At 36.3% G+C, this 288,358-nt stretch overlaps 1 protein-coding gene, 2 long non-coding RNA genes and 1 pseudogene across 6 annotated transcripts; 3 read left to right on the top strand and 1 right to left on the bottom strand.

The window, feature by feature from the left end:
* Window positions 1-8,923: 8,923 nt before the first annotated feature.
* On the top strand, window positions 8,924-9,072 carry LOC114508288 (annotated as a pseudogene).
* A 113,284-nt stretch (window positions 9,073-122,356) lies between these two features.
* MDFIC (MyoD family inhibitor domain containing) lies at window positions 122,357-255,204 on the bottom strand. 4 transcript variants are annotated; one of them, XM_036010824.1, is made up of 6 exons: window positions 255,035-255,172; window positions 254,861-254,919; window positions 254,556-254,731; window positions 235,628-235,750; window positions 192,323-192,598; window positions 148,122-150,805 (listed from the first exon to the last, which is right to left on the bottom strand). In XM_036010824.1, exons 3-6 carry the CDS (start codon window positions 254,638-254,640, stop codon window positions 150,558-150,560), a joined length of 732 nt encoding a protein of 243 aa, XP_035866717.1. In that variant the 5' UTR covers window positions 254,641-254,731; window positions 254,861-254,919; window positions 255,035-255,172; the 3' UTR covers window positions 148,122-150,557. The 4 variants fall into 4 exon arrangements, with proteins under 4 accessions (XP_035866719.1, XP_035866717.1, XP_028381927.1 ...); XM_036010826.1 differs by lacking the exon at window positions 148,122-150,805 and adding an exon at window positions 122,357-123,456 and having other exon boundaries at window positions 254,861-255,204; XM_028526126.2 differs by lacking the exon at window positions 254,861-254,919.
* LOC118497150 lies at window positions 203,099-205,642 on the top strand. Its single transcript, XR_004899691.1, has 2 exons — window positions 203,099-204,965; window positions 205,226-205,642. It is a non-coding gene; the product is annotated as an uncharacterized LOC118497150 (long non-coding RNA).
* On the top strand, window positions 222,445-223,951 carry LOC118497149. The gene is made up of 2 exons (XR_004899690.1): window positions 222,445-223,420; window positions 223,561-223,951. It is a non-coding gene; the product is annotated as an uncharacterized LOC118497149 (long non-coding RNA).
* Window positions 255,205-288,358: the final 33,154 nt, after the last annotated feature.

Genomic DNA, 288,358 nt, shown 5'->3' with positions numbered 1-288,358 from the left:
TGTTGTAGTTGAGCCTTGATTGTTTGGCACATCAGCGGGTGTGGTAGAAACTCAGTTCAATTGGCTGTGAGGATTGACCAGGACCACAGTATATAAGGTGCTCTGCAGGGTCTGGTGCCTTCCCAGACCTCCCTTTGAGGGTGCCACTTGTGGAGCCAATTTGGTGGTGTTCTCTTGTGTTCTGAACCTGGTCTTTGTGTGTTTTGGTTCCAGGGCTATTTGGGAGAGACTTGTGTATTCAATATTATACACTGCCTGTGACCATCCTTGGTCTACTTGTCAGGAGCCCCAAAGTGGACCACCATTGATAGCAGCCTTTGCTCAACCTGAATGCATATGAAAGGTGTCATGCTATATACTGAGGCCAACTATTAAAAGTGTTGGGTCTGGGACAGGTCAGCAAAAAGTCCAACACACTCTGAGATATGCCACCATCTGCTGGCTTTCCATAAGGTTCAATCACTTAAACAGCTTTTGGCAGAATGCAAGATGGATGAGGCAGGATCTCAGGAAGTCATCAGAGTAGAGCTAATAAAGTTCACAACACTAATTCAGAATCAGGTATGGCCATGATGGGGCAAGGCTAAGCATAGGGACAATAGTGGCTGTCTTTCTATTTCTTATTTTGAAGACAAACAATTCAGTTTCTCTCTGTATGTCTCTGTCATCCCTGAACTTGACCAAAGGTTTTTAAGAAAGACTATAACCGAGGCCCTGGCTGCACCACCAAAAGACCTTCCAGCCATGGGCAGCTTGGGTGGGCTGGCTCTAAGGGATTCATCAAAGTGGAACTAGTAGAATTTACCAGGCTAGTGTGGATTCAGAGTTTGTTGGTAGAGGGAAGGCTAAACACAGGAAAGATGGTGCCTTTTCACCATAGACGAAAGCTCAACACAGAGATAATGACACCTGTCCACCTAGCCTCTGCCCAGGAATTATACACTTCAGCTTCTCTCTGCATGTCCCTGGTACTCCCATGCTTGAGCAAAATTCCTTAATATTTTTAAAATTAAGACTGCATTGTGGGCCCAAGCCAATTGCTATTATGGCCAAGTTTGATTGAGGTGGGATCTCAGGGAGTCATCAGGGTAAAGCTAGTGAAGTTCACCAAGTTAACGCAAGTTGAGATTTTGCTGGTAGGAAGAGCTTGTCACAGGAAAGATGCCATCTGTCAACCATGTGGAAGGACATCTCAACACAGAAACATTGGCAGCTATCTCTCCAGTCTTCATTTGAAGCCACACAACTCAGTTCCTCATTATATGGCTCTGTAATCCCCTGAGATTGACCAGATTTCCTTAATAGTTCTGTAAGAAAGACTGCAGTACAGTGGTTGTTGTTGTTGTTGGAAAAAACAAACAAAAAAAAAACCCTCAGGTTGTGGGCAAGTTGGCTGGGACAAAGTCTCAGGGAGTCTTCAGAGTTGAACTAGCAGAATTCACCAGGGTTAAAGTAGGTTCATATTTGGTTGGTGAGGAGAGAACTCCACACAGGAAAGATGATACCCATCAACAATGCAGGAGGAGGTCTCAATGCAGGGACAGCGATGGCCATTAGTCCAGCCCTTGCACCAAAGTCAGGCATGTCTCTCTTTGTATGTTTCTAATGTTTCCTGAGCCACTATCTGTTAAAAACCAAGATGAGTGCCTGTGAGGAAGAGTTTGTGCTCTCACCCTTTAAGAGGATGCCTGGGTTTCCAGCAGCCTTCCATCTCACAGGGACAGATGAAGGAATCCCCTTTGATTTTGATAGCCAAATGTTATGTGTGCTTCTCTTAGTAGCCTTGGTGTTCTGAGCTGGGGAGCTCATAAGACTGAGACCCCTCACTCTTCAGGGAGAACCTCTGCAGCTGAGATGTCCCTCTATTCTCTCAACTGCCACATATGAATGTGAGGTCAGGCTACTTCACATCTCCAGCCCTCCTACCATAGTTTCTTCTTTATATCATTAGTTATGACTTCTGTTTAGCTAGTCTTCAAATGGTTATCCAAGATGAACAATCTAGAATTTAGTTTTAATTTTGGTGTGTTCATGGACAGAGGTGAGTACATCATCTGCTTTCTCTGCCATCTGGATCAGAACCTATCATTACTTTAAATATTTCATTTAGTTGCCTTTTTCATCCATTTTTTTCTTATTAGAAAATCAATATCATCTGTATCATTATTTTCATGTGTATAATCTATTTTTTTCTGGGTGCTTTCAAAATTTTGTTTGTCTCTGGTGTCAGCAGTTTCACTATATGGGCTCAATGTGATTTTCTTGGTACTTATCATTCATGGGTCTGCTGAGCTTCTTGAATATGTAAATTGATGTTTTTCATTAAATTCAAGGGATTTTATTTCTTTAAACCTTTTTGTTTTACTCAATTGCATCTCTCTTATTCTTCTAGAACTCCAATAACATGTATATTAGCTTTATTTTATCAAAGAACTTACTGATACTCTATTAACTTTTCTTCAAATATTTTCTGTTTTTCAGATTGTATTGTTTCTATTGATATACCCGTACGTTTACTGATTCTTTTCTTCTGCCATCACTAAGCTGCTTTAAATCAATTCAGCATATTATTATCTTAATTATTATACTTTTTCAGTTCAAAAAATTTAATTCCATTTTGTATTCCTTTTTGTAATTTTATTTTTCAAAACTCATAGCTTGTTTTAAGTCCTGAACATATTATACTAGCTAATTGCCTGCTAATTCCAAATCTGCTTCATCTTGGGTCCAATTTCTATTTACTGCTCCATTTTCTTTAGTACAAATCATTTTTCCCTATTTCTTTATATGTCTACCAGTTTTTATTGTATTGTGTATATTATATATAATCGATTATAGAAACACTTGATTGTCTTATAACCCTTTGAAGTGTGTTAATTTTGTTCTAGCTTGTAGTTAATTTGGCTTGAGTCAAACTTTGAACACTGTCTTTGTTTAAATAGGTAGCAGCTGAAATATCTTTTAGTTCTTTCAGTTCAATCTGCTGCTTTCCATTATGTCTCTTGAAGTCTCCTCAAGAAATGTATAGTTCAGAGCTCTGGCAAAGATGTGTGTGTTTGTGTATTACACCTATAGCCATGGGCAGAATAGGTTTACAATGGTGAGTACATGAAATATAAGGTTTATTTTTGTATAATTATTTGTTAATATTGTATTATTTTCTATATGAACAAGTGTAAAACTATTTTGCCACCACTATATATATTTTTTTGTCTCATTATAAATATCACATGACTATTTAAAACAATTATACCTTATATTGTGAGGTTATGCATCTGTAGATATATAGATAACACTAATACAAAGGGCAAAATGTAAATAGGACTTTGCTATTACAAGCTTCTTATCATTTATGCAAAGTAGTGGAATATAATTCCACATAGACTGTGATAACTTAATGATGCATAATGTAATCCCATTAAAATGTATACAAATATAGCTGAAAGACAGAATAGGAATTAAAATTGAAAATAAAAATATCTATCAACTCAAAAGAAGGTAGGGAAGGAGAAGCAGGAACAAAAATCAGGTGAGATAAAATAAGAGGCACCAAATGACAATGGCTTTTGATGTGGTGTTTTTACTTAAATGATCTTTTCCCCAGAAATCTATAGAACAAACTGAAGGGAAAAAAAGTCCATAGATAGATCTGAGAATCAGAAAATAAGCTTTATTCATCCCTCTCATAACTAAGGCTTTATTAGTATATCGAGTCTGTGAGTCTGACTCTTATATGCTTCCCTTATGACTTTCTAACTCCCAAGAGGTGCCTGTATCTCTCACAAGGAATCTTAGAATCTTAGAATTCTGTTATTTGACCACCAGATAGTCATAGGCTTCTCTTAAAACCAAGTAAGCATAGATGCAATTTAAGTTTAAATTGAGACCACTGGCTTTACTATCAAAGTAGGAGTCAATCTTGACTCATTCCTCACTACATACATTCAATAACCAATGCATCATTAAGTCCCATATTTCTTCTCCTCCAAGAAACGTAGTTCTTAAAGACAAATCCTCCATCTTTGAAACTATCACATTTTTAGCTTTTAATGCCTTATACCTGATCTATTTCAATATCTTCTTATCTATTCTTACTCTCCAGAAGCACCTAGTTCAACAATGTAATTCAGAATGTAAATTAGTGGAATCAATTTGAAAAACTGTTTGATAGTTACTTAAACATTTAAACCTATGTCTTTCATATGGCCCCAACATTCTACTCCTAGGTATTTACCCAAGGGAAGTAAAAACATATGTTTTTGTAAAACTAGTAAACAACATTTATAGCTAGTTTTATCCACAATAGCTAATAACTGGAATTATCCCCAAAGGTCCATCAACAAATGAAAATATCAACAAAATGTGTTGTATCCATACAATAGAACACTACATAGCAATAAAAGAGAATTAATTTTTGATGCATGTAATAACATGGATAAGGTTTTAAAACTTTATGCTGAAAGGAAAAAAAACTAGACACAGAAGAGTAAATAGTGTATGATTGCATTTTTATAAAATGCAAAAGCTGATCAGTAATTGCTTGAGGACAATAATGGGAAAAGGGATAAATTTCAAAGGGACACAAACCATTTTTTTAGAGTGATGAACATCTTTTGTGTTTTCATTGTGGTAGTACTTTCACAAGTTCATACAACTTTCAAAACATATTGAATTGAACAATATATTCAATTTAAATGAGTCAGTCTATTGTACTTAAATAATTCCTCAATAACATGTCTAAAAAGTGTTAGCATCAATAGGGCTAAAAGGGGCAACTTGTAAGATACATAAAATATTGTAATTACTATTCCAATTTTATGCATAATGAAACTAGTTTCAAAAGATCATGATGCTTGCAAGTGAGTATGAGTAGTAACCGGAAGTCTAATATTTTATAGCCACACTTTGAGATCCCCACCACCTTTGATCCCCATAAGTGGTGAAAGTTAGAGGAATAGTGTTACTTAGTGTCTCAGTGTGTAGGCTGGGAAATCAAACAGTTCTGCATTTGAATTCTGGCTTTGACATTTAGATACTGTGTGATATTGAGCAATTCTTTCTGTCTTTATTCCATTATTTGTAAGATATCTATAATAATAACTGTACCTACTCATAGAATGTTTATTAAATTTAAATAGATAGCACAGCATATATAAAACACTTACTATAGCGTGCAACACATAGTCCAATAAATTTATCCAGTGGGTTTCATTTTCTTCATTTTTAAAATGGATACAGTAATAATACCTACCTGTAGGGGGTTGAATGGTGTCCTTCAAAAAAATACCTCCATGTTCTAATCCTTGGAACTTGTGAATGTTACTTTAATTTGGAAAAGATTCTTTGCAGATGTAATTAAGCAAAAGATCTTGAAATGAGGGAAGCATCCAGGAATATGCAGGTAAGCTCTAAATCCAGTGACACATATCCTTATAAGAGACAAAGAGAAGAGACACAGAGAGGAGAAGAGAAGGCAATGTGACCATGTAGACAGGAATTGAAGCAATACTAGTCACAAGCCATCTAATGCCAACAACCACCAGAAGTTGGAAGAGCCAAAGAATAGACTCTTCCCAAGAATCCCCAGAGATAGTGTGTCTTTGCTGTAGTTTGGGATTGTAGCCCCTAGTATTGTAAGAGAATAATTTTTTGTTGTTTTAAACCTTTAAGACTGTAGAAAATTTTTACAGTAACACAAAGAAACTAATATACTACCACATAGGATCACTGTGAGGACTGAAGAAGATAATATATGCTAAGTTCATAGTACCTGTAACTTAACAAATTATATAAATTGAAGATCAGTTGTTGTTGTGTCTGTTGTTATTACCAGCAAAATCTTAACTCAGTTGCATGTGTAGTCAAATGGCTTCTGGTTTGGAAGTTATGAAACAGAATAGAGAAAGCTTTCATGGTCAATTTCTTCAATCTCAACTTAGCTGATTTGTTTTGCTTCCATTTGTCTACAATAATTCCTATAGGAAATCTGTTGTTTTTTTGCTAATTTTAACTGTATTCATTAAGTGTTCTAGGATTGCAGAACAAAAAGCAATGTAGCAACGTGAGGATATATTGTTCTCTGTTGTATTCCAAAGAGAAGGAGTAATGACACAGTTTTAAGCTAAACTCGTAATCTCTAGAGGATTTTTGTTTGTTTGTTTTAAATTTCCAGTGTACCAGCATTATTAAAATAATTGATTTTCCCTAATTGAATTAGTTCAACACAATAACATTTCAGAAGATATTGTATTTAAACCTTCATTCATATAGTATACTTGAGTAATAAAAACAAGAATACCATCCACTTAACACTCTATTTGTGCAACGGCTGAGGCAGATGATACTAGGTTTATATTTTCTAGGCTGCATACTGAGCATGACACTACTGTATATTTTCCTGAAAATAAGTTAGGGCATCCTTATTCAAATCATCATTTACCCCTCTTAATTCAGGTCTGTGGTTTACCATTTTAGCTGTGTCTAATTAATTCACTTAAAGAACAAATTGTTTCAACTGACTAATCTGTCAATTCAAGCACAAAAGTTGCATTACAGGTGTAAATGTACCTAGAGAAAAGCAATGGGATAAGCATCTCTTCCACTTCACAGTCACAAGGCACCAATGTTCTATTATATTTCCATCCAATAATCTCAGATCCAAGGACGAAAGAAAGGAAGAGGGATACAGGGCAAATTACTGGCCCTTCAAAGCTCTAAGTCTAGGATCACACAGTAAGTATAAATCAATCAGGACATTTCTCAGTTTCTGAGGGGGCCCACACAAAGTGAACATCAATAACAAAATACGATCGTGAAAACAAGATTTTTGGCAGGAAAGAGAAGTGTGAAGAAGAAAGTGAAAAGGGGCATATTTGGAAGTATTTCACCTCATTTTATCTGGGAATAGTTGATGAGCCAATAACCAACATAAAGAAAAAGCTTAAAAACATCTTTATCTTGGAAGATTATTTGTTATACATATATGAAGTCAACCTGGTGCTTTATGAATGAACAAGTGAATGTATAGTAAGGGTACTTGAATTATGAAGAAATGAAAAAAATTATTTGCTTTTCTCTTTAAAAAAGCTACTGTTGAGTAATATATTTCAAAATTCATTTGAGTAAATACAATTGCAGAGGTGTTTGTTTTTCCTTGTGTTCCTTAAAACCAAGAATAGGAGGATATTTCTGAATACATTATCAAACTTTATTTAGTAAACGAACCTAGTATTCTTATATATATGTGGAATTTTCCACCTATCTATAAAAATTTAAGGTATACTCGGTATATGTTAAGATAATTTAAAAATTATTTTCTCCTATTATATTCTAGTGATTTGTTTTATAATCATTTGACACAGAATTTAGTGAAACTAATGGTGGCAAATACCTATGTAACATAGGCAAAATATTGCTTCAAAGTGGTAAATAAAGATTACTAAGATAGCAGACTTTAAATGGAAATCATGTCTATTAGAAAAAGTAAACATTAGCTTTGGAAGAACAAATGGAATGTTTCTTAACAGGTTTGGCAAGATGAGTGGAAATTATTTCTCATACATATTTTTTTCCTGAACAAGGGATAATTTGTAAAGGGATAGCTTCGTGGAGGTAAAAACAAGTTGGGACACATTATAAGCAACAGATTAATGAATAAACCATCCATAGGTTCCGAGAAACTATTAAGCATTGAGAGGACTTGTCACTGAATAGGTGGTAATGATTAGCTTGAAAACCTCATTCGTCTTAGACCTATATACATTTCATTTTCCCTAATGTTATTTTTCTGAGTATTTTGCATGTATGCAAAATTTGCCCAGAGACTAGAGACTGTAATTTTTCTTCTATAATTACTGGAATTATCAGTATGTTTGGTTTTTACAAATACTGATAAGCAACCATAATTCAGACAGACATATTTTCTATGATAGAAATTTGTAATTGTTAACTAGAACAGATTGATAATAGGAACTTAAATGTTTATCATATGCTTGGCATTAGGCTAGACAGAAATATCTGTCTACTATTCTCCATAAGTTCACCCAATTTTATTAAAGAGTTCAAAATAATACACAAGATATAAATAAATATGTCACTACTAAGTGCTATAGGAGTTCAAAAAAAGAAGAATTACAGATAACATTTAGGAAAGGTTGAGATTATGTTGCCATGGGAGAAGTATAGGACTTAACTATGTTTGTGATTTTTAAATGAAGAATAATATAAATTTTTCAAAGTGGAAAGAAAAGGTGTTATTTTACAAAAAAATGTATTCTGTATTATAACAATTTTATACTTTTAAAAAATCAATGATTTTTGCTTTCATGATACAAATCAAGAAAACTAAAATTTTAAAAATCCCTTGCTAGTAGGATAAACAAAAACTATGATTCTTAATGGAGTGTGAGAATAAGGGACATATTAGAATCTCTGGGGTCAACAGAAATTTTGGTTTATCACAGTTGATAAACCCTGTGGGAGGGAACAAAGGAGAGGGGGATGTGCTCCAGGCAGAGGTATTATGGGGGAGGAAGTGAGAAAGACTTTAAAATGTTTGGGATAAAAAGTAGATTGGAGATGAAAGGGGTCCTGGTGGATAGGGACACCGTTGAAAGATGAAGTGACAAGTGAAAGTGACTGGTCTTTATTTGATGAAAAACAAAAGCCATCTTTGATTATTAAGCATGGGATTGTTAAGATAAATACAGTTTAGGAAAGCTAGTCTATCAGACATTGGTATATAGATTGAAAAATGAAGATTGAAAGAGGAAAAAATAGAAAACAATAAATGATTTAGAAATATATTTAAAAGGTTAGCCATGATGATCCAGGATTTAAGATAAAGTTAGGTTAGTAGATTTTCTCTGTCCCAAAGAGAAAAAAAGGTATGATTTCAAGTCTGGAAAATAAAATAGACTTATTGATGCTTTCCTGGCTTGGGAGATACCATGATCACAAATGTGATTTCCCTAGGGTGAGGCTTACCTACTGCATTTCAGATGTACTGACCCCTGCAACCTCTCAAAATGTCTAATTTGTAGTAGTGGGGAATTGTGCTCATGCTTTCCCCTGAAGAAAAAAATAATATTTATTATAACCATACCCATACTCTCAACCTTCCTTCCCTGGTGTGTATGGAGGCATGGTTTTCACACACAGTTAAAAGGGCAGTTAGTTGGAAAACACGGTCAACACTTTAGGGTGTGACCCAGATTCAAGGGTTCAGTATACAGGATGGTATAAAAGTAAGCTTATCATTGTGGGTATTACTTATTAATTATTGCATTATTTTTTATACAAATAACTGTAAACATACTTTTGTTCCACCATGTATTTTATGCTGAGGTATAATTTCTCCCTCTGGATAGGCATTCTCTTTGTTTTACTTTGGGAAAAGTAGTAATAAAATAAGTAAACAAGGTTTAGTTTCTCTTTTCAGTTATGTGTATGATGATCAAGTTTGAAACTAGTTTAAAAAAGTAGCTTTGCCCACAAGTATATGGAAAGAAAATAAGTAAATGTATTTTTATTTTTCATGTATGTGCCTCTCCTAGCATATGACCTTCCTTGGCTGGTAGTTAAGTGATAGTCATACTTTGAAATCTCAAGTCAAATAGTATTGAATTATCCTTTCCCACTTGTGTATTCACATTTTTCCTCTGTAGCCCTGAAAGTTGTCTGAAAATCAGTATTTCCTGACATCTGGAAAAGTTACCAATTGTGAACCCAAAATTATCTAATGGGAGAGAGCATAAAGAGAAGTGAGTTTTTCATGCCTGACCAGCTCATATGAGATCTATCCAGAAAAAGGCCAGCCATTGTTAATATATTGAGAACCTGGTAGCTAAGGAGAGTGAACTGGAATATACACATATGAACAATGACAACTTCACTGCACTCATCAGTGGGGGGCAGTAGACACCTGTCACATTCAAAATGACTGAGCAAGTAGAGTATAAATCTACATCAAATTTTGTGTTATGTTTGAACATTCAAACTATTTGAATGATTCAAATAGGCTTTTGGGGACAATGCAATGAGTACAATGCAAATAAGTGTGGCATTGGTGCTTCAAAGGTGGTCAAGAATCTATTGAAAGTGATCCACATTCTGGAAGGCCTGCAACAAGCAGAACACCTGAGAGTGTTGAAGTATAGAATGCAATCAACCAGGATTGGTAACTGACAGTGCAAGAACTAGAAGCTGATCTGGGGATTCCAAAAACTATTGTGTCCAAGATTTTGACATAGGATCTTGTCATGAAATGCCTTATGGTAAAATTTATTCTGTGGCTTCTGCTACCAGAGCAAAAGAAACATCATGCTGCAGTTGCTAATGATTTGATTTGAACTGCTACCAATGAACCTGGGTTCCTAAAGAAGGTCATAACAAGTTATGAATTGTGGGTCTATGGCTATGATTCAGAAGCAAAGACCCAGTCATCCCAATGGAAGTCGCCTTATTCTCCACATCCAAAGAAAGAGCACCAAAGTTGCAGCAAGGTCAAAACCATGTTAACTGTGTTTTTTGAACGGGAAGGTGTTTTCCCTCATGAGTATACCCTCCCATCCAAACAATTAATAAGGAGTATTACCTCAATGTTGTTCATCAGTTAAGAGATGCAATATGACGAAAATGGCCACAGCTTATGGGTGACTGTTGGTTGGCAGCTTCATCATAACAATGTGCCCACTCATTCATCACATCTTATGCAGAATTTTTTGGTGAAACATCAGATTACCTAGGTGATCTAGCCTCCCTATAGTCCAAATTTGGTGCCCTGTGACTTCTGGATTTTCCAAAAACTAAGATTACTTTTGAAAGGGAAGACATTTCAGACCATCAATGAGATTCAAGAAAATACGATGGGGCAGCTGATGGCTATTGGGATAACTGTGTGAGGTCCCAAGGTGCCTAATCTGAAGGGGTCCTGAGGTGTCACTGTCCTGTGTACAATGTTTTTTGTATCTTGTATCTTCTTCAATAAATGTCTGCATTTTTTATAGCACATGGCTGATTACTTTCCAGACAGACCTTGTATATTGGGTAGCTGTACCCTATGGAGTTAGCACAGGAGAACTGGGTGGAATTTAAACATGTATGATTTCAATATTACTATGTTTCTCACAGCATTCTTAATCAAAATTAGACCTGTTGCACCCAATATTTTTACTTTGGCATGGTAGAGGTATGATTTTAAGTGCCAAAAAAATTATTGTTTTTACAATAATTTTGAGTGCCAAAAAATTATTGTTTTTACAGCACTATGACATTTATTTTGTTAAAAAAAAGAGTGTCGCAGGTTTGATTCCCAGTCAGGGCACATGCCTGGGTTGCAGGCCATGACCCCCGGCAACTGCACATTGATGTCTCTCTCTCTCTTTCTCCCTCTCTTCCCTCTCTAACAATAAATAAATAAGATCTTAAAAAAATACATGTAGACCACCCCAATGACTCTGTACTGTCAGTGTCATTTTTAGTGGTGTCAAAAAAAGCTATTGCCAGTTTTAACAAAGAAGACAAGCCTACAAATATAATTACCACTGCTACCCAAGTTACCAGAAAGTGTGGCAGTGTTTAGAAGAGCTACCAGTAAATTATTTAGTATTTAGGGCACCTTTGTATTCAACATGCCATCATCCAGATAAAGTAGTTTAAATCTATAGAAAGAAGCAATTAATTAACACCTGTACATATGCAGGCACACAGTTTTAGATGCCAATAATTTCATTATATTTGCATAGAGTGTCAGCTGGAATCTGATACATTGAAGAAAGCAACAAAGAACAAGAAAAATTTGCAGATAATAAAGGAGGAGGAGCAAAAAAGGATGGGACATGAGGTGACAGTATTTACTGATGTCCTTTACAATTTAATTTTCACACCCCTCAGATTATCTCAAACCAAAGAATAAAAAATTCAACCCTGCAGGTATAGTACTTTATGTATAACAACCCGTACAATAAGTTTCTAGAATTAACAATCTATAACAACTAATAGCTCATGTGTAACTCATAGGATAGGGAGTGGAGTGTATTGTTTAAATATGTTTTCCAAGGAAGGACTTGAGTAAAATAAGGGATAATGCTTAAGATTCAATGGCAGTAAGGTTTGGGGAAAGAGGTATGATCTTTTGGACAAAAGTCAATATCAGCATTTAGAAAGAAACAAGAAGGAAGGTAAATAAAGTCCAGTTCACTTAGGCAGAAGATAACATAGCCTTTCTGCATATGAAGCCCTCATCAGCTAGTGCTTAGGTCAAGCTTATGGGGCCCTTTGTGTACCTAGAAATCTTTTCTGAATGATGATAAAGTTGTTGCTTCTTAATTTCCTTCATCATGACCCTGAATATAGCTACTACTAAAAGGTGGAAGGAAGAGGTAGGGGAGCAGTGTTTCCACTTGAATCAAAAGGGAGGAGACAGAGAAAGTGTTTGAGAGTCAGATAACAGCCCCCTCCTGCACAGCTCCAGTGTGTGCTGACAAGGAAAAGGAGAATAACTTGGCACTGGATGTGAGATTTAGGTTTTAACCTTGCAGAACTAATTCTTTCTTAAAAAGATTTATTTATTTATTTTTTAGAGAGAGAGGAAGAGAGGGAGAAAAACATCAATGTGTGGTTCCCCCTAATGAGGACCTGGTCTGCAACCCAAGCATGTACCCTGACTGGGAATCAAACCAGCAAGCTTTTGGTTCACAGGCTGGCAATCAACCCACTGAGCTATAGTAGCCAGGGCATAGAGAATTAGTTCTTGAACACCACACACTTAGACTGTTCCAATAGCCAAAGATGGTAGAAAAGATATGAGACCTTGCTTAAATATTATTATGGAAAGAAAAGATAAAAGGAAATCAATATAAAATAGCTGGTGTCTGTTTTAAAAGACCAATTTCTTTTTATGTTTATTAAGACATAACACTGAACAAATACTATGGGGTGAATGGTTGTGTCCTCCTAAAATTCCTATGTTGAAATTCCACCCCACCAAGGTGATGTTTTTAGAAACTGGAGACTTTGGGAAGTGATTAAGTTGTAAAGATGAAGTCCTCATTAATAGGATTAGTGCCTTTATAAAAGAGATCTTAGAGAGCTCCTTTCCTTCTGCTGTCATGTGAAGACACAAGATGATAATTATCTATGAAACAGGAGGTAGATCCTCATCAGACCCCAAATCTGCCCACACCTTGAACTTTGACTTCCCAGCCTCTAGACCTGTAAGGAATAAATATAAGTTTCTATTGTTTATTAACCATCTAATCTATGGTAATTTTGTTAGAGGAGCTGAACAGATTAAATGAGGAAGTATGTGTTTGGTAGTGAAGAGGGTGTTTTGCTTTTGTTTTAATTTTGTTTTTAACCTCTTCTTTCAATTAGCAACATGACAAGCTGCCTTTGGTGTCAATCTGATCCTACTTCACACAGATAAAACTGGACCGAATACCTGACATCTACTGTCTATGTCATCATTTACCACAATTCTATCTTTAAGTACAATTTTTTAACAGCTTTATCAGGATATAATTGACATGCCATACAAGTGACCCAATGTGTATTGTTTAATGTTTCTTAGTATAACAGAGTTGTTAAACTATCAGCACAATCAGTTTTATAACATTTTTATCATCCCCAAAAGTAATTCCATACTCCTTAGTCATAGTTTTCCATTCCCATTGCACTCAACCCCAAGCCTTAAGCAACAACTAATGTACTTCCTATCCCGAGTCTGGACATTTTATATAAATAGAATCATAAAATATGTGATCCTGTCTGCATGATTTTTTTTAATTTAATGTAATGTTTAAAGATCCATCCAGGTTGTAGCAAGAACCAATACTTCATTCCTTTTTATTGCCAAATGATATGGCATTGTAAACACATATCAAATTTTGTTTATCCATTTATGAATTTATGGGAATTTAGGTTGCTTTTAATTTTGGCTATTATGAATAATTTTGCTATGAGCATCTGTGTACAACTTTCTGTGTGAATATATTTTTTATTTCTCTCAGGTTTATACATGTAGGTAGAATTATTGGATCATTCTTTTTTTTTTTAATCTCTTTTTTTTTTTTTAAGATTTGATTTATTTATTTTTAGAGAGGGAAGGGAGGGAGATAGAGAGAGAGACAGGGAAACTTCAATGTGTGGTCGCTGGGGGTTATGTCCTGCAACCCAGGCATGTACCCTGGCTGGGAATCGAACCTGGGACACTTTGGTTCCCAGCCCGCACTCAATTCACTGAGCTACGCCAGCCAGGGCTTGGATCATTCTTAACGCTTTGAGAAAATGCTATTTTCCAAAGTGACTACACCGTATTACTTCCCTTCTATCAGTGTATGAGTTTTACTTTCTCTACCTCTTTACTACTGCTTATTAATACTTTTCTTTTTATTATAAACATTCTAGTTCATGTGAGTTGTACCTCTGGATGTTTTGATTTCCATTTAGCTGATGGCTAAGTAGTGTGAAATTGTGTCCTGTTCCTATTGGCTATTTGTATCTCTCTGCTGGAAAAATGTCTATTCAGATTTTTTGCCCATAATTTAATTAAATTATTTGTTTTTAACTATTGAATTGTACTAATTTTCCATACATTCTAGATACAAATTCCTTATTAGATATGTAACTTACAAAATTTTATTTCCTATTTTGTGGATTTTTTTTTATTTTTTTGATGGTGTCCTTTAAATGACAACAGATTTTTAATTTTTGTCTATTTACCTATTTCTGTGCTATTACTATACTATTTAAGAGACAATTGTCTAATCTAAGGCCAGAAAGGTTTATGCTTATGTTTTTTTTCTAATAATTTAATAGTTTTAGCTTTAATATCTAGGACTTTAATTCATTTTGAGTTAATTTCATATATGATATGATAGACCGATCTAACTTTGCATGCAGATGTCCAGACATCCTGGCATCATTTTTTGAAAAGACTATTTACCCCCAGGGAGGTCTTAGTACCAACTGTTTATTATCACTTTTCAACTGAATTTTTCTTTTCTTATTATACTTTTAGCCTTGTCTCCAAGTTTCTGGAGTCCACACCATTTCTCACTATGAAACTTTCCACTTGAAAACTTTACTTACTGTCAGTGGTTGTTTTACTTCATCCCTTTCAGAACTGCCCAAAGAAACCATCACAACCTTGCTAGAGTGCCACCTCTAAGTTATAGTTGCCTTGCTCTTGGTTGAGGCCACAGTTAAAGATCAACAATCCAATTTCTTCAAAAGTCACCTCTATAAAAACTATCTTCATGTATACATTTACACCTTCATTTCTTTTCTTAAGCTCTAAGCCTAACTTTCTAATACCTTATTGAACACCTCCACATGAATACTGAGGTACCCCCAAATTAAATTTATTTATAAACGATTGTGTATTTATTCTTTTTTTAAAGATTTTATTTATTTATTTATTTATAGAGAGGGAAGGGAAGGAGAGAGAGAGGGAGAGAAACATCAATGTGCGGTTGCTGGGGGGCATAGCCTGCAACCCAGGCATGTACCCTGACTGGGAATTGAACCTGCAACACATGGTTCACAGCCCACGCTCAACCCACTGAGCTATGCCAGCCAGGCCTGATTGTGTATTTATTCTTACATATTTAAACCATCACCTTCAAAGTACCTTCCATTTGATGCAATATGCCTGTTGAGATGTTTTTTCCACTTCTCAAAACAGTTTTCAAACTCATCAATTTTGACTCCTTTTAGTGCTTCTGCCATTTTTTGTTTTTCTACCACATGGGCAAAATATTTCCCTTTGAGGACTTTTCCACCCAAGGAAACAAACAAACACATGTTGCTCTTGCTAAGATTGAGTGAATGGGGGGGGCGGGCACAGGGATCATGCTGTTTTTGCTCAAAAACTGCTGAACACACAGCAAGGTGCGGGCAGGTGCACACCTATCATTAAATTAACAAAAGTACTGAGTCCTCAGAAATAAATTAACTGAAGCCAAACACAGTCTCTCACAACAATGCCAGCTGGTATACTGATACACATGGGTCCTTAGAACACTCACCTAGCAGAGGAAGCCTGTATTACAAGGGGCCCACTCTCCAGAAGATAATTCCTGGTTTTTGGGGTTCCCCCTCTCACAAACTCAAATATACAAAACTTTGTGTTATCTAAAAACCTTGTTTCAACTACAGTGTTCTAAATTCCAATTAAGAAATTCATCATCTTCTCAATAAATAAGGCTGCAATCTCAAAGTCCTTTCTGACACAGTTGTTGTCCTATCATCTGGTATAGCAATTTTTTTTTGTTTCTTTGATCATTGAAGAAATCATAATTATTTTCCTGAGGATATGAATCTTATGCAAAGACTGTATTGGTTTGCTAGGGATATTGTAACAAAGTACCAAAAACTGGGGGAGGGGGGTTCATACTACGGGATTTATTGTCTTGGAGTTCTGAAAACTAGAAGTCTAAAATCAAGGCATAAGCAGGATTAGGTCCTTATGAGAGCTATGATGAAGAAATCTGTTCCGTGCCTCTCTCCCAGCTTGTGGTGTTTTGCTGTCAATCTTCCTTGCCTTTTGTTGTGTCACTCTATCTACTTTCAACTTCATATAGTATTACTGCTTGTCCAATTTCTCTGTTTTTAGTTTTAGTTACTTTCAAATTTATTAAATACACAATACATGATATATACAGAACCATTTCTAACATATTCACCAGCTATGGGACATAATAGTACCATAAACACCCATGAACCCATACTTCAGTTTATAAACTAGAATATTTAAAATAACTATAAACACCAGACATATTTGATTAAGGGTCAAGCTATTCAAGTATGACCTCATCTTAACTAATTACACCTGTTTTGACCCTATTTCCAGATAAAATCACATTCTGAAATTCTGGGGGTTAGGACTTGAACATATGAATTTTAGAGAAGACAGAGTTCAATCCATAACAAAGGCATAGAAGATGAAAGAGGCTAAAGAGGACTTATAGGTAATCACCACTTTCCTGCAGTTGAAAACTCAAGAGCTGATCTCATTACTATATTTTTCAAACTTTCTTGTTTTTATAGGTCAGTGTTTCCCAGGAAACAGAATCTGAAATTGAGTTCTGTAATTTTGGAAGTTTATGAGAGATTGCAATGATTTCCTATGTATAGGCATTTAAAGGACTCACAGACTCCACAGAGCATACTTATGTAAAGATTTAATTTAAAAGCAAAAGCTACAGTGCTATAAGAGAGAATGCATGGGGTAAAGAAGACGTTCAGATGCTAGCTTCCACAGGTCCTTATACACACCAGCACTGCACTTCACATCTGAACTGAACAAAGATTGATGTGTGAAATCTTGTTTTTGTAAGAGCTCAAAGCATAAGTTCCTAATATGGTTTTATGCCCTTCTAGTCATGTGGTCAAACCAGGCTATTTAACTCTTTAAGCCATTTGGAAACCATCTGCACAAAAATTGACACTGGGTGTTCTCAGAGAAGTATCAGACTTTTAACAGCACATAGTTTATCTCCCTTCCCTAATCTTGGCCAAGAGTCACAGTCAGACACCTACTATCACTCAAGATAAAAATGGAGTTTTTCCATAAAGCTGTAAGTAAATGCTAAATTCCACAGAATTGTCCTTGTAATCAACATCTACCTGTGAGGGACCGAAATGTAGCAGATTGAGAAGAAATAGAGTTAGGCTGCAACGTCCCTGCAGCCGAGTCCTCAATCGCTCCTGCAAAGAACCCTGGATCTGGAATGGCTCTGGAACTACAGGTATCCCAAATTAAGGTGAGTTATCATTGGATAGGAATTAAAATTAGCAAAAGAGAGTATCTTCAATGAAAGTCACACTCCTGGGTGAGTGATTTTCTTCAGCCTAGTTCAATTCACAAAGAGGGATCAGTCGAGAGCTTTCAGCTTCCAACATGACTTAGCACCTGGGGAATAAGGGCCTCAGTGCTGAAAGACCAGGAGCCAACAATATTACAGGTATACATACAACTCTTCCTTCTATTCTATATAGTAATCCAATGTCCTTCAAACAAGTACATTTTTCAATTATATTTTGAGTTCATTTATGTTGCCTACCATCAGTGAAATTTTGTTGATACAATGCTTCTGTGAAATCAGTTCCCAATTTTTTTATTATCTCCATTGTGATTCTCTTTATCTCCTGTTTGGAGTGACATAATTCTCATGAATCCTGCTTCCAATCTCTTATAATTCATCCTGACATTGTAACAATACAGGAACTTCATTTCTTTAATATGACTTTTTCCTTAATTAAAGCCAGATATGTCCTGTCTAATGATACCATTACTCACTTGCCTCCTTTCAAACAGATCTTGCCACCTTCGCATATACTGCACGTGCACTCCTTAATAAACCCTCAGAAAGGACAATTAGTTTCTGGTCAGCATCAAACTGTCTTAAAAGAACAAAGCTTCAGATCTGTGGATCAAGAGAATCAAATTTTTTTCAAATTAAAGATAATATCTTGACCTCAGTTATGTTTCAGCTCCAGACCCATGAAGGCAGAATGAACCTATTCACTATATCCTTGTGAAACCAGACAGAATGATGCCAAGGCATATCAAGACCTGTAACAATAATCAACTACCCTACCCTCTATCCTTACCATGACCCACCTGTATGACTTTAACTCCCTTAGTCATCATGATTAATTTTTTTCCCTTTAGAACCTATAAGGGAGACAAGTTCAACGTCATTAACTCACCTGGGTCTTTGGGCTTGGTGCAGTTTTCTTAAATAAGCATGTATGCTTGTTCATATGTATGTATATTATTATTTTGCTGCAAACACACTCTTGTTCGTATCGTATTTGGCATGGATGTGCACAGGCAGCAAACCCCTTCAGTTCAGTTACACCATGAGCAAATTTATATTCAATCTCTATATTCCAGGTTAGGTCTACCACAGTCTTGTAGACATAGAAGTCCCTTAGTAAAATTCATTCCTCTGGTGTACAGAATGATGGTCCTCTCAAGACTACACAGACCATTATTGGAGTATGAGACAGTAATATTTGATATAAACTTACTCAAAAAATGGGTAAAAATTAAGGAAGTAATTACCTAAACAGTGGTACCTTGCAAATACAGATGTAAAAGTCTTAAAGACCAGAAACAAAGCAGCATGTGCCAATATTAAGAAAGTAGTCAGTGTCATGGATCCTATCTCCAGGTTTATAGGGTATGAAAACAACAGAAATCAGAATGTTCAGTGCTCTGAGCTTCAGGCAGGTGACCAATCAGATGGGATAAGCCTCAACCTCTGTGTTAGTTTTTAAATGTAAAGTTTTAGTGCAAAAACAGAAAGCTATTGAGCTTAAAGCAAAATATCAAGGTCTTAGGCTGAGGTTCCTGGCAAGATTCTGGCACTGAACATAAAGGGAAATTGGACCAAAATTGAGAGTAAAGGTCAAGGCAAAAGCTCTATGTTAATGGGTTAAGCCAACATGGTAGGGATGGAAAGAATTGAGACTTGGAGGCAATATTCATATCTAATTGCTAAGATCGAAGGAACCAGACCTTGGAGGGATCAGTGAGGGAAATGCAGGAACAATGACAAATTGTGACTAAAACTCTAGGGTTTTCTCAGAACAGTCCTGGATTTATCTATTATCCCAGAGTCCCATTCCATTTAGCATTTGTCCTAGACAAAATGTACAAATTTAGATGATGTATTGTCACCTTACTAGTTTCATGATTTCAGACAATGAGAAAGTCATTTAATGAAGAGACTATTTTTCATCTTCCTCTGCCATGTTTAGCTGGGGGCCTAGGAGTAAGATATGTGAAAAGCCTTAGGAAGGGGAAACCAGCAGACATGCACAGGTTATAACTGAATGAGGCAAATAGGAAACCATGGTTAAAGACTGCCTACCTAGGCACGGAAATAAAAGTACTCTGGTATCCAATTATAGCTTTAAAAATAACAATAGCGACAACACCATCACAAATACTAATAATGCTTTAGTTTATTATATAATGCTTCATCTACTTTTTGTTTTCTCATTTGCAAGTGATTCTGTTTTTCCCAAATGAATCAGTGGAATTTGGATTGGATAATTGTAATTGAACAACTGCTATTGTGATGAAAAAGTATTGATATCCAGCTATTTAATAGGAATGATAGTGTGACTGTGGTGCAAAGAACACATACAAATGAGTGTAACTACATTTCCACCAAAAATGGAATGATATAAATCCAATAAAATTATGCATTTTACTAATTTGTTTTAATTCAAGTGAATTCTATAGCTTAAATTTGACATTCCCACTCCTGGGAAGCCAAATTCTTCAGAGACTGAACATCTTAAATCCTTAGGCTAACATAGAGCCTTTAATTGAAAAATAATTTTATTCTTTCTTTCTTGTTTTAAGGGTAGAAAAATTAAAATTACTGTTTTTTTTCTTTTAGTCCTAAGAGACTGTTCCTTATTCATGTCATAATTGAAAGTTTTCGAACCTAAATCACCTTTAAAATAAGAACAAATCAATACTAACTAGGAACCCTGTGTATGCTTTTTGGATAACAGGTTCCATGAAGCTCTCGAAGAGCTCAAAGTAGGACAATGTAGTAAGAAATGAGGCTAGAAATAAGAACAAGGTGACAACAGGAAAAACTACTTAGCAAATAATTGCCTAAGAAAACATTTACCAAAAGTTGAAAACCTTATAATGAAGGGAACCCCCCAAACTGTTAGAATTTACCATATTACTCAGTTTAATATGTGACAAAAGACTGAAAAGAAATACATTTTCCTATAGATTGATTCATGTATTTAATCAGTTCTAAGGCAGCACAGTATAGTGGTTAAGATTTCAAACTTGAAAATCAGTCTATCTGGACCCACCTCTTAGCTGCATCCCTTAAAATGTGTGTAACCACAAGTACAGCATTTATAAACTTTAATTCTCATTTTTATCAACAGTAAAATGTGATTGGCCACATTATGTTATATAGTTATGAGAATGTGCCCAACTAATGTAGGATCTAAAAATAGTTATTTTCTCTAATCATTTTTACACTCTTCCAACAAAAGTCAGGAAAACAATTAATAATTCCTCATCTGTGAACTGGATATTTAGTTTGCCAGTGAGATGGTTTATTCAAGTTTTTCTATACAATTACTTTTGGAACTCTTTTAGTAACTTAACTGGGTCCAAATAATTGTTGACTTCTTTGCATATGTGGAGAGATTTATTCTATACAGTCTGGACAACAAATAATTTGCTTTAAAATACTGGTACTTCTGTTTCTAATTTGGTTTAGAATACAAACCATATCCTTTGAGGCACAGCCATATATTGCATATTTTGTAACAAAATAGTAAAGGCTATCTGTAAAGTAAATTGAAGATAAAGTGATAGAAAAATAAATATAGTCACTGCTTTAATGCCTAAGCCTTAAAATCAATTTTACCTCTTTTTTACTTCTGCTAGTGTAAATATAGGAAAGCTTACATTAGTATTACTTGATATGTTGATATCCATTGAATAAAAACCTAACCTTGAAACTGAGTTGGAGGTCTTATTCTAAGTAAATTTCCCCTACTCTCTTTTGTGTCAGTGCACACCAAGATATCAATTTTAATATTTGTCCAGGAATTTTTTTTACCAAAAGAAAGGGCTTCTAATAGCTTCCTTAACTGATCTGTTTCTCCACAGGAATAAAATGGGTATAGTTTTGCTCACATTTGGTAGCTGTAATGAGAATTGAATAAAATAATGCACATAAACATACATATATACATATGTACGTATAAGCATATATACAGAACAAGTGACATATGATACATACGTATTTAAAAATGTATATTGACTCAGAAATCATTATCCCTATTAGTATTTCATAGTACACTTAACATTATGTATGAATTCTTGAAATTTATAATCCTAGAATTCAAGGATTTAGAAAAATTTAAGTTATTTAAGATTAGCTAAAAGATAAACATCAGGGTTTATTGTTAATCACTCCTTTTCAATTTTTTTTTTCTTTTTAATCAACTCTCAAGATTTAATAAAGCCTTGGCAATGTAGCTCAGTTGGTTGGAGTATTGTCACATATACCAAAAGGTTATGGGTTTGATCCCTTCTCTGAGCATATAACTAGGCTGCAAGTTTGATTCCTAGTTGGGGCACTTATGAGAGGCAGCTTATCTTTGTTTCTCTCACATCAATGTTTCTCTCACTCTCTCTGTCTCCCAAATCAATAAATAAGCACATGGGGGAGGATTTTATTTTAAATTTCTAGTGTAGTTTATAAAAATTCAAAGCTAAAATATAAAAACAAATGAAAATGAGCGCACAACAACCCAAAACCTATAGGACACAGTAAAGGAATCCCGAGAGGGAAGTTCATAGCAATACAGGCCTACCTAAAAAGATAGAAATTTTTCAAAAAAAAAAAAAAACAACCCAACCCTACATCTACAAAAACTAGAGGAACAACAAGCAAAGCCAGAGTGAGTAGAAAGAAGGAAATAATCAAGATCAGAGCAGAGTAAATGACATGGAGACTAAAGGAACAATCTAAAGGATCAATAAATTCAGGAGATAGTTCTTTGAAGAGATAAACAAAATTAACAAGCCTTTAACCAGAATCATCAAGAAAAAAAAGAGAGATGACCCAAATAAATAAAATCAGAAATGAAATAGGTGAAATTACAACAGACACTACAGAAATACAAAGTATCATAATAAATTACTACAAAAAACTATATGCCAAGGAATTTGAAAACCTGGGAGAAATGGACAGATTTCTAGAAACATATAACCCTCCAAAACTGAGTCAAGATGAAGCAGAAAGCCATAATAGACCAATATCAGCTAGTGCAATTGAAGCAAGAATCAAAAACTGCCAGCACACAAAAGCCCTGGGCTAGATGGTTTCACAAGAGAATTTTACCAAACATTTAGAGAACAGTAAACCCTGATTGTTCTCAACCTGTTCCAAAAAATCCAAGAAGAGAGAAGACTCCCAAAATCATTTCGTGAGGCCAGTATTATCCTAATTTTTAATCATTTTTATTAATGTTCAAATACAGCTGTCTCCATTTTCCCACCACCACTTTTCCCCATCCACTCACTCTTACCTCCCACCCTCAATCCTACCCTCCCTTGGCTTTGTCCATGGGTCTGTCACACATGTTCTTTGATGACTCCTTCCCTTCTTTCCCCATACAAGACCAAATGAAGACACAACAAAGAAAGAAAACTGCAGGACAATATTGCTAATGGACATAGATGCTAAAATCCTCAACAAAATATTGACTAACCAGATCCAGGAATACATTAAAATGTTCATACACCATGATCAAGTGGGATTCATCCCAGGGATGCAAGGATAATACAGATAAATAAATGTGATATATGACATAAACAAAAGGAAAGACAAAAACCACATGATCATATCAATAGATGCAGAAAAAGCATTTGATAAGGTACAGTATCCATTTATAATAAAACTACTCAGCAAAGGAAGAGTAGAAGGAGCATACCTGTACATAATAAAGGCCATATATGAGAAATCTATATAGCCAACATCATACTCAATGGTCAAAAACTAAAGGTTTTCCCCTTAAGTGGATAAGGATGTCCACTTCCACCACTTCTATTCAACATACTATTGGAAGTTCTAGCCACAGCCAGAACACAAGAAAAAGAAATAAAAGATATCTAAACTTGAAAGAAGGAAGTAAAGATGTGACTGTTTGCAGATAACATGGTAGAATATGTGGAAAACCCTATAGACTCCACCAAAAATCTACTGAACCTAATAAATGCATTTAGCAAAATGTCAAGATACAAAGTTAATATTCAGAAATTTAAGGCATTTTTGGAGGACTTCCAGACAAGATGGAGGCATAGGTAGATACACTTTGCCTCCTTAAAAAAACAAAAGAAGGACAAAAACAAATTTTAAAACAAAAATAACCAGAACTGCAAGATAATCAAACTGTATGGAAGTCCAACAACCAAAGAGTTAAAGAGGAAACATTCATCCAGACCAATAGGAGGGGTGGAGACAGGCAACCAGGGTGGAGAAGACTCAAAACAAGGCTGAAGCTGGTGGACTGGGCAGTCTCACATTTGCATGTAGATAAACTGAGAAGAACAACTGGGGAATGAGACAAATTGCTCAACCCAGAGTTCCAGTAAGGGGAAATAAAGCCACTCTTGGTTGGGGAATATTAAAACCTCTGAATGAAATAGAGCCTCTGGGGAAATAAAGGGGTAAAATTGATTCTAAGGCTTAGGCATTAGAGCAGGGACTACACTTATTTTTCTATCACTTTATCCTCAATTTACTTCACAGATAGCCTTCATTATTTTGTTATAAAATATGCAGTATGTGATTATGCCTCAAAAGATATGGTTTGTATTATAAACCAAATTAGACACAGAAGTACTAGTATTTAAAGCAATACCTCTGGCTGGAAAGAGCTGTGGGGGTTGAGGTGGCAGGAGAAACTCCCAGCCTCACAGGAGAGTTCATTAAGAGAGACCCACGAGGTCCTAGAATGTACACAAAACCACCCACTCTGGAATCAGCACTAGAAGGACCAATTTGCTTGTGGGTAGCAGACAAAGGGAATGAAAGTTGGCCAAGAGCTGAGCAAGCCACATTATTCCCTCATGGACCCCTTGCCTACATACAGCACTGCAAGGCAGTGACATGGGTTGCCCTGCCCTGGTGAATACCTAAGCCTCTTCCCATTGTATGTAACAAGAGTCCTGAAACAAAGAATATATATATAGCCCAAAGAAATAACAGATCAAAGCTCCAGAAAAAAATGCAACTAATCAATGAAGAGCTAGCCAACCTATCAGATGCATAGTTCAAAGCTCTGGTAATCAGGATGCTCACAAAAATGGTTGAGTATGGTCACAAAATAGAGGAAAAAGTGAAGGTTAAGAAAAATGAAATAATGGGAAGCAACAGTGAAGGGAAGGAAACTGTGACTCAATTCAATGATTTAGAACAGAAGGAAAAAATAACAGTCAATCAGAATAGAATGAAAAAAAAAGAATTAAAAAAAAATGAAGAGAGGCTCAGGAACCTCTGGGACAACTTTAAATGTTCCAACACCCAAATCATAGGAATGCCAGAAGGAGAAGAGGAAGAGCAAGAAGTTGAAAACTTATTTGAAAAAAGAATCAAGGAGAACGTCCCTAATCTGGCAAAGGAAATAGACTTCCAGGAAGTCCAGGAACTTCTCAAAAAGTTGTACCCAAAGAAGCACACACCAAGGTGCGTCATAATTACATTATCCAAGATTAAAGACAAGGAGAAAATGTTAAAAGCAGCAAGAGAAAAGGAGACAGTTACCTACAAAGGAGTTCCCATACAACTGTCATTTGATTTCTCAAAAGGAACCTTGCTGGCAAGAAAGGGCTGGAAAGAAGCATTTGAAGTCATGAAAGGCAAGGACCTCTATCCAAGATTACTCTATCCAGCAAAGCTATCATTCAGAATGGAAGAGCAGATAAAGTGCTTCCCAGATAAGGTCAAGTTAAAGTTCATCATTCCCAAGCCCTTATTATATGAACTGTTAAAGGGATTTATCTAAGAAAAAAATCAAAATTATGAATAGTAAAATGACAACAAACTGTCAACAGCTGAACCTAATACAAAAATAAAAAACAAACTAAGCAAACAACTAGAACGGGAACAGAGCCACAAAAATGGAGATCACATGGAGGGTCATCAGCAGGGAGGGGGAGGGAAGGGAAAGGAGAAAAAGGTACAGGGAATAAGAAGCATAAATGATGGGTACAAAATGACAGGGGGAGGTTAAGAATAGTATAGGAAATGGAGAAACCAAAAAATTTACATTCACTGGCATGAACTAAGGGGCAGGGCATGAATTTAGGTGGAGAAGGATGAAAGGGAGAAAAAAATGGGACAACTGTTATAGCATAATGGATAACATATACTTTAAAAAACAAGAAGGCATTTCTGTATACCAACAATGAAATATCAGAAACATAAATTAGGAAAAAATGCCACATACCATAGCCATGTACTTAGGAATAAACCTAACAAAGGAAGTAAGAACTATACTCAGAAAACTACCCAACACTGAATTAAGAAATTAAAGAAGAGATAAATAAATGGAAGCATATATTGTGTTCATGGATTAGAAGAATTAACATCATTAAAATGTCAATAGTACCCTCAAGCAATTTATAGATACAATGCAATCTCTATCAAAACACCAATGACATATATCACAGATACAGAACAGATATTTCAAAAATTTAGCCCTGGTTGATATGGCTCAGTGGCTTGAGCATCAGAATGTAAAGCATAGGGTTGTGGGTTCCATTCTTAGTCAAGAGGGCACATGCCTAGGTTGCCATCCAGGTCCCCAATAGGGGGCACACAGGGGACAACCACACATTGATTTTTCTGTCCCTCTGTTTCTTCTTCCCTTCCCTTCTCTCTAAAAATAAATTAATAAAGTTTTTTTAAAATTTATATGAATCCATAAATGGCCCCAAATAGTGTTAGCAATTCTGATAAAGGAGAACAAAGTAGGAGGGAATATAATACCTGATGTTAAAACATATTACAAGGCCACTGTCATCAAAACAGTCTGGTACCAGCATAAGAACAGACACACGGACCAATGGGACACAACAGAGAGGCCAGAAATAAACACATGTAAGTATGGTCAGTTAATATTTGACAAGGGGAGCAGGAACATAAAATGTAGTAAAAATAGCCACTTCAATAAAATGGTGTTTGGAGATTTGGACAAGTACAGCCCCCCAAAAATGAAACTAGACTGCCAAATTACACCATACACAAAAATAAACTCAAGATGGATAAAAGACTTAAATTCAAGTCATGACACCACAGAAGTCCTAGAGCCAAACACAGGCAGGAAAATTTCAGATATCCCACACAGCAATATTTTCACTGATACATCCCCTATGGCAAGGGTTATAAGGAAAAGAGTAAGCAAACTGGAGCACATCAAACTGAAAAGCTTCTGCATGGTAAAAGAAAACATCAACAAAATGGAAAGAGAACCAACCATGTGGGAAAACATCTTTGCCAATGATATCCCAGACAAAGGCTTGATCTCCAAACCGTATAAAGAACTCACAGGACTCCACACCAGGAAGACAAAAAATACAATTAAAAATGGGCAAAGGACCTGAATAGACACTTCTATAAGGAGAACATACAGAGGGCCCAGAGACATATGAAAGGATGCTCAGCATTACTAGTCATTAGAGATGCAAATTAAAACCCTAGTAAGATACCACTTCAGAATGGCCCTCATTAACAGATCAAAAAACAACAGTTGCTGGTGAGGTTGTGGAGAAAAGGGGACCCTAGTACACTGCTTGTGAGAATGCAATTTGGTGCAGCCACTGTGGAAAATGGTATGAAATTTCCTCATAAAACTAAAGATGGAGCTGTCTTTCAATCCAGCAATCCCACTGCTGGTGCTATCCCCTCAGAATCCTGAATCACCAATTCAAAAGAACCTATGCATCTCAATGTTCATAGCAGTGTTATTTATAATAGCCAAGTGCTGGAAACAACCTAAGTGTCCATCAGTAAATGAGTGTATCAAAAAAACTATGGTATATTTACATAATGGAATACGTCACAGCAGAAATAAAGGATCTCCAACTGTTCACAACAGCATGGATTGGACTGGAGAGCATTATGCTAAGTGAAATAAGCCACACAGTGAAAGACATACCATATGTCTCACCTATAAGTGAAACCTAATCAACAAAACGAAACAATGAGCAAAACAGAACCAGAAACTTGGAAATAAAGAACAAACTGACAGTGACCAGAGGGGAGCGGGGAGGGGGTTAACAGAGAAAAGAAGGGGAAGAGGCAGGCAAAGGAACATTAATAGAGGACTCATGGGCTTGTACAATGGGGGGTGTCAGATTGACTGTGGGAGTGGGGGCATGGTGTAGGGGTGAGCAATGGGGAAGAAGGCAGGACACCTGTAACTGAAGAACGATAAATAAAAAATAATTTAAAAAGTAAAAATACATCCTAATAAGGCTATGATGTTATCTCAGAACAAGTGTTCTCTACTTTTGTGAAATATAGGATGTTTCCTTTCTCTTTTCAGATATGCAAAACATTCTTTTGAAGTAATTTTAAACAAATATTTGTTCTGAACAAACGCTATAGTTACAAATATTATATTGGTATGGAAATTCCATGAAGTAAAATAAATAAATAAAAGAAAAAAAAAAGAAATATTCTTTTTACTTGTGGTAAATATCTGGAGCTGGTACCGAACTTGTTCTGCCACACACATACACGCATACACATATACTAAAAATTGAACCAAAATAAAACAACTATGAAACTGGGAAAAATACATAAGGCAGCTCTTTTAAGCATTGGAGTAGGCAGCATAAGAGCACAATATCTGTAAGGAGAAAAACTCTCAAGGTGAATCACATGTTTATTCTAGCTCTCCTCCTGGGGATAATTTTCGTTTCACAGCATAGGGAGCAAGGAGAGCAAGGATGGTGGTCCTCCTGAGATGAGGAGGCAGAGATCCAAGGTTGGGCTAGCTAAAATGACTGGAATATATATGATATACATTATGGTATACTATACTATATTAATATCATTATAAGATTCATGCTATATATGAATATACAATATATATCATTTTATGAGTATGTATTAATATCTTATATTGATTTTCTTTGACATTCAGTGGTTCATAAGTCCTATCTGAATTTTGAATTACACTCTACAAAACACAGTGACTGCTTGTTTTATATAATGTACTTTCAATGTTAATATCAACACATATTGTGTTTTTTATTGTTTGCCTAATATAATTTTGCTATTATGATAGTTTGAAATTTTGTGTGTTTTAGAATGTCTCAGTTAAGAACATGTAGTTGAATTTAATTTTTAAAATTGAATCTTAGAACTGTTTTGGTAAGTCAAGTCCAATTTATTTTGTAGTCTAGAAGACATGTATTTGACTCATGTTAATCTTTTACATTATCAACTTGTAAAGCAACTGATTCATTTTATATGAGCATTTTAATTTTTATCAAAAATTCTTCAATGCTTTAGAAAATGTCTTGATTTTAATCCTTCTACAATATAAGTTCTCAAAAGCATTCTAAAAGTTATTTAACTGGCATCATAAAAAAATGTTCATCTTCTTTAATTAGAAAAATTTTACTTCCTTCCTGTAATTCCACACACATGCACACTATTCAAGCTTTGATGAAATTACTAGTATTTCTGGTACTGATTTTTAGGAATTACACATTTTAAAATATAGATTGCTATTAAAGTATAATTAAGTATAAGCACTTAAAGTATAATAAATTACATTTAGTTTTAACCCCAGATTTATAATATTGACATTCCAACCTTTAAGTGCTGTAATACTCATGACTATTTTCTACCTCCAGTCAATGCCATTGCTGTGTTCCTTGTTGAAAAAAAAAAAAAAAACATTCCTCTTTGTGTAGCTAAGATCTCTCATCAGCAGAGCTCAAAATTTGAGGAAAGTAAGCAAAGATTCTGCAAGTTTGTTGCTAGTTTTAATAATGAGAGTCTCCACTTCCACTTCAATCCCTGAATTCCTTATCTTCTCATATTGTGGCTTTGATTCAGACAGTGCTATTGGTCTTGTTTCTGAGTATATACTGCATCCTATAAGATTTATCTCCTATAATGTCAGTCTATTATCACCCCAATAGTGTCATAACTTGAGGTTTGGAAACTGTTCCATTATACTGCTTTTGGGTTATTGGCCTAATGGTAATTCCAGTGAATTCCATATACATGAGTCAGTGCTACATTTATTTTGCTATGAAATGAGTTCCTTGGCAGGCAGCAATGTTGCTGTTCCATGGTAATGAATAAAGCATTCATAAGTTCATGGATACACAGTGCCTGTAGAAGCTTTGTGGGCAAGGGAAAAAATACCCATATCCAAAATATGTATTCTAGTGAGGACAGATCTCTACTCCAGTACAGATGGAAGGAATACAAAGTAATCAACCTGCAACCAGGTGTCTAGCTCACCTCTATCACAAAAATCAATATCACTTTCTGAGTTCAGCCTCAGGCCAAAATCTTATGTGTGATCTTTTAGGCAATGTCAAAGGTTCTGTCTGACAGATCTCATGGAAAAAAGATGTCATTCCATATTAGACTTGATATACAGTCAGTGCATTATAGTTTTCTGGAGGGAGTTGCTGCACTCAGGCCCCTCCGACTCAGCCATACTCATATGTATATCTGAATTCCTAGTCCTGGGGTTATCACTAAGAGGTTACACATTTGGAGGACTGTGGTAGAAGGTAGGGATGGATTGGCTGAAGCACTTTTCCTCACTCTGATTCAGTTTTTGGCTACTGAATTTGCCTTCCCATCCCTGCTCCCAAGCTTTTTGTGTCCATAAAATACTAGGAGTTTTTGTTCATAATTCCTTGGCAATGAAACCTCTCCTGGTGCAATGTGGTATAAGCTTGAAAGAAAAATCATGATATATACTTGTGGTAACGTTAATAGGAGACCCTGCCTATTTTTCACTCTAGTGGTTCTTTTGTTATGAACATAGTCATCTCAGGAAATTGAGTAAAAGACTATATGTCTTTTCTTGTGGTGACGTAAATCAAAATTTTGGCTACCAGGTTTGGAGGTGTTTTTTTTTTCTTCTACAGCTAAAGATCAACTAATATTTTAATAAATTGTTCATCCATTTCACTCTATGGGTACTGATCAATTATTTGCCACCAAAGTTCCCTGAAAGCCAAAGAAATCTCATTACTCTTTCATGCCTATTGACCGCTATAGTGCATGCTCCTTCCTTTTTTTAATAGTTAAATACTGCCACTTATTCTCTACTACCCTGAGATTTCATCATCCCCTGAAATCACGGAGAATTCCAAGAGCACTAATACATCTTCCTCCCACCAATATCTTTCTCATTTCCCTAGTGAAGGGAGTGTCATCTGTGCCCTCCTAGGGCATGTGGTGGAAAGTGTGGTTAGGCCACACATGATAAGTTTATCTAACATTACTGTATCTCTAAGAATTTGGATTCTTTCCTCTACATGATGCCAAAGAAGTAATCGCAATATCAGTAAATGTAGGCCAGTACTGAATCCAAGCTTCGTTCATCTAAACAAGTAAATTGTTCAAGTCATATTCAGCTTCATAAACTAACCCATTAATTCAGAATTGCCAGTAAATGAACCCCATATCAATAATTTGGTTCAATTCAACATCATATTCCTTCATTTGGTTCAAGACCCTTAGAATTCATTCCCATACATACTTCCAAGGTTACTGCTGATTCACACATAAACACACACACATACATTTTTCAATTATATTGAAGTGTAAACTATTTTCTCCCAAATTAGGCTTTGTATTTATCTCTATGGAGTATACCAAGGTCTGACTATTGTTATATATTTAGAAACAACAGACAGGGTTGGAATAAATCTTGAGAAAATTAAGATTCCCCTTGCAATTTCCCAGTGCTCCAAAGAAACTCACTATTGGGTTTTTAAGCAACAAATGGCTAGTATCCTAAGATACAATATGGGAGAACAGATAGCTTCTACTGGTAAGGCAGACACAGAGCCTTGGAATACTCAGGTTTCTCAACTTCCTCTGAGTCCACCAGACATCCCCATTTCAAATATCAGGGTTCTCTTCATTGCCAATCACTGCCCAAACTATTGTATAAAAACCTTAACAAATCTGGGTTCATTTTGTATTGTAATTATGCAATATGACCAATTAAATCTTAGTCTGATTTTTAAGATATATTTTATTGACTATGCTATTACAGTTGTCCCATTTCCCCACCTTCACTCCCCTCCCCCTGCACACCACCTCCCACCCACATTCCTCCCTTTAGTTTATGTCCATGTGTCATAAGTTCTTTAGTTTCTACATTTCCCACACTATTCTTGCCCTCCCCCTGTCTATTTTCTACCTACCATCTATGTTACTTATTCTCTGCACCCTTTACCCCTCTCTCCTCCTCCACTCCCCATTGCTATCCCTCCAAGTGTTCTCCATTTCTGTGGTTCTGTTTCTGTTCTAGTTGTTTCCTTAGTTTGCTTTTGTTTTAGGTGTGGTTGTCAAAAACTGTGAGTTTGCTGTCTTTTTACTATACATATTTTTATCTTCTTTTTCTTAGATAAGTCCCTTTAACATTTCATATAATAAGGGCTTGGTGATGATGAACTCCTTTAACTTGACCTTATCTGAGAAGCACTATATCTGCCCTTGCATTGTAAATGAAAGCTTTTCTGGATAGAACAATCTTGGATGGAGGTCCTTGCCTTTCATGACTTGGAATACTTCTTTCTATCCCTTTCTTGCATATAAAGTCTCTTTTGAGAAATCAGCTGACAGTCTGATGGGAAATACTTTGTAGTTGACTGTACCCTTATCTCTTGCTGCTTCTAGAATTCTCTCCTTCATTTTAATCTTGGCTAATGTAATTATGATGTGCCTTGGTGTGTTCCTCCTTGGGTCCAACTCCTTTGGGACTCTCCGAGCTTTCTGGACTTCCTGGAAGTCTATTTCCTTTGCCAGACTGGGGAATTCTTCCTTTATTATTTGTTCAAATAATTTTTCCACTTGTTGCTCTTCCTCTTCTTTTTCTGGTACCCCTATAATTTGGATGTTGAAACATTTAAAGATGTCCTGGAGGTTCCTAAGCCTCTCCTCATTTTTTTGAATTCTTATTTCTTCATTATTTTCTGATTGGATGTTTTTTTTCTCCTTTCTGGTCCACTCCATTGATTTGAGACCCTGTTTCCTTCCCATCACTATCGGTTACCTCTTCATTTCCCTTCATTTGACTTAGCATAGCCTTCAGTTTTTCATCTAATTTGCAACCAAATTCAACCAATTCTGTGAGCATCCTGACCACCAGTGCTTTGAACTGTGCATCTGATAGGTTGGCTATCTCTTGATCGCTTAGTTGTATTTGCTGTGGAGCTTCGATCTGTTCTGCTGTTTGGGCCTTTTTTTTTTTTTTTTTTTTTTGTCTTGTGCCTGTTATGTTTGAGGTGCAGAGACTTAGGTGTTCACCCGGGAGGGGCAACCCAGTTACTAGGTTGTGATGCTGTATGTGGGGGCAGGTTCTGAGCAGGAACAATGGTGCTAGATCCGCTCTCTGTTAGATTTCAGTCCCCTCTGCCACTTCGCACAAGCAAATTGAGCCCTTCTGGTGCTGGTCCCCAGGTGTGTGGACTTGTGTATGTTTTAGGACCCTGTGGGTCTCTCCAACTAACTCTCCTGTGTCTGGCAGTCTCTCCATGCACCTCAACCTCCACAAGTGTTTTCAATCAGTGCTTTTAGGCTTTATTTCCCAGCACTGGGGTCCTGGGTTGTGCGGTCTGTCTTGCTGCCCATTTCCACCAGGTTTATCTGCGTGCCAATGTGTGACTGAGGACAGCCAGCTGACTTGCTCACCTCAGTGGGTCTTCTCATTACCTCCCCATGCCCATGCCCAGGGTCTGCCACCAGGAGTCTTCTAGCCTGTGTGTTTTCCTGCGGCGACCCCTCTCCACTGGCCGCCAAATCCTCCCCTCTCACCAGTCTGGATGAATGATTGTCAGGACTTCCATGCATTTCAATTTTCTGTCTGTTCTGGTTGTTTTTTTGTTTCTAAATTTTTGTTGTCCTTAATTTTGGTTGTTCGAGGAGGCACAGTATGTTCACCTAGGCCTCCATCTTGGCTGGAAGTCAAATCTTAATCTGATTTTCAATTATGGGAATCATGTAACTATAATGAATAAAGTTTCTTTTAGGGCCATACAGAAGTTCTCTGGCTGTCTGACCTTGGCTGGAACTGAAAATTTAAAACTCTAGAGTTTTGTTTTTCTGTAAGTTCTCCAATATAACCAAAAGATCCTCAACTCCCTCATCTTATAGATTACTATTATTTCCATAAAAGCAGCCACTTAGTTCCTAAAGATAGTTCCTCAGCAAGATTCTATTGCCATTAGTAATAAGAGATAATTTAATTAATTTTGATGCCACTGTACATCCATACTGAATTGGCAAGGAGCTCATCACTGAATTCAAGATTAATGGTACAACAAACTAATCCAATTCTAAAATTATACCAAATACTATATTAGTCAGAGTCCAGTCAAGAACATAGAAATCATACTAGTTGTTTTAACTGAAAGAATGTAATACAGGAAAAATAATTAATGACACTGGAGGCCAAGAACACTGAGGGAGCATGAGTTAGTAATGACAGGAAAGAGCACATAACCCTAAACTGAAAGAATAAGAAGACACCTGTGAACTATTTGAACATGTAGAGCTAGGACCAAAACCTCTGAGGAGATGGTATTACTAACTGCTGCTAGTGCTCCATTTGTTTGGGAAAAGGTTCCACCAAAGATGAGACCTAGACCTCTGAGGAAGGGTCTGTATATGGAACAATATGGGTCATGTGGGAGTTTGTCTTCTAAGATAAAATATTTTAGTATTTCTACATCCTGGTATCTGTCATTCTGAACATAAAGTGTACATGAAAATTAGAATTTCCCCCATCCCTTCCATAGTCAATACTTCTCACCTCCCTGTTGTCTTGGGGTGGGGGGAATGGGGGCAACTGTAACTGAACGGCAACAAAAACAACCCTTAGAATTTAAAGCCAGAATTTTTTATCAGAGTTATTCGTGTTTGCTCTTCCATCTTTTAAGTTTTACTTATGGTAATTATTCCACTTTTAATCCAGTGAACTACTGGCAGTACTTCTCACCCTCCTCCCCATTCCACTCCAGTTCAGGTGTTTTCATTGATTTGTTCTCTTTCTCTTTCTTTCTTCTTCAATAAAATATGTAACCATGAACTAATTCTCACTGACCCACATGTAAATAGAACACTTGTGCAATCACCCAGTTAATTTATTTCCTGAATATTTAAATCTTGATGTAGATATATCTTTCACTCATGAAAAAAGAAAATTACTTCATAGTATGAAGGTAAAAGTATCAGATTAAGAATGTGTGATTGCATATTTCTTTTTATATGTGCTTCATAGCAGATTCTCTAGAAATCAGAGGCGAAGACAAGGATTATTTAGGCTGTATGAACCAAGGACAATAAGAGAAAGGCATAAAAAAAGTGAGGTAATGAAGGATGCAAAGTCAAACATTACCACACTGACTACTGCTTCACAGCAATGACTCTTCAGCAGATACCTCTGCTGGGCATGTTGAAGATCTCAAGATTGCTATATGAACAAATATCCTCATAGCACCTCAGGTGATGGAGGGAGAAGGTGGAAATTATTTACATGCTTTTTTTCTGTTTCTTGCTTCCCACTGGAATAATTTACTTATGGGAAAGTTAATTCTCCCACACTTCCAGGTTGCACCACCTGGATCCTTGGCAGCTATTCAGGATATCAAATCCTGAAGTTTGTATTTCATTCAGGTCCAGGAATGGCAGGGAAAACCAAAGGTCTGATCAACTTGTTACATAGAAGTGGCCAGTGACTTGTTAGCTTCACCAGGTAGAATCAACGTGCACTAAAAAATGCAATTAACTAATGCATTTACCTGAAAGTGCTGGAAAAGAGTATTAAATATTAAAAGCTCCAGAATCATAGCATCACTACCTATCTAAAACACAGAGAAGCACTTTATTGTAGTGTTTTTAATTTTAAAAATTCAAAATAGTCAAATGAATTTTCCCAAATTTTAATACTCATCAAATTAAGTAATACTATTAATATTAATATATTAAGTAGTATATTACTTATATGTATAAATACCTCTCTCAAATACATGGACTACATTATTTTTCATTATAAACAAAAGCAATGTTTACCAAAGATGTGTTTTCTACCTAAATAATATATCACATTCTACTGTTTAAAAACAGAATATATGAAGAAGTTATTTTGTACATAGTTTTTCAGAATAGGACTGTAAAATGTGACCTTTACTGAAAGCTGGTATTATGTACAGATATTTTGATCTCTCAATTGTATGAAAACTTTTCTTAACAAATTCAAAACAGTGACCTATCTCCACTATGTACATAATAGAATTTTTCAATCTAAGGGAGAAGATGAAAGAAGGGTCATCAAATCTTATTAGAATAGCTTCCTTGAAAAGCAATGAAAAAATAAAGCAATAAACTATTCTCATTCTGTAATAAAGACTTTTAATAAATAAGATAAAATAATAACTTTATTTCTTAAATTTCAGTTTTTCTTTAAAAATATGTTTCAGCTGCACTTCACTTCATATAACTGAGTAATTATACATTTCTTTGTGTAGCAATATTTGCCTTCTAGCCTCAGCTTTTAGGGAATCTACCAGAACAACTCTGAAAAATGTATATGCCTACATGGAACCATTTTTTAAAAAATCAAATGGCTTGTATCACTTGTTAACACACACACACACGCAAAAACCAAGAGGGTTTTCCAATTTAAAAAAAAATTTCTGGTAATAGAAAGAGGTTTGGGGGTATTCAACAGATACACCTTAACTAATACTGAAATTCTCTCAGGTAAATCTTACACATTTTGTGTCCTTTCATAGTGCAGTTCACTTGGAGACAAAAGCAAGATGAATTTGTTTCACTTGAGCTATTCCCTTTTAACATATGCTTTCCAGCTGACTAAAGTTATCTTTAAAATTGCAACAATCAAAAGGGCATCAGCCATAATCATCAAAATTGTTACAGATATTTTTTGTGTTTTAATCCTCAATAAAGAAATGAAAGACTTGTTATAATTTGTTCATTAATGCTCTACCATTCATAATGCACAATGTGCATATATAGTCCTATAATTACCTACAAATTAACTATGTTAAAAGACACTTGATTTAAAAATGGCATGGTCAAAAACTACCTGCTATGAAATGTAACCACTAGATAAAGAAGAATTATTATGTTGTCATTCTAAATAAGAATATCTCATTGGCCTTGCTGTTAAAAGAACAATAGAAGACTAATTAGCTCAACTATATATTAGTCCCAGCGAGAAAGCCCCAAAGCTCACAGTAATTTTGACACAGATGTATGCCACATGATACGTTTATTATATGCTAATGATGTTTGATCAGGAAACATAATGGGAAAATTTTTTAATCAATTAAAACAATTTCATTAAAATTAAAAAACACTGTTTACTCTGATTTCTAACATTTTTCCTAATTTGTGTTCTATACATCCCTTTAATAGATCAGTCTAATGCACTTATCTGAAATAACTATTTTGCATTTCTAAATGACCACTTATATATATTTTGAAGGGTATTGAACTATATCTAGTTAGCAAGTAAATGACTGAAGTTTTTATTAGTCTTTTTCTGGACTAATTGTTTTTTTCAAAACTAATGATTATTGCTGCAATGAATAAGGGTATGTCATGCTTTCTCTTCCCAAGATTTTTATCAGGAGGTACAAATTTATTTAATGTATGGGGCAGAAGAGCTTTTGTTGGTGGTGGTGGTTAGTTTTACAGAGCATCAAGAATATAAGTAGGAAATTTAAAACATATGTCTTAATTCACAAGTCTTGAAAATTAACTAACAATAGTAAACTATATGTTTACTATCTTGCACAGTACCTTAGCCTATAGTTCATATTTATTGAATATGTTTATTATTGAACAAAAGGGAAAACAAATGCTAAAATTCTAGATTAGGAAGAGCTGCAAAGCACTCATAATTAAAAAAATTATTTTGTGTCATTTACATTGATGCCTTACATAATTAAACATCAAAGAAAATAGTGTGATAATGATATAATGATTATTGTTCTCACTGACTTTGTATAAGAGTCACCTGGGAGCTTTAAAAATACTGTTGCCTGGGTCATATGATTCTGTAACTAATCTAGGGTATAGCCTGGGCATTGGGATTTTTAAAAATCTTTCCAAGTAGTTCTAATGATCAAGTAAGATTGATAACCATTGTTATATATGATGATATGAACATAACTATGATGAAGAAGAGATATTTCCGATATTTACCTTATAATTTTAATTTATTGAAATGAAAAGTTTTTTTTTCATACAGAGCCAACTTTAGGTTATAGCAAATCCATTTCATTTCTGCTTGACATATCTACACATACACACACATACACAGAGACACACACTTAGAAATACAACCTTGAACAGTGTTCTTTGTTTGTTCTTTATAATCCAAAGAGAAAAAAAGTATAAGACAAAGATTTATCAAAGGAGCTAAATTTTCCTAACTCCCTGAATAGTAACAACAAAACTGTGAAGTTAAGAAGCTTGAAGAGAGGAAAGACAAAGTGGAGAGGGAGGCTATACCTATAGACAAACAATTTCCTACAGTATCAGGAACTTATACCAACTTGGACTGCTTCTTATATGCTTTTCTACTCAGCTGTCTGCTTTCTGGCCTTACCCTTTTCCACTTTGAGTTTTCAACTAGCATTTTAAAATTCTTATCTGTTTGTCCAAAGACCATGGAACCAACTTGTCACAAATCAAGAACTGTTTAAGAAGCCTGAGCCTGTAACTCCAAAGCTCATCTCTTTGATATTTCAATGTGACATTGGACTTTGTCCAGTAAATGGATTCCTCTCTTGTCTCTGCACATATAAATCCTTACTTTGAAATACCTTTAAAAACTAATGAGTTAATTAATTTTATTTTTATTGTGACATAATTGATATATAACATTGTATAAGTTTAAGGTATACAACTTATTAATTCAATACTTTTATATATTATACACATGTGCAAGAGCTGTATTCTTCACAGCAACAGAGCTCAGTTAAATGCAACTGCAAGCAGGTTACCATAAGGTGTTTAAGATAAAATTTCTTCTGGTTACTTATTCTCTTAATGTAAGTGCATGTTTGACTTTACCTGTAACTTTTGTTAAATAAAGTTTGTATGTTGCATTTAAAAAAATTATGCAACCAACTTCCAGGTTCAGATGTCACTCATGTATGGAATCTAAAACAACATTTGAAATATATTTACCTGACTTAATGCACTAGTCCTGTGAGTAAAATTATTTTTCTTTTCTTTTTCTCTCCTTTTTTATTCTATTGATTATGCTATTACAGTTGTCCCAATTTTCCCCCTTTTAATGGTTTCTCTCATTTCTCAGGAACCAGAATATTGCTCTTTTTACTCTCCAGAAATCCTTTATTTTTTTTTTAGAAAAGTAAAGCTCCAGGACCAAGATTATCAAGCAACAGAGTTGATGGCCACCTACAAAGTATAACTTACAGATGTACAGAAAGTCTTCATAAAATACATCCAGAATATCTGCTGAAGTATCTCTGCTAGAGATGGGTTTTACTTCTGTTCAATTTGAAAATTCTGCTGAGTGTGTTAGGGCTACTATTTTAGAAGTTGTATTTTACAAACTAAGAATTGGGATACACCTGAGAGTATTTAGTGGTAAGAGAGGACATTTGATACCAAGTTCACTAGATCCAAAGTTAAGTAAAATAGTTTTTCCTGAAGTAATCTTTTGGTGATAGAGTCCCTCATTTCTCCTAATGTGGGGATTTTTATTGCATTTCAAAACAGGAAACAACTAAGTGCTAATACCAGAATGGTTTAGAAAAAAAATGAAAACAAAAAGAGTTATGGATACTGTTTAGGAAAAGAGCAGCAGTTAAAACACAATATTTAATCTGTAATTGTTCCACTTATTGACTGTAAAAAATGGAAAATTATTTTTTCTCTACAGAATTTTCTTATTTGTAAGTCAAAAAGAATAATTTCTTTTTCACAATGTTATTATGAGAATTAGATCAGGTAACACACCCAGTATGGTGCTTAAAGAAGCAGGTACTAAAATAAAATTCCTATAATAAATATTATTGTTGCTAAGAATAGAAATTACTATCCATGCTTTGTGAAAAGTGCATAAAAACTTATTTTGCTCATTATTTTTATAAAGAAGCTTATTTGTGTTGTCTAAAGTTGTTCATCATAGTTAAGTATTGGTGAAAATGGAGATTACCTTCCAGCTAATCCACTCACAAAATGATGCTTCCACTATAAATTTAATAGGAAACATCACTTTCTGAAAAAGAAAGAACTAACAAGGAGATATTTTCACTTATTTTAAGCTATTTTTTAAATACTTATATTCCACAGTGGGATTGTTTCAGTTCCAAGAGCTCTGCATATGCATCTATCAGCTAGGTTAAGAATTTAGTGCATTGTTATTATGACATGATTTTTTGAGAAGAGCAATCAGCTATTGTTAAAAAGTGAAAGCTGGAAAGATTGGTTTGGGCAAATAAAGTGCTATAGATAGGGAATGTGATTGAAAAAACATAACAATCAAAACACTGCCAAAGTGATTCATGTAATTGGAATGTTATCTGGATTGGGTCAAAATAATGAAGTTGTCTTGGGAACCGCCCTGCCTGGTATCAGAAGCTGTAACCCCCGCCAAGGCTACGGCTGAGGGAATGACCTTGGAACCATAAACCACCAAGGAGACAAGCTTATCTCCCTGGCATAAGCAGTGCTTCTGCTACTTTATCTATAACTGGCCCCCAATGCTTGGTTGGTTAGCCAATGATGGGTAAGATTCCCCAAGGGGGGAACAATCTAAGACAGACATGATCACGTGGGAGGCCCCCAAGGAAGGACTTTGGGGGGCTACAGCAAAAGGGGGTGATGGACCCTCGCCCCTCAGCTTTGACATAGCCTGAGTCCTCATTGTCTGTGAGAAAAATCTCCTAAACTCTTGGCTGCCTTACTTCCCTTGCTCCACCTAAGCCTGAAACAATGACACAGGGTGGTGCCGCCCTGTGCTGGAAAGGGCAGGTTCCCCAGGTGACCAGGCCTAAGTAAGAATGTGTAAAATCCTGTGAAACCTGCTTTGTTTAGAATGCTCTCAATTAAATGATAAGGGTCCACAGAAGAAGTAAGTTTGCTCCTTAAAGTTTTTTACAGCTCTTTAGCTATCTGACCCAGACTCAAAATAGGCATTCAGAGTTCCTTGTTATTAATTGTTTGATCCCTACTTCTGGGCAATGAGTAATGAGCTTTACCTGAACTCCTGTGTAAATGAACCCAATAAAAGCCTTTGAGGAAAAGGCTCTTAAGTCCTTCTCCTGTGAGAGATTGGCCACCTTCCTCCCCAAGCAGATTATGTCTTGGTAGACTTATTCTCATCGGTGGCAGCTGGGAGGGGGAGGGGGCCCTGTGGGTGGAGCCCCCCCACAAAGTTGTGTCATGGTTTACAGCTCAACTTCAAATTTAGAATACGTAAAGGAAGGAAACTTCACAAGTATAGTCCTTGAGTAATGACCATAAAATGTTTTGTGTTTATTATTTAGGAAAAGGAATATATGTAGAAAAACAAAAATGCATAATTGTTGTATTTATAATATTCTATCCTCCAGGATAAACAAATTATATACATATATTCATATATATACATTATATATAGTCAAATAATCTTTTGCTTTATTTTTAATGCACATTTATTTTAAATGCTAGGATATCTTGTGCTTTTATTTTATATATCATTATATATATATATATATATATATATATATATATATATATATATATTTGGCAATCCCAATATCTTACTGAAAGTGATTGTCTTATGGTATAAGTGGGTGATTTATTTGGAGTTATAGGTAAGTTACTAATATATACTTAACCATAGAATTTAAAGAAATTAGCAAACCAGCCCTGGCTGGCGTAGCTCAGTGGATTCAGCACGGGCTGGGAACCAAAGTGTCCCAGGTTTGATTCCCACCCAGGGTACACTCCTGGGTTGCAGGCCATAAGCCCCAGCAACTGCACATTGATGTCTCTCTCTCTCTCTCTCTCTTTATCTCCCTCCCTTCCCTCTCTAAAAATAAATAAATAAAGTCTTAAAAAAAGAAAGAAATTAGCAAACCCGGAAGCAGAAAAGTTCTACTAAAGAAAAGAAACTTTGAGATAGTTGATCAAGTGGCTAGGATCCTTTGATTACAGAAGGGATTACTTACTGGGTCCATGGTTAGGAAAGGAAGCAAAAGGCATTAAAACATAATTTGTTTATTTAATTCTGTGAGGTTAGTGTGATTAATGGATCACTATGACTTTGAGAAAATTTAGGTTGGAATATGAAAAATCTGCCTCTAAAATTATTCTCTATAAACTGCTCTGAAGCATTGGAAGGGTCAACACCATTGATTTATTAATCCAATAAATTCGTATTAAATGCTTGTTAAGTAGTACACCCACTGTTACAGGGTGCAGCCAAGAGGGGGGACCCCAAATAGGCATTTGAAATGGGGTCCAGAACTCAAGGTGTCCAGGAGATTTTAAGATGTCTCCACCCCTTCCCCCACAGGTGTGAGTTTGGGGAAGGGGGGTACACAGAGCAAGAACATGCAGGGCAGCTTTGCAGCTAATCCATGGCATGGTCATTTAGCATACCTATAGCCTTTGGCTGGTCACTTAGATATGCTAAATAGCTATGGCCATGCTCTAGGCCAGGGGAATGGAAAGGGACCGCCCTCCAAGATGTGACTGGGGGGCTGGTCCTCCGAGTTACAGCGCCTGCGTGGCAGCTCGGAGAAGATTGGCTCCATGCCATGGGGTCACACCTGCCCAGACCCACGATGGTGACCAGAAAAGCTGGAGAAGACAGCAGATTGAGGGCAAGTGTGCCCAAGTGTAGGAGGAGTCAGAAATGGGGCTGCAGAGAAAGATTGGCGCGGGGATTTAAACCCAGACACAGCAGCCATTGAAGGGAGAACCGCATGGCTTTGGCAGAATGGGAACTCCCCTTTCCCGCAGCTTTGTAGGGGGGAGAAGCACTCAGTTTTGGCTAGTGGGGACTCCTGTGGCCCTGGGAGAGAGGACCACATGCCTTTGACAGAGTGGGGACCCCCGCAGCTTTAGAAGGGGGAACCACCACCCGGTTTTAGCAGAGATCCTGGTGACACAGCTGAGGGTGCCAAGAACCCAGGGAAGTCTCCCAGTCAAGACGGAGTACTGACTGGGAATAACCAGAGGACTGCCTGAGCCATGGACTTCTATTTCCTTTCCTGAGATATGGTACTCTGGACTGGGCAAAGGGGGAAGGAAGGAAGGACTGTGTCTGTTTGTGGGTGTTTTAAGGGACTTTAGGATTTGTGATAAAGACATTAGGTCACTATTTTAAGTTTATATAGCATTAAATAAACATTTCCTTTCCTTTTCACAAATCTCTGGCATTGAGAGACGTCTCTCCTCTGGCGGTGGACATAACGGACCTGGGGCCTTTTTTTTTTTCAATAATAGTATATCGTCCCAGCCCCCCCTTGTTTGTTCTGTAACACCATGAGTAGGAAGTCAGAGTGAGATCAACTTGATGACTTATTCATTAAAAGTGGATTGTAGATCAGAGTTTAGGACTATAGCCAGAATTTGACTTCCTACCCTATTTCCCCAACATGTTCGAATGCAGCTTCCACGCAGTATAGATGAGGATCTGCAAAATGGACACCAAACCACCGTGCAACATAAAGGGTCCTTGCCCTCATGGAGCTCAGAGAACTGGGATATAGAAAGATAGACTTCTAGCTTAGCCTCCTGAATATAAGCTCCATGTCTTAACCCAAATGTGATTTCCTTATGGATTCAGAAAGAGAAGAGAAATCCACACATTATTAGACAGATATATCTAAAATAAAACAATGCAACCCTGGCTGGTGTGGCTCAGTGGATTGCATGCTGGCCTGTGAACCAAAGGGTCACCAGTTTAATTCCCAGTCAGGGCACATGTCTGGTTTGCAGGCCAGGTACCCAGTAGGGGTTGAGCAAGAGGCAACCACACACTGATGTTTCCCTCTCTTTCTCTCTCCCTCCCCCTCTCTCTAAAAATATATAAAAAAATAAATAATTTTTTTAAATAAAACTAAATAATATACAGTTACATGCCATTTAATGATGGGGATATGTTCTGAGAAATTAGTTGTTAAAAATTTCATTGTGTGAACATAACAGAATGTACTTATATAAACCTAGATGGTATAACCTAGTAAACATGTAAACTATATGGTATAGGCTATTGCTCCTAGTCTACTAGTTTGTACAACATGTTACTGCACAAAACAATATTAGATTAAATAAGCCCAAGAGAAATGATGTAATCAAGAGCTGCAGTAAACACAAGATATATGAGGCTGTGGCTGGCATAAGTTGGCATACTATTTCACAGAAAACTTTTTTAATAATTAGAAAGTGGACACTCTAAAATGATGATAATAGTATATTATAGTAGGTATATAAACATAGCTGTTTGTTATCATTATAAAATATTACACACTATACATAATTGTATGTGCTATATTTTTATATGACTTAGCAGTGCAGAAGGTTTGTTTACAGCAGCATCATTACAAACAGTCTAGTTATGCATTGTACTAAAATATCAATATGGCTACAACATCACTACATGATAGGAAATTTTTAGCTCCATTATAATTTTAGGAGACCACCATCACATATGTGGTTAGTTAGTGACAGAAATGTTGTTACACAGGACATAGCTGTAGCTCCAAAAGGGACAGTAGGCTTGTAAATGCTGTATCACTCCATCTTTCTTATGAAATGGTGAATACATCCTCCTGGTAGGTGGAGAGGAAGTCCCATTTCTTTCTATGAAAATGTGAGAAATGAGTTAATGAGTATTTCTTAACAATATTTTTACTGAGTTTGAAAGATGAGAAGTATACCAAAATATGACACAGAAGAAGAGCTATTCTAAAAAGGAAATTAAAGCTGAAAAGATTGGAATGGAGGATGTGAAAAGAATGGTGAATAGGAAGGGAAGGCAGATGAGGTCGGTGATGATGGAAGAGAAAGCAATAACTTTGAGATTCCTAATCCACCATCCCAAGGATGCTGGTTCAGGGTGCTTATAACTCTTTTCCTGGAGATGAGAAGACTATAAAGAATTTAAATTGGAGCTGCAGCCCCAGGCCCAGCGCCTGCTGCCAGGTTTGCCACAGAGTCCTTGGGAGAGAGCCAGGACAACTGCTTCCTCCCCAGCCAAACAAGGTCTGAGAGGCACTGGGAAGAACCCAGTTACTAGCAAACACACAAGGGCTGTGAGCACCCTCAGAGTCTCTGGACACTGGCAGGGTTGGGTCTTGCACCGGGCCCTGACCACCACAGTCACCGGTCTGGCTGGAGAGTTGGGCTGTGAGAGAAGCCAGGCCAAGGTATGGAGTGGCAGGCTTGAATAGGAGGAATTTCTCAAGAGGAAGTAGTGAAAAGGCAGGCACTGTTTGGGAAATTCTCCTACAGCAATTGCTTCAGCCTCCTGAATTTGCACAGAAGGTTGTGCTTGTGTGGAGGACCCTGCACACCCCCAGAGAACTGGGAAGGGTGAGGAAGTCTGGCCGAGGGCACATGCACATGTGCGCGTGCATGCATGGGAGCACATAGATGCACCCCAGCCCACAGCAGTAACCCTGCAGAAAGACCTAATTCCCATACCCAGGGCGCAGGGCCAAGGAGCCACAATGGCTCCCCAGACAGTGCAGCACCACTGAACAAGTGCAGATCCGGAAGGAAGAAAAGCTATACCAATCACCCCTCAGCCTGCCGCAGCCAGAAAGACCAGAAAGACTAGTTTGGCCACTTTGAAACCAAGAGACTTTTTAATTTTATTCTATTTTTTTAACAATTCTTAATTTTTAAATTTTTATTATTTTTATTCCCTTTTAATTTATTTTTCCTCTCCTTCCTGCTTTCTTGTTCTATTCCTTCCTCCTTTCTTTCCTCCAGTTTTGTCTCTTCTTTCTTCCTTCATCTGCCTTTTTTATTTTTTATTTTCTTTAAATACCTACAAGTGAGACAAAAACCTGGATCTATAAAAAGATCAGAGTTGAACCCAAAGAGGGGCATCACAACATCTGTGACAGTGAGACAAATTTCAATCTGCTATTACAGAGAACCTGCAAGTTATTGCATATTTGTATTATTATAATTTTTCCATTTTTCTTACTTTTTTAATAGTATTTTTGCATTCCTCTTTTTTCTATGTAGTCTGATTTTCTAGGCTGGTTATACTGCATCACCTGACAGGTTTCCTCTGATATCTCTTTCATAGCTTATTGCTAATTTACGGTCCTTCAGCTCACCTGTGTCCCATCAGCACACTACTCAAGGTTTTACACTCCCTATTCTTGTTATCTAGATCTCATAGATTCTGTCGTATGATTGTTCTTCTAATATTATTGTAAATAATTGCTGTTTCATGCAATTGTAAATACTTCACAACAACCTCCACCCCCACCACAGATCTTAGCCCACTTCAAAGTCTCCTGAACTCTATTACTGTAGTGGTTAACTCTATTCTCTCACACACTATACATATTTACTATCCTTTACTCTTACCTTACCTCAGAAACTCCCACAATATCACTGCTTTCTAGATCCAACTAACAATCCTTCCTTCCACAAGAGACTTATCTTCTTTCCATCCTTTCTAAAAATCAGCTAGCTGGGTGGAAGATCATGGTTAACACTATACATAGCCAAAGGATCTCCTATCTCTTCTTTTCTGGCTGTTACTGTAAATATAATACACTCTCTTGCTGTCTTAAACCATTTTGCCTTCCCCTCCAACTGATCACAAAAAAAGAGTAGGTGGAAGCAGTGAACACCAGGATACCAACTGGAAGAGGAAACCCAACAACAAAGGAACCACTAACAGATAACAACAGAAGAAGGTGATGGAGGGAGTGGAAAACACACAAACCTCAATCTAGGACATATCTGGAAATACAACTAAACAGTAGAGACAGTTCCAAGTACAAACAACTGAACAAGAGCAAGAGAGAATCCTCAAAACCTTATACACAGAGAAGAATCAGATTCAACACAAACTACCCTCACCATCACAAGAAAATACGGGAGGTGGTGGACAGAGTGACCCTCATTTAACCAGCTGGTGGGAAGGAACCACCAAAGAAAGACCCAACAACAATCAAAACCCAAAGACAAACACAGAGCCAACTTAAATGACAGCCCAAGACCAGTGAGCTAAGGAGATCAAGGAAACTTCACCACTGAAACTCACTGCTATTCTACTAAAGAAGTTCACACCACAAACCCAGGGAGCTAGAACAAATCAATTTAAGAAGCTGAGGCTAACAAGAAGAGTCTCACAAACAATGAGAAGACAAAAAAAAAAAATCCCCAAGTGAAAGGAAAGGAGGAAACCTCAGAAAGAGTGCTAAATGAAATAGAGGCAACTCAACTATCAGATATTGAGTTCAAAACAATGATTGTCAGGAAGCTCAATGAGCTCACAATGAGCTACCAGAAACTACAGGGAAGCTACAGTGAGCTCACTACAAACTATATCAACACAAAAGAGGAAATAAAAACTATCAACAAGGGCCAAGAGGAAATGAAGAATACAATTTCTGAACTAAAGAACACAGTAGAAGGAATGAAAAGCAGGATCAATGAAGCAGAAGATTGGATCAGTGAGCTAGAGGGCAAAGTAGAAGAAATCACCCAAAAGAACCAAGGAAAGGAAAAGAGGCTCAAAAACAATGAAGAGAAATTAAGAGAAATGCAAGACAATATGAAATGTAATAATAAGTGTATAATAGGAATACCAGAAGGAGAACAGCAAGGGATAGAAAACCTATTTGAAAAATGATGGAAAACTTCCCTAATTTGATGAGAGAAAAACTCACACAAATCTAGGGAACACAAAGAGTTCCACTCAAGAGGAACCCAAAGAGGGTCACTTCAAGACATATCATAATTAAAATGGCAAAATACTAAGACAAAGAGAGAATCTTAAAAGCAGCAAGGGAGAAACAGGATGTAACATACAAGGGAGCCCCAAATAAGGTTAGCAGCTGACTTCTCAATGGAAACACTCCAAACCAGAAGAGAATGGTGAGAAATATTCCAAGTAATGAGAGCCAGAGGTCTGCAACCAAGGCCACTTTACCCATCAAGGCTCTCAATCAAGATAGAAGGCCAAATAAGAAGCTTCCCAGACAAAAGAAGTCTAAAAGAATAGACCTCCACCAAACCAGCTCTGCAAGATATGCTAAAGGGCCTCCTTTAAGGAAAAGAAGGAAAAGAGAGAGAAAGGAATACAGGTACGAAAATGGCAATGAATAAGTACCTATCAGTAATAACCTTAAACATAAATGGGTTAAATGAGCCAACCAAAAGAATAGCTGAATGGATAAGAAAGCATGACCCACACATATGTTGCCTACAAGAGACCCACCTCAGGACAAAAGATATAAACAGACTAAAAATGAAGGGCGGGAAACAAATTTTCCAAGCAAATGGAAAGGGAAAAAAAAAGCCAGGGTAGCAATACTCATATCAGACAAAACAGACTTCAAAAAAGAGCCATAAAAAGAGACCCAGAAGGTCACTTCATAATACTCAAAGGAAGAATCCACCAAGAACACTTAAACATTGTAAATATATATGCACTCAACATAGGAGCACCCAAATACAAAAAGAAACTCTTAGGGGACTTCAAGAAAGATATTGACAGCAACACAATTATACTAGGGAGTTTAATACCCCACTGTCAAAAATGGACAGATCTTCCAAACAAAATGTCAACAAAGACAGTGTGGCATTGGACAATGCCCTAGAGGATATGTACCTAACTGATATATATAAAGCCCTTTCATCCCCCAAAAGCAAAATGCACACTCTGTTCAAACACACATGGATCATTTTCAAAGATAGACCACATGACAGAAAACAAAGCAAGCCTCAACAAATTCAAGAAAATTGAAATTATACCAAGCATTTTCTGTGATCACAAAGGACGGAAATTAGAAACCAACCCCAAGGGAAGAAACCTGCAACACTCAAAATCATGGAGATCAAATAGCATGCTGTTAAATAATGAATGAGTCAAGAAAGAAATAAAGTAAGAAATCAAAAAGTTTCTGGAAACAAATGAAAATGAACTCACAACAACACAACACTTATGGGAAACAGCCAAGGCAGTCCTGAGAGGGAAGTTCATAGTGATACAGGCTTACCTAAAAAAGATAGAAACATTTCAAACAAACAACCTAACCCTACGTCTACAAGAACTTGAGGAAAAACAACAAAGACAGCTCAGAGCAAGTAGAAGGAAGGAAATAACCAAGATCAGAGCAGAATTAAATGACATAGAGACTAAAAGCACAATTCTAAGGATCAATGAATCCAGGACCTGGTTCTTTGAAAAGATAAACAAAATCAACAAGCCTTTAAGTGGGCTCATCAAGAAAAAAAGAGAAAGAACCCAAATAAACATAATCAGAAATGAAAGAGGAGAGATTACAACTGAAACCACAGATACACAAAGTATTGTAAGAAATCACAATGAAGAACAGTATGCCAAGAAACTTGAAAATCCAGGTGATATGGACAAATTTCTAGAAAAATATAATCTTCCAAAACTCAATAAAAAAGAAGCATAAAGCCTGAACAGACCAATAACAGCAGAGGAAATTGAAGCAGTAATCAAAAAATTCCCAACACACAAAACCCCTGGACCAGATGGTTTCACAGGAAAATTCGACAAAGCATTTAAGGAAGAGATAACCCCTATCCTTCACAGACTATTCCAAAACATCCAGAATGATGGAAGGCTCCCAAATTCTTTTTTATGAAGCCAGTATCATCCTAATCCCAAAACCAGATAAAGACACAACAAAGAAAGAAAACTTCAGGCCAATATCACTGATGAACATAGAGGCTAAAACCCTCAACAAAATATTGGCAAACCACATCCAACAATAAAATAAAAAGATCATACACCATGACCAAGTGGGATTTTTCCCAGGGATGCAAGAATGGTTCAATATTCTCAAATCAGTAAATATAATACATCACATAAACAAAAGCAAAGACTAAAATCACATGATCATATCAATAGATGCGGAAAAAGCATTTGATAAGGTACAACACCTGTTTATGATAAAAAAACTCAGCAAAGTGGGAATAGAGGGATCATTCTTCAACATAATAAAGGCCATATATGAGAGACCTACAGCCGATATCATACTCAATGGGTACAAATTAAAATCTTTTCCACTAATATCAGGAAGAAGACAAGGTTGTCAACTTTCACCACTTCTATTCAACATAGTATTGGAAGTTTTAGCCACAGCAATCAGACAAGAAAAGGAAATAAAAGGCATCCAAATTGGAAAGGAAGAAACAAAAATGTCATTGTTTGCAGATGACATGATAGTGTATATAGAAAATCCTATATATTCTGCCAAAAAACTGCTTGATCTAATAAACGAATTTGGCAAAACAGCGGGATACAAAGTCAATATCCAGAAATCAAAGGCATTTTTGTATACCAACAATGAAACAGCAGAAGCAGAAATCAAGAAAAAAATCCCATTTGCTATAGCAACAAGACAAATAAAATACCTAGGAATAGGAATAAATCTAACCAAGGAAGTAAAAGACCTGTATACAGAAAACTATACAACACTGAAAAAAGAAATTAAGGAAGACACAAACAAATGGAAACATATACTGTGTTCATGGATTGGAAGTATTAAGATCATCAAAATGTCCATACTGCCCAAAGCAATTTACATATTCAATGCAATACCTATTAAAGTACCAATGGCATATTTTACACACATAGAAGAAACATTTCAAAAATTTATATGGAACCATAAATGACCCCAAATAGCTGCTGCAATTTTGAGAAAAAAAAAAAGCAAAGTAGGAGGGATTACAATATCTGATACCAAACTGTATTACAAGGCCACTGTAATCAAAACAGCCTTGTACTGGCATAAAAACAGGCACATGAACAAATGGAACAGAACTGAGAGCCCAGAAATAAGCCCAAGTCTCTATGGTCAATTCATATTTGACAAAGGGAGCAGCAACATAAAATGGAATAAAAATAATCTCTTCAACAAATGGTATTGGGAGAACTGGACAGCTATGTGCAAAAAAATGAAAGTCGAGCATTGGCTTACACCATACACAAAAATAATTAAAGGTGGATAAAAGACTTAAATATAAGCCATGTCACCATTAAAGTCCTAGAGGAGAACATAGGCAGGAGAATCTCAGATATTTCATGCAGCAACATTTTTACTGACATGTCCCCTAGAGCAAGAGACATAAAGGAAAGAACAAACAAATGGGATCTCATCAAAATGAAAAGCTTCTGCACAGCTAAAGAAAGCTGTATCAAAATAAAAAGAGAACCAACTGTATGGGAAAACATATTTGTCAATGATACCTCAGACAAGGGTTTAATCTCCAAAATATATAAAGAACTTACAGGACTGCACTCTAAGAAGACAAGCAACCCAATTAAAAATGTGCAAAGGACTTGAACAGACACTTCTCCAAGGAGGACACACAGAGGGTCCAGACACATATGAAAAGATGCTCAATATCGCCAGTTATCAGAGAGATGCAAATTAAAACCACAGTGAGATATGACTTCACACCAGTCAGAATGGCCATCACAAACAAAGGAACAAACAAGTGTTGGAGAGGTTGTGGAGAAAAGGGGACCCTAGTACACTGTTGGTGGGATTGTAGACTGGTACAACCACTATGAAAAATGATATGGAATTTTTCTCAGAAAACTAATAATGGATCTGCCTTTTGACCCAGCAATTCCATTGCTAGGTTATATCCTAAGAACCCTGAAACACCAATCCAAAAGAACCTTTGCACCTCAATGTTCATAGCGGCACATTTTACAATAGCCAAGTGTTGGAAGCAACCTAGATGCCCATCAGTAAATGAGTGGATCAAAAAACTGTGGTACATTTACACAATGGAATTCTATGCAGCAGAAAGAAAGAAGAAGCTCCTACCCTTTGCGACAGCATGGACGGAACTGGAAAGCATTATGCTAAGTGAAATAAGCCAGGCAGTGAAAGACAAATACCATATGATCTCACCTTTAACAGGAACCTAAACAACAAAACAAACAAACAAGCAAAATATAACCAAAGACACTGAAATAGAGAACAGACTGACAGTGTTCAGAGGGGACAGGAGAGGGAATTTCAGGGGAAAAGGGGAAGGGTTCAGAGGAACAAGTATAAAGGACACATAGATAAAAACTAGGGGTGGGGGAAATGGGAGGGAGGAGGGGAAGGCTGGGTGGGTGGGTTGGGATGGGAGTAAAAGATAGAAAATTGTACTGCAACAATTAAAATTTAAAAAAATTAAAAAAATAATTTAAATCAAGTTTAAGTGCAAGAATTTAAAGCAATTATTAAAGTTGGAGAGAAAAGAAGTGTAGATAGTAATGACAGGTTTCCAGCTAGAGTGAGCAGATGGAACTATTTCCCAAGACCAGAAACATATCCTGAAAAATCTTGTAATTCTAAGGTAAAAGATTCAAGTTTAAACTTGTCCACTCAATCCTAAAAGAAATCAGAGTTCAATTATGTTTTAACTTATAAACACTAAGAGTAAGGTAGATAATTTACATAATCTCATTTATTCATTGGATAAAATCTTACTGAACCAGTGAGAGGTGCCTATTCTTACTTTCAACAAAAGATGGTCAAAGTAGCATCACATTTTTTCCCTATGGAGTCATCTCTGCTGCTCTTAGCCTTTAGGTCTATACGTCTATGGACATAACTCTGCAGATTACTGAGCCAAGTAGTCATAGGAGTGAGGATATATGTTGCTCAGTATATAGGATATAATATAGGACAGTATATTACCCATGTGAGCCCTACTTCACCAAATTTCTGGGTTGAAACACTGGTCTAGCAGAAGAATACAAAGTTTATTCAGAGCAGAACAAAGTAAAATTTACCAGAGCAGTCAAAAATGAGAGTCATTTTTGGTCTTATAGGTTAAAAACAAAGGCCTTCTAGAAAAGGCTGTTTCAGTCCTTTACTGCTCTCTCACTCATGGCTACTTGCCTCAATTCTCCTCTTTCAACCTGTCCCACCCAGAAATTCAGTGTTTCTCTTCTTTCCCTTTCTTTCAGTTGAAGGAAGTACCACCCTCCTACCCTAACACTTTCATCACTGAGTTTACAAATTGAAGAACCCAAGCTTTGTCTACAACCTCTAAAAGGTTTTCTTGAAATAGATAATATACTATTGTGATATAGTAAGAGAGCAGGTGCTCATTCAAGTTCACTCTCTCTACCAGTTAAATTTCTCACTAGTTACCAGAGAAGCATTTGGGATCAACCCACAAATTTGTGCAAGTTTTACAAACACCCAGCTGAAAGGACAGGTAGACGATGAACTCTCCAGTCTGCACTTGACTCTTCCAGTGTGTACCCTGTAACAGGGCTACATTCACCAAGAAAAGTGTCTCTTCTTCATTTGCTCAAAGGCACTCTTGGCCCATAGCTAGCCCTAAAGTAAATCTCACCAAGGTGAGTCTTAGTTTACTGTAGAGGGCTTGACTCATTTTAGACTTAACCTACATTAAAACAATTATATTTGAGACAGGATAGTAAGAAGCTGGGAAAATCCCTGGGCAGGTGGAATGGGAAAACTAAGACTTTATAAAAGGTCAAACAGTTTGAGCAAGTGATAGCTAGCTGGTGAATTACAAGACTGTATCTTGCCTAACCAAGGACACTTGAGAGCAAATCATTTGTATATCTCCTCCCTAATCAGAGAATACATATTGTCCCTGGCCATAAACCACAGGTGTCTGGGGGAAGAGAGGAAGGCTAATGCAAACAAAGTGCATTAGAACAAAGGGACCCAGTTTGGGAAGAATCTGTGAGACTCCCCTTTCACTGTCCCTTCCAAGAGAAACAGCAAATTTGTTTAACAGCTCCCCTTAGGAATTACACACTCACCCCACCCTGGAAAATTGCTCTATATAAACTCGCTTCTACTATATAAGCAAGTTTCTACTATATAAACTTGCTTCTGAAAGCTCAAGGTAAGGTGTATGTTAGGGTTTTTATACACTACCTTCTCAGATTTCTGGCCTCTGATATAAATGAAAGTGAAGTTATAATCCAAACCCTTTCTCTACTTTTTGGCTGAGTGGTGGCAGAGAGCATGAGCCTTGGATTCGGATGCCACCTGGTTTCATATTGACTATAAATTGCTTTCATTTAGTTCTCTGGAATGTATAACAGCTATTTCTATTAGATCTAATAATTTTGGGAGTAAGAAGAAGCAATGTATTATTTCCTACTATAGATAAACAAAATATGGTTCTATCAATAAAGGAGTTTACAATTTAACAGATTAGAAAACAAATAAGTAACCAAGACAATGAAATAGAAGAAACAAAAAGTCTTTATAAGTTTAGAGAGAGGAATTTCTTCTGACAAAGAAAACTGAAGTCTTCCATGAGATAATATAAATCTGGACAGTGTGAGGTACACAGAATTTTTAGATCAAATGGGTGAGTATTGTGTACAGAACAAATTCAGCCCAAAAGCCAGGTGATAGTGTAGTGGGTAGTGCAGGTGTCAGAAAAAAAAAAAAAAAGAGGAAGCCTTGGCTTGGGGGAGAGAGAAGCTGAGCACAGCAACTGAGAGATTTTGCATATCTTTGGCAACTTGGCTAGCTTCATAGTTATGCTAAGTAGCTGAGTCTGCACCTTCAGCACTTGGGGCAGGGGCATGACTTTAACTCTTGATGTAACTACTGCTTACCACACTTAAGCAAGAGCTTAAAGCAAGAGCTTGGATGCAGCTTGCTCCAGGTGGTTGGGCCATGCCTACCTGGACTAACAATAGCATAATAGCAGTCGGAGAAAGGCAGAAGATATGGAGGATTGGTAGATGTAGCCAATTGTGGGAGGAGTTGGAAATGGAGTTATGGAGGAGGCACCAGGATTTAAACTAGGCACAGCAGTCCTTTGGGCTGTAGGCCATGTAGCTTTTAAGGGAAAAGAAAAGCCATAAAGAATGATGTAACAGCCGTGAGGTTCTCTCTCTCTCTCTCTCTCCCCCCACCCCCCGCCCCCGCTCTTGCCTATGTGGGGAGACATGCTGTCTGTAGTAAGGGATTTTTGCCATGCACTTTGAAAAAGAGCAGGGAGAAGTGAGAAGTAAGCAAACAGCTATGTAGTTTATAGTGAGGAAGGAAGCCATGCGGCCTGGACTAATAAGAAAGTAGATGTTGCTGCTGTGATCATGTCTACTCTAGCTGACTTCATAGCTTCGAAGGACTTCTTTGCAAGACTTTGACCTGCTACACCTGGATTTTACCTGGACTCTTGAAACCTGTGCTTTTCTGGACTGTTACAGGGAAGCTAATGAGTACCCCAGATCCTGAAGCAGAGAGCTACTGCATGAGGATAGTGACTTTGGTACCTTACAGAGGGACTGGAGAACTGTATGCACATCTGAATTAAGACCTGATAAGAACATGGGAGGCTTTGGGGGATATTCTTGGCTAGTAGCCTTGTGGAGGTCATGGGAAGTGCCGGATCTGGTAGAAAAGGAGGGTTCCGAGCTGAGGTGCTCTAAGCTCTCCTAAGGTTGGAATGTTGTAAATAAAGACCAGCTCCTTCCAGCATTAATTGGGTCCTTCGCCAAGGCACCATGTGAACAGCCCTGGTCTGCTCAGCAACAATTGGAAAACATGAAGATAAGGGAAATCCATACTGGTTGCAGGGAGGGTGCAAATATTTCCAACAGAATCAGAAAAAGCAATGTCAATACTATAAAAGTTTAATAGAAGAGAAGGAAGGTATAGAGTACTCATACCACCCAGTCCTATGATTTTATACCTTATAACCCAGAGCTGACTGCATGACCATGTCTCTTATATATGGAAAGGTCCACTCTTATCTGTTGCACATACCAATTTCACAAGATCAAAAGGGGAAAAAATGAAATTCACTAGTGTAACATGACTTCATTTCTCAGATAGGCAACTGGTGCAAAGAAAGATTTGAGAGGTTCAGCCAGTATCACATAACTAGTGAATCTCAGGGTAGGACTAGAACCTGAGGCTTTAGATCTTTCCACTTGCCACTTCCCTACACTGGAATGTTAATATCCTCAGTTCTATAGGACAATGCGCTAGAAATTAATGTGAGCTACAGAGTTAAGATGGTACATTTCTGGGAATATGGATTTAATTCAATATTAAGAACAGTTTTCCTATTAAGACAAAATGCACATATTTTAAAGATCAAAGTATACTAGGTGTATCAGACCCCAGGGATATAACATGACTTTCGCTGGCAATAGAGGTATTTGGATGGAACATTTTAAAAAGCATTTTGGTGTAATGAGACTGGAAAACTAAGTAATTGCCAATTTTGGGGGATCCTTAAACATTAATTTAGCCAAGAATTGGATTCAGTTCACTAGACAATGCATAACTATTAAACTTTTTTAAGACTGTGGAATGCAATTATTGAACTTAACATTTTAATTTACTTAAAGTGCCTATTGCTTCTTTTTAGTAACATATGAATTTTCTCTTTGTTTTTATTATTGTTGACCTGGAGCAAAAATATCAATATAGTTAGCTGAGTTTGGGGTTATCTTTTTTTCTTTTTTTTTTTTTTTGTATTCTGTTTTTGTTTTTCTTAATCGATAGATTCTTTGAACATCTTCTAGATTTGATCTAGCACTTGAGAGTAGTTTGAGAGGAGTGCTAAAAGTTTCTCCCTGCTGAGAGTAAGAAAAACAAAATGAATGTGATAGCCTAGGGAGACAGTCTTGTTGAATAGATCTTAATGTATTCATAGCCCACGGACACAGACAGCAATACAGCAAAGGTCCAGAACTGGGATGGGGGGCTGGGTGCAGGTGGGTAAAGGAGAGGAAAGGGGAACATCTCTAATATTGTCAACAACTTAAAAGATTTTAGCTCTGGTATTAGGGAGATTTACAAAGTCAAAAGTTCCTGAGAGTAGATAATCTAGACTCGCCTCAGAAGTTTTGATCATAGTATACTGTGGTTGCTACCTATGCAGCATGACATTGCACACTTTGGAATTTAAATTCAGAGGTCTTTGAGTCTCTGTAGATATGTCTGGGAAATCATTGAAATTAAAAGTTTTCTTTCTTTCAAAGACTAGGTGAAAAATTACAAAAATAATGAATTCTTTTCCTTTATAAGTTAAATAAGGTAAAAATAAATAAAAGCTCAAATAAAGCAAGTAGAATTTGAAGCTGTCCTATTGGTAGTGCCATAATCCTATAGACTTCTGGATGATCCATCCTGATATACTTTCCTGATAGCAAAGACAGACATGATCAAGAAATTCTATTTGGAGTAAAATTGATTTTTTCATTTATACTTGCAACAATAAATAATTTTTATGGTTATGTTATATTTAATTTCCAAATAACATTATTGTGTAACTGAAACATGTAATTGTAACTTACCATATATAATCAGTTTCTGAAGTATTTCTTAAAAATTTAATATCTGGGAAGTCCACACAAATGAAATCCAAGGGTAGTAATTACAGTTTCAAAATCCAAAGGCCTTTCACTGTCATAAATATTTTTTAAGAAAAAATATTTAACATCAGGCCCTGTCTGGAGTAGCTCAGTGGATTGAGCATGGGCTGCGAACCAAAGTGTCGTAGATTCGATTCCCAGTCAGGGTACATGTCTGGGTTGCAGGCCATGACCCCCAGCAACCACACATTGATGTCTCTCTCTCTCTCTCTCTCTCTCTCTTTATCCCTTCTTCCCTCTCTAAAAATAAATAAATAAAATCTTTTAAAAAAACTTTAAAAAAGTAAAAAAAAATATTTAACATCAGCCTTATGTGAAATATTCTGCTGCATTACTCAGAATAACTTTCAACCAATGGATATATTTTAACTTTATTTAAAGCTAAATTTAACTTTAAATTTAAAGTTAAATTTTTAAATTTATTTAAAAATTCTGAATTTTTGTTTCTATTACTTTTTTCATATTTCATATGTGTTGTGGTATTAATACTATTGTTTTTAAATGAGGCTCAGAGACTCCTGTTCTCAACAAATATCTTGGTGAATACACTTTTGCTTCAGGGCAAGTACAACTTAATATTTATAACTCTGGGAAAGCAGAAGCAGAACTTGAAATTGCAGATCTTTGAGACTTCCAAGTGTTAGAAATTGGAGTTTAATAGCTGATGTGAACTTCAGGGGATGGGCAACATTATTCAAATACCATGAAAGAGCTAAGAGTACTAAGAGTACTCTGAACTTTGAAAATTTGGGGAAAGGAAAACTGTACTACTAGTTGACATTTTGATAAACTATGGCTAAATTCAAAATACCTTGAATCATCATCATACTGGGCTAGTTTGAGCAAAACAACATGGCAGAGACAAAGCAGTAAAATAAAAACACATCTCAGTGATTACACTTGAAATAAAATTAAGGCAATTTTGAAATAATATAGCATTAAATAATTTGAGAAGTTCAAATGGAAACCAAATAAGTGAGGTGACTCTGTGTATTACTATTTCTGTTCACAAAGTTATATTGCTCTTTACTCACAATGATCACTGCAATCAAGACAACAAAGGACTTCAAAATAATTTTATTTTGCATGAAACTACTGTTTTGTAATTGCATCACAGTGAATAATTCAAGCAAGAACTGTAATATTTTTACCATTTTTAAATTATACTTTATTGATTATGCTATTACATTTGTCCCAATATTCCCCTTTTGCCCCCCCCCACTCAGCATTTCCCACTCCCTCAGGGAGTCCCCACACCTTTGTTCATGTCCATGGATAAGGCATATAGGTTCTTCAGCTTTACATCCCTCTAGCTGTTCTGTAACTACCAGTTTATACTTCTTAATCCTCTCACCTCCTCATCCATTCACCCAAAACCACCTACCATCTGGAAACCATCAAAACGCATTTTGTATCCAGATTCAGTCTCTGATCTGCTTGTTTTCCTTGTTTTTTAGATTCAATTTTAGATATGTATTTATTGCCATTTTATTCTTCATAGTTTTTATCTTATTTTTCTTAAAAAAGTTCCTTTAACATTTTATATAATAATGGTTCAGTGATGATGAACTACTTTAGCTTTTTCCTGTCTGGTAAGCTCTTTATCTGCCCTTTGATTTTTTTCCTTCCTCTTTTTCATTAAATATATTTTATTGATTATGCTATTAAAGTTGTCCCATTTCCACCCCTTTATTCCCCTCCACCCTGCATACCCCCTCCCTCCTGCATTCCCCCTTTAGTTCATGTCCATTGGTCAGACATATAAGTTCTTTGGCTTCTACATTTCCTATACTATTCTCAAACACACCCTCCCTTGTCTATTTTCTACCTACCATTTATGCTAATTATTCTCTGTACCTTTCCTCCCTCTCTCCCCCTTCCATTCCCCTGTTGATAACCCTCCATGTGATCTCCATTTCTGTGAATCTGTTCCTGTTCTAGTTGTTTGCTAAGTTTGTTTTTGTTTTTAGGTTCAGTTGTTGGGAGCTGTGAGTTTGTGAGTTTGTTGTCATTTTATTGTACATATTTTGTATCTTCCTTTTCTTAGATAAGTCCCTTTAACAGTTCATATAATAAGGGCTTGGCAAGGATGAACTCCTTTAACTTGACCTTATCTGGGAAGCACTGTATCTGCCCTTCCACTCTGTTTTTTTTTTAATATATTTTATTGATTGTGCTATTACAGTTGTCCCATTTCCCCCTTCTCTCCCCTCCACCCTGTACCCCCTCCCACCCACGTTTCCCCCCTTTAGTTCATGTCCATGTGCCATACTTATGAGTTCTTTAGCTTCTACATTTCCCGTACTATTCTTGCCCTCCCCCTATCTATTTTCAACCTACATTCTATGCTACTTATTCTCTATACCTTTTCCCCCTTTCTCCTCCTCCCACCCCCCTGCTGCTAACCCTCCATGTGCCCTCCATTTCTGTGGTTCTGTTCCTGTTCTAGTTGTTTGCTTAGTTTGTTTTTGTTTTGCTTTAGGTGTGGTTGTTAATATTTGTAAGTTTGCTGTCCTTTTACTATACATGTCTTTTCTTTATCTTTTTTTCTTAGATAAGTCCCTTTAGCATTTCATAACATAAGGACTTGGTGGTGATGAACTCCTTTAACTTGACCTTATCTGAGAAGCACTTTATCTGCCCTTCTATTCTAAATGAAAGCTTTGCTGGGTAGAGCAATCTGGGATATAGGTCTTTGCCTTTCATGACTTCAAATACTTCTTTCCAGCCCTTTCTTGCCTGTAAGGTCTCTTTTGAGAAGTCAGCTGACAGTCCAATGGGAAATCCTTTGTAGGTTACTGTCTCCTTATCTCTTGCTGCCTCTAGGATTCTGTCCTTCATTTTTACCTTGGCTAATGTAATTATGATTTGCCTTGGTGTGTGATTCTTGGGTCCAACTTCTTTGGGACTCTCTGAGCTTCCTGGACTTCCTGGAGGTCTATTTCCTTTGCCAGAGTGGGGAAGTTCTCCTTTATTATTTGTTCAAATACATGTTCAATCTGTTGCTTTTCCTCTTCTCCTTCTGGGACCCCTATAATTCGGATGTTGGAACGTTTAAAGGTGTCCTGGAGGTTCCTAAGCCTCTCCTCATTTTTTTGAATTCTTATTTCTTCATTCTTTTCTGATTGGATGTTTTTTATTCTTCCTTCTGGTCCACTCCATTGATGTGAGACCCAGCTTTCTTTCCATCACTACTGGTTCCCTGTGCATTTTTCTTCATTTCACTTATTGTAGCCTTCATTTTTTCATCTAATTTGTGACCAAAATCAACCAATTCTGTGTGCATCCTGATCACCAGTGCTTTGAACTGTGCATCTGATAGGTTGGCTGTCTCTCGGTTGCTTAAAAGTACTGACCGTAGGGCTCTCAATTCTGAGTGAGCCATCTTTTTTTCCCCCTTTGGTCTGGTTGTGCCTGTTACGCATGAGGGGCAGAGCCTTAGGTGTACACCAGGGCGGGGCACCTCAGTCGCTGGGTTTCATGTTGTATGTGGGGGCAGGGCCCGAGAGGGAACAATGGCGCTTGCTCCATTCCCCATCAGACCTCAGTCCCTTCCGCCACTTCCCCCAAGCAAACTGGGCCCCTCTGGTGTGGGTGGGCTTGTGTACCCCATGGGACTTTCCAGTGACCTCTTCTGTGAGGCTGGGAGTCTCTCCCTGCACCTCAACCCCCACAGGTGTTTTCAATCAGTGCCCCAAGGTTCAGTTTCCCAGCACTGTGATCCTGGGTTGCATGCAGTGCCTTGCTTCACAGTCACTGCCTAGCTGTGTGTGCTGGCTGCCACCCCTCGGCCAGGGTCTGCCAGTTGCCAGTTGTGCACTCAGGGTATGCCCACTACAGTCTTGTGCACCCCGGATGCCTTATGTGCCCGGTCCCAACGTTCTCTGCTCTCCACGCTGCAACCCTGCTCGGCTGCCCAACTCCACCCCTCCTACTGGTCTGGATGAACGTGCCTATTTTAACTTCTTGGTTGTCTGACTTCCATACAGATCAATTTTCCATCAGTTCTGGTTGTTATTCTGTTTCTAAATTGTTGTTGTCCCTCTCTTGGTTGTGCGAGGAGGCACAGTGTGTCTACCTATGCCTCCATCTTGGCTGGAAGTGCCCCTACATGTATCGTTTGTATATATTATCAGTTATTCAAATATGTGCTTGGATTTACTTGAAAAACTTACTGTTTTCTAAAACATAAATTTCTACCTTTACTCCAATAATCCTTTCCACCTGCTTTATTTATTTAAATTATGGTGCTTTCTCATTTTTTGACTTGAATACCATAAGTTTCTCATTTATGTACTAATATTTAAGTTAAGGTAAAACCAGTTAGACTAAAGACAATGTGGAGGGAAAGTTGAATTTGGGAGGTGGGGGGTGGATAGGGCAGGGGAGAGTAATTAGGGAAAAATGGGGACAATTGTAACTAAACAATAAAAATATTTTAAAAAGAGTAGCTTTACATAATGGATACAGTACTTCATAGTCTGAGTTTATTTACATCAACTAAGCTTTTTCTTAAATAGTTTCCAATTAGCATGTAACACAATACCAATGGAGAGAGATTCCATCATATTCAAGTAGAAAAGTATCAGTTTCTTATGAAAGATGCATAGAAAAATGACATCCTTATAAAAGACTCATTTTGGCACTACTCTAAAGGTGATATTTACAATAAAAATTGAGGACTAAAATTTTTTATTTACAATAAAAATAGATAAATACAATAAAAATAATTTTGTACCTCACAAATCTATATAACCACACTTTAATCTTCCAAATAAAATTAATGTAGGTTTATAGGAGTGTTTAGTAGAGTATAGTCCAGAAGTAAGCAAGTTTGGGCTTATCTGGCATTGCCTATGAGTAATTTAAAAAAAACTTTCACTTTCCAATACAGTCTAACTAGAGAACACCAAGATTAACTTACAGAACAGCATGATAGTTTACCCTGATGATGCTTCAACACATTAATCTTGTACCTAAGTGGCAGACTGTGGAAGACCTCACCTCATACACTTTATTAAATACTACATAAAACAAACTTGGGGGAAATTTATAAGTTATGTTTAAATATAACTTTCTCTAGAATGTAGTGGTTACAAACACAGTTTGTAGAGTCAGATTTTCCAAGCTAAAAAGTCCTGCTCATTCCCTAAGTGACTCTTTGACCTTGGGTGGTTGTTACATTTTTCTACGCCTCAGTCTCTGCATTTGTAAAATCAGAGTAATAATAGAACCTACTTTATAATATTATTAAAAAGATGGAATAAGTTAACATATCTAGCCTTTGTAACAGTGCTACTGTTTTTCATTTCTTTTTTAGTGAGCTGCCTATCAATGTCCTCTACCTTTCTCTAATGTTTATAACTGTGCTCCCATGCAGTTATAATATATAATCTGTGCATTTAAGCAATGAAGCCTGTGAACTTGAAAGAACAACCATATGCTGAATCAAAAAAGAAAATAGGTATTAGGGTTTCTGTGACTAGGCTACTCTTCAGTCTGTGGAGGAAGGTGGCAGAGATGAGAGGATCTATAGTAAAAGTTGGCACTTGATCCTTCAGTGGTTCAGATCTTCTCAGTCCTCTCTAGCTGCAAAAAGTAATTCCTTCCCCCACCAAAAAATAGGTAAAACAATGAGAATACAATAACTCCTGAAGGACTGATAAGGTAGCATAGGTGGAAACCAGTTTCTGCCACAAGTCAGAAGGCTACACATGTTTTGTGGACTCTCAGGACAATTAATGTAAATCACTGTCCCCTCCTGATTTCACAGACCCCAGAATTCTGCTGCATTATTCCCTCTGTGCCAGTCCCTGATTTTGCTCTCTGGCTGCATAGTAGCAAAACCAATTAGCCTACACTTGCTGTTTTCTTACCATTAACACTGAAACTGTGTACCTCCTCATAACACCTACAGCATTATATCTCTACATGAAATTCTTAAAGCAAGACCCTGACAGCAGAAAGGTTATCAGTTTTCCAAAAACATACAGACAGAATACACAAGAGAATGTACCTACTCTCTCTAGATATTCTTTCTCTGCCAAAGCAATTGGATATAGAGAATGTTTTTTATCTCTTTATTTCTTACTGTGTTTTTCCATTACTATTTAATTACCGTATAGCCCTCCCCCAAAATAACCACCCTATTGTCCATGTCCATGAGTATTTTTACCTTTTTGCGCGATCCCACCACCCTCTAACCTCCCCCAACCATAGTTGTAATCCTGCTCTCTATCTATGAGCCGGGCTCTATTTTGCTTATTAGTTCAGTTTTTCCATTACATTCTACATATAAGTGAAATCATATGGTATTTTCTTTCTCTGGCTGGCTTTTTCACTTAGCATAATGTTCTCCGGGTCCATCCATGCTGTTACAAATGGTAAAATCTTCTTTTTTATAGCCAAGTAGTATTCCATCATGTAAATGCCCCATCGTTTTATTCAGTCATTTACTGATGGACACTTGGGCTGCTTCCATATCCTGGAAATTATAAATAATGCTACAACAAACATAGGGGTGCTTATGTTCTTTCAAATTAGTGTTTTGAATTTCTTCTAATATATGCCCAGAAGTGGGATCTCTGGATCAAAAGTCAGATTCATTATTATTATTTTCTTCTTTATTTAAATTATATTTTATTTATTATGCTATTATAGTTGTCCTGATTTTTCCCTCTTTGCCACCCTCAACTCAGCACCCCCATTCCCTCAGGCAACCCTGCCCATTGTTCATGTCCATGGGTCATGCATATAAGTTCTTTGGCTACTCCATTTTCCTATACTATACTTTGCATCCCCATGGCTACTTTGTAACTACTTATTTGTACTTCTTAATCCCCTCAGCTCTTCACCCATTCCCTCATACCCCCCACCCATTGGGAAACCATCAAAATGCTTTCTGTATCCACAATTTTTCTCTGTTCTTCTTCTTTGTTTGGTTTGTTTTTTAGACTCAATTACTGATAGATTTGCATTTTTTGCCATTTTATTGTTCATACTTTTGATCTTCTTTTTCTTAAATAAGTCCCTTTAACATTTCATATAATAATGGTTTGGTAACAATGAATTCCTTTAGTTTTTTTTTTCCTGTCTGAGAAGTTCTTTATGTGCCCTTCAATTCTAAATGATATCTTTGCTTGGTAGAACAATCTTGGCTGTAGGTCTCCACTTTTCATGACTTTGAATCCCTTCTTGCCAATTGATCCCTTTTAGCCTGCAAAGTTTCTTTTGATAAATGAGCTGCCAGTCTTATGGAAACTCCCCTTTAGATAACTAACTGCTTTTATCTTGCTGCTGTTGAATCTCTCTTTATCTTTAACCTTTGGCATTTTAATTATATCTAGAATGAGCCTCTTTGCATCTATCTTGTTTGGGATTCTCTGTGCTTTCTGGACTTACATGTCTATTTCCTTCACCAAATTAAGAAAATTTTCTTTCATTATTTTTCAAATAGATTTCCAATTTCTTGCTGTTTCTCTTCTCCTTCTGGCACTCCTGTGGTGTGAATGAATGTTGAACCAATTGAAGTTGTCCCAGAAGTTGTCTATACTATCCTCATTTGGGGGGATTCTATTTTTTCTTCTTGTTGTTCCAATTGGTTGTTTTTTTTTTCTTTATGTTCCAAATCATTGATTTGACTCTCAGCTTCAATTACTCTACTGTTGTTTCCCTTTAAATTGTTCCTTATTTCAATTAGTGAATCATACATTTCTGATTGGGTTTTTTTTTATGCTGTTGAGGTCCTCACTGAGTTTCTTCAGCATCCTTACAACCAGTGTTTTGAACACTGCACCTGATAGATTGTGTATCTCCATTTCACTTAGCTCTTTTTCTGGAGGTTTGATCTGTTCTTTCATTTGGGCCATGCTTCTTTGTCTCCTTGTTTTGGTGGCCTCCCTGTGTTTGTTTCTGTCTACTAAGTAGAGCTGTTTTGACTCCTTGTCTTGACAGTGTGGCCTAATGTAGTAGGTGTCCTACAGGGTCAAGTGGCACAGCCTCTTCATCACCCAAGTTGGGTACTCCGGGTGTGCCTTTTTGTAAGCTGAGTATACCCTTCTCTTGTAGTTGAGCCTTGGTTGCTGTTGGCAGATCAATGGGAGGGATTTACCCAGGTCAGTCAGCTGCAAGGACTGGCTGTGACTACTGACATCCAACATCCACTCTACATGGAGGATCAGCTGTGCAGAGACAGAGTGGTGGTTCTCTGATGTGTTCCATAGCTCTATATTGGGTGTGCTGGTCCTGGAGTTTTCAGGTGGTACAGGCCAAGGTCAGCCCCCAACTGTATTTTGCCTGGGACATCCTGTCTGAGCTATAAAGCAATCTGAGATGGATGTTACTTGTGCTGGTTTGGACATTCCAAATTGAAGCCAAGCTTTGAATTTAAGCTGGTTGTTATTTGTGCCAGGTCAGGGACTCACTGAAGCTAGCTCCTGCTTGTTTGGTAGGATTTAGGAAGTTGTGAAGCATGATCCAAGACCAATTTGGAAAAGTAGCTTGGGTGGGCCTATAGTTGGATGGGGCAGAGTCTATCAGGATCTCCAAGGCAGGTCAAACAATGTTAGCCAGGTTGATGAAGTCTCAGATATGCCACCAGCTTGCTAGCTCTGTGAGAGGAAGATTTAGAAAATAGACAATGGCCTCTGCTCATCTTGATGCCAGGCAATTCAGTTTCTACCTGTATACCACTGGTGCCTTTCCAGGTGCTACCCTAGTTCTGGAGCTCAGAGGGAGTGAGTCTGAGTAGGTGAGTCTGTGTGTGGGTTCTTTAAGAGAAACTGCTTGGTGTTCAAGAAGTTTCTTCCACCAGCTCAATCCCCACTGGTTTTTACAGCCAGAAGTTGTGAGGACTTATTTTCCTGGCACTGGAACCCTGGGCTGGGGAGCCTTGTATGGAGCTGAGACTCCTGTCTCCTGAGATATCCCTCCCTAATTTTTATCCACCATATGTATATATGGGACCAGCTTCTTCTGTGTCTGTGTCCCTCCTACCAGCCTGGATGGATGTAGTTTCTTTAATTCCATTGTTGTCAGACTTCCATTCAACTCAATTTATGACAGTTTTGTGTGATGGTTGTTCTATATTTTAGTTGTAATTTTAATGTGGTTGTGAGAAAAGGCAAGGCATGTCTGCCTATGTCAACTTCTTGACAAGTAGTCAAGAATCTTTTTAAAGTCATAGTTTAGGGTTAGCTTTCAGATTAGACAGAGGCAGAGTATAAACCAAAGAATTAAGATTTTAGCACAGTGCCAGACAGGTGACAAGTCTTCTATAAATGTTATGGTTTAATAGTAATAAATACCATTATTATTACTACTAGTATTACAGCTAAAGATACAGGTAGTCATTTGCAAGGACAGAAAAAAATTACCCCAAGAGAATTTTATATGAGAATTGGAGAAATCAAATCTCTTTATTAATAACATCAAAAAAGTTGGAACTCATAGTAAATGGGAAAACTACAGCAAAATTAGATCTCCTTGGACAAAAAGTAAAAGTGTTCACTGCCTGACACTTTCTTAAACTTTCAGATACATCTCCATTTTCAGCCTCAATAATCTCCTTGCCCCTCTTTGATTTATGGGATTCTTCCCAGTGGTAGCCAAATCATGGTAACAGGCTTTCTTGGCTTAGAATCTTGGCTCACACTTCTTGTCTTATTTTACTTGGACTTGTTAACAAGGACTTAGATTTTCTAATTCATGAATAGCTTACGAAGTTCAAGACATCCTAACACTAGCAATAGCCCTCAGTATTGCCTCTCTTAGCCTCAAGTGCAATCTTGAGAAATCTCCCCATAAGAGATCAAAGATAGCACAAGCAGAAGAAAGTAGCAGCTTAGCATAGTCAGTGGGGACAAACAACCAAAGATTACCAATATCTGGATAATTTATAAGGTTTGGAAATGCTTTTTGTTCAGAATCTCTGCTCCAGGAACAATGGACTTAGTTTTCCTCCATCTCCAGTAAAGAATTTGATATTTGTACTATAGCCTCATTGTATAGTAGAAACAATTATTTATCTTGAGTTTAATCATCCTAAATAAATTTTTCTTAGTTTCAAAGACTGCAAAAAATAGATTGTATATCACTGATTCATCAAAACTTTACACACATATATATATACGTGTGTGTATATATATGATTTCACTCATATGTGGAATCAAATGAACAAACTAAACTAACAAACAAAATAGAGATAGACTCATAGAAAACAGGATGACAGCTAAGGGATAGACAGTAGGAAATGGAGGGATTGAAGAAAAAAAAGGACTCATGGGCATGGACAACAGTGTGGTGTTGGGGTGAGGAGAGTATAAGGGGACTAAATGATAATGTAAAACAATACAATAAAAAGAAAGAAAAAGAAAAACTCAGATATATAAAGTGGGGAAATACTGAAACAGAATCTCTTGCTTAGTGCTGCCAAACAAGAAATTTTAGTCTATCAGATGTTATACATTAAATATAAAGCCTTAAGGAATTTGTGGTTTCCTTTTGTTAGTATAATCTACTTGCTGATTTTTGCAAAATTGGGATAGGGATCATCTAAAATATGAGAATATAGTTTTTGACTATTCTTTTTATACAGTGTTCAATACCCCCAGTTTTTTTTTGTCATAACATTATCAATTATTTCTCTCACAGTTTTTACATTAATATGTAATTATCCTGTTTTGCTATTTTAATGCATGCCCATATTTTTGACCCAAACTTTCAGGAAAAAAATATTACATTTTCATTTTTTAATTCAATTTTTATTCATTTGTATTTATATACTTGTTTTTGTATTATTAAGTAATTTTAGCATTTATTCTTTAACATATTATGGTACAGGAAATTTTACATAACAAACAATTACAACACACCAGAACAGATACAAGGTATTTCAGGCAGTACCCATGTATAATGTACATTCTTATTTTTCCCTCAAAAATTTGGGCAAAACATATTCACTACCATCATAAAATGTGGTATTTTATTTCTTAAATTATTTATTGTCTCTTATGCTTTGTAAAGTTGATTATAGCAGAGACTTTGTTATGTCTTATTCAATGCTAAATTTTTAGCTTCAAATACAGAGCTGAGTGTAGATAAGTGCTATGTTAATGTTAGTTAAATATATGAATGCAGCCTGATTATTTAATGTTGCATTTACACATGAGAGAAGGAGGTTTAGTGAAATTGCACTTGATGGATTTGAGATCTTCAAGGTAAAATCCAGAAGTGAGCAATAGCTTGTTAACTTTATGAGGTATTACCTTCCCTCTTACATTACTTACCTTTTTTAATATGTTTTTTTTTTTTAAGTGGTTCTTAGCCTTGAGAGCATACTAGAATCACCTGGGGAGCCATATAAACTCTGATGCCCAGACCACACTCCACTTCTATTACTCAGAATCATTATGTGTAAAGTTCTATGTAAGATTCTAACATGAACTAAGGTTGAGAATGTCTGTGTGTATATGTGTGTGTTTGTGACCATTCTGTGTGTGTACAGATGAAGGTATTTAAAGGCAGGTCCAAAGTTTAAATTTCCATGAAGAAGCGGAGCCATGTTGGGAGAATGCTGATCTGGCAGCTTTATAGGACAGTTAGGAGTATAGGTAGGATGACAGTGAAGCAGCCAATTACTAATGCAGTTCTCTAAATAAGAGGTAAGAAGGACCTAACTTAGGCAGCAATAGTGATGATACAATGAAGGGAATAGGAAATATATGTGAGATGCACCATGGAAACAGCTCTAGAAGATATGGCAACAGATTGAATGTGAATCCTACAAGGAAGACAATCTTCAGAGCCTTGACAATTGTGTCTAGCCTGATTCCTGAAGTAATTTGTTACACACATGATGTAAGTTAATACTTTAAATAACAGTGAACCAAAATAAAAACTACCTTTTTAGGGCATTAATAACTGAATAGCATAATTGCTATGGAATTATTTTATTGTCATTAGTATTAATACATATTTTGTGAGAAACCAAAAATTAGTGACTATACTTTGAGAATAGATATTCTTCAAAACATGCAATACAAACATCAGGCTATCACCAGGGCCAAAAATTCTGCAAATATTTATAAATAAACTAACAACTCATTTAAGTAAAAGATTAATTGAATCACTATGAGTTGCAACTATGCTTTATATTAAGTAGTTTTGTTTATGTCATTATATTCTGGAGGGCTTGATGAATTGAGCAGCATAAATTCCAGTGCAACTTAACTACAATATTGGAAGAGTTTCATAAAGTCTGAAGATCTCAATTGTCTTGTCTGTAAACTGAAGAAAATAGTATTTTATCCACTTGATAGTAACAATTCTGAACCATGTTTTTCCCCAAACTGTAGGTATTTGTTTACATATTATATTAACATATACATATATGACACTTCTGTGTGTGTATAAGAAAAGCATTAAATAAGGAATCCAATGTCTTGTGTTCCAATCAATTTCCAACAATGCAAAAACTAGATAAATAACCTCTAATTTTCTTTTGAGTTAAAGTTAAAGATAACAGAGAGGTTGAAAAAGGTGAAGGGATTAGACAAAGAACATATATGCATAACCCATGGATATGAATAATGGTGTGGAGATTGTGCAAATGGAGGGGGGTAAGTTGAGGGTGGTGCAAAGGGAGAAAAATTGGGACAACTGTAATAGCATAAACAATAAAATATACAAATTAAAACATAAAGAAAGAAAAAAGATATCAAGGAAAATTGACATTCTGAATTTTTAAAAAGAGAAGATAATGCCCTGGTGGATCTAAGAAAAGTGGAATTGTAAAAATGTTCTTGAGTCTTTCTCCATCCACTGATTGTATAAAAACACATGAGGTAAATGATGACAATGCAAGGATTTTCTGTAGTATTTAAAAAGTAATAAAAGTGATTTTGTTGCCATTTTCATATTGAGCGAGATTACTTTTTACAGAAAAAATTTAAGAGAATTTTCAAGAGAAGTCTTCTGCTTTATACAAATGTCAGTTGTACAATGAAGAAGACACTTTATTTGGTGGCATTTTTGTATATTCCTTTTCACAATGCTTGTGTATGCATGTAGGTAAAATAAATTAGTGATAGTAGGACTGAGTTGATCAAGTGCAAAATAAAAATTGCAGGGTGTAGGAATAATTCAGCCTGTTATTTTACACCACCAGAAAGCTATAACACTGGAGGGAAATAGTCACACCATCAGCAAACCTGTAGAAAATACTTTCACACCATTGGAAAGGGCTGTGTCAAATTTCCCAAGAAATTATGAAATGAACCAAATAAAATAAACCAAGCCATCAAACATCAGCAAGACAGGGGTGGGTGGCTGGTAAGCACCATTTTTGCTGACACAAATCATTCGGACAAGCAGGCTGGTGGATTATATAAAATTCAAATACAAAATGGTAAAGAATGTAGTATTGAAACCATTGGTCCAATAAAGCAACTTTCAGAAAAAGTAAATAAAATTAACAGCACAGCTCTGAGCTACAGTAAAAATGGCAAAGTTACTTAGCAGAAAAAGTATAAAACACTGAAGTTATTAATTTTAGAGCAAAGGAGTATTTGTTGAGCACATACTATGTATCAGCCTTTGTGCTCGAGTAATTCAGATGCCTTGATGGGGCTTATGTTCTGGAGAAAGAAAAACAGATAATAAACATAGTAAATTACATAGTGTGTTAGAAGTTGATATGCAGTGGATAAAAAATAGAATAAAAGTTTGAAGTTTCAGTTCTACTCAAGGGATATACATAGAATAGTCAGGGTAAGACTCATTGAAATTTAAGCAAAGACTTGAAAATCTAAAAGCATGTCAAGTTTTAAGTTGGGGAGAGGTGTTTCAGGCAGAAGGAAGAGCTAGAGCCAAAGTTCTGAGGTGTGAGTATGCACGGCATGTGGAAGAAGAGCAAGGAAATTAGTGTGGCTGGAAAAGCAAATATGAGTGGGAGAGCTATAGGCAAGCAACCAGATCAAAGAGCGATTGGGTGTGAGTAGACCGTGTAAACAAGTTGAGCCTGGAAGCCATCTTTAAAAGAATGTTGGCTTTTATTCAGGGTTTTAGGTAGAGGAATGATATTATTGGCACAGAAGAGTTAGCATTTCTGTGTTGAGAATAGACTGGCAGTGGGGCAAAGTAATGGGGACTATGGAAGTATAGAGAAAAAAGTAGTATAACCTTGATGAAGATGTGTTTTGAGCTGATTACCTATAAAGAGAATGAGTTGTGACTCATATCTAAGTGCACATAAAACATGGTGGAGCTGGGAAGAGATTAAGGGAATTGCTTGAACTGGGAGATTTGGTTCTTTTCTTTATAAACATCTCCTTAAGGGAATTTTATTTTTCTTAGTTTGAGTACTTTCTCTGAATCCAAAGCCATATTATTTTGCCTTCCTCTAGACTGAGCTCTAACTCCTTACCTTAAAATACCTGCTGGTTTCCACTTGGTTATATGTCCATTTCTCCAAATCGGTGGTTTCAAAACATATCATGTTTTCACCCAATTTAATTTTCTTAATCATTAGTCCACAAGTCTGTCAGTCATTCTGGGTTAAAAGCAGAAACCTCTCTCATTCATAGTTCCTCATCCCATATATCTAGGTAATCTTTAAAGATGTTAACAATTACTTCAAAATAACTCATATAAAATTGTTGCTTCTCTTTCTTACATCTATCACCTGAAACAAAAATATATCTTATTCCGATTCCCAGCCAGGGTACATTCCTGGGTTGCAGGCCATAACCCCCAGCAACCGCACATTGATGTTTCTTTCTCTCTCTCCCTCTCCCTCCCCCCCTTCTCTCTCTAAAAATAAATAAATAAAATCTTTAAAAATATATATATATATCTTATTCCTATAATATTCTAATAGTTTTTATGAGTTAGCCCATCCATTCTACTAGATCCTACCTAAGATTCTCATAAACACTATTTTCACTGACATGCAGAATACTCTGCATGATAACTCTGCTCTTAATTTTTTGAGTAGTTGCCATAGTCTTCCATAGTGACTGTACTAGTCTGTATTCCCACCAGCAATCAGTGAGGATTCCCTGTCCATCACCTCTTCTCCAACACTTATTTCCTTTCTTGTTGATAATAGCCATTCTAACGGGCATTTAGGTGGTACTTCATTGTAGTCTTCATTTTCATTTCCCTAAAATGTAGTAAAGTTGAACATCTTTTCATATATCTGTTTGCCATTTGTATGTCTTCTTGGGAGAAGTGTGTGTCCTCTGCCCCTTTTTGGTTGAACCGTTTCTTGGCTTGGTGTTGAGTTTTATGAGTTCTTTATATATTTTCTATATTAACCCTTTGTTGGAGTTGTCATTTGTAAATATCATCTCCCATTCTGTCAGTTGCCTTTTTTGTCAATTTCCTTTGTTGTGCTGAATATTTCTAGTTTGACATAGTCACATTCATTTATTTTTGCCTTTACCTCTTTTGCCTTTTGGCGTCAGATTCATAAAACATCCTCTACAACCAAGGTCCACAAGCATAGTACCTATGTTTTCTTCTGTGTAATTTATCATTTCAGATTTTTATTTACATCTTTGGTCCATTTCAAATTAATTTTTGTATATAGGGACAAACTGTAATTGAATTTCATTCTTTTGTATATGGCTTTCTACTTTCCCCAGCACCATTTATTAAAGAGACTTTATTTTCTCCATTTTGTGTCTTTGGCTCCTTTGTTGCAAATTATCTGCAACAAAATCTCATGTATATGATCTTGGCTCTCAATTTCATTCCATTGATCTGTGTGTCAAAACACCCAATACCAAGCTGTTTTGAATATCGTAGCTCTGTAAAATTTGAAGGCCGGTAATGTGATACCTCCAGCTTTGTTCCTTTTTCTCTGGATTGTTTTGCTTATTCTGGGTCCTTTGTGGTTCCACACACATCTTATGCTTTTTGGTTCTACAAGTATTTCTTTTAAAAATGACATTAGGATTTTGATGGGGATGTTTTAAATCTGTTTATTGCTTTTGTATAATATGACTATTTTAACTGTATCGATTCTTCCAATCCAAGAAAATGGATTTTTTTCATTTTGTTGTAGTTTTTTCAACCTCTTTTAGTAATTCTGTGTAGTTTTCAGTATATCTTTTTCACATCCTTTGTTAAGCTTATTCCTTGGCATTTTATTCTTTTGTTTGCAATTGAAAAAGGATTTTTTAAAAATTTTTGTTATGACATAGAAAATCTGTGGCTATTTGTATATTGATTTTGTATCCTCCACATTTGCTGTCTTTGTTTTTTGTTTCTAATAGTATTTTGGTGGAGTTTTTAGGGTTTTCTATGTACAGAATCATGTCATCTCCTAAAAAAGTGACTATTTTACTTCTTCCTTCTCATTTTGGATGCCTTTTATTCCTTTCTCTTGCCTGATTGCTCTGTCTAGGACTTCCGAAACTATGTTAAATAAGAATGAGAGGGAGGATCCTTGTCTTGTTCCTGAATGTAGAGGACAAGCTTTCAGTATTTCACTATTCAGTATGATACTGGCTGACAGTTTGTCATATGTGGCTTTTACTATTGAGGGTTTTAATCATAAATGATGTTGTATCTTATCAAATGCTTTTGTTCCTGCATCTATTGATAAGTTATATAACATTTATTCTTTGTTTTATTAATATGGTGCATTACATTAATCGATTTGCATGTATTGAACTATTCTTGTGCCCCTGGAGTGAAACCCACCTGGTCATGATGTGTTTATTTTTAATGTAGTGTTGTATTTGATTTGCTAGTATTTTATTTAGGATTTTTTATCTGTATTCATCAGAGATATTGATCTGTGGTTTTCATTTTTGTGTGTTATCTTTGTCAGGTTTTGCTATTAGAGTTATGTTGGCTTCATAAAATATGTTAAGAAGCATTGCTTCTTCAATTTTTGGGAGATTCTGAAAAAGATAGGTTTGAAATCTTCTCTGAGTGTTTGGAAGAATTCCCTTGTGAAGCCATCTGGTCCGGGACTTATTTCTGGGGAGAGTTTTGCTGGTAGTTTCAATTTCCTCACTCCTGATCAGTCTGTTTAGATTTTCCAATATTTTATGATTCAGTCTAGAAAGGTTATATATTTTTAGAAATTCCATGTCTTCTAGGTTATTGAATTTGGTGATAGATAGTCTTTCATAGTATTCTAATATGAGTCTTGGTATATCTGTAATATATGTGGTAACTTTGTTTCATTTCTGATTTTGTTTATATAAGTCTTTTTTTTTCTTTTTTTTCTTAGTGAGTCTAGCCAGGGATCTGTCAATTTTGTTAATCTTGTAAAATAATCTGTTCTTTTTTAATTAATTTTTTGTAAATACTTTTGCTCCCTCACTCTATTCTGATCTAATTTTTATTACTTTCTTCTGCTGATTTTGAATTGCTTTGTTCTGTTTTTCTATCTTTTTAAGATGTAAAATTAGGTCATTTACTTGGAATTTCTCATTTCTTGAGATAAGCCTGTAATAAGCCTGCAACACTACATCTGTCTAGAAAGTATCCATCCATATAATATGAAAAATAGAGACATTTATTGAAGAAGATACAAGATACAAGAAACGGTGTACATAGACAAGGAAACCTCAGTCCCCTTCAAAGTACATACCTTGTGACCTCACAAAGTTCTTTCAGTCACCATCAGCTGTCCCATCGTATTTTCCTCAGTCTTGTAGATGATCTGAAATCTCTTCCCTTTCAAAGGTAATTTTAGTTTTAGGAATATCCAGAAATCACAGGGTGCCAAATCTGGGCTACAGGGGGACTGTCACCTGAGTGACTTGATGTTTCACCAAAAAACTCTTCACATGACTTAATGTTTTAGCAGGCAGGTTGTTGTGATGAAGCTGCCAATCACCAGTTGCGCATAGCTGTGTCCTTCTGTAACATCTGAATAGTTTCTGCAGAGGAATGTTCAAGCTTAATGCAAAGTTTGATGCTGATTTGTTGCTTTACTCACTCAGCCATTTTGAATGTGACAGCCACACAATATACATGCTCACTCAATGGCATATACTGGCCCCTGACTAGTACAGTGAAGTTGTCATTGTTCATGCATGAAATTTCCAGTCCACTTTCCTTGGCTGCCAGGTTACTTTGATGTTGTGCAAATCATTCTCGTTATGTTCACAATGGTTGGACTTTTTCTGTACTGACCTCATAAATTTCCCTCTTATTACTGCTTTTACCGCATCCCATAAATTGTGATATGTTGTATTGTCATTTGCATACGTCTCTATATCTTTTTATATCATCCATTATTTCTTAATTGGTCAAGTCACTTTTTAGTAGCATGTTGTTTAATTTACACATATTCATGGGTTTCTTTATTTTCTTTTTGCAGTTGATTTCTAATTTCAAGGTGTTGTAGTTAGATAATTTTTTTGGTATAACTGCAGTTTTCTTGAATTTGTTGATAGTTTTGTGACACAATATATGGTATATCCTTCAGAATGTTCCATGAGCACTGGAGAATGTATAACCTGATATTTTGGGGTGAAAGACTCTGAAAATATAAATTATGTTCATTTGATCTAATGTGTCACTTAAGACAAATATTTCTTAATTGATTTGCTGTTTGGGGATAATCTATCTAAAACTGTCAGTAGAGGATTAAGGTCCCCAACTTTGATTTTGTTTCAGTCCAAGTAATTGCTTTATATATTGGTGCCTGTAATTGGTTGTGTATATATTGAGAAATGTTATATCTTCTTGATGTACTGTCCTTTTTACCATTATAAAATGTCTTTATCTTTGTCTCCCGTTACCTTTTTATCTTAAAATCTATTTTGTCAGCCCTACATATTGTTACTCCTGCTTTTCTGTGAATGTTACTTGATTGGAGAATCATTTCCCACCCTTCACTTTGAATTTACCTTCATCTTTATAGCTTATGTTTGTACTGAAGGCAGCACATAGTTGGGTTTTGTTTTCTGATCCAGTATGCTACTCTGTGCCTCATTATTGAATTGCTCTATTTATACTTAGGGTAACTATTGATGTATGAGGATTTCCTATAGCCATTTTATCTTTTGTTTTCTGGTAACTATGTGCCTCCATTGGTCCCTTTCCTTTTTTTGTCTATTGTTTTTGTTTGGTGGCATTCCATAATTCTTTCCTCTTTTATTTAATCCTTCTGTTTCAGTTTTTGTCTGTGTTTACCATTAGGTTTATGAAAAATAAAGTTTCATATACACATTAGTTTTTTTTTCCTTTTTTAAAAAGTACTTTATTGATTATGCTATTATAGTTGTCCAATTTTTCCCTCTTTGCCCCACTCCACCTAGTACCCCCATTCCCTCCAGCAATCTACCCTTTAGTTCATGTTTATGGGTTGTGCATATATATTCTTTGGCTTCTTTATTTCCTATACTATTCTTAACATAGCCTGTCAATTTTGTACCCACCTGTGGCAGATACCGGCCAGCAATATTCATTTCTGCTGCAGATGCTCATCAAAAATGCGAGAAAAACATACACAGAGACAACCAGGTCCTGTGGGGAAACAGGGATAGAACAGACACTCTCTCTAGTGGAGAGCACCCATTCTCCATCCCCAAGCAGATTTTTATTAAGAATACAGACTTAGTTTGTGGATTCACAGTCTGGCAGAAAATATCAAAAGAAGTAGGTGACTTACAAAGGTGCAGACAGAACCCTTGCTGTGATTCTGGGCAGAGCCTGGAGTTTTAACATATGAAAAAAATGCATGGCTCAAAAGGCTAGTTTTGGTTTCCTGCCTGTGCCTTCAAATTCTAATCTAATAACATCCTCCAGCAAACAGATCTCACAGGATCTTGCATATTCTATGTCCCAGGACTGATTACCCTGGGGTTCCACTGTTTCTGGTCTGGGCTGCACCACCCCTGCTCTTTCCATAGGCCTGAGTCAACAGAGGAGACAAAGGCAGCCAGGAGACTTGGATTTCTCACTTCTAAGAACAAGGACTCAGGCTTTGACAAAGCCGAGGGGGCAGGGGTTGATATCCATCACCCCTTCATTTCCACAGCCCCAAATCTCTTCCCAGAGGTCTCCTTGTGATCATGCCTGTCTGAGGAGATTCCCTCCATGGGAAATCTTACCCGTCATTGGCTAACTGATCAAGCATAGGAGGTCAGGCACAGAACAAGCAGCGTTCATACCAGGGAAATAAGTTTTGTCTCCTTCGTGGCCCCTGGCCCAGAGGTCTCTCACTCAGCTTAAGTCACGGGGGGTTACAGCTTCCTGAGACCAGGTGGGGCGGTGTCCAACACCCACCAATTGTGCTTCTGAATCCCTGTACCTTTTCCCCCATTCTCTCCCTTCCACCTCCTAGCTGATAATCCTCTATACCATCTTCATATCTATTATTCTGTTCCTGTTCTTTTGTTTGCTTAGTTTGCCATTTTATTTTGTTTTGTTACTTTGTTTTCAGATTCAGTTGTTGATAGTTGTGAATCTGTTGCCATTTTAATGTTCATAGTTTTGATCTTCTTTTTCTTAAAAGTCCCTTTACATTTCATGTAATAATGGCTTGGTGATAATAAACCCCTTTAGCTTTACCTTATCTGGGAAGCCCTTTATCTGTCCACTCATTCTAAATTATAGCTTTGCTGGATAGAGTAATCTAGGTTGTAGGTCCTTGCTTTTCATCACTTTGAACACTTTTTGCCAGTCCCTTCTTGCCAGCAAAGTTTCTTTTGAGAAATAGGTTGACAGTCTTCTGGATATTCCTTTGTAGTTAACTTTCTTCTTTTCTCTTGTTCTTTTTAGGATTCTCTATCTTTAACCTTTGGCATTTTAATTATAATGTATCTTGGTGTGGTCCTCTTTAGTTAAAACTTATTTGATATTCCATGTGCTTTCTGGACTTGTATGTTTATTCCCTTCACCAAATTGGTGATGTTTTCTTTCATTATTTTTTCAAACAAGTTTTCAGTTTCTTCATCTTCCTCATCTTCAGGCATCCCTGTGATTCAGATGTTGGTACATTTGGAGATGTCCCAAAGGTTCCTTATACTATCATAATTTTTGTGAATTTTTTCTTCTTTTTTTTTAATTACTTATTTTTTTTATTTTAATCATTGTTCAAGTACAGTTTTCTCCCCCCTACTCCCATTCCAGCCCACCCATCCAACCCTCCCCCCTTCCCCCCATTACCCCCCACCCCTAGTTTTTGTCCATGTGTCCTCCAAATTTGTTCCTGTAAACCCTACCCATTCCCCCCTGAAATTCCCTCTTCTCTCCCCTCTGGCCACTGTCAGACTATCCCCTATTTCAGTGTCTTTGGTTATATTTTGCTAGTTTGTTTTGTTTTGTTTTGTTGTTTAGATTCCTGTTAAAGGTGATATCATGTGGTATTTGTATTTCACTGCCTGGCTTGCTTTGCTTAGCATAATGCTTTCCAGCTCCATCCACGCTGTTGCAAAGGGTAGGAGCTCCTTCTTTCTTTCTGCTGCATAGAATTCCATTGTGTAAATGTACCATAGTATTTTGATCCTTTCATTTACTGATGGGCATCTAGGTTGCTTCCAGCACCTAGCTATTGTAAATTGTGCAGCTATGAACATTGGGGTGCAAAGGTTCTTTTGTACTGGTGTTTTAGTGTTCTTAGGATAGAGTCCCAGCAATGGAATTGCTGGGTCAAAAGGCAGATGCATTTTTAGTTTTCTGAGGAAGTTCCAAACTGCTTTCCATAGTGGTTGTACCAGTCTGCAGTCCCATCAACAGTGCACTAGGGACCCCCTTTCTCCACATCCTCTACAACACTTGTTGTTTGTTGTTTTGTTTATGATGGCCATTCTGACTGGTGTGAAGTGGTATCTCATTGTGATTTTAATCTGCATCTCTCTGATGGCTAGCGATATTGAGCATCACTTCATGTGTCTTTGGATTTTCTGTATGTCCTCCTTGGAGAAGTGTCTGTTCAGGTCCTTTGCCCATTTTTTAATTAGGTTATTTGTCTTCTTAGAGTGGAGTCGTGTAAGTTCTTTATATATTTTGGAGATTAAACCCTTGTCTGAGGTATCATTGGCAAATATGTTTTCCCATACAGTTGGTTCTCTTTTTGTTTTGATACTGTTTTCCTTAGCTGTGCAAAAGCTTTTAATTTTGATGAGGTCCCATTTGCTTATTCCTTCCTTTATGTCCCTTGCTCTAGGAGACAAGTCAGTAAAAAAGTTTCTGCGTGAAATATCTGAGATTTTCCTACCTACGTGCTCTTCTAGGACTTTAATGGTGTCATGTTTTATATTTAAGTCTTTTATCCACCTTGAATCTATTTTTGTATAAGGTGTAAGCTGGTGCTCAAGTTTCATTTTTTTGCACGTAGCTGTCCAGTTCTCCCAACACCATTTGTTGAAGAGGCTATTCTTATTCCATTTTATGTTGCTGCTTTCTTTCTCAAATATTAATTGACCATAGAGGCTTGGGTTTATTTCTGGGCTCTCTGTTCTTTTCCATTGGTCCATGTGCCTGTTTTCATGCCAGTACCAGGCTGTTTTGATTACAGTGGCCTTGTAGTATAGTTTAGTGTCAGGTATTGTGATCCCTCCTACTTACTCTTCTTTCTCAAAATTGCAGCAGCTATTCGGGGTCGTTTATGGTTCCATATAAATTGTTGAAGTGTTTGTTCTATGCCTGTGAAATATGCCATTGGTACTTAAATAGGTATTGCATTGAATGTGTGAATTGCTTTTGGTAGTATGGACATTTTGATGATATGAATTATTCCAATCCATGAACACGGTATATGTTTCCATTTGTTTGTGTCTTCCTTGATTTCTCTCCTTAGTGTTATGTAGTTTTCTGAATACAGGTCTTTTACCTCTTTGGTTAGGTTTATTCCTAGGTATTTTATTTTTCTTTTTGCTATTTCAAATGGGATTATTTTCTTGATTTCTGCTTCTGCTGTTTCATTGTTGGTGTACAGAAATGCCTTTGATTTCTGGATATTGACTTTGTATCCCGCTGTTTTACCAAATTCATTTATTAGGTCAAGCAGTTTTTGGTAGAGTCTATAGGATTTTCTATGTACACTATCATGTAATCTGCAAACAGTGACAGTTTTGTTTCCTCCTTTCCGATTTGGATTCCTTTTATTTCTTTTTCTTGTCTGATTGCTGTGGCTAGAACTTCCAGTACTATATTGAATAGAAGTGGTGAAAGTGGATATCTTTGTCTTGTTCCTGTTCTTAGTGGAAAAGATTTTAATTTTTGCCCATTGAGTATGATGTTGGCTGTAGGTCTCTCATATATGGCCTTTATTATGTTGAGGAATGCTCCCTCTATTCCCACTTTACTGAGTGTTTTTATCATAAATAGGTGCTGTACTTTATCAAATGCTTTTTCTGCATCTGTTGATATGATCATGTGGTTTTTGTCTTTGCTTTTGTTTATGTGATGTATTACATTTACCAATTTGCGAATATTGTACCATCCTTGCATACCTGGAATGAATCCCAGTTGGACATGGTGTACGATCTTCTTAATGTACTGTTGGATGCGGTTTGCCAGTATCTTGTTGAGGATTTTAGCGTCAATGTTCATCAGCGATGTTGGCCTGCAGTTTTCTTTTTTTGTCGTGTCTTTATCTGGTTTTGGAATTAAGATGATGTTGGCCTCATAAAAAGAGTTTGGGAGTCTTCCATCTTTTGGATTTTTTGAAATAGTCTGTGAAGGATAGGTGTTAGTTCTTCCTTAAATGCTTTGTAGAATTCTCCTGTGAAACCATCTGGTCCAGGGCTTTTGTGTGTTGGGAGTTTTTTGATCACTGCTTCAATTTCTTTTGCTGTTACTGATTTGTTCAGGCTTTCTGCTTCCATTTTATTGAGTTTTGGAAGATTATATTTTTCTAGAAATTCGTCCATTTCATCTAGGTTTTCAAATTTCTTGGCATACAGCTCTTTGTAGTAATTTTTTACAATCCTTTGTATTTCTGTGGTATCTGTTGTAATCTCTCCTCCTTCATTTCTGATTGTTTATTTGGGTTTTCTCTCTTTTTTTCTTGATGAGTCTGCTTAAAGGCTTGTCAATTTTGTTTATCTTTTCAAAGAACCAACTCTTGGATTCATTGATCTTTAGAATTGTGCTTTTAGTCTCTATGTCATTTAATTCTGCTCTGATCTTGGTTATTTCCTTCCTTCTGCTTGCTCTGGGCTGTCTTTGTTGTTGTTCCTCGAGTTCTTGTAGATGTAGGGTAAGTTGTTTGTTTGAAATGTTTCTAACTTTTTTAGGTGGGCCTGTATCGCTATGAACTTCCCTCTCAGGACTGCCTTGGCTGTGTCCCATAAGTTTGGGTTGTTGTGAGTTCGTTTTCATTTGTTTCCAAAAACCATTTGATTTCTTCCCTAATATCATTCTTGACCCATTCATTGTTTAATAGCATACTATTTAATCTCCATGAATTTGAGTGTTTTGGGTTTTTCTCCTTGGGGTTGGTTTCTAGTTTCAGTCCCTTGTGATCCAAGAAATTGCTTGGTATGATTTCATTTTTTTTGAAATTGTTGAGGCTTGTTTTGTGTCCTATCATGTGGTCAATCTTTGAGAATATTCCATGTACATTTGAAAAAATGTGCATTTAACTTCTTTGGGATGGAGGGTTCTGTAAATATCAGTAAAGCCCAGTTTGTCTAGGGTATTGTTCAATGCCACAATGTCTTTGTTGATATTTTGTTTGGAAGATCTGTCCATTTTTGATAGTGGGATGTTAAAATCCCCCAAAATAATTGTGTTGCTGTCCATATCTTTCTTGAAGTCCTCTAAGATTTTCTTTATGTATTTGGGTGCTCCTATGTTGGGTGCACATATATTTACAATATTTATGTCTTCTTGGTGAATTCTTCCCTTGAGTATTACAAAATGACCTTCTGGGTCTCTCTTTATTGCCCTTCTTTGGAAGTCTATTTTGTCAGATATGAGTATTGCTACCCCGGCTTTTTTTTCCTGTCCATTTGCTGGGAAAATTTGTTTCCAGCCCTTCACTTTCAACCTGTTCAGATCTTTGATCCTGAGGTGGGTCTCTTGTAGACAGCATATGCGTGGGTCATGTTTTCTTATCCAATCAGCTATTCTATGTCTTTTGATTGGAGCATTTAATCCATTTACGTTTAAGGTTATTATTGATAGGTACTTATTCATTGCCTTTTATGTACGTGTAATCCTCTCTCACTCTCTCTTTTCCTTTCTTTCCTTAAAGCAGTCCCTTTAGCATCTCTTGCAGAGCTGGTTTAGTGGAGGTGTATTCTTTTAGACTTCTTTTGTCTGAGAAGCTTCTTATTTGGCCTTTTATCTTGATTGAGAGCCTTGCTGGGTAAAGTAGTCGTGGTTGCAGGCCTCTGGTTCTCATTACTTGGATTATTTCTTGCCATTCTCTTCTGGCTTGGAGTGTTTCCATTGAGAAGTCAGCTGTTAGCCTTATTGGGGCCCCCTTGTATGTTACTTCCTGTTTTTCCCTTGCTGCCTTTATTATTCTCTCTTTGTCTTGAAATTTTGCCATTTTAATTATGATGTGTCTTGAGGTGGGCCTCTTTGGGTTCCTTTTCATTGGGACTCTCTGTGTTTCCTGTATTTGTGTGACTTTTTGTCTCATCAAATTAAGGAAGTTTTCCATCATCACTTGTTCAACTAGGTTTTCTACCCCTTGTTCTTCTTCTTCTCCTTCTGGTATCCTTCTTATACGGGTATTATTATGTTTCATATTGTCTTGCATTTCTCTTAATCCCTCTTCATTTTTTCTGAGCCTCTTTTCCTTTTCTTGCTCTTTCTGGGTGTTTTCTTCTAGTTTGTCCTCTAGCTCACTGATCCGATCTTCTGCTTTGTCGATCCTGCTTTTCCTTCCTTCTACTGTGTTCTTCAGTTCAGAAATTGTATTCTTCATCTCCTCTTGGCCCTTGTTGAGAGTTTCTATTTCCTTTTTTATGCTGATGTAGTTTTCATTGAGTTCATTGTAGCTTCCCTGTAGTTTCTCATAGCTCATTGTGAGCTCATTGAGCTTCCTGACAATCACTGCTTTGAATTCAATATCTGATAGTTGAATTGCCTCTATTTCATTTAGCATTCTTTTTGAGACTTCCTCCTTTCCTTTCGTTTGGGGATTATTTCTTTGTCTTCCCATTGTTTGTGAGACTCTTCTTGTTCGCCTCAGCTTCTTATATTGATCTCTTCTGGCTCCCTGGGTTTATGTTGTGAACTTCTTTAGTAGAGTAGCAGTGAGTTTCAGTGGTGCTGTTTCCTTGATCCCCCAAGCTCACTGGTCTTGGGCTGTCGTTTAAGTTGGCTTTGTGTTTGCCTTTGTGTTTTGATTGTTGTTGAGTCTTTCTTTGGTGGTTCCTTCCCACCAGCTGGTTAAATGTGGGTCACTCTGTCCACCACCTTCTGTATTTTGTTTTGCTGGTGAGGGCAGGTTGTGTTGAAGCTGGTTCTTCTGTGTGTACAAGGTTTAAAGAAATCTTGTTCAGTTGTTTGTATTGGGTACTGTCTCTACTGTTTAGTTGTATTTCCAGATAAGTCCTGGATTGAGGTTTCTGTGGTTACTACTCCCTCCATCACCTTCTTCTGTTGTTATCTGTTAGTGGTTCCTTTGTTGTTGGCTTTCCTCTTCCAGTGGGTATCCTGGTGTTCACCTCCTTCACCTATTCTTTTTTGTCATCAGTTGGAGAGGGAAGGCAAAATGGTTTAAGACAGCAACATAGAATTCCATGCTATTTACAGTATTAGCAAGTAGGGAAGATGTAGGAGATCTTTTCACTATGTATAGTGTTAACCGTGGTCTTCCACCCAGCTAGCTGATTTTTAGAAAGGATGGAAAGAAGATAAGACTGTTGTTGGGGGAGGAAGGATTTTGAGTTGGATCTATAAAGCAGGGAGGTTGTGGGCGGTCAGATTCTGGGGTAAGGTGAGAGTAAAGGATAGTAAATAGGTGTAGTGTGTGAGAGAATAGAGTTAACTACTACAGTAATAGAGTTCAGGAAACCTTGAAATGGGCTAAGATCTGGGGTTGGGGGTGTTGTGAAGTAATTACAATTGCATGGAACAGCAGTTATTTACAATAATATTATGGCCACATTCATATGGCAGAGTCTATGAGATCTAGGTAACAAGAATAGGGAGTAGAGAACATCGAGTAGTGTGCTGATGTGACTCAGGTGAGTTATAGGACAGTAGATTAGTAATACAGTATAGAAAGAGATATCAGGGGAAAGCTGTCAGGTCATACAATATATCCAGCCTAGCAAAGCAGTCTATACAAAAAGAAGAGGGATATAAAAATACTGTTAAAAAAACATGTAGGAACACTGGAAAAATAATAATAATACAAATATGCAATAACTTGCAGGTTCTCTATAATAGCAGAGTGACATTTATTTCACTGTCCCAGCTGTTGTGATGCCCCTTCTTTGGGTTCAACTTTGGTCTTTTCACAGATCCAAGATTTTGTCTCACTTGTAGGTATTTAGGAAAAAATCTAAAAAAGTAAAAAATAGAAAAGGCAGACGAAGGAAGGAAGAAGAGATAAAATTGGAGGACAGGAAGGAGGAAGGAATAAAGCAAGGAATCAGGTAAGAGAGGAAAAATTTTTAAAAAATTAAATTTTTTTTAACAATTTTTTAAAAAATTAAAAATTGTTAAAAAAATAGAATCAAATTAAAAAGTCTCTTGATTTCAAAGTGGCCAAAACAGTTTTTCTGCTCTTGTTGGTTGAGACAGGCTGAAGGATGATTTGTTTGGCTTTTCTTTGTTGGCCCGTGGAGTTCGCCTTGGCCCCTCAGCTTTGGGCCTTGGGTGTGGGAATCAGGTCTTTCCCCAGGGTTACTGCTGTGGGCTGGTGTGCGGGGATGCTCTCCCTGCAGGCGCGCCCCTGCGCCGGTGCTCCAGTGCGCGGGTGCGGCCGTCCGCTGGTGGGCTGGTGTGTGGGTGGGCTGGTGCGACTGTGCCTGTGTGCCCATGCCTGAGCGCTCACAGCTGGGGAGCAGACAGGCTAGAGCCACTGATCACTTTAGGAGAATTCCCCAAACAGTGTCTGTGTCTATTCACTCCTTCCTCTTGAGAAATTCCTCCCATTCGAGCTCGCCGCTCCCCACAGTGGCCTGGCTTCTCTCACCGCCAAAGCTCCAGCCAGACTGGTGACCATGGGAGTCCAGATCTGCTGCGCTACCCAGCCCCTCCGGTGTCCACCACCACCTCTAAAGGCACTCACCGCCCCCGTGTGTTTGCCAACACCTGGATTCCTCCCGGAGCCACTCAGACCTTGCTCGGCTGGGGAGGGAGCAGTTGACCTGGCTCTCTCCCAAGAACCCTATGGTAAACCCAGCAGCGGCCCCGGGCCTGGGGCTGCAGCCCCGGGACCACACACTTGTCCTGGGACCCTACCTTGTTGCAGCACTCCCCTTAGGATCCGTTCTTTGTTCTTTCAGTTCTGCCACAATCCTTGGTCCTCTGTTTTCAAAAATGCTGAAATATGTTGGTTGCTTGCCTTTCTACTCCATAGATCGGTCAGGATTTTCTCCCCTGAGCAGAGGAAAGACGAATCTGCTCCTTCCTACTCTGATGCCATCTTAGATCTCCTGAATTTTTTCTTCTTATTGTGCTAGTTGGACACTTATTTCTTCCTTATGTTCCAAATTGTTGATTTGAATGCTGGCTTCATCCCCTCAACTATTTCTTTAGATATTTCTTTATTTCATTTAGTAGAACCTTCATTTCTTCCTGGGTCTTTTTTTATGTTGTTGCCATACTCAATGAATTCTTTGAGCATCCTGATCACCAGTGTTATGAACTCTGAATCTGATAGGTTAGTTATCTTCATTTCAATTTAGATCTTTTTTCTGGGATTTTGTTTTGCTCTTTAATTTGGGCTAAATATCTTTGTCTCCTCAATTTGTTATTCTCCCTGTATTTGTTTTTGTGGTTTAGGTAGAACTGCTTTGACTCTTTGTCTTTGTAGACTGGCCTGTTGTAGAAAAGGCACCTATAAATTGTGAGGGGGAACTTAAATAGATAATCACCAGGGTGGGGCACCCTGCTTCACCACTTTGTGGCTGTGTGTTAGGGGAGAGCTTGTAAAGGGGACAGTGCTGCTGCCTGACTTCTGGTAGTTTTTCCAGCACTCTCTATGTTTACAGTCACTTTACCCACTCCCCATATGTGACTGGTGGACTTCCAGCTGTTGCCCTGGTACTGAATTCCAGAGGTTAGTGGTTGCATATATTCTGTCCATCAGGCCTTTTAAGCAGAGTCTCCTGAAAACATGACATTTTCCTCCACCAGCCCTACGTACACTAGTTTTTTTACAGCAAGAATTTATGTGGATTTATATTCCTAGTGCTAGAACCCTGGGCTTCCTGGCCTAGGGCTGGGATTGCTTACTCCCAAGGTATCCCTCCCAATTTTTATCCACATGTGAATGTAGGACCACCTGTTCCACCACCACTGCCTCATCACACCACTCCACCTTTGTGCACCTCTCCACCTGTTTCCATGTTTCCACCCCTCCCACCTATCTGGAAGAATTTGGCTTCTTTATATCCTTGGTTGTCAGACTTCTACACAGTTTGATTTTCTGATGGCTCTGGTTATTATTTGTATTGAAGTCTACTTGTAATTCTTTTTTCTGCAGTTGTGCAAGAAAGCAAAGCATATTTACCTACACCTCCATCTTGACCAGAAGTCATTTTTTTTTTTCCTTTTGAGTACATCTGACCTCCATTCTCCTTTGGAAATTCAGACATTTACCACCTTCCCCTTTTATGTTTTTGTTGTCACAAAGTATCCCTGTTTTTGATGTAAGTTTTTTTGGTGATCTTACTCATAGTATTGTGATCTTTTGTTCTTTGTTTCTGATAGAATAACCGCTTTGAGCATTTCCTGCAGTGAAGGTTTTCTGGTGATAAATTCCCTCAGCATCTGTATATCTGGAAAAGTCTTTATTTCTTCTTCATATTTAAAAGATAACTTTGCTGGAAATATTATTTTTGGCTGTTAATTCCTCTTTCAGTAGTTTCAATATTAATTTCTGCTCTCTTCTGGCTTGTAGAGTTACTACTGAGAAGTCTGATGATAACCTGACAGATTTTCCTTTATAGATCACTTCATACTTTTCCCTGGCTGCTTTGAGAATTTTTTCTTTGTCATTAATTTTTGACAGCTTTAATACAATGTGCCTTAGCAAAGACTTCTTTGGATTAAGGTAACTAGGTGTTCTGTTTGCCCTTGGATTCAAGGGCATAGTTTTTTCCATAAGAATGGAAACTTCTCATTCACTATTTGTTAGAATAGATACTCCCTTCCTTCCTCCTTTCCTTCCTTCCTTCCTTCCTTTCTCCATTCCTCCTCCTCCTTCTCTTTTTCTTCTGTTTTCTTCTTCTCCTTCCCCTTCTCCTCCTCCTCCTTCTTATTCTTATTCTTTTATTCTTATTCTTATTCTTTTATTCTTATTCTTTTATTCTTATTCTTATTCTTATTCACTTATTCTTCTTATATTGTCTTTTCTGATAGAATCAGGTAGTTCTCATATAGCTCTTTCATTTTGTTTTTATGTTCAGGTTTATCTTTTCTTCTTTCTGTGTCATTTCTAGATTTCTATCTTCAATATCACTGATCCTTTCCTCGATTTGTTTTACTCCATTACCTATGCTCACTAGTTCATTCTTCATCTCTTTCATTGAATTATCCATCTCTAGTATTTCTGTTTGGTTCTTTTTTAAAGTTTCAATATCTTTGGTAACACACTCATTTTGTTTGCTTAGTTGTTTTCTGAGCTAGCTAAATTGCCTGTCTATATTTACCCTCATTTCACTGAATATTTCCAGGACTGAAATCTTGAATTCCCTTTCATTTATATCACATATTTCCATGTGTTTCAGTTTGCATTCTCAATATTTTTTTCTTTCTGAACTGCATTGCTATCTTGATTATTCATGTTATTTAATGTGTTCCTTCTCTGCCAGGGTCTAGCAGATTGCTGTGAAGAGGTCTTTTTATTATTTTCCAGTAGTTGGTACTAAATACAAGTTTTTTGTAGCTCTGTGAAATTCTAAAACTGATCTCTACAGCTGCCATAAGTATAGCTGTTATGCTTTGGGGTGGGTTGTCTATTGGAATCCACCATCTTCTTTGTTTTGTCCTCTCAGTAATGGCAAGTGTAGACTTTCATAGGGACCCCATACACATGCCCCAACCAGAGATCTCTTAAAAGTGTTCCCTTTGCTCAGTGAAACTTTTATTCTCTAGTATTAGTCCTTCAGTTTTCAGATAGTGTTCTCTGCAACCTAACACCAATGGCAATAGGAGGCAAGTTTTGAGAGTCTGTGAGGCAACAGAGCTCTGCAGCTTTCTTTCTTTGTCTGCAATGCCAACCATTCAATAGCCTTGGCTAAACCTCTGTGCTATGTCTTTGCTCAGATCTCTTGGTTCAGCCACAGTTCACAGTGCTCACTCCTGCAGTGAGTCTCTGTGCTCCTCTTGACTGAAGGAAGTGCTGGACACAGCTGGCTTTCTCCCCTTTCTGGGCTGATTCCACAGTGAGCTCCCAGTTACAGGGCAATGTCCATGCCCAGTCTACACTCTCTTCCCTCCTCACTTTCCTGTTTGTTCTCCCTTTCCCATATTAATTGTTTCAACATGCAATTCTCTCAAGCATGCCTGTGTGTTGACCAGCAAATCCTTCATTGAGTTATCACTGTTCAAGTTGAAATTTCAGAAGGAGATTCCAAGGAAATCTCTTACTCTGCCTTTTCTCTAATGTAACTTGAATCTCCATTTTCTTAAGAACAATTCAGGAAAAAATTTTATAAGTATATTTTCAAAGAATTAGTAAAAATAAAATATCTTTCGTATTTATCCAATCTTCTCTATCTTTATAGTTTCTGTTCCATAGAAGAGTCTTTTGTCAAAATATGTAACATGTGCTTTTAACTGCGCCCCCCCTTCTGATGCATCTGCTATGTTTGATACTAGAATGAACTCTCTAAAACATTGTTATCAATGATACTCTGCAATTAAAGTATATGATGAAAGTCCTATGTCTGAACTGTCCAATAGAGTAGCCACTAGACAAATATGACTGTTGGGCAGGTAAAATGTGTCTAGTGCAACAAAATAAACATTGATTTTTATTTAATTTCAATCATGTTAAATCTAAATAGCTGCATGTGACTGATGGCTATAATATTGGATATCATGGTTCTAAAATATATGTGCCTTGTGACAGTTTGCCATTGCCAAAAATTCTCAAATTTTAACGTGCCTGAGTAAACATTGCTCTCTGAGTAGTTTATTAGAAAAGCAGATGCTGATGTTTTATTTTATTTATTTGCTTGTTTATTTGCTTATAGAAGAAAAAGGTTGAGGGCCTGCCTACTAGATTAGTAATTATTTTTCCCCAGAGATTAAAGGTGATAAGGCTAGATGAGATTATCTTTGTTTTTTCTTCTTTAGAGATGGACAGAACTAAGAAAGGAGAGTAATAGCTTTGGCCTAGGATCAGAAAAATGGTTGATACAGTACTGCCCTAACTTCCACCACCCCCATATTCACAGGCTTATTTACCTTGTTTTAAACAAAGTGCTTCAAGTGCTTCCCTGTTCTAAGTTTTAATGTTTTTAAAGTTCAGATCTAGGAGTGCTATCCCTCTCCTACCTCAAATATCAGGTGCAGAAATCAACATGACACATCATAGAAACATATAATCAACTCTATTGCATTACAAAAGTTTATTTTAATCACATAAGTATACCAAATCTCTGTAGGTAGAACCCATAAATATAAATTCTTTATCTCAGGTGATTCTAGTAGAAATAGTGACTTATAATTCCAAATGCAAATTCACTGCTGTATTTTAGAAAAATCTTTTGTAATCTGGTTCTTCCAACTCTCCAGTTTCATCTTATATAATACCCACATTCTTGCACCATCTTTTACACTACTTTGTCAGCCTTTGACTAGGAATCAATCCTGCAAACTTTTAGTGTATGGGACAGTGTTCCAACCAACTGAGCTACCTGACCAGAGTTGTTAACTTAATTTTTGCACAATTTTATCAGGTGAACTATCATTTGGATTTTATAGATGAAGACATTTTCTTAGTTTAAGTAATGTATCCATTATTATGTAACCAATAAGTAGTGTGATAGCAAGACCTATATGCAGGAGAAATGGATAAGAGATTTATAAAGCACTATGATGGATAAAAACTTGATCTGGGTAGGAAAAAAAAATCCAATTTGCAATATTATATGTGAAAATTAAAAAATATGTATGAAAAAATACTTCAATAAGACACATTTAAACAAATATATGTATATACAACACATATGTTTATATGATTAACACAACACAATATATATTTATATATTAAGATGATTGGGTGGTTCATATGAGAGTGGTAGATGTGGATAAAAGAAACAATGAGTTTATGAATAAACGTATGAATGAAAGAAAGTAAAGAAGGTCTTATTTGAGCCCATTACAATATTTCAGGAACCAGAAATAGAGTAAAAGAGATAGAGATAGAAAAATTGAAGAGAAAGGGAGAGAGGGAATGAAACAAAGTGTTAGCTATAACAAAAGGTTTCCTTTATATGGAAAGTGCCAGGATTGGAATATGTTAATAAAAGCAATTATGAATTGCCCTCTGGAGTTTTTAAATACTAATCTACCAGCCATAGCTGGTGTAACTCAGTGGATTGAGTGTGGGCCTGCAAACCAAAGGATCATGGTTCCATTCCCAGTCAGGGCACATTCCTGAGTTGCAGGCCAGTTCCCAGCAGGAGATGCACAAGAGGCAACCATACATTGATATTTCTCAACCTCTCTCCTTCCCTTCCCCTCTAAAGATAAATAAATAAAATCTTTAAAAAAATACTAATCTACCACACTGTATGCATTACTGAATAAAAGCACCAGGTGCCAAAAGTTAAGATTTTAGCAAATGCATGCATGTTTCCTGGGAGCTGAGAGAGCAGTTAATTCTGTTGCTTTATGGTTTGCTCACTGTTTATTTTCCATTTTTTCTTAGTTGTTCTATACAATTGTATTTTTAAGCACTGTTTTTAAAGAATGAAAATTTCTGAAATGTACTTGATTTGTTTGAAATATTTTTTCATGTATTATATTCAACAAAATTACATCTACAACTGTCCCTTACTATGCGCCAAAAACTATGCTAAATTTTTTAATGAATATAAAATACTTTTGATGATAATGAAGCATGAAGTACTTACTCCCAACGGCTGAATTTTTTACCAAGCTTATTGTGGTTAGTATTAAATTTAGTTCTAATGCCTAGAACACACATTTATGCTAGCACATGCAAGTTATTCTAATTTTATAATCTCAACCATTCATTCCAGGAAATATTATCAAAGAAACTTAAAATGTGGCCCAAATAACAGAAAGTAATACTAGAAAAACCTTATTTCCAAAAATTTGATCCATATTAAATTATTCATCAAGATGTTTGTCAATATTTTGGTTCCCTTTTATTTCATCGGTGTATATATTTTTTCATTTACATGACTGACATAAGGAAAATATTTTAAAAGTGCTATCTAGTCCAAAAACATTTCAACATTGTTTTTCTATGTTGTTGTTGACTGGCTAGATCTGGTTCTAATTTCCCAGTATGACTCTGGGGCAAGACAGAAAGAAAAGTCAACATAGTTCCCAAGGTATTAAAAATATTGGAAGAAAATTCTAGTATTTCATTAAACATACACAATGCAAATTGAATCAAGATATGATGTCATCCTTTATTGAAGTATTTATTTTTATTACTATTAGCACAGTTCTTCAAGGTCAAAATGCACTAGTCTTACTAAAAAATATGGAATTTGCATCACATAGATCATTCTCTATTGTTTAGATAATAAACCATGAATTTGAGACACAGATCTAGGAAGTAGATGATATCAAAATTCAAAGATTAGTGACAGTATTTCTTTGCAAATGCTTCATTAGAAAAAAATTAGTTAACATTCGTGGTTATGTTGGAAAAAATGCAAAGAATAGTACAGCCTATCCTTTTTTCTTTAAGAAGTTGTGGAGGCTTTTTTTTAGCAGTATGATTTCCTGACATAACCCTACTCTGCCATTCTACTAAATTTCCTCTCACATCTTCTGTGCATTCCCTCCCACATACAGAGGACAGAAGTGAAACAAGTGGAGAAGAAAATGATGAGAGTAATGCTAAGGGAAGAGAGCAGTGTGTTTAATATCACAAGATCAGAGGGAGCCCAGAAGCAGAACCTAGAAAAATCTTTTCACAGCATGCAATATTGAACAAAAATCCCCAGAAAACTCAAGAACTACTATTATCCTGTTTCAAAACAAGAAAGTTAAGAAAGGTGACAAAAGGACCAGAGAAAGGATAGCACATACCTTCAGCTACCTGTGTGTCAGGTGGAAAGTTTTCATCACAGCCCTTTAGTTCTTCTCTTTGATGTATAAACCCCACCAAGACAATATGTCCTTGAACCAAAATGAATCCTCTATGATAGACTATGACTCTTGGTGGTAAACAAAGCTTTTAAAGACATAAACTAGCTCCATAGGAGGTCTTCACTCACTTTAAGTTAGCTTTTGATTAAAATAAAAATTTATGTAGGAGCAAAGTTGAGTGAAGACATTCAGAAACTTTTATTCCATTTAGAACAAATAAACATGAAAATGATACCTCTTCAAAACCTCTGTGACAGTAGGCAAATTGATGGAACCAGACAGTAAGATAAAAGGAGAAAACTTCAACTGCCTCAAGACTTTTACTTTCAGAAAAATAACTATCAGGGTTGAACTATCCCTAAATAATTTTTTCTACTGTGTTGCCTAACTTCCCCAGCAACACGTATGAACATATGTGCATTTGGCTTAACTAAGAAAGCTGTAAAGCAAATGTAAGGTAAAGGAAACTTATTCCTTTGAACTAATGGCAATCTATTTTAAGAAAGTCTCACAGATAAAAAGACGAATATGCAAACAAGTGAACAAAACCAAAAAGCAAGTGAGACATGGAAGAACAATGGGAAATAAAGTGAAGGAATTGAGGCTGGATTTTCCACATGAAGAGAAGTTTTAATGGATAAGAATTTTTCTGGCTTATAGCTATAGAAAGCGACAATAAAAATGGAACCTCTTGCTGCTAGTAAAAAATGAAAGCAAGGAAGCTCTGATTATTGGGTAACACAAAGAAAAAGTCATTATATGGTTATGAATTTAATCACCTAAATAATTACTTTGTTGGGTGTGGAGTAAAACATACTATTTCTAAAGGCAACTCTCATAAGGAGATTTCACAGCACAATCAGTAGAAGCATATTTATTCCTCAGATTTTGGAGCAGGTGAGAGAAACTTAGAATTAAGGGCATTATTAATAAAGTCATCATTTTATTTCTTAAACAACACCAGAGTATTTAAAAATGTCAGAGGTAGTGCCAAGTTATTCACTTCAAGTTCTCCAAAAGCACATTCTTTAAAACACTCACAAAATGTTAGGGAGAGAGAGAGAGGTTGAATTTTGTTAAATTTGGTTGAATTTGGTTAGTTATTCTTATCCTAAAAGAAATAAAATAAATTAAAACTGTCCATTAACCAACATTTTTAAGCTACTATGCAGAAGTTCCACTGGCAGATTAGATGGTTTGTAGAGGAAAGTTGATGCAATCTAACTTTACTGAAGAAAAGACATAAAATGAGATGTTTTATTTTTTCATTTGTAATTTTTCTTTCAAAACTTTAATTGTTCAAAATATGAAAATTTAGCCCTGGCTGGTATAGCTCAGTGGATTGAGCATGGGCTGTGAACCAAATGGTTACCAGTTCAATTCCCAGTCAGGGCACATGTCTGGGTTGCAGACCAGGTGCCCATTGGGGAACACATGAGAGGCAACCACAGTGATGTTTCTCTCCCTCTCTTTTGCCCTCCTTTTCCTCTTTCTAACAATAAATAAATAAAAATTCTTAAAAAGGGAAAATTTTTTTAAAAAATTAAAATTTAAAATACTAACATGTAAGTAAGAAGATAAAATTTTAAATTAATCAAAAATGTTCCCATAGAGGAAGAAAGATGGCAGTGATGTAGGTGGGAGCTGAGCCGACTTGCTTGTGCATTGAATGGGTACACCTAGCCAGTCTTTCAAAGCACACAGTTAAAAGCCAACAGAATTCCAGCTCATATGAAGTTTGAAAGTCAAAGAGTGCAGAAGACACTTATAAATGGTGGTAAAGAGATTTTGCTGGTGGACGGGAATGTCCCCGGGCCTTACACTCGACACTGCAGCTGCCACAGGAGCATTGGAAGAGTGCCAGGCCAGTGATAGCAGTGGCTCCCTCCCTTTCCAGAGTGGGGAAGTCTCAAACCCATACCTGGATGGGTCAAGTTGCCGGGGGGGGGAATAAAAAGGAAGTAAGTGACACACTGCTGGAGGTGCACATTGGCTGGGGCCACAGTCATTGGCTGGGATAGTACCAGAAAAACTCTGGAGCCAGATGAAACCTGGATCTAGGAGAAGAGATGGTCCTTGACTGGCCATGACCCAGATAGACTCTGGACTGGTCAGAGAGTTGGACTGTGCGGAAAGCCAGGTACTTGTTAGGAACAGCAGGAGGAACCCAAGGGGATTTTTTTCAAAAAAAGAACTGAGCAGCTATGCAGGGACCTTTTGTGGGAAGAGGCCAGACCAGCAAAGAGGTAGGAGTTCGGGTGCAATTTGCTCCCACTCAGGATGTCTACCAGATTGATCAAAGGTGAACAGCAAGGGCTCAGAGAGGCAGAGTCTCCCAGAGAGATTTCTTCCAATAGAGGAAATGACCATTCGTGCAGGACCTCCTGTGCACACAGGGACCAGGCCAACAAGGAGGGGGACGAGGTGTGGTTTGCTTCCACTCAGTACATCTCATGGACTGATCAGAGGGTTACAAAATGAGGTGGATTATCCATGCTGGTCTGGCAAAAATGTGCAGAGTGGACAGTGTAGGCCTCACAGTGCTTTGAGGGAGTGGGCTAGAAAATGGGCACCTGTGATTACTGTATCCCAGATTGAGTCTCCATCCTTGCAGAGCCATAGGAAAGGAGCATAATGGAGCCCAGCCCCCCTCTACTTGCAGGAACCAGGAAGACCTCTGAAACTGGTTTGGCAGGTGCAAAATCAGCAAGAGGCTTTTTTTTTCTCCAAGAGTAAGACAGTAAGACCTAGAGCTGCTGTGAGAAAACTAGAGACAGATCCAGAAAAAAAGTGAGAGGGCGAACACCAACAGCTGAGACAAATTTCACTTTGCTATCATTCAGACTTCACTCATATTCCAAATAACACACTTGGAATTTTACTTCCTGATATTTTAGTTTTTATACTTTTTATTCAGATTATATATTTATTATGATACTATTGTTAAGCCAAATCCCACATAGCACCCTTCCCTGGTCTTAGTCCATTTCATCATCTTCCTGAGTTTTATTACTGGTGTGATTAACTCTATTTTCTCTCACACTACACCAGGTTTCTATCTATTACTCTCACAATTTCTCCATCCAACCTCGCATAAGCCATCTTCTTCTTTCTTAAATCAGCTCATGTTTTTTTCCCTTCTAATAAGAGTCTTTTTTTTTCTTTTTCACCTTCTATGAAAAGTGTTTAGTTGGGTGAAATATCATGGTTATTTCTGTACTTCTCCAAAACAACTCCTATTTCTTCACTACTTTTTTGTACTTTAAATCCCATAGAATACTCTTTTGCTGTCTTACTCCAGTTAACCTTCACCCTACCCACGATCAATTGAGTAAGGAATTTTATTTCATTGTTTTCCCTCCTTTTTTTTTCCTTTTCTTTCTTTATTACTCCATTCTCAACCTCTGTTTTCCTCCTTACTCTTATTTGTTTGCTTCCCCCATCCTTTCAAAATAATATTTCTCTACTATATACAGCTCCTATTCATTTTTTTTTTGCTTTTCTACAATACTCTTCTTATTCTTAAAGTTTAAAGCTTTACACTTTATTCAGTTGTCATTGCTATCAACACTACTACAGTTTTTCTGCAATTTTGCTCCCTTTAGTCCAATACATTTCCAATTTTACTTCTAATCTCTGAGTATACTCTTCCTTCTTCTTACCCTATTGTTACCATGACCCTTTTGTGTTTTAATTACATTGTAAATATTGCTGTCTCCCATTCTTTGCCTCAGTTCTATTCCAAATCTTATCAATTCCCCTTCCTCTTACCAGACATTTTCTCCTCTTTTAGTCATCTCATATTACCTTTTTCATATCTTATAACATCCACAATCTCTCTTCGCCTTCATTAATCTTACTTCAATTGTGGTTGAGACTGCTGATGTGGTGGGGGGGTACTTTTGGCTAGCATAGGTTTGGCTGTCTGGAAATACTGCTTTGTTAATCAACACCTGTACAACAGCATACAAGACAAGGTGGGAGGTGAGAATACCAGTATACCAGCTAGAAGGGAGAACCCACCAACAAAGGAGTCACCAACAGGTTAAGCTCAAATATAACAAGATAGCCCACACAAACATAACATTCAGTAGCCTAGAGCATTCAGACAAGGAAATCAAAGAGACCACACCACTGAGAACCACAGAATCCCTACCACAGAAGTACACCCTATGAAGACATCTGGCAAAGCAAAATATCTGGAATTATAGAAACAAACCAAAAGAGTCACCTAAAATGTGGAGATAAAGAAAGAGCCTGTAATCAAAAGTAATGGAAGATTCTCCAGTAAAAGAATTAAATAAAATGGAGGCAAGCAAACTATTAAATATATCATTTAAAAGTATGGTGATAAAAATGCTCAAGGAACTCACAGACAAAGAACTTAATGGGAACCACACAGTATGAAAATGGAAATAGAAACTATAAACAAGAACTAAGAAGAAATGAAGGATATAATATCTGAAATAAAAAATACACTAGAAGAAATTATAAATATGCCGGATGAATCAGAGAACCAAATTAGTGAACTAGAGGACAAGGTAGAAATAAACACCCAGGTAGAGCAGCAGCATGAAAAAACACCCCAAAATACAAAGACAGCTTAAGGGAACTGCAAGACAACATGAAATGCAATAACATTTGAATCACAAAAATACCAGAAGAAGAAATGGAGCGAGGGATACAAAATCTGTTTGAAAAATAATGAAATAAAATTTCTCTAACTTAGAGAGGGGAAAAGCCACACAAGTTCAGGAAGCACACAAGGTTCCAATAAAGATGAGCCCAAGAGGTCTACTCCAAGACACATCATAATTAAAGTACCAAATTTTAAAGATAAAGAATCTTAAAGGCAGCAAGGGTGAAACTGGAAGTAACATACAAGGGAGCTTCGATAAGGCTAGCAGGTGATGTCTCAACAGAAACACTATAAGCCAGAAAAGAACTACAAGAAATATTTCAAGTAATAAAAAGCAAAAGCCTTGAAACCAAGACTATTATATACAGCAAGGCTCTCCATTAAAATAGGAGGTGAAATGAGAAGTTACTCAGACAAAAGAAGGCTCAAAGAATATACTTCCACCAAACCAGCACTGCAAGAGATGCTAAAGGGACTGCTTTAAGAAAATAAAGAAAAAGAGTGAGAGACAGAGAAACATAGGTACAAAGCATGAAAAATGAATAAGTACCTATTAATAATAACCTTAAATGTAAATGGATTATATGGTTCAATTAAAAGACATAAGGTAGTTGAATGAATAAGAAAACATGACCCCCACATATGCTACCTACAAGAAACCCACCTCACTGAGAATGATGTGTTGGAAAAAAATATTCCAAGCAAACAGATTGGGTAAAAAAGGCTGGAGGAGCAATACTTATGTGAGACACAATAGGTTTCAAAACAAAGGCCATTAAAAGAGACACAAAAGGACACTTCACAATATTCAAGGGAAGAATCCATCAAGAAGACATAAACATTGCAAACATATATGCACCCAACATAAGAGCATAAAATATCTAAGGAAAACCTTGGAGGACTTCAAGAAAGATATAGACAGCAACACAATTATACCAGGGGATCTTAAACCCCCAATGTCAGCAATAGATAGATCTTCTAAACAAAATATCAATAAAGATATTGCAGCATTGATCAATGTCATAAATCAAATGGACTTAACTGATATAGAGACTTTCATCCCACAAAAACAAGGTACACATTCTTTTCAAATGTACATGGAACATTTTCAAAGATAGACCACATGATAGAACACAAAACGAGCCTCAAAAAATTTTAAAAAATTTAAATCATATCAAGCTTTTTCTCACACGACAAGGGCCTGAAACTAGAAACAAACCACAAGGAAAAAAATTAAAAAATATTCAAATTTGTAGAGATCAAATAGGATGTTATTAAACAATGAATAAATTAACAATGAGATCAAAGAATAAATCTAATGTCTCTAAAAACAATGAAATGAGCACGGAGAAGTGCAAAATCTATGGCACAAAGAGAAGATAGTCTTGACAGGAAAGTTTATAGTGTTACAGGCCAATCTAAAAAAGATGGAAACATATCAAATAAACAACCTAAACTTATATCTACAAGAACTGGAGGAATAAAAACAAAGAAAGCCCAGAGCAATTAGAAGGAACAAAATAACGAAGATCAGAGCAGAATTAAATGACATAGAGACTAAAAGAACAGTTCAAAGAAACACTAAATCTAGGAGCTGGTTCTTTTAAAAAAATAAATAAAATTGACAAGCCTTTAAGCAGATTGATCAAGAAAAAAATAGGACCCAAATAAATAAAATCATAAATGAAAGAGGAGAGATTACAACTGATACTGTTACAGAACAAAGGGGCCAAGGGTGATACACTATTACCAAAAGGAACCCTCCAGGTTCATTATGTCCACCTTCTTATAGGAAAGACATCTCTCAATGCCAGAGATTTGTGAAAAGGAAAGGAAATGTTTATTTGATGCTATACAGACCTAAAGTAGTGACCTAATGTCTTCATTAAAATATCAAAGTCCTTTAGGATATCCTCAGACCCCACAGTGCTTCCTTCACCCCCCCTGCCCTAATTCAGAGTACCGTAACTCAGGGAAAGCAGCAAACGTCTGAGATCCAGGCTCCTGACACCATCAGTTGTGTCGCTGTCCAGGCAGGACCTCTAATTAATCCAAAGATATGTGGCACCTTCTCATGGCCTACTGGCAAGAGTTCTTTCACCCTTCTTCTAGGCAAAGTCTCTTCTGCTTCCCAGGCCTCTGGGACAAAGGGAGCTCCCCAAAGCTGCATGATCCTCTTCTACCAAAGCTGTGGGGCCCTTCACTCTGGCCAAAATCACATGGTTCTTCTCTCCACCAAAGCTGTGGGGCTCCCCACTCTGGCAAAGCCGGGTGGATCTCCCCAAAGCTGTGGGGAAGAGGTGTTGCCACTATGTCAAAGCCAAGTGGCAATTCTCTACTAAAGCCACATGGTGGCTCCCCCTGCTAAAGCTGTGGAGGTCCCCACTCTGGAAAAACCTCATGGGCTCTCTCCTTAATGGCTGCCAGGTATGGGTTTAAATCCTCTAGTCAATCTTCCTCTGTACCCCCATTTCTGACTCCTCGTACAGTCAGTTACACCTGCCAGCATTCTTGTATTATTCCAAGTTTATTGGGCTGCCATCATGAGTCTGGGCAGGGGTGGTCCCATGTCATGGAGCCAATCTTCTCCAAGCTCCCATACAGGTGCTGTAGTTTGGGGGACCTGCCCCCAGTTACATCTTGGGGGGAAGTTCCTTCCATCCCCCTAGCTCAGAGCATAACCACAGCTAGTTAACATTTCTAAGTGACCAACCAAAGGCTATAGATATGTTAAATGACCATGCCATGGATTAGCTGCAAAGCTGTGGCTATATAAAACAGCCCTGCATGTTCTTGCTCCATATGTCCCTTCTTGCATCTCATACCTGAGGAGAAAGGGATGAGAACATCTTATATGTCTTTCTAATATTTCCTAGACACCTTGAGTTCTGGACCCCATTCCAAATTCCTTTCTGGGGCCCCCCTTTTGGCTGCACCCTGTATCAATACCACAGAAATACAGAGGATTGTAAGAAAGTACTAAGAACAACTATATTACAAGAAATTTGAAAACTTGGGTGAAATGACCAATTTCTAGAGACATGCAATCTTCCAAAACTGAATGAAGAAGAAACACAAAACCTGAACAGACTGATTACTGGAATTGAAGCAGTAATCAAAAAACTCATGGCTCACAAATGTCCTGAAACAGATGGTTTCACAAGAGAGTTTTACAAAACATTTCAGTAAGAGCTAAACTCTATCCTTCTCAGACTATTCAAAAAAAATCCAAGAATAAGGAAGACTCCCAAGCTTTTTTTATGAGGCCAGTATTATCTTAACTCCAAATCAACATAAAGACAAAACAAAGAACACTGCTGGCCAGTATCACTGATGAAGATACATCTTAAAACCCTCAACAAACATTTGAAAACTGGTTATAGCAATACATTAAAAAGGTCATACATCATGAGAAAGTAGGATTCATCCCAGGGATGCAAGAATGGTACAATATTAACAAATCAATAAATGTAATACATCACATAAACAAAAGAAAGATAAAAATCACATGATCTTATCAATACATGCAGAAAAAACATTTGACAATGTACAGCACCCATTCATAACAAAAACACTCAGTAAAGTAGAAGTAGAGGTAGCATACCTCAACATAATGAAGACCACACATGAGAAATCTATAGTTAACATCATACTCAACTGGCAAAATCTAAAAACTTTCCCAATAAGATCAGGAATAAGACAAGGATGTCCACTATCACCACTTCTATTCCACATAGTATTGAAAGTCCTAGCCACAGTTATCAGACAAGATAATGAAATAAATGTAGTCAAAATTGGAAAGAAAGAAGTAAAACTGTCATTGTTTGCAGATGACATAATAACATACATAGAAAACCCTACAGACTTCACCACAAAACTACTGAGCCCAAAAAGTAAATTTGGCAAAACAATGGGATACATAATTAATATTCAGAAATTGAAGGTACTTTTTGTGCCAACAATGAAATATCAGAAAGAGAAATCAGGAAAAAAATCTCACTTGCTATAGCAGAAAGAAAAATAAAGTGCCTAGGAACAAACCTAACCAAAGACATAAAAGTCCTGTACTCAGAAAACTACACAACACCAAAGAAACAAATTAAGGAAGTCACACATAAATGGAAGCATATGTCTTGTTCATGGACTGGAAAAATTAACATCACCCAAATGTCCACACTACCAAAAGCAATTTATATATTCAATGCAATCCCTATTCATAAACCAATGACATATTTCAAAAATATAGAACGAACATTTCAAAAATTTATATGGAACCATAAATGACTATGAATAGCCACATTAATTTTGAGAAAGAAAAATAAAGTAGAAGGGATCACCATATCTGATATCAAACTATATTACAAGGCCACTGTAATGAAAACAGGCTGGTACTGGAATAAGAACAGACACATAGATCAATGGAACGAAAAAGAGAGCCCAGAAATAAACCCATGTCTCCATGGTCAATTAATATTCAACAAAGGTAACAAAAGCATAAAATGGAGTAAAAATAGCCTCTTCAATAAGTGGTGTTGGGAGATCTGGACAGCTACATGTAAAAAAAAAAAAATGCATCACAACCATTAACTTACACCATACACAAAAACAAACTCAACATGGATAAAAGACTTAAATATAAGTCATGACACCATAAAAGTCCTAGAGGAGAACATAGGCAGGGAAATCTCAGATTTTCCATGCATAAATATTCTCACTTATGTCCCTTACATCAAGGGATGTAAAGGAAAGAATAAACAAATGGGACTTCATCAAACTAAAAGCTTCTGCACAGCTAAAAAAAAATCAGCAAAATGAAAGGGAACCAACTATATGGGAAAATATACCTGCCAGTGATACCTTGGACAAGTGTTTGATCTCTAAAATATATAAAGAACTCACACAACTCCAATCCAGGAAGACAAACAATCCAATTAAAATTTGGGCAAGGGATCTGACCAAACACTTCTCCAAGGAGTACATACAGAGGGCCCATAGGCACATGAAAGATGCTCAGCATCACTAGCCATCACAGAGATGTATATTAAAACCTCCATGAGATACAACTTCACACCAGTCAGAATGGCCATCATAAACAAATCAACAAATAACAAGTGCTTACAAGTTGTGGAGAAAAGGGAACCCTAGTACATTGTTAGTGGGAATGTAGACTGGTGCAGCGACTGTGAAAAACAGTACTGGAATTTTCTCAAAAAAAAAAAAATCGAACTGCCTTTTGATTAGACAATTCCACTGCTGGGATTACACCCTAAGAATCCTGAAACATCAATTCAAAACAACCTATACACCCCAGTGTTCATAGCAGTGTTATTTACAATAGCCAAGTGCTGTAAGCACCCTAAGCGCCCACCAGTAAATGAGTGGATCTAAACCTATAGTACATTTACATAATGGAATACTACACAGCAGAAAGAAAGAAAGAGCTCCTACCCTTCACGACAGCATGGATGGAACTGGAGAGCATTATGCTAAGTAGAATAAGCCAGGCAGTGAAAGACATATATCATATGATCTCAAGTATAAGTGGAAATTAACCAACAGAACAAAGAAACAAGCAAAATATAACCAGAGACATGTAAAAAAGAACAAACTGGCAGTAACCAGAGGGGAATGGGGAGGGGAATAATTGAAGGAATGGGATGTGTCATCAAGGAACATATATAAAGGACCCATGGACAAAGCCAAAATGGGTAAGGGTTGAGAGTGGGAGGTGGGGGTGAATAGCGTGGGTGGAAGTGCTGGCAGAAAAATGAAGATAACACTACCTGAACAACAATAAAAAGAAAAAAAAGAAAAAGAAAGAAAAGGGGAAAATAAATGTAATAATACTTCTAAAGCATATAGCATGGAAAGGTAAAATAGGACCTTTAATTGAGGAAATGTGTCAGATACTACTATAACATTACAAATGAGGTCACATGTAGATATCATATATGCCCTGATATTACATGACAGGATGAGCACCTCACTTCTGTGATATTCTTCCCAAAAACTTCTAACTTCAGTGTTATCATGAGTAAAACATCAGACAAACCTGAAATGGCTGACTGTTATGTAAGTAAGGAAAAGTAAGGAAAATCAGGGTAATTTTCATTAACCCAAGAACACGTTAGAGCTATACCAACTCAAAGCAATGCAGTACACTGGACTGGCCCATGAAACATACTATTAAAAAATATAATGGAGAAACTGATGAAATACAAACACGTCTGGAATGTGCTTAATATAATGAATCAGTGTTAGTTATTTACTTTTGAAAAATATTCCATATAAATATATATTTACACATATGTGAACTCTCACTGTTATATCTAAAGCCGTTCAGTGAATTGAAAATTATTTAAAATAAAACATTTATTAGGGATAAAAATGTAAAGACAATCATTTTATTTCTCTGAACAAAATTCTTCATTTTGCCATTCTTGTCATTCAAAAGTAAAGCCAAAATACTTAACAATTTCTACATAATGTGGTAACCCATTAACCTTCTAATATTTTTGTACATAATCTTTCCCTAGCTCAGCAATTGCATGCTCTTTCCCATTGCTTCAGCAATGCATGCTCTTGATGTATTAATAGTACATTAAACATTAATAGCATGTGTCTGCCTCAGGATATTTGCACTTGCTTTTTTCCTCTGTCAGAAACATCCCTCTTCCAGGTAGCAGTGTGATTTATTCCCTGACTGCCTTTAGTTCTCTGCACAAATTTCACACTGCTACAAAGGTCTTATTTGATCCTCCAATATAAAATAATAACCACATATCCCACTCTGACATTCTTTATTCCATTTACTCTGTTTTTTCAACTGTTATAAAATCACCAGCTGATATGCTTACTTGTCAATTTGGCTATTATTTTCTACTCAAGAAATGTAGTTTTTTGAAAGTAGGAACCTGGTTTTGTTCACTGCTATCCTTCAGCATTTAGAACAGAACTTATTACACAGTCACTTGTTATTCAAAATGAACAAACTTATCCAAAACATGTTTTGAGCAAGAAGTCGAGAATAAAGTGTTCACAGATTCACTTCCAAATAAGAAATGTAAGTAATATATATTTATGTTTTGCCATAAAGCTGGAAACCATTATTTCTTGAGGAAACCTGTAAGTTATTCTGACATTATGTCTTTGATTAATTTGTATGTTAAAATCTTTTGATAATATTAACTAGAAGTATTTTTAAATGTCTTTCCTTAGCAAAACAAGCAGTCCAAGTTGTTCCTGGAAATTTTACTGGCCTAAGAAATCCAAATGTTTGATTTTAACTTTTGTATATCACAAAGTTCTAAAGAGCTTCAGGAAAAAAATACTGCTAAATATAGATCTGGAGCTACTTTTCAAATAGATATAAAAAATTAATTTATATAGCTGGTGTGAAGTAGCAACACAAGTTCTATATTTTACTACTTTGGAAGCTTTTCTCAAGAATCAGGTAAAAGACTTCCAGCAAAGATGTGGACATAGCTACATACACTTAGCCTTCTTGAACAACCAAAAGAAGGACAACAACAAATTTAAATACAAAAAAAAAAGCAACCGGAACTGCCAGAAAATTGAATTTTATGTAAATCTGACAACCAAGCAGTTAAAGAATAAACTCTCATTGAAACTGGTGTAAGGGGCAGAGACAGGCAGCTGGAGTGGGGAAGATGCAAGACAAGGCAGCAGCTGGAGGACTAGGTGGGAAAGACAGAGGCTGGCAGCCCCAAATTTGCATGCAGATAAAAAAAAAGATGAACAAATGGGGATGGAGAGAGATCATGAAAGCAAGGGTTCCAGCACAGGAAAAGAAACTCTCAAAACCTCTGGCTGTAAATCCTGTGGGAGTTGCGGCAGTGGGAGAAACTCCCAGCTCCAATCTAGGACAAGGTCCTAGAACATAGACAAATCCACCCACCTGGGAATCAGCACCAGAAGGGGCCAATTTGCTCGTGGGTAGTGGGGGAAGTGTTTGAAAAGAGACAGAGAGCTAAGGAATAGGCACTATTTCCTCTCAGACCCCTCCCCCACAGTCAGCTCCACAAAGAAGTAATGTGGGTTGCCCCACCCTGGAGAATACCTAAGAATCTACCCATTACAACTCAACAAGTGTACAACGACAAAGAAATATGGCCCAAGTGAAAGAACAGATCAAAGCTCCAAAAATAGAACTATTCAATGAAGAGATACCCAATGTATCAGCTGCAGAGTTCCAAACACTGGTAATCAGAATGCTCACAGAAATGGTTAAGTAAGGTGGCAAAATAGAGGAAAACTAAAGGCTATGAAAGTGAAATAAAGACAAATGTACAGGGAACCAACAGTGAAGGGAAGGAAACTGGACTCAAATCAATGATTTAGAGCAGAAGGAAGAAACAAACAGTCTTCCAAAACAAAATAAAGAAACAAGAATTCAAAAAAAAAAAAATGAGGAGAGGCTGAGGAACCTCTGGGACAACCTTAAAGGTTCCAACATCTGAATCATAGGGATTTCAGAAGGAGAAGAGGAAGAGCAAGAAATTGAAAACTTATTTGAAAAAATAATGAAGGAAAACTTCCCCGATTTGGCAATGGAAATAGACTTCCAAGAAGTCTAGGAAGCTCAGAGAGTCCCAAAAAGTTTGGACCCAAAGAAGCACACACCAAGGCACATCAAAGTTACATCAACCAAGATTAAAGACATGGATTGAATCTTAAAAGCATAAAGAGAAAAGGAGAGAGTTACCTACAAAGGAGTTCCCATAAGGCTAACAGGTGATTTCTCAAAAAAAAAAACCTAACAGGCAAGAAGAGGCTGGAAAGAAATATTCAAAGTCAGGAAAGGCAAGGACCTCCACCCAAGACTACTCTATCCAGAAAAGCTATCATTTAGAATGGAAGGGCAGATACAGTACTTCCCAGATAAGGTCAAGTTAAAGGAGTTCATCATCACCAAGCCCTTATTATATGAAGTGTTAAAGGAACTTACTTAAGAAAAAGATCAAAACTATGAACAGTAAAATGACAACAAACAACTATCAACAACTGAACCTAAAACAAAAACAAACTAAGCAAACAACTAGAACAGGAACAGAATTGCAAAATGGACATCACATGGTGGGTTATCAGTGGGAAGAGGATTGGAAGATAAGGGGGAAAATTTATGGGGAATAAGAAGCATAAATTGTGGGTACAAAATTGACAGAAGCAGGCTAAGAATAATATAGGAAATGGAGAAGCTAAGGAACTTATATGCATGTCCCATTGATATGAACTAATGGGAGGAATGCTGGTGGGAGGGGATGCAGGGTTGAGGGGAATAAAGCAGAGAAAAAAAATGTGACGACTGTCATAGCATAATCAATAAAATATACTTTCAAAAAATCAGATAAAAAAACTTTCAATGAATCTTATCTTCTTCAAGGGCATTATTTTTATCTATATGTAGAACAGAACACAGGCTGGTAATAGGTTCTAGGTGTTTGTTTTTTCTTAAGAAAACAATTTAGTTAAAGAATGCATTTCTTATGTTTATCTAATTTTTTTCCATATAAATATGTAGGTCTGCTGTTTTAAATATACATATATATTTCTCATTTTAATTTTCATTGTCAGTATATAAGTGGTAATTGAAGTAAAAAGCTGGAAAAAAAATCCTTCAAGTTCTGATTGTATTATCCTTCATTAACTGTGCTTATGAATTTATTAAAATATTAAAAGCTTCTGTAAAAAATATGCAATAACAATAGAAAATGAAAGGCTTTGTTATTGTATTTTAAGTTAACACTTTTGTTTTTCATTACTCCAAGCTTTTATTATTTTCTTCAATTACAGTTTACATTTAATATTATTTTGTGTTAGTTTTAGTTGTGGAGCAGAGTGATTTGACAATCATGTACTTTACAAAGAGTTCTCCCAGCACCCTCCTGGCACGACATATATATTTTTACAATATTATTGGCTATATACCCTATGCTTTACTTCCCTGTGACTATTTTGTTACTACATATTTGTACTTCTCAACTCCTTCATTCTTTTCTCCCAGTCCCCACTCATCCTCTCCTCTGGCAATAATCAGTCTGTTCTTTATATCTCTGAGTCTGCTTCTGTTGTGTTTTCTTTATATTGTACTTTAGATTCCATATATAAATAAAACCATATGGTATTTTTCTTCCTCTGATTGACTTATTTCACTTAGCATAATATTTTCTAGGGTCAACATGCTATCACAAGTATTTGTTCTTTTTTAAGGCTGAGTAATATTCCACTGTATATACGGACAACCAGTTTTTATCTACTTATCTACTGATGGGAACCTAGGTTGCTTCTGTATCTTGGCTATTGTAAATATGCTGCAATGAGCATAAAAGTGCATATATTCTTTCAAATTAGTGTTTATGGTTTCTTTGGATGTATACCCAGTTGTAGAATTGATGGGTCATAAACAATTGATTTTGTGAGGATCTCCATACTGTTTTCCATAGTGAATACACTAAACTGCATTATCACCAACAGTCTACAAGAGTTCCCTTTTCTCCACATCCTCATTAACTTTTATTGTTTGTTGATTTGGTCATGTTAACAGTTCTGATAGGTGGGAGGTGACATAAATTGGATTGATGGTTTCTTTAGGTATTCAGTTGTATGAATTTTTAAATAAATTTTGGATATTAACCCTTTACAAATATGTCATGGGTGAATATGTTCTCACTCATTCAGTCCATTGTTTTTTCATGTTCTTGATGCTTTCCTTGTGCAAATTTTTTTTTAGTTTTATTAAGTCCTGTTTATTTATTGTTCTTATCTTCTTCCTTGCCTGAGAAGATATATCAAAATATATATTACTAGAAGAAATGTCAGAGATTTAGCTGCCTATATTTTCTTCTAGGAGTGTTATAGTTTTCAGTCTCACATTTGTATTTAATTCACTTTGAGTTTATGTTTGTGTATAGCATAAAAAACTTGATCTGGTTTCATTTTTATATGTACCTATCCAATTTCTAATGCCATTTATTGAGTAGACTGTTTTACCCCATTTTATGTTCTTGTCTATTTTGTCAAATATTATTTGACCTTAGAGGCATGGGTTTATTTACAGGCTCTACCTGTAAAATTTTGTTCAATTGATCTACATGAGATCTGCCTGGAAAAAGTCTAGACACTGTTAATATAATAAGGACAGTTTTCATGACATCAATGTAACCTGGAAGCAAAGAAAAGTGGACTAAAATATGCACAGATGAACAATGACAACTTCAACTAGTCAGTGGGGGTGGTAGACGCTGTCGAGTGAGAATGTGCACTGTGTGGCCATCACATTTAAAATAGCTAAGTGAGTAAAGCAATGAATCTGCATCAAATTTTGCATTAAGCTTGAACATTCCCCCATGGAAACTATGTAATGTTTCAGAAGGCTTTCAGGGATGATGCAATGAGTGCAGTGTAAATAAAAGTGTGGCACAAATGCTTTAAAGATTGCCAAGAATCTGTTGAAAATGATCCACATTCTGGAAGGCCTGTAACAAGCAGAACACCTGCAAATGTTGAATGTGTACAGGCTATAATCAACAAAGATTGGTGACTGACTGATCTTCTGGTGAGAACCAGAAACTGTTCTGGGAATTCCAAAAACTACTGTGTCCAAGATTTTGGTGCAGAATTTTGGCATGAAACATGTTGTGGCAAAATTCATTTACAGATCTGCTACCAAAGCAGAAGGAACATTGCACTGCAGTTACTACTGACTTCATTCAAACCACTGCCAATGAACCTGATTTCCTCAAGATCATAAATGGAGATGAATTGTGGGTCTATGGTTATGATCCTGAAATGAAGGCCCATTCATTCAAAAGGAAGTAGCCTAGTATTCCATGCCTGAAGAAAGCATGGCAAGTTCAAGACCACATTAACTGTGTTTCTGGTTTGGAAAGGTGTTGTCTCTCACAAGTACACCTCTCCAGGCCAAACAATAAATAAGAAATACTACCTCACTGTTCTTTGCTGGGTAATAGATATAATATGACAAAAACAGCTAAAGCTATAGGCAACTGGTGATTGGCATCTTCATTGCAATGCACTTGCTCATGCATCAAGTCTTATGGAAGATTTTTGGCGAAACATCTAATCACCCATGTGACTCAGCCCCCTTACATCATAGATTTGGCACCCGGTGACTTCTGGCTTTTTCCAAAACTAATATCGTCTTTGAAAGGGAAGAGATTTCAAATCATTGGTGAGATCCAGAAAAATATGATAGAGCAGCTGATGGCAATTCCAACAAACGATTTTGCAGTGTTTTGAACGGTGGAAGAGATGCTGAGAGAACTGTGTGAGGTTCCAAGGTGACTACTTGGAAGGGGGCTGAGGTGTCATTGTCTCTTGTATCTTGCATCTTCTTCAATAAATGTCTATATTTTTCGTATTACATGGCTAGAAACTCTCTGGACATATCCTGCATGTCTGTTTTTATCCCAATTTCATTCTGTTTTGATTTCTATAGGCTTATAGTGTAGTTTGATATCAGGTAATATGATGCACCCATTTTTATTCTTTCTCAAGACTGCTAATATTTTTTGAGGATTTTTGCTTCGGCATTCAGCAGAAATGTTGGCCTATAATTTATTCATAGTATTATATCTGGTTTTGGAATTAGGATATTAATGGTCTCTAAAATGAGTTTGGGTGTCTTCCCTCCTCTTAAATTTTTTTGGAACAGTATGAGAAGGATAAGTGTTAGTTATCCTTGAATGTTTGACAAAATTCACCTGTGAAGCCATCCAGTTCATGATTTTTGCTTGTTTAAATGTTTGTTTGTTTAATTTCTTTATTTTTTATTTTTTAGGTTTTTTTTATTTCATTAGTTGGATCTTACTCCCAGTTTATGAATTCCACACATTGAGGTGACAGAGAGTCTGGATAGTGGAGCTATAGAATTCTCCCAGCCTTATGTTGTGTTGAAGGGAATGCTTGACCTAAGAAAGATGGCATTTGTGGGTGGTGTGGTGGAGTGACTCACCACAGGGACCCTGGTGGATTTCACTTCAGCTCTCTCCCCAGAGCCATATAACCACTCTGAGCCACCCTCCCTGTGAAAGAGCCTAGAGCAAATGGTTGCAAATGAGATTTTGTTCATTGGCCCTTTAAGAAGGTGCCTGGTGCTTAGCAAACTCCCATCTCTTCCTGGCAGTCAGAATCTTCTGAGATTTTCAGTCAGATGTCTTGTGAAATCCTTTTCCCTGCTCTGGTTCTCTGAACTAGGGAGCCTGGTGCAAGCTGAGACCCCGTGCTCCTAAGGCGGTGGTGACCTTTGCAGCTGAGATATTTATAAATCTTCTGTTAATGAAGTCTTCAATTAGTTATTTGGGTTGATTGTTCTATATTTTACTTGAAATTCCAGATTAGTCCTTGGAAAAGATGAATATAAGTAACATTTACCTCCTTTGCTGCCATCTTGGATCCTGTCACCATATTTCTTAAAAGATAAATTATTATTTTTGTATGTTTTCAGAATTCTAAATAATAAAAAGCTTTCAATGGATTAGTGAGCTTTACTCAAATGCTATTTATTATTTTCAGTTGTTTTATTTGTAATCTGTGGGTGGTTATAATTAAAATGAAAAATATTTAGTCTAATAAAATTAATACATTTAAAAACAAAGCATACTGATTCCCTTTCCTTAAAAGTTGAATCTAGATTCTGGGTAATTGTGTCTAAGTGGACGAGACAGCACTATTTTTTAATATGGAAAGCATGTAAATGTTTTAAGTTCTTAAAATTATTAGGACATTGAAGAAAGTTCTGAAGTTGGAAATATAATCAATAAATGTTCTGTAGAAAAACTAAATTGATATAACATAGATCAACTTTAATCCTTAACTTTAATCCTTAACTTTAGATGTCAGATTATAACCTTGTGAAGGAATTATATGGCATGAATTTTGTATGAATTTCCACAATTCTATGTAAATTTGCTTCTTTAAAAAGTAGAAGTTTGTATCTTTTAAGCATTTTCACATTTGATCTTAGCCAAAAGTCCGAGAAGTGATGTTTTTGAGCAATTTCATTCATTTTGCCCAGTCTCCTGCCTCAGGCCATAACTAATCTGTTCTCTGTATCTATGAATTCAAGTTTGCTTTTCAATTGATAGGTATCTAATCTATATCTATGTCTATGTCTATATCTATCTATATCTTTATATAATCTACATTTATGTGTATATCTATCTATCTATCTATCTATGTCTATTCCACATAAAAGTGGGATAGAACAAGATTTGTCTTTCTCTGGCTTCTTTTATTTAGCATATTGACATCAAGTCTATCCATATTATCACAAATGGCAGCATTTCCTTCTTTTTATGGCTGAATAATATTTCTCTGGGGGTATGTGTGTATGTGTGTCATACTGACGTCATTCATTTATCAATGAACACTAGGGATGCTTCTCTCTTGTTTATTAAAAAATGCTGCAATGACCATGGGGTTGCAGATACTTTAGTGTGAATATTTTTATTCCCTTCAGGTAAATACTCAAAAGTGTAATTTCTTGATCATATGGTAGTTTTATTATTATTATTATTATTTTGAGGAACTTCCATCCTGTTTTCCATAGAAGTTACAATCATTTACATTCCCACCAATAGTGCACAAGTGTTTCCTGTTCTCCATTTATTATTCTTTTTGTTTTGATAATCATGTTCCTAGTAGGTGTGAGATGTTTTGCACTTCCCTAATGATTAGTGATGTTGAGCATCTTCTCAAGTATCTGTTAGCCATCTGTATGTATTCCCTGGGAAAAAAATCTATTCATGTCATCTGCCCACTTTTAAATAGGTTTGGTTTTTTTTATTTTTTTTACATTTTTTATTATTTTTATTTTAAATATATTTTATTGATTATGCTATTAGAGTTATCCCATTTTTCCCCCTTCACTCCCCTTCACCCTGCATACCCCCTCCCACCCCCTCCCACCTTTAGTTCATGTCCATGTGTCATACTTAAAAGTTCTTTGGCTTCTACATTTCCCATACTATTCTTACCCTCCTCCTGTCTATTTTCTACCTATAATTTATGCTACTTATTTTCTGTACCTTTTTCCCCTCTTTCCCCCTCCCACTCCCCTGTTCATAAACTTCCATGTGATTTCCATTTCTGTGGTTCTGTTCCTGTTCTAGTTGTTTGCTTAGTTTGTTTTTGTTTTTGTTTTAGGTGTGGTTGTTAATAATTGTGAGTTTGTGGTCATTTTACTGTACATGCCTTTTATCTTCTTTTTCTTAAGTAAGTCCCTTTAACATTTCATATAATAAGGGCTTGGTGATGATGAACTCCTTTAACTTGACCTTATCTGAGAAGCACTTTATCTGAGAAAGATTTGCTGGATAGAGTAATCTTGGATAGAGGTCCTTGCCTTTCCTGACTTTGAATATTTCTTTCCAGCCTCTTCTTGCCTGTTAGGTTTCTTTTGAGAAATCAGCTGTTAGCCTTATGGGAACTCCTTTGTAGGTAACTCTGTCCTTTAGTCTTGCTGCTTTTAAGATTCTCCCCTTATATTTAACCTTTGGTAATGTAATTTCGATGTGCCTTGGTTTGTTCCTCCTCCAGTCCAGCTTCTTTGGGACTCTGAGCTTCCTGGACTTCCTGGAAGTCTATTTCCTTTGCCAGATTGGGGAGGTTCTCCTTTATTATTTGTTCAAATAACTTTTCCACTTGTTCTTCCCCTTCTCCTTCTGGTACCCCTATAATTCAGATGTTGGAATATTTAAAGTTGTCCTAGAAGTTCCTAAACCTCTCCTCATTTTTTTGAATTATTGCTTTCTCATTCTTTTCTGATTGGTTGTGTCTTTCTTCCTTCTGGTCCACTCATTGATTTGAGTCCCAGTTTACTTCCCATCACTATTGGTTCCCTGTACATTTTCCTTTATTTCACTTAGTGTAGACTTCATTTTTTCATCTAATTTGTGACCAAATTCAACCAGTTCTGTGAGCATTCTGATTACCAGTGTTTTGAACTGTGCATCTGATAAGTTGGCTACCTCTTCATCACTTAGTTGTATATTTTCTGGAGCTTTGATCTGTTCTGCCGTTTGAGCCACTTTTTTTTGTCTTGGTGTGCCTGTTATGTAGTGAGGGGTGGAGCCTCAGGTCTTCACCTGGGCAGGGCAACCCAGTTTCTGGGTTGTGACACTGTATGTGGGGCAGGGGTGCAAGAGGGAACAATGGCACTTGCTCCACTCTCTGCTGGATTTCAGTAACTTCCCCTGCTTCCCACAAGCAAATTGGGCCCTCCTGGTGCTGATTCCTTTGTGGGTAGGTTTGTGTACATTCTAGAACCCTGGGTCTCTCCAATGAATTCTCCTGTGAAGCTGGGAGTTTCTCTCAGTACCTCTACCCCCACAGGTGTTTTCAATCAGTGTTTTGAGGCTTTATTTCCATACACTGGGACCCTAGGTTGTGTGGTCTGTCTCGCTCCCCAGATTTGCCTGGTTTATCTGTGTGTTAATGTGGGACCACCTGGTCCCCCAACGGCCTTGTGCACTATGCCCCTCCACAATCTGCCACCTCACTGGGTCCACCAGCTGCTGCTTTGTGGGGAGCCCTCTGTGTCTAGCTGACCAACTCTGCCCCTCCTACTGGTCTGGCTGGTCTGTCTACTTTAACTCCTTGGTTGTTGGACTTCCATACAGTTCAATTTTCTGTCAGTACTGGTTGTTTTTTGTTTTTAAATTGTTGTTGTCCTTATTTGGGTTGTGCGAGGAGGCACAGTGTGTCTACCTAAGTCTCTGTCTTGGCCAGAAGTCTCTTATTTTGTATTATTTTTCAGTTACAGTTGTTCTGCCTTTTTCTCCATTGCTTTCCCCTTTCCCATCACCCTCCCTGCCCCACAGTCAATCCTCCCCATTTTCCATAGCCATGAGTGCTCTATTCATGTTTCTTTTTTTTAAGATTTTATTTATTTTATTTTATTTATTTATTTATTTTAGAGATGGAAGGGAGGGAGATAGAGAGAGAGAGAGAAACATCAATGTGTGGTTGCTGGGGGTTATGGCCTGCGACCCAGGCATGCACCCTGGCTGGGAATCAAACCTGCGACACTCTATTTATGTTTCTTGACTTGCCCCTTTACCTTCTTTCCCTCATTACCCCCCTCCCTCCTCCCATTTAGGCACTGTCAGTATAAATGGAACCTAATCAAGAAAACAAACAAACGAGCAAAATAGAACAAAAGACATGGAAATAAAGAATAAACTGATGGTTTGGTGTGTTTGTTTTGCTATTGAGTTGTATCAATACTTGTATTTGCTTCCAGTCAAGATAGAATTTTAAACTTAACTTTTGATGTCCTCTTTTGATCAAAACAAGGTAAGTGGATCTGTGGAATAAAAGAGAACACAGAACAGATATAAAAAGTGGTATCACATCAACTTTTGTTCTTAACCCAAAGGTCTAAGGTATTGTTATCTATCACTTTCCCTGTTCCCCCTGTCTTTTGAGAATAGGATGAAAATAACTTCTTTGGATCACTAAGGACTGTGATTTAAATGATGACACATACCTTAAAATGCAGGAAGGAAGGACCTCAGATTTGTAGCAAAGACAGAATACAACCTAAATATTTGTTCAATAAATCAATTTGAAATAGCCAAATTAGAAGTTGCTAATTATCAGCATAAGACTTATTGTGACAATGTGGCCTTAAGGAATTAGATGAAATAACTCAACAGTATTTTTTTTTTAATTTTTGATATTTTATTATTATACTATTACAGATGTCCCATTTTCCCCTTTTGGCTCCCTCCACCCAGCCTGCCTCCCATATCCCACATCATTATCCATGTCCTTAGATCCTGCATGTATGTTCTTTGACTAATCTCTTCACCTTCTTTTAATTAGTTGCTATTTCCTCCCTCCCCTCTTATAGCTGTCATTCCATTCCCTGATTCCATGCCTCTGGTTCCATTTTACTAACTAGTGTATTTTCTTTATTGGATTCCTCTTATAAGTGAGATAATAAAATATTTGTCCATCACCAACTGACTTATTTCACTTACCATAATAGTATATACAGTTCCATGGATGCTATTGTGAAAGGCAAGAATTCCTTCTATTTTCATGTTGCATGGTATTCCATTGTGTAAATGTACCACATTTTTTTGATCCACTTGTCTATTGATGGGCACTTAGGCTATTTCCAAGTTTGGCTATTGTAAATGGTGTTGCTATGAACATAGAGGTGCATAGGTAGGTTCATTTGAATTGGTGTTTCCTGAGTCTAACAGTATATTCTCAGCAGTGGAATTGCTGGGTCAACAAGTACTTAATGTTTTTAATTTTTGGAGGAAGTCCCATACTGTTTTCCACAGTAATTGCACCAGTCTGAATCCCCACCAACAGTGTACTAGGGTTCTCTTTTCTCCATATCCTCACTAGCATTTGTTTTCTGTTGATTTATTAATGCTGATCAATAGCCATTTTGGCAGATATGAGGTGCTATCTCACTGTGGTTCTAATTTGCATCTCTGATGGCTAGTGTTGTTGAGCATCCTTTCATATGTCTATGGGCCCTCTGTATGTCCTCCTTGGAGAAGTATCTGTTTAGTCTTTTGCTCATTTTTTAATTATACTGTTTGTCTTCCTGCTGTTGAGTCATATTAATTCTTTACATATTTTGGAGGTCAAACTCTTATCTGATATATTGTTGGCAAATGTTCTCCCATACAGTTGGTTCTCTTTTCATTTTGACGATGGTTTCTTTAACTATGCAGAAGCTTTTTAATTTGATGTAGCACGGTTTGTTTATTTTTTTCTTTTATTTCCCCTGCAATATGACATGTATTGGCACAAACATTGCTATGTGAGATATCTGAAATTTTACTGCCTATGTTTTTCACTATGATTTTTATGGTACCCTGGCTTATATTTTAGTCTTTTATCCATTCAGAGTTTATTCTGATGTGTGCTGTAAGTTGGTGTTCTAGTTTCATTTTCTTTTTTGCATGTATCATTCCAGTTCTCTCAACACCATTTTTAAAAGAGATTGTCCATTATATTCTTGTGTCCCCTTTGTCAAACATTGACTATAAAGATGTGGGTTTAGCCCTGACTGGTGTAGCTAAGTGGATTGATGGGGGCTGTGAATCAAAGGGTTACCAGTTTAATTACTGGTCAGGGCACATGCCTGGGTTGTGGGCCAGGTCCCTAGTGAGGGCCATGTGAGAGGCAACCCCATGTTGATGTTTCTCTTGAACTCTTTCTCCCTCTCTTCCTCTCTCTCTAAAAATAAATAAATATATATTTTAAAGACATGGATTTATTTCTGGGCTATTTTCTTCCATTGATCTGTGTGATTATTTTTTTTAAAGATTTTATGTATTTATTTTTAGAGAGAGGGGAAGGGTAGGAGATATCAATGTGTGTTTGCCTCTCACACATCCCCCACTGAGGACCCGGCTTGAAATCCAGGCCTGTGCCCTGACTGGGAATTCAACTGGAGATGCCTTTCTTCACTGGCCTGTGCTCAATCCACTGAATTACACCAGTCGGGATCTATGTGACTATTCTTATGCCAGTACCACATTGTTTTGATTACAGTGACCTTGTAGTATATTTTGATATCAAGTATTGTATTCTCTCCAACTTTGTTCTTTCTCAAGATGGCTGCGACTTTTTGGGTCATTTTTGGTTCCATATAAATTTTTGGAATATTTGTTCTATACCTGAGAAATATGCCATGGGTATTTTAATAGGAATTGCATTGAATCTATAGATTGCTTTCAATAGTATTGACTTTTAATGATGCTAATCCTTCCAATCCATGAACAGGGTATACACTTCCTTTTATTTGTATGTTCCACAATGTTTTTCTTCAGTGTTCTACAGTTTTCTGAATACAGGTCTTTTTACCCTTTTGGTTAAATTTATTCCTAGGTGCTTTATTTTTTTTTGTTGCTATAGTAAATGAAAATTTTTCATTTATTTTTGATATTTCATTGTTGGTGTACAAAAATGCCATCAATTTCTGAAAATGAATTTGTGTCCATTACTTTGCCAAATTCACTTATTAGTTTTTTTTCATGGAGCCTATAGGGTTTTTTATGTACACTATCATGTCATCTGCAAACAGTGACAGCTTTACTTCCTCATGTTAAATTTTGATGCCTTTTATCTCTTTCTTTTCTGATCACCATAGCTAGAAATTCCAATACTATGTTGAATATAAGTGGTGAAAGCAGACACTTTTGTTTGCTGCCTGATCTTAGAGGGAAAGCTTTCAGTTTTTTTTTCTATTGAACATGGTGCTGGCTGTAGGTTTCACGTATATGGTCTTTATTATCTTGAGGTATGCTCCCTCTGTTCTCACTTTTCTGAGTGTTTTTGTCATAAATGGGTGCTGAATTTTATCAAATGCTTTTTCTGCATCTATTGATATGATTATGTGATTTTTGTCTTTCATTTTGTTTATGTGATTTTTCACATTTATTGATTTGTGAATATAGAACCATCCTTGCATCATGGAATAAATTCCACTTGGCCATGGTGTATGACATTTTTTATGTATTACTGGATCCAGTTTGCTAGTATTTTGTTGAAGATATTAGCATCTATGTTCATCAGAGATATTCTCTGTAATTTTCTTTCTTTGTTGTGCATTACATGGTTTTGGAATAAGGATAATACCGGCCTCATAAGAAAGAGTTTGAGAGTCTTCTCTTTTCTTGAATTTTTTTGGAATAGTTTAAGAAGGATAAATGTAAGTTCTTTGAATGTTTGGTAAAATTAACCTCTGACGACATCTGGGCCAGATATTTGGTGTGCTTGAAGTTTTTTGATTACCCCTTCAATTTTGTTAGTTGTTATCAGTCTATTCAAGTGCTCTACTTTTACCTGACCAGTTTTGGAAGATCACATGTTTCTAGAAATGTATCCTCTCTGCTCATGTACAATTTCTTAGCATAGTTATTCATAGTAATTTCTTACAGTCCCTTGCATTTCTGTGGTATTGGTTGTAACTTCACCTCTTTTGTTTTTATTTAATTGGGTTCTCTCTTCTCTCTCCCTCCCTCTCTCTCATGAATTAGGTTAAAGACTTGTCAGTTTTGTTTATCTTTTCAAAACTCAGCTCCTGAATTCATCGATCCTTTGAATAGCATTTTTAGTGTCCCTGCCATTTAATTCTTCTCTGATCTTGATTATTTCCTTCCTTCTGCTCACTCTGTGCTTAGTTTGTTCTGGTCATCTAGTACTTTTAGATGTATGGTTACGTTGTTTGTTTGAGATTTTTCTATCCTCTTTAGGTAGGTCTGTATTGATACACAGTTGGAACTTCCCTCTCAGGATTGCCTTCCTTGTGTACCATAGGTTTGTGTTGTTGTGTGTCATTTTCATTTGTTTCCTGGTACTTTTTGATTTCTTCCTTGTTCTTATTGTTAACCCATTTATTACTTAATAAGATGCTATTCAGCCTCCATGTATTTGAATGTTTTTGAGTTTTTTCTTGGGTTTGGTTTCTAGTTTCAAGCCATTGTGATCTGAGAAGAAGCTTGATGTGATTGTATTTTCTTGAATTTGTTGAGCTTGTTTTGTATCCTACAATTTGGTCTATCCTTGAAAATGATCCATGTGTGTTTGTGAAGAATGTATATTTTACTCCTTTGTGGTGAAGTGTTCTGTAAATATCAATTAAGTCCATTTGATCAAGAGTTTGTTCAATGCTGTGATATCACTGTTGATTTTTTGGTTTGGAAGACCTATCCATCATTGTCTGTGGGTTGTTAAAATCCCTTACAATGACTTTATTGCTATGTCTTTTGCAAAGCCATTGAGATTTTCTTTATATATTTAGATGTTCCTCTATTGGGTGTATTTGTTTACAAAAGTTATATTATCTTGTTGTACTACTCCTTTAAGTATTATATAGTGACTTTCTTTATCTCTTGTTATGACCTTTGTTTTGAAGTCTGTTTTTCTTGTCATAAGTATGGCTACCTCAGCTTTTTCTTTCACATCCATTTGCACAGAATATTTTTTCCATCCCTTCACTTTCAGCCTGTGTATATCTTTTGTTCTGAGTTGGGTCTCTTGTAGACAGCATATATGTAGATCATATCATTTTATCCATTCCACTACCCTATGTATTTTAATGGGAGCCTTTAATCAATTTACATATATGGTTATTATTTATGGGTATTTATTCATTGCCATTTCCCCCTTGTAGCTGTGTTCCTCTCTATTTATTTCTTCATCTTCTTAAAGTAGTCTCTTTAGCATCTCTTGCAATGCTGGCTTGGTGGATATGTACTCTTTTAGTATTCCTTTGTTGGGAAGCTATTAATTTCATTTCCTACTTTAAATGAGAGCCTTGCTGGATAGAGTAGTTGGTTGCAGGTCCTTGTTTTCATTTCTTGGAATACTTCATGCCAATCCCTTCTTGCTTATAGTGTTTCTGTTGAAAAATCAGCTGATAGCCCTTATTAGAGTTCCCTTGTACGTTACTCATTGTTTCTCCCTTATTGTCTTTTTTGTTTAAATTTTGCCTTTTTGATTGTAATGTATCTTGGCATGAGCCTCTTTGGGTTCACCTTGAACTAAACTTGCTACCTTGACTTGCATGACTTTTTCCCTCACCAAATTAAGACAATTCTCTGTCATTGGTTTTTCAAACAGGTTTTCTATCACTTAATCCTTTCCTTCTCTTTCTTGTATACCAATGATGTGAACATCGTTATGGTTCATGTTTTCCAAAAGCTCTTTTAAACTGTCCTCATTTTTTTTGAGTCTTTTCTCAGATTTTTGCTTTTTTTCTTTGTCTTCCAACTCAGTATTTTGATCCTGTGCCTCATCTAGCTTGCTTTGAGTGTTCTTATTTCAGATACAGTGTTCTTCATTTCCAATCAGTTCTTATTCAAGATTTCTAGGCTCTTTTCATGCTGATGTAATTTTTACTAAGTTCCTTGTATATCATTAAGACCATTACTTTCGACTCTATGTCAGATAACTTGCTTGCCTCAATTTTATTTAGCTCTTTTTCTGGAGATTCCTTCTTTTCTTTCTTTGTTTCCCCAACTTAGTTGACTCTTTATATTTGTTTCTATGTATTAGATTGGTCTGCTTTGACTCTGTTTTGTGGAGAGGCCTTATGTGTTAGGAATCTGTGGGACCTAGTGTTGCACACTCCTTAATCTTTTGATGGTCTAGGGATATCTTTGTGTGGATTATGTGGGCTCTCCTGTTGTGTTTGAGTTCTGATTGTTACTCGTCCATTCATTCGTTGGAAGTCCCCTCTGGTTGGTTGACTAAGACGCTCAATCCCTACCACACCTACTTTGTTGTGTAGATGCTGGCAGAACAAAGCAACAACAACACAAAAACACCAAACAAGCAATTCTTCCAACTACAACAGTGATATCAATGACAAGAGAGCAAATAATTATAAAAGAATATAAATGAAATAGTACAGAAATGGGGAAAAAAACTGAAAATACCAAAAGAAAGAAAAGTAATTATGAGAGGACAAAAGGAAAGAGAACTAATGATAGTAATGGATTAATAGAGGAAAATGGGTGAAAAGGAACACACAAAAAGTAACAAAAATAATACAAGAAGAGAAAAACAGAAAATAGAATAATTGAAGAGTAGAGATATGAAAAAAGGGCATCAAAATAAAAGAAAAATATGGATTGAAATAATTGAAAGGCTGTGATAAAAGGAAAAATGGCAAAAATAATAATAAAAAAGAACCAAATAGTTTCATCTCAGCAGAGTTTAGCTCTTGCCTGCCGGTTTTTCCTTTCAGAAACATTTTTGATGTCCTAGTCTGGTGTAAGCCAATGTCAAGTACTTTCTACATATGGCTCTCAGCTGCCTTTTTGAAGCTACAAGCAACCCAAGTTTGTGGCTGATTCCTCTCAACTTTGCTGCTCCCAGGATGGTCCAAGCTGCTCTGCAAATCTGGCTTTTATCACCGCTAGGTTCAGAAGTGTGTCAGCAACCATCGCACATCAAGTACAAGATCAACCTCTGTCTGTCTCTGCCTGTTGGCCTGCTATCAATCTTAGCTATTTCTGAGAGGGCTTCTGGCTAAAACAGGGGGCTTTGATTCCTGGATCACCCATAGCAGGTGTCTTTCAGACTTCAGGGAAGATGGTGGGTGTGTTTCCCTACTCCCAAGCCACTAGTCTGAGTCTGTCCACAGGTGCACAGGTATTGGTATTTGCAGTAATACCAACAATTGGTACCCAAATTATTGGTATTTGAGTAGTTAATTATTTGAGAAAGGATTATTTCCCTGTATTCAGCAGGGTGGAGCCCCTAGCAGACCTCCGGAGCTCTAATTTTGTGTCTGTCAGATGCCAGGGGGGTGTTTCTGTGGCTTACCCATGAGGCGGAAACACCAGTCTGTTTCCCAGGAAAGTGCATGGATAAGCTATACTCTATAGTCAGTCTCTGAAAACCCCTGAGTCTGTTTATGTTGCTGTCTCCTCAGCAAGGGTTAAGATGCATTATGGGAGAAAAGAAAGAAAAAACCCACCAAAACAAAACCCCAAGACAGAGCAAAATTGAATAAAGACCAAAAAAAGATGCAGGATGGAGTGAACAGGATTTTAGAGAGTGTGGTGAAGGGAATTCCAGAGAGTATGGGAGTGATATCCCACAGGGTAAGGTAATTTATTTTCCCCTGAGAGTGGCTAGCTCTTCTCAAGAAAGATGACTGCTATGGATCCCAGGTATATCTCAGCCCCCAAATCTCACAGCCACTACCCTAAGTCTCACCCCTGTGCCTCCCACTCCAGATTCTCCACTCATGACTCCAGTCTGCACTGTCCTTCCTTTGCTGGAGCCCAAGGTGGGTAGTCACAAACACAAAACCTGTGCTTTGCTTCTTTAAGGGGAAAAAAATGATGGTGGGTTTATTTACAGTGGTTTTCATCTCTTCCCAGCAGAGATAGCCCCCACAGTGCAGACTCCTTGATTTCCTTACCTGGATTCTTTAAGAAGATCATTTCTGTGGGTTATGTGGAGTCTCCCATTGTATTTGAGTCCTGATTGTTATTGTCCATTTGTCAGTGAGAGCTCCCCTCTGGCTGACTAAGGAGTTCTATCCCTACCACATTCCACCTCTGCCTTGAGAGGGTTTCTAGGTTTGGATTGGATCCCTAGTCAGAACACATACAGGAGACAATTTATCAATTTTTCTTTTTCACATCAACTCCTCTATCTCCCTCCCAAATTAATAGAATATATCTTATATGGATCATTTTCTTTCAAGTGCCACATCATCCTGATAGAATGAGGAAAGGAAGGTAAGAGTCCAGAAGCAAAACTATAACACAGGATGATGGTGCAGCACCCATGACTCTTCCTCCAATGAATCTCAGCCTTAGACTCCTGCCACTGCACTCCCACCTCAGCCTCTGCAACTAGTGCCTCTCTGACCACCTCTCTCTGCCACCAGCACTCCTGGCTCTTTGGCCAATCCACTGTATCCTCAGTCAGATTCTGTCAAGCTCATGTTTCCAGTTGTGCCCAGGGTTGGAAAGGTGACAGCCTTCTCCCCAGCAAACACTATAGTTCACTGACCCTGGCTCCCAACGGTGGGGTACACAGTACAGCCCAGTGTGGAGGGCATGGAGGCAAGGCCAGGAGTCAAGGCTCAGACATTCTAGCAGCTTCTCCCTGAAGAGGATTTTGTACGTTTCACAAAATGGCACATGCTCCAAACCTGCACAGACAGAAGCACTCACTGGGCTGGGCAGTGGTGTGTCAATGTCTCTGCCAGGAGAGCCCAGACTGTCTGCCTGCAAGCGTCCACACAAACAGCCAGACACCCACACAAGGTCATGTACACTCACCTGTGCACACACTCACTCACACACATTCAACTGGATTTTCAAGTTGATTGCTCTGTAATTTAGCTGCAAGGCTGGTCTGAGCCTGGGAACAAGTGGATGGAGCTTCCAGCTACGCTGCAACCATCTTGGGGCACTTTTCAACTCAACACTTTTGATACAATAGAGTGAGACCTGGAATGAGAGAGAAAAAACTTAAAAAGAAAAATAAAAAATGGGCATTCAAGGGAGATTTATAGTATAAGCATTCATAATACATGATACTTTTATTAAGAAAAATAACCAACAAAATAAAATTCAGAAAATGAGTTCACATCAAAGAAAATATAAATAATTAAACAATTTGCCAATGACTTTCACACTTGGGTTTACTCAATAAATTACACTGGGAAAGTAGTTAATTATTTGAGAAAGAAGAATTTGTTTTACCTGAACTGATAATGACCACTAATAGGAGAATGAATGGTTAAATGATGTCCATACAGTGAAATTCTATGAATGCTTATTAGAATATAATCTGCCATGGCACTGTTCACATTTCTGCATGACTTGCAGAAATATTTGTTTATTGAGCACCCTGGGAAGATAGAAGATGATCTCCTTCTGGAGCATAGACCATGTTTGTTTTCTTTCCAGCATATTAAACATATTGTAAAACATTCCTGAGAGTTAAAAATAAAGCAGATTTCCTTACTACCAATTAACAAAGATTTGTGTTTTCTAAGCTTTGGTCATTCAACCTTCTGCATTCTGTAGACATTGCCTATTCTTCTTTGTGTTATCTGTGGGAACAAGAACACAAGGAGTTGGCATAAATGCTAATATTCTGGATATTGCTATTGTTGTTAGTAAGAAAGTTCTTTGTCTCTAACCCAGAGTCGCATATCTTATAGAGCATCCATGATTTTGTCATAGGGCAGCTTTTAACTTGCAAATAGAATGAAATCTCAAATTCTTCACAGTTGTTAACATTGTTAAAAAGTTGAAGTATGTTTCCATGATATGCTATGAGATCTTTAAGACATACTGTTAAGGAAAAAATGTGTATATATGAATATACACACACACCACACACAGTATAAACCTGTATTTAAACTCAACATACACAAATTAGTATTTAAATAGCTAAAGAAAATTCTGGAAGAATACATACCAAATAATAAAAATTGGTTGCTTACCTATTGGAAAAGAAATATGATTGGATAGCTGAGTTAGAGTTTGTTGGGATGACAAGTAATGTTCTAAGCAGAAGAGTTCAAGCAGTTGGCTTATGATCCATTCAGTCTCTTTCAGGGTAGGTGAAAGAAAATACAGACAAGCGATTTGATCTAATCTTCTTCTCAACTGGACTTACATGAAAATAGAATAATAATATTTGCTAAGAGAAAGAAATCTTATCCACAGAAATGTCTCAGCAGGATGTTCTTGAATAAAATATTACTGCAGTAAATAAATCCAGAATGTATGGAATCATAAGGCATGACTTCTTGGAGGATGTACTATAAATTATAGAACTCCTTTGGGTACAAAATAGATATATTTCATAACTTAAATGTGTCAGGTAACTCTGCAAAATCTTATTTGGAGGCCTCATATATCATTCTGGGCCAGAGATAGCATGTCTAATGTAGGAGGAAGAGCCTGGAAAGATGTATGGAAATCCCATACGTCTTTGTTTCTCTTAGGCTTTGATTGATGGTATCCTTAAAATTATTTGTAAAGCTTGCCACTGAGTGAGATATCTGATTTGTATGTGTCTGCTTTGACAACCAATACTTTACTCCACAATCTACTATTCTCCTAACCTTTTCTACCCAATCACTGTACTTTGATTTTTCTTGGCACAATCAACAAAAATCCAAACTCTTTTCAATTGTCCTCTCATATAATTGCCTAATGAAAACTATTATTTTCTTCTTTTCATATTTTTTCTTAGATTGTATTACAGAGTTTCTTCCTGATACTTTTCTACTTTTCTGATAACTCACCATTTAATTAGCATTTACTTTATCCTAGGTATCTCACATACATTTTCTATTCAATACTCACAATACCTCTTAATCTGTGTTGTTCACTTTATTATTTATTTTATAGAGCAGCAGAATGAGGCTTAAGGAATGAGGTACTATGCCTAAATTCAAACAGAGCCTAGATTGAACTCAAGCCTTCATTATTCCAAAGCTTGGGCACTTAACACTTTTTTCTCTGCCTTCTCCTCTCTGACTCTTAAACATTAATTTTCTAAAAATACTGTGGTACCTTTGTACTTGTCATTAATTTGGTCAGGAACTCATGATGAATGCTGAAACTGACAAGTTCCAAATGTGATGAATGATGAAGCATTTTTTCCTCTAGGGCAATGTTGTGACACATACAAGTTCTATAAAGTGAGACAAATCCTGGGCAAGTGCCAAGTGCTGATATTTTTTTTTCTCATCAAAATGGGATGAGAATAGGCTTTGACGAGTTCTGAAGCCAATGAATACCAAAGTATGACTATTTTCTTGCACTTCCATTCTTCTCCCATGTTTATATCTCTTAAACTTTCCTGAATCAAGAAGCATTTTGAGAGTTTGATGAAAACTTTAGACTTATTTCTTAGAAAAGTACATATGAAAATAAACATAATTATATTTCATACTTTCTATGGGTTTACTCTGAAATTTGGCTATGTCAGGAGGTGTATATTTCACATTTGCTCTGGTGAACTCATGAAGTTGAATAGCTTCACTTAGGACTTATTTGTGGTGACCTTTTAGAGCAAATACATCTGGTGTCCTTACTTATATCCTCCAAGTTCCACCTCTGTTTTCAGCTGTGAATCAAATAGATAGTTCCATGTGGGATCCTACCTATTTCATGCTGATGAAATCTGGCATCAAGTCCCCCCTTACTAGCTTTCTGAACTGGGGTTTTGAGCTCAGACACTGTGGGGGTGAGGCTGGCCAGAGCAAATACAGCCTGGAAGTGTGGGGTGTTAACACCCCAAGGGAAATGTCAGCCAATGGAGTAAGAGTTCATAGATTAATGTCCCTGCCTCCTCTCTTTCAGGTGCACATTTTTGGGAAGCATTTTTGGGTCTTTCTCAGGGTACTAGTAAAATTGAGTCTTACTGCCTACTGTAACAATCTCAATAACACCTTTTTCCTCTTTATTGATTTTATTGGGGTGACACTGGTTAACAGAATTATACATGTTTCAGTTGCACAATTCCACAACACATCATCTGTACACCATATTGTACATTCAACACCCCAAGTCAGGTCTCCATCCATCACCATTTATCCACCCTATGCTCTCCTCCATCTACTTCCAGCAGTCACAGAGAATAAAACCTGAACTGTCATGACATTAAAAAACAATTTGGGCACAATTTATATTCTCAGTTTTATTCTGTCTCCCCCATACAAATTGATTTTTAGACATGTTGTATGTTTTTAGGTCTTGGGGCATGCTATGCTTCACAGCTTCATATATTTGCAGAAGCTATTTCTTCTGCTTGTACTGTCTTCCCTTCTCTCTCTTCTCTACTTGGGAAACTTGAAATCATCTTTCAGGAACTTGTTGAAATAATATTTGCATCATAATTCATTTTCCTGCTAAACCTCAGTCATTTGTAATCCCATACAATTTTCACATTTCTCTGTCTTCTCACAATGCATTTTTATAACTTATTCACATTTGTTTCCTTCAGTCTACTGCACAGGTGGCAAACACAAGGCCCATGGGCCAGATCTGTCCCTCCGCCTTATTTCATCTGGCCCAGCACCTTGTTTCTACCCAGCAGCAGCACCAAGCTCTCACTTAACTGTTAAAGAGTACTTACATTTATACAGTAAAATTACATTTGGCCCTTTGAAGGCAACCATGAAGCTGATGTGGCCCCCAGTGAAAATGAGTTTGACAAGCCTGGTCTACTGTGTGCTCCAAAAATTCAGAAGCCAACTATGATTTATCTTGTCTTCCCTTTACCTATCAAAAAAAGTAGCCACTTAGAAATGTGTACCAAACTTAACTGAAAAGCACTGAGAATGTCAAGAAAGAATTAGACATTGAAGAAAACACAGGGCAAAAAGAATAATGACCTTAGGAAAGGATATTTATAAACATGCAATTTGGGGGAAGTGGAGTAATGAATGCAAATATAACTAAATAAAAGGAAAACTGTAAGTCATAAGAAGAAAAATGTCCACAGATAGAATGCAAAGAGAAGAAAGATACAGATGATCCAAACAGGTATTCAGATTTAGGGATGTTCCTCTAGCCAAAATTATATAGCCAACAGTTTAATAATGCTATTTTTTAAAGTATTGTTACTTATATAAACTGTTGCACTATCAATATTAATTTAACATTTCAAGTTATTTAAAAAATACTGTCTACATAAAGGCAACATGTACACAATAATATTAAGTAATTTAAATAATTTCAACTTTAAAAATGTTTTACAACTAGAACTTCCTTTTGATAATCTTGATTCTACAGGCTATAATGAGCTTTATAATTATCTAATAAAGAATGTTGAACATAAGTTTCTGAGCATCTCATGTTTTATGTGATATGAAAGCCAGAGATGGAGCCCCATGCACAGCTATCAGGACACTAAAAAGTCTCTGAAACTTTCACAATTAAAAAGCTCAACATAGTGCATCACACAAGTAACTTCAGATGAAATGAATTTGATTTATAGTATTAATTCTTCTAGCTAGACCATAGCAGGGCAGTGGAAAAGATTTGAAACTTTAAAAAAAATTTTAATATGGAACATATGTTGGAGAGATACCAGACCTGTTATGATAGTCAAACTTTATGAATTCATATTTTCCTTAAAAAGTTTCCTGTAGTTCTAATACAGATTTTTTCCTATAAGCACAGTGTTCTTTTCCACTGCCCTGCAATGGTATGATAGCCTGTTGTTTCCCAATTTGATGTTTTATAAACCCTTGTTTTTAGACACACAGCCAATATTTTCTTAGTAAAGTATAATTGTATTTATCTGTTCTCTACCTAACCATGCATTCTGTTTATCTATGCTATTTTGCTATGGGTTTCTCCTCTTAGAACAGCTGTGTCAAACTAATTTTCACCCCGGGGCCACATCAGCCTTGCGGCTGCCATCAAAGGGCTGAATGTAATTTTAGGACCGTATAAATGTAAGTACTCCTTAACGGTTAAGTGAGAGTTCAGTGCTGCCACCAGGTAGAAACAAAGTGCCAGGTCAGATAAAACAAAGTGGAGGGCCAAATTCAGCCCAGAGGGCTTGTGTTTGCCACCTGTGTCTTAGAATAACACCACTATGATACTTTTACTTATGTTATAATCAAGTTTTACTAGAGAAGCATTAGCAAATGTTTTTCAAATCAGTTACTCTTAATGTCCTTCCAGGATATAGATGGTTACATGCAACAAGAATGTATCCTTGTTTTTATCGACTATCATAAACTTTTGTTGTTTTCTGGGATCTTTTTATGCTAGACCTTACTTTTGTATATGTAGCTAATCTGTATATAATAGAAATTTACATTTCTAACTGATTGGAAGCAACAAGAAGATATAAAAGGGAAATGATACCAAGATAGGTTTTAGCTAAGTGAATAAATACTATTGATATGTTGCAGATATAAACTTGGAAAGAGATTGTTTGATTTTTTTTTACTATTCTCCCTTGACGAAGTTTAGTATAGGTTATTAATATTTATTATGTCATAACTTTATATATATAAGAGTTTTTCCATTACCTTGGACAAGTTCCTAGATTATAAATTATCCCTGTGAATTGATTCCACACTCTCTCAAATATTATTTTTCATAAGCCAAGTCCTTTAAAAATACAACATTTAATATATTTCTCAGACTACATGTCAAATCAGTGTCATGCAAACAAACTACTTTTACTACTTTCTTGGAGCATGGTGTACAGAGGAAAAAATTTAATATATCTGTGCTACATCTACATTAATGTAATGGTGCATATTGAAACTGCTTTTATCTGCCACATTTCTCAAATGAAAGCAGCAGCTGAATTTTATGTTAGTTAAACTGAACTTTGCACACCATCTTGCCTATGTGGATGTGGTTCTTTCATATTATTAAGGAAGAAGTCTTTAGTCTTTATTCTGCATCTTAGACTTTAAAAGTTGCTATGGATATAAGAAGCCCATCATGTAGTCATGTGTACTCTATAAAATCTTTCCAAAGTGTGAAGCAAATTCTTGACAGAATCTATAGGTCTTTCAAGAAATTACAATAAAATTTCCCCTGGCATTTTCAAGGTAGGCTGTAGAGAAGATTATGGCCTACCTGTGCTCCCAAAGGCACTAGAAGTGAACTTGTCAATGGCTCTTAAGTTGTTATGGAACAATTTTCCAATTGTTTGCATCTCCTGCTGTAACCTTGTACTTCACACACTAGGAAAGTATAAATTACACCATTTGAACAAATGATGTCTACAATTAGGTATTTTTGGGTAAATATGACCTCCATTAGTTAGAGTTCAGTTAAATCTTCAAGGAAGTTTAACATTAAGCAGGGGCTAAGATAGCATCAGAGTAGGAAGGAGCAGATTCAGCTTCCCTCTGCTCAGGGGAGAAAATCCTGACCGATCTATGGAGTAGAGAAGCAAGCAACCAACATACTTCAGCATATGTGAAAATAGGAGACCAAGGAATGTGGCGGAATCAAAAAAACGGACTCTAAGAAGAGTGCTGCAACAAGGTAGGGTCCTGGGGACCAGCGTGTGGTCCGGGGGCTGCAGCCCCAGGCCCAGGGCCCGCTCCTGGGTTTGCCACAGAGTCCTTGGGAGAGAGCCGGGGCAACTTCTCCCTCCCCAGCCAAACAAGGCCTGAGCAGCACTGAGAGGAATCCAGGTGCTAGCAAACACACAAGGGCTGTGAGCACTGTTGGAGGCTGTGGACACCGGAGAGGCTGGGTCGCGCAGCAGGCTCCGACACCCAAACTCACTGGTCTGTCTGGAGAGTTCAGCAGTGGGAGAAGCCAGGCCACTGTGGGGAGCGGCAGGCTTGAACAGGAGGAATTCCTCAAGAAGAAGGAGTGAATAGACAGAAACTATTTGGGGAATTCTCCTAAAGTGATCAGTCGCTTCAGCCTCACTGCTACCCAGCTGTGGGCGCGCGGGTGCGCATGCAGGGAGAGCAGCCCCGCACCCCAGTCCACAGCAGTAACCCTGGGGGAAGACTTGATTCCCACACCCAGGGCGCAAGGCTGAGGAGCCAGTGAGAGCACCCCTGGCCCACGGCGAGGAAGAAAAGCCATACCAATTGCCCCGCAGCCTGCCACAGCCAGCAAGAGCAGAAAAACCAGTCTGGCCACTTTGAAACCAAGAGACTTTTTAACTTGATTCTATTTTTTTAACAATTTTTAATTTTTCAATTTTTGTTGTTTTTAGTCTCTTTTGATTTCTTTTTCCTCTTTCCTGATTTCTTGTCTTATTCCTTCCTCCTTCCTTTCCTCCAACTTTATCCCTTCTTTCTTCCTTTGTCTGCCTTTTCTATTTTTACTTTTTAAATTTTTTTTCTAAATACCTACAAGTGAGACAAAATCAAGGATCTGTGAAAAGACAAAAGTTGAACCCAAAGACAGGGCATCACAACAGCTGGGATAGTGGGATAAATTCCATTCTGCTATTACAGAGAACCTGCAAGTTATTCCATATTTGTATTATTATTATTTTTCCAGTATTCCTACATCTTTTTAAATAGTATTTTTGTATCCCTCTTCTTTTTGTATAGTCTGCTTTGCTAGGCTGGATATATTGTATTATCTGACAGCTTTCCCCTGATATCTCTTTCCATATTGTATTGCTAATCTACTGTCCTTTAACTCACCTGTGTCCCATTAGCACACTACTCAAGGTTCTGTACTCCCTATTCTTGTTATCTAGATCTCATAGATTCTGTCATATGATTGTTGCCATAATATTATTGTAAATAACTGCTTTCCATGCAATTGTAATTACTTCACAACACCCCACCCCCCCAGATCTTAGCCCATTTCAAGGTTTCCTGAACTCTATTACTGTAGTGGTTAACTCTATTCTTTCACACACTACACTTATTTCCTATCCTTTACTCTCACCTTACCTCAGAATCTAACCTCCCACAGCCTCCCTGCTTTATAGATCCAACTCACAATCCTTCCTTCCCCAACAAGAGTCTTATCTTCTTTCCATCCTTTCTAAAAATCAGCTAGCTGGGTGGAAGATCACGATTAACACTACACATAGTCAAAGGATTTCCTATCTCTTCCCTACTTGCTACTACTGTAAATATCACAGAATTCTCTGTTGCTGTCTTAAACCATTTTGCCTTCCCCCTTCAACTGATGACAAAAAAGAATAGTTGGAGGTGTTGAACACCAGGATACCCACTGGAAGAGGAAACCCAACAAAGGAACCAAAAACAGATAACAACAGAAGAAGGTGAAGGAGGGAGTAGTAACCACACAAACCTCAATCCAGGGCCTATCTGGAAATACAACTAAACAGTAGAGACAGTACCCAATACAAACAACTGAACAAGAGCAAGAGAGGATTCTTTAAGCCTTATACAAACAGAAAAACCAGCTTCAACACAACCTGCCCTCACCAGAACAACAAAATACAGGAGGTGGTGGTCAGAGTGACCCTCAATTAACCAGCTGGTGGGAAGGAACCACCAAAGAAAGACTGAACAACAATCAAAACACAAAAGCAAACACAAAGCCAACTTAAACGACAGCCCAAGACCAGTGAGCTTGGGGGATCAAGGAAACTGCACCACTGAAACTCACTGCTATTCTACTAAAGAAGTTCACACCACAAACCCAGGGAGCCAGAAATGATCAATTTAAGAAGCTGAGGCTAACAAGAAGAGTCTCACAAACAATGGGAAGAAAAAGAAACAATCCCCAAATGAAAGGAAAGGAAGAAGCCTCAGAAAGAATGCTAATTTAAATACAGGCGATTCAACTCTCAGATATTGAGTTCAAAGCAGTAATGGTCAGGAAGCTCAATGAGCTCACAATGAGCTACCAGAAACTACAGGGAAGCTACAATGAACTCATTGAAAACTACATCAGCATGAAAAAGGAAATAGAAACTCTCAACAAGGGCCAAGGGGAAATGAAGAATACAATTTCTGAACTGAAGAACACAGTAGAAGGAAGGAAAAGCAGGATTGATGGAGCAGAAGATCGGATTAGCGAGTTGGAGGACAAAGTAGAAAACAGTACCCAGAAAGAGCAAGAAAAGGAAAAGAGGCTCAGAAAGAATGAAGAGGGATTAAGAGAAATGCAAGACAATATGAAATGTAATAATATCCGTATAAGAGGGATACCAGAAGGAGAAGAAGAAGAACAAGGGATAGAAAACCTATTTGAAAAAGTAATGATGGAAAACTTCCCTAATTTGATGAGAGAAAAAGTCACACAAATCCAGGAAACACAGAGAGTCCCAATCAAGAGGAACCCAAAGAGGCCCACCTCAAGACACATCATTATTAAAATAGCAAAATTTCAAGACAAAGAAAGAATCTTAAAGGCAGCAAGGGAGAAAGAAGAAATAACATACAAGGGAGCCCCAATAAGACTAACAGCTGACTTCTCAATGGAAACACTCCAAGCCAGAAGAAAATGGCAAGAAATATTCCAAGTAATGACAACCAGAGTTCTGCAACCAAGGCTACTTTACCCGTCAAGGCTCTCAATCAAGATTGAAGGCCAAATAAGAAGCTTCTCAGACAAAAGAAGTCTAAAAGAATACACCTCCACCAAACCAGTTCTGCAAGAGATGTTGAAGGGACTGCTTTAAGGAAAGAAAGGAAAAGAGAGAGTGAGAGAGGAACACACGTACATAAAAGGCTATGAATCAGTACCTTTCAATAATAACTTTAAACATAAATGGATTAAATGCTCCAATCAACAGACATAGAATAGCTGATTGGATAAGAAAACATGACCCACACACATGCTGTCTACAAGAGACCCACCTCAGGATAAAAGACATGCACAGGCTGAAAGTGAAGGGCTGGAAACAAATTTTCTAAGCAAATGGACAGGAAAAAAAGCCAGGATAGCAATACTCATATCTGACAAAATAGACTTCCAAAAAAGGACCATAAAGAGAGACCCAGAAGGTCATTTCATAATACTCAAGGGAAGAATCCACCAAGAAGACATATATATAGTGAATATATATGCACCCAACATAGGAGCACCCAAATACATAAAGAAAATCTTAGAGGACTACAAGAAAGATATTGACAGCAACACAATTATTGTGGGGGATTTTAACACCCCACTATCAAAAATGGACAGATCTTCCAAACAAAATATCACCAAAGATATTGTGGCATTGAACAATACCCTTGATAAAATGGGCTTTACTGATGTATACAGAACCCTCCATCTCAAAGAAGCTAAATACACATTCTTTTCAAATGTACATGGAACATTTTCAAAGATAGACCACATGACAGGACACAAAACAAGCCTCAACAATTTCAAAAAAATTGAAATCATACCAAGCATTTTCTCGGATCACAAGGGCCTGAAGCTAGAAACCAACCCCAAGGGAAAAAAACCCAAAACACTCAAAATCATGGAGATTAAATAGCATGCTATTAAACAATGAATGGGTCAAGAATGATATTAGGGAAGAAATCAAAAGGTTTCTGGAAACAAATGAAAAGGAACTCACAATGACCCAAAACCTATGGGACACAGCCAAGGCAGTCCTGAGAGGGAAGTGCATAGCGATACAGGCCCACCTAAAAAAGTTAGAAACATTCCAAACAAACAACCTAACCCTATGTCTACAAGAACTTGAGGAACAAAAACAAAGACAGCCTAGAGCAAGCAGAAGGAAGGAAATAACCAAGATCAGAGCAGAATTAAATGACATAGAGACTAAAAGCACAATTCTAAGGATCAATGAATCCAAGAGCTGGCTCTTTGAAAAGATAAACAAAATCAGCAAGCCTTTAAGCAGACTCATCAAGAAAAAAACAGAGAAAACCCAAATAAACACAATCAGAAATGAAAGAGGAGAGATTACAATAGATATCACAGAAATACAAAGGATTGTAAGAAATTACTATGAAGAACTGTATGACAAAAAATTTGAAAACCTGGATGAAATGGACAAATTTCTAGAAAATGTAATCTTCCAACACTCAATGGAAAAGAAGCAGAAAGCCTGAACAAACCAATAACAGCAAAAGAAATTGAAGCAGTAATCAAAAAACTCCCAACACACAAAAGCCCTGGACCAGATGGTTTCACAGGAGAATTCTACAAAGCATTTAAAGAAGAACTAACCCCTATACTTCACAGACTATTTCAAAAAATCAAAAAAGATGGAAGACCCCCAAACTCTTTTTATGAGGCCAACATCATCCTAATTCCAAAGCCAGATAAAGACACAACAAAGAAAGAAAACTTCAGGCCAATATCGCTGATGAATATAGATGCTAAAATGCTCAAAAAATACTGACAAACTGCATCCAACAGTACATTAAAAAGATCATAAACCGTGACCAAGTGGGATTCATTCCAGGGATGCAAGGATGGTACAATATTCTCAAATCAGTAAATGTAATACATCATGTAATCAAAAGCAAAGACAAAAACCACATGATCATTTCAAGAGATGCAGAAAAAGCATTTGATAAGGTACAGCACCCATTTATGATAAAAACACTCGCCAAAGTGGGAATAGAGGGAGCATTCCTCAACATAATAAAAGCCATATATGAGAGATCTACAGCCTACATCATACTCAATGGGCAAAAATTAAAATCTTTTCCACTAAGATCAGGAACAAGGCAAGGCTGTCCACTTTCACCACTTCTATTCAATATAGTACTGGAAGTTTTAGCCACAGCGATCAGACAAGAAAAAGAAATAAAAGGCATCCAAACTGCAAAGGAGGGAACAAAACTGTCACTGTTCGCAGATGACATGATAGTGTATGTAGAAAATCCTATAGACTCCACCAAAAAACTGCTTGACCTAATAAATGAATTTGGAAAATCAGCGGGATACAAAGTCAATATCCAAAAATCAAAGGCATTTCTGTACACCAACAATGAAACAGCAGAAGCAGAAATCAAAAAAAAGATCCCATTTGAAATAGCAAAAAGAAAAATAAAATACTTAGGAATAAACCTAACCAAAGAACTAAAAGACCTGTATTCAGAAAACTACATAACAATGAGGAGAGAAATCAAGGAAGACACAAACAAATGGAAACATATACCGTGTTCATGGATTGGAAGAATTAATATCATAAAAATGTCTATACTACCAAAAGCAATTTACACATTCAATGCAATACCTATTAAAATACCAATGGCTTATTTCACAGACATCGAACAAACACTTCAAAAATTTATATGGAACCATAAATGACCCCGAATAGCTGCTGCAATTTTGAGAAAGAAGAGTAAAGTAGGAGAGATCACAATATCTGACACTAAACTTTACTACAAGGCCACTGTAATCAAAACGGCCTAATATTGGCATAAAAACAGGCACATGGACCAATGTAACAGAACATAGCATCCAGAAATAAACCCAAGTCTCTACGGTCAATTAATATTTGACAAAGAAAGCAGCAACATAAAATGGAATAAAAATAGCCTCTTCAACAAATGGTGTTGGGAGAACTGGACAGCTACGTGCAAAAAAATGAAACTCGAGCACCAACTTACACCTTATACAAAAATAAATTCAAGGTGGATAAAAGACTTTAATATAAACCGTGACACCATTAAAGTCCCAGAAGAGAGCGTAGGTAGGAAAATCTCAGATATTTCATGCAGAGACTTTTTTACTGACATGTCTCCTAGAGCAAGGGACATAAAGGGAAGAATAAACACATGGGACCTTATCAAAATAAAAAGCTTCTGCACAGCTAAAGAAAACAGTATCAAAATAAAAAGAGAACCAACTGTATGGGAAAACATATTTGCCAATGATACCTCAGACAAGGGTTTAGTCTCCAAAATATATAAAGTACTTACACGACTCCACTCTAAGAAGACAAGTAACCCAATTAAAAAATGGGCAAAGGACTTGAACAGACACTTCTCCAAGTGTCTGATTCAAAGACAGAAGATTCAAAGACACAGAAGATTCAAAGACACATGAAACGATGTTCAGTATCGCTAGCTATCAGAAAGATGCGAATTAAAACCACAATGAGATACCATTTCACACCAGTCAGAATGGCCATCATAAACAAAGCAACAAACAACAAGTGTTGGAGAGGTTCTGGAGAAAAGGGGACCCTAGTGCACTTTTGGTGAGACTGCAGACTGGTACAACCACTGTGGAAAGCAGTATGGAACTTCCTCAGAAAACTAAAAATGGATCTGCCGTTTGACCCTGCTATTCCACTGCTGGGACTATATCCTAAGAACACTAAAACACCAATACAAAAGAACCTTTGCACCCCAATGTTCATAGCTGCACAATTTACAATAGCTAGGTGCTGGAAGCAACCTAGGTGCCCATCAGTAAATGAATGGATCAAAAAACTATGGTACATTTACATAATGGAATTCTATGCAGCAGAAAGAAAGAAGGAGCTCCTACCCTTTGCAACAGCGTGGATGGAGCTGGAAAGCATTATGCTAAACGAAACAAGCCAGGCAGTAAAAGACAAATACCATGTGATCTCACCTTTAACAGGAACCTAAACAACAAAACAAAGAAACAAGCAATTTATAACCAAAGACACTGAAATCGGGGATAGACTGACAGTGACCAGAGGGGAGAGAAGAGGGAATTTCAGGGGAGAATGGGAAGGGTTTACAGGAACAAATTTAAAGGACACATGGACAAAAGCTAGGGGGAGGGTGGTAATGGGAGGGAAGTGGGGGAGTGGTTGGGTGGGGGGGCTGGAATGGGAGTAAAAGGGAGAAAACTGGACTTGAGCAATGATTAAAATAAAATTAAAAAAAGACATTAAGCAGAAAAATGGGCTGCAAATAACTTCCCATATGAAGTATATTTAAATGGCTCCGAAAAGAAACATGTTATAAATATTTTTATATTTTTACATACATTGAGTATAGTAGAATCCTTGCTGTGATGCTTATAAACTCTTTGTATCACCCACAATCAATAATATCTTTTCTTTAGTTGTTCTGATTAACTGAGCAACTTTCATATTGACAAAACTCCTTTGGAGTATCCTGAGCTCATATGTGCCTAGCCAGGTAATGACATGATTCTGAGCGGATTTGAAACTTTACCTCAACAAATTTATTTCTGTTTTTCAACACATATTCAAAGCAATATTTGACATTGTAATGTACCTTTTATATGCCAGATACCATAGATATCCTTTGTCTATGTCTTCTAGCTTCTGTCTTCCTCTCAGTTATTTCCTCCACCCCCTGGTTTACATATATTAACATATATCACTAGCATACTGGAGAACTAGAAGATTTTACTGTGCATTTGTCTCACTAGTTCACCCACCTGAATACCATATATACTACCATTGTCACCATGTAAACCCTAAATAGAATTCTGATGAAATTTCCTAATATTGGTGAAACTGTTTATAAGTTTCTTCAAGATTCATTATCTCACTTAATAAAACCATGACATCCATGGCCTGAAACATGAATGTACCTTAAGACTTTTATATAACATTCATACTGTTGATTTTGTATGCAAAAATTTTGTAGGGACATTTGGCATCTCTTAGGTCACTTTTTAGCTTTCTTCTAGAAATGTGTTTAATTTACTTCTCCACAGTCTGTGCCTTAGTTTAGGTTCTCATTATTTTTCTAATAGGAATGGGGGATTGAGCAAAAAGGAGAAAAGACTCTTGGACATGGACAACAGAGTGGTGATTGCAGAATGGAGTGGGGTATAAGGGATATAAATGGTAATGAAAATAAATAAATAAATAACAAATGTATAAATAAAATCTTAAAAATTAGTTTAATTAATTTATTTTTCTCCACTTTTTAGAATTGAATTTGTCCATGTGCCCTTTATCGTAGTTCCTGAAAACCCTTCTCCCCTCCCCTCTAGGTATTGTTAGATTGTTCTTAATTTCAATGTCTCTGGTTATATTTTGTTTGCTTTTTTCTTTTGTTGATTATGTATATATGATAAATTACCATATATAAAATCCATATATAAAATGGTAGAACACTGCATGAGATTTATAAAAATAAACACAAGACATGAATAACTGACTTATGAAATAGAACTGAGAGAAAGCCCCTCAAAAATATATCAAATTTTAGTTTGAAAATGGAAACTCTTTATTTTTGGAAATTTAAAAAATTCATTGATGAAATGATTTTCAGTAGGATGGATTTTCCATAGTCTATATAACTAATAGTTTATGTTACAATAAACAAATCTTAACATAAAAAATTGCATTTATTGCAGTGACATTGGTTAATGAAATTACATAGAATATATTAATACAATTCTATAACACATCATCTGTATCACATGCTCACCATCTCAAGTGTCCTATCACCATCTTTTGTGTAAATGAATGCACAATCTTTTAACCGCCTACCCAAATTTATTTTTAATCTCTACTAGTCCATCACTCATGCTGCTGTCCCTCTCAAAACATATATATGATCTCACCATTTTCTTGATTATAATTCTTGAAAGGTTTCACATTGCTACAGGTCAGAGTTCAAAAGCCATCAGCAAGGCACTTAAGGTGCTGCCTCATTGGACTCAGTTCAGCTTCTTCCCATCACCCTCTATTCTTTATATTTTCCAACAGTACTGCAACTTCAGAATGTGCACATAAATATTTTCTCTTTCTATTGGGAAAGCTGCCTGACTCTCCTAGGTAGCTTTATTCACTCTCACCTCTCTGTTCTCATAACAATTATACCTTTTTTAAAAATTATTTATTTATTTTTAGAGAGGGGAAGGGAAGGAGAGAGGTAGAGAAGCATCGATGTGTGGTTGTCTCTCAAGCACCCCCTACTGGGGACCTGGCCTGCAACCCAGGCATGTGCCCTGACTGGGAATTGAACCAGGTACCCTTTGGTTCGAAGTCCAGTGCTAAATGTACTGAGACACACCAGCAAAGGCTATACCTGTCATTATAACTCTCTAATTCTATAAAATCAATGCTCATATTCTCTTTCTCTCTCTCAACTGAGAACTTGTCGATGGACACCTTGATATCACTAATCCCAGCACATAGTCTGGCACAAAAAGGTGACTATTCAATATTCCTCAATTAATGGATTGGATATTTGAGATGTCCATTAAAATACTGTCAGTTTACTAACCTAGGGTTGAACTGGATGTCTAAGGATGATATCAGACCTAAGCTTAGAACTATTTAATTTTGAAGGCCTAGAGATGTCACAATAAACTGTTCTAATACTATTGGTTACATTCATATAGGATCACCAAATGAACATTTCTGGGTGGATTAATTTCCAGGCTCAAATTTCTATTATGTTTTTGCTTATGTTGACAATCATGGTTGAATAATTTCATGTTGTCAGAACTAAGAAAAACATCATCATCTACTAGGGATCCTAAGGCTTTGTAAACTCAGTCATAAAATTTGGATACCCTCTTTCCTTACCTCTCCCATCCCCATCTTGTTAGTAGTGTTAAATTTTAGCATGGGAACATGTGAGCATTGAACATGGAATGGCTAAGTAAATTTCTGCAGTGTCTAGTGTAGTTCTTGTGATATTAGATTTGACTAACTGTCCATGTCATAGACACAAACATCTAAGAGACCACCAGGATTTATGTTATTTTGATAGATCTTAGAAGTACATAGTAACAAGATGGGATTCAGACATGTATATTTGTGTACACACAAGCTCACTTTTCCTTACCACCTCAGTAGACAGTACTGGCAGGAAACAGATGGTTCATTCAAAAGGCTTAATTGAAGAGCATTTGATGAAAGTGACTGTTTACAGAGAAACAATCAGTTGTAAGGTAACCAAAAAGGGAATTTGAAGTACCAGGAACAAGCAGCAGTGTAGGAAACATTACTTCTCTAAGTCTGAAGGGGCAACAGCAGGGAGCTGTAGCTGTGGTATAGCAGTAATTGGACAAGAGCCATTTGTCTGGAGAACGGCTTGTGGAAAATCACTGCACAACAGTGAGTGAGGTGGAAATCAGTACTTTGTCCTCTCTGTCCTCCTGCCTTCTAAATTCCTGTATGTCTCATCAAGCAGAGGCAACTGGGAATCAGAAAGCAAGGGAGCCTTGGGCAGAGTAGACAGAGGCACTATACCCATCTGCAGGGACAAATGGAGAATGACTGACAAACAGTCATGGAAAGAATATCTAACTCCTGACTCCTCATTCATCTTGGAATAAAAAGATAATCATTGATAAGTAGTCACAGACAGTGAGAAATTTTAGGTCAATGCATGCAATAAGAGAGAAGTAGCACAGTAGCTATAAATTCGGTCTCCCTTACAGACACACCAAGATACCCAGTCAGGGTAGAAAAGATGAGAGACAAGAGACAGAGCAGGCAAGACTTCAAATCTCCATGTCCCCACCTCAGCTTCAAGCTGGGCAGTGGCGATTAAATAATTTATTATATTGTTATATGTAAGATAACTTAAGAAATATACCATTTTAATGGAAATATCTGAGACTAAAAATCAGGTTTCATAGGTCCCTTAGGAACTGTGTTACTTAACAAAATAAACTTACAAAATCTGTCCTGATTTTTTCATCTGCAAAGTGAAAGTAAAAATATATATCCTAAATAAATCATAGGGTTCTGAAGATCAAATGAGAAAATGGATATGGTTTCCTCTTGAAAAGTTAAACAAGCTCAACAAATGTCAGGCACTATCACTTTGGGATATTATCTTACAAAGCTGGTCTCTGAGTATATATTTGCCAATCATAACATCCTCTCTTTTTGACTATCTTTCCTCTACACATGGAACGCTTTGCTCAACTCCAACTTAAACGTCACATACAAAGAAGAGATAAGCAGTAAGAAAATCCTAATGTGTCACAATACCATTGCATATTAAAAAGAAAGAACTATATTCTGCTGCACTCATTTTTGTGGTGCATACTCCCCTTTCCATAGGTCCTATTAACTTCAAAGAGAACTTTGCGCATGTAAATTATTATATTTATTGGATGCGCCAACTCCTTTTTATCCTCTGGGCACAATTAGAAATATCATAGAAAAATGAATGCTAGAGACTTGGATCCATATTTGATATTCTATGGGAAATTTCCCATAGTTACAGATGTTAAAAATCCTGTCCAATAGTCCAGTTATGAATTTGTAGTAGTTTTTCTTCTATAACCCTTCATTTATTTTTTCTTTGCTTTTAGAAAATTCCTTTTTACATTAAAGGAAAACATTATCTTTAGGTCCAGCTAAGCTAGTGATAAAGCGTATACCTGTTATATGACTAGGTATAATGGTAAAAATTTAGAATGCATAGCTCTCTTTTTAAAAAAATTGTTAGAGCTTCCCTGAGACTATATCATTAATACTATGGCGATCCTTTCCCCACCTTAAGTTAACCCTGGGAACCGGTGAAAGAGTGAGTTTCTGGGAACTAAATTTCTGATTGTCTAGTTTAACATTTTTTAAAAAAATTTGTAACACTTTTTATTGGCACAATAATGAAACATACCACCCCTTCAAGTGGTAAGCTGTATGACAATGAAGATAGTCAAGATTAGATGACCACATCAGGGAAATGGAATAGAAGTGATTTCCAACTTTTTAAATCAATATTGTATTGTTTCCACTACCATTTGGTTTCCTTATATCCCCCCACACCAGCAATCACCAGTCCCAGTTTAATATTATATGCACCAAACCACACTGTAATCTCAGTGTTCATTTCACATTCAGGACATTATCAATGTTCTTGTTAGGGTGGCTATAAACTTAGGTTTTCTTTAGTTGAAATCACCACAATCAATGTAACAAATGGTAGATGTTTGGAGAGCTACAATTTTTACACTGATTTATTGTCTGTTCTTTTTACTTTTTAAAATGTATTTTTCAGTTACAGTTGACATATGATATTATATTTAGGTATACAACACAGTGATTAGACATTTATATAGCCTATGAAGTGATTGCCCTGATAAGTCCAGATGTTTGTTCTTAAATTCAGTTGTCTTATGGCTTTTGGTAGAAGTGTCTCTAGAACTAATTCTGGCAATAACCTTATCCCACTTTATCAGTGCATATAAAGACCTTGCAAGTACTATGGACATGGCTCCTCAGCAATATTACTGTATATTTTTTATATGTCCAAAAGGCAGCTGTACCTTTTTAAAGGGACAAAATTGGAGAAAAATGGGAGAAGTCTCTCGAATGCTATTTACAAGAAATGCATCCATGTGTGATGGGTGGTGTGAAATATAAAAAGTTTTCTTATAATATTTTGATAATATGACTTACAGAAGATTCATTCCAACTAGTCTTATAGATTAATAAATAAAACTATATCAAATTAATTTGGATCCACTTTGAATTATTTGAAAAAGTAAACAAAGAGTCTAATTTTAGTAAATATTTAGAGAAAAAAACAATCCAATGTATATATAACAACCAAATTTCTAGTGAAAATGTGTATGGGTAGGTTTATTTTGAAAGGAAAATTCTTACTCCCAGTGTCATAACCAATTAAATTCTCCAGGTAATGACCCCATTTGCATAGTGAGCGAAACCCACAAGTGGGAATTTTAATGGGCACACCACCTGAGTACAGTAATTGAGAGTGACACAACTTGAACTAGTTTTGTGCTTACCCCACTGAAAATTCTACTCATATTATTTTTAATGTCAACCTACAAGTCAAATTTCAAGATGATGGATTTGTTCTTTTTAAGCACTGAGTTTGAATAAAAGAAATGCATATCTTTGCTTTAACTAATCTGTAGGTATGATTCTCACCATCATTTCATTTTCTTTGGTGATTAGAATTTAATTTTATAAACTAATGTGGGAATAATTAGGTAAAAAGTATCTTTGGCAGTCAAATTGCTTTGGATTGCAATTTACTTTTACTAGAATATGTATTATAGTTAATTTGGCACAATAGTTTACTAAAGTTTAATTGTGTAAATATGCCCAATTATTCTGTTTAACAAAATCTAATACAATGTGTATTCATGTGTATTTTCCTCCTCCTTCACCTCAACGCCAATAAAACACAATTTCTGCAGAGCTGATCACAGATGCCTTGTCATGTGAAGGTGTTGCTTTTGAAAGATATTCTCCTTATCTTATAGTCACTATTCATTCCTTGAAAGAACTATGCATTCTGATTGAGGCATCCACATTAAATTATGTAATAAAGGTGATCTCAGGACTCGAAGAGTAAGACACACAGGATGAATTGCGCTTTCTAGGTTTTGAGATGACATTTTAAAACTTTTGTTTCACTGTAGATTGCTTGAAATCCTAAGTATTTGTAGGTGTTTGACACTACTCCACCGTATCTGTAATTGGGATAGCATCCAGCAGACAGGCTCTGTACCTCTTTACACAGCGACCTACCAAGTTAAGAAATGTATTGGTTCAATATAAAACAGCAGGCTGTTTTTAGACATAGTTACTAGTGCACAAGCTTTAATACGGCTTTGCTTCATCCTATAATGAGATCCTTTGGTTCCCTGTTCAACAGGCTTTTATTCTTTTGTGAAAGGCTATGAACTATGTCAAGTGAATCAACTGCTTTTGTACACTCTCTTTCTTGGCTTTGGAATGTAATTCCTTTGCTTCTATCCCTTTATGCATCACACAGAACTTAAGAACCTTTTCAATTTTTCAAGCTAAACTTAGAATTTGTTTGAATTTGCTTTTCACTATTTTCCTAAAAATTACATTCTCAACTGAAACTCACACAAAGAAAGATCTGCCTGGAAGTGAACACTTAATTGCAGAGCTATATTTTGTTTTTAACATATATATCTATACCCCATGTTGATAATGTGCTAAAGGATGGTTATCTAAAATTATTTCTTCATGGTCATTTCACAAAGAAATTCAGGAATCCTTTAGTGAGCACTGAGGTAAGGCATAGAAGGCATAAATAAAGGTCAGAAAGTAGAACTAGAACTACTAGCCAAGTCAGTTGGAAAACTACTCATGGAAACTACTCATGTTGACATCTGGTGGGTTGGAGGTATAGTTGTAGCCCCAGTGGGAAATGTTACACTATTGTTCAAGTTCTATGAAGAATGGGGTGGTACAGATTTTTGCTTGCCTAGAGATCCTGCTTTCTAGGTGGGGCTTGGCTGTGGCTTTTCTTATAATTCTTTTTTACTTCCAGATTGAGTATTGACTTAATTAAAATTTGATTACTTATACAGTATTTTAATTTCCAGTCATTTAAAGTAGGGGAAGTGGCCATTATTCATTGGGAATTTTGCAATGTGAATATAAATTTTGATTTATTTATTTGTCATCAAGCGTTAGTTTTTACAAAAACCACCCTCCACATTAGGGCTGTATAATAATGTCACCCCTTCTCCACAACCCTTTCCGTTTTAACCAAAATTTCTACAAGCAATCTTAAATAAGCAAGTAAATATTAGTAGTGTCACTGTTGAAACTCAGATTTTTCTCATAGGAAGTGCTAACCTTCTTTCCTAGGTTGAAACTTCTTGAGTGTTATGTGATTCTCTTGAGTTACCTAGAGAAAAGTCATTAAAAAGTTACCAGTTATAGTGGGGCATGAAAATGGTTAAAAAGACTCTCTTTGTAGTACCTAGTCTTTGACTTAAAAATATTAAGTGTGGAATAAACCTATCAGTATCTTAACCACCTTTGAAAACAAACAAAAATGGTAAGCTTTATTACATTAGTGTAAAAGGGAAAAATGCTATTTTACTATTTGATGAAATTTCATCTTGCCTGTCAGATTAGATGTAACAAAACTACAGGCCTGCAAGTCACAAGTAATTGGAAAGGGCATAAAGTCTTAAATAATTTGAAAAAATAACCTTATTAATAAATAAACTTATTCATTAGGTGGTTGGGTCAATCAAAGCATTTGAACTGGAATTCAAAAGGGTAAGCCACAAAGTCTCTGGACTTTAGTCTTATTTATGTTAGGAACTGACTTTGACTTTTATGGCATTGGAATCTAGGGCACTGATAGTTTGTATAGATAAAGAATGGAATGTTACTACATAAGGTTACCTTGGTTACTCCTTGAACTGTTCAGAGAAACACTGACTAGGTGAGAAAATTGGATATACTGTAAGAAAACAAAAAATAAAATTATTATATTTCAAAATCAAAAGACTTCTAAAGTGATAGAGTGGATTAAATACTAACTATAAAAATTTTCCTGCTACTTAAAAATTGTGCCAAATATAAAGCCTAGATGAAAATACTAATGATGACTTGCTTTTGGGTGAAATTTATTAAATGTAATACCTAATTTCGTAGATCATTCATATTTAATGTATGATACGTAAAAAATTACCTTGGACTTCTGGTTAAGATGAAGGCGTAGGCAGACACAGTTTATCTCTTCATACAACCACTGATTTATAACTAAACATCAAAACAATGCCCCAAACTGTCAGAAAATTGAACTATATAGAGGTCTGACAACCAAGGATTTAAAGAAGGATTCATCCAGGTGGGTAGGAGAAGTGGAGATGTGGAGGCAGGCAGAGAGGCAAGGGAATGTGGGGTGGGCATGGTAAGGTGATGGCAGTGGTGAAATGAGCAGTCCCACATTCACTGTAGTAGATAAAACCTGGGAGGGATGTCTTGGGAGCCATCGATCCTAGCCCCAGGCCAGACTGTACAGCCCAGGGTTCCAGGGCTGGGAAGATAAATGCCCATAACTTCTGGCTATAAAAACCAGTGGGGATTGGGGTGGAAGAAGGAACTGCCAGATTTTCAGAAGACCCCTCTTAAAGGGCACTGAAAGGTCTTAGAACACACACAAACCCACCCACTCTTGATTTCAGCACCAGGGCAACCACTGGAAGGGCTCCAGTTGCATACATGCAATTGGTGAAGTGACTGGAAATGGGGTGAATGCTTAGCAAACCTCCAGAAGCCAAGCAGTGGCACTGTTCCCTATCTGAGCCCTACCTCCCACACAGAGCCACAAAGTGGTGAAGCGGGTTGCCCCATCCTGGTAATTACCTAATGCTCTACCCTACCCAATTTACAGGTGCTTTTTCTACAATAGGCCATTCTACTAAGACAGAGTCAAAGCAGCTCTACCTAAACCACAGAAACATACACAGGGAGGATGACAAATTGAAAAGACAAAGATATATAGCCCAAACAAAAGAACAGAACACAACCCCAGAAAAAGACCTAAATTGAAATGGAAATAACCAACCTATCAGATGCAGAGTTCAAAACACTGATGATCAGTATGTTCAAGGAATATGGCAACAGATAAAAAAGACCCAGGAAGAAATGAAGGTTCCACTAAGTGAAATAAAAAAAAATCTACAGGGAACCAACAGTTGAAGGGTTGAAGCCAGGATTCAAATCAACAATTTGGAACATTGAAAAGACAAAATAAGCATTCAACCAGATAGCAAGAAGAAAAAAAATTTTAAAAATGAGGATAGCATAAAGAGCCCCTGGGACATCTTCAAATACACAAACATCTGAATCATAGGGATGCCAGAAGGAGAAGAGGAATAGCAAGAAACTGAAAGTTTATTTGAAAAAATAATGAAAGAAAACTTCCTTAATTTGGTGAAAGAAATAGACATACAAAAAAAAAAGCACAGAGTCCCAAACAGGTTGGACTCACAGAGGACCACACTAAGACACATCATAATTAAAATGCCAAGGGTTGAAGATAGAGAATCTTAAAAGCAGCAAGAGAAAAGAAGAAAGTTACCTACAGAAGAGTTTCCATAAGACTGTGCCAGCTGATTTCTCAAAAGAAACTTTGCAAGGAAGAAGGGACTGGCAAAAAGTATTCAAAGTGATGAAAAGCAAGGACCCACAACCCAGATTACTCTATCCACCAAAGCTATCATTTAAGATGGGAGGGTAGATAAAGTGCTTCCAAGACAAGGTACAGCTAAAGGAGTTCATCACCAAGCTGTTCAACACCAAGCTGTTATTACATAAAATGTTAAACAGATGTATTTAAGAGAAAGATCAAAACTATGAACATTAAAATGGCAACCAATTCACAATTATCAACAACTGAATAAAAAAACAAAAAACACACAAAAAAACTGAGCAAACAACCAGAACTGGAACAGAATAATAGATATGAAAATCATTTGCAGGGTGAAAAGGGAGAATGGGAGAAAAGGTCCAGGGAATAAGAAAAATAATTAGTAGGTACAAAATAAACAGGGGTGGTGTTAAGAATAGTATAGGAAATAGAGAAGCTGAAGAACTTATATGCACAACCCATGGACATGAACTAAAAGAGGGTGGATTGATTGAGGGGAGGCTGATACTGGGTGGAGGGGGGCAAAATGGGAAACTTGGGACAACTGTAATAGCATAATCAATAAAATGTGTTTTTTTTTCTAAATTACCTTAATTTTTATAAGTTGGGAGATAATTCCAAAGCAAAGAATGAAAACAAGTTACTAAAAAAGGTACAAACTTAAATTTTGACATATTATGAACATTGAAAAAATATTTTGTTTTGAAATCATATGTCAACTGTAATTTGCAATATAAACTAGTCTGAATCCTTCAACTTTATTATGGGTGTTGACTCATGTGATTTCTATAAGGAGCCTACAAAAAAACTTCAAAAATGGAAGTAACAAGATAAAAGCCTCGGGTTTTAAAATTATAGTTGAATTTGTTCAAATATCAATGACATAGCACATATCTAGAAAATATTCTGAAGCACAAGAGAGAGGTCATTTTTATTATTTCAAAATAATATATTCAGGATAATACAGGTTGAGATTTAAAATATTTAAGATTAAGTTTCCATATTTAAAAAGAGACCAAATCTATAACTGTAAACTATAACACTTAGTCAAGATGGCCATATAATTGAACAAAACATTTTACATACAAAGTGCTAAAATATATTGTAACTATTTTCACATTTGCCTACTTTAATTTTAAAAAATAACACAAGGTTTTTTATGGAATGACTGCACAGTAGACAACAGAGGAAAAGTACTATGGGTACAAATATGAAAGTAAGAATTCCATTAGTGTTCTCTCTTACAGAGAAATATTATTTAAAAGTGCTAATATTTTTATTATGAATAGTAGCAGAATATATTTAAATATTAGACAAACCATTTAGTTGAAAATTTTTTCAGGATAAAAAGTGAAATAGTTTAACAAGTTCAGGTCCATTAAAAGGCTTTATATGTCAATACACAGATGACAGTTTTACTTCCTAATATATACGCCTAAGGTAATGCTGGGTATAGGTAAATACTCAGATTCTGGTTAGTAAGAAATAGTACAGAGATGTTCTTATATTTGATGTAACAACTGAAACACATGCTTTAGACAAGGAAGAGAAAGACAGATGATGACTAGAATTCTATTTAAACCAGAACATTTAAAGTTGTGTGTATGTATGTGTGTAAACAGAGGATTCAAGAATTTGCTAACTTTGTTTTTAAGCCCTCAAAGTAAAGATATAAGTAGAAACTAGGTTTCCTCTTAAAGAAGAAAACATAGCTGGTATTGTCATACTTTAGATTTAAAACCTCTCTTAAAAGGTTAGGTTTGCTAAAAACTTCCTAAAAAAATACATTTGTTTTTATAAGTAATTTTATTTTCAGCCAGAAAAATTGAAAATAACTATTAATCTAAAGTATACTTTCAACATTTCCACAAGACATTACATTAAATGAAACCAAACTACAACTCTGGGAAGATCAAACTCAGGAGAGAGCATAGCGTGAAAATTTCCTCCTCCTTTTATCTGTGCAACACAAAGTCTCTATCTCAATAACTGTATAGTTACTTGTATAACTGACTTATTTTTGTACATTTAAGATTTTATAACATATCATATTAGTTCAATTTATCATAAAATTGCAACACTGAAATTTGGTCACAGTAGTGGATGTCGAGACTCCCATTGTTTGCAATGACTTGTATTAAAGATTAACTGTGTTATGTACAGAACATAACTTTGCTTCAGACACAAACCAAAACAAACATATAACCTCCCCTTAAAAAACAATACACACAGCTCTCAAATAAAAAAGAAAACTTTTGAATAAAACAAAATCAAAATATTGGCATTGTAACATTAAAAATCTCCTAATTTAAATTTAATTTGTCAAAACTATTTCACATTCTTTATAAAATATAGCTTGTTTAATAAGGCCTTATGTTTTTATCCAAAACTTTATTATAACTTTTAAGTTATGTGTAAAAATGCATATTCTAGTTAAATTTTATAGTTTTTTTAAAGCTAGAGTCCTACAACTATAAATACATAAAGAAAACACATACTTAAGGCACTTTTCTTTAGCTTCATTTTCCCTTAAGGACACACATAGTTCAGGCTATTCACTTAAAACTTTGTTCTAAATCTAAATAATCATTCAAGCAGCAGATGAATCAAGAGGCTTCCTCAAATGTCACATTCTGCTTGAAGCCTTCTGAATATTCCATAGATATTAGCTGTTCTTTTCTGTTTATTCCCATAGCTTTTTGAGTCTCTCTCTCATAATCCTTACTTTGGTATGCCTTGTGGTTCATTTTTTACAGGTCTCTCTCCTCTGCTAAAATGTATCCTCTTGTGGTTGAAAACTGAATGACATCCACCTCTGCATCTCAGCAAGAGATGATATACCCTAGGCACTCAATGTCTGTTGAACAAATGGAGAAAGTGGAAAACAGAGCATGCAGATAAACACTGGGTGTCCAAATATTGTTTGGATTTGTTTCCCAAAGTTTAAAGTAAAAATGTTTACCGTTAATCATTAATAGATACACATAAAAAAAAAAGTCTGGTTTAAGTACCCACTGAGAAATAATGCATTTGGAGAGAGACATTTCTGCAAATGATTAAAAGAAACAGAAATATGTATGAAAAGGGGGAGATATTTAGCTTTTTTTTGGTCAAAATGTCTCTTAGTCATTGTTTTCTATTAAGAAGTTTACAAGTAGTTAAAATTTTACATATTAAACCATGTAGATTTGGTTAGAGGAAAAAAATGCTTTTAGAGATTACTTTAAATGCATTAACAGAGCAAATACTTGGTTGTTTGCTTCATAAGAATCTTACCATGTGCTTTTCTTCTTAACAATTTTTTTAAAACACTCTCCAGTTTTAACACAAACAAAAGATAAATATTCATGAAGGAAAACAAATTCCACAGCATTCCATACAGATTTCCAAACAGTCTGACGATTCGCAACAGGCATCCATGATGCCACAATCCATGTCACAAGGGCAGTTACAATCATCTCCCATTTCATCTCCACAGCAACAGCAGCAGGCTTCTGAGGTGCAGATACCACATGAAGCTTGTCCCAGGACAATATTGCAGAGGGTCAGGAATTCACAGAACAAGCAGGCCAGGATACAGTGGACACAGCAATCTTCATTTTCCATCAGGAGGAGACCACATAGTGAGAAAAAGAAACATAAAATATATACATCATCAATAAACTGAATAATGAGTTGATCAAAATAAAGTAATCCAGAACCCAATGACACACAGTCGTAGAAGTCTTTTGGAAGCTGGAAGCTCAAAACCAAAAAACAAAAACCCAAAACACCTTCAATTCCAGATGAGGGATATTTATAAGTAGATACTCCATCTGAAAAAAAAATGATTGCAATTGTGTATACATGTATATGAGCATGTGAGTTAGATTATTACTCTCACACATTATTCCTTGGTCCTAGGTTCCACTTTCTCTAAATCCATCTTCCCTATATCCTATTGCTTTCTGTAACATAAGCTAAAATGATTCCATGATATTAAACCCCTTCAAAATAAAAATTTCCTTCAACTGCTCTAGTAACCTACTCCAAAACTGGGAGAGAAAAAAATGACATATTTAGTGTGTTACTGAATAATTGAATCAATAATTAATTGGAATTTATTAACCTGAGATCAGCATGTTCTACTTGTCAATAAAACTGACTCAATTACATGGTCTCAAATATTTTTAGTTTCATAAGAATTAAAGAAAAACCCAGACACTCTGGTTGGGTACAGCTATTGTTTCTGGAATCCATGATTTTCTGCCTATTACTAACAAAAGGATTTGTACTGAAATAAATGTGAATGACACAGTAAGACTGATTTTCCATTACCTGTGTGGCAAAGTACTTTATATTTTTATTATGTCCTGAAAAATCTCTAATAATCCCTTTCTAAATAATGTTTACCAAGCTTCATGAACTGATACAAAAAGGTGAGGAATCAAATAGATCACAATCTAACATTCTTTCCTTTAGAACACTGATTTTCAACCCTTTTCCTCTCATGGCATATGTAAACTAATTAATGAAATTCTGTGACACATCAAAAAATATATCTTTTTGGTCTGACAAAAAAGTGTATAGTTTTGATTCATTCACATTGAATAGCTGTTTTTGTGTTCGTTGTTGTTTTTTTTTTTTTTTTTAATTTGACAATCTAAAGGAAAAGAGGTCAGTACTACTGACTAACTAGTTAGGTATTGTATGTTTTAAAAATTCTTGTGGCAGCCCTGGCTGGTGTAGCTCAGTGGATTGAGCAGAGGCTGTGAACCAAGGCATCACAGGTTCGATTCCCAGTCAGGGCACATGCCTGGGTTGTGGGCCAGATCCCCAGTGGGTGCCACATGAGAGGCAACCACACATTGATGTTTCTCTCTCTCTTTCTCCCTCCCTTCTAGTCTCTAAAAATAAATAAATAAATAAAATATTTTTAAAAATTCTGTGGCATACCAGTTGAAAATTGCTGCCTTAGAATTTTGTGGCAAATAAGAGGATCAGATGAAGGAATCTATTTATAAAGGAATTTAACACATGATATAAAATAATTTAAGAACAATGTTGTAAGGCATTTGTCCAATTTCAGAAATATTTGTGAATTTTTACCAGGGCAATTTCTGGGTTTCTTTTCTGTTTGTTTGTTTTGGTAGTTTATACGTGCAAGCTTCAATGAGGGGATTCTGCTTACAACAACAGCAACAATACAGAACAATCACCATCCCCTTGCACAGTCATATACCCTGTGTTTCTGTAGTAGCTTTAAAACTGTGCCTATGATGAGTTTCAGTAAATTGTGTGATCATCCTATAATAAGTTCCTCAACTGCTTGGATATGCCTGTTTCTTTGTAGTTTCTAACTTCATACAGAGTCTCTAACTGTGCAAAAGTGGGAAATATGGAAACACAAGGTGATATTCTAAATGCCACATTGCAAAAAGGAGGGAAGGTCAAAAAAGAACTCATAAAGGGAACTCTGGAACTGTTTGTAGAATTAAAGGCTAAAGAACACACCAATCTTATACTTCATTCTTCTCGGTGCCAAGCCTACTCTCATATGCAATAATCTATGGAACAATTGGAAAAATACCATAGAGTTGTAAGAGTCTGCAGGTTTCTTTCCATATTCCCCTCATGTTTTAGTAGTTGCCAATCATATCAGGAGAATGCTGAAAGCAACCATATGAATCCACATTCACAACCTTGGGAAGTCCAGGTTTCTAGAATGTGTCTGTGGTTTATCTCTTTTCTACATTTTAAATAATTTTTTATCCTAATACCTGTTATATATATTTTTGTATATTTGAGCTTTTAAAGATTATATTACCATTATTTCAAAATATTCAACATGTTTATGTTATAAACAGCTAGCTTTATCATCATTATTATTGTTATTATTATTATGAAAATAGTGTTTAACTTGTAGCAAGCTAGTTCTAGTCAATATACTTCAATCAAATACTCATATTAACTAATTCTAACAACACTGTTGACCCTACCCTTCTTTTCCTCTGTTGGATCATTGTATTTCAAGACCCCAGGTAGTGTTGCTCAATGGATTGAGTGCCTGCCTGTGAACCAAAGGGTCAGTGGTTCAGTTCCCAGCCAGGACACATGTCTGGGGAGGGTCCCCAGCTGGGGGAGTACGAGAAGCAACAACACATTGATGTTTCTCTCCCTCTCTTTCTCCCTTCCTTCCCTTCTCTCTAAAAATACATAAATCTTTAAAAAAGACAAAAAAAAAAAAAAGACTGGATAGGGGGATCAAAAAACTCACTTGAAAATGAATAACATTTAAATGAATCATTTTAAAACCCTTAGAATAGCCCTGGCTGGTGTGCCTCAGTGGGTTGAGTGCCAGCCTGTGAACCAAAGGGTCACCTGTTCGATTCCCAGTCAGGGCACATGCCTGGGTTGTGGGCCAGGTCCCCAGTAGGGGGACTGCCAGAGGCAAACACACATTGATGTTTCTCTCCCTTTCTCCTTCCCTTCTCTATAAAAATAAACAAATAAAATATTTTTAAAAAGATAAGAAAACCTAAGAATACTTATTGAGCATTATGGTATTTTGCCATATACAGTGTGCACTGTTTTGCCCAAAGTTTTGAGGGAAAAATAAGGATGCACATTATACATGGGTAGTACCAATTCTGTATCTATATAAATGTTTTTAATTCTTTTATTTATGCTTTGCGTTAAAAGTGTAACTCTAGAAAGCAATAATGATATCCATATGCAAAATAATACTCTGGAATATGATAATCGTTTTGTTTCTAAATATAAATAAATAATTGAGTTGAAAAACTGAAACAAAATTTTTTTTCTTGCAAGTCTGAGCCAAAAATGTAGGTGTGCATTATACATGGCAAAATATAGTAAATTCTTTATGCACTTATCACAAAATATATCATACTTAGAACTATATGTATGGATGGATTAATTTCATTTTATTTTGTTTTTTTGGTTAAAATCTAAATATCATATTAATATTTTTCTTTTTGAATTTTTGAATTTATTCATTTTTTTATTTACCAGTTTTTCCCCCATAACATCTTCCACCTTCACCCATTCTCCTCACCTTCCACAATCACCTCACCGTTGTCCATGCCTTGAGTTTTTTCTTTTTTGCTCGATCCTTCTACCTCTCCCAAATCCACTCTCCCAGACCTGTCAGCCTGCTCTCTATCTATGAGTCTGCCTCTATTTTGCTTGTTAGTTTAGTTTGTTCAGTAGAGTCCACATATGAGTGAAATCTTATGATATTTGTCTTTCTCTAACTGGCTTATGTCACTTAGCATAATGTTCTCCAAATCCATCCACGTTGTCACAAAGGGTAAAATTTTCTTCCTTTTTATGCCTAAGTAGTAGTCCATTGTGCAACTGTACCATAGCTATTTTATCCATTCATTTACCAATGGACACTAGGGCTGCTTCCAAATCTTGACTACTGTAAATAACATTACAATGAACGTAGGGTCACATGTATTATTTTGAAACACTTTTGGGTTTCTTCGGATATATTCCCAGAAGTGGAATCTCTGGGTAAGGCAGTCCCATTTTTAATTTTTTGATAGAACTCCATACAGCTTTCCACAGTGACTGCACCAATTTGCAGTCCTACCAACAATGCATGAGGAGTCCCCTTGCTCCACATCCTTGCCAATATTTGTTGTTTGTTGATTTATTGATGATAGCCATCCTGATAAATGTTATCTCATTGTGGTTTTAATTTGCATTTCTCTGATAAGTGACCTTGAGCAACTTTTCATATGTCTATTGACCATCTGTATGTCTCTTTGGAGAAATGTCTATTCAAGTCCTTTGCCTATTTTTAATTGATTTTGGGGGGTTTTTGGTGTTGAATTTTAAAAGTTATTTATAAATTTTGGATATTAACTCCTTATCCAATGTACTGGCAAATATGTTCTCCCATTAAGTGGACTGCTTTTTCATTTTGTTGATGGTTTATTTTGTTGTGCAAATACTTTTTAGTTGATGTAGTCCCATTTCTTATTTTGTTTTTTTTTTTTTATTTTTCTTGACTGAAGAGATATATCAGAAAAAGAGTTGCTACAAGGAATATTGAGACTTTACTGCCTATGTTTTCTTCTAGGATTTTTATGGTTTTAATCTAACATTTAATCTTTAAATCATTTTTAGTTTATTCTTTTGTGTGACATAAGATTTTCAATTACAGTTTCCACTCAATATTATTTTGTATTAGTTTTAGATGTAGAGCATGTGGTTAGAGAATCATATGCTTTACTAAGGATTCCATCCAATATCTATATTGTACCCACCTGGCAACATATATAGTTATTAAAATATTATTGACATGTTCCCTATGCTGCACTTTACATCCTCGTGACTATTTGTGTCAGTATTTTGTTTTTTTTTTAAGATTTTATTTATTTATTTTTAGAGAGGGAAGGGAGGGAGAAAGAGAGAGAGAAACATCAATGTGCGGTTGCTGGGGGCCGTGGCCTGCAACCCAGGCATTTGCCCTGACTGGGAATCAAACCTGCGAGGCTTTGGTTTGCAGCCCATGCTCAAACCACTGAACTATGCCAGCCAGGGCTTGTATCAGTATTTCTTAATGCCTTCACCTTTTTAAACAACCCCCAAACTCTGGCAACCAAGAGTTTGTACTCTGTATTCATGAATGTGTTTCAGTTTTCTTTTTTTCTTTATATTGTTCCTTAGCTCTCACATATAAGTAAAATCATATGGTAGTTGTCTTTGATATAACTAACTTAGCATAATACCCTCAAGGTTGCTAATTAACTTAGCATAATGCTCAAGGTTGCAAATGGTAAGATTCCATTTTTATGGCTGTATAGTATTTTGTTGAAGGAGTATTTTATTTATATACATATCTATCTATATATACATAGATAGATATATATATCTTTATCTATATATCACTTCTTTCTTATCCAGTCATCTACTAATGGGCACTTGGGTTCCTTCTCTATCTTGGCTGTTGTAAATAATGCTGCAATGAACATAAGGGTACACATATTCTTTCAAATTAGATTTTGGGTTTTTGTGGGTGTATACCCAGAAGTGGAATCACTGGGTCATTAAGGCATTCAATTTTTAATTATTTGAGGAACCTCCATACTGTTTTCCATAGTAGCTGCACCAATATTCATTCCTGGCAGTAGTGCATGAGGGTTTCCTTTTCTCCATGACCTTGCTAACACTTGTTTGTTGATTTATTGATGATAGATAGCCATTCTGACAAGTGGGAGGTAACATCTCATAGTGGTTTTGATTAGCATTGCTCTAATAGTTATGTGGAACATCTTTTCATGTCTGTTGGCCATGTGTACAATACAAATTTTCATTAAAATTTATATACATTTTAAAAAGTTGTGATCAAAACCAAACAATTAAATGGTTAGATATAGATAGTTAGAAAATGTGGTTAATTGGGCATTGCTTACATTTTAAAAATATTTACAAAATGGATCCATTTTAAAGGGGAAAGAATGGTCATCTTATCCAGCCTTTGGGATGAGGGCTATAATATCTTCAAAGCCTCCTTTGGTCCCTTCCTAAGTATATTTTCCTGTTCTGAGTTATAATCACTGTTATGAATGTTGAATAATTTTTCCTCTTGCTTTTCACTGTTTACCATGGTGAATATTGTAGAGAATCAGGAATTCACAGAACAAAGCAGGGCAGGATACAGTAGACACAACAATCTTAATTTTCAATTGAAAAGAGAGCACATGATGGGAAAAAATGGAATACAATCATATATAAACATCCATACATAATCAACCAGAAAGTAAAGTAAACCATATAAAGAGCATTTTTATTCAACATGTGTTTCAAACTTATGCTTGTTGACTCATATAAGTATAGTTCATCTATTTTGCAGGTGTATTATATTCCTTTCATTTATTGCACTATAATTTATTTATCCATCATACTACTTACAAATATTTTGTTCATTTCCAATGTCATTTAGTATTCCAAATGTGACTATTTGAAATATTTTGTGTAAGTCTGGTAGAGCACAAGTTAAATAATTAGCAGAAGAATGGTTGGGTCACAGGATGTGCATATGTGCATATCTTATCAGGTAATTCTAAATTTGTTTCCAAAATGATTTCTCCAAAATTTACTCCACCAATCAAGTGTGAAAATGCTTATTATTTCATATACTCACCAATCTTTGAAACCGTCATACTTTCATATATGCCAATTAGTTGAGTGTGAAAAGGTGCCATTCCTACATGAAGATGGGTAGGAATGACATTCCAAACTAAACAACTCATTGCTACTCAGGATATATTTATTTGACAATTAAAATCTCTTCTAGATCATGGACAATAATGACACTTTTCATTTGGACATCACAAGCCCTATGCCAAGAATAAACTTTCTTCACACTCATACAGTTAGCCAAAAAGATCTACTAGATAATTTAAGTCTATTAAAACGTCATTGTATTTTTAGTAAACAAAGGAAGTGAAAACAAAAATTTCTTAGCTCTAAATAGATCAAACACTCTTTTTCTAGCCTGTCTTTAATAACACATGATTTCTATAATTAATGGGTATGAGTGGTGGTTTTACATAAAAGGGAAGCTTAGCATTAATGAAAAGAAGTATTTATTTGCTGTTGTCAGAATTAGGACAGGCGTCATCTTAGGGCAGTGTTGTTTTTATCACTCTTTCATTTTTAGAAACACTATGTATTTAAGAAACTTGTTTTGTACTAAATTCTCTGCACTTTTTATAAATATTAATTCATTCACTTCCTATAACATTCCTAAGGAGCAGTTCTGATATTATCTCCATTTTACCAATACAGAGACAGTCACAGAAAATTTAGGAAATTGACACAAGTTATAGAAGCAATAAAGTAGCAGAGCCAGGGTCAGAGGCCACACATAGACCATGCTCTAATACAGCACACTATGTGTTTTACCACTTTAGGGATGGTCACTTCAAACTGTTGCTTCATCTTACTGGAGGGAAAATTAGCTATAAATACAAAAATTCCTGCTGATTTGTCTTGAGGATTTTTGGCCTAAAGTCAACTCCCTTTTCCTTTGTAAAGATAATTTAGAATTTTAGCCCTGGCTGGTGTAGCTTAGTGGATTGAGCGCGGGCTGCGAACCAAAGTGTCACAGGTTCGATTCCCAGTCAGGGTACATGCCTGGGTTGCAGGCCATAACCCCCAGCAACCGCACATTGATGTTTCTCTCTCTCTCTCTCTATCTCCCTCCCTTCCCTCTCTAAAAATAAATAAATAAAAACTAAAAAAAAGATAATTTAGAATTTCAGTTTTAATGAAGAGTTTATAGTAAATGTTAACCTTCAACAAGTAAAAACAAAGTTGATGAACTGCTGCTAGTCAATTGTTGAAATATAACAAAAAGATGGTGGCTCAGTCAAAGGAAAAAAACTCTGTGAATTTAGAATACAAAAAATTAAAGTCTAGAGTTACATGAACAAGAACAATGTAGAGATTACGTAGGAATTCTAGTGGTAAAACTAGAATGGTAAAATGACAGAAGTCTCAAAAGAATAAGCTCTTTATGTAAACGTTAAAACTTATTTCAAGAATTTATATGGAACCATAAAGGACTCCAAATAGTTTCAGCTATTTTGAGAAAGAAGAACAAAGTAGAATGGATCACAATACCTGATATCAAACTATACTACAAGTCCACTGTAATCAAAACAGCATGGTACTGACATAAGAACAGACACATAGGTCAATGGAAAGAATAGAGAGTCCAGAAATAAACCAAGGCTCTACTGTCAATTAATATTGACCAAAGCGAGCAGAAGCATAAATGGAGTAAAAATAACCTCTTTAACAAATGGTGTTGGGAGATTGGACAGCTCTATGCAAAAGAAAGAAAGAAAGAAGAAGAAAGAAAGAAAGAAGGAAAGACTAGGTAGAGAGAGAGAGAGAGAGAGGAGATGAGAGTGAGAGAGAGGAGAGAGAGGAGGTAGAGGAGAGAGGAGAGAGAGAGAAAGAAGAGAGAAAGAGAGAAAGAAAGAAAGAAAGAAATGACCACCAACTTACACCATATACAAAATAAACTCAAGATGGATAAAAAACATTAAATATAAGTCATGACACTATAAAAGTCCTAGAAGGGAACACCGGATGGAAAATCTCAGATATTCCACATAGCACTATTTTCACCTAACATGTCCTTAGAGCAAGGGCTATAAAGAAAAAATAAACAAGTGAGACTACATCAAATTAAAAAGCTTCTGGGTGGCTTAAGAAAGTATCAGCAAAATGAAAAGGGAACCAAGTCTATGGGGAAAACATTTTTGCCAAAGATATCTCAGACTAGGGTTTGATGTCTAAAATATATAAAGAACTCACATGACCCCACAGCAGGAAGACAAAAAAAAACCAATTAAAAAATGGGCAAAGGACCTGAATAGACACTTCTCCAAAGAGGACCTACAGAAGGCCCATGGTCATATGAAAGGGTGCTCAGCATCATTAGCCATCAGAGAGATACAAATTAAAGCCACAATGAGATACTACCTCATACCAGTCAGAATGACCATCATAAACAAATCAACAACAAGGTTGGAGAGGTTGTGGAGAAAAGGGGACCCTAGTACACTGTTGGTGGGAATGTAGACTAGTACAGCCACTATGGAAAACAATATGGGATTTCCTCAGAAAACTAAAATGGAACTGCCTTTTGACCCAGCAATTCCACTGCTGGGATTATATACTAAGAACACTGAAACACCAATTCAGGAAAACCTGTGCACCTCAATGATCATAACAGCACAATAAACAATAGCCAACTGCTGGAAACAGCCTAAGTATCTATCAGTAAAAGAGTGGAGCAAAAAATTGTGGTACATTTACACAATGGAATACTACACAGCAGAAAGAAAGAAGGAATGCCTATCCTTTGATTCAGCATGGATGAAACTGGAGAGTATTATGCTACATGAAATGAGCCAGTGTGAAGGACAAATACCCTTTGACTTCACCTATAAGTGGAACCTAATCAACAAACAAACAAGCAAGTAAAATATAACCAGAGACATGGAAATAAAGAACAAATTGACAGTGACCTCTGGGTTGGGAGAGGGGGAGGGTCAAGTCAAAGAACATGTATAAAAGATTCGTGGACAAGGACAACAGTAGGGGGAGTATTGAATGTGGGAGAGGATGGTGGGCAGGGTAGAGGAGAGCAATGGGAAAACAATGGGGACAACTGTAATTGAACAATAATAAAAAGATTAAAAACAAATAAAAAATTAACAAAATAAACATCTCTAGACATAGGTCCGATTTAATTTACTAGAAAAGCACTTTGGACTACTCTGAAAAACCAAGTCTCTTAAGAAAAAGCCACAAACCAACATGCATTTTAGAGATTAAAGTGATATTAAGCAAGGTACATTTAAACAGACATCTACCAGAAAGTGGAGAAATACCTATATATATATAACAACCAAACACATAAACAACAACAAAAGAATCCATAATACTATCAAATCAATTTAACAATCTGATTTTATCCCTTGCCAGAAACATTTTTCTTTTTGATTGTGTTCTAGAAATAGTAGTTTGTGACTTGGGGTAATAAAAAGGTTAAAATAAACTAAGAAAAATTAATTGTTAATTGTTACCACTATCACTCCCATCATCCTCAGCAGAATCAAGAATCATAAAGACCCTGGATGGTGTGGTTCAATGGATTAAGTGCCAGTCCACAAACCAAAGTGTTGCTGGTTCAATTCCCATCCAGGGCACATGCCTGGGTTGTGGGCTGGGTCCCCAGCAGGGGGTGTGCAAGAGGTAATTAAACACTGATATTTCTCTCCCTCTTTCTCCCTCCCTCACCCTCTCTAAAATAAATAAAATAAAATAAGTCATAAAAAGCATTAAATATTGGTTTTATTTGAAGCACAGACAGGATTATAAGAATTATCAAAGTAAGAATTATCAAAGTAAAAGGAGAAACAAACAAACAAAAAAGATGAATCCTCCTCATCTATGTAGTTTACCATCAGGAACAATTCTTTTCATACTGTTCATGAGGTTTTCAGTTTTTATGGTTTTATTCAGTCATAGTTGCAGATTTTGTCCAAGTATTAAGCTTTGACAAGTCAACTAAGGTTTTGGGAAGGGTTTCCATCCCAAACTGGGCCTAGCAAGAACTGCACAATGCAGTGTATTACTGAAAAGAGAAAACAGCACAAGACTGACTACTATAAATTTAGGAAAACAAAGGAAACTACCAGTAGCCAAGTAGTTAAAATCATGACAGGAAGTCTTCAGCAGAGCATTTGATTAAAAAAATAAAAATTTATGAATTACTGCAGGCATAAACTGAATCAAAACTTTGTCTTATGAAAGATCATCAGTGTTAAACCCATGTAGCTGGTATCTCTGGAAATTGGCTAGCTTCCCAGTACCATGAAAACAACAACTGAAACTTACTAAAACATCAACTCAGAGGATGGTAAAATATTTGTGACTGATCCAAGGGACTTGTTGTGTTTAAAATGATTCATTTTTATAAGAAAATGTTAGTTTAATGATGAAATTATCCCCAATTAATTTACTCAATCATATGTTGCCAAAAATACTAGCAAAATGTGAGGAAAACAGTTTTAATAGAAGGATCCCTAAAGAGTCATCAGAAAACTATCTGCACAGTAAACTCAGCTCTATTCTAAGAAAGTTTCTATTTCGTTAGTTTCCTTCTTTTAAGATGTGGTATGATTTGCTCTGAATTTCTTTGAACAAAGACACCAAACAGTGGAGTACATGGAAGTTAAAGACCAGTGGTTTCTGAGAATAACCTACAGCCTCTTTTTGAGCAAATGCAGAACAGATTTCATGTGTCTTATCTTGACTAATCTCAAATAATGTTTCCTATGACTTAAAATGCTTGAAAATACTTTCTTAATCAGGTCCCTATCACATAAACTATATACTGAGAAACAGGTACAAAATATACCAAAAAACAACTGCAGATGAGAACATGAGCCGTCAGTTATGTGCAATTAGTAATTTAGGAAACTGCATTGAGAACAAACCTGACTCTGTAGCTCTACAACCAAAGCTACAGATAACCCATAAGTTGTTTCCATGTCTTGTTGCTAAGGCTCACATCTGTCTGATAGGGGTACTCACTGTGCAGAGGAAGTCCAACTGGCTGGGTCATTCCTACTCCCAGATATTGCTTTACTGTTATTTCTCAACACAAAGAAAGCATGCTAGAGGTAGGTTTTGGTGGTCCTGAATCCCAGCCAGAATGCCTAAGTTAGTGTATGGCCTCTGTGAAAAGCCATCTGTGCAGGACAAGACACAGACATCTCCAGGCAGTTCAGTTCCTCAAGTGTTCATGGGGGCAAGAAATATTTACTAATAAAGCACAGTAGCTCAGCTCTAAGTAGTTCTGTGTCTCTAAGTCAGAGGACTCACAGTATCTGGCCTACAGCATAGAATGACTGGCCGCCTGCATAAATTGAAAGTATGCCTCCTATACAGAAGAGCCCTCTGGCACATTGCTGTCCCCATGAGGTCATGGGTCTTAGCCAGAACAAAATTAACATTTTCATGTTGAAGAAACTGAGTTAGGTCAGGAGTAAAATAAAGAGAACGATGTTTTACATTGCAAAACAAGGATGACCACACTTGGGAAGCAACAATAATCTTTATAATTTTTCATTCAACAAACTTAAAAGAACCTTGGGAAAAAATAGCACCATTTTCTAATACCTAATGAAAGAACTCCTCAGTAAATTTCCTATCACCTGTCCCAATTCTGGAATTCATCCTCCTCCTATGGAAGATACATTTGTATTTTATTTTTTACTGTTATTTTTAAACATATTTGGATAGCTTTTATTTTTATTTTTTCATTTTTTGCTTATTTTTGAATGCTTTTTTATTTCTACATCATTTAGTGAATTAATTAAGCCTGACTTAAAAAAAAATATTTTCCACTGTTGGTGGGACTGCAGACTGGTAGACTGGTATAACCACTATGGAAAAAAGTATCAAATTTTTCTCAGAAAACTAAAAATGGATCTGCCTTTTGACCCAGCAATTCCACTGCTAGGATTACACCCTAAGAACCCTGAAATACCAATCCAAAAAAGAACCTATGCACTCCGATGTTCATAGCAGCACAGTTTACAATAGCCAAGTGCTGGAAGCAACCCAAGTACCAATCAGTAAACGAATGGATCAAAAAACAATGGTACATTTACACGATGGAATTCTATGCAGCAGAAAGAAAGAAGGGGCTCCTACCCTTTGCAACAGCATGGATGGAACTGGAAAGCTTTATACTAAGCAAAATAAGCCAGGTGGTAAAAGACAAATACCATATGATCTCACCTTTAACAGTAACCTAATCAACAAAACAAACAAACAAGCAAAATATAACCAAAGACACTGAAATAGAGAACAGGCTGACAGTGACCAGAGAGGAGAGGGGAGGGAATTTCAGAGGAAAAGGGGAAGGGTTTGCAGGAACATGTATAAAGGACACACGGACAAAAACTAGGTGTGGTGGGGGTGGAAATGGGAGGGAGGTCGGGAGCACTGCAGGGGGGTGGGCTGGTATGGGAGTAAAAGACAGAAAACTGTACTTGAACAGCACAAAATAAAATTTTTAAAATAGCATGGTATGGGCATAAAAATAGATATATAGATGAACAGAAACAAATAGCCTAGTAATAAACCCATACCTATATGGTTAATTAACCTATGACAATGAAAGCAAGGACATTCACTTCAGTAAAAACAGTGTATTAAAAATGGTATTGGAAATTTTGGATAGATAATCAAAAAACGAAACTAGATCACCTTCTTATATAATATATAAGAATAAATTCAAAATTAATGAAAGACTTAAATGTAAGAACTACAACTATGAAACTCTAGAAGAAAACACAGGCAGTATTATCTCAGGCATTTCTCTTAGCAATATTTTTTTTCACTATCTTCTTGGGTAAGAGAAACACAAAATAATAATAAGCAAATGGGACTACATCAAACTGAAAGGTTTCTGCACAGCAAGGAAAAACATCAACAAAATGAAAAGACAACTTACTAAATGGGAGAAAATTATTCCCCAAAGATCTATCCTATAAAAGTTAAGATCCAGAATGCATAAAGATCTCTGACAACTAAATACCAGAAAACTAAATAACCCAATTAAAAAGTGAGCAGAAGTCCTAAATAAACACTTTTCCAAAGAAGACATAAGATGGCCAATAGATATATGAAAAGTTGTTCAACACCATTAATCATCAAAGAAATACAAATCAAAACAACAATGAGATACTACCTCACATCTGTCAGGATGGCTATCATCAATAAATCAACAAACAAGCATTGGTAAAGATGTGCAGAAAAGGAAACCCTGGTGCAGTGTTGGTGGGACTACAGATTTGTATAACCACTATGGAAACAGTAAGCAGGTTCCTAAAAAAATTAAAAATGGAACTGCCTTATGACCCAGTGATATCATTTCCAAGAATATAACTGAAAAATATCAAAATACTAATTCAAAATTTATACGTACCCCTATACTCATTGCAGCTATTTGCAACAGCTAAGATATGGAAGCAACCCAAGTGCTTAACAATATACAAGTGGATAAAAAAGCTGTAGTACATATACACAATGGACTACTATTTGGACATTAAAAAAAACAAACCTTACCTTTCTGACAGCATGGATGAACCTAGATGGTATTGTGCTGAATGAAATAAATCAGAAAAATACTAATAGCTTATGGTTTCACTTTTATGTGGAATCTAAAGACCAAAATAAACAAACAAAATAGGAACAAACTCATGTGTACAGCAAACAGATGGGTAACTGACAGAGGAAGGGGTTTGTTGGGTTGGTCGAAAAAGTTTAAGGGATAAAAAGTACAGATGGGTAGTTAACAGCATGGGAAATAGAGTCAATAATGTCATAATAACTATGTATGTGGCTAGGTGAGTTCTTGAAATTTAGGGGCAGGAAAAGGCAGTTACAAAGCCTTCAATTCTCCATTTCAGAAATGAAGAAATAAGGACAGCATTAGGGATAATATGGTGTCAGTTGGGTCAGGCATGATGACTTTGAGGAATCTAAGGAAGGTAGTGTTAGCAGGAGTTGACAAGACACTGGATGAGGCAGTGATGGGAAGAGTCAAGTGCAATGCACTGGTTTTTGGAGCCATTTACCACAGAAGAAACGTAGAAAAAAATAGTTTGGTTTAAACATTTTGAACATTAAGGCATAATACTGAGGATATTCAAATGGAGATGTCCAAGCTGTGGCTAGATACAGAGGTCTGGAGCTTGAAAAATAAATTCTAGCAAGGAAGTTAGAGGTAGCTGAAAACTCTTACATAGGACAAAATTATTAAGTTGCCCTGAGAGAACATACCAAGTAAAAAGAGAAGAGAATGAAAGGTGACAACAGCATTTAAGGAAAGGGCTGAGGAAGAAGGCTAGGCATAGGAAACTCCAGGAAATGGAGGTACTATAGAAGTAATATAGACAAACAGTTCAGGAAAATTGTGTCAAACACTGTTTAGCCAGGTAAATTTTAGTGATGTGATAGCTAGGGAAATGGATAGCAGTGAGATGGGGAATGATTGAAAAATGAGGAAGTAGAGCATGCTAAGGCATATATATTGGGTTGGTTAAAAAAGTTCATCCCCCCCTCTCCATAAGATGGCTTTGGTAGCACTTAGTTGTATTCAACTTCATCCAAAACAATTTTGTTAGATTGCATCGTGACAGCTGTCATATTAGCATGCATCAAAAAAAAATCAAAATTGAGACTTCCAGCCAAGGTGGAAGTGTAGGTAGACATGCAATGCCTCCTCACACAACCAAAACAAGGTCAACAACAAATTTAAAAATAAAAAGCAACCATAACTGACAGAAAATTGAGCTGTATGGAAGTCTGAGAATGAAGGAGTTAAAGAAGAAAAATTCATCCAGACCAGTAGGAGGGGTGGAGACGGGCAGCTGGGTAGACAGGACTCGAGGCAAGGTAGGAGCTGTAGCTCCAAGGTGGGCAAGGTGGTGGCTGGCAGACTGGGTGAGGTGGTAGCTTGCAGACTGCGGGTCCCACATTCACATATAAACCCACAGATAAACCGAGAGGAACAACGAGGAGTGACATAGACCACATAACCCAGGGTTCCAGTGCCAGGAAATAAAGCCTCAAAGCCTCTGACTGAAAACACCAGTGGGGGTTGAGGCAGCAGCGGGAGAAACTCCCAGCCTCACAGGAGAGTTTGTTGGAGAGACCCACGGGATCCTAGAATGTAAACAAACCCACCCACCAGGAATCAGCTCCAGAAAGGATGAATTTGACTGTGGATAGTGGAGGAAGTGACTGAAAACCAGCAGAGAGCAGAGCAAGTGGCATTGTTCCCTCTTGGACCCCTCCCCCACATACAGCATCAAAATGCAGCTACATAGGTTGCCCCTCCCTGGTGAATACCTAAGGTGCCGCCCCTTATATGTAACAGGCACACGGAGACAAAAAAAAAATTGCCCAAATGAAAGAACAGTTCAAAGCTCCAAAAAGATATAGCTAAGCAACAAAGAGATAGCCAACCTATCAGATACACAGTTCAAAACCCTGGTTATCAGGATGCTCTAGGAACTCACTCGGTACTTCAACAGCATAAAAAGGACCCAGGCACAATGAAGGCCGCATTATGTGAAATAAAGAAAAATCTACAGGAACCAACAGTGAAACCTTGCAGGCAAGAAGGGGCTGGAAAGAAGTATTCAAAGTCATGAAAGGCAAGGACCTACATCCAATACTACTCTATCCAGCAAAGCTTTCATTTATAATAGAAGGGCAGATAAAGTGCTTCCCAGAAAATGTCAAGTTAAAGGAGTTCATCATCACCCAGCCCTTATATGTAATGTTAAAGGGACTTATCTAAGAAACAGAAGATCAAAAATATGAACACCAAAATGACAACAAACTTACAGCTATTAACAACCGAACCTAAATAAAAAAAAAAAAAAAAACTAAGCAAACAACTAAAACAGGAACAGAATCAGAGAAATAGAGATCACATGGAGGGTTATCAGCGGGGGAGTGGGAAGGGGGAGAAGAGGGAAAAAGGTACAGAGAATAAGGAGCATAAATGGTAGGTAGAAAATAGACAGGGGGAGATTAAGAACAGTACATGAAATGTAGAAGCCAAAGAACTTATAATTTAGTTCATGGGCATAAGTAAAGGGGGGGAATGTGGGTGGGAATGGGTATGCAGGGTGGAGGCAAATAAAGGGAAGGAACGAGACAACTGTAATAGCATAATCAATAAAATATATTTTAAAAATCAAAATTGGTGAATTTTTGTGAGGCCACTTTAATATTGAAGGTGGAAGAAAACAAGGAACATTTCTGGCATACAAGGCATAATATATTTATTGTTTCAACAAAACTACACAACTGAAACACAAAACAAAAAGATTGTGTAATGTATAGAGTAGGTGCTGTGACTGCTGGAACGTGTCAAACATGGTTTATAGAAGGAGCTGATGGCTGAAAACTTGGGACAAATATTGGCAAAGTCTGGTCAGAATCTACATGAACTTCTAAACTGGAGGCTGCCAAATCTAATTAGAAAGGAGCATGTGGCGATGCAGGCTCTGACACAAAAGGAGATCCTAGATGGTGGAGGAGTAAGTGGAAGCTACACTAACCTCCAAGAAAGAGTCTGGAATCACAACTGAAGTATAAAGAAATCATCTGGAATAACCAACTGAACAATACCTAGAGAGAAGCCTTACAACCATGGACAAGAAACCACTTCAACACAATGTGACTGGTACTGAGTGTGGAGAAGATGCAAGAGGACTGGCTGGGCTCCCCTGGGCAGCAGCTTAAGTTCCAGAGGGATATTTCAGTGACTGGAGTGTTCCCCCTGAAAATGGGGTGTCAAAATCCCAAGCTGGGCTCCCCAGCCTACAGCACCAGAACCAAAAAGAAACCCAAATAACATCCAGCTGAGAAAAACACCAGGGTTTCTGTTTACAGAGAGAAACAGCTAGACATACAAAGAGCCTTTTAAAGGGCCAACACACAAAATTTTGTTTGCAGTATCTTACCCTGGGCTCCAGCAAAGGGTGGGCAGAGTGGACTAGTGGAACTTGAGGAGACTCTATGTTTGGTGGCTCTGGGGAGAAAATTGGCGGAACAGCCACCAGGATCCCTGTCTTGAGTCATTCCCCACGCTGTAGGAACCATCACCTACAGGCAGAACAACTCTGAATGGCATCACCTTGAAGGGAAGCAATAACTGAGCCCAAAGGAATTACTCTGCCCCATCCTATGGTGCTTAAGCCTGACTGTTGATTAGTGGTTGATTAGATTAACAACTAAAGGAGACAGACACAGACTGTGGAACACTTGTAGTCATGAAAGGCTGCCAAGGGCCAGAATAAGACAGCATCTGATATCACCAGGGGCAGTTCCAGAAAGAAAAGACAGTGGTAAACACTAGGTTCTACTAAAACAAATTCCACCACCATCTTCATCATGATTTGTGTTATTTTTTCTCCTGCATAGCTTTTTAACACTTATTCCTTGTCCTTTAAGTTTGTGCCTACTATGTCACTAGTTTTTATATCATACTTTATTTCAAATCTCATATTTTGCTCCTCCCTTCTCTTACTCCATTTTACCTTCTTCCCTCTTCTTAATTTCATTTTAAATTGTATTTTTTCTTGCTATCATTTGTTTCCATTCGATAACTTGCCATTTCTCTCTGCTCCAGTCTCTCAAAACCATTTTTCTTGTCATTAGTCATCTCACATTCATTTTTTTCCTATTCTTAACACACCCTTTTTCTCTTTCCACCTTTATCAATATATGCCCACTGGTTGTGGATATGGTGGTGGTTGTTGCATTTCATTAACTTTATTTCTAGATCTTCACTATTTTTGTATTTCAAATTTCAAATTTTACCATTCCCCTCCCCTGCTTCACTTTGCCTTCTTCCTGATCTCTTTTGCTTAATTTAAATTTTAATTTTTCCCTGTCTTAGCCTGATTTTCATTCCTCACCCTTAGTGTGCCTTCTCCCTCTATCCTCTCAAAATCACTTCTTTTTTCTCTAGATATCTGTTAAGCTTCTCTTTCTTTCTTTTTCCCCTATTATTCTCACCCCACCTATATTAACCTTTGCTCATTTGTTGTAGATATTGTTATGGTGGATCTTTTTTTGCCAATTTGTTTCCTATTTTTTCTCTCACTATATATTTTTAATTTTCTGTTTAAACCTAATACTATACATGTCCCTTCTCTAACTCAACTCTGACTTCTTCCTTTTCTTTTTTATTTAAAATGTAAATTTCACTTTCTCTCTTTGCCTTGTATCTATTCCCTGCTCTTATTATTGCTTCTTCCTCTACCCTCTCAAAATCATTTTTCTTTCATATAGTCATCTCATAATTGCTTTCCCTTTTTCACAATAATATTAATCTTTTTACCACTTTTTAGTAATGGCTCATTTACTGTTGATAGTAGGTGGGTATTATTTTTGTGGGATGGGTTTGTTCCCTAAGCCTGTTCAATTTTGTTCTGGCAGCACCTGCACAGCAGCATATAAGATGTGATGGGCAGAGTGACTCAGTCAGCCAACCACAGGGAAAGACCCAACAAAGAATGACCCAACAACAACCAAAACCCAGTTACAACTCCAAAGAGCCCACATGAACAGCATTAAGGGTATCTCAAGAGCATCAGGTTCAGAAGATCAAGGACACTGCACCACTCACAGAGTCCCACAAGTCTCCTACCATGGGGGTTCACACCATGAAGACAGAGAGTCAAAGCAGATACATCTAAGATGCAGAAACAAACAGCCACCTAAAATGGGGATATAAGAAACAACCCTCAATCGAAATGAAAAAAGGAATCTCCCAAAGAGTTTTAATTAAATAGAGGCAAGCAAACTATCAACCACTGAGTTCAAAATAATGGTTATAAAGCTACTCAAGGAGCTAGTGAGAACCACAAAGAACTCCAGGGAAGCTATAAGGAACTTACTGTGAACTATGCCAGCATGAAAAAGGACATAGAAAGTGTAAGTAAGAGTCAGGTGGAAATGAAGAATACAATATCTGGTGAAGAACATAGAAGAAGGAATTAGAAGCATGCTAGATGAGGCAGAGCATTAAATCAATGACCTAGAGGACAGGGTAAAAAAAAAAAATTCGCAGACAGAGTACCCAAATGAAAAAGGACTCAAAAAGAATGAAGAGGGTTTAAGGGAACTGCAGAACAACATGAAACATAATATCCATCTCACAGGGATACCAGAAGGTGAAGAGGAGCCTGGGATAGAAAACCTATTTGAAAAAGTAATGACAGAAAACTTCTCTAACTTAATAAAAGGAAAAGTCACAAGTCTAGGAAACACAGAGGGTCCCAATCAAGAAGAACTCAAAGAAGCCCACCCTAAGATACATCATATTGAAAATGGCAAAATTTAAAAAAAAAGAAAGAATCTTAAAGGCAGAAAGGGAGAAACAGCTAGTAATACACAAGAGAGCTCTGATAAGGCTATAAGTTGATAACTCAACAGAAATACTACACGAAAGAAAAGAAAAATAGTCCAGGAAGTGAAAAGCAAAGACCTGAAACTGAGACTACTCTACACAGCAAGGAGCTCATTTAAAAAGGAAGCCAAATAAGGAGCTGCCCAGACAAACAGGCGGTTAAAGAATACATCTCCAACAAACCAGCATTTCAAGAGATGCTAAAGGAACTACTTTAACATGATGAAGAAAAAGATAGAGAGAGGAACATAGGTACAAAAGGAAAAATGACAATAAATATGTATCAATAATAGCATTAAATGTAAATAGATTATATGCTCCAATCAAAAGACACTGGGTAGCTGTATGGACAAGAAAACATGACCAACATATGTGGTATCTGCAAGATACCCAGCTCAGAATAAAAGATCAACAGAGACAGAAAGTGAAGGGAAGAAAAAAATATTCCAAGCAAAAGGACATGAAAAAAAAGCTGGGGTAGAAACAGTCACATCAGACAAAATAGGTTTCAAAAAACAAAAGGCCATAAAAAGACAAGGACACTACATAATACTTAAAGGAATAATCCATAAGGAAAATATAACCATTGTAAACATAAATGCACCCAACATAGTCCCAAATATATAAGGAAAATTCCATAGAACTTCAAGAAAGATATTGATAGTATCACACTCATAGTAGGGGATTTTAACACTCCACTGTAAAATGGATGGATCTTCCAAGCAAAGAATCAACAAGGATATTGTAGAACTGAACACACTTTAGATCAAATGGACTTAATTGATATATACAGAACCTTTCACTCAAAAGAAGCAAAATACATACTCTTTTCTAATGCACATGGAACACTTTCAAAGACAGATTACACAGTAGGACACATAACAAACCTCAACAAAGACAACAAAACTGTAACCATAATAAGCATCTTCTTGTATCACAATGGCTTGAAACTAGAAACCAACCTCAAAGAAAAAACTCAAAAACATTCAAATTCAGGGAGACTGAATAACATACTATTAAATAATGAATGGTTTAATAATGCTATCAAGGGAGAAATCAAAGAGTTTATAGAAACAAATGAAAATGACCACACAACAACCCAAAAAAACCCTATGGAACACAGTGAAGGTGGTCCTGAGAGAGAAGTTCATAAGAACACATGCCTACCTAAAGAAGATAGAAAAATTTCAAACAACCTAACTTTATATCTACAAGAACTAGAGGAACAAAACTAATCCCAAAGAGAGTAGAAGAAAGGAAAAAATCAAGATCAGAGCACAATTAAATGACATAGAGACTAAAAGAACACTTCAAAGCATCAATATATCTAGGAGCTGTTTCTTTGAAAGAATATAATCAATAAGCCTTTAACTAGACTCATAAAGAAAAAAGAGAAATCAAGCAAATAAAATAAAAAATGAAAGAGGAGAAATTAGAACCAATACCACAGAAATACAAAGGATTATAAGAATTACTATGAACACAATAGGCCAAGAAATTTGGCAACTTAGGTGAAATGGACAAACTTTCAGAAACACATAATCTTCAAAAATTGTATCAAGAAGGAGAAAGCCTGATTAGATAAATAACAACTAGTGAAATCAAAGAATTCCTGGCACAAAAAAGCCCTAGGTTGGATGGCCTCACAGGTGAATTTTATCTAACTATTACAGAAGAGCTAACTCCTAACCTTTTCAATTATTCCAAAAAATTAAAGGAGAGGGATGACTCCCAAAATCGTTTTATGAGGCCACCATCATCCTAATTCCAAAACCAGGTAAATACACAATAGAGAAAGAAAACTATGGGCCAATATCGCTGATCAACAGATTTGTTTGTTGAGGGTAAAATCCTCAACAAAATGTTGGCAGACCAAATCCAGCAATACATTAAGAAGATCATACAGCATAATCAAATGGGATTCATCCCAGAGATGCAAGAATGTTATAATATTTGCAAATCAATAAATATAATATACCACATAAACAAAATGAAAGACAAAATCACATGATCCTACCGATAGAAAATGAAAAAGCATTTGATCAACTACAGCACTCATTTATGATAAAAAAACACACAGCAAAGTAGAAATAGAGGGAGCACACCTTAACATAATAAAGGCCATAAATGAGAAACCTACAGCCAACATAATACTCAAGGGGCAAAACTAAAAGCTTTCCCTAAGATCAGGAACCACAAAGGGATGACAGCTTTCACCACTTTTATTTACATAGCATTGGAAGTTCTAGCTGTAGCAATCAGATAAGATAAAGAAATAAAGGGCATCCAAATTGGAAAAGAAGAGTTAAAACTGTCATAATTTCCAGATGACATGACAGTGTGCATAGAAAACCCTATAGACTCTGCCGTGAAAAAACTACTTGACCTAGTAAGTAAATTTGACAACAACCAGGATACAAGTCAATATTCAGATATCGAAGGCATTTTTTGTACACTAACAATGAAATATCAGAAACAGAAACTAGTGAAAAAATACCATTACTATAGCAACAAGAAAAATAAAGTACCTAGGAATAAACCTAGTAAAGGAGGTAAAACACCTGTGCTAAGAAAACTAGGGAACACTGAAGAAAGAAATTAAGGAAGACAAAAATTAGTGGAAGCATACACCATGTTCATGGGTTGAAAGAATTAACATCATTAAAATGTACACACTACCAAAAGCAATCTATAGATTCAACATAATTCCTTTTGAAATACCTATGGCATATTTCACAGATCTAGAACAAATATTTCAAAAAGTTATATGGAACCCCAAAAGACTCTGAATAGCCCCAGTCTTCTTGAGAAAGAAGAAGAAAGTAAGGGGGATCACAATACCTGAATATCAAACAATATTACAAGGCCACTGTAATCAAAACAGTCTGGTACTGGCATAAGAACAGAAACATAGATCAATGGTACAGAACAGAAAGCCCAGAAATAAACGCATGTCTTACAGTCAATTAATATTTGACAAAGGAGGTAGGAATATAAAAGGAAGTAAAAATAGCTCTTCAACAAATGATGTTGGTGATACAGGACTTGTACATAAAACAAAACAAAACAAAACAAAAAACTAGACCACAAACTTACATCATACACCAGAATAAACTCAAAATGGATAAAAGACTTAAACATAATCTGTGACACCGTAAAGTCCTAGAGAAAAACATAGACAGGAAAATTTCAGATATTCCATGCACCAATATTGTCACCAATATATCTCTCAGGCAAGGAAATAAAAAAAAGAATAAGCAAATGAGACTACATCAAATTAACAGCTTCTGCAGGGCTCCAGAAAACATCAGCAAAATGAAAAGGGAACCAATCATATGGGAAAACATACTTGCCAATAACACTTCAGACAAGGGTTTGATATCTAAAATATGTAAACTACTCAAATGACTCAACACCAGGAAGAAAAAAAATCCAACAAAAAAATGGGCAAAGTACCTGAATAGACACTTCTCCAAGAAACACATACAGAGGGCCCATAAGTATATGAAAGAGGGATGCAAATTAAAACAACAATGAGATACTACCTCACACAGATCAGAATGGTAATCATTAACAATCAACAAACAAGTGCTGGAGAGGTTGTGGAGAAAAGGGAACCCTAGTGCACTGTTGGTAGGAATGCAAACTGGTGTAGCCACTGTGGGAAACATTATGGAATTTCCACAAAAAAACTAAAAATGGAACTGCCTTTTGACCTGGCAATTCCACTGCTGGGATTACACTCTAAGAATCCTGAAACGCCAATTCAAAACAATCTATGAACCCCAATATCCATAGCAGCATTGTTTACAACAGTCAAGTGCTGGAAACAGCCTAAGTGCCCATTAGTAAATGAGTGGTTCAAAAACTGTGGTACATGTACACAATGGAATACTATGCAGCAGAAAGAAAGAAGTCCCACCTTTTGTGACAGCATGGATGGAACTGGAGTGTATCATCTTAAGTGAAATAAGCCAGAGCTGCCAAAGACAAATGCCATATTATTGCACCTATAAGAGTAACCTAATGAACAATGTAAACAAATGAGCAAAATAGAAGCAGATGCATGGAAACAAGGAACAGACTGAGAACGACTGGAGGGGAGGGTTGACAGGTTAAGGGGGTAAAGAAGGGGAAGAGTCTAGTCAAGGAACATTTATATATGATCCATGGATATAGACAACAGTGTGGAAATTGATTGTGGGAGCATGGGGGTGGGCAGGGCAGGGGAGCAACAGGGGGAAAAATGAGACAACTGTAATAGAACAAAAATAAAGTGAAAAGAAAAGTGGTTTGCGAATTTTGTACTGGAGATTTCTTGCTAGACGATGCGCCATGGTTAGATAGACCAGTGAAGTTGATAGCAATCAAATTGAGACATTAATCGAAAACAATCAACATTATACCACACAGGAGATAGTGACATACTCAAAATATCCAAATCAATAAAGTTATTGGTCAAAATGAAAATGAATAAACTAAATGGACTATTTGGCCCATCAAACACTTCTAAGAAATACAAAAAGGGAAAGCGAACCCTGAGGAAAAACTCCAAGGGATGCACAATCAAGGAAGAGATATGTACAAATATACACTCTCAATATATACATCGTCAAATAGGAAAGACTTGCACATGTGTACTGTTCTCTGGAAGAGAGTTAAACAATATGAAGAGGGCTATTCAATAGAGTGAGTGGATGTAATATGATCTGCAATAACAGGGTGCTGCTACAACAAGAAACGAGACATCTTTTTCTTTGAAATGGGGTGGGGGAAACAAGTTCAGATTTAGGTAAAATTGTAAGTGGGGCCTGAGGTAGAGAGACCCTGAGGAATGGCTGGATGACCTCTTCTCCCCATGGAGAGTGAAAGTTTTGGAGAGCTTTATTTTAAAGAGTAGCAGCAAAACAAAATAGCCATTATGGGAAATGGGATAGAGTAGGTCTGCTATCTGCGTAGTTCAAAGTTGTAGCCCAATTCCCAAAAGAGTGCTTGCCACAGAGCCAGTTAAACAATGATTTGTGGAATGAATTAGGGACAGAGATGATTCCGTAAGGGAATATGAGAATCCAGTTGAGACCCACATGCAGGTAAGTAATAGTGATTTTCACAACATCAAGGTTTCTTCAGTAATGCTCAGCTACTTGATACAGACAAAAGTTGAAAAGACAGAAAATCTAAATTTTGGTTCTATAAGGCAGTATGCCATGACAAGGTCTAAGGCAAGTTAGAAGTTTCATCACTAGATCCAAATCTGAATAAGGGAGAAAATGTATGGGAGGACAGATACATATATAAACCATATATATTTGGTCAATTGGGGTTCAAGAGCCAGTATGTTCATACTTATTTCTAACTAAAAGTGTGTATGTATGTGTGTGTGTATGTCACAAAAAATAAAATGGAAGTGCTCTACAGAATCCAGTACACTGCTCTGGACACATGGCAAACTCTTAAGAAATATCTGTTGTGTTGATGTGATGAAAGTCATTTGTATGGCCAGAAGCAAAGATTACTTTTGACTTCAGCTTCTGCTGTTACTCCACAGGACACATTTTTTTATGAGAAATCTACCACAGATATTGAAAAGTTCTTTCTAGAATAACTACTCTCCTGTCATTCCAAAATGTAATTTCTGCATCCCTCACCGAGCATAATTATAAAAAATATAAATTTCAACTTCTAGCATCATCTTTAAATTATGTTATAGGCATATTATTACCCAGAGGTCCAGTTCCTCCAGTTTGATTTACCAGGAAAAGTCAGAGCAGAAATTTAAGCAGATTTAATATGTCTTTGAAAAACATATATTAACCTATTTTGCTATTTTCTTTCAATTATCTTTACATTTCTCACCAAAACCTGGATTTCTCATTCTTCTAGGAGACAACTGCTATTTATTTGTATCAATATGTTCCTCCAACATTGGAAATGTGATTACTTTTCCTGAGCAACTTATTTTATAATTATTCATTTTTATTCTTCTAATATCCTCCTACTGATATTCCTGAAGGAATGTCTACCACTTTCCTTTTTTGCTTCAGTCAAGAGTATGAGAAGTAGAAAAGCCAGTAAAAATTATCAGGGTCCTGTGCTGAGAAGGGGATTGGAGGCCACAGTATGTTGCACATCAATTTAAATCTCTTTGGAAGATTTGCCTGATAGTCCTGAAACAAATTTTTCGCTAGGTTGACTTTTGATGCATTTTCTCAGTTTTCTCCTTTACTTATTTATGAAGAGTTAAAAGATTACCCAAATTGTGGCAGATAAAACCATGAAATTAATTTTCTCCCTGCCTCTGTATCCATGCCTTGGTAAAAGTAAGTCATCAAAATATAAATACGGGAACAATAGTTAGAAACATTTATGATTTAATATACTTTTTATGGAAATTTGGATATGTTCTTTATTCTTATTTCAATTTCATATGAAGAAAAAACCCTATTAAAAAAGTAACTGTGTTCCCTGTGTTTTGAAAACCAATTAAGTTTATAAAATAAGTGTATTACAAAAGATATTATTTATACTACAAAGGGGACTAAAACAGGTATTCTTGTTTTCTTTTGTGTGTGTGTGTACCATGCAAAGAGAATATTATTTTTAAATGCATAAAATAAAATAATTTCAAAGAAAACTAATTATGTTGAAATAGCTTTCATAATATTCAAAGCTGAGGTAGAATATATATGTGCTTTTTAAAAAACACATTAGAAACAAGATCTAGTGGTGATCAAAATTCACTATAATTTTAAGGCAGTAATTAGCATAAATGATATTTCATGATTTCTGCAATAACTGTAATATGATATGAAAGTATCAGTAACAAAGTCACAGTTGTACAAACAAAGTTGCTACTAATGCAACTGAAATTTATTGCTTACACTTATAATTTAGGGAAATGTCAAATTTCATTTAAAGTGTAGATGTTAACAAAATTAAGTTTGTTTGCTTTTTGTTTGTTTCATTTCTTTTTTCTCATCAAAGTCATCACCTCTCCCAAACTTAAGAATCACTGAGCTGGAGGATCGATCATATGTGAATCTTTCAAATAGATTCCCAGTGTCCTTGAACCTCCTATAAAAACATTCACTTTCCAAGAGTTTTTCAGAAATTGGCAACTTTATACTGTAAGCTCCCCTTATCCTATTTTATTCTATACTAATTGAGAGTTACACAAATTAACTATAAAAGATTCTCAAAAGTATAATTGTTTAACACTATATGTAAGGATTATATCTGGTAAAAATATATCTAACTGAAACTAGTATTTCTGTCACTTCCATCAGTTTTAAGAGTCAGGTTGGTTCATTTGAGAGTGTGATTTTTGAAAATCAAACATTGAAGAAACTTATGTGTTCTCCAAGAAAAGAAATCGACTCAAATACCATGATGATCTAATTGAATCTAGGAGAAAAATAATTATTTTAAAAGTCTTGGGTCTTAGAGATTTGTGGAGCTATTTATTTTAAGCTATGTACGCAAATTCACAGGCATGCAAGCTAAGACTAAAACTATCTGAAAAGAGTATTAAAACTATTACTGAAAATATCATGGATCACTGCCATTTAAGTTCTTCTAAACTGCAATAAACTGTTCATGAAATCAGGCAAAACTTCTAACTGAAAATAATCAAGAGAATGACAAAGTAAGAAAAAGAGAGAACTGAGTTGAGGGAGAACAAAGAGATGGGACAGTGGGGAGAGGGACATACAGATGGGACAGACATACCAAATATACACTTTTTGGAGTAACAACTAGGCTTGCAGGCCAGAGCTTCAAATGTGGAAGCTTTCTGATTAGTGCACAAAACAGATAGTCCTAGACATGAAGGGCAACTTTTTGTTTTCTCTTTTAGAATCTTCATTTTTTTTTTTAAAACTCCATGTTCAAAGTTACTTTCCCTAACATTATAATTCTCTATTCTTAAACATCATAGTGTCTATGTAGCCAGATACACCTTATGAGTGTAAAGAGATAATGGTGGGAGCACACACATACACACACAAAGGAACTGAAATAATGTACTAAGACAACATTGGGGAAAAATAAAAAAAAATTATGAAAGGCTGCTGGGGTATCTCCATGCCATGCCTCTCTTCTCTCTTCGAAAGTGAATTAAAACTTTATTCTTGACACTTTATTCTCTTTATGAACTCCTTCACAGGGGAAGGGAAAATGTACATATATTTTTATATTATATGTACAAATTTTATATAAAATATATATGTTGTCTTTTGTTGGCACCAAAGATGACAATTAAAAAATATAAAATATAGTATTACTGAAGCAGTTTTAAGTACAGACAAAGGAACATTACTATAACAAGTTGGGTGAATATTGAATTTTCTCTTTCCTCCACTGTCCATAAGCTGACCACATAGCATTTGGACACGAACTACAATATAGATTACCCAACAGTATTTTCTCAGTTTATCAGCTGATATAAATACTTCTACTCTCTTACCCTCAAAAATAGGAACTAACTATTTAAAAACTAAAAACACTTTAGCTAAAGTTGTAAAAACTAGATAAAGTAAAACACAAACATAGAGAAAATGTTCTGATTTATTGTGAGCATCTGAGAAAAAGTTTTACTGTGCTTGTCATCTCAAATATTTAAACAAAAATTATATTCAGTCAATAATATTCTGATACTATTTTCCCTGTGTACACAGTTTATAAACTACAAGAAATTTATGAGTCATTAGCCAGTTTTTGTCAGAAGATTCGAACCATCCTGCACACTGTATATCTCTTCCCCAAAACTTCCTCCTTTGAGAATTATAGTATTAAGCAAAGTATAGTGCTATTATTGTAATTATAAAGTAACTTTTTAAAATCCTTCTAAAATGAATGGAAACTTGTAGTATATTTAACATCATTTGAAATGATAACATAGTTTGTTTAGATAAAAGGTTTCCAAAACTGTAAGTCTACTATACCAAATTCTACTGGTCAATTGAAAAATCTACAGTTACCTAAAAGACAGTGCTTTATAGACAGTAAGTCACTTTACTAAAGCAGTCACTATAAAAGATAATCTCAAAGTAGGACTGCTTTCTCCTAATAATCCAAAACCTGAGAGAGATAAGATGTAGATATAGATATTTAGATACAGATATCAATTAAGAACTACAACATACGGCACTTTGTAATGGATTTCCTCCCCTTCGTCTACTCAAGGATATCCTTCTCCTGCATTATCAACATCTTCAATCCATGAGCTCATTACCAACAGCACTCAGCCTACAAAATCCCATTCCTAAAAGCATCTCCTTTTAGCTCACAGCACTTTTACTATTTGTCTTCAGGAAAACTTCATGAACAGAGTGGCCTAGATTTGCAATTTTTCATTGTTCTCTTTTCATTGTCTCTAGAACCCACTTCAATCAGACTTTTGTCCCCATCACAACACCAAAAGTATAAAAGGTCACCAGTGGTTTTCATAGGACAATGTCAGTAATCACTTCTCCTTCATTTTACTGGACTTCTCAGCTGCATTTGACACATGATCATTCCCTCCATCTTGAAACACTTCCTTCAGTTTCTTCTAAGCTGTCCCTTTTTGTTGGTTCCTTCTCCATATGGGTTACTGATCCTCAGTTTTTTCACAGCTGTTCTTCACTTTCTGACTTCTATAGTTCTTGGAACTTAACTTTACCTACTGTGGATAGCTTCTAAAGAAGCTGATGCCTTGGCCCCATTCCATTGCATTCTGGGGACAAAGCCTAGAAGCTCTAATTACAAATATGCAGGATGCCAGGGTTGAGAACCCCAGTGCTAGGTGATCTCATCCACTGAACATTCTGAACTCTGATGACTCACACAACGTTCATACCTTTCTTCTGAACTTCAGACTCCTCTATCCAACCATCTCATATCATCACTTGGATAGATAACAATCATTTCAATACAACATGTTCAAAACTAAACTCCTGATCTTCCTCCCAGAACCAAACCGTGTTCTTCACTCAGTCTTCCTATCTCTGTTAACGGCAACTCCATGCTTTCAACTGCTAAGGCCAAATATGTTGCAGTCATCCTAAACTACTGACTTTATCTCACAGAGCAATCTTGTCCTTCAGTAGAATCTTGTTCTATATGTAACAACATTTCAACAATGCCATCCTGATCCAATCGAATTACCACCCATCTGAATTATGGCAAGAGTCACATAGCAGGACTCCCTTCTTTGACCTTTGTGTACCTGTAGTCTACTCTCAGCACAAAAAGCAGGTGATGTTTAAAAATGGTAAGTCAGATCATGTAAGTTATCTGCTTAAATCCTGCCATTTGCTTGGTAGTTCACTCAGATCAAAATCCAAATCCTGGCTAATTATTCGATATCCTCTTCACTGTTCAGGTCTTAGAGACATTTGACTTTAAAATAAGATATCTGAAAGCACTCAATGTCTTTGGTTACTTCCCAGAACAAAAGAAGAGGAACAATATTCTGTTTCCATCTTTCTTAAAAACTTTTGTCAGATTCTCAAAGAAGCCCCACAATGATCAGAATTATTATATAAGAGACTACAACAATTAATCAAAATTCCAATTTACTATAGGTTAAGTCGTAACCCTTTAAGCCTTTTAAGGTAGCCTACTCTTCATAAGCAAACATAAATTTACTTTAAATACATTTTTAAATTAAGCTACTGTTTTCTATTTACTTATCTTTCCTACACTTTTTTTCTAACTCTTTAACTGCTTGTTTACTTGTTTATGTTTTATTTCCTTTGGGCCACTACTCTTTTGTGTAAAAGCTTTTGTTAAATTCAATTAGAGGCCTTAATAATCTAAAGTATAAGAATCTATCTACTTCCATTAACTTGTGGTTTAAAACAAAGTCAGAAATTTGGAACTCAGAATCATAAATGCCTGCCCTATCAATGCCTTACATCCATCCAAATGCAGTAACTACTTCTGGAATGAAGTAAGAGTAGGACTTCAGATAGGCTTTTAAGTAGTTTTAAAGGTTACATTTCCTTATGCAAAGTCATTCCAAAGAATGACTCTCAGAATTATTCAAAGGCTTCTAAGATGAATCAACCACATAACCCATACAGGGTGGAGTTGTCTAGGTTAACCATTCAGAAAAGGTCCTCTGGTTTCTCAGTGCTCTTGCTTTAATAATAGATGTGAATTTGTAACAAAGTGCAGCCAAGGAGGGGGGGCCCAAATGGGGATTTGTAATGGGGTCCAGAACTCAGGGTGTTCAGGGAATATGAGAGAAAAATATATATACAATGTCCTCACCCCCACCAGTTTGAGCTGGGGGATGGAACATATGGAGCAGGGCCATTGAGAGCTGTTTTGCATAGCAACAGCTTTGCAGCTAACCTCTGGCATTGTCATTTAACTATGTATAGCCTTTAACTGGTTTCATAGATATGTTAAATAGTTATGGCCATGCTTTGAAATATGGGGAGGGGAGTGACTTCAACCTAGGATGCAACTGGAAAGCAGCTCCTCTTGGTTACAGCACCTTCGTGAGAGATTGGAGATGATTGGCTCCAAGCCATGGGGCCATACCTACCCAGACTTATTATGGCAGCCCAGCAAAGCTGGAAGAATACAGGAATGCTGGCAGGTGTAACTGATTGTGAGAGGAGTCAGAAATGGGGCTGCAGAGGAAGATCTGCTTGGGAATTTAAACCCAGGCAAGGCAGCCATACCAAGACAGGACCACGCAGCTTTGGAGGAGCTGGAATTCACCACCCAGCTTGGGCAGAGGTTGGGACCACTTGGCTTTGGGTTGCTTCCTTTTGCCACGTGGCTTAGGCAGCAGAAGAGACTTTGCCTGGAAGAAAAGGAGTGAAAGGACTCTTGCTGGTGGGCCATGAGAAGGTGCCACATGGCTTTGGATTAACTGGAAATCGTGGTGGCGACACAGCTGATGGTGCCGGGAGCATGAATCACAGACTTCTACTTCTTTTCCTGAGATACAGTACCCCAGACTTGGCAAAGGGGAGAAAGAAGGACTGTGTGCGTTTGTGGGTATTCTAAAGAGCTTCAGTATTCTAATGAAGACATTAAGTCATCACTCTAAGTCTGTATAACTTTTAAATAAATAATTCCTTTCCTTTTCACCAATCTCTGGCATTGAGAGACGTCTTTCCTCTGGTGGCAGGCAAAGCGAACCTAGTGCAGAGAGGGGTGGAACCCCCAGAGAAAAAAGGGGGGTCCTTTTGGTAATAATATATTGTTCACCCCCCCCCCACCCTGGTCTGTTCTATAACAAATTCAGATGTTTCATTATACTGAACTCTAGATCTCAACTCTAAAGGAATAATATGCTGGTTCCTCATGAAGGTATCACTATTATCTTCTTAAAATCTTCAAATGCTTTCTCTCTCTCCTGAATCCTTTCCATGCAAATGTAAACACACACAAAACTTTCCCACATTAAAACAAAGTAACACAAAACAACCTCCCTGACCCACACTTTCAACCTGGACTCTGGCCTTTCTGGAGCTCCTGTGTTTCCACATAATCCATAACCCACATTTTTCTGGGTACTCCATGAAAAAGGCCCTTAATTAGGTAGCCAAATAATATCCACATTGTTAAATCCAACAAAATCATTTTAGTACTCATCCTGAAACTGTCAATAACATCTGGTGCAGTATCTGATACAGTGTTCTTACAATACTGGCTTCCAGGACATCACCCTCTGCAATCTGTTTCTTCTCTCACCTTTGTTTTCTCTCAGCCTTATATATCTTCTTCTCTTCCCCCTTTGATCTCTCCCCTAGGTGATCTTATCAGTGCCATGGCCTCATTCTGACTTATTTCTGACATCACCTCTGGAGAAAACTCTACTCAAGCTGAACACACATTTCCATCCCACCAAATTGGATGGCCTCCAGTGATCCCTGAGTCATTCAGGTTTCATCCATCCAACCTTTTCTCTTAAATCTCTATTCAGGAAAACTCATTGAGATTCAGTTTTAAATATCCCCTCTATGAGAACAAATATAAATTAGTATGTTTACTTCTAACTTCTTTGTTCAAGGTCCAGTGTGTATTTTCAAATGCTTTTGGATTGCATGTCCCCATTTGAAATTGAACAGGTCTAAAATGCAACTCATGGTCAACTTCAAACAATATTCAACGATTCCTCATGACATCCTAATTTCTGTATTTTCCTAGCTAACTGAACTAAAATATTAATGCCAGTCCTGCTTAGGATGCATGTCTGACTGCTGCTCCTTTTCCTTGGCTTTAGCCCTGGCCTGGACCCTTCACTCAATCCTGAAACCCCAAAGATTACCTTCAGGTTTTCCACTACTGATACTTGGAACAGCTCTTGGTATTGAAAACAAACTCATCCTAGAGAAGCTTGGCTACTTTATCTACCTATTACTGTTTTACCTAATAAAAGCATCATCTAAACTTTTCATCACTATACAAAACAAAAATTAAAACCTTGGTGTATATTAATAGAGCCTTAAGGTTTGTACAATTCTTTCCATTTCACCTATTATTCTGACACTGGGTTTCTAAATAGTCTCCATACTCTGATGCCCCACACCCGAAAGCTTCCTGGCCAATCTATCTGTATTTCCATTGTTTTATTTCCTCCCCACCCATCTCCTGAATGAATGCTAAGCTAATATAAATTCTTTGAGCAATGGCCTAAAACAGTTTGTTTACAAAACAAAGAAATCAAAGGTGGAGTCCATACATAGCTAATAGCATCTATGTCTTCTTCAACATGGCTTGCAAAGCTGTCAGTTATTATCAAAGGAACACTCTCAGATTTGAGGCATATTGGGAGGTGGAGGTGTTTCTATATTACAAATGTTAAATTATATTTATTTTATAGGCTTGTAAAATCTTTTCTTTGCCCCTAATCAAATGGATGGGTATAAAAATAATTTACTATAAGTCATAAATTACGTAGTTAACCTATTTTCCTAAACTCTAAAGGAAGTGTATTTAAATATCTATGTTCAGCCCTAAAGTAAACTTACCACTTATAATATTTTGGATAGATAATTGTTTATTTTTAAGAAAAAATAATTAAATATTTTAAGTAAATAATGGAAAAACTACAAAAAAAGATTAAATCAAAGAAGCAATGATTTAAAATTAAAGAACGAGTTATACTTTTACATATACAACTTTGATCATGTCTGCTCTCTACACATATACACACACCCTTCTGTTTGTATTAGTGTTGTTCCATTCAGTTTGTTGGCTAGGCAGTTAAATTTATTAAAATCCTGTTTTCCAATGAGCTGGAAAATATTGCATAAGAAAGAATAATACTTTTTAAATTTTTTTAGTTTTTAACATTTTTTTTATTGTTGTTCAAGTACAGTTTTCTGCCTTTTCTCCCCCTTTAACTGGAACCTAATCAAGAAAGCAGAATTTTAAACCTATTCTGACATGGATAAAAGGCACTGTGCCTCAGAAAACAGAACAAAACAAAGCATCATCCAAGCAAATTAAGTATTTTGAGGGATGTAGCAACATATCTTGCCAAAGTCCCAGAATATTATTCTATCGTCATATCATAAAGTCCTATTATCCTTCCACTAAAATACTAGTGGAAGGATAAAAGTAGTTCCTACTTTTACCATTACAGGAAAACTGAGGATTTTTAATGGGGAAAATGAATAAGATTTTTTTAAGACTTTATTTATTTATTTTTTTAGAGAGAGAAGGGAGGGAGATAGAGAGAGAGAGAGAGAGAGAAATATCAATGTGCGGTTGCTGGGGTCATGGCCTGCAACCCAGGCATGTGCCCTGAGTGGGAATCGAACCTGCGACACTTTGGTTCGCAGCCCGTGCTCAGTCCACTGAGCTACACCAGCCAGGGCTAAATAAGGTTTTTAATACTACGAAAACTAAGAATGAACCATTCAATTTCAATTTCACATTTCTAAAATCATACAAAAATATAGCTGAAACCATATAGAATAATGAGAAAACTTAATGGGGTGATAGGCAGGAGTTCTGAGTTCCAATCCTGCCTCAGTTGAGTTTCATTTTCCCTTTCTTTTAGCTCAAATATTAGCACTGCCTAGTATCTCCCCTATTCTCTCCCTTGAGATAAATTTCAGCCATTTGGAGGCTTCAACTATAATATCTACAGAATGTTAAAGAGTAAGTATTGATGTTTCTATTCCTTATGTGCTTTAACATTTACTGAAAACTTATGATAAGCTAGGCATAGGCTGTATGCTGAATATCAAGAGATGAATAAGATAGAGTGTTTGTCTTCACTGAGATTACATTTTAGTGCAGAAAAACAGATGAATTTCAGTTTCATTTCATATGTGGCAGTTACAATAGGGGCAATTTGCCCAAAGTTAGAGCATCAGAATATGATGCCTGAGTTGAGTTCTGAAGAGCAAAGATCAAGAAGGCAAGAAAAATTATGAGAACAATCCAGTCTAAAAAGAAGCAAAGGTATTCAGCTGTTACTTAACCATGTGTGCCAGGAACTCTAAGCATTGTAGTAAAGGCACAATTTCAAGATCAAGGAGTTAGGTCAGGGTTTGCAGGTGATGAGAAGAAAAAGCTGTAAGGTCAAGAAAATATATTTTTACCATTGAATACCAGTGATTCTCAAGGAAGAAGGGGGCGAGACATATACTGATCACCTAGTGGGCTTTTCAAACTGTTCTGCTCAATTATGGCACAGCCCTTCGAAGGCTGTGCACCCCACCCAGTCTGTCTCCCACAGACCTATGGTTGTCCTCCTCCCTGCTGAGGGTATGATTGTTTCTATGGGATGTTGTAAAAAAATGTCTACACTATGAATACAGGGTAAATATACTAAAAAGAAAGGTGAGAGAAGTCTAAAGGAGACAGATAAATATCATACAGGCTAGAAGTCAAGGGAATAGTTTAAAGAAAGGGAATGAGAGAGAACTGGTAAAATCGGGGGGTTGAGCTTAAGTCCCTCTATAGGTTCCAAGGCTTCCTAAAGAACTTGTTAGCATCCAAAGGTCAACAAATCTAAAACCAATTCATTGGTTTTATTTATGGTAACAGTTCTTATATAATTGATCTAAGAAATTTCTACATTATGGAGAGAAAAGAAAATACAACGTATCAAAGACATACAAAGGATACTAAATATAAAATGATTCAGAGCCCCGGCTGTTGTGGCTCAGTTGGTTGGAGCATCATCCCATAACTGAGAGGTTGTGGGCTTGATTCCTAGTCAGGGCACATGCCTAAGTTGTGTGGGTTCAATCCCCGGTATGGGCACAGTTTCTTGTGACCCACTGGTCCAAACGTGTACATAGAGGACAGCACATAGAGGAGGCAACCAATCGATGCTTCTCTCTCACCTCAATGTTTCTCATTTCCTTCCTCTCGCCCTTCCTCTCTCGAAAAGCAATGAATAATAATAATAATATATGTCCTCTAATGAGAAAAAAAAATGATGTCCTTCTGAAAAGTCATATATAACTGGCTACATAGCTTTGAAATACAGGGCATTCCAAGCTGCCCTGGACTGTTTCTTTCTTGCCTTTGCAGTCTTATTTATCCTAATTCAGCTTTTCAGAAACAACAAATAGTTCATGGTTCTCTGAACAAAACACATTATTTCGTAAGGTCACTTCAGTCTTGAATGTTTCCCTCAACTCCAACCTAATCTTATCTTTCAGGTCTCTACCCAAGCATTGCCTTCTCCAGGAAGCTAATATTCCTGACCCCTCCCTCTGTGTTCCTTAATGATAATGATGAAAACAGGAGTTAACATTTCAAATATTTCATCTGAACCAGGCTGTGTTATAACTCAACTTAATGTACTGTCAACTCAAGTACTCTTCACAACAATGCTGTGAAGTAGGTACTAGACCCCATTTTATAGATAGGACACTGAAGCATAAGAAAGTTAAGAAACCTACCCAAAGACACATCGCTGGTCAGTAAAACCAACTTTCACAAAGCACACTTGTTCCAGAGTCTACATTCTAATAACTAACTACTTCTGTATAATTAAAAAAGTGCCCGATCCTAGATATTGCTATGCATGAAATGTTCCTGACCCTGTTGTTCAACATTTGAGTTCAATGACCTGCTGGGATTGGATATGCACTTCACTATAAATACTAAATCTATCAACATAGAGTGTAAATAATTGAATATTCCTTAAAAAGCACAGAATCTCTTCTAAAAATATATTTGTTGAAACTTAATTTTTACAAAATACCTGGCACACCTAAAATGTGTTAGGATTCGTCATTCCTATGATAAGAAAAGTATGTTAGAATCTAATGAAAACCCTTGGCAATTTCAATGTTGTTGAAGATAAATTATACTGCCCTGGCTGATGAGGCTCCGTGGATTGAATGTGCCAGCCTGTGAACAAAAAGGTTACCGGTTTGATTCCCAGTCAGGGCACATGCCTGGGTTGTATCCAGGTTCCCAGTTGGGAGCATGTGAGAGGCAACTGATTAATGTACCTCCTGCACATTGATATTTTTCTAACCTTTCTTTCTCCCTCTCTCCTTCTCTCTTTAAAAAGTAAATATTTTTTATAAAAGGAAAATAAATTATATTATAATCATTTCAAAGGTCAAGAATCTTAAACATTTAGTCTCAAAACTCTTCACCTGGGTGATGCAATGAGAAAAATTATGTATGAAAATATTTAATTAAGAAAAACAAGTAGAAATTTACTAATTTAAAAACCTTTATATTTTCCCACATGGTATTTTTCTCCTCTACTATATAAAATGTACTTTTCAAAAGAACATTTTTTAAATGAATATAAGCACCCATTTACTTTTCAGTGCTAGTTAAACACTATATTGCTTACTAACTCCAGGGAAAGTCTATGAAGCTAATATACTGGGCATCACCATAAACTGAAAAATGAAAAAAAAAATGACTCAGACTCAGTCCAGTCTTTCAATAATTTAGAGTCTAGTAGGAAGGAAAACAAACACTGGGTAGAGGTATAAGAAATGTTTTTAAAAATTTGGATAGAAGGGCTTCAAGAAGGCAAATTTATAGTAATAAGAATATCCCTGCTTCACCCTCAACTGTAACACCAATATCCAATGTGATGTTGGAATGGCTAGTAAATTATCCTTTTCTCAGAGGACTTTAAAAAGGCAAAATATCAGTGGTTAGTAGCATAGACTGTGGATTCAGAATTATCTGGGTTTAAATTTCAATTTTATCAATTACCAATTGACTTTGGTGGTTTTAATTAACTTTTTTGTGCCTCAGTTTCCTCATTTAGAATTACATAATTATATATAGTTCATAGCGTTACAGGGCTGCTGGGAGGATTAAATGAGTTCATATGAGCGAAACAGAACAATACCTCGTACATAGTATAAATCTAAGTAACTACATGAATCAAGACAGCTTAAAAAAAGAATCTGATAGAGCACATGTCTATGTGTCTATGTGTACTCAACCCACAGTTAAACATATTATAACATGTCACCAACTCACTGTCTCAATTATGTGGCTGGGTCAATCTTTACCTTTGTATATGCAACAGGCCCTTATCTTAGCAGTGTTTTCCAAACATGATCATGATCAGCAAAGAAGTTCTTAAGGCTCTTATTGAAGTACTATGAAATGAAGTACTAAATATTAATTCTATCATCTGAATCACAAAATGCCCTTCTACTTGTTGATATTATTTATGTGCAATACGAAGAGCATAACCATGATAACCATTCATTCACAAAAAAACATACGTTGTCAAACTGGGCATGGTCAGCTGATTTTTGAGGTTTTCAGTGAATATTATTTTACTACTTGTTTGCTTATTTTGTTGTAAGAACAGATATAGATGATGAAGAATTAAGAAAAAATTAAAACAAACAAAAAACATAGAATTGAGAAAATTCTAGCTATCAAATCTCCCCATTGTTACTGCTTTTTAAAAAATAACTTATATCCATTTTTATTAGTGTAACAAATCAAGCTTGTCCAAGACTTGCTGTTCTCAAATATAGTCCTCCTGAAATCCAGATGCTATGTCGTCAAAATCATTTCTGCTGTTGCCCTATTCTATTCCACAGGTACTATATTTCTTATCAACCAAGCATCCCACACAGTCTATAAAATAAAAGACCTGTCTGTAGAGCAAAGCAGCTTTGCTGTAAAGACAGCATCAGAAAACCTTGGAACTGAAACTTACTTTGAAGATTTCTAATCCACACATTCACACCATTTATAGAAAAAGAAGCCCCAGGGAAACCCAAGGCCCCCAGTTATCTGATGGCAGAGATGAGAATGATTTTCTTTTCATTTCCCATCTACCAGTTCTATGCCTGTTTTTTCCCCTGTGTGTTTGTTTGTTTGCTTGTTTAACTACAGTGTATTGCCAAGAAAATAAACTTAACTTTAAAACTGAAAATCGGAAGAAACAAAAAAATTTAGGTCACAACCTTAGAGAGCAGCAAAAACATGAACAAATCGGAGAAAATGTTAACTAGGACAATGGAATTTTCATCTAGATTTAAGCACTCAAAATAAAATAAACTTACAACTGGCTAAATTCTATAGCCTAACAGCAAAGTTGGGGATAAGATACTCTACCGTATTTTTAATCATTTGTGCTTCATACTTCTCATACCCCCAAAACCCAATCTGCAACAGATTTTGTGATAATATCAGGATTACGAGGACTTCCCTCTTCCATGTCTTTGTGGTGGGCTATCAGTGTGAGTGTGTATGTGAAAAGAAGAAACAAAGAAATGAAGAGAGAGAGGAAGGAGAACAGGAATTACAGAACTTTATTTCATTTATGGACTATTGGTTTTCCTCTTCCTTCCTACATTGCTTAGGAAGCTGCATTCTTACATCAGAAATAAATCCATACATGACATTGAAAGATCCATACATGATACTGAAAGTAAGCAAATAATAACAAACTTTATAAAAATTTCATAAGTAATTTTAAGTTGGACTGATATGTGTTACTATTTTTTATAATAAGAAAATAACAAATGAAAAATAAGATGATAGGGATATACTAAGTAAATTTAAATGTAAAAAACAAGTGGATTTCAATTGAATTCAATTATTTCACCCAATCACCTGAAAATGAAGATCCTCTAAAGAAAATTGCATTGCCTTCCCAACTCCTTGGAGAGCCAGTTTAGTTAACAGCCTACCTATGCTTCAGAGATGACCACATAGCTAACATGTCAAACTAATTTTAAAGTGTCAATCATGTCCCTTTCAATCTAATTAGTTTGGAAAGTAGTGTCACTGACCTGGAACTACACAGACCATTTATTATCATATCATTTGATCAACCTAACACTTTACCTTAGTTGAATTTGAGCACCTGTACCCAAATGTAATATCCTTTCTCCTACTCATTACTGCTACCTCTCCATACAATTTTCTATTTACAACTCAATTTATCTTTATGAATAAGCATGGCCAACTTCACAGAAGCATCCACAGAATTTCCTTTATTTAAAATTCCATGGCAATTAAAATAGAAAGCAAAGGGAATAAGAAATAAATATACAGCCCTGGCTAGTGTTGCTCAGTGGATTGAGTGCTGGACTGAGAACCAAAGGGTGACCAGTTCAATGACCAGTCAGGGCACATGCTTGTGTTACAGGCCAGGTCCACAGTAGGGGTGACATGAGAGGCAACCACACAGTGATATTTCTTTCCCTATTTTTCCCTACTTTCCCATCTATAAATAAATAAATAAAATCTTTAAAAAGATATATATATCTTATCATATATATATATATATATATGATGCAATATTTGAGTGTTTTGATGCTTAAGAACTGTTAAAGTGGAGAGAGGAAGAACAGAAGAACATGGATATGTTAGGAGAAATTTGGAATCCTAAATATGAGGGAGACTATTCCTTTTTTAATGTAATATAGAAAGCCATTTGTATAAAAAATAAAAAAGTCTAAGTTATAAACACATGTCATGACATGGACTTGTGCTAAATAAAAAAAAAACTTTCTTAGATTCATAGTATTTAACCTGACTTTAACCTGGCCAAGTGCAGGATGAGACAGAGTTGAAGAGGTAATAATTAGTTCCTGAGAGGAACTAAAGACCAGACCACAGTGAGCTTAGAATGGGGCAGGGTAGCTGAAAGATGCTGGACAGTCAAGCAACACAGATTACTTGTCCCACTCCTTGGCAAGAAGATGAAAATTACCAAATCTTTTTCTGGCTTTGTTTTGCATATTTAAGAACTGATTTGCAAGCAAGTAATCTTATCTCTAAACCACATAATAACATATTAAACCAGAAACAGGAAAAATATTCCCATACATTCATGTGGCACCACAATGTTGCATTCATATTTTTAAATGTGGTTTTTAAAAAGAAGTAGGTATATATAAACTAATGACTACTCACTCAAGAAGACAATCTAAAAGCAGGATGTCAGCTGCCAATGCTTCCTTTCACAGCCTGTGCTCTCCTTTGGGGATTTAAGCTGCATTTTACCAAATTTCCCTTTTGTCTGACAGATAAGCAAGATTCTTCATTTATGTTTACTTAATCAAATAATTATTAAATATTAGTGAATAGGATTTTACACATGGTCAAATAAAATATGTATATATCTCAAACTTACCTTCAGGTGAAGAGCCTGGCTTTTGGGAAAAGACAGCATTTACTTTACTCTTCTTATTGATATCACTATTTACAGACAAGCTGGATTGAATTTTCCTATGCATTTTTTGAGAAACAGGAGCTGAAAATCTTCGACTATCTGAAGATATAGTTTTAGCCCCACGGTGAATTCCGTTTCCATTGCTCAGACTTTTGTGGCAGTCCTTTATCTTGTCTATTTCCTCCTCACTTGGTTCCTGTGCTGAAGTTAGAAGCTGAGGCAAGCGCTGAGGTTGGGCTAAGTTAAAAAGCAGGAAAAGTTAATTAGATTAAAAAATAAATTAATATTTTAAAATAAAATACATTCAGTAATAGACTTTTTTGAATTTTACTCATGATGCTAAAAATGAAAGGTGAAAGAAACTAAAACACTACTAAGTATGTATATAGTAATAATAAACAAAATGCATAACAAATAATAAATAAATATAGGGAAAGCATCCTTACTAAAAGGGAAAATGAGAAAAGGGGTCATCAAAGGCACCATTATACAGAAATATTAAAAAAAGAGAAAAAAATGTTTTGTTTTTTAATGAAATTGAAGTTAGAAATCCAAAGAAGTAATTTAACACTCATTTAACAGCAAAAGTAGATGATTTTCTATGTACCAGGTCCTCTTATGGATGCCAGAGACACAAAAGTATTATCTCACTATTCCCAATAATGGTAAACTACTGATTTATCTTTTGAAATAAAGGAAAAAGAACAATGGATTGAAGTATCAAAGCTAGGCAATATAGAGAAATATTGTGGAGTCCAGTGTTTGATGTTCAATTCCTAGCAGACCCATGGGCCAAAAGCACATCAGTAAGGTTTACTTGAGAGAAGCTCGGTTGAATGTAGAGGCATGATCTTTAGCTGTGTAACTCTTGAGAGTCTCTGTGCTGCTAATAGATTTATTTTCTATTTAAATTAGCTAAAATGGTTTCTGGTTTTGCAGCTAAGAGCTCTAATCTCCCCCAAAAGGGTTACTTTTTTTATACTGGTTAAATAATAAGATTATTAAAATCAACATTTATCTTGATTGTATAGCTCCTAAGCAATGCTATTGATCAAAGCATTTCAGTTAAAAACAATGGTAATAACAAAAAACATTATTGCCAAAATTTACTTTTATAATCTCCTAGAATTTCCAAATCTAAAACTGCTATATAATTAGTTTTCTTTTCAATTTATAATTATGAACACTTATAAAATGTAAATTAAGTCAAAATACTAAGAACTCTTCAACTTAGAGTCTATTGTATGCAAAACCATATAATGTCTAAAAAGGGATTGATTTTACGTGATCTGAGAACTAGCTAAGGCTCAGCATATATTTTTTTTATAAAGAAGGTAGTTTTCATTTAAGAATGTCTTTAGAACATATTGTTTATGTCTGTTGTTTCATATCCTATGTCTTTTGAAAATAAACATCTTTATATATGAAAATATTCTACTCATGAATGTACAGATTTCAAGGAAAAGACAAACTGATTTTTACACTTAAACAAAAGCATGCTCTCATACCCTTAATACCCAATTTATAAAACCAATACATAAACGTCTCATAGTGTTTAAGTTATTCAATAATAAACAAAGAAAAATTGTCAAAAATTAAGTATTTGTGAATAACACCAAGTAATGGTTGTAAAATGTATCAAAATATTTTACTTTTCTCACAACTTCTGATATAAAGATAAAAAAGAGAGAAAGGATTACTTCTCTGTTTAAAACATATAGATGCCCTTCATATAACTAAAATTGGCAATCAAGGCATCTGCAACAGATCTATTTCTTATGGGTGAGTAATCTTTTGATCTAGAGATTATTATGCTCTCCTGTAACTTCTTGTATCAACGAGAATGACATCCTAATGACTGCTATTAAACATAAAGCTAGTTATACATATTTATTTAAAGGAATGCCAAAGAAGACAGTTAAACCTAATTTGGTGCTCTTTTCAGAGCACTTTCCAGTAATTTCACCAATAAATGGAACATACTGGGCCATGTTTTTTTTTTGTTTTTTTTTTTTGAAAAGAATAATTCAAGCAATCTGAGAGCTTGGTTAAGTTGAAATGTCATTGACCAATACTGGGGAGATTTCTTATCAAAAATGTCTTGTCATATTCCATAATCTGAGATAAATTTAAAATCACTTACCTAATAGTTAAACCCCCTCAATACATAAAAATAAAGGTGTTAAAAGACAACTATGTCTTGCCACCAAATTCTTAAAGTGACAGATCTGACCTTTTTCTACTATCAAAATTGACTATAGGCAAATTACTGGGTATGGCTGGAGTGATATTTAAACCTATCTGTAATGATTTATCTACATCTCAGTCTTCAAAATGATGTCTATTTCTGTTGGCAGATAAACTATAGTACCTTAATTTTTTGTTTCACTGTCACCTAATTATTTTTACTGTAGTTTTATGGTCAGGTAACCAAGTATTATCTCTTCATTCTAGTTTTTTTCTTTTTTTTAACATTAAAACTTTCCTAGTGATATGATTCTGTCAGATGCATGCAGTACATATGTCAAAACAAAACTGGATAAACCCTAGATATATTGGTTATCTCAAGAGACACTTATTTTAATTTCATCGATAATTATTCATGGATAACACCTGAATCTTACAGTAAAATAACAATTGCCCTGGCTGGGTGTCTCAGTTGGTTGGAGCACCAACTCATACATCAAAAGGTTGTGGGTCCCATCCCTGGTAAGGGCACATACCTGGGTTTCAGATTTGATCCCCAGTAAGGGTGCATTCAGAAGGCAATTGTTTCTCTTCCACATCAGTGTTATTTTTTTCTCTCTCTCCCTGCCTCTCTTTCTAAAATCAATAAGCACATCCTCAGGTGAGGATTTAAAATAATAATAACAACTAAAACCAAGTAGGAAGAATGATTTTATTATTTCATAAAGAACAAAAATTCTGACTGACTAAACCATAACTACTTGACTTTAAACAGATTTCTTTTTCTTGTTGTGTAAAAGTTGTGTATGGCTTTAAAAAAAACATGCTAATGTGGGAATGACACAATACTTCTTAAAACACAAGTAATGCCTAGGGACCCTCACTCTCCCTTTAACGATCCACTGCTCTCATTCAGCTGTCTTTCTTTTTCCAAATCTTTACATATGTGACAGCTCTCAGAAGTAGACCATAGACCATCTGGCATTTTCAGAGGTGTAACTTGTGCAAATTCAGCTCTATTGGGAGCATACTGCTATCTTCTGCCTGCGTTATAAAGGGACAATAGAATGTAAAACTTATGGGTTGTTTTGAATTATTCATTTTTTTGCCTGTATATTCAAGAAATTTTACAAACTCTGCATTTTGTACTATATAATCACATGCGTTAGTAATACAAAGAAACTTTTTGACACCTATTTTCCACAGAAAGCTGGCACTTTGTTTGATATGTGAACATTCAGGCTTCTGTTATATCATTCTAAACAGGATGAGTGCTTCTACAAAAGACCCCATTTTGAACTTGCTCTTTATAAGCAAAATAACATATTCTTGATATTCAGTAACAAATGCAATACACATCAAAAATTTAAATACCAGTTATATGAACACTCAGCATCTTCAAACCTGGATAGCATCGGTCACCTGCTTACCATATGTGTAAAGAGTTTTTTTAAATTGTTGTTCATACAATGCAGCACGATTGTAATTCTAATATTCATAGTGAATAGTTATAAATGACTCAAGAAATACTGTGCTTTCTAGGCTCCATCTGGAAGGAAACCAATAGAATTAGATCTAGTGATTTTCAGTAATAACAATAAATATGGGAGTTATGAGTCAACAGCATAAACTTCTTTTGATAAATTTTTTTATATGTGTGATATTGTAGCTTAGTATTAACCATGCTTGAAACTACACCTGTTGGAGAAGCAACAAAAGCAACATTTTCATACAGCATATAATCTATTACCATGAGCAATGCATCCACAGTTGCTGGTCTCTTCACATAAATCAGATTTAATAAAATTATAAAAGAATTGTTATGCCATTTAGTTCAAATGGTTATTGTGCACATACAAAAAAATCAAAATTAAATGCTTAGGATTTAAAATTATCATAACAAAATGATCTAAATAGAATATGAGAGTGAGGGTGGGGGCAAGAAATGACTAGAAACTGAATTACTCTTCCCAAGGAGAGTTACAGGCTTTGGGTGGGTTCCCAGTAATTCTGCTACTCTATAGTCACTATGAGATAAACATGAACACATACATACACACAATGGTAGTGATTTTATATACACACATATATATTTAAAAGTTTTACTATATAAATATATATAGTATGCATGTATAAATAAAAGCTTTAAATTACTTCAATATGCACAAATATAATAAAATTATTTTATTTATTGTTATAAGGTAAATTTAGGCTAATATCAGCTAAAATATATGTGCTAATGGACAACTCTGTTTATCAGCTTGATGCAAACCTTTCTCAGTGGGCAGACCCTGAGGGGCCCCTGCATCCTAATGCTTACACAGTCTGGAAGCTTCTGGCACTTTCTACCTCTGTGTCATTCATTCTACTCCAAAAGACTTCAGAAAAATTTTTATCTACCTCTTGAACATTTTTATTTACTTCTTGAGCTTCTGGACTCTTTTATCATATATTGGATTTTCTATCTTCACTTTATTTACTGTATATATTAATATATTGAAACATATTTTAGAATTGTGACTTTTCTGAACATTGACCAATTTGAGGATACCAATAAAATCTTGTGACTACATGACTGGGAATTTGTAGGATAGAGGGAATTTTCTTATGATGATATCGCACACCTAATAGTATTTCAATAATAGTGCAGTTTTCATCATTGCAAAAGAAATCCTTGGGTAGCAGGGTTTGGAGGCACTTCTTCCCAAAACAAGAGGATAAAACTTTAGAAATTGTTTGGAGAAGAGATTATTTTCTGTATTAAAAAAAGCATTTAGAAAGTACTTAAACATAATTAATTTGGGGCTAGAGGGGGAGACTGCTAGCTGTTCCACACATCCATTCCCCCCAGGGTCCTGGGCACCAGGCTAACCCATTTCCCAGCCTTCCCTGCAGTTTGGTTCAGCCATGTATCCATGTTAGATCTGAAGTATTGAGAGCAGAAATTTATTTCTGCCACTTTTAATCCTAAACCTTTGGGCATGAGTGTGCCCTCCCCATGCTTTCTTTCTTGCCCTTGGAAACAACATAGCTTTGACCACAAATGAGGGAAATATCATAAGAGATGCTACAGAAGACAAACAGAAGGAATCTGCATGTCAGCGGGAAGGAGAGCCTCTCACTGATGTAGAATGATCACCTCATACTATTACATAAAAATAAACTTTTATCTAACCATGGGATTAACACTGGGATTCATTTAGGAAACATTAATAGCTTCTACCAGGGCCTTTTGACAAATATGTATGGTATATATACATATAAATACTTAAACTACCCATAGCCCAAATGACCCAAAAGTCATTTGGGTACATACCACAAGTACTATGAAAAAAAAACCCCAATATATTAATAGCAGGATAAAGACTACCACCAAATCCACAGCCTGTGGTAGAGCTCAGAAAGCAGCAGCTCAGTTTTACAATGCAGGAGCTGATTATCAATGAGGGAGGATGATGCATTATGTAGTTTGGAAGAAAAGTACTCAGCGGTACTCTGCCATTTGAAGAAAACTTTCTAACTCCGTCAACTTTCTCTCCTTACCATGGCTGGGAGGAAGTCAGGTAGGTGGCCAGCTATCTCGCTTTGCTCTGGACAAAAGGAGGTGCTAGGGTGCAGAACTTTCAGTTGTGTTTTTTTAAAGATTTTATTTATTTATTTTTAGAGAGGGAAGGGAGGGAGAAAGAGAGAGAAAGAGAAACATCAATGTGCGGTTGCTTGGGGTCATGGCCTGCAACCCAGGCATGTACCCTGACTGGGAATTGAACCTGCGACACTTTTGTTCACAGCCTGAGCTCAATCCACTGAGCTACGCCAGCCAGGGCTAGAACTTTCAGTTTTAAAACCAGAATAATCTCAAGCAAACTGGACAAGTTTGTCACTTTTATAAAAGGAGCAATTTGTGCACAATTGTTTTCCTCAAGACACTAGCAACAACAGATGGTGGGATATGCATAGGATTTGAACAAGACTCACTAGGGTTTGAATTCTAGGGTCAGTATTTCCAAGTTCTGTGAACTTCAGAAACTTATCTCATCTCCCTAGGCATTATGATCATCACTGGCAAATGAGACAAAAAGCTAATACCTTATGGGTATAGGTTGGTTTAACTTACAAGTTCCATCCATGTTTTTCTTTTTCCTTATAGTATCCTACCTTAATTTTTTCACATTCTTATCTGATTTACCATTTTCCTTTTATTTTTTATTGTGTTACCAAGGTTTCCCACAATATACCAACCGAAAACTTTTTTGTAAATGAGTAAGTTCCAAACAAATACGTAAACTACCTTTCAGTTTTCAGAAAAAAATGATGACTTCAAAGAAAAATAAAACAAAAATTTAAAAAAGTGATTGGTATTTTTTCTTCTTTAAAAAGATTTATTTATTTTAGAAAGGGGAAGGGAGGGAGCAAGGGAGAAAAACATCATTGTGTGGTTGCCTCATGCACTCATTCTACTTGGGACCTGATCTGTCTGGCCCATAACCCAGGCCTGTACCCTGACTGGGGATTGAATCAGCAACCCTTTAGTTTGCAGGCCGGCACTCAGTCCACTGAGGTGCACCACCCAGGGCAAGCAGTTGATATTTACTAAAAAGTAATACATGCAAATCTTAAAAAAAAATACCAGACAGTAAATCAATGAATAACAAAGTTTTTATCATCTCTTCTTCTAGTATAATTTTACTCTAATGTTTGTTTTTATCCTTAAGTGAATCACAAGTTTGGCCTTACTTAATGCCAGCTACTACACACAATAGTTTTCAGTTAATTTATCTGGATTATATGAGGCTACTAGTCACATATTTGAGAACAGAATATTGTCAGTTTAAATTAGCAGATTTCATTATGGATTGCTGTCTACAAGTTTTATTTATATTTTAAAAGATCATGTTGCCCTCTCATATAATCCACAGAGAATATGGGATTTGCATTTGCTATGATATCCTTTATTCTCTGACTCAACTGACAAAGTTGGTCTCTGCTTATAATTATTTATAACTCTATAAGTATATCTAAATGAATGTATATGTACCTGTATTTTACAGAAATAAATAGCCTAAACAGTGTTTTTGTATGACAGAAAATATATTAATTCAATTCAAAATAAGCACAAAGCAACCATCTTCCAGAAACCTATTTTACATACTGAAATTCTTATGATATGATAACTTTACAAGGAATAACAATATCTTCATGGTCTTTTGAAGAATCACTCCTGAGTTTTTTCAGTGGTAATAATGGGCATATTCAGGACGAATACATATTTTTTTAGATATTAAAGGCATTTGTTTTGTTTTTTAAATAATCGGTTAGCATGCGAGCAAAAGTTTGGAAAGCCCTACTGTTAGTGCATTAGTTTCAACAAACAAAAGCTGTCCTCAGAATTCTTAAAACAATATGTAGCAACGTAAGAAGTTTCAGTAGCTACTACTCATACATCCATCTTTAGACTTTCAGTTAAGCATTTCTTCAAACTTGCTAGTTTTTCATCATAAATTTTATAGGAAAAGATGAAAAATAATGATTAGCTTTTATTTTTTAAGGTGCTTAAAAAGCACCTGATTGTGTATCATGGTATGATACAACACATTCAAGTGTTATCTACAAACATTGAGCAATGTATACTACAGTAAAAACAGGGTAGGTAACAGCTATGAAAAGCATACACTGAAAATTCCAAATACTAGGAACTTGAGAATTCATCCAGAGAATTTTACACTGATTACAGCTTTCAAGGACCACGAAGCATGTAAGCAGGCCCTCCACTAAGAAGCATGTAGTGCTCTTAGATTTCAACATAATATATACATTAACACACTTGAATAGATGAAGAAATGCTTTCTGATATAGGTCCTAGAATCTACACCTGCCTTTGGTGCCATTAGCCCTCCTCCATGTGGTAAGAGCTCTCTGATAAAGCAAAGACACAAGTCAAAAACCTAGAAATCAAGAATTCCTATCTAATACAGTAACCAGCATCAGGAGGCTGAAATGTGATACTAAGAAAAGGCAAGAATGGGGACAGTGGGATTGCTCCCTCCTTGCCTAGAGAATCAGTGGATAATATGAAACACTAGTAAAGTATTTAATGAAAATAAGCTACCGTAAGTCCTTGGAACACAGACAGTATGTATTTAAGACTGGTGCTTTCGGGTAACTCTGTAGAAAACTGCTCACATACCAGTGTATTGCACTTCTTATGGCTTTCAGTAGCTGTTACAATAAAACAACAAACTCCATTCCAACTGGCCAAGGCAAAAAGATAGGCCAGCTAAAAAAAGTAGGCAACTTTTATTACAGAAAGTTGTTTTTACCTGGAAGCAACATAGCCCTAACCGGCAATAGTCAAATAAGTTTGAAATTGTGTAAATCCAAGAAGGTACTCTCCTCTGTACTGACAAATTTCAAATAGCCATCCTTACCTGAGTGCAGGCCTTGGTGAGTAGAACAAGATCTGCACTGCCTTTCTGCAGTTCATAGATATATTTAGAACCATAAGCAACAGCCCTGGCCAGTGATATAGTACCATAAAGTTTAGATAGCTATACATATTAGCTGAATTTCAGCAGCCAAATTATTTCTTATGGTCTAAATTTAGTGCTCCAGCCAAGACAATGGCATAGGGAGACACACATCACCTCCTCACACAAACATAAGAAGGATCACAACTAACCTCAAAACAACCGCAACTACCAGAAAATCAAACCGTAGGGAAGTCTGAAAACCAAGGATTAAAAGAAGAAATATTCACCTAGACAGGTAGGAAGGGTGGAGACCAGGAGCGGAGCAGAGAAGACATGGTGTGGTAGTGGCAAGGCGGCAGTGGGCAGTCCAACATTCACATGGAAGATAAAAAGCAGGAGGGACACCTAGGGAACATGTGATCCCAGCCCCAGGTCAGACCACTCAGCCCAAGGTTATAGTCCTGGGAAAATAAAGCCTCATAACTTCTGGCTGTAAAAACCAGTGGGGGTTGGAGTGGAAGAAAAAACAGCCAGTCTCTCAGGAGAGTCCATTTAAAGGACCTTCATGGTCCTGGAACGTATGGAAACCAACCCACTTCAAGATTTAGCACCAAGGCAGCAGCTAAAAGGGCACCAGGAGCATAACAGAAGTGGCAGAAGTGCCTGGAAATGGGGTAAGCCCAGCAAGAGACACTGTTCCCTCTATGACCCCCTCCCCTACATACAGCACCACAAAGTGGCAAAGTGGGTTGCCCCACCCTGTTGAACACCTAAGGATCCACCCTCTACAACATAACAAATGTACCAAGACAGGGAGTCAAAGCAGCTCTACCTAATACGCAGAAAGAAACACAGGGAGGATGTCAAATTGAAGACACAAAGAAATATGACTGAATAAAAGAACAGATCAAAATTGCAGAAAAAAAAACTCAGTGAAGCAGAGATAGCCAACCTATCAGATGCGGAGTTTAAAACACTGGTGAGAAGGATGCTCAGAGAACTCATCGAGTTCAGCAAATGGATAAAAAGAGAAATGAGGTTTATAATACTAAGTGAAATAAAGAAAAATCTATAAGGAATCAACAGTGAAGGAAATAAAGCTGGGGTTCAAATCAACAATTTGGAAGATAAGGGAGAAACAGTCAACCAGTAAAGGATGAAGAAACAAGAATTCAAAGAAACAAGAAAAGAATAAGACTCTGGGTTATCTCTGAATGTGCCAACATCCAAATCATAGGGATGACATAAAGAAAAGAGAAAGAACAAGACACTGAAAACTTGTTTGAAAAAAAATGAAAGAAATCTTCCCTAATTTGGTGAAGAAAATAGACATACAAGTCTGGGTCACTCAGAGAGTACTAAACAAGTTGGACCCAAAGAGGGCTATGCCAAAACACATCATAATTAAATTCCCTGAGATTAAAGATAAGGAAAGAATCTAAAAAGCAGCAAGAGCAAAGGGGATAGTTACCTACAAAGGAGTTCACAACTATCAGCTGATTTCTCAAAAGAAAATTTGCAGGCAAGAAGGGACTGGAAAGAAATATTCCAAGTCATGAAAAGCAAGGACCTACAACTTAGATCACTCTATCCAGTAAAGGTATCACTTACAATGGAAGGGCAGATAAAGTGCTTCCCAGATAAGGTAAAGTTAAAGGAACTCATTATCACCAAGCCCTTACTTTCTGCAATGTTAAAGGGACTTAACTAAGAAGAAGATCAAAAACTATGAAAAATAAAATGACAACAAACTCACAACTATCAAAAACTGAACCTAAAAAACAAAAACAAACACTAAGCCAACAACTAGAACAGAAACAGAATCACAGAAATGGAGATCACATGTAGAGTTACCAGAGGGGAGGGGGAAAGAGGAGAATGCAGGGGAAGGTACAGGGTTTAAGAAGCATAATTGGCAGGTACAAAATAGACAGGGCAGATATTAAGAACAGTATAGGAAATGGAGAAGCCAAAGAATTTATGTGCATGACCTATGGGCATGAACTAAGGGAGGTGGGAGGGTGTTAGAGGGAATGGGGGTACCAGGCAGAGGGAGTCAAAGGGGAAAAATAATTGGGACAACTGTAATAGCATACTCAATAAAATATACTTAAAAAATAAAAACGTAAATTTAGTGTGTTGATTAGGTAAATGTGAAGTGCTGAAAAATGAAACAGGGGATATTATGGAGGAGCAAGGCCTGTGGAAGCCTAAAACTCCAAGCTCTCTCAAATGCTTCCCCCACTCACTGCCCATCAGTAGTTCATATAACTCATTCACAAGGGATACAGCTTCAGAAGGATCAGCCTCTGCTGGTCCTTCTGTTTACCCACAGAAGTAAAGCTAGTGACAGAAAGACATTAAGTTGAGACTAAACGAGGCACAGGGAGCTCAAAACTCAAGAACAGAAATGGTAAGGCAATGGACCAGAGTCAAAGATCATTATGTGATACAACTTTTGATTCCAGTTACCAGAAAATAAACTTTTCCACCACCAAGTCCAAAAAATAGATATTGATGCTAACAAAGGTGTTAAAGAAATTACATTGCCAGAAAAATCCCTACCCTAACAAACAAAGGCTCATGACTGTTCTACCCTAAGGCAATCCCTGATTCTAAATTCTTGTTACCAATAAGAAAAGAAACATGAAGTCTCCTGAAAGAGAATCTTCCTGAAGCCCTTCTCGGAGATGGCCATGAAGGACATATAAGAAGAGAAATCTTAGCAGATAATCCTGGAGTAAGACATCCACTGGTTACAGAACTCAGACCAAGGCTAAGGAAAAAACTCAATAAAGAAATGCTTATGATATTCTATGGTCATATCATCATTTGTACTATCCTTACCCAAGGAATATTACTTAGATAAGTACTGTATAAGATAATTACTTAGATAAGTACTATCCTATACTTCTTTCATAATTATACAATCAGATATGTTTTAAAGCATAAGTTGCAGGACCATAATGAGCCAAATGCAAACTTGTTCAAGGTAGATTTCTGAATCATTTCAGGGGAAAATAAATTTCACCCAGAGTTTATGGAACAATGACTGCATGATACTCGTTCAAGATGCATCATCTGGATAGGACTTTGTCTCTCATTATGGAGAGGCAGAGGACATACATATTTGTTCAAAGTATAACTGGGTCTTGTTAAGTAGAAAGATTTTGAAATTACATGTACGGGGACAAAAAGTATCTGTGCAAACACACATATACACAAATGTTTGCTGGTCAGCCAAGAATTGACCCATTGTAGACACCTGCTCTTGATCCATCCAACATCACCCCCTTTATTTTGGTAGCAGTATAAATAATAATGACAGCAGGACCTCAATTTACTGACATCAACCCTTTAAAAATAAAGTACTTTTGGTTACCTACGTTTTGTACAGAGAGCTTGACAACACTGGGGATTTGCTGACTTGGCTTTGTTAAATAGAGAGTGCTCTAAAGGACAAGATTCTGTCTTCTTAGAGTTCCATCAACCTTATCAGGTACATACCTGCTGACAACGGGCCTTGAGAAATGTTCAGCACCCAGTGGATACCCAGTGAAAATTAACTGATGATAATGAATTATACAAGCTTTTAAGCTGTCATTTGATCCCAGTATATAATTTTCCTGAATAAATTAAGCAATAGTTTGGTATTCAATATCGTTATAAACTTAATCCATCACCTTCATGAGTCTAGCAAATTGCTGTAAAAGCATAATATGAGGATGATGGAACTCTAGAAATGATTCAAAAAATTCTGTTATAACAAGATAATTAAAGATTAAGTTACAGATAGCATAGTATATAGAGAGAAATTCACAAAAAATACTAGTTTAGTGACCTTTTTAAAAACAGCAGAAAAAAAAGTCAGTAGCAAATTGTGTGTGTGTGTGTGTGTGTGTGTGTGTGTGTTTGTGTGTGTATAACTTTTTCCTCCTCCCTATAAAGAAGTTCATCTACCCCTGGCTGGTGTAGCTCAGCGGATTGAGCACGGGCTGGGAACCAAAGTGTCCCAAGTTCAATTCCCAGCCAGGGTACATTCCTGGGTTGCAGGCCATAACCCCCCAGCAACCGCACACTGATGTTTCTCTTTCTCTCTCTCTCTCTCTCTCCCTCTCCCTCTCTCTCTCTCTCTCTCTCTCTCTCTCTCTCTCCCTCCCTCCCTTCCCTCCCTAAAAATAAATAATAAAATCTTTAAAAAAAAAAAAAGAAGTTCATCTAACTTAATGTTTAAGTAAAACTGGATCTCCCTGAGGTTAAAGCCCTGGAAATACAGATGAAAGCTCAGTTAGAAGATATGGAATTAGGCAGAGGAAACTATGAATTGCTACCTGAACATTTCAAAAGTAAATTTATTTCTGGTAGCTTAATTTACTCAAAGTAAATCAGAAGGTAAATTTGTTGTTATGAATCCCCCAGAGCTTTCAGGTATAGCTCACAACCCTCAGGGTTCATTGGTGAGTATCTGTTAATAGATTTCACTCTTCAATAAATTCTTTTAATATGTGGGTGTCACAAAGAAACCTGTGCTTTAGTCCTAATAACAATTTTCATTACAGATAAAGTTTCTCTGACATAATTTGAAACTTTAGCACTCTAAGCAAAGTTCTAAGAATTGACTCTAAGACAGGGATATGCTTAATTATCATGTTCAACCTTGATAGGAGATCCCAAAGGGTTTACACCATAAGGAGGTTTTGAATAAGCTCCTTATCTGATATAAATAACAATATCCAGGAAAAATGGTGCAATTAAGTTTCTACACCTATGGAGATAGATATATACATAAATTTTAAATTCTTTTTATATGTGAACAAGAGATTACAGCCTAAAATAATGGAAAGCCTTCAATATGCCAGTTATTAGGGAAATAAAACTATTTGGTTATTATTCTTACTAAAGTTATTATAAATGTTTGTTGAGAATATTCTATAAAGCCAGACACTGTTCCAGGCATAAGGGATATGAATACAATCTACAAACACCCTGCCCTCACAGAGCTTCCAAATGCTTATTATCTTATATAACTAGAAATCCAAAGATAGTATAGCTCTATTATTAATAATTTTGCAGGTTGTATACCCTCACCGTCATCCTCAGTATGTAAACATTCTGATTATGCCCCTCATAGTTGTAAGACAAAGCTCCAGATATCACACCTAAAGATGATGACAGCCTTGGACAAGAGGGCATTCTTTCCAACCATCTCTTTTTTTTTTTTTTTAAAGATTTTATTTATTTATTTATTTTTAGAGAGGGAAGGGGGAGAGAGAGAGAGAGAGAGAGACATAGAGACATCAATGTGCGGTTGCTGGGGTTTATGGCCTGCAACCCAGGAATGTACCCTGACTGGGAATCGAACCTGGGACACTTTAGTTCCTAGCCCGTGCTCAATCCACTGAGCTACGCCAGCCAGGGCTCCCAACCATCTCTTTAAGAATTAAAATCCCTTTCCCAGAAACCTTCTAAGAGATATTGGTTAGCACTGCTTGGTCACATGGTGACCCCAAAGCTCCTTTCATCTCTGCCCACAGAATAAACATTTTGTAAAGGTCTACCCTCTCTCCACAGGACAGGATGCTCCTCTATAGCAAGAAGTATGGGATTCATTTATTTGTATATTCAGTCAATCAGCATTTTTTTTTATTTTACTAAACTTATTGGGGTGACATTGCTTAATAAGATTATATAGGTTTTAAATGTATACTTCTTTGATATATGATCTGTATACTGTATTACATGCCACATCCCAAAGTCAAATTATCTTCTGTCACCATAATTTGGTTCCTTTTACCCTTTAACTACCCCTTATCCCCCCTCAATATGGTAACCACCAACTGTTGTCAGTGTCAATGAGTTTCAGTTTTATATCAGTGAAATCATATGGTTCAATGAGCTTTTAAGTGCTAGATCCAACTACTCAGCACTTTTGAATAGCTGCTCTAGCACCTAGAAGAGTGGTCATTTAGAAAAATCAGTGAAAGAAACAATAGAAGGAAACAATAATAACCATTCTGCAGCTCACAATTTCAATCATTTAAGTGAATCTTAATAGTACATATTACTAACCCAGAAAGTAAACAAGGGAAGGAAACAAACACAATTGCCTTTTCCCTTACCTCCCTGATAATGACTTCTATTTAACCTAGATGATTTTTAGAACCTCTAGCAGATATGTTCATCCTCCACACCCCCACAACTATTTCACACATTTTGTGTAATTAAAGGCCAATTAATATTTGTAATACAAGCAGAGGCTGATCCTTCTGAAGCTGTATCCCTTGTGAATGAGTTATAATGAACTACTGATGGGCAGTGAGTGGGGGAAGCATTTGAGAGAGCTTGGAGTTTTAGGCTTCCACAGGCCTTGCTCCTCCATAATATCCCCTGTTTCATTTTTTCAGCACTTCACATTTACCTAATCAACACACTAAATTTACGTTTTATTTTTTAAGTATATTTTATTGAGTATGCTATTACAGTTGTCCCAATTATTTTTCCCCTTTGACTCCCTCTGCCTGGTACCCCCATTCCCTCTAACACCCTCCCACCTCCCTTAGTTCATGCCCATAGGTCATGCACATAATTCTTTGGCTTCTCCATTTCCTATACTGTTCTTAATATCTGCCCTGTCTATTTTGTACTGCCAATTATGCTTCTTAAACCCTGTACCTTCCCCTGCATTCTCCTCTTTCCCCCTCCCCTCTGGTAACTCTACATGTGATCTCCATTTCTGTGATTCTGTTTCTGTTCTAGTTGTTGGCTTAGTGTTTGTTTTTGTTTTTTAGGTTCAGTTTTTGATAGTTGTGAGTTTGTTGTCATTTTATTTTTCATAGTTTTTGATCTTCTTCTTAGTTAAGTCCCTTTAACATTGCAGAAAGTAAGGGCTTGGTGATAATGAGTTCCTTTAACTTTACCTTATCTGGGAAGCACTTTATCTGCCCTTCCATTGTAAGTGATACCTTTACTGGATAGAGTGATCTAAGTTGTAGGTCCTTGCTTTTCATGACTTGGAATATTTCTTTCCAGTCCCTTCTTGCCTGCAAATTTTCTTTTGAGAAATCAGCTGATAGTTGTGAACTCCTTTGTAGGTAACTATCCCCTTTGCTCTTGCTGCTTTTTAGATTCTTTCCTTATCTTTAATCTCAGGGAATTTAATTATGATGTGTTTTGGCATAGCCCTCTTTGGGTCCAACTTGTTTAGTACTCTCTGAGTGACCCAGACTTGTATGTCTATTTTCTTCACCAAATTAGGGAAGATTTCTTTCATTTTTTTTTCAAATAAGTTTTCAATGTCTTGCTCTTCCTCTTCTTCCTTCTGGCACCCCTGTGATTTGGACACTGGAATCTTTATAGTTGTCCCAGAGGTTCCTCAGCTTCTCCTCATTTTTTTGAATTCTTGTTCTTCATTCTATTCTGATTGAATGTTTATTTCTTCCTCTGTTCCAAATCATTGATCTGAGCCTTGGTTTCCTTCCCTTCACTGTTGGTTCCCTATATATTTCCTTTATTTCACTTTGTATAGCCTTCATTTCTTCCTTCATTTTGCCAACCGAATCCAATTATTTCAGTAGGTGCTGATTACCAGTGTTTTGAACTTTACATCTCATAGGAGTCTATCTTCTTGTTGCTTAGTTCTTTTTGTAGAGTTTTGTTTGTTCTTTCATTTGGGCTATATTTCTTTGTCTTGGCACACCCAGTTATGTTGTAATGGTAGGGGCCTTACATATTCACCAGGGCAGGGCAACCCCTCTATGCTGCATTGTGGAGCTGTGGGGCAGAGGGGTCAGAGAGGGTACAATGATGCTGCTCAGCTCTCTCCCCACTTTCCATCCCTTTCCTGGCTTCCTACAGGCAGTTATTCCCTTTTAGATGCTGATTCCCGATGGGTGAGCAGGCTTGTGTACATTCTAGGATCCCTTGAGCCTCTCCAAAGGACTCTCCGGTGACACTGGGAGTTTATCCCACCACTGTGATCTGCACAGGTTTTTACAGCAGAGGTTTTGAGGCCATAGTTTCCCACTCTGGAACCCTAGGTTGCAGTTAGCTCTCCGTTATTGCTCCAGCTTATCCTCACACAAATGTGGCCCTGCCTGGTCCGCCAACCGGCACCTGGGCCTTTCTGGTCTGCCAGTTGCCATTGGTTGTCAGACTTCCATACAGTCTGATTTTCTGGCAGTTCTGGTTGTTTTCTGTTTTTTAAATTGGTTCATATCCTTCTTTTGGTTGTGGTAAGGAAGTGAAGCATATCACCCACACCTCCATCTTGCCAGTATCCCTAATATTTGTAATTCAACTGAATTGGTAAAATGATAATGTCAAATTTATTCATCACCATAGATCTCACACTAGTTTAATGAACATTTAGAAGATTATTACTGTTTCCAACAGTACAAAGAGCTATAAATAAACAACAAAACAACCACAAAAATCTTTAAAAAAAACTATAAGAGATCTTAGCACTTGAAAAAGAGACAGTAGAAATGCTCATTATACATGTTTTATATGTGTTGCTCACTTAAACTTTTTTTTATTTATTGACTTTTAGAAAGAAAAGAATGAGGGAGAGAAAAAGAAAGAGAAAGAGAGAGAGAGAGAGAAAGAGAGAGAGACTGATTTGTTTCCATTTATTTATGTATTCATTGATTGATTCTTATATGTACTTTTACCAGGGACTGAACCTGAAATTTGGTGTATCAGGGCAATGCTCCAAACAACTGAGCTACTTGGCCGAGGCTGTTAGTCATTCTTTTAACCAAATATTTATTGAACATCTACTGTGTATCAGATACAGTGCTAAGACTAAACAGAGATGAATAAAATGACATTAAACATGTAACTAAACAAATAATAAAAAGGCTATACAATATAAAAATTATAATGATGCTATAAAGAAAAAGTATTACTATTAGAAAGAATAACAAGGCAAACATTTTGGTTTGAATAGCTAGACGACAGCATTTCAACAGAGACTGAGGGGAAGAACCTTCAAGAGGAATGAGTATAGGGTTTAGGTCAGACTAATAACACGGCCAAGCCCTGAACGAACCGGTCAACAATTTATTGAACCTGTTGGAAAAGCCAGTGTGGCTAAAGATATCTAACATGACCATATATTTATTGCCCAATTAAAATTATAAACATTTACAATATATTAGAAAACTCATAGAATGTGCTTCTATAAACCTTTCCTCACATTTTCTTCCAGATGTTGTACTTCTTTACTATATAAGTAAATTACTATAATAAATTATTTACTTGCAAGCCCACTCTCAGTATAACTGACCAGAAGTTGGCTTAAATATTTATAGTCAGTCAAGATACTTCCATTAAAAGAGTTCTGAGGAAGTTACATAAAGGTAACTTCTATAAACATAAAATACAAAACACAATTGAACAGTCAAGAAACACTTAGAAGAAATCTTATCCTTTAATACTTTCCAAGAAAAAAAACACAACCATTTTTCCTCAATGTACACCAGTCTCTTTATATTAAATTGGGTGAAAAGTTGTTCTGAGACTAGAGAAAATAGAATGAATTATTTTATGTTCTTTAATAATAAAATAATGGTTGTGAGGGAATCTGGCTTACTATTCTTAAGAATCTGCTCAAATTTTAGAAATGAGACTATCACTCTGTAGTTTATCTTTGTTTTATTCCAATTTCCTAAATCAGATTCTTTTATTAATTCAAACCTCTCTAACAGATCTTTCAACCTGTTTTCAACTCCACAGAGTTTATTGAACAACAAATACCCTTTAATAATACCTTGTGTGGTTCAAAAAATATATTCCTTCTCCAGGGATTCCCTATATCTCGCCTTGCTCACTCCCTTGGGGAATCATAATTCTATACTAGAAGCATAGATGGGTAGAATGCTGATGAAGAGAACTTTTTATCATAAAAGGCAAAACAGTTTAAGGGAAAACAAAATGCACAATTAGTGAATTGAACGAGTCTATCTACCTGGGGCCTTAAAAATTCCTTTTAACTCCTAGTAACTATTTTCTATAATATAGCCTTTTATATACCACAGAAACCACATTGTAGTTCACAAATTTTAGTGGTAACTATATATTTCACTGATAATCAAAGACCATTTTAAAAAATTATAGCCCTGCTTCTGTCAGAAACTACCTGATATCTTTGGACAAACGGTTTACCTTTTTCCTCTTCAATTTGTCAACTTAAGAAAACACAGACTGATTACATTGAACTCTGAGGCACCTTGTCTACTTTAATATGCAAGTGTATAAGATCCGTGATTCATTGTGAACATTAGAAAAACATTCCAAAAAAGAATTAGTGTAAGTATCCAATTCGTTGGGGGCTTGTAATTTAGAATCTAAGCCACTTCAATAACATCTAGTGACATAATTATTAAAAGTTTATTTTTCTAGAGAAAGAAGTATAAGATGTTGAAGGGTATGACCTGTTACTTATTTTTTTAAAGATTTATTTATTTATTTTTAGAGAGGGGAAGGGAGGGAGAAAGAGAGGGAAGAAATATCAATGTGTGGTTGCTTTTTGAGTGTCCCCTACTAAAGACCGTGGCCAGCAACCCAGCATGTGCTCTGGACTGGGAATCGAACCAGTGACCCACTTTGATTCACAGGCCGTCACTCAACATTGCCAAGGCTGAAGGTATGACACTTTAAATAAAAACTTTATTGGGGAACAAGATTAAGCTGAGGAGTAACAGTAATGATTGAGCACTTTTCTGTCCCCTACAGCCACACAATTACTAATTTAAGAAGGTTCATAGCCCCTGTTGTTTTTAGCCAGGTGTCAGGAGCGTCAGGGTAGCTTCTAGTGACAACAACAACCGAAAGGAAGTAAGATTAAATCTCTTTCATTATTTTTTCAAAATTGGAATAGTGAACAAAAAGAGAATATTAAACTAATATTTTCTCTGTTGGTTTATGATGTCTGCATCATGACCTTCAATGCTGAAAAGGAAAGGAAGATGGACCGGGTCTTGTCATTCAGGCAGTCAACTTCACTGAGTACCCTGTTGGTCTGTATGGACATTCACTCCCATGTTCTGCAATGCTAGGTGGCCCAGGGTCTGGAGCTTCCCTGGTTTAAATTATCCAGAGCGTCACTCTTATGACTTGTGAGGGTAGAAGAGAGAGTAGCTGCTCAGATTTGGGGGCTGGAGATGAACCAGAGGTTTAATTTTCTGTACTCAGACTTTTGAACTACATTTTCTCAATGTCTTAAATTCAGTGTCAGTTTCCAAGTGCCCCTCATGCCCCCAAATTTTGAGCCTTTTAGTATAGTACCATGACTGTTCAGATTAACATTTAGGTCCTGACTTCTCAGTTGCTACAAAGTCAGTTATTATTTCTCCATATACTTTATATCTTCTAGAAATATTCACTATCTATAATTCCTGTTTTTTCCTGCTCCAAACAATGGAATATATATGAATCTCCCATGTTGAAGAACACATGTTTTATTGTTTTCAAAACAAACAAAAAAAACTCAAGAAAATCCGGCAAAAATGTTTACAATTGTTAAATATGAATGGTTGGTACACTGGTGTTTGCAATATAAGTGTGTATATTTTAATTAATATCTAAAAGATTCATTATATTAACCAACTGTATGGTAAAATATATTTGTAAAAGATAAGGGTTGACAAGGGTTTGATCTCCAAAATATATAAACAACTCATGTGGCTCAACACCAGGAAAGACAAAAAAATTCAATAAAAAAATGGGCAAAAGACCTGAACAGACACTTCTCCAAGGACATACAGAGGTCTGTGGACATATGAAAGAATGCTCAGCATTACTAGCCTCCAAGAGATGCAAATTAAAACCACAATGAGACACCACTTCACACCGGTCAGAATGGCCATCATAAACAAATCAACAAACAAGTACTAGAGAGGTTGGGGGGAAAAGGGAACCCTAGTACATTATTGGTGGGAATGCAGACTGGTGCAGTCACCATGGGGAACTTTATGGAATTTCCACAAAAACTAAAAATGGAACTGTCTTTTGACCTGGCAATTTCACTGCTGGGATTATACTCTAAGAATCCTGAAACAACCGCGGGTCGTAAAATGGGCGGCTTGGATGGAGGGAGCATAATCCCCTTCCTCTATGCAGGGGAGAGAAATTCTTGAATCAGCGGAGGAACAGAGGAAGGAGCATACGATATTGCACATTTATGAAAACAGGACATCAAAAATTATAGCGGACATTGAAAAACCAGATGGTAAGAGACCTCAGGACAGGAGAAACCCAGGAATCAGCGCGGGGACCAAGGCGGTTGCAGCCCCCCAGGCCCGGTGCTCCCGGCTCTGCTTCAGGGCACCCGGGAGAGTGGAATCACTGCTACCTCCCCAGACAACAAGGATTGGACAACACCACTGGAGGCCTTGTTGCTTGAAGGCACAGAGAGGGGAGTTGGACTGGAGACAGTCACGCAGGGGTTGCAGGCACCCATGCATAGCCCTGGGAGGGGTGAGTGCCCCCAGCCTGCACAATCAGGGGTGGCCTGGACGTGCACCCACACCCCCAGCCCAGTGGGAGTGGTGGTTCTGTGGAAGACCCAGACCTCGCAGCCCTGAACAAGAAAGGGCACGGGTGTTCGAGGGTTTCTGGAGCCTGGGGGTGGTAAACTAGGGGGAGCATGCGCCCCTTCCAGATTTCCTGACTTCACACTGTGAACCAGAAGGGTCGTGGCGCTTCGGGGTTCCTGGAGCCCGAAACAGGGAACTGATGGAAGTGCAACCGCCCCTTCCGGATTCCCAGAGCTTGCACCATGAATCCAGAAAAGATGCCAGTGGTGTCCTGAGAATACGAGCCTGACATGGTGAAATTTGGGGAAGGGTGCTTCTCCATGCAATCCCCAGAACTTGCACCATGAATCCGGAAAAGACGCAGGAGCTCTGCAGGCCCTGGAGCCCAGGAGGACTGTGGCAGTGAGCTCCAGGGGAGCATACTTGGGAGTGCTCATACCCACATCAATGGACCTGCAGGGGGACCTTGGATCATCTTTGATGGAGAGCAGGGATCTGCTCTGAGGAGAGCGCACTGCAGGCCCTGGGGGACAGGCCAGAGAGACTGAGGTGTGTAGTTCTGACTGGGAAAGAGTGAAAAGCATTCCAAACACCCCTCAGCCTGCTGAAGTCAGCAAGACCAGAAAAACTGGTTTGGCCAGTTAGAAAACAACAAGAGGGTTTTTTTGTTGTTGTTTTTGTGTGTGGTGTATTTTTTTTTGGCTGTTGTTGTGTTGATTGTTTGATATTACCTTGTTTTTAAGTGGCTTTTACTTTTAATTCTTATTATTTTATATCTCTCAATTCCTTATGTTTCTCTTCCTTTCCATCCAAGTATTATTCCTTCCACTCCAAATTTATTTCTCCTGCATTCATCTGCTTTTTTCCCCTTTCTTTCATTTTTGAGCCTGAAAAGTTACTGCTAATTGTCTTATCTTCTCTCACTTTTCTGACATTTTGTATTTTAAGAGTACGTTGGTATTCTTTTTCTTTCTGTATAATCTTTTTTTTGCTTGGCTGGTTATACTGTCGTTTGATAGGTTTCCCCCTGTAATCTCAGTCACAGTGTGTTGATAATTTACTGTCCTTCCTTTGTGTTCCATTAGTACATCTCTCAAAGTTCTATACTCTTTTATTCTTATTATCTAGATCTCAAGATTCTGCAACATGATTGTGCTTTAATATTACTGTAAAAAAGACCTAGTTCATACAATTGTAAATACTACACAACACACCTCCCTGATCTCAGCCCACTTTGAAATTTCCATGAACTATATATTGTGGGGGTTGTCTCGATCCTTTTACAAACTACTCCTTTTACTAATCTGTATTCCCACCCTACCTCAACAATCTGACCTCCCCACATCTCACAGCCTTTCTAGATCCAACTAACAATCCTGTTCGTCCCCAATAAGACTCTTACCTTCTTTCAAATCCTTTCTAAAACGTGGCTAGTGGGGTAAGAAGATTCACGGTTAACACTATACATAGCCAAAGAATATCCCATCTACTTCTCTACTGGCTGCTACTGTAAATATCAGAATACTGTCTTGCTGTCTTACTCCTCCAACTGATCACAAAAACAAAAGGGGGAAGCTGTGAAACACCAAGGTACATGAAGGAGAGTGCACCACTAAAATCTCACAGGTATTCGGCCATAGAAGTTCACACCACAAACCCAGGGAACAAGAACAGATCAATTAAGAAACAGAGGCTAACAAGAAGAGTCTCATGAACAATGACAAGACAAAGAAAACAATCACCAAGTGAAGGGAAAGGAGGAAGACTCAGAAAGATGCTAAATGAATACAGGCAACCCAACTATCAAATATTGAGTTCAAAACAATGATTATCAGGAAGCTCAATGAATTCACAATGAGCTACAGAAATGACAGGGAAGCTACAATGAACTCGCTGCAAACTATATCAGCATGAAAAAGAAATTGAAACTATCAACAAGGGCCAAGAGGAAATTGAAGAATACAATTTCTGAACAGTAGAACAAAGTAGAAGAATTAAAAGTAGGATCAATGAAACAGAAGACCAGATTAGTTATTGGACGACAAAGTAGAAAAACACACCCAGAAAGAGCAAGAAAAGGAAAAGAGGCTCAGAAAGACCAAAGAGGGATTAAGAGAAATGCAAAACAATATGAAATGTAATAATATCCTTAAAATAGGGATACCAGAAGGAGAAGAAGAAGAAGAGCAAGGGATTGAAAACCTATTTGAAAAAGTAATGAGGGAAAACTTCCCTAATTTGTTGAGAGAAAAAGTCAAACAAATCCAGGGAACACAGAGAGTCCCAATCAAGGGGAACACAAAGAGGCCCACTGAAAGACACATCATCATTAAAACGGCAAAATTTCAACACAAGGACAGAATATTAAAGGCAGCAAATGAAAAACAGGAAGTCACATACAAGTCACATAACCCCAATAAGGCTAACAGCTGACTTCTCAATGGAAATACTCTAAGCCAGAAGAGAATGGCAAGAAATATTCCCGGTAATGAGAATCAGAGGTCTGCAATCAGGGCTACTTTACCCATCAAGGCTCTCAGGCAAGATTGAAGGCCAAATAAGAAGCTTCCCAGACAAAAGATGTCTAAAAGAATACACCTCCATGAAACCAGCTCTGAAAGAGATGCTAAAGGGCCTGCTTTAAGGAAAAAAAAAAGGAAAAGAGAGAGAGAGAGAGGAACACACGTACAAAAATGGCCATGAATAAGTACTTATCAATAATAACCTTAAATGTAAATGGATTAAATGTTCCAATCAAAAGACATAGAATAGCTGAATGGATAAGAAAATAGTGACCCACACACATGCTGCCTACAAGAAACCCACCTCAAGAGAAAAGACCTGCACAGACTGAAAGTGAAAGGCTGGAAACAAATTTTCCAAGAAAATGGACAGGAAAAAAAAAGCCAGGGTAGCAATACTCATATCTGACAAAACAGACTTCCAAATAAGGGCCATAAGAGAGACCCAAAGAGTCACTTCATAATACTTAAGGGAAGAATCCACCAATAAGACGTAAATATTGTACATATATATGCACACCCAACATAGGAGCACCCAAATACATAAAGAAAATCTTAGAGGAGTTCAAGAAAGATATTGAGAGCAACACAATTACAGTGGGGGACTTTAACACCCCAAGGTCAAAAATGGACAGATCTTCCGAACAAAATATCAACAAAGATATTGTGGCATTGAACAATACCCTTGATGAAATGGATTTACAGATATACACAGAGCTCCCCATCCAAAAGAAGCTAAATACACATCATTTTCAAATTTACAGAGAACATTTTCAAAGATAGACCACATGATAGGACACAAAACAAGCCTCAACAATTTGTAAAAAATTGAAATCATACCACACATTTTCTAACATCACAAGGGCCTGAAGCTAGAAACCAACCCCAAGGAAAAAAAAAACCTAAAACACTCAAAATCATGGAGATTAAACAGCATGCTATTAAACAATGAAAGGGTCAACACTGAAATTAGGGAAGAAACCAAAAGGTTTCTGGAAACAAATGAAAATGAACTCACAAAAACCCCAAATTTATGGGACATAGCTAAGGCAGTGCAAAGAGGGAGTTTATAGAGATACAGGCCTACCTAAAAAAAAGAAACATTTCAAACAAACATCCTAATCCTGAGTCTACAAGAACTTGAGGAACAACAACAAAGATAGCCCAGAGCAAGTAGAAGGAAGAAAATAACCAGATCAGAGCAGAATTAAATGACATAGAGACTAAAAGCACCATTCCAAGGATCAATGAATCCAACAGCTGGTTCTTTGAAAAAGATAAACAAAATCGACAAGCCTTTAAGCAGGCTCATCAAGAAAAAAAGAGAGAAGACACAAATAAACACAATCAGAAATAAAAGAGGAGAGATTACAACAGATACCACAGAGACATAAAGGACTATAAGAAATTACTACAACGAACTGTATGCCAAGAAATTTGAAAACCTAGGTGAAATGGACACATTTCTACAAAAATATGATCTTCCAAACCTCAATGAAAAAGAAGCACAAATCCTGAACAGACCAATAACAGCAAAAGAAATTGAACCAGTAATCAAAAAACTCCCAACACACAAAAGCCCTGGACCAGATGCTTTCACAGGAGAATTCCACAAAGCATTTAAGAAAGAGATAACCCCTATTCTTCACAGACTATTCCAAAAAATTCAAGAAGATGGGAAGACTCCTAAACTCTTTTTATGAGGCCAAATCATCCTAATTCCAAAACCAGATAAAAACACAACAAAGAAAGAAAAGTTCAGGCCAATATCACTGATGAACATTGATGCTAAAATCCTCAACAAAATACTGGCAAAATGCATCCAACAATACATTACAAAGATCATACACAATGATTAAGTGGGATTCATTCCAGGGATGCAAGGATGGTACAATATTCACAAATCGGTAAATGTAATACATCCCATAAACAAAAGCAAAGACAAAAACCACATGATCATATCAATAGATGCAGATAAGCATTTGATAAGGTACAGCACCCATTTATGATAAAAAAAACACTTGGCAAAGCAGTAATAAAGGGAGCATTCCTTAACATAATAAAGGCCATATATGAGAGACCTACAGCCAACATCATCATCAGTGGGCAAAAATTAAAATCTTTCCACTAAGATCAGGAAACAAGGCAAGGCTGTCCACTTTCACCACTTCTATTCAATATAGTACTGGAAGTTTTAGCCACAGTGATCACACAAGACGAAGAAATAAAACACATCCAAACTGGAAAGGAGGAAACAAAACTGTCACTGTTTGCAGATGACATGATAGTGTACATAGAAATCCTATAGAATGCACCAAAAAAACTGCTTGACCTAATAAATGAATTTGGAAAATCAGTGGGATATAAAGTCAATATCCAGAAATCAAAGGCATTTCTGTACACCAACAATGAAACAGCAGAAGCAGAAAATCAAGAAAAAAATCCCATTTGAAATAGAAAAAGAAAAATAAAATACCTGGGAATAAAGCTAACCAAAGAGGTAAAAGATCTGTATTCAGAAAACTACATAACACTCAGGAAAGAAATCAAGAAACACACAAACAAATAGAAACATATATCATGGTCATGGATTGGAAGAATTAACATCATCAAAATGGACATACTACCCAAGCAGTTTACACATTCAATGCAATTCCCATTAAAGTACCAATGGTTTATTTCACAGACATATAACAAACACTTCAAAAATTTATATGGAACCATAAATGACCTCGAATAGCTGCTGCAATTTTGAGAAAGAAGAGTAAGTAGGAGGATCACAATACCTGACACTAAACTATACTACAAGGCCACTGTAATCAAAACAGCCTGGTACTGGCATAAAAACAGGCACATGGACCAATGGAACAGAACAGAGAGCCCAGAAATAAACCCAAGTCTGTGTGGTCAACTATATTGACAAAGCGGGCAGCAACAGAAAATGGAGTAACAATAGCCTCTTCAACAAATGTGTTGGGAGAATTGGACAGCTACATGCAAAAAAAAAAAAAATGAAATTAGAGCACCAACTTACACCTTACACAAAAATAAATTCAAGGTGGATAAAAGACTTAAATATAAAACGTGACACCATTAAAGTCCTAGAGGAGACATAGGTAGGAAAATCTCAGATATTTCACGAAGAAACTTTTTTACTGACATGTCCCCTAGAGCAAGGGACATAAAGGAAAGAATAAACAAATGGGACCTCATCAAAATAAAAAGCTTCTGCACAGCTAAATAAAACAGTATCAATGTAAAAAGAGAACCAACTGTATGGGAAAACATATTTACCCATGATACCTCAGACAAGGGTTTAATCTCCAAAATATATAAAGAACTTACATGACTGCACTCTAAGAAGACAAGCATCCCAATTAAAAATGGGCAAAGGACTTGAACAGACACTTCTCCAAGGAGGACATACAGAGGATCCAAAGACACATGAAAAGATGTTCAATATCCCTAGCTAACAGAGAGATGCAAATTGAAACCACAATGAGATACCACTTCACACCAGTGAGAATGGCCATCATAAACAAAGCAACAAACAACATGTGTTGGAGAGGTTGTGGAGAAAAGGGGACCCTAGTGCACTGTTGGTGGGACTGCAGACTGGTACAACCACTATTGAAGGCAGTATGGAACTTCCTCAGAAAACTAAAAATGGATCTGCCTTTTGACCCAGCAATTCCACTGCTGGGACTGTATCTTAAGAACACTAAAACACCAATACAAAAGAGCCTTTGCACCCGATGTTCATAGCTGCACAATTTACAATAGGTAAGTGCTGGAAGCAACATAGATGCTCATCAGTAAATGAATGGATCAAAAAACTATGGTACATTTACACAATGGAATTCTATGCAGCAGAAAGAAAGAAGGAGCTCCTACCCTTTGCAACAGCATGGATGGAGCTAGAAAGCATTTGCTAAGCGAAATAAGCCAGGCAGTGAAAGACAAATACCATATGATCTCACCTTTAACAGAAACCTAAACAAGAAACAAAGAAACAAGCAAAATATAACCAAAGACACTGAAATAGAGGACAGGGTGACAGTGACCAGAGGGAGAGAAGAGGGAATTTCAGGGGAGAGTGGGAAGGGTTTACAGGAACAAATTTAAAGGACACATGGACAAAAACTAAGGGGAGGGTGGTAATGAGAGGGAAGTGGGGAGGGTTGGTGAGTGGGCCGGAATAAGAGTAAAAGGGAGAAAACTGTACTTGAACAATGATTAAAATAAAAAAAAAAGAATCATGAAACACTGATTCAAAACAACCTATGCACCCCAGTATTCATAGCAGTATTATTTATAATAGTCAACTGCTACAAACAATCTAAGTGCCCATTAGTAAATGAGTGGATCAAAAACTGTGGTACATTTACACAATGGAATAGTATGCAGCTGAAAGAAATAACTCCTGCCCTTCATGACAGCAGGGATGGAACTGGAGAGTATTATGCTAAGTGAAATAAGCCAGGGCTGCCAAAGACAAATGCCATTTGAGCTCACCTATGAGGAACCTAATTAACAAACAAACAAATGAATAAAATAGAGCTAGAGACATGGAAATGAAAAACAAGCTCACAGTGACCAGAGGGGAGGGGCGAGGGGACTAATGGGCAAAAGAAAGGGAAGGGTCAAGTCAAGGAACATGTATAAAGGACCCATGGGCAAGGACAAGGGGGCACAGGGATTGAAAGTGGGAGGTGGTGGGTTGGGCTGGGGAGAGTAATGGGGGAAAAATGGAGACAACTGTAATTGAACAACAATAAAATTTTTTAATTGAAAATTAATTTTAAAATAGAGGGTTCTAGTGAGTGCAATGAACTCTTATTTCTTAACATTTTTATGGGTAATTCTGTTGTTTTTTTTACTTTTGTGTTTAGGATCATATAAATAAGCTATCATGTGAATACAACACTCTTCCCTCTAACTCCTGGATGAGAAGGAGAATATCCAAAGGGTTATGCTCTACTTTTCTCTGCCAGGTTCTCTCTGTAGTATCCCTGGATCAATCTGAAAATGCAATTAGGAAATAAGTGCCATTCTTGCCAAAGTATAACTCAGGGTGATCCTTTACTTCTTCCTTTAACCTAGATGCTAGTTATTCTTATCACTGTGTACCAGTAATAACCACCTAAAAACTTAGACTTATCATTGTCAACTACATTTTCATGTTGGACCCTTCACCAACCTCATGAGGTAGTGAAAGAATGGAATGCCTCCATTTTATTCTAAAGATGCAGAGGTTAAAGTTGAAAGACAAAAGTGACTTGCCACATATTCCATGGTTAGTAAATTTTAGGGAGGACTAGAATCCAAATTATAGCACTCCACACCTCACCTTCTCTTCATATACACAAGCTTGCTCTAAGCATTAGTATTATATGCTGCACCTTTATTATATCTGACCAGAAGACTCATTCCTGTCAAAAATGGAACTGGCTGAAAAGTAAGTCAAGCTTTTGGCCATTATTTCATTTCCAGTTCCCTCCCACCAAATGCTTTTTTTTTGGGGGGGGGGGGGTATTTAGAATATATGAGTTGAGCTCATTGGCTTGGCACATGTATACCTTCCCTTATGTAAAAAAACACCATGCTATGTTTACACTGAGGTCAGTGACACCTCCGGTTCTTCTAAAGTCTTCATACATAATCATTAACAGTATATGAGATTTCAGCATTTTTCAGTGCATGCTGGAACAGACTGCATCAGGCCCAACTGAATGGAAATATCTCAGTTAAAACAGCCCTGATGAAGATTTACAAAAATTATCTGAATAGTGATAATTTTCCAAGGAACTGAGTTTTAATATTTTTGCTAAAAAATATCATAGAGATTCTCTTGAACATAGGCCATCCACAATTATTTCCACATTTATATTAATATTCAGAGAAGTGAAAACAACACTGTACCAGCAATTAAAGGAGAAAAAGATTTTTAAAAATCCCAAAATGTTTAAGGTCATACTTACTCCCCAAGAAATGCTATTCTAGGACTACAAACTACACAAAAACCACCCATTTTTTTCAGTTCATTGTAATTTAGAGTTTCATACACTGAAATGGGCACTAAAATATGTCATTATTACTGACCAAGCTATAATTGCACCTACTCTCTCTCAGAGCTGTAGATTCTCACTCTATGAGCATAGTTATCCTATTTTGTTTTTTAAGTCCAAGAAGTGGCTTGGTTGTTTTTCGTGAAAAAAATTCAAAAATGAGCACTCCCACATATGCGTGCTTTTTGCACACTAAATATGCACTCTTGGAGTTGTTCCATTTATATGTTTTTACTTTAACATACTTTTACTTTCATTTATTTTAGGCTTACTGGGACAAGGAACTGATCATGTACCCAATGTTTATCAAAATAAAGAAACCTGAGAAAGATGCTGAACAAGGAGTGATGATTCCTTGGCTAAGTAATGCACTCCCTTTCTCAGGAAGAAAACTTTTGAACATATTTAAGATAATGATAAACTGCACCAATTTCAGAGGGCAAAAGATGAGAAGGTACAGTATTTTGTTTGTGTGTCTCAAAAACTCAGGGGTAGTTAGTAAACTGTGCTTGCATTAGCCTTTATACTACATAAACTGTGTATATTATAGCCTATTTTCCACAATAAAACTGGTAGATACTCTGTGCAAGAACAGTTTAGTTTGGAATGTTTATTTCTGATAGCAAAGCAATTCCTTCTACAGAGGCAGTTTTATCACTTTCACTTAATAAAATGAATTTATTCCAAACTCTGTTGCCCCCTTCTTTGCTCAGAATATATTTATTCCACAATTCTAAATCTTCTTACTCTGTAAATGCTTATTTTTCTGCAGATCCATTATCCAGTATTTTATAAAATAAAAATTCTTAATAACTAAATGACCATCCTTTTAAGTGCTTAAATATAGTGATTCCAATTATTATTTTATTGGCTGCAAACAATGGTGCTTGCAGTTGAATAGTACCAATGTTTTCTCAGCAGGACTATAAATATGTGTTATTCTTCCTCTTTAAGTAACTAGTCCTAAGTGAACAAACTATAAACTTTTATATAGTAAGAATGGTTTAAAGCTTCCCCTAATAAATCTTCTCAGTCTTAGGCTATACTTCCATACCACTGAAAGAAATAGCTGATTTTGCACAAGTTTTGAAATACAGTGTTTTCCAAAGTATATGCTTCATCAGCAATTTATTTTAACATCCACATCTCCCTCTCAAAGGGAATTCAAACTAATTATGTATTGTCCCAAATGCCTAGATACCATTGATACCATATGAATTCATATATTATTCAAAAAGCTGGTTTTTTACTTATTAATATGATTCTTATTAGGTAAACTGTATCTCTATTATAACAGACTTTGTTTTACCCAAGAACAAACTCTAGCTATAACAGTTAGTGAAATATTATTTCCAACATAGCTACAAACGCTTCATTGGAAAGCTGCTTATTCCACAGATTTTTACCCAAAAGAGATAGGTTACTCCAATTCTAGAGAGAGTGTCAAAAGATGAAAGAAGTAGACATGTATTTCTTCAGAGAAACAAGCAAAATGATTTCTATTCTTAAAAAATAATTTGGCTCATGTAACATAAAACTTGATTTTGGTTTAATATATCAAAATCCTAATAAAATAATTCCTATAGCTACATCAAGTTTTAGATTTTAAATCCTTTCATTGTGTCCCCAATCTTATTGTGCTATTTAATGAGGCAACAAGAACAAATTATAATAGTTTCTTTCCAATATCATAAAACTTGAATTAAATGTATACATTTGTACCACAAAAAGAACAGCAGATGCTAAGATTCTCTCTCTTGCAATGAAACCAATTTCTCATGGAAGCAATGAGTAAATGATTCTGAAAACTTAAAAAAAGTCTTTTTTTCTAAGATATCAAGTATACATTAAGACAAGGAATTGTCTTGAATTTATCACAACAAAGATGAAATTCTGAAGGAGTACAGTATATTACAATTTTCTCAAGTTTTTCTCACGTAACACAGAGACAAGGTATAGCCACATCACTAAGAGCATTATGCCAATAATCTTCAACTAAGGAAGTGTATATTTGGAAATTATTGTCATTCTACCACTCTTAATGATGTGGCTATACATTGCCTTTGAATGTTTGTCTTTAAATTAGGTAATAATTTGGGAAAACAGCCACCTCCCCTTTGATTTTAATGCAATCTTTAGGAGACCATAAACACCACAATTCAATGTATTTCCCTCTACTCTGCCCCTGATTTGAGACTCATTTCTGGATAATCAGAGTATTAGTTAGCTATGTAGCTATAGACTTTTCTGAGTTCAGTATCATCTATCTATAGATAATTCATATCCCATTTGCCTGATAAAGTTTCTGATAACCAAAGTTAGATCATCAATTTGAAAATTTTCATTAATTGTAAAAAACTCTAATAACATTGTTAGTATTACTAATAAAAAGCATCTTTTGATATGAACAAACTGTAGACTAAGAAAATTAACTCTTTAAGAAACTCAAAGATAGTCATCCACGTTTTAAGGCAAATAATTACAGCTTAACCAATTCAAAGCTATCAGTCTCCTACACAGGAGCCAAACATAGTCAAAAGACACAGATTTTCATTTATTCAACAATTAAAATATAAGTATTAGGGACAAACTCTGAGCATGGCCCTGGGCTATGTACCGTGAGAGCCACAGAGATGAATGAAACGTCAATCCTGCCTCTAAGGAGCCTTCAGTTCAGTGATGGGGAAGAGGCAATGTGCACTGTAATTTTGAAATTAATGAGTTCTTTAGGAGCGATGAAGATAAACACTGTGAGTCCAGATGGGAAAATACTGTGATTTCCAGGGTGAAATCACAGAAGGCCTACTCATGAGGTTGGAGATATGGGGAGAGAAGTAACAAGATGTAGCTTGGGAGAAGGAAAAAGCTGTACATGTAACGGGAAATGCAAAGAATACACGTTCACTGTGGCAAAAGCTAATAAAAAGAAGTAGTGGAGGAAAGAGTAAAATTTATTTTATCCCCACAGTCATCCAGAATTGTCTACTGAAAGTTTACTGTGGTACTGGAATGATGCTAATTGCTGGGGAGGCAACTTAAAGCCAGCAGATATTAAACATGTAGTAGAAAAAAATAAATTTCAAATTATGACAATGGCTAGAAAGAAAAGGGTGCCACAAGAAATAAAGAAATTTACTTTATATTGAGAGGTCTGAGAAAATCTCTTTTCAGAAATGACAGTTAAGCCCTGGAGGGAGACCTGGTATGTAAAAGCCCAGAGTCAGAAAGCAACTTTAGGCATTGGAGGCACTGAAAGGAAACCTGTGCTGTTAGAGAAACAGAAAGAGGGAAGAGGAGAGTGGCAGAAGTGGGATGGAATTTCAAGTAAGAATCGTATCCTGTCAAATGCTACAGAAAGAGTGAGGACTGAGAAGAGATCCTTGGACAAATTGGGACAAGGGATATATCAAGTTCAAAAGACTATTTTAGTTCCATGCAAGGCAGATATAAAGATGCACTAAGGCATCAGCCACAAACCCCAGCATTGGTGTTAATATATACATGTACCCAGGAGCTGGTGTTAATATAACCTAAAATATCTCAGTGATAAAGGAATTAGAATATCATCTGAATCTTTATAATAAGATGTAATAAATCAAAAGGCAAGAAGGGACCAAAAAAAAGAAAATCAACTAGAAACTAAAATACAGCTGAGTAGTAGAGATGATTCAGTTGAGATGAGAGAACACACATTTATACTACAGCTAATCCCTCTGTTATATAACATTTTTTCCTCTGTGATCCACAGTCCCTGGAACCTCAACTGAGAAGACTGATGGTGTGGTCTGTTACCTTCATTTTATCATAAACTTGGAAGATATGGCATAAGATCATAGAATTTAGAGGATAATGAAAGATCATTTCTAGGTCCTCCTAGATAGCCAGGAAAAAAAAAAAAGGCAGGTGAAGTTAAGAAGGAGATGAGTTAACAGGGGGAAAAGAACACAGAAGTTTAGGCCTAATTATTAAAGGAAAGAGCAGGAAAAATTACAGTAAATTTCCGATTTCAAAATCTTAGAAGAAAACAGATTTCTGTGATAAGAAGATCCAAAATATGTCTATATTTGTAAGATGGCTAAAGTAAAATAGGTGTAAGGTCTTTAGAGTTAAAAAAGTCTAGAATTTATATGATTTCAATTCTTTTTTTTTTTTTAATTCTGCATCAAACACTGGGCAGTTTGACCTAGAGGACAAGTAAGATAACAGTTAGGGATCAAACAGGTTATGGTAGAAGATCAAGAAGACATGAATAAAGAGTCACAGCAACATCACACATAACACTACCTGATACGACACACAATAACTGACCCACTAATTTAAGGTTGTTTAAAAAAATTAATGTTATTTGTACTTATTTATTTATTTTTAAATTATTTTATTGTAGTTCAAGTACAGTTGTCTGCATTTTTAGAAAGAGGGGAAGGGAGGGAGAAAGACAAGGAGAGAAATATCAATTGCTTGCCTCTCCCACAATCCCAACCAAGGACCTGTCTGGCAATCCAGGCATGTGTCCTAACTGGAAGTCAAACTGGTAACCTTTCTGTTTTCAGGTGGCGCTCAATCCACTGAGCCACACTCACCAGGGCACTAATTTAAGGTTGTGTCATTTCATTTTCAGTTTTCTTTGGGAATTAATGTACTACCAACAACGCTTCACATCAATTTTCTAGGTACTAGATTAGCAACATGGCTCAAATTTAATGTTGAAATAATCAGAAGATCCTGTAGCCTGAAACTATACAACTTTGAATTAGCCAAGCAAATTTGGACTATATGAAAAAAGTCAGTATTATTTAAACCTCTATAAAATATTTTATATATATTATAAATATATATTTTAATTATAAAATATTGAATACATGATATATTTTATTAGAAAATTTTTGAAATTTAATATAAAAACCATTCTGTTTTTAAAAATTAAAGGACACATTTATGTATATTTAAATAAAAAATATTGAACAGCTTTTGTTCTTTCAAAATGTAAAGTTATAGCAAAAATCAACCATGTTAAACTGGCTAAAGTAAAAAATATTAAAAACCTAAATGTTAGAATATAGGTTTAATTTTACATTTCTAATTATAAATATTCATATTTAGAGCTAATTAATAAAATGTGAAAAATTACTGGATATAAGAGAAGTGTAATAAGAACCCAACTCAAAGGAATAGTAGGAAAAAGATAATTACACATGATTACACTGTTTGATGGGTGTGTTATTGTCAGTGCTGCTGCCTACATTATCACTCACCTTTGTGATTATGACAGCATCTTTGTAGGCTGAAGGAATATGGACAACACAACCTGCAAAGGTAGACCTCTACATAGATAATACATCAAATATATCTTTCATGAAGACAAGAATAATGGGCAGTATCCTTCAATGAAATGTATGGTCATATAACAATCACATTGGCATGAATCAATTATATGTGACAATGTGAGATGGTGGAAATCTTTTTTCCCTTAAATTTCCAATCCAGTTCTCAAGAACCATGGAAAATGTGTTTAATTAAATAATGTTCCATAGCAAGACAAATGTCTCTACCCACTATCTTCTCTGGTTCACTTAATGCAATTTTACCCTTTAATACCAGCATCAAGGGTTTTAAAAGATATTTCCCTGACTTTTATGTGTCTTGCTGCAGAACTCACAGACTTGGGAAGAATCCAGTTTCCAGTGGAGCATGGATTTACCATCAAGTCCTGAAGGACTCCTTAAAAGAAACACTGGACAAGTCATAGTATTGACTCTCAGCTGTGCTATGGCAAAGGGAGAATGGAGCTCCTGAAAGGAGTGAAGAAGGAATTCTACCAATGCTCCTCATTCTGATACATGCCCTCACCCCCACTACTGAACCTATGAAACTAGCTCAGTCTCACCCCTTCTGTGACTAGGTAAAACAAAAACCACTGCCTTAAAGAATTTCCCACACCACAGTTGTTCCATATAGTTATACAAACTAATCATGCTGTGACTAACATATCAACTGATTTGACAAATTCAGAAAAACTGCTTCATTCTGAATTTCAGGAACTTAATGAAAAAAACTGCAAGATAGTCTTTACTAGAACTGAATCCCCATGCCCTCAAAACCTCCAGCCAATCCTCACTTCATGGGTTGTAATACGCCTTGTGCTTGTGCTGAGAAGGGCCCTGCACTTCATTTAATTCTCTGCTCTTGCCATCTTGAAAGTCATAATAATTTCTTTAAAGGGCTGTGCATTCACAGTTTGCACTGCTCTACACCTACAAAATTATGTAGTTGGTCCTATCATCTGCAGAAACTGTAGGAAACAATCTCTTGGCTTACCTGCAACCTGAAGCATTTCCTACAGGTGACTGTCCTCTAATGAGGCTTTGAGAAGTTGGGCCTTCATTCTGATAATTTTTGTTATATGGGAAAATTTTCTTTTGAAAATATTATTGTTTTAATGTAATAAAACAATTCAATTCATAAGGAAAAAATAGATGATACAGAAGAAAGCATACAGACTATTAGTGAAAGTCCCCAATTTCACATAAGTCCCTAAATGTAACTATTGTGAAGAGAAATCATCCATTATGAAAAAAGATAAATACACACTTATAATTTGATACACACACACACTGATATATATCTTTTCAAAAAGTCCCAATTGTATATGTCTGCTGAACTAAGCAGAAAAGACCCTTTAGAATCTTACAATAAAGAAAACCCCCTGGCTGGCATAGCTCAGTGGATTGAGTGCGGGCTGGGAACCAAAGTGTCCCAGGTTCGATTCCCAGCCAGGGTACATTCCTGGGTTGCAGGCCATAACCCCAGCAACCGCACATTGATGTTTCTCTCTCTCTCTCTCTCTCTCTCCCTCCTTCCCTCTCTAAAAAAAATAAATAAATAAAATCTTAAAAAAAAAAAAAAGAAAACCAAGAGCTTCAAACAACATGTATTATTTTTCACTCTTCTCATGCAAGGATATGTGTTTCTCAAATGGAAACATATACAGCCTACACTTCCTATTATAGCACTCAAAATACTCATTACCATTTCAAGATGAATTGTCTCTTCCACCAGATTATAAACTAAATGCAGAGAACACACCTGTATTGTTCATCACTGTATCCTCACCATATTACTGTGTAAGCACAAATACTCCTTCTTAATGTAAATGATTTTTGAATTTAGTTTTCAAAGTTATATTTGATTCCTAATCCTGAAATTTCAATATAACAACATGTTTTCCAAAAAAAATAATTTATGTATAAAGTCATAGTGTTCATATCCAGGAAACTTTGAGGTTTGAGAAATAAAATTATCTAGATCACAGCATTTATGGTCTTGATCATTGAGTGTTATTTATTTCTACAGTGGTTAGTATATTCAGCTATTCCCTGAAGCTCAAAGAGCTCCCAAATGGAAAAGGAATAAATCTGGTTCCTTCACTGCACCTTCATCCACCACTTGTTGGTAACCACTTTAAGAATATCAGGAAAACACTGAAAATCTTTAACAAAATGTAGTAAGATGTAGATTGGAAATTGAATGAGTCATGGTACATATGAGTAAATGGTAAAGTAATAAATTAGAATAATAATATTAAAAGTAATGAGTACAATGGTAACAACATACATTGTACTTTATGGTATACAAAGCATTTACAATCCAATTTTTAGAAAGGCAGAGAAAGACATAACAAGAAACAAAGGAGAGAAGTAAGAAGAGTGGTATGGTAGAGAGTAAAAGCAAGAGAAAGGGAGGTGAAGAAGAGACAGAAATAAAGTAGTCTCAAAACTTTTTCTTACAGGTAGGAAAGAAAAATAATGAATAAGAGAGCAGAGAAGGCCCTAAATAAAGTGTCATTCCTACCCACTTTCGCAGACAATGACTGTTATTCAGAGCACTGCTATCAGTTCACTGAGAATTCTTCAGAATACACTATCAGTGAACAGCAATCAAAACTGAGAGTTTGATCACTTTAATTTCATTAGAGTCATCTGTAGACACTGGAATTGGACATGAATGAATCACATGTGGCTTGGGAGTAAGGAGCAGGTTAGAAAGAATAAAAAGAAAAATGTATAGAATCTTTGTCATAGTACCTTAACGTCTGAAGTCATTGAAGGAACAGGTGCAAAACATCTCTTCCCTCCTTGCATTCATTCAATAGACTTAAGTCATCATTTATTAGGCATAAACTATGTAGTGTCCATTGTGCTGACTATCTGTTGTGGATATAAACATCAAGGGTCTCAGAAAGACCTGGTCTATGTACCCAGCATGTCTAGACATATAAACCAAGGGAACAACAAAGAAAACAAACAACGACATAGCCATAAAACTGGTATTTGAGTCCAAAAATGATAATAATGAACACAAGCAAATTCAGTGAATAAACTGACTCAGTTCTGTACTAATTAAGGACAAAATATAAATTTCCTTGTATAGTCCTCAAAAATCACAAACTATTAGTACCTCCATTTTTAAAAATGAGGTATAAAGTATTAGTACCTCCATTCTAAAAATGAAAAAGTAGAGTTCAAAGACATTAGGTAACTTGCCCAGTACCACTATTCATGAGACATCCAGGGTCTGAATCCTGGCAATTGGCTTCCATTGACCTCCAGGATCTGGGCAATGGAACCCAGATGGGCATGGAACAATGCACCCTAAGGAAGAATTATGTCAGAGAACTTGAACTCTATCCTAGAACACAGCCTAATGGCTGTCTTTGACCAACAAGATAAATACAGGCAGCCATCAAAAATGGATTATGATTATGAGTTGGATTTTAAAACAATTGATGGTTTAAAGATTCCTCTTTAATAGCAATAATCAAAGAATCTGAACTGCAGCCACATAACTATTTGGTCAGCATATTGAAAACAAAAGTTTTCTGAAAGATGGGTGAAGGAAAATACACTGAGCAAGATGAAAGTCACATGACTTACTCCCAAGATGGACTTCCAAAATGAATGAGCATAAAATAGTAGGGAAAGACTCAATTACCTAAGAAACATAACACAGAAGCTACCTCTCCCAGTCTTACTGGGTGGCACTTATCTGGAGGGGCTTCTTTATGGTCTCTTTCATATAAGATTAATTCTAAAGAAAATCAAATAATACTTAATGCAATGTACATTCAAACATGAGATCCACTGAAAAATTTAAATTCAAACCTCTCAGTGTTCTTTCCTTACTTTGAAAGTAAGAAGTGTCCTAAGTATATAAATTTGTACACAGGAGTATCTGCCTTTCTTTCAGTAATTTACATAGAGAAGGCATTCTCTCAAGTGATGGTATTCATTAAGTAATTATGAGTGGTGAGTGGCAAAGGCTAGGAAAAGAAATAATAGTATTTCTAATAATGGAGCCTGTTGATGTTGAGAGGAAACTCAGAGGATGCCAAGACAAAGGCTTCAAGTAGTAGGATGAGTGAAAAAGCATGATGCATTGGCAAGTGTGAATTAGAGAGAGGACCTACATTCTATTACCAATTAAGTGCTTACTATTATGAGAGTGAAAAACTCTTCAAAATGAATAAATGGGTTCAATAGAATAGGGATTACTGTTTAAGTAGAACATTCTAACTTTGCTTCAGATCATGGGAATTCTATAAAATCACAAAGGAGAGAATTAGGTGAACAAAATAGTTTAATTTAATGGAAAATTTATTTCAAAAGAGAGCTAAAAATTTCTGTAGTTAAGTAATAGCATTTTGAATTAGAGACGTTTATATAAAAGCAATGTCCAAGGATAAAATTAAGTAGTAAAAATTTTCAGAAAGACATAGAAAAATCTGAACTACAGACCTGAGGCAGTTTAAGAAAAGGAACACAGAAAATGTAAGTCTCTCTTTATAGGAAATAATTAGAATAGTAGAATTTGACCTAAATTAAAGGAAAATATTATACAGTCTTATGAGCAGAAACACAGGAAGACACACACACTCCTTCCTACTTCAGAAATCCCCCCAAAGATTGAGATCAAAATGTTACTTCTGTTCCTTTTCTAGTCCAGTTATATGAATTATTGCCTATTGCTGGTTATCAGTTTACACATATTATGGGTTAAATAGAAAATATTACTTGAGGGTATCATTTCTCTGATAAATTTATTTAACTAAGTCAGAGGTGCAGTGATTGCTTAAACAAGGCATTGCTCCAAATTATACAGTGTATCATATATGCTAATATGACAAGAAAAGCCAAAGTCTTAACTAGTATTCTCATTAAAAGATTGCCCTTATAAATGCTAAAATTTAATTTCCATTCCAGAAATTAAATTATACAGCAAAATATTCTCTCAAAATATGAAAGCCTTGTAAACTGTAAAAAGAATAAAAATTCATAATGAAAAATAAAATGTTTCCAACTATAAAATTCCCTCAAAACTCTTCCATTTAGTTCTTATATCTTTACTTACTTGATTCAGTTTTTCTGATTTTTTAAACAAAACTTAAGTAGTTAGGATTGTCTTTTTAATTTAAATTTCTTAATAAAGAGAATCACAATGTACATTCCCGGACCACATTGTGTGTGTGGCCTACTTATTTGAAATGTTAGATTCCATATGGATTTCCTCTTGTTTACTTATAACTTCCAGAAAGGACTCTCTCTAACAAATTAGCAACTCAAAGCCAACCAATTTGGAATCCAGGCACTGAGAGCATGTTACCTCAGGTCTGTTACCTGCAATGTTTTCTAGAAGGACCACAGAAGATGAACAAAGCTGAAACTTCTGTGTGGAGCAAGAACTAAGTGTGAGGCACAAGTGGGTGGTCCACTGAGGTCAAGGTTAAAGTTCACAGAATAATTGGAATTTATTCTCAGCTTGGATCTCCTTTATGAGGCCTGAGAATACACCCTTTAATTAGAATACAATTTCCAAAGCAGCCACTCCCTTGACTTTCCAGAGTTCAGTTATTCTCAGAAAAGTAAAAACAGCCCCATCATACTGAGAGCTAACAGTTCTCTATAAATTACGCCTTAAAAGCCCAACAAAGAAGGCAGCAGGCATCCAGGACAAAGAAATTTAGCCATCAGCCTTCACTGACCACTCTCAAGAATAGATAGAGAAAGAGAAGTCATATTAAAACAAAGTCACTCTCCTTCATTTCTGGCTTATGCAGCTGAGCTGTCCCATGGAAGCTTGGAAAAAAAGAGTGGGTTGTACATCTGCAAATGTTCCCACACCCCAGTTGACCTAATTATTTTCTGCTGATCCCTCCATCCAGTCAACCTCACACTACAGTGGGGACACTAAAATCAATTCTGTGAGAGCCAGTTGTCCGCCTCTTCCATGGTGCTCGGGGAGCCACACAGGACTCTTGGAATGACAGCCAGTCTGACACTGACTCACCACAGATGTTTGCCTCCTCCTCCATGTAGCTCTGATCCAGAGCCTTCTTTCCAGGGCCTATTGTTATTACAAAAGATTTACTGGGCCCTAGAAATGTGCTAGGTGTTGAATCAAGAGGAAAACACACATTTCCCTAACTGGAGAATTAAGAGTGACAAACATTATAGTATATGGAGATGGTCAAAAACTACGAGAAAGGCCAAAGAAAGAAACCCAGGGAGTTGACATATAAGGAGCTATCACAATATCAAACTTTCACATGCTATCCAGGCTTGAGTCAGGTTTAAAGATGACATAAAACTTTCCATTTCAGCAAATCCAGATATCAAATCTTGCTGTAAACACAATAACATTGCCTTTGTCTGGAAATGTGTGACAAGGAAAATAAAAAAACAGAGTTTTTGAAATTAGTTAAGAGAATTCAGAGTCCGATGTCACCCACACATTTGGGAATTCTTGCCAGCTAATATTTCAAGCAGGAGCAACATTACTGTCATTGGCCATTATCTTTTGCATATCCATTCATCTGTCAGTATTTGTAGCAGCCCTCTCTTGTGGGGTGATCAATCTCAATCTCTCAATCTCTGTCTCTCCCTCTCCTCCCAATTCTTTCAATGTATATTAGTAGGAAACTAGACAGTTGCTTCCAAATGCTCCAGTGTCTGATGGTACAACCTTCATCATTATCTCAATTTAAAAAAAAAAAACACAGTTTCATACAATTTACAATATTTTTATCACTGTCCACTTAATCTAGATTGACCATAGAGTAGTTTAGAGTTGTATGAATTCTGAAACTAAAATGAGCTTAATCAAATAGCACAAAAAATTTAGCACATTAAAGACTCTCCAAATCCTTATGCAATAATGCTTATATTTTGATTTTTAGCTTAAGAGTACATATTCATGTTTTCTTACTATAGGCCTTGGGGAGGGAGTAAATCAATTAAATGAAACACATACTTAAAATTTTATGACTATGAAAAAAAACAGGAAAACAATCATGTTCCCCAAGGTGGAAATAAAATTACTTCTAAAATATTTTCTAGTTTTTATTAACTCTGTAGTTGTTAGGAAATCACAGATAAAATAAGTCAGTATCTCACAAAACTGTTTCATAACAGTAGAGTCAACATTTAGATTGATTACCAATATCTATGTTTTGAGTAATATATATTACCTATATATATAATATTACATATACATGTATATGTGTTACTTGAAATAGCATTTTACTTGATTCTTTGGAGAAAGCTACATAAATTTTGTTCCTCACTAATTTCTGAGCCTGGTTTGCTTTCCATTCAATTTGCTAAGAGAAAAATGTAAAAAAAAAATACAAAATGGTTCAAAAATTAAACTAAAACACATTCACTTTGAGAGCTTTTATTTGAAATTCTGAAATGTCCTTCAATTGTGTTTTTCCAGGAGTGGCATAAAGTGATCTGTATACTTAGACATGTATACAGAGAACAGCCCATTATATGATAAATTTATATGGAACCCACCTGGGGAACCTTAGTGACCAGTACCTAAATTCCAGAGGAGAAACTGATGGGAAATCAACATTCTGAATAGCACCCAAAAGATACCAGTATTCCTGGACATTCCCAGAGTAAAATGAAAACATACCAAAACTTTTATATATATTCTACACAGCAATATTAGGAAGGAAATAAAAAGAAAACCAAGTAGTAATTAGAAACCAAGTACGTATATATACTGTAAAAAAAAAAGTTTGAATCATTTGGCTTAAAAGAAAAAGAACCAGAATCACATTACCAAAATCCTACTAATTACCCTTTAGCTCTGTTTTTATCATTTTAGTTTCACAGTCCACTTACAAATTGTCTTTCACTTAGTCACTGCTCAATAAGGAATTGAGTTTTGTGTAAATCTCTGAGAACTGAGTCCACAATTTACATGTAAATTCTTCTCTCCTAAAGAAAGAATGAAACCTGACAGAGCATTATTTTATCCTAGTTTTGGCCTTATATTTTAAAATTCTCATAATACAGTTTCAGAGAAACTCTGAAAACTCTTGATTTATAGGTTTCCAGCAAAATTATATGGTACAATTAACTCAGAGCATATCATCACAGTCATATCCCCCCAAACCACTGCAATTTTCTTTAAAAGTACTTACCTCTGATGAGTTCATCATCTGAACAAGTTCCCCAAATGGACTGGTCTTGCATCTCTCCATGTGTGAGGCAGATATCAGTGGCTTGAGTTATACCTCTCTCAGTATTTTCTTTATCACATTTTTCTGAATAAAAATATATTTATTATCATTAAATGTTACATATCTTTCTCTATTTTTCATGTTATAGATTTTTTTTTCCTAAATGCTTCCAAGTCTACCAAAATTTAAGAAAATGGGCATGGCACCTTAATTGACTGTTGCACACACTGACTCATTAACATATTTACTGGGCATTTATTACTTGCCTAGCATTGCAGAAACAGATGTTTACAATAAAAATAATCTGTCAAGATTATTGTAAACAAATCATTAGAACACAGCAAGTTACCTGCATGACAGAGAAATGCGGGAAGTTTATATCAAGGATGAAAGTGAGTTTAAGTCCATACAGGTAGAGAGGGTGGGAGCAGTAGAGAAAGCACAAAGGAGAAGAGACTCCAATATGGGGTAGAGATGAAAATCAAACTGCAGTGGAATGGGAATTGAGGAAATACAGAGTTTTCTTCATAGAAACTTTAGAAATAGTCAATTGTGCCATACATTCTCAGAGAGGAAGGGCTGTTTAGGATGAGAGATCTATACATGAGTTTATGAATTCTGAGGAGAAAAAGAGGAACAGCTTATTGTAAACATAACTCAGGCAAAAAGCAAACTAGAACATAAGGTAAAATGCATGTTATGAGAGGCCCAAGAGCACTAATGGTGTGTAATGAATGGACTTTGAAAGACTGGTGAGAATTCTAATAAAGATGGAAGAAAAGCTATTCCAGGTGGAAAAACAGCATGAGCAAACTCCAATAACAGACAATTGGACAATGGTTCCAATCCTGGACTAAAGTTCTTTAAGAGGAACATTAGGATATAAGACATTAAAGGTTTGAATAGAGACATTAAACAGATATTTTAACATCAAGGTGAGAAATTTGGACCTAATATAAGAGCAAGACAAATAAGTAAAAGTAGCTATTAAAGCTTTATGAATTGCCTAATCAGAGCCATGCACTAGAAAAAATAATAAAATTGTACACACCAGTGGTTCTCAATCCTGATTGTGCTTTAACTCATTTGGTCAGCTTTTTAAAAAACAGATTTCTAGGCTCCATCAACAAAGATTCTATTTCAACTTAGGGGAGGGGTGCTTAGGTGATTCCACTGCACTTACATCCTTAAGAATCACTGAAGTATGGATGTAACAGGGAGAACAAGTAAGGGAAAAAAACAGGAGACTTGCATAGTACAGGTGGAAGTTGATGAGAGTTTAATTAACTGCATAACAAATGGAAAAGGGGGTAGATATGAGAAAATAACTGGAGGATTGCACAGATAATTGAGAAGATGGGATTAGAGATGACTGAGTTTTCTTAATGTGAATTTGACTGAGAAAACCTGGAGACCAAGAAAATAACTTACTAATTATTTGAGTATGTCTGTGCGTGCATATATGTTTAGGCAATTGCTAAGCAGTGGGGATACAATGAATTAGGAGACACAGCCCAGGCCTTCATGGAGTTTACAGTCTAGTGGATGAGTTCAGTGTTGGATATTTGAATTTGCAAATCACAAATAAAATTATAGGTAGAAATAGTCATGTTCTTAAACTTGATTACGGAAGCCAACCAAATGACTAAGGTTCACCAAAAAAGTGACTACGTGAAAAAAAGTGTATCACGTGGAGTCTATACAATTAGAAAGGATTAAAGAAGAGAAGCTATATGACGTCAAGCCATGGAAGCAAGAAGACATTCAAACAGTAGCTGTTGGTCAATTGTGTTTATATTTCCAATGGAAGGAAAACAATTTCTGTGCATGAAGAATTTTCTCATGTACCATGGGGAGTTCACAACAATTAGAAAGTTCTGGTGTGAAATACATTCCAACACATGAAAATAGATGGACACCCATTTAGAACCAAATACAGTAGCTAACAGCTCAAAAAAAGAGGGGGGCAGTTTCAATGCTAAGTATTTAAAAAAACAACTCTAACTGGTGTGTAGCTCAGTAGGTTGGGCATCATTGTAAACTGAAATGTAGCCAGTTCGATTTCTGGTCAGGGCACATGCCTGGGTTAAAGGCCAGTTGTGGGGCAGGTGACGTGCAAAAGGCAGCCAATCAATGTTTCTCCCACATGTAGATGTTTCTCTACCCCTTTTTCCTTCCCTTACCCTTTCTCTAAAAAAATAAATAAATAAATTTTTAAAAACAGCAAAACCATATTCATATACCAGTAAAATATAAATAAGAAGCATGCTGAAACAACAGTTTTAGATTAATGTAATAGGTTACTCAGCATTATGGTAAAAAAAAAATGTAATCTTCCTGAGATGTGCTGGCTTCAATTAAAATCTTTACTTTTTAAAACAACTCCAGATATGTTTTCACTGCCACAGTCAACTCTAGGCCCTTCTGAGATTATCAACAGAAAAGACATTTATACAAACTCACTGGTACACAACAAATCTCTCATCAGCAAAGCCCAACATTACTTGCTGTTAGTGTTATGTAGCTAACTGCCGCCAGGTGTCATGCTAGTAGGCTTAATTCAATTAACAACTTTAATTGAAGGAGAATCAAATTAATTATATAATTTTGAGCTGTTCAAGTTTAATTCCATTAAAATTCATGAACCAGGGTATTATGACGTATTGCTGACTAGAAGAAAATAGGTACAAATAAAGCCTCTAGACACACTTGACTTACACTTGAACCATGTCCAATATTCAAGTGCTAAACAGAGAACCTCTCAATACTCCATTGAATGAATGAAATTGTTATGTGGTCCATATACACACAGATTTAGTAGTGACCCTCTACTAAGGGGAAAATAAAGTTCTTCCTGCTCTAAATATTTATTAAGAAACAATTTATCACATGATTTTTTTTTCTGTTTCCTTATCTGTGAAATTCTGTAATTAGGTGATTCCAGAATCCTTAAAAAAATACACCTTAGCATTTTCTATCTTATATATGTTCAAGAAATAATAAGTGATATGTAATTACTATTAAATCAATCACAGTCATCAGTCTACCCAACTTTGCCTCATTTAAAAACTAAATGTCTTGGTTCAAAATTAGGTGTCAGGCTTTTGCTATGATCTATAGTACTCACTCCAAAGAAAGGCTCAGAAAAGATTCCATGTATAAAATTTAAATTGGCTATTCCCAATTCTCCAATTCTACAAACTAAACTTCTGTGACCACTTGACTGTTCTATGATTTATAAGGTATGTGCATTATTTTATTAATATCTCTTTAATATTTAAGAAATATGCCCTGGCTGGTGTAGCTCAGTGGATTGAGCGCTGGCTGCAAATCAAAGGGTCACTGGTTCGATTCCCAGTCACGGCACCTGCCTGTGTTGCAGACTGGGTCCCCAGTGGGGCCATGTAAGAGGCAACTACACATTGATGTTTCTCTCCCTCTTCTTCTCCCTCTCTTCCCCTCTCTAAAAATAAATAAATAAAATCTTAAAAAAAAACAATAGCTATATGGCAGGATCATAAATGGTGCAGTTACATCTAACAATGAAGAAATGCATGGAGAGTGAGACTTAATTGACAATTATAAAATGAGCACCAAGATGTCCAGCCACAGAACCAACTTTATTACAACTTTCAGTAGTTCAGGTCAGCCACTATTCATTACAGTGACAAAAGAGCAGTTTCTAACAGGAAATTTCTGTGGTCACTGTAGGCTTGTTGTGTCACCTCTGAATTGCAGAAGCAGAGGCCACAGTGGTCCTGGTTTAATCCCTTTCTGGATTTATGAAGGTTTATAATTTCAATTTGATTACCACATGAGCCTGAAAGACATATCCTGTAGGCAAGCCAAAGAGTTCGATGATGTATAAAATCAGTCTATAACTTTCAATAAGATTTCTACTGTATATATACACAATAAACATTCCCAATTTAGTAATTTTCTCTTAAAGGGAAAACTTTATCATCTCAACTATGCTGTTCTTCTAAACCAATGGTTCTCTGTTTTGGGTTTTTTTTTGGGGGGGGGGTGTTTGTTTTTTGTAGCACTCTTTAAACATAAAAATGCACAGGTCTCAAACTCAGAGGTCTCAATTTGAGTGGTGTGCGGGTAAGGGAGATGTCATTAACATATATGGCCAGTTTATATTTAGGTCACTGTTCCAACTAAGCTCTTCTGTACTAAACAATTTAGAGAAAACTTAGAAAAGACTATAAAATATTGAGCTATAGGCCTTGCTTCTCCTCACCTTGTCATAGTATTCCAAGTAATCAGAGAATACAATTTTATCTAATCAGTAATTAATACAGATATTTAGTTCTGTCTCCATATCAGCTCAACTATGAGAAAACAAAACCTGAATTATGCATAATGCTAATCATTTGTACTAATAGGTGAATATATATTTTAGATATTGACATGAAAAGTGAAGACACTTTTAAAATAGCACTAGACCAAAATATACCACAGGCATTTGCTTCTGAAAGTCTAGCTCTCAGGAATTCTAGTGTGCCCACTCTGAAAACAACTACAGAAGAATCTTTGGATAAAGAAAAAAGCTTTATCCCTGAAACAAATCCTCTAGCTGGGAAAATCAAACATACATCTGAAACAGTCAAGCAACTACACAACAAAAGGTAATATAAACTGCCCTGGGTCGTAATGCTGGGTCAAAGACTGACCAGCTGTGTGGCTGGGGCTGGACCCCATTCTCTTTCATGGGAAATGAGGGGATTGAGCTGGATGCTTGCAGAGGGCCTTTCTGGCTCTAAAATTCTGTAAATCTGACTCTTCACAAGGTCCAAACAATAGAGCTAAAACTTCATATCCACACTAAAAGGGTATTTAGAATGAAGTAGAGAGAGTAATAGAAAAGCCTTTGTAAGGCATTGGATTTGAGTTAAAATTAACAAGCATGAATTAAGCAAAAGAATCCAAGGGGGAAAAAAAGAGTTTTAAATGATGAATGTAAATACAATATGTCTTATTCAGCATTGATTATCTTACAGGATCTGTACTCTTTATTTTTTCTAAAGAAGGGCATTAATGGTGAGATGTAATCTCCTTCCAATCTCAATTATTCTTGCTGAAAGAGAATGAGGTTCAGGTGAATAAAATTTCCATTTAATTAAAAATTCTATAATATTTTTCCTAGTTAGCCTTACCCACATTTAAAATTTTGAGAATATGTGTAAAATATTATATGTGTCATATAATAGCCACTTAGCTGGTATGTGGTTGTTAAATAAGTACTAATTTTAAAAAATGAAATACTTTCTTTTGTTAAAAAATATATTAATGAATTTTTGCAATTACAGTCTTAGCAATTTTCAAAGGCCTTTAATATATATTTGATCTTCAAAAGTATGAATGACATAAAGAAAAAAACTGTTAGCTTAATTTTACCAATGAGAATACAAAGTGGGTCTCAGAGACAGATGTTCAGTTGGAGACAGGATGTTAAAATCCAGAGTTTGAAAGGATCTTTTAGTTCAGCTAATTTAATATCCCATGCAGGGTAGAAAGCCCCACTGCAATCCTCAGACCTTCCCTAAAAATCCAAGAAAAGGGAATACATTCTATTCTTGGTCAGTAAGTTATTCTTCATTTTGAACATAAATCTGTTGTCAGCTAATTTATAACTAGTCCCAGTTCTGCTCATTGTAGGTAGAAATAGTACACTCAACTTTTCTGTAAGACAACCATTCAAACTATTAAAGATGGATATTCTTTCCATCAGTTTGTAATCAAGCAAATATATTACCTCAATGGCTAAATGCTCTTAACAGATAAACTAACAGAAGAATCTGGGAATGTTATAGTATAAAATTCCACATACTCCAAAGTTTTAAAAAAAATAGGGACAATACTGTCATTTAAAAGTCCTGATATCTGAATCCTTCCTGACAACAAAAAGACTCTCATTAGGTTCTCTGGAACAGAAATATTATCCTTAAATTGTACCTTGTACTAGAGAACAGATGAAGAACATGGGATCTGAAATGATGGTGCATGGGTCCACCACTAGCAATGTGGATCTTGGACAAATTAATCTTTATCAGATTCTTCATCTGTAAAAGGGGAATGACAATACTATATCATAAAGTGGGTGTAGAAAGAAATGGAATTATGCCTGGAAAGCAGAATGTCTGGTATATAATAAAAGCTTGTTCACATTTGCTATTATTAAGTATTATTGCAATAAGTACCTTTTTAAAACCTGCTATAAACTTATCAGAGGCAGGCTGTTGAAGGTAGTGTCTATTCCATAATCCTTAATCTTGCATGAAGCATGCAAGAAATCTGTTTACAGACTGAATATAAGGAAAACTATTGCTTCCTCCAAGAAAATGTATATTATTTTTTCCTTTATTGACCAATAAAATCACATTTTAAAAACACTTAATTTTTGACTCAAATTTACAATCATAATTGAATAAGTGGGTTTGACTCTGCATTCTAATGTGGTAAGTACATTTTGATTTCCCCCAGTTTGAATCTCCTAGGCTACCTATATTTTCACTTTTCTGTTTTAATCTTTTTTTTAAAATGTACTCTTATAAACCACCTCAAATATTTTGCTAAATTAGGCAGAGGAATGTGTAAATGCACAAAGTAATCATCAAGTACATTTCCTATTTGTTATCCATATTTTACTTGCTTACATTATGAAAGACTAATATAAATGACAGCAATTAGCAGATATCCTTATAAAACCTCATAAAATATAATTAGTGTAAAATACACTTATTTCTTATAAAAAGGAATATAAGCAGCTTTCTTTGTGCTTAAATTTTGGGACTTTTGCACATTGGATTTCATCTACTTCAATTAAATATTTAATAAGTAAGGACAGATCATTTGTAATCTACATAATATGTACATTCTTCTTTCTATGCAAGCTATATTCATACCTCTTTAATCTGTAAACAAAATTGCATTAATTTCATTTTTACTCTTCTATTCAAATACGTCATCATTTCAGATGAACTATATGTATTCAGTTTATGAAATCTCAAGAAATCTGAGACCAAAATCTCTGGAAAAGTTAAAAACTCTGGGTCTGTATTTCCCAGAGGCTCAGAACAATGTGGACATCTACAAATACTTCCTAAATGTAACCTTTAAAAAAACGAAAGATAAGGCAGCTTTCAGGAAGACCTGAGGCTCTGGAATTTTACTTCTTCACTAATCAAAAAAAAAAAAAAAAAAAGGAAAAAAAGTCCCTCAAGACGAATGACCTTTAAGAAACCTACATGTTTTGTCTAATGTTCTAAAACAAATTAAAATCCCATTGTCCAAAAAACATGTTGAGATAATCAGAGCATTTTTAGCAGCTGAATAAACAGATGCATGAAATTACATAATTTTATAAATACAAGAAAGTTATTATTTAATCACAGATATTGTATAAATGTTTGTTGAATAAATTAAACATTTAAATAGGTTTAATATAATCAGTTGTTACCAATATTTTGAAAAATTAGACTGAGCAAAATCTAAAATGCATTCCTTCAAGAGGGCTTCTTATGCTTTTAAAAGCTTATGGTGTGTTTTAATCCAAAAGAATATGAAAAAAATGGCATGGACTCAATGAGTTTACAGGTTGGGAGTGAGTAAAGAGTGGGCTGTACACACAGTAAAGTGGAAAATAATTACAAAATTACATGCACATGCAATTAAATATAAATATGAAAATGATAAGTACAAAATGCAGTGATAGTTCAAATAAATAATATCTCAATAAGTCAGGGCTCTAAATAAATCGGGGGAGAAGGAAGAATTAGGCACTTCCCACTTCAAAAAAATGTAATGGGAAGGTTAGATGACAACAGGCTAATACTGGGCACTAAGACATAAACATTATCCCAGTCATCTAAATCTCCTGCACCTTTTATATCTAAATATAAAGTTCTCATATTAAAATTATTTTTTCAGGATGACTGACCCTGAGACATATTAAACTCCTGCCTCCTCAATTACAGGTTCAATTGTGTTCTTTCTGCAGTCAAGTATACTCATGCTAAAACCAAACACTCAGGCTCATGGAATTTGGAGTTACATGGGCTCATAAAGGTCTCTTAGCCCAACCTGATAGCATAAGTTAAGATAAAAACATTCCACATACAAATCCCTAAGTAAGCCAAGGAGATTAGACATGAATACTTCCAGGAATAGGGAAATAGCCTCAGGAGACAGTTTCTTCCAGTTTTAGACTGCTTCATTATTCAAAGACTTTCCTTACAATCATCTAAAATCTACTTCCTTATACTTTTCACTGGTTCACCATATTTTGCTCTGTGTGACAGTCTTGTATCAGAAAATATCTCCTGTTTTTGTCTTTATCCTCTCTGTGTTAAATACCCTCAATTAGGTCAATGGTTTTTCAGAGCCTTCACATTCTATTCACTCTTGCAGGCATGACAATCTTCTTACTCTTGTCTAGATAGCTATCATGATAGTGTCCTTAATGATTACTGAAATCCATAGATGCCATATCTATGGCTGTTCCCTAACTTAGCAATTAACTCTACAACCAAAAGAAATTGAGAACTCTTCCATCTACCCCTATTTAAAATGACAACACAGATCCTCCTTTTGTCTTTTAGCATGATCACTATTATAAAATGTTACAATTTTAAAAACCATTGTTACCTCACAGCTATATCAAGTGATTTTATCAAGAACACTTTCTCTCTGGTTAACAAGAATGAGGACCAATAGAAATCAAAACTGAACCAAAGAGGATTGTTTAATCTGTAAAGGCATTTCAAAGGCATGGCTTGAATCTGACAATTTATAAGAATTAGAAGCATACTGAAATTCACTTCTTAGGCTTCAGAATGATGGCTATGGATACTACGTCAGGGAATGTATTCTCACTGGTAATTTTTCAAAGGGCCAAAACTGGAAGTTCCTCCTTTAACTCACTAAGTTCTCTTCTTGCCTTCTGGGACATCCTTCTGGAACACTGCCTTCTTTGGATTGTCTTAGGACCCATTCTCGCTCTGTAATCTTATTTAAATACCTCCAGGAAGATTATTTGTAGATCCATTACCTTAGCCCTGATTCCTGTCATAAACTATAGATTTCAAGTTTCAATTCTACATGAATATATCTTTAAGCAAATCAAAATCAACATTTCCTAAAATTCATCTCCACTTTTTCTGCCCCTGCCTGTTTCTCCAACTATGCTCCATATCCTGGTCAAGCTATTCTCAGAATCATTTTTTTAACTCTGTTTCCACCTTATTTCCCCTGCCTTAACATAATCAAGTACCAGATCCTGCTAGCTACAACTTCCCAATTTCTCTCAAATCTGTATTACCTTTTCCACACCCACTACTAATGCTCCAATCCTTTTCTCTTCCAACCACACTTTCCTAATACAAAGATTGAGTATGTTTCCCTTTAGCTCATTTTACGTATTGATGAAAAAGTGATATAGTTTACTTTGATATTGTACATACTACATTAATGTGGTAACTCCTATATTTTTTTCATGCTCCATAAGTTCATCTTGTATTTCACTGAAAAATAAATAGTAAAAACCCTCAGAGAAGTTTACTAAAGATCTTGCATGTTTCTTGGGTGATAGAAGAAATAAGGACAGTGTAGGTGTATGTTCACAGAGATCCAAAAAATAAGGGTTGAGTCATCATTGAAAAAGACGTAGAGGGATTACATCGTGGAGAGGAAGCTGGTTCCTTTCTACTCTGCCCTCTGCCTTCTGAGCACTTGCCACCTGCTCAACCACAAGCTGCCTGCCTTATTTTTAGCACTCAACTCTGCATAATTCAAACTAAAAACACCTACAAACTGTGTATTCTTCCTCTGGGGCCTCTAGCAGCCCAACCCAGACAAAACCAACTTTTTTTTGCCATCCTGAGATTCTCTTTCTACCTCTAAGTTGATATGTTCCATTTAGTACCAGGTAAGTGGTAACTGGCCATAAACTAATTGGTCACTAGTTTCTTGTGGTAAACTTGAATTGATACTTGAAGAAGGGATTACAATTTAATTTGGCACATATTTACATCTCATCCTCTCTCTCACCTAGTTTATAAGTTCTTTGTGGGCAAACTAAGTATTAAACATTTTTAATGTTCACAAGACTTTTTACATTGAAAGCACACACACATGTGTTGACAGGGCTTCTTCAAGTAAATGTGTTTATAATAAATTATATGTGCTAACACAAAAAAATATTTCAGACTTCATGCTGAAATTACTAAAAAAATAAGGCACAAAGGCACATGTATATGGCCCTCGCTGGTGTGGCTTAATGGACCGAGTGCCAGCCTGGTTCAATTCCCAGGCAGGGCACATGCCTGGATTGAGGACTAGTTCCCCAGTTAGGGCTACACGAGAGGTAGCCACACATTGATGTTTCTCTCCCTTTCTTATTCCCTCTCTTCCCCTCTCTAAAAATAAATAAATAAAATATTTTTTAAAAAGCACATGTATATGAATCATCTTACTTCAGATCATGTGGGTGTGAATCTGAAAACAGAAGTATACTGCAAGTAGAAACCACAAACGGAATTTATGTTAAAATAACTTTTCATAGTTCCTACTTAGTGAACTGTAAGTAATCAGAATTAGAATCTGGAAAATATAATGCAATTTCAAAACTTAAGTTTAAAGGCTTACCTCCTTGTGGATATGTACGCTAAGGTGAAAAAAAGAAAGTAAGAAAACTTTAAGTAACTCCAGTGGTGTTAATGGCAAAAGGGGGAAATGGAAAGAGGGGAACAAAGAGAGAGACAAAGAGAGCAAAAGGAGGTGAGAGAGAAGAGAGAAGGGAGAAGAGAGAGGAAAAATATCCAAACACTGGTACATAAGCACCAACTGATCAAAATACAGGAAGGACTGCAGCGTCTTTAATGATTAAACAAGTCACCCAAGTTGAACTGTCCATATATCTAGAATCTAGCCAGTGCTGAATCACTGCTCCCTCAATAAAACTTGAATGTAGACTCTTTTGGAAATAACATAAAATCGCATCCCTTGCCTTTAAATAGGAGAATAATGACAGTTAACTCCAAAAGGCAATTGGATTGGTTTCTCTGTTTTGTTTGTGGTTCTATTTTTCCATTTGCAAATGGCATAACTTTAGACCGTGTCAATTTATGTTTCCATATTTTCCCCAAATCTTTTATTATTATAAAAATATAACACCAGTAAAATAATTGCACACTGTTATTAGACCTTTCCATGAAATCACTTCAACAAAATCCAGAAAATAAGGTTAAAAGAAACAAGGTAGGCCCTTACCCCAAAATTCCACAGCTTCCCTAGTAGCCCTGTAAAGGTGACTCAATTATGTACATTAAATCCTTGAATGTGAACTAACCAAAGTCAACAGGTATGATTCTTGCTGGCCAGTTAACCTGCACTGTCTCGTTTCTCTGACTCCCTAAAGAGCTTGTAATACAAGATCCGTTAGCACATACCACACTTCCCACACATGCATGATCTTCCTACCTTGCCCCTCACTGCTTCCACCCTGCCAACCTCAAATCCTGTACTAATTTCAAAGATCTTTCTATCTTCCTCTGTTCCTAAGCTCTTGCATGCTCTTTGTTGAGAAAGGCAATCAACTGTACTAACTGTTTCCACTAGAATTCATGCCACTCATTCTTAGGTAAACCCGCAGTGTTACTAAACAGCCCTTTTGTTCATTGTATATTGACTCCCTGCTGAGTTCTTGATTCTTCCAAGTCTTTTCCACAATCTCAAATTTCTTGACTCATCCTAATTAACCCCCTCCCTTGCTTTCAGCAAATATTACCATCTACCTTGCTAAAAATATCTAGTTCTTAAATATTCTTTTTCATATCAAATTTTCTCTAGATTATCACTCATCCTTTTCTACCATCCCCATCTCAAAGGGGAACATTCACAACTTTCCTAAGACTGGTCTCTTCATGCCATTCCTTCCAGAATTTAACTCTTTCAATTATATACACCTACCATGCCACAACTCCACCCCATGCACTTTCACCTTTAATCTCTCTCAATGCCTGGCTTTTCTTTCTAATGTGTAGTGAGCATGCTCAAAATCCACACATCCAAAACAAGCCTTCTATACACTTTGTTTCTCCCTTAACAAACCACAACTCTCCTCATCTTCTAGGACCACTACAAATTCAATGCTCCTGACACTAATCCTAATAGACTCTTTTTCTGTATTTTTTTCCTTCTCTTCCCTAAAGTACACTCACTTCCCCAAATCTAGTCCTCGGTCCTCTTTCTCACTCTCATGCCAATCCATCAGCTACCCCTTTGCCTGTGATTCTGACTCTCTCCTAGCATTCTCCTAGTTACAAATTCTCTTTTTCAGGGCCTGCTAGTTATCATGGCTATTGTGAATTGGTGAATTCTGTGGAAACAACATATTCAAAAGAACATTGGACAGCTCCTCCTACATTTCCACTCAGGCTGAGAAGCAAACCTATAGATTATCTTAAATTTCTACCTTTTCACTATTTCCCATATTAAATAGTTTCCCAACCACATCAATTCACATGCAGTAAAATCTGGATCCTGTGACTGGTTTTAGAAATTTCAAAGATGGATAAGGAAAAATCAATGCCCTCAAGGGGTTCTCACATCCTTACTTCCTTCCTCCCACCTTCCCCTCAATTATTTTTCCTCAGCTACATCCTCTTCTTACTCATGTGATTCTTTTTCTTAGAAAAAAGAAAATGAATATAAGTATAGCTCTATCCTACTTGCACTGCTGTTCTGTAAATCCAGTTTCTGAATTCCACTTCCACTGGTGTTGCCCTAGGTCCTCTAATCTTTTGTCAGGCTATTGTAATATCCTTCTGAATAATCACTGCCTTCACACTTGCCCCTCCCTCCAAAAGCATCCTTTGAATTGCCACCAGATTTATTTCCTAAAAGCACCAAGTTGGACCAGTTATTCCTCTTTTCAAGAACTTTTATAACGGCTTACTACGGCCTACAAACACAATATGCAAACTCATCAGCAGGATCATCAGGGTCATCCTTAAAGTTGTATTTTTACAACTTTACCCCATTCTCTGCTCCTACGGACAGTCCATACAACTCTTCAGTGAAGTGTTCAGCATTTTGTAATAATCCCCTCCAAACTTTGCTTTCAATTACCCATCTCCACAGAGCTGAGTCCTATGACCATGCTTCTTGGTTAAACTCAAATAACATTTCCTTGAGTTTTTTTCTAAATAACCCAGTTAGAGATGGTCTCTCTCCCATGTTCTACCATTACACTTTCTTTGTGCCTCTGTTATAGCACCAATCAGTCTACCTTGTATTATAGCTATGTATGAACATAATGTATTTCTTCCATCATCCTGCAAGCCCCAGATATCATTTATCAGTCTGTTTCTCTAGGTACTGTACTTGTCATTTATTATCTCTCTCTCCCTTATCCTTCTCTCATGAATACACACACACACACACACACACACACACACACACAGTGTGTGTGTAATTAGCAGAGCATTTCAGTAGGGCAGAAATAAACAATGTAAAGAGAAGCAAAAATGACATGAGAGATAAAAAATCAGTACTAAAACTAAACCTCTATGTACATTCCCTGAATTACAAATACACATGTAAATCATATAAATAGTTTTTCTAATCTCATATCCCACCTTAACCCTAAAACTGTTCTTTTTCATTGTCTTTCCCTGCCCTGACTCACACTTGTTCTGAACAGCAATCAAGTCCTCCATTTTACCCAATCATTTATTCCACAAATATGTATTAGGACCTATTTCAAGTTAGCAGTGCTACCTACTTAATAAAAGATTTTACCCCATCATCTACTTTCTTAACATGCTAGATGCTTGCACAGCTATACTGTGCTATCCCCCAGAACATTTTTTCATTGTTTTCAGCTCAAACAGTTCAACCTTCCAAACACTTTCTTAAATTTATAGACATCTTTTTTAATCACTTCCTTCCTTCCTTCCTCCCACCTTCCCCTCAATTATTTTTCCCCAGCTACATCCTTTTCTTACTCATGTGATTCTTTTTCTTAGAAAAAGGAAAATGCATATATCTAGCTGATAAACCTTGCACTTCTATAACTAAACTTCTAAAATGAACATTAGTCCCTTTAGATATAAAAAGGAGTTGGGAGTATAAATCCTAATGTGTTTGAAAATGCCCCTAAATCTTCTTCAAATTTAGACAAGTTTCTATAGTTTTCTAATTAAGCCAGCCTTCACTCAAGCTCCTATATTCAAGTGTTTCAAAACAGTTTCTATTCAACTTAATTTTGTTTTCGGTTATTCATACTTGGTTGCCAGTATTACATTTTCTATGATTTATCATTGTAAACATATGAAACATAATAAAATTTAATTATGACAATCTTTTAGGATTTACTATGGAACTAAATATAATTTATCACTCTATTTCTATGAGAAAGGATAATCCAGGTTTAAAAAAATCTAACTCACAGATGAAAACAAGTCATGTGCAAATGAGGGACTCCTGTCCTTATTATTGCATAATGCTGGGATCACCAGTCAGAAGTGCAGGGTGGCAGGAACAAATATCTAATGAGATGGTAGCTGAAAGTATTAACAAATCTATTTATGCACTTATTTTTAGCTCATCTTTTTAAATTCTGATGCAGTTTTTCTAATGTTCAAAATATATTCATATTCAGTACTTTTATAATTTTGAAAATAAACTTTTTTGAGGATGAACACTCAACAATTTTTTTAATTGGGGTATGTAATAAAAACACTGGAAAGCACTAATAGGAAATATATGTATGTGGAGTGATGTGATTTAAAGTTTGGAACTTGAAAAGGGGACTTTCAAAAAGCTTTCTTAAGCTTTTCTACTTAAAAAAATCTTCAAAATCTATCATCATAGCATCATTCTATAAATAAAAGCCTCTAAAAACAATGATTATCAATTAGAGATAAAGAGCACCTACAAAAATGCAGATTCTTGAATCTTACACCAGGAGGTTCTAAGCCAACTTGCCAGTAGCCTTGAGAGATTAGGATAGTTTCTCAACACTGTTGACATTCTGAGCCAGATCATTCCTCGTTGGGAGGGGCTGTCCTGTCCTATGCATTGTAAGGTGTTTAGCATTGTCCCTGTCCTCTACTCCCCAGATGCCATGTGAAACCACCCCGCTACCTATTATGACTACACCTGTCTCCAGACTTTGCCAAATGTCTCCTAGACGGCACAATAATCCCCAATTGAGAACCAGAGATAAAAGCTGTCCAAATATGACACACTTTGAGAAATACCATCCTTAATCAAAAGGATAAAATAATATAACAGTAAAAGAAGATAGATATTATAGGCATACACTGGATAAAGTGAAATAAACAGGCTTCCCATATACGAATCTGATTAGCCACTATAAACTTCTGACAACTCAGCGAAGCTTCTAAGTCAAAACAATCCTCATGTAATTTCAACTTGAAGCTTCTACTTTAAATTATTTTTAATTAACTTCACTGGCATTTTGCATCCTACTATAAAAAAAAAGTTCACCTAATAGTCTCAGAGGACTCTCCCAGGAGAGAAGAGTGCATTAAATCACATATTATCACATGAAACTATATTCCAGCACTCACAGTCCAACAGTTCAAATAAGTCTTGACAGATACAATGAGGTGGGGGTGGGGTATAAAGGATGGGAACAGGCTCAAGAGATTCACAGTATCCAAAACCCTGTTATCTTTAATTCATGCATCTGTAGGAAAAAGCTGTATTGATCCTCTGCTTCAACTATATTTATCACAATGACATAATATACTTTACAATTTGTGTTTCCTTCCTGATTTCTACTGACTTTGTGTGAGACCTTGGGTAAGTCACTTTAATTCTCTGGACATCCTTTCCAAAAAGTGAGCCAGTTAAACTAAATTATGTTTGAAGATCCTTGTAGTTATAGGTTGCAAATTTATGAATGAGCACTTAATTAAAAGGCTGTTTAAACTATTGGAGTCTAATAACTATTGCACAAAAAAGCTAATACTTATATTTTCAGTGTTGATAATATAATGAATTGTAACATGCTAAAAAAAGACAAGTAGATAAACCACATTTACAAGATAAACTCTCTCTTAAAACAAAAATAAATTTGGCCCAAATTGCCATTTACTTACCAAGTTACTTGCACAGGTACTTTCCATAAATTTGCAAATCAAATCAACCTTTCAGAAATTAGTCACAAATAGGGAAATAGTTTTAAATTTCACCTTTGCTTTCTATTTTCTATACCAGAGATAACCATTTTCAGCCTATAGGTATTGTTCTTTCATTTGGCTTAGACAATAATTGTTATTTAATTCATCGCCAACTCTTTAAAAAAGAGAGTTGATACATAAAAAAACATACTTCCAGTATCTCATGAAATATTTGAAAATATTAACCCAAATGACAAAAATGAGCTGAAGCTGAAATGTATCTCCTCCTGGTCCACAAGCTCTCCAGTCGCTGACAACCCCCACTGCTCCTCATATCCATCCTGGTTCCTTCTTGTGTGCTAAGCATATGAGCTTATGTCCTTGCTCTGTAATAATTTGCCAAATTCATAGAAAATACTTTTAATGTTTTCACAGTAATAGAATTTTGCATCCAGAATCAAAGCAAATGGGTAGACAATTAAAGAGACAGAGCTATCTCGCAATAAAGAAAATCTTCATAACACTGAATGCTGCAGATGCACTATACTGTAGGTTTCTAACTAACAAGCTAACAGAATGTAGAAAGAAATTCTAGACTTGGTGGGGAGTTCACATTAGAGACCCCCTAAAATTACCTTCAAATGTAACATTCTATGTCTTTGGTTAGCAGTATAGGGAGCTCATATGTATAGGTTAAAATATATGTCTTTATACATATAATTAACTTTGTTTGCAAAAGTTATTTTATTTCATAAGACATTCCATTTTTCTCACTGATTTTAATACATAAATGATTTAAATTAATTTCAATTAAGTAAGCATTCATACCAGAGAATTATTAAATTGTTCTGCAGAAAAGATCATAAAGAATCCAAGGACATAAGGAAGAGACTAAAATAATTCAAGAAAGTGCCCACTAGCAAACCTTTTTCACCAATGTATTTACCAATAAAACCAACCTAACTTAGGAAGCCTACATAATGTAGCTTTTTTCCTACCCACTCACTCCAACAATTTTTTTTTCAGTATACCTTAAGAAACCTACCAGTTTGAGACACAGTTTTATAACAATCTTGATAATTTCCTTTAACAAAAATCAACCTTACATTCTATTTACAATTTAATTAATGTCTATTTAAAGGATATTTTGAGTTGACATTAAATTAATTTAGAAAGCAATAAGTAACTTTGTTGCTGAGGTTAAGCCAATTTACAGGTAAACTCTAACCCAAGAGTTTCCACTGATACTATGTGTGTTTTATGAAGCCAACATTCTCCTTTAAACCATTTTAAATGTCTGCTTATTAAAGTCAGATAATAATGGGATACCTCACAACATTATGTCTGCACAGGTACATTAAGTATCACTGCAGGGTCTTTTAGGTCATTTTAAAAATGCATACAATTAAAGTTGGACATAGTAGACATCAACGTTTTGCAAATCAATAGTTTTTCTAGTGTGTTTGATACTGACTTTTAACATAAGCACTGTTTAACAATAGCGATTAACAGTTGAACTGTGAACATAAAAAGCCCATCAATGAGTCCATGACTACAGGGGACAAGCCTAAGGACAGGAAAATGGTTGTGTTGATAATACAATGTGCAGAACAGGGGATGCTTCTGGAAAAACATGTTTATCATTCTAGTTCTCTGATTTTTCAGATTTCCTCTATTTTTTCTGGCTCACTGTTTCCAAGCAGAAAGCAATGATAAACATAACTCAATTAACAGCCCGAATGCCAGGCATTTTGATTCAGCCATGGATGTTTTCTGCTTTTACTTATTGTAGGTTCAACATTAATTTCTTCTTTTGCATTTTTTGCTGGCTTAAAAAATGCTAAAGATCCCACTATATTACTGTTAAGGGGGGAAGCTATCAGATGTGCTTAAGTCAAAAGTACAAAGTAGATTTTTGAGTACTGGGAAATTATTGAGTTCATATTAGTATCAGAACTCTTTAAATCAAAGCCATCCTAAGAGGAAAATATATCATTAGAGTATGGCCCTTGTTCTTTCTTGGTCACCAATGAAAACCTGTTGTTACTTTCAGAAGAAAGAAAACCTGACTTGTTTATAAGCCTGTTATAGAAGTTTCTCAAACAAGAGTATTTCTCTTATAATCTGTATTGTTTACACTTTAGAAAAACATAAAGGAGCTAATTCATTCTCAGAAAGTATTTCGTTAAAGGAATATTTATTTCAAAACAAAACAGTTATTGAAAACGCACGCATGGGCCATTCCAAGGTAATTTGTCACAGAAAACTGGATTATAAACCCAGGAGCAGAGAAACAGAAGAAACCACAAGAAACAGAAAGATAAAGGGAATGCATGCTTATTCAGAGTACAGAGGCAGGCCTGAATCTGATGAAGATGTAAAAACTGAAGAGACCTAGAACCCACACATTAGCGAGCCCTCGATGTATATGCTTAAGAAAGAAGTAGTCCTGTCATCCCGATTCTCCACAGCCAAAAGGGGAGTGGAGGAACCAGTAGTTCCCGCCCTCTTAACCAGGTTGTTGATCTAGAGCAGGAATCCTGGAGAACTTGTTTTGGGCAAGTAACACTGTGCAAAAAGTTCACAACTATGAGGTAGATATTGTGTCCTCACCGCACTCCCACTCCCAACCCACACACACATACACACTCCAATCCAATCGATAAATGTGTTAACAAATTTTAAAATGCAACAACGACAAAGAAGCCTGCAACTTGCAAGCGCGCACTCACCCTGGGCCACGGAGCCCAGGCGACCGTCACCCGCTTCGGCCCCAAGCAGGGGCCCGGGAGCTAGGGCTTCGCCAGTGCTTGACATTGGGTGCTCCAGCGACAGCTGCCTAGCTGACCGCCCGCCTGGGCGGACGCTGAAGGGCTGTTAGGTGCTAGGTTCAGGGAACAGACTCCTTCTGGTGGGGGAAAAAAGGGGGGTTTTCACTCATCACCCCAGCAGGACATTCCCTCCCCCTCCGCTTCCCTTCTGCAAACCCCACCCCGGGGGAAGTTTTGATTTGAAACCCGGGAGGAAAATGGTTTACCGAGCGAGCTGACAGCAGCGGATTCTCAGGAAGTCGCTGGGGGTGGGGGTGGGGGCACACTGTAGAGGAAAGGGTATTGGATTTAGGAGAAGCTCCAGGGAAGGGACCAAAGCCTTCCTCCTCCAGGACCGCGAGACCACCACCTACCCTAGTCTCCCCCCACCCCTAACTCACTCAAAGCCCCATTCTCCTCCTCTTCCGCCTGGAAAAGTTAGGGAGGCTCCGCAAAGGTTTCATCTCGCCTTGGGGCCTGGTGGTGAAACCCGCCCCTGCTAGCTCCTCCACGCCCCTCCCCACCTCCCTCAGGCTCCGCGCAGAAGGCGGTCACAGGGGAAGTGGCTGCTCCTCTGACTCCCTGGGCTCCGCCCCTACCCTAGCCTGCCCTAGCCCGCCAGTTTTCCTCCCTGGGGGACTTTTCCCCCTCTGCCTCTCTTTACGGCTTCCATCACTCCTACACTCCTGACATACTTCCTCTTCTGTTGTTCCTTTTCATTATATCCAGATGGGGAGGGCTGGAAGTCTTGGCCAACAGCCCAGAACTGGCAGGCTTTGGGCTCCCTTGTGCCCCACTCTGTCTGGGTCAGGAGGCCAAAGCCAAAGGAAAGAAAGGGTCCCCGCCCTAAGCTGAGAAAAGGAGTAAATTAGCTGGTCCCTGACTGCCCAAGAGTCGTTACACCCAACCTCTCATTCCCACCCCCATTCATCCTATCTTTTGTCTCTCAACTGCTTTTCTCAGTCCAGCCCCAGAACAAATGAAATTTGAGAAATGCAATGAGGAGAGTAGAAACCTTTAGGGTAGATAATGCCAAAGGCAAAAATACCAAACTCTTCTAGTGGAATAAAGTATGGTTTTATAACCTTGACCCCAACTGAGAGTTTAATCTCATGATCTCTAATTCTGAAATTCCCTTTATTCTACTTTTCAGTTCTTTGTTTATTTTGGTCAAACAGGTTCTGAATCTGGTAAAACCAGTTACAGTTGTGTGAACACACTGTAGGCATCCAGGCAGGCAAGACTCACACCCTTGAAGATTCATTGGCCCAAGGCCCCAAGACAGATCTATTGCAGGCGGAATGCTTTGGACTGACTGTTTCTATGTGGTAAGGTAAACTCCATTTATAAAGGAGACTTTAATTGTAGCTTAATCTGATGAGCCAAGAACAAAAATGCATTAATTTGCAGATATAAAGTACTTAAATACATTCAGATAGCTTTTGCCCTTTATTTAATTGAGTAAAATGCAGATCATTTGTAGAAAGCTAAAACACATATTTTGAATATCTAGGACAAGAGAATAGTTGCACTTATGTTATCAAAATTGAAGAAAATGTACATTCATTGGATACCTCTTCTTTCTAGATGTGCCATTAATATACCAGGGATACTATTTCTTTAAAAAAATTGCAGTTGATTCCAATTGATTGAGACAATCCACTTATTTTTTAACTTTATTTTTATTGTTGACACCATTACAGATGTCCCCATTTTCTCCTCCTTGCCCACCCCCACCCAGCCCTGCCCCACCCAGCCCTGCCCCGCCCTCCCTCAGGCCATCAGACTTGTCTGTGTTGATGGGTTACACAAATACAGTCTTTGGCTAATCCCTTCAACTTCTTTCATTCAGTCCCACTCTCATTTTTTAACTTTTTAAAGAGTCAGTGCAACCAAACTAACTTTCAATTAAACCTGAAACCTGAAAAGCACTGCCTTTGAAGTTTCTGAGATAGTTACTCGGACTACACTCCTAACAATGACACTTTGCATAATGACCAATAACTAACAAACACTTTTTCTTTATTTTTTATTGTATTTTTTCATTATAATTTACTGTATTTTTTGGACTACAAGACACACTTTTTTACCACATTTTTTGCTTCAAAATTTTTTTTCCAATTTTTCTCATCTAAAACCTAGATGCATCTTATGGTCTGAAAAACAGACATGCATAGGTTTTAGAGGAGGAAAATAGGAAAATTTTTTGAAGCAAAAAATGTGATAAAAAAGTGCATCTTATAGTCCAAAACACACGGTATTCCCCTTATGCCCACCAGCAATCATCATACTGTGTCCATGTCCATGAATCCTTTTTCCATTTTCCTCAACCCCTCTACTCTTTAACCTCCTTCTCCTTAGCTGTCTTTATCTATGACTCTGTCTCTATTTTGCTTGTTAGTTCAGTTTGTTCATTAGATTTCACATTTGAATTAAATCATATTGTATTAGTCTTTTTCTGAGTGGCTTATGTCACTTAGCATAACGTTCTCCAAGTCCATTAATACTGTCACAAAGGGTGAAATTTTCTTTGTTTTTATGGCCAAGTAGTATTACATCCTGTAAATGTCTGATAGTTGTTTTACACACTCATTTACTGACAGACACTGGGCTGCTTCCTTATCTTGGTGATTGTAAATAATTTTGCAATGAACACAGGAGTTGTTTCAGTTCTTTTGAATTAGTGTTTTTTTTTTAATTTTTAATTTAGATATTTCAAAAGTGGTGTGTATAAAAGTCCCTTAAGTCTTCTAAAAACTTATCTAGGGGCCTAGACTATTTAGAATCTGCAGAATAGAAGCAGAACAATTATGTTCTACTTCTGACTCTGTCAGAAGCATCACTGTCTACTGCAGCATAGTCTGTAACCAAAGGAGTGGGATAGAATGTAGCTGCTCTAGAAGATTCTGTTTTATTCCTTTTTTTATATATGTCCTTGTCTTTTTATTTTTTTTCTTGCCATCTCACTAAGATGTAATTCCACTAACCAATTGTGGAAAAATTAGTTTTTTCATCTACTTTTTTAATTTCTTCTGGGTGGGCTAATAATGAAATTAACATGAGACAGACTGATAATATGAACAACTCTATTACATATGATGTATGGGAGTTCCATACAAATATGAGACCCAAGGGCATTGGGCAATTGAGGTCTAAATGACATTTTGGAGCTAAGGAGAAATTTGTGACTTCAAAGGGAAAGAAGGCAATTCACATGGAAATGGTAAAGCAAATGTTTGGAAAATAAATGTTTGACGAGCCATTTTAACTGTGGGACACAGAGAGGACTTCAAACAAATGGACCTTGGTAGGTCCCTCCTTACCACACATATTAAATTAGGTAGCTATGATGATAGTGCCATTCCTGGAGCAGGTCCTCTAAAGGGCTTAAATTCTTTTAGGCAGTTAGGGGGAAGATCAAAGTTCTGAACCTTTCATTCCTTAAAAAACAATCATCTTAAAACAATCAGTATCCCAAGCGAGTCATAGTCAGTGATAAATATTTTAGAGTGGCAAATTCTGCTTCTACCAATTTTGATGTCCATGAATATCAATAAGGTCCGGCACTTTATTCAGTAATCAGTAATAAATATGTGTTCATTTAAATTCACACATAATAACCCTGGCCAGGTAGCTCAGTTGGTTGGAGTGTCATCCCCATATGCCAAAGTTGTGAGTTTGATACCCAGTCAGGACACATACAAGAATCAACCAATGAATTCATAAATAAGTGAAACAACATATTAATACCTCTCTCACTTTCTTCCCTCCCTCCACCTTCCTCTCTTTCTAAAATCAATAACAATAAATACATAAATACTCAAATACATAAATTCACATAGTACTTAATTTGGCATACATGGTAGGCAATTAAATACTCTTTCAATTAACTTGACATACCTTACTTAACTTGAAAAAACAAAATTCAAACAAAAATATTAAGAACAAATGAGAGGTAAAATCACCAAGATGGTCAAATGCTCTATTTTGCTCAGCTGTGTGAATTTGAGCAAGTTAACCTCTCTATGCCTTGGTTGCCTCAGTAAGTGAAAATGATAAAAGCAATTCTTCATAGGCTCCCATGAGAACTAAATAAGATCATTCCTTTATGTCATCTGGAAGAATGTCAGATTTGAGAAAGGTGCTAAAAAATATTGACCATTATTATTATATGGCAGAAACATTTTTTTAAATCCTCACCTGAAGATATGTTTTATTAGTTTTACATAGAGAGGATAGGAGGGAGAGGGCAAGAGAAAGAGAAAGAGAGAGAGAGAGAGAGACAGCCACCCATTGCCTCCTGTACGTATCCCAAATGGGGACTGAACCCACAATCTAAGTATGTGCCCTGACCAGGAATCAACATGTGACCTTTTTTGGTGTACAGGATGATTCTCCAACCAATTGAGCCACCTGGCCAGGGCATGGCAAAAGCATTTTATGGGTAATGTTGAATATGGCATAATAACTATATCACAAGGACGACATCAAAATATCAGGTGACCACACCATGCAATTTGCAGAAATAATCTCAATGAATTCTTATATCATCCCTATCAGTGACTTGACAGGATTATACCTCTCATATTTAGAGCTCAAGAGTGTCTGACTGCAAGCTATTCTGTTTCATTGGGTAAACTCAGGCTTCCTCTAAATCCATAACCCTGACATCTGATATATACTAGGAATTAAGTACAGGTAACTATGCCCAAACTGCCCATTTATCCCATCCCTTGCTGTATTTGTTTAGTCTTTCTGACTAATCACTTACTTTGGCTCCTGATGAGTATATCAGTGCCCTCATCCCCTCATTCTTTTATTCAGCAAATATGTATGAAAGTTGAGGGCCCTGTCATGAGTGTTAGGAATATAGAGCAGTGAAGATCATAATGTGCCCATTGCCCTCATGGAGCTCAGAGTCTAGAAGGAAATATGAATACACCACTTACAACAGTCACTGAATGGAGTAGCAAGGGAAGTTGTGGGATGCTACTATGATACCTAGCAGAGATAACTAGCAGGAATGAGGGAAATAGCTCTGGAAAAAGTAATGTCTCCACTGAGACCATAAGAAGAAAGTTAAAGAGGAAAAAAGAGTGTTTCAGGTAGAATAGCACCTTGGGTAGAGGTGCAGAGTCTTGAAGGTAGCCTAGCATCTTTGAAGGACTGAAAGAAGTTAAATGTATACTTTGGTTCAAAGGATAACCAAATGCAAGAGGAAAAGAAATGGGGGCTGAAATTGAAGAGAGGAGCAGAGCAGAATATTATCTTCTTTGAACAAGGAAGATATAGTATCCAAATTTCTATTTATAAAAGCCATTCTGGTATAATGTGTGAAATAATTTGGGAGCATGATATTGGAGCTAAGGAATTCAATTAGGAGATAAGGGATAATGTTGGCAGAAAGAATAGAGCCAAAAGACAGAGGTAAAGAATGAGGGAGCTAAAGGATCAAGGACAACTTCCAGGTTTCTGCATCTTGGTGGATGGTGGCTATACCCTCTACAGAGAAGTAAGCATTCAAGAGAAGTAGGTTTGTGGAAAAGCTGCTGAGTTAATCATGCAGGTAGTGTAATGTCTGACTGACTAGAAGGTTATCAGTGCCCAAGGTGATCGTGTAGTTGTAAGAAGAAGGCCTAAGGCACAGCCATTCCCTGAATTTCAATCCAAATGTGTCTCACTGGCCCTTCTTCCTTTCTCCAAACTCTTCCCAATGCTATAATACCATTATCAGCCTGGCTTTGAGAATCACTGTTATTTAGTTACTAATAATGCATGTGTCCCACACACCATTCCAGATGCCCCTGAGTATCACATGATGGTTTTATTAAGCCAGATTTTGCCAAAGCTCTTACTATAGCAATCTGGATGGGCAAAAACCTTGCATGGGAACCAGCCTTCACTGGATGCTCTGTTCCAGGCTCAAAGCCTTCTGCCATTGATATCCCAAAGTGCTTTACAACCATTCCTTCTGCATGATGTACACACTACTGATGCTATAATAATATGTGAACTCATTGTGAAAGAGGTCTGACATGAGCTAAGTAAATAAAGTTAATTAATTAAATGTGTTTAGAAAACATCCTTATGGACTATTTAATCTTCATTGTTCATTCATTTAACACTCATCAAACATTTATTGTGTATCTTTATGTACTAGGCCATATGTTATGTTCTGGAGATTAAAAAAATGATTCAATATCTTAAAATTAATTTTCACTTGGGCAGACGCTTATCTATCTAACTAAAGTCAAAGTTACTGTAATTACATAGTTATGTAAACAAGAGATCTGAAAGTGAAGTGTGTAATTGTGCATGCATCCCAAGGGATGCACAAGACAGTTATCTAGAATTATTTGTTATTTATCTATATTTGTTTTGTTATTTGTAACTTCTATATTTAAGCATGTTTTATAATATATATAACATTAATTCAGAAGTACTGTGTATAATATATAAATAAACATTTATTAGGGGTTCACGCTCAAAAATATTTTATTGTTTGCTTTGTAAAGAAAATGGTGTAATTACTTTAAATCACTTTAGGTACTTTTATTCAATTATTCCCAGATTACCAAGGTTAATTTTTCTAAATATCATATACACTTGACCTCATTCATGTAGAAGCATAACTTTAAGAAATTTCAAACCCAAAGACACAGAAACCACAAAATAACCCTAGGCCTCTAAATACCCAAAATAACCTTAATGACCTTCACATAGTGCCAACATAATGGCCATCAACTTTCTTGAATCCCACTATTTTTTTTTGTGTAGCCATACACACTGCTAAACAAAGTTTATTTTCTATTGTTTTAGCTCACAGAAAATTTAGAGCTCATGGGCTTTGAGAAAAATGGGTTAGCTATGGGAGCTATTAGGTCAGAAAAAATGACAGCAGAAGAAATGACAGTTGGCAGGCAAGGAAGATATGGGAAAATAAACATGTCATAACAACACTTTGGTGAATTCAACTCAGTGAAACAGTATAGTGACTGTTTCTAATGAGGGCCTGAGTCATTAAGGAAAGATTCAATTACCTTAGTGCTACATTCTGTTTTTTAGAGAAACAGGTCAGTTTTTTACATTTTAGGAAAATTTTCACAAAAAAATGTTCATGTAAAAAATGTTACTTGAAAAAATAATTTTCACAGAATTACATCTTTTATAGATGCAAGGAAAATGAGCAATCGTGATTCTAGGGCAATTTGTTTTACTGTAGTTTTCTACTTTCCATGCTCTGTTTTAAGAGAAATCAGATCGACAGTTTTCTAAACTTGCATTCTTCAAATAGAGCACTTTCTTCATTTTTTCCTTAATGTAGTGGTCCTGTCCATAAAATTTAAACTAAGAAAACTGGTTCTTCTACTTTTTAAACATTTGAAAACTATCAATCTTGCCCAATTGCATCATATACATAGGAATAAATATAAAGGCACAAAGTTTATTCATTAGGTTCAACAAACATATATTGAGTGTTTATGCCAAACCATATGTTAAAGACTAAAGTTTTAAAAATAGAAGAAATGCTGAGAGGTCATAGTTTATGTAAGGTTAGGGGTAAGGGATGGAGCAAAGTGGGAGAGGAGCAGTCACATAAATAATTACCATACTATAGAAGCAAAAAGGAAGCAGCACCTAACTGCTCAGGCGTGGGTGGGGAAAGTCAGGCGAAGTTTCAGAAAGACGACACCAAGCTGAGTGTTGCAGATGAGTAAAAGTTTACTTGTCAAAGAGCTTAGGGAATTCCAGAGTGAAGAGAAGATACCTGCAAAGGCACAGAGTATGAAAGCCCCAGAGAAGTTAGATGATTTGCAAAGGTCCTTTTGTGAGTTCATTACTGAGCCAGCACTGAAAGCCTACATTTCTTTATATCCAGTTTTCTTATTCCAGTTATCTGGACAAGTCATGTAAATGAATCCTTTAATTCTAAGGGTGGCAAAGCTAAGACATACCTGATCTTATACTTAGGAGTTTCAAAGATTTTCTGTTGTAAATGTGTAACCAAAGAACCAGACACAAAATCTCCAGTTGCTGAATTAGCTTTCTTTGTCCTTCCCTTCCAAACTCTTAGTTGGCTGACTTCTATGGCCTGGGGCACTGGCCTTCAGGGTATTTCCTTGCTGTCACTGTACTTCCCTGCTAGTGTTTTGAATGAAGGGAGGGAGATGCTAAAGCATACAGTGGCACATGTCAGAAAAGAACATTATAAGTAAAGACAGAAATGAAAATGGACATATCATATGCAATAGACAATAAGGAGGCATTTTCTTGGTACATAGAAAGTGAATGTAGATATACCAGGTATTGTGTTCAACTACAAAATGTTAGGTACTTTGCTACACATTGTAATAAAATGTATAGCAAAGCAGATGTGTCCTGGACTTCATAAGTTTAGTCTTGGGGCAGGTAGATCACATGTAAATATATATGTACAAATAGTGGTTAGTGAAGAAAAATGATGGAATATTGTAAGAGTGTATAAAAGGGACATAGAGATGAAGTCTCTGCTCTAAAAGAACATCAGAGTAGGTAAAAGGATAAAATAAAGAGTTTAAAATAAAATGTGATTCATATTAAATAGGAACTGGGTCCTGTGAAAGGGCATAAGAGACAGCACTAGACCTAATCTGGAGAGAGAATCTGAAGAATGAAATGTGTTTGAAGAAGGCCCTGGATGAGGACTTCACCACAAAAGGAGGGAAAGGAAAGAAAAAGGGAAAAGACAAAGGTACTAGAGAAGGTGAAGTTGGCACATCCTAAGAATTCCAAACCTTATCTGTTCTATTGTGTATTTCTTTCAACCTGTATGTCTGTATCAAAATATGACCTCATTTATACATTGCAGAAGCTTTTATTCATCTCATAATTCTATTAGAAGGATTTCTAGGTTTTTTATTCTAATGGTGAGAGTTTTCGTTCAATTTTCTCCAGGTGATCAAACAAAAACTCATTTCAACTATTCCCAATATGCTATTGGCTATACAGTGCTGACAAAAATCCACCTGATGATAGAAAAAAGAAAGAGAAAGAAGGAGAGAGAGAGAACATGCTAGAAGGCTCACTTGTATTTATAGCATAAACCATACCACTGATGCCACCAATAGGAGAAAAATGTTGCCACATAGCACTGCTGCAGTCACTTGGTGTCATCTATCTCTTTTTATACTATAGTCATTACTTTTTAGACTGTGAGAGCAGAAAAATCTCTCCTGAACTTTTTATAACCAAGAAGCCCACTAATATGTAACTTTATAGTTCTGATTATAAAATTGTTTTAAATAAAAGAAAATCCCTAAATTATATAAAACAATCATTCATGACTGAGATAATAAGAAAGATAAGGTTGAAATTAAATACTAAAAAATTAAACAGAAGAAAGAAAAGAGACTTCTGACAGAGATGGAGCCGGAGGTATGTATACTGTGCCTCCTCCCACCACCAAAAGAAGAACAACAAATTTAAAAACAAATAACAACCAGAACTGCCAGAAAATTGAACTATATGGAAGTCCAACAACCAAGGACTTAAAACAAACATTCATCCAGACAGGTAGGAGGGACAGAGACAGGTAGCTGGGGAGTAAGGATGTGTGGCAAGGTGGCAGCTGGCAGACTGGGCTGTTTCACATTTGCATGCAGTTAAACCAGAAGGAAAAACTGCGGAGCAAGACAGACCGCACAACCCAGGTTTCCAGCCTGGGAAAATAAAGCCTTAAACCTCTGAGCTGAAAAATCTTTGAGGGTTGCAGCAGTGGGAGAAACTCCCAGCCTCACAGGAGAGTTCACTGGAGAGACCCACAGGGACCTAAAATGTATACAAATCCACCCACCTGGGAATCAGCACCAAAAGGGTCCCATTTGCTTGTGGGTAGCAGAGGAAGTGACTAAATGCTGGCCAAGAGCAGACCAAGCGACATTGTTTCCTCTCAGACCCCTACCCAACATAGAGCACCACAACACAGCAACATGGGTTGCACTGCCCTGATGAGTACCTAAGGCTCTGCCCTTTACTACATAACAGGTGTGATGAGACAAAAAAAAAAAAAAAGAAGGCCCAAATGAAAGAACAGATCAAAGCTCCAAAAACAGAACTAAGCCACCCTATGCAGAGTTCAGAACACTGGTAATCAGGATGCTCACAGAATTTGTTGAGTATAGTCTCAAAATAGAGGAAAACGTGACGGCTATGTAAAATGAAATAAAGAAAAATGTACAAGGAACCAACAATGATGGGAAGGAAACTGGGACTCAAATCAATGGTTTGGATGAGAAGGAAGAAATAAATATTCAACCAGAACAGAATGACAAAACAAGAATTAAAAAAAATGAGGAGAGGCTTAGGAACTTCTGGGACAACTTTAAACATTCTAACATCCAAAGCACAGGGATGTCAGGAAGAGAAAAGGAAGAACAAGAAATTGAAAACTTATTTGAAAACACAATGAAGGAGAACTTCCCCAATTTGGCAAAGGAATAGACTTTCAGGAAGTCCAGGAAGCCCAGTAATTCGCAAAGAAGTTGGACACAAGGAAGAACATACCAAGGCACATCATAATTAGATTACCCAAGATTAAAAATGAGGAGAAAATCTTTTTATTTAAGATTTTATTTATTTACTTTTAGAGAGGGAAGGGAGAGAGAGAGAGAGAGAGAGAGAGAGAGAGAGAGAGAAACATCAATGTGCGGTTTCTGGGGGCCGTGGCCTGCAACCTAGGCATGTGCCCTGACTGGGAATCAAACCTGCGATGCCTGATTCGCAGCCCACGCTCAATCCACTGAGCTGCACCAGCCAGGGCTAAGATAAGGAGAGAATCTTAAAAGCAATAAGAGAAAAAGAGACAGATACCTACAAGGTGTTCCCATAAGACTGTGAGCTGATTTCTCAAAATAAACTTTATAAGCAAGGAGGGAAACCTTACAGGCAAGAAAAGGCTGGAAAAAAGTATTCTAAGTCATGAAAGGCAGGGACCTACGTCCAAGATTATGCTATCCAGCAAAGCTACCATTTACAATGGAAGTGCAGAAAAAGTGTTTCCCAGATAAGATCAAGTTAAAGGAGTTTATCATCATCAAGCTCTTATTACATGAAATGTTAAAAGGACTTATCTAAGAAATAGAAAATCAAAAACTATGCATAGTAAAATGACAACAAACCCACAACTATCAACAACTGAACCTTAAAAACAAAAACAAAAATTAATTAAACAACTAGAACAGGAACAAAATCACAGAACTGGAGATCACATGGAGGGTTATCAGCAGGGAGGGGGAGAGGTGATAATGGAGGAAAAGGTACAGGGAATAAGTGCCATAAATGGTAGGTACAAAATAGACAGGGGGAGGTTAAGAATAGTATGGGAAAAGGAGAAGCTAAAGATCTTACATGTACAAACCATTGACATGAACTAGGATGAGGGAATGTGGGTAGGATTGTGGGTACAGGGCAGAGGGGAATAAATAGAGGAAAATGGGACATCTATAATAGCATAATTAATAAAACGTATTAAAAATAAAAATTTAAAAACAATCCCTGAGTTTCGGTTCCTTCCTGGATACTCATGGAATAGTCAGCAAATAAAACAATATTTCAGCATAAAAAAGAAAAGGAAGAAAGAAAGAGAAAGAAGTAAGGGAAAGAAAGAGAAAACAAAAGAAAGAAAAAAACATTTTAGCAAGATTAAATGAAAAAATCTACTTTTTGGTCTCTAACAAGGTTTTAACATTATTTTTTTTTTTGGTTTGTCAAAATTCCTTTAAAGGTGATATCCTCTATTTATAAGATTCTTGCTTCCAGGATTATGTATGATACAGAAGCTTGATAAATAAATATATTAATAAACATTGTTTACCTGTGTATGTACAATGTAAATAGCTTAGTAGATTCAGTAGAAGCCCAACGGTAATTTCAAAATATTGGGCAAAAGAGACATAATTTCTACTTATATTATAAATATTTTCAAACTCATTTTGTTCCCTGGCTATCTTAAGAACATAAGAGAAATCGTGTACTGAAGTTTATTTTTTAATCAATATTTTATAAACCCAACTTTAAATATTTGTTTTTGGTGTTTTGGGATGAGTTTTGTCCCTGGAAAAATCAAGGCAATAAGTAATCAATTGTCTATACAATCAAGTTGTATTTACTATATTATAAAAGCTATTATACTATGTCATATGCAGATTTATATTTCTGAAAATGATCAGTTGTCTAAGAAAATTGAATTAAAATAATGATTTAAATCATATTTCTTTAGCACTTAACTTTACAAATTGTAATGTAAATTTAATAATTTATAACTGAAATATTGCTTTGTTCCATCTCAATTAGTGTTTACATTATGCACTTATATATTATGCACAATTATGCACTTATAATTAATGTTTACATTATATACTATTAAGGTATATCTAAAGATTGTTATATTTTCCATTTATCTTGTAAATTTCTTAATATTATTAAATAAAATATCTCATGCATACTGAATGCTAGAAAATATAACTTTCCATAAAAGAGTATCTTATACTTAGTATCTCCTATGCTAGAAATATTACTAAGTATCATGGCAGGAAACATTTTATGATGACCTTTAATGATGCTCAGCTCCCATACAGTCCCTTTTTTTTTTTTTTTTTAGATTTTATTTACTTATTTTTAGAGAGAGGGGAAGGGAAGGAGAAAGAGAGCTAGAGAAACATCAATTTGTGGTTGCCTCTCAGGTGCCCCCTACTGGGGACCTGGCCCACAACCAAGGCATGTGCCCTGCCTATGAATCAAACCAGCAACCCTAGGGTTTGCAGTCCAACACTCAACCACTAAGCCACACCAGCCAGAGTTAGCCCATTTTTTTTAGTGCAGGCTGAACCTAGAAACCTGTTTGTAATGAGTAGAATAAGGCAAAACCGATAGTTTATGTCTTCCATAATAGGTTACAAAAGCCTCAGAATTGTATCTTATTAGTAGACTCTCTCTCTCTGCACTAAGACAAGGAACTGACTATATCCTTCAGCAAATAGCTCTCAAAGAACTGAATGCTGCCAAAAACCTCATGAGTGAACATGGAACTGGATCCTCCCTAAGTTGAGCCTTTCAGATGGGACCAAAGCCCGTGCAGTAAGCTTGATTTCCACCTGAGAGAGACCCAGCTAAGTTTTGCCTAAATTTTGACTCATTACCCACAGAAACCATATGATAATAAGTGGATGTTGTTTGAAGTCACTAAGTTTTGGGGTAATTTGTAATTCAAGAATAGATAACTAATACAATCATTTAGCAAGTTTTTTTTTCTTTTTAAGTATGAAGAATACAATAAAACACTATTCAGAACCATAGAGTGCTTAAGCCTTGGCAATTGCCTTAATGCTGAGCAGTTAAGCTGATGTTCCTGGAACAGAGAATGATCATTGCACCTTCATTTCTCAACCCAAACAAAAACACTTGTCCTTCAAACAAAAGGTAAATGTGTGCCTACTCTGTTAGTTCTGATATTTTTCTTTATGCTTATGGGTAAATAAGTGAATTCTTCTACCTCATTAAGGAATCAAATATCCTGATTTTTTTAAATTGAGGTATTATTGATAGGTAATAAATAGTAGAGATTGTAAATGTTTAATTTGATAAGTTTTGACAGTTTTATATATCTATGTACCATTACCCTAAACAAGCTATCAGTTATATTCACCACTCAAGAAAGTTTCTTCCTGTCTTTTCTCTGACATTATTACTCCCCACTGATTGCCTCCCCTACTAATAACTATCTAATTTCTATCTACATGGGTTAGTTTTGCCTTAATCTGGATTTCACAATCCAAAAATCTGTGGGACACAAGGAAAGCTATCCTGACAGGGATATTCATAGCATTACAGGCCTTCTCAAAAAATAAGAAAAAGCTCAAATAAACAATCCAACTACACAATCTAGGAACTAGAAAAAAAGAGCAAGACCAATGTGAGTAGAAGGAAGGAAATAACATCAGAGAAGAAATAAATGAATAGAGTAAAAAAAAAAGATACAAAAGATCAATGAATCCAAGAGTTGGATCTTTGAGAGATAAACAAGATTGACAAACCTTAACCAGATTCATCAAGAAATAACAAGAAAGGACCCAAATAAATAAAATAAAAAATGAAAAATGAACAATAACAATAGACATGAAAGAAATGCAAAGGATTGTAAGTAAGTATTATGAACAATTATATGCCAACAAACTGAACAACCTGAATAAAATGGATATATTTCTAGAAACACACAATCTTCCTAAATAAATCAGGGAGAATCACATAATCTGAATAGACAGATCACACCTAATGAAATTGAAGCAGTGATAAAAAAAACTCCCAACACACAAAATCCTTGAACCTGATGGCTTTCTAGGTGAATTTACCAAACATTCTGAGAATAACAAGAACACTTTTCCTTTTCAAAATATTCCATGAAATTCAAGAGGAGGGAAGGTTTCCAAACCCATTTAACTAAGTCAGCATTATCCTAATTCACAAACCAGATAAAGACACTAAAAAGAAAGAAAATTATAGGCCAATATCACTGATGAACATAGATGCTAAAATCCTTAGTAAAATATTAACAAACCAAATACAACAATGCATTAAAAAGATAATACGCCATAATCAAGTGGGGTTTCTTCTGAGACTGGAAAGGTTGTACAACATTCACAGATCAATAAATGTGATTCATCACATAAACAAAATGAAGGGTAAAAACCACCTGATTATATCAATAGATGCAGAAAAAGCTTTTGATAAAACACAGCATTCATTTATGATAAAACTCCAATCATAGTGAAAATAGAGGGAATATACCTAACATAATAAAGGCCATGTATGACAAACCCACTGTAAGCATCAAACTCAATGGGCAAAGACTAAAAGCGTTCTACTTAAGATCAAGAATAAGACAGGGGTGTCTGCTTTCACCTCTCTTATTCAACATAGTACTGGAAGTCTGAGCCACGATAATCCGACAAGAAGAAGGAATAAAAAGCATCCAAATTGAAAAGGAAAAAACAAAACTTTCTTTATTTATAGATGACAGGATGCTATACATAGAGAATCCCGAGGATTCCACCTAGAAACTACTAAAACTGATAAATGAATCCAGCAAAGAAGCAGTATACAAATTAATATTCAGAAATGAGTTGTATATTTTACATGACAATAATGAAATAACAGAAAGGGAAATTAAGGAACAATCCTAATCACAATTGCTTCAAAAAGAATAAAAAAATATCTAGGAATAAACCTAAGCAAGGATTTAAAATACCTGTACTCAGAAAATTATAAGACACTGAAGAAAGAAACTGAAGAAGATACATATAAGCTGAAGTACATACCATGTTCATGGATATGCAAGTTAACATCATTAAAATGTCCATACTATCTGAAGCAATCTACAGATTCAGCGCAATTCCTATCAAGTTTCCAAGGTTGCATTTCACAGAACTAGAATAAATATTTCAAAAATTTATATGGAACCACAAAGGGCCTTGCATAGCAATAACGATTCTGACAAAAACCCACAAAGTTGGAGGAACCATGCTACCTAATATCAAACTATACTACAAGGCCATAGTAATCAAAACAGCATGGTACTGCAATAAAAACAGACACATAGATGAATGGAAAAGAACAGATAGCATAGAAGTGAACCCACACCTTTATAGTCGATTAATATTTGACAGAAGAAGCAAGCAAATACAATGGGCTAAAATACTCTTCAGCAGGAAGAAAAAAGGTGCTCCTACCCTTTGCAACAGCATGGATGGATCTGAAGAGCTTTATGTAAGTGAAATAAGCCAGGTGGTGAAAGACGAATACCATATGATCTCACCTACAAGTAGAACCTAATCAACAAAACAGACAGCAAAATAGAACCAGAGATATTGAAATTAACAACAACCTGACAGTAACCAGAGGGGAGGGGAATGGAATAATCGGGGGAAGGGGAAAGGGTTTTCAGGCACATGCATAAAGGACACATGAAAAAAACCAAAGGGGGTAAGAGGATCAAGGGTGGGAAGTTGGGATGGCTAGGGTTGTGGGGAGTACTGGGGGGAGGTGGTAAATAGAGACAACTGTACTTGAACAACAATAAAAATGTGAAAAACAGATAATTTATTCAGTAAATGGTGTTGGGAAAATTGGAAAGATACATGAAGAAAAATGAAACTAGGCCACATTCTTACACTATACATGCATAAGTTCAAAATAGGTTAAACACTTAAATGTTATACCCAAAACCATGGAAATTGTACAAGAAAACATAGGCCGCAAAATCTCAGACATTGCTCATAGCAATATTTTATCACATATATCTTTCCAGGCAAGAAAAGAAATGAAATAAATAAACCCACATTTCATAGTCAATTAATATTCTACAGAGGAAGCAAGCACATACAATGTGTTAAAGATAGTTTATTCAGTAAATAGTGTTGGGGAAATTGGACAGATACGTGAAGAAAAATGAAACTAGATTATGTTCTTACATTACAAATTAATAAATTCAAAACAGTTTAAAGACTTAAATGTTATACCCAAAACCATGGAAACTGAAAAAGAAAACATAGGCAGTAACAACATCTCAGATATTGCTCAGAGCAATATTTGATCTCTTATATCTTTCCAGGCAAGAAAAGAAACGAAATAAATAAACAAATATTACTACATCAAACTAAAAAGGTTTGCACAGCAAAGGAAAACATTAATGAAATAGAAAGACAACCTACAGAATGGGAGAACATATTCACCTATACATCTGATAAGGGGTTAACATCCACAATTTATAAAGAACATATAAAACTCAACTCCACAAAAAAACAAACAACCCAATTAAAAGATCAGCAGAGGACCCGAATAGGCACTTCTTCAAAGAGGACATACAGATAACCTATAGACATATGAAAAGATGCTCAACATCACTAATCATCAAAAAACACAAATTAAAACCAAAGGAAGGAGTGGGAAGATGGTGGCATGGTAGGAGGGAGCGGATTCCCTTTCCACCTACCCACGGGAGAGAAACTGGCTGATCTTCGGAGGAACAGAGCAAGGGTCCAATAATATCACAACATTTATGAAAATAGGACATCAAAAGTTATAGGGGACATTGAAAAACCAGACGGTAAGGAAACTGCTTCAGGATAATAAGGGCCCAGGGATCAGCTCGGGAACCTGGGAGGTGACAGTCCCCAAGCCCAGTGCTCCCGGATCTGCCTCAGGGCACCCGGGAGAAAGCGAAGTCAACCACAACTGCTCCTTCTGTGCCCAAACAAGGATTGAACAGCACCAGGGGAGGCCTTGTTGCTTGAAGGCACAGAGAGGGCAGTGAGGACTGAGAGACAATCACATATGGGCTGCAAACACCCACACAGAGCCCTTGGAAGAGTGAGTGCCCCAGCCTGCGTGACCAAGGGCAGCCTGGCTCCTGCGCCCCTAACTCGGTGAGAGTGTGGTTTTGTGGAAGACCCAGACTCCACAGTCCTGAACAAGGAAAGGGCACGGGCATTTGCGGGATTCTGGAGCCTGTGGCGGTGAACTCATGGAAGCACGCTCCCCTTGGGGATTCCCAGATCTCACACTGTGAAACCGGAAAAGACGCAGGTGCTTCGCAGGAACAGAGAGCCCACAAGGATGAAATTGGTGGAAGGGGGCGACCCCTTGTGATCCCTGGAGCTTACATCGTGAATCCAGAAAAGATGTGGGCACTCTTTGGGACCCGGGAGCCTGGGAGACTGCTGCAGTGAGCTCTGGAAAGCATGCTTGGGAGCATCCAGACTCACACCCAGGGCTCTGGGCATCTCCCCAGGCATCAGACTGGCTCTGGGGAGAGCTCGAGGCTAGCCCTGGGCTCAAGAAACTCACTGAGTGCTGACTGGGAAGGCAGAAAAGCATTCTAATTGCCCCTCAGCCTACTGTAGCAAGCAAGACCAGAAAAACTGGTTTGGCCAGTTAGAAACCAAGGAGAGGTTTTTTGTTGTTTGTTGTTGTTGTTGTTGTTGTTTTTGGTGGTGTTGTTTGTTTGATTTTATCTTGTTTTTTAAGTAACTTTCTATTTTTTTAATTCTTATTATTTTTATATCTCTCAATTCCTTATGTTTCTCTTCCTTTCATCCTAGTGTTATTCCTTCCATTCCAAATTTATTTTTCCTGTGTTCCATCTTTTGCTTTTTTCCTTTTTTTTGAACCTGCAAGTTACTGCAAATTTGTATTATCTTTTTCTCATTTTTCTGACATTTTTTATTTTAATAATATTTTGGTATTCTTTTGGTATTCTGTATAGTTTTTATACAGAAAGAAAAACTTTCTGTATAATCTTCTTTGCTTGGCTGCTTACACTGCATCATTTGATAGGTTTCCCCTGTTACCTCATTCATAGTGTGTCGCTAAGTAACTGTCCTTCATTTGTGTTCCATTAGTACACCACTAAAGGTTCTATACTCCTTATTCTTGTTATCTAGATCTCAAAGGTTTTGCCACATGATTGTTGCATTAATATTACTGTAACTAAGACCTAGCTAATACAATTGTAAATATTACAAAACACCACTACCAGATCTCAGCCCACTTTGCGATTTCCTGAATTCTATTATTGTAGTGGTTATCTCTATTCTTTTACACACTATTCCTATTTACTATTCTCTACTCCCACCCTACCTCAGAATATGACCTCCTAAAGACTCACTGCTTTCTAGATACAACTAACAATCCTTTCCTCCCCAATAAGAGTCTTATCTTCTTTCTATCCTTTCTAAAATGTGACTAGTGGGGTGAAAGATCATGGTTAACACTATACGCAGCCAAAGGATCTCCTATGTCTTCTCTACTGAATGCTATTGTAAATATCATAGAATACTGTCTTGCTGTCTTAAAGAAATTTGACTTACTCCTCAAAATGATCACAAAAAAGAAAAGGGGGAAGCTGTGAACACCAGGACACCTGAAGGAGACTGAACCACTGAAACTCACAGGTATTCTACCACAGAAGTTCACACCATAAACACAGGGAACCAGAAAAGATCAATTTAAGAAAGAGAGGCTAACAAGAAGAGTCTCACAAACAATGAGAAGACAAAGAAACAATCCCCAAATGAAGGGAAAGGAGGAAGCCTCAGAAACAATGCTAAATGAAATAGAGACAACTCAACTAACAGACACTGAGTTCAAAGCCATGACTATCAGGAAGCTCAATGAGTTCACAATGAGCTACCAGAACTGAGTGAAAACTACATCCACATGAAAGACGAAACAGAAACTATCAACAAAAACCAAGAGGAAATGAAGAATACAATTTCTGAACTGAAGAACACAGTAGAAGAAATTAAAAGCAAGATAGCTGAAGCAGAAGATGAGATCAGTGAATTGGAGGACAAAGTAGAAAAAAACACCCAGAGAGAGGAAGAAAAGGAAAAGAGGGTCAGAAAGAATGAAGAGGGATTAAGAGAAATGCAAGACAATATGAAATGTAATAAAATCCATAAAATAGGGATACCAGAAGGAGAAGAAGAACAGCAAGGGATAGAAAACATATTTCAAAAAGTAATGATGGAAAACATTTCTAATTTGATGAGAGAAAAGTCACACAAATCCAGAAAACACAAAAAGTTCCAATCAAGAGGAACCAAAAGAGGCCCTCCTCAAGACACATTATAATTAAAATGGCAAAATTTCAAGACAAAGAGAATCTTAAAGGCAGCAAGGGAGAAACAGGAAGTAACATACAAGGGAGCCCCAATAAGGTTAGCACCTGACTTCTCAATACAAACACTCCAAGACAGAAGAGAATGGCAAGAAATATTCCAAGTAATGACAACCAGAGTTCTACAACCAAGGTACTTTACCCATCAAGGCTCTCAGGCAAGATAGAAGGCCAAATAAGAAGCTTCCCAGACAAAAGATGTCTAAAAGAATACACCACCAAACAAGCTCTGGAAGAGATGCTAAGGGGCCAGCTTTAAGAAAAGGGAGGAAAAGAGAGAGAGAGAGAGAGGAACACACATACATAAATGGCAATGAATAAGTACTTATCAATAATAACCTTAAACATAAATGGATTAAATGCTCCAATCAAAAGCCATAGAATAGCTGAATGGATAAGAAAACATGACCCACACATATGCTGCCTACAAGAGACCCACCTTAGGATAAAAGACCTGCACAGGCTGAAAATGAAGGGCTGGAAACAAGTTTTCCAAGAAAATGGACAGGAAAAAAAAAAAAAGCCGGGGTAGCAATACTCATATCAGACAAAATAGACTTCCAAAAAAGGGCCATAAAGAGAGACTCAGAAGGTCAATTCATAATACTCAAGGGAAGAATCCACCAAGAAGACTTAAACATTGTAAATATATATGCACCCAACATAGGAGCACCCAAATACATAAAGAAAATCTTATAGGAGTTCAAGAAAGATATTGACAGCAACACAACTATAGTGGGGGGTTTAACACCCTGCTGTCAAAAATTGACAGATCTTCCAAATAAAATATCAACAAAGATATTGAGGCATTGAACAATACCATAGAAGAAATGGATTTAACAAATATATACAGACCTTCCATCCAAAAGAAGCTAAATACACATTCTTTTCAAATGTACACGGAACATTTTCAAAGACAGACCACATGATAGGACACAAAAGAAGCCTCAACAATTTCAAGAAAATTGAAATCATACCACGCATTTTCTTGGATCACAAGGGACGGAAACTAGAAACTAACCACAAGGAAATAAACCCAAAATATTCAAAATCATGGAGATTAAATAGCATGCTATTAAACAATGAATGGGTCAAGAATGAAATTAGGGAAGAAATCAAAGAGTTTCTGGAAACAAGTGAAAATGAACTCACAACAGTCCAAAACTTATGGGACATAGCTAAGGCAGTGCAGACGGAAGTTTGTAGAGATACAGGCCTACCTAAAAAACAGAGACATTTCAAACAAACAACCTAATCCTATGTCTACAAGAACTCGAGGAACAACAACAAAGACAACCCAAAGCAAGCAGAAGGCAGGAAATAACCAAGATCAGAGCAGAATTAAATGACATACACAATAAAAGCACAGTTCTAAGGAGCAATGAATCCAGGAGGTGGTTCTTTGAAAACATAAAGAAAATTGATAATCTTTTAAACAGGCTCATCAAGAAAAAAAGAGAGAAGACACAAATAAACACAATCAGAAATGTAGAAGGAGAAATTACAACTGATACCACAGAAATACAAAGGATTGTAAGAAATTACTACTAAGAACAGTGTGCCAAGAAATTTGAAAACCTAGGTGAAACGGACACCTTTCTAGAAAAAGATAATCTTCCAAAATTCAATGAAAAAGAAGCAGAAATCCTGTACAATAACAGCAAAAGAAATTGAAGCAGTAATCAAAAAACTCCCGACACACAAAATCGCTGGACCAGACGGTTTCATAGGAGAATTCTACAGAGTATTTAAGGAAGAGCTGACCCCTATTCTTCACAGACTATTCCAAAAATTCTGAAAAGATGGAAGACTCCCAAACTCTTCGTATGAGGCCATCATCCTAATCCCAAAACCAGATAAAGACACAACAAGGAAAGAAAACTTCAGGCCAATATTGCTGATGAACATAGATGCTAAAATGCTCAACAAAATAATGGCAAAATGCATCCAACAATAAATTACAAAGATCATACACAATGATTAAGTGGGATTCATTCCAGGGATGCAAGGATGGTACAATATTCACAAATCGGTAAATGTAATACATCATATAAACAAAAGCAAAGACAAAAACCACATGATCATATCAATAGATGCAGATAAAGCATCTGATAAGGTACAGCACCCATTTATGATGAAAACACTCAGCAAAGAGGGAATAGAGGAAGCATTCCTCAACCTAATAAAGGCCATATATGAGAGACCTACAGCCAACATCATACTCAATGAGTAAAAGTTAAAATCTTTTCCACTACGATCAGGAACAACACAAGACTGTCCACTTTCACTAATTTATTCAATATAGTATTGGATGTTTTAGCTACAGCGATAAGACAAGAAAAGGAAATAAAAGGCATTCAAATCAGAAAGGAGGAAACAAAACTGTCACTGTTTGCACATGACATGATAGTGTACATAGAAAATCCTATAGACTCAGCCAAAAAACTGTTTGCCCTAATAAATGAATTTGGCAAGACAGCCAGATATAAAGTCAATATCCAGAAATCAAAGACATTTCCATGCACCATCAACGAAACAGCAGAAGAATAAATCAAGAAAAAAATCCTATTTGAAAAAGCAAAAAGAGAAATAAAATACCTGGGAATAAACCTAACCAAACAGGTAAAAGACCTGTATTCAGAAAACTACATAACACTGAGGAAAGTAATCAAGGAAGACACAAACAAATGGAAACATATACCCTATTCATGAATTGAAAGAATTAAAATCATCAAAATGTTCATACTTCCCCAAACTATTTACACATTCAATGCAATACCTATTAAAGTACCAATGGCATATTTCACAGATGTGGAACAAACACTTCAAAAATTTATATGGAACCATAAAGGACCCTGAATAGCTGCTGCAATTTTGAGAAAGAAGAGTAAAGTAGGAGAGATCACAATATCTGACACTAAACTTTACTTCAAGGCCACTGTAATCAAAATGGCCTGATATTGGCATAAAAACAGGCACATGGACCAATGGAACAGAACAGAGAGCCCAGAGATAAATCCAAGTCTCTATGGTTAATTAATATTTGACAAAGGGGGCAGCAACATAAAATGGAGTAAAAATAGCCTCTTCAACAAATGGTGTTGGGAGAACTGGACAACTATGTGCAGCAAAAATGAAACATGAGCACCAACTTACACCTTACACAAAAATAAATTCAAGGTGGATAAAAGACTTAAATATATACTGTGACACCATTAAAGTCCTAGAGGAGAACATAGGTAGGTAAATCTCAGGTATTTCAAGCAGAAACATTTTTACTGGCATGTCCCCTATTGCAAGGGACATAAAGAAAAGAATAAACAAGGGACATAAAGGAAAGAACAAACCTCATCAAAATAAAAAGCTTCTGCATGGCAAAGAAAACAGTGTTAAAATAAAAAGAGAACCAACTGTATGGGAAAACATATTTGCCAATGATACCTCAGACAAGGGTTTAATATCCAAAATATTTAAAGAACTTATAGGACTCCATTCTAAGAAGACAAGCAACCCAATTAAAAAATGGGCAAAGGACATGAACAATTCTCCAAGGAGGACATATAGAGGATCCAAAGACACATGAAAAAATGTTAAATATCGCTAGGTATCAGAGAGATGCAAATTAAAACTGCAAAGAGATACAACTTCACACCAGTGAGAATGGCCATCATAACCAAATCCACAAACAAGTGTTGGAGAGGTTGTGGAGAAAAGGGGACCCTAGTGCACTGTTGGTGGGACTGCGGACTGGTACAACCACTATGGAAAGCAGTATGGAACTTCCTCAGAAAACTAAAAGTAGATTTGCCTTTTGACCCAGCAATTCCACTGCTGGGACTCTATCTTATGAACCTTGAAACACCAACCCAAAAGAACCTTTGCACCTCAATGTTCATAGCAGCACAATTTACAATAGCTAAGTGCTGGAAGCAACCTAGGTGTTCATCAGTAAGTGAATGGATCAAAAAACTATGGTACACTTACACAATGGAATTCTATGCACCAGAAAGAAAGAAGGAGCTCCTACACTTTGCAACAGCATGGATGGAGCTCGAAAGCATTTTGCTAAGTGAAACAAGCCAGGCAGTGACAGACAAATACCATATGATCTCACCTTTAACAGAAACCTAAACAAGAAAACAAAGAAACAAGCAAAATATAGTCAAAGACACTGAAATAAAGGACAGACTGACAGTGACCAGAGGGGAGAGAAGAGGGAATTTCAGGGGAGAATGGGAAGGGTTTACAGGAACAAATATGAATGACACATGGACAAAAAGTAGAGGGGGTCAAATGGCAGGAAGGTGGAGAAGGATGGGTGGGTCGGCTGGAATTGAAGTAAAAGGCAGAAAACTGTACTTGAACAACGATTAAAATAAAAAAAAATATAATAATAAAGAAACCCAGAGGAACCTAATCAACAAAACAAACTGTAGGAGACTATTCTGCATGGCATGGGCCCAGCTCCCACTCGGAGATGCACAGGATCCACACCCAAAGATAGGTTCTCCCATGGGGAATCAGGCCTGCATTGTGCCTGGGCTGCTTTGAGTCTTGCTCTTGCTAAAAAACTCCACCCTGAATTGAGGACATACTGCAAAGTAACTTCCTAAAATTCATGCTAAACCTTCAAAGGAAGAATGTAACCTGTTCAACCACTTTTGCCTTTTCATTTTCGAATACCCCTCTTCTGTGATGGGATTTGTGACATTGGCTCCTATGTTTTCTGTGAAAGGTAACCACCTAAAGTGAATCTGTGCATAGTAAATGAGGACCATCATGTAACGTGCAGAAAGAGAGAAATAAAGGCCTGTCATGGCGGAGGCTGTGGTTTTTGTTCCCCTTGAGAGAAAAGCAATGCTGTCCCTTTTCCTCCACCAGACTCGGTAGTCTGTGTGAATGTCTCATTTCATCCATAATGACTCAGACACTGAGGGCTGGTGTCTGCATCAACAGACAAAGTAACAAAATATAATAAAAGACACTGAAACTGAGAACAGGCTGACAGCGACCAGAGGGGAGACGGGAGGGGCCTTCAGGGGAAAAGGGGAAGGGTTTGCAGGAACAAGTATAAAGGACACATTGACAAAAATAAGGTAGGGTGGAAATGGGAGGGATGGGGGTAAGAAGCAGAAGACTGTACTTGAACAACAATTAAAATAAAATTGAATTAAAAAAATGAAAGAACTTTGAGAAAGAAAAATAAAAGTATGTTAAAAGTAAAAATGTAACATTAAATAAGGTGGACAGAGATGGTATCTGCTAATTAAATAAATGTAAATAAAGTAAACTCTCCTTGTTAAATAAAGCACTCTGATTGGATTTAAACAAAACAAAATAAATATTACATAATTAAAAAATAAAATCACAATGCGATACCATCTCACAGCTGTCAGAATGGCTATCATCAATAAATCAACAAACAACAAGAGCTGTCAAGGATGTCGAGAAAGGGGAACACTTTGGTAGTGTTGGTGGGAATGTAGAATGGTGCAGCCACTGTGGAAAGCAATATGGAGATATCTCAAGTAATTAAAATGGATCTGCCTTTTGATCCATCAATCTCATTTCTTGGAATATATCTGAAGAAACCCAAAACACTAATTGGAAAGTACATAAATTCCACTATGTTCATTGCAACGTTATTTACAATTGCCAAGGTATGGAAGTGGCCCAAATGTCCATCAGTAAATGAATTGATAAAACAACTATGGGACATTTACACATAGGAATACTACTTGTCAGTAAAAATGAAGAAAATTTTTACCCTTTGTGACATTATAGATGCACCTGGAGAACAATATTCTAAGTGACATAAGCCGGTCAGAAAAAGACATATACCATAAGATTTCACTTGTATGTGGGACTTAATGAGTGAACTGAACTAATGAGCAACATCGAGACAGACTCATTGATAGAGAGCAGGCTGACTGCTAAGGTGCATGGGGGGGTAGCAGATGGAGAGATGAAGAAAAAAAGAAAACGGTCTCATGGACATGGACGATAGTGTGATGATTGTAGGTTGGAGTGGTGTATAAGAGGACTAAAATAGTAATGGGAAAAATACAATAAAATTTTGTTAAACTGAAAGAATCAAATAAAAAAATAAAATAAAATAATTTTATTGTTTAAAGTGACAAATACAGATACCAATAGCATATTTTATAGAACTAGAACAAACATTCCAAAAATTTTTATGGAACCAAAACAGATTCCATGTAGCCTCAGCAATCTTGAGAAGGAAGAAAAAAGTTGGAGGGATCACAATACCTGATATCAAAGAGTGTTACAAGGCCATTGTTATGAAAACAGTCTGGTACTGGCATAAAAACATACACATTTATCAGTGGAACAGAATAGAGAATCCAGAAATAAGCCCATGTCTTTATGATCAATTACTGTATGACAAAGGAGGCAAGAGCATAGAATGGAATAAAGGCAGTCTCTTCAATAAATGATGTTGGGAAAACTGGGCTGGTACATAAGAAAAAAATTAAACTAGACCACCACCTTACATCATACACCAGAATAAACTCAAAATTGTTAAAAGATTTAAATATCAGTTGTGATACCATAAAAATCCTTGAGGAAAACAGGCAGTAAAATTTCAGACATCCTGCATTCAATTTTTTGCAAAATATATCTCCCAGTGCAAGGGAAATAAAGGAAAAAAAATTAAAAAAAAAGACTGCTAAACATTAAAAAGATGCTGCACAGCTGAAGAGACCATTATCAAAATGAAAAGAGAACTGACTGCATGGGAGAATATATTTGCCAATGATACATTTGACAATATTTTAATATCCAAAATATATGAAGAGCTATATGACTCAACACCAGGGAGACAAATATTCCAATTAAAAAATGGGTAAAGGATTTGCATATACATTCTCCAAGGAGGACATACGGATGGCCCATAGACATATAAAAAAATGCTCAATATCACTAGCCATCAGAGAGATGCAAGTTAAAACCACAATGAAACAATCACTGCACACTTGTCAAAATGGCTATAATTAATAAATATAAACAAGTGCCGGCAAGGATGTGGAGAAAAGGGAACCCTAGTACACTATTGGGGGGAATGCAGATTGGTATAGCCACTTTGGAAATACCTCAAAAACCTAAAAAAATGGAACTGCCTTTTGACCCTGTGATTCCACTGCTGGGACTATATCTGAAGAATCCCAAAACACCAATCCAAAGGTATTTATGTGCCCCCATGTTCATAGCAGTGGTGTTTACAATAGCTAAGTTTTGGAAACAGCCTAAGTACCCATCAGTAGCTGAGTGGATAAAAAAACTGTACACCTACAAAATGGTATATTATACAGCAGAAAGGAAAAAAGAATTCCTACCTGGATGCAACAGCATAAATGGAACTTGATACTATTATGCTAAGTTAAATAAACTAGTTAGTGTAAGACAGATACTGTATGATCTCACTTATAAGAGGAATCTAATTAACAAAATAAACTAATATGGAAAATAGAACTAGAAGCATAGAATTATGGTTCAGGCTGAACAGGGACTGTCCAAAAGAAAGTGAAGGGATTAGTCAAACATATAGGAAGGACCCATACACATGAACATAGTGTGGGGATTGACTGTGGAAATGGGATGCAGGCTGGGTGGAGGGGTCAAAGGAGAAAATTGGGACAACCAAAATAGCATAAGCAATAAAATGTTTTTTAAAATTTATGTGAATCTCAATTTTTAAATATGTGTTTTTACATGCTTTGAAAATATATTTATTTTTTGTATGCTGAAAAATGTTGCTATCAAAATCTTAGTGAAATGATTAATAAATAGTCATCTGACAGATTGCTTGGTGAAAACAATTTCTTACTTGACAGAGATCTCAGCCAGGAAAAAAAAAATTGAGGAAACATCACATAAAGGCAATTTTTCTAACTTATACATATTAGCTAGGTTGGCTTACACAGACATTCAAATGAATAAAAGTTAGAATTAAGTTTAAAAATTGTGAGAACTAGAACTCAATAAAATAATCACAATGAGTGTTATTAATTATAACTGAACTAAACTACATAGCTGAGGGATAGCACAGTTTGCTTTATCAAGTGACACTTTACTATATTCCATGTGCTTATAAAGTTTCTAATTTTTCTTGAATTTCATTCTAAAGTCAGCATAGAATTCATCCTACATTTACAAGGCAACCTCAGCTTTTTCAGAAATTTTAATTGCCACACCTAAACAAGGTAAGTAGAACTATATGTCTGAAAAATGATAATAGAAACCAGTATTATTTTGTGTTTTGTAAAAGTCTTAATAACTATTCTCTTTTGAGACATACATTTATCATAGTTTCAAACCCTAAATCAGAATACAGGGTCTTTAAATGTGATTATCAGCTTGTTTCTATACAAAAAACTATTAGTTTGCATGCTAAAAATAAAATTTCTAGATAGATTATTATCCCTAATCATTTTGTTATATTCTCCCAGAGAATGGATACATTATACATGTCAGGCCTCAAGGTCAATAATTATTGTAACATCAATTTCATTTGCTTGTAATGTTGAATTATTAGAAAAATAGTATATAAGTTATTAGATTTGATACCAATATTTTCCCACAATTGATACTTAATATTTTCAGGAATTTTTAAAAAAATTGTAGATAGTTTTCAGAGTGTTTTTCTACCTACTCTTTTTTTAGAGCATCATTTGATTTCTTAATTATAATTGGATCAGATTTACCCTATATTTATAGAGTAGAATAAGTACAGTTTGAAAAGTAGAATAAAAAAGGAATTGTTAATAGTCATTAAGTTGTCCAAAGTATTCCAGGAAAACATGTCTAAAAATGAGAAAAAATGGAAAGCTTAAAAGATTAGAGATTATTTTACCATTTGCTTCTCTTCAGGACTAAGGCCAATATTATAAGTGAAGCTATTCACATCCAAACTGAACTGCTTTGTGTAAATGAAATACATTGTTTTATGTTTGTATTAACAGTTTGTGTCAAGTTTTATTATTGTTACCAATTATTTATTGTCCATTTTTCTGAATTACTATATATCCCTACTATTTCCATGAAATAGTGGTTTTCTATCAGAGGAATATACACCCTATCCGATTGTTATTTGATTTGGCCATATGACTTGTTTTGGCCAATGAGGTAAAGAGAAGTAATGGATTTCACACCCAAGCAAAGATTTAGGAGACATTGTGTATTAAAATTCTTGTTCTCATTTCCCTCTGTCAACAGTACAGCGTGTCCCAGAGAGAAGTTGCTCTTTCAGTCTAGATCCTTGAATGAAGATGGTGCATAATACAAGAGCAGAATTGCTACCACCCCACACATGCAAAACTCTGTAGTTATTTTAGAATGATTCATTAGTACCGGCATAAAAATTCTTAAATATCTATATCTATATGAATTTTTTTTATTTTAAGTATCATGGGAACCAGTCTCCAAGATAGCCCCTGTTGATAACATGATTATTGTCTCCTCCTGTTCATTCCCTGTGCAACCCTTTCTATATTTAATAGGACTAATCTATATAACCTGTAGTACATTGCAGAACAGAAAATGTAACTTCCAAGAATCAGTCATAAAAGACTTTTATTTTGCTCATTCTTGGGTCATTTGTTATGGAGGAAGCTAGCTCTAAGATCATGAAGACATTCAAGCATACCTATGTGAAAATGGATGGAGACCTCTTGAAAATAGTCAGCACCCACTTGCTAATCTTGGAGATGAGTGGTCTTGAAATCTCATAATCCAGTCCAAGACAACATCATCATGGCAAGTTCATGAGAGACCTTGAGCTAGACCCATCCAGCAATTACTGATGCACACAAACTATGAGATAATCAATGCTTGTGGTTTTTGAAGTCACTTAAGTTTTAATGTAATTTGTTACATGACAGTAAATAACTAATAAAAATTATCTCTAAGACTTCCACTTCTGGGTACATAAGTAGTGCTTTCCAGTGGACCAGGGCTTTAGCCAAGAAAAAGCCTAATATAGTATAAAAGTAATCTGCTTAGAAGCATCAGAGAGCTGGTAAGGCAACCAGAATGAGAAATGAAAAGATTACAGCAAGGAGGGACAAGTGAATTAATAATATTCAGCCAATTTTTTCTCCCTGGAGAATTTGCTTATTCTGAGAATAGAGCAAATGCCTGAGGATTTAGTATTCTTTAGGCAGAAGAGATTAAGACACTGGGAAAACTTTTGGTGGTTTTACAGAACTGAAGAGACTTGAGAGGCCAAAATGCTAGTCAGCAGGGAAGACAGAATTTAGCCTGACACAAAACAATTATCTCTCAAGACATTTGTCAAACTCTGAAGTTTGTATGAGGCTGGAGGCTAAGTGGTTGAGCAGACATTTTCTGCAAAGCAGATTGGAGCTTCTGTCACTGTGATATGGAAGAGATGAAGATTAAGGGTCAGTACTTATAAGTGGAAAAGCCCTGGTTCCGCCATTAGGCTTTCAGTTGGAATTTCTGGAGCTGAAGCAAACTGGAAAAAGAGGGAACATTGCCAGAATTTCAACACAAACTCAACTCAGTTCAACTCTTAAATGGATTAAGGTGATAAAGCCTCTATTCTATCTTCCTAGCTAAGAAAGGCAAGACCATCTGGAGCCATTTTTTATGAAAGTGGTATTTTAAAAATTACTTTGCATATTAATAAGTCAAGAGAAAAATCACACAATAAAAGTAGAACCCATGTGATCTAAATATTTGAGATGAACAAGAGAGAGGCAGTGGGAGATAGCTAAGGGATAGGACCTGGCCTAAAGATTAAGAGAGTTTTCTTTTCTCCTAATTTGTAAAACTCTTCTGTTGCAATGGTACATAATGTGTCTCCCCTCCTCCAGGCAAATTATCATGCTACTCAGTTTGGGTTTTTTTTTTTTCAGACCACTAAGCTGTTTCAAATACTCACATTTATATTTTTACTTGTTTTTTGTTTGTGTACCCAATTAATATGTAGATACCATGAAATTAAAAAAAGAAATTGCTTGCCTTTTTTCAAGCACGTATAAATCAAGAATAATACATATAAAAGAAGAGTAAAAACAATTAATTAGAAATAAGATAATCCAGTACTACTTTCTAATTCACCAATTCTCTAACAAAAGTCTAAAGCTTATCCTATTGAGGAATTTAAAAATATTATTATTTTAAAAATTGTAATTTTATCTTTATGATTTATGATTGTTGTTTTAGCTTTATATCCATCTGCTCTCATAGCACTTACATTTTATTTAGGGAAACAAGTAACAATCAAATAAACAAACATATAAGTGTGAATTTATCATTTCAAAAGATAATTAGTGCTTTGGAGAAAATCTAGCTGGGAAGGGTGATGATTTACCTGGAAAAGAAGATAAACTTTTTGTAGGGAAACAACACAAGAGTTTTACAAACCTGGGGAAGAAAATACACTTTTCCCAGAGGCCTTAGACCAGAATCTCCCCCAAAGCTCTCTTTGGCTGTCTCTTCTCAGATTTATTGTTCTTATAAGTGTCAGCTTGCTTATCTGCAATGGGAGTATATGGCAGCAAGCTTCTCTTTTACATAATCCAAGCCATTATTCTTCTCAGAGATATCTAGAAAGGAATAAACTAACCATTTTTATATGAGGAAACAATTTCCAGAAAGTCTTCCCACCACATCAACTACTGTTTATGCAGAGGTGTTCGTCACTTGACAGAAAGAATAGTCTCCATGGCGTGATAGGAAATACTTGTATTAAAAAAAGTTCCATTAAAAAAAGTATGACCATCCCCTGCCCCACACACACACAGAATGTGAACTGAAGCCTAAACCATGAGGGCAGCATTTTTGGTATTTTCCACATACCTAGGGATGAAGATAGAGTAATAGTTAAAAATACAGATTCCTTGTCCTCAGGCCAGACCTAATAGATCTATTGGGTGGAAACTAGGAATCTATATTTTGACAGTCATCCCAAATAAAACTGATCCAAATATAAGTTTATTACTCATTATCAAATGTTGACTTTACTTATTTCAAGGCTACATTGTATTTTTCAAATTAATATAACCACGCAGGAACTTCATTTCCTTTATATCACTTTTTTCTTTAATTCAAGCCAGTTTCATCCAGTCCAACAGCATCATGACTCACTTGCTTTCATTCGACCATATCCTTCCACCTTTGCACATACTGCATGTTCACTCCCTTCATCATTAAGCCCTTAGACTGTCAGGCTCTGGTTAGTGTCAAACTGTCTTAATAGTAAAGCCCCAGGCCTGCTGATCAAGAGAACACCTTTGTTCAAACTAAATATAACATCTTGACCCCACTTGTGTTTCAACCCCAGATCCATAAAAGTTGAATGACCCTATGGACCACAGCCTCATGAAACCAGACAGAACAATGGCATGGCTGACATCAAGACCTGACACAATGATCAACTTCTCCTTACCCATGACCCCAACCAATCAGTAGAACCCACAACCCCAACTCCCTGAGTTGCCATGACTAATGATTCTCCTATGTATAGTATATCCCCAAGAAGGCATCAAAGAACCAGGTCTTAGATCACCATTTCCTTAAATAAACCTCTATGTTTTTTGCTACAAATTTCTGTTTTTGTTTTATTGTGCTTTGATATATGTTCGCAAATGAACTCCTTTAGTTTGGTAACATTAATTGTTGGGAACTGCCCTGCCTGGTATCAGAAACTGTAACCCCCACCAAGGCTAAGGATGAGGGAGTGGCCTTGGACTGTAAGCCAGCAAGGACATAAAAGCTTATCTCCCTGGCAGGAGCGCTGCCTCCGCTGCTTCATTCATAACTGAACCCCAATGCTTGGTCAGTTAGCCAATGATAGGTAAGATTCCCCAAGGGGGGAATGATCTAAGACAGGCACGATCACGTGGGAGGCCCCCAAGGAAGGACTTTGGGGACTACAGCAAAAGGAGGTGATGGATTCTTGCTCCTCGGCTGTGATGTAGCCTGAGTCCTCATCGTCTGGGAGAAAATCTCCTTATCTCTTGGTTGCCTTAGTTCCCTGGCTCCACCTAAGCCTGAAACAATGACAGAGTGGTACAGCTCTGTGCTCAAAAGAGTGGGTTCCCCGGGTGATCAGGCCTAAGAAAGAATATGTAAAACCCTGTGAAACCTGCTTTGTTTAGAATGCTCTTAGTTGAATGATAAGGGTCCAAGGAAGAAGTAAGTTTGTTCTTTAAAGTTTTACAGCTCTTTGATCCTGACTCAAAATAGGCCCTCAGACTTCCTTGCTATCTATTGTTTGATCCTTACTTCCTGGCAATGTTTAATGAGCTTTTACCTGAATTCTTATTTCAAATGAAACAAATAAAAAGCCTCTCCGGAGGGGTAACGGGGCACTCTCCCCGCCAGGGAGGGTTGCCAAGTGGTGCTCTCCCCACCAGAGAGAGAGTGGCCATGGCGCCCTCCAGGAGAGAGGGTGGCCAAGGTGCTCCCCACATGAGGAGTGGCCCTGTTGTTCCTATTCACCCCCAGGACCTGGTTGTCTCTGTGTATGCTTTTAGCATATTTCGACGAACGTCCGCAGCCGAGATGGACACTGCAAGCCAGTATCCTCCACAATTAATGTTCCACAATCTAGGTTTTATGTGGGCTCAATTAAAAAATAATCAAGTAATAAAATGATTAAGGTAAATTAACAGAAAAATTTTAAAGTCTAAATTGAGATGAATTATAAAATAGTGGGCCATTCAGCTTTCTTACTAGATTTTTAAAATGCTATAAACTAGATAGGGAGAGGAGGAGTAATAAAAAATAATGATATTATTTATGTACTACCACTATATTTTGATGAATGCAAGATACTTACTAATTTCCTTATAGGATATTTTCATAACATATTCAAGTTTCATTTTGAGATGACAGATAAAAGGGTGTTAGAAATATATGCTGGTAGATCTAATTTTCAAATAAGTCATCCATAACATAAAACAAAAGACTCTGATGTTTTATCACTTTATGGTGAAATTTTAAATTTTTGTGCTAAATTTAA

Source organism: Phyllostomus discolor, chromosome 10 (genome assembly GCF_004126475.2).
Source record: "Phyllostomus discolor isolate MPI-MPIP mPhyDis1 chromosome 10, mPhyDis1.pri.v3, whole genome shotgun sequence".
Lineage (NCBI taxonomy): Eukaryota > Metazoa > Chordata > Mammalia > Chiroptera > Phyllostomidae > Phyllostomus > Phyllostomus discolor.
This window is presented reverse-complemented; position numbering and strand designations above follow the sequence as displayed.

What these genes read in the sequence shown, in the direction of transcription:
- MDFIC (XM_036010824.1), bottom strand. Translation starts at nt 254,640, where the DNA reads ATGTCAAGCACTGGCGAAGCCCTAGCTCCCGGGCCCCTGCTTGGGGCC. An exon ending in CCTGGGCTCCGTGGCCCAGG is followed by an intron (nt 235,751 to 254,555) that starts GTGAGTGCGCGC and finishes ATTTTTATTCAG; the next exon opens with AAAAATGTGATAAAGAAAAT. An exon ending in GCCAGGCTCTTCACCTGAAG is followed by an intron (nt 150,806 to 192,322) that starts GTAAGTTTGAGA and finishes TGGAAAATGAAG; the next exon opens with ATTGCTGTGTCCACTGTATC.